The 229,327-nt window shown below is 43.4% G+C and overlaps 1 protein-coding gene, 3 long non-coding RNA genes, 1 other non-coding gene and 1 pseudogene across 10 annotated transcripts; 2 read left to right on the top strand and 4 right to left on the bottom strand.

Annotated features, from left to right (window-relative positions):
• The first annotated feature begins 3,105 nt into the window (after positions 1–3,105).
• Positions 3,106–3,211, top strand: LOC132693400 (U6 spliceosomal RNA). Its single transcript, XR_009616786.1, has one exon. It is a non-coding gene; the product is annotated as a U6 spliceosomal RNA (small nuclear RNA).
• A 15,452-nt stretch (positions 3,212–18,663) lies between these two features.
• On the top strand, positions 18,664–58,490 carry LOC144616103 (uncharacterized). The gene is made up of 2 exons (XR_014137643.1): positions 18,664–18,967; positions 57,929–58,490. It is a non-coding gene; the product is annotated as an uncharacterized LOC144616103 (long non-coding RNA).
• On the bottom strand, positions 55,678–158,881 carry MFHAS1 (multifunctional ROCO family signaling regulator 1). Of its 6 annotated transcripts, none has more exons than XM_060653134.3 (5): positions 155,883–158,881; positions 71,214–71,340; positions 68,377–68,575; positions 60,975–61,176; positions 58,357–60,044 (listed from the first exon to the last, which is right to left on the bottom strand). In XM_060653134.3, the coding sequence occupies exons 1-3, from the start codon at positions 158,878–158,880 to the stop codon at positions 68,551–68,553; spliced, it is 3,150 nt and encodes a 1,049-aa protein (XP_060509117.2). In that variant the 5' UTR covers position 158,881; the 3' UTR covers positions 58,357–60,044; positions 60,975–61,176; positions 68,377–68,550. The 6 variants fall into 6 exon arrangements, with proteins under 6 accessions (XP_060509115.2, XP_060509117.2, XP_060509116.2 ...); XM_060653133.3 differs by lacking the exon at positions 68,377–68,575 and adding an exon at positions 65,203–65,313; XM_060653132.3 differs by lacking the exons at positions 58,357–60,044; positions 68,377–68,575 and adding an exon at positions 55,678–55,745.
• On the bottom strand, positions 113,455–116,738 carry LOC132691615 (uncharacterized). Its single transcript, XR_013554863.2, has 3 exons — positions 116,025–116,738; positions 114,532–114,605; positions 113,455–114,200 (listed from the first exon to the last, which is right to left on the bottom strand). It is a non-coding gene; the product is annotated as an uncharacterized LOC132691615 (long non-coding RNA).
• Positions 126,247–127,307, bottom strand: LOC145715453 (uncharacterized). Its single transcript, XR_014137642.1, has 2 exons — positions 126,866–127,307; positions 126,247–126,381 (listed from the first exon to the last, which is right to left on the bottom strand). It is a non-coding gene; the product is annotated as an uncharacterized LOC145715453 (long non-coding RNA).
• Positions 158,882–221,176: 62,295 nt separating the features above from the next.
• On the bottom strand, positions 221,177–222,711 carry LOC132693185 (ubiquitin recognition factor in ER-associated degradation protein 1 pseudogene; annotated as a pseudogene).
• Between the last annotated feature and the right edge of the window lie 6,616 nt (positions 222,712–229,327).

Here is a 229,327-nt window from a genome sequence, read left to right as displayed (position 1 = left end):
AATCTGCCAGGAAAGGAATGGTCTGGAGGCAAGGATGGGCAACAACCTTTATTTCAAAATCCGTTGGCCATAGGTTCTTCAGTAACATTCATGTTCATAATTAGGATCTCAAAGAACCTTTTGAATTCTCCAAGATATATAGAAATGTAGTGACAAGGCAAAGGACTTGGAGTGAGCAGACCTGAATATTACTATAAAGCAACATTTTGTTGATTTTTTTTGTGTGCCACTTACGACCTGAGCCCCTTCTTAAGAGCACCTGAATCTCCTTGTAGAGAATCACGTCATTCCTGCTGTGGGGGCGTCTTGGTAGGAGCCCAGCCCCTGCCTCCCACTAATTTCCGGTGTCAGATTCATTCTCTGTCCTCCCCAGTAAGGGAGCTGGCATGTAACCCAAGCTTGGCTGATTCATCTCCCGTGGGACTTTGAATTTGGAGCCAGCAACATTCCCAATCTCGAGGGAAAGCATTTAGGCTTTCTCCATTATATAAGATGTTCGCTATGGGTTTTTTTTTTTTATAGATGCCCTTTAACAGGTTGAGAAAGTTCCTTCTATTCCTGTTTTGTTCAGTATTTTTTTTTATCATGAAAGGGAGTTGAATTTTGTCAAGTGCTTTTTTTTAAGTCTATCGAGATGATCATGTGGTTTTTATCCTATTTTCTACTAATATGATATATCATATTGATCTATTTTTAGATGTTAAACCAATGGTTTGGGTTGATCTCAGCCCATTAGCAGGGATGCTATCAGGTAGGAATGCCTGGGACACTCACCTGGGCCTGTACTACACCCTGCAGCCTCCCACAGAAACTTCCAGATGAATGCTGTGCCTGGATTGGTCCTTGTGGTTCTTATTATGATTACAATAGGGTAAATTGCTACAAGGCTTTATGCCAATGATTGATATTAAAATTTATTTGGTGCCACATGTATTTTATTTTCTAACTGCGGGATTTGCTAATTTACGTATGTTTGAGCATCGTGAATCGGCATCTGTGAGCTGATTCACCAATACCTTATTTTCTGCCAAGCTGGGTAGCAGAGAACTGTGTGGGTGTCCATGCGTGTCTCAAACACTTAAAAGGAATAAATGTTGAACGATGACGTGCCAAGAGATATTATCCTGGAAAGGTTTCATGAAAGAGGTGGAATTTAAGCAGCCATTTGAAAGAAAAAAAAGAAACACACTATAGAGGATCACTTATGTAGCAAGTGAGATCTATGTTAATTTCCCTAACTGTTGATTTGGCGCTTTTGCAAGCTGAACCGCTTTGGAGGCACCCATCTGTCTGAGTCTAAATACCAGAGAATCACCTTTCCCGAAGAACCTCCCTCGCTGGTGTCCATCTGGGCCATCTGAGTAACAGATTGCTAATACAACCTGGTTTGACAGGAGCTATTTTGAAAATGGCTGTGCTTGTCTCATCCAAGGTGACGACCTACTTCTCCACCAATGACTGTAACCATGTTTCTTGGGTTCTTCACCCCTTGCCCAAATCTGTGTCATTTATTATTTCAATTTAAAATGTTGCACTCTTCCAGGGCACCTGGGTAGCTCAGTCGGTTGAGCGGCTGACTCTTGATTTCGGCTCAGGCCATGATCCCAGCAGGGTCATGGGACTGAGCCCCATGAGCCCGCTTAAGAGTCTTTTTCACCCCTCTATCCCTCTCCCCCATTCACTTTCTTTCCTTCTGTCTCTAAAAAAGGTAAAAATAAAACAATAAAATGTTGCATTTTCCATTTCTCAAGAGTCATTATAATGTTATCGTCACTGGTAAAAATGAGTCATCTTAACTCCTTTTGCTGTGTCTCTCCAAAGAGCATATCCCGGGGACTCAACCTGGAGACACAGGGTGTCAAAGATCTTGAAGTTACAGAGAAGGAGAAAATAGTAAGTACCTTACTGGCATTTCATTTATAGCATTATTAGTCTTTATTTTAAAAATAGTGGCAAATGACAGCGTGAAATCATCACAAGCAGGGACCACAAAAGGTACAGATATAGCAGGACTTCAGAGCCACAGTCGAATATTTGGGGACAGTGTCTATTCCAGTATGTTCTGTTTACATATTAAGTTTCTAACAAGAAAAGCATTCGTTAGTGAATTTCCTCTGTACCGTACTAACAGTTTCCTTGTTGGTTCAATCAGGTGTTCACCAGGTCAAGTAAGTCCTCCTATTCTACCTGCTTGTCCCTCTCACATCGCACCCCCCCCCATATGCCCCCTGTCTGCACCCCGGCTCCAGCCCCTGGCCCTCTCACATGCCCTTCTCAGCAGCTTGTGCTCAATGTCTGTGCTCAGCACCAGCGTGTTGGAAGGCGGTTATGTCTCCGCAGAGGCTGCTCTCCGACGTGGCCATGAGCAGTCTGGTGTTCCACGCAGTTACAAACAGATCTTTGTGTATCAGAGATTTTCTTTCTCTGTTTTTTTACCAAATATTGCAAGAGCATGACTAAGAGAAAGCTAAAGCGATCTGATTTCGCTAGACTTTTGAAAAGTGTGGCTTGATATTTCATTTACTGGATTTTTTTTCTTCCCTGCTCCCTCCCTTTCTTTCCTTCTTTCCTTTTTTATCTTTTGTGGCGGTGGTGGTTTTTGTTATCTTGATTTGGTTCTGGTTTAGGTTTGTCCTGGCAACATTTGAAGATCACACTCATTTGTTGATAGAACAACAATAAAATTTACTGCCCAGGAAGATCTGGGCAGTGAACTGGGGAAGGAAAACAGCGGTCTAGAGATGAAGGGATCGAATTCTTCCCTTGGCCATGCTACGGATTCGCTCTGTGACATGTATTAAGCTTTGGAGCCCCTCTGGACTTCGTGTACAATATCAGATGGTGGAAACTGATTCTCTTCCAGATCTTTCTTGACTTCAGCATTCTATGAATTGAAAACCAGATTGTCACAAACATCTAAAAACACTCCCGAAAACCTGTAAGAAAGGGATTTTGAGAAAATGGCAGGTTAACTGTATATTTCCAGACCCTCCAATCTCCCACCTCCTCGCTAAGGCCGCCCAACAACTGAGAAAAGTATGACATGGCAGCAGGTGTCCATGGCTGGGGCATCATCTTTTTAATGCTTTAAAATACAGACAGATTGTGCTCACTTCGGCAGCACATATCCTAAAATTGGACCGACACAGAGAAGATTAGCGTGGCCCCTGCACAAGATGACACACAAGTTTGTGAAGCCTTTCATATTTTTTACGTATATACAGTGGAATACTGCTCAGCGATGAAAAATAACGAAATCTTGTCATTTGCAACAACGTGGATGGAACTAGAGTGTATTCTGCTAAGCAAAATAAGTCAGAGGAAGACAGATATCATATGATTTCACTCCTATATGGAATTTGAGAAACAGAACAGATGAACATAGGGGAAGGGAAGGAGAAGTAAGATAAACACAGAGAGGAAGGCAAACCATAAGAGACTTAAATACAGAGAACAAACTGAGGGTTGATGGGGGTGGGAGGTGGGTTAAATGGGTGATGGGCATTAAGGAGGGCACTTGTTGGGATGAGTACTGGGTGTCATATGTAAGAGATAAATCACTGAGTTCTACTCCTGAAGCCAATACCATACTGTATGTTAACTAACTTGCACATAAAATAAAATAAAATAAAATAAAATAAAATAAAATAAAATAAAAGACAGGGATCTTCCCACCGCAAAAACAGCAAAATCCCCCCTCCACTGTCAGACTAATTCGCCAACTCATTCACCATTTCCTGCCAGTTCACCACTTGCCATGGTTTTTAACAGCCTGACTTTGGTCCTGCCCACGAGCGGCAGGAAGTGAGGCGGGGCGGGCAGGCTGCCTAAGAACAGGTGGTTTCTTTTGAAGTAGAACCAGCAGACAAGACCGGGGAAAATTTTAATAAGTACATAAAAATAACTTTGGAGATGTAATTGGAGCCAAAGAAGACTTTCAGAAGTTCAAATTCTGATTTACAAATTTAAATGTATTTAAATATATTTTTATTTTGGAGAGAGAGCCAGAGAGGGGCAGAGAGAGAGGGAGACAGAGAATCCCAAGCAGGCTCCCTGCTTTCCATCCAATCTCTGCGCAAAGTGTGAGAGAGAGGGAGACAGAGATTGGATGCGGGCCTGGATCGGAAGACCCTGAGGTCATGACCTAGAGTGAAATCAAGAGTCGGACACTCAACCAACTGAACCACCCGGGTGCCCCTGATTTATAAACTTAGAAATTCAGCAGACATGGGGCATCCAGGTGGCTCAGTTAAGCATCCAACTCCTGATTCGGCTCAGGTCATGATCTCAGGTCTGGGGGTTCGAGCCCCACATGTGGCTCTGAGCTGACAGTGCGGAGCTTGCTTAGGATTTTCTCTCTCTCCCTCTCTCTTTGTCCCTTCCCTACTCATACTCTGTCTGTTTCTCTCTCTCTCTCTCAAAATAAATAAATAAACATGAAAAAATATATAAACAGCAGACATGAGAAGTATAGTGGTCAATGCTGAGAGCTGAACTGGGATTTGGGGAGAAGAAAGGGAAAAAGTAGCTGAGTACATTGAACAAAATACAAAGAAACAGAAAATATGAACGAAGAGATAAGAATGAACCTGGCCTAGAGATTTATTATGTGAATAATAGAGTTTCCGAGGGAGAAAAAGCCCTGGATGGAGAAAAAGTAATGCTTGTATAAGCATATAAGAAAACTTCCCTAAGCCAAAGAGAGGCTATTTTCTGTTACAAGGTGCTCGCCAATTCCCAGGCAAAATGAGAACAGACATATATCTGGCCATACATCATTGAAATTTCTGAACCCTGAGAATGGAGAAAACACATTTCAGACAGACAAAACGGTACTTGCATAAAAAGAGAATCTAGGCTAGCACCAAATGTCTCATTTGCAGGCTTGGGGTAGAAAAGGGCTGTGATCTGGGAACTGTGCACAGAGGCATACATTCAGATGTGAGGGCAAAAGAGGGGTATTTTGGGTTGTTCAAGAATTCAGAAATATATCACCCTCATTCCATTACCAAGGAAACTACACGACACTCCAATAAAAGGAAAAATTAATTCAATTCCAAGACTTCACAACAGGGGGGAAAAAGTAAAAATACCAAAAAATTGTGACAAGCATATATTTACCTACAAAATGTATAATTTAAATTGATAAGGCATAATGCAAATGAGTCCATCAATATATATTGTTGTGCCCTCTCTCTCTCTTCCTTCCTTCTTTTTTCTTCAAGCATGTATTTATATCAATATGAACTGATAGACTCTTACTTTACCCTTTTTGTTATAATCCAACACTACTTTAAAAAATCTTCTTGCTCAAATTGTTCTTATGTGTGTACAGGAAGGAAGGAGGGAGGGAGGAAGGGAGAAAGGAAGGAAGGGAGAACCAAGAAAGAATCCAAGTACCTTACAGTAACACAGTATTTGCCTATATTGCCTCATTTGGGGGCATTGGTGGGGGGGTCAACAATTGAAAATAAATCTTGAGGGGCACCTGGGTGGCTTAGTCAGTTAAGCCTCCAATTTAGGCTCAGGTCATGATCTCACGGTCTGTGAGTTCCAGCCCCACATCGGGCTCTGTGCCGACAGCTCACAGAATCCTGCTTCGGATTCTGTCTCCCTCTTGCTCTGACCCTCCCCCACTCACGCTCTGTCTCTCACTCCTTCACAAATAAATAAACATTAAAAAATAAATTAATTAAAAAAAGAAAAGAAATCCTGAACGCTTTTCAGCAATTTGCTTACTTTAGCAGCATGGACAAAGTAATTCTGAAACTACTGTAGCTGAATGGGAACTGAGGAAATGACTACACCTGCTGATATTGTTGGAAGCCTAGTTCTCACGGTGGAGGAAGGACACACAAATCTGACTCCTGCTGCCAAATCTGAGACGATTCAAGCGTCAAAATAATTAAGTACAGTACTGAATTACAAGCCATTGAAAACCTAGGGATTAACCAGTCTGTGCCCATAGATTAGGTAGATAGATAGATAGATAGATAGATAGATAGATTAGATAGATAGAATTAGGGCTGTCCTTCCAGGTGAATGTCAAGTGCTCACTGGTAAATGTGTAGGGCGTGATAGAGCTGGAAAAATCGCTACTTTGCGAACAGCATGAGGAATGACTGGATCAGGCAAGAATCACCAGTGGATGATAAATCTAGGGGGGAGTTTCGATCGGCAGCAGGAGGGCCGCATGACAAAAAGGTATATCACTCCAGACTGCTTATTAGTTGCAAGGGAGAGAAAGGAAAACCATAATGATAGAGTGGAGAATCAGTCAACAGCCTGCGTAGGTGATCAAAATTCACATCAGCAGTGGAGGGCAGGTAGATGTTGTGTGAGGGCACACGAGGTAAACTGAGGAAGACACAGCTCACTTGTCGAGAATGAGATGAGGGCGCGTGACCTGAGTCAATCATGACTGAATAATCAGAAAAGCACAGAACAACATGATAACAATAGAAACAACGTCATATATTTTTAAATGTCAGGGGAAACTGTACTCTTATAAAACGTGAATCTCTTCCAAAGAAGACACCCAGATGGCCAACAGACACATGAAAAGATGCTGAACATCACTCATCGTCAAGGAAATACAAATCAAAACCACAGTGAGGTGTCACCTCACACTTGTCAGAATGGTTAAAACCAAAAACACAAGAAACAAGTGTTGGCTAGGATGTGGAGCAAAGGGAACCTTCGTGCCCTGTTGGTGGGAATGCAAACCAGTGCAGCCACTGTGGAAAACAGTATGGAGGATTCCTCAAAAAATTAAAAATAGAATTACAATATAATCCCATAATCCATTATTGGGTGTTTACCCAAAGAAAATGAAAACACGAATCCCAAAAGACATATGCACCCCTATGTTTACTGCAGAATTATTTGCAATAACCAAGGCATGGAAGCAACCCAAGTGCCCATCTGTAAGTAAATGGATAAGGAAGAGTCTGTGTGTGTATATATATATTTATTATATATATATATATATATACACACACACACACACACACACACACACACACACACATATACACACACACACACATATACATATACACACACATATATATATATAGACATACATACATATAGGAATATTACTCAGCCATGAAAAAGAATGACATCTTGCCATTTGCAACAACAGGGATGGACCTAGAAGGTATATAGTTGAGTGAAATAAGTCAGACAGAGAAAGACAAATATCATAAAATTTCACGCATGTGTGGAATTTAAGAAGTAAAACAAATGAACAAAGGTAAAACAACATAAACCAAAAAACCCCAGACTCAAATACAAAGAACAAACTGGTCGTTACCAGAGGGGAGGTGGGTGGGGGGATGGATAAAATAGGTGAAGGGAATTAAGAGCACATTTATCATGATGAGCACTGAGTAATGTATACAATTGTTGAAATTGATATAACCCTGAACGTTAATTACCCTTCAATTTAAAAAAATGTGAATGCCATAAAATACCAAGAAAGGCTGTAGAGATTTCCAGACCAAAGGAGGCTAAAGAGGCACACCCAAAAGTGACACTTAGCCTCAGACATGGCCTTTCCCTGGAGGGTGGGACTGCCATAAAAAGCATTATTAGGTCAACGGACAAAAATATTAACTCTACATTAAATTAAATTATTATAACAAAATGTCTGAAATTATAATTATACTATGGAAATTGTGAGAGAATATCACTCTTCTTAGGAAGTACACACATAGTGTTTAAGGATAAGAGTAGCTATTCCGGGGGGGGGGGGGGGGGCACTGGGTGGCTCAGTCAGTTAAGCGTCTGACTTTGGCTCAGGTTGTGATCTCATGGTTCATGAGTTTGAGCCCCACATCAGGCTCTGTGCTGACAGCCCGGAGCCTGGAGCCTGCTTTGGATTCTGTGTCTCCCTCTCTCTCTGCCCCTCCCACACTTGCACTCTGTCTCTCTCTGACTCTCAAAAATAAATAAATGTAAAAATAATTTTTTAAGAGTAGATATAAGGGTATATATGTAACTTACCCTGAAAAGATAGGATAACATCTGTGTGTGTGTGTGTGTGTGTGTGTGTGTGTGTGTGTGTGTGTGCATAGAAAGTAAATAGAGGTTAGAGGAAATTGGAGTAAAATGTTAATAGGTAAGTCTGACAAAGAGCATTGTAGATGTTCTTGTACTAGTTTTGTTTTTCTAATCGTATAATTGTTTTCAAACAAAGTCAGCGTAAAGAATCCACAACGACAAATTCTAATTTTATGAACAAGATATAAGGGTCAGGAATGGGAGAATGAATACATAAGAAAGCAAAAGTATTCCTAATGTCCCAGTTAGGTTGGTAGGGAAGACAAGAATGATGTTAAATCTTTAGAGGGTCAAGGGGACTCTGTGATTCCAGCACACTGATGGAGATTTCCAACTTTAAGGAGGAGGCAAAACATAAGAGCTATATAGTAAAAGTGTATCGCTTGAGACAAAGCGGGGTGGGGAAAAGAACTTAAAAAATGAATGTCTTGATTAACCCAGAAGAAATGTGAAAAGAGGAAAAGCATGAACAACAATATATTTAATAAATGGTTAAATATAAAGTAAGAAGGAAGGTAGGAAATCATACTATCAGAATGGATGTGAAGGGGTTGAAATCCAGTGTCAGATGATAGGACTCTCAGACTGGGTTAAGAAATAATATCAAGCCGGGGCGCCTGGGTGGCGCAGTCGGTTGAGCGTCCGACTTCAGCCAGGTCACGATCTCGCGGTCCGTGAGTTCGAGCCCCGCGTCAGGCTCTGGGCTGATGGCTCGGAGCCTGGAGCCTGTTTCCGATTCTGTGTCTCCCTCTCTCTCTGCCCCTCCCCCGTTCATGCTCTGTCTCTCTCTGTCCCAAAAATAAATAAAAAACGTTGAAAAAAAAAATTTTTTTATAAAAAAATAAAAAAAAAAGAAATAATATCAAGCCATATGCTCTTTACAAAACACATATTTTAAATTCTTCCTGGAAAATTTGAAAATTAAGGGACAGGTAAATATAAATCAGGCATATGCAAACCAAATAGTATCCAGAGAAAGGAAATTCAAAAGCAATCATTTTGATATTGGCTGTAGGAGAGCCACACGGGTTTGCAAATGAGGGATCATTTTAACCCTCTCCATCTTCTGTCTACACTTTGGAAGGATAGCATTGTTTCCTTAGCAACCCACTTGAAAGGGAGAGCTTGCTCCCCCATGAATAACATTAATGGTGGCTGTCACAGGCCATAATTTGGAAGCTCTCTCTTTAAATGTTGAACTTAACCTAATGATGTCCTATTCCTGAAGACATTCGGATTTTTTTTTTTTAACAGAAAGAAATACAAATGCCTGATTTAGGAGGAGTTTGTACTAGTGAACTCATATCTTCATTCACGCTGAAGAACGGATAAGATGGCGTCAAATGATGTTGAATCCACTAACATTACGGATGCTAAAAACTTCCAGGTATTCTTTGTTAAGTCGCTACAAAGTGAGTAGTGGACCCCCTACCGGACAGTCCCAGGAAAGGCTTTGTGGACGAACTTCTTTCTCCACGCCTGAGTTTCTCCTGCCACCTACAGTCCAGTCTGGGCACAGCACTTTGCCCTTCGTGCTATTTTTCACAGTTGCCACAAGATCCCTTAAACATTGTATTTGCTGACTCTTGCACAATGGGTATGGTCTGTATCCAGGCCAGGACCTGCAGACATACATCTACATGTCAGGGAGAAAAATGATACAATTAATTCGTACCAAGAACAGCTTCCCTTGCGAGGCCCTGAGATGATCTCTGAGTCACACATCCCAGCATTAACATTCTCACCCAGGAAATTCCACTTCGTCAACGCTCACCCCTGCTTCTCCCCTCCTGGATTAGCCGGAGGTTGAGATGAGGCCCCACCCAGCCCACACTGTCACTCCAGTGGAAATAAGAATGATAATATTCACAAGAAACACCAGCATTTCTTTCACGCTTCCTGTGTGCCAAGGCACCTTGCCTGTGTATGGCCCCATTTATTCTTCATGATACGATAAGAGAGTCATTCTTATGCCCCCCCCTTTTTTTATGGACGGGGAAACAAATCAAGGCTCAGAAAAATCAAGTTGCTTGTCCAAAAAACTAATAGAACTAACAAGTGGTAAGCCCCAGGTTTAAACCCAAATCTGTGGTTCGAAGTCAACAATTCTCAGGGTTCCTGGGTGGCTCAGTCGGTTAAGCGTCCGACTCTTGATTTTGACTCAGGTTATGATCTCAGGGTCTTGAATTCGAGTCCCACGTTGAGCTCTGTGCTGGCAGCATGGAGCCTGCTTGGGATTCTCTCTCTCTCCTCTCTCTGCCCCTCCCCACCTCCCTCTCTCTCTGTCAAAATAAATAAATAAACTTTAAAAACAACTCTTTACACTATGACATGCTTGATCTGCTCAAGTATATGGGAAGATCACCTCCACAGGTATCTTTTGGGAGTGTCCCATTCCCAAAAACTCTAGAGCAACTGAGCACATGAAATTGCTAAGTTCTTGAAAAGTCAAATGAGTAAAATGGCCATATTAGGTGAGGACGCTAGCTTCAATGAGCTGTTCACCTGGTAAAAGAGATTGCCGCACGTCCCTTCCTTCCTCCTTTCCTTCCTTCCTTCCTTCCTTCCTTCCTTCCTTCCTCCCCCCATTCATTCATGTTAACAAGTCCCTGGAGTTGTGTGGGCCACATAAACAAACCAAACTACGATACAATGTAGTAGTTTCACCAACAGGGGTGCTCGGGGCACACGGGGCACAGTATGATGCACCCATCATCTGCCCACATTCATCTCGAGTCAATTACTGCTTTTCCTTCTTCACATACCTTCTTCATGAAAACTGAGACTTCCTCAAACTACAAACAATGTGTCCAAGGATGAGGCAAACCTTTCTTTCCATCGCTATTGGTTTTCAGTTTACATTTTTCTTAACTTTTTCCACGTAAATTCTCTAACTTGAAATGTGTTCATTTGATCGCATCACACATCATCAAGGGATTTTTCAGGGCAGTTTTTCCTTTGCTTGGCTTTACCCTATCTTCTCCCTCCCCTGTGCTCCTCAGGACGGTCCCCATTTGTCAGGGTAACACATATTACAAATATTACATTTCTGCTCCGTGTTTATATGTTCATGTGTGGACATATAAATACCTATGCATTGGGGGGAAGAAAAGCCAAGAAAAAAAAGCTTTTTTCTGTGCATACCTATAACATTTTCAAAGCTATTGTTTGGTTGTTACCTTTCACCCGTTCGGTATCCGTACACTCTTTTAGCTGGAAGGTTCCAGAACCCACCTGATTCAACTCCTGCCTGATGAGTGACTCTACCTCAGATTATTCTCCCCTTAAAGATCTTCCAGACCAAAGGCTCAGTTGTGACCCTGGGCAGGTGAAAAAATATTTCTGTTTTGTCTTCTGGGGGCAGGTACAATGTTCTCTTACATGTAAGTAACACCTTTCCCCACTTGATTTAAAACCATTTTACAGAGTACGTATTTGTTGGACACTCTGTTTCTCAAATCCTTAAAAGTTATGTGAGAAAACAAAACCTGCCCTAAAGGAGTAAATACTGATGATACCAGGGGGAATTTAAGGAATGGTAAGAAAACAGGCTCTAAAGTCTCACCAAGTGCTCTCAAGCCCCAGCCCAGCAGCCACAGGCTGTGTGGCATTGGGCAAGCCAGTTCCCCTCTCTGCGCCTCTGTGCAAACATTACAAACTTTTTGTTTTAATTATTGAGATGATACATGCAAAGCATTTAGCAAAAGCCAAGACTTTGGCATTAGTGATAGATTTTTTAAATTAATTAATTAATTAATTTGTTTTTTAATTGGGTGGGGGTTGGTAGAATTGTACTTTAATGTGTCTCTGTTCACTAGCAGAACAGGAATTTTCCAATGGCACTTATATTTTCCTGAATGAAATGATTTATTTGTTTATTAAAGTTATAATTCTGTAAGCCACATAAGATTCCAAGATTAAAAAGTCCTAAGGATATACCACACATTGATAAACTATAGGTTTATTTAATTTATTTTTTCTAATTTTATTTTTTATTTTTTAAAACTTACATCCAAATTAGTTAGCATATAGTGCAACAATGATTTCAGGAGTAGATTCCTTAGTGCCCCTTACCCATTTAGCCCATCCCCCCTCCTACAACCTCTCCAGTAACCCTCTGTTCTCCATATTTATGAGTCTCTTCTGTTTTGTCCCCCTGCCTATTTTTATATTATTTTTGTTTCCTTTCTCTTATGATCATCTGTTTTGTCTCTTAAAGTCCTCATATGAATGAACTCATATGATTTTTGCCTTTCTCTGACTAATTTCACTTAGCATAATACCCTCTAGTTCCATCCACATAGTTGCAAATGGCAAGATTTCATTCTTTTTGATTGCCAAGTAATACTCCATTGTATATATACACCACATCTTCTTTATCCACTCATCAGTCAATGGACATTTGGGCTCTTTCCATTCTTTGGCTATTGCTGATAGTGCTGCTATAAACATGGGGGTATATGTGTCCCTTCAAAACAGCATACCTGCATCCTTTGGATAAATACCTAGTAGTGCAATTGCTGGGTCATAGGGTAGTTCTATTTTTAGTTTTTTGAGGAACCTCCATACTGTTTTCCAGAGTGGCTGCACCAGCTTGCATTCCCACCAACAATGCAAAAGAGATCCTCTTTCTCCGCATCCTCACCAACATCTGTTGTTGCCTGAGTTGTTCATGTTAGCCATTCTGACAGGGGTAAGGTGATATCTCATGGTGGTTTTGATTTGTATTTCCCTAATGATGAGTGATGTTAAGCATTTTTTCATGTGTCAGTTGGCCATCTGGATGTCTTCTTTGGAGAAGTGTCTATTCATGTCTTTTGCCCATTTCTTCACTGGATTATTGGTTTTTTGGGTGTTGAGTTTGATGAGTTCTTTATAGATTTTGGATACTAACCCTTTATCTGATATGTCATTTGCAAATATCTCCTCCCATTCTGTCGGTTGCCTTTTAGTTTTGCTGATTATTTCCTTCGCTGTGCAGAAGCTTTTTATTTTGATGAGGTCCCAGTAGTTCATTTTTGCTTTTCTTTCCCTTGCCTCCAGAGACGTGTTGAGTAAGAAGTTGCTGTGGCCAAGATCAAAGTGGTTTTTGCCTGCTTTCTCCTTGAGGATTTTGATGGCTTCCTGTCTTACATTGAGGTCTTTCATCCATTTTGAGTTTATTTTTGTGTATGGGGTAAGCAAGTGGTCCAGGTTCATTCTTCGGCATGTTGCTGTCCAGTTTTCCCAGCACCACTTGCTGAAGAGACTGTCTTTATTCCATTGGATATTCTTTCCTGTTTGGTCAAAGATTAGTTGGCCATAGGTTTGTGGGTCCATTTCTGGGTTCTCTGTTCTGTTCCATTGATCTGAGTGCCTGTTCTTGTGCCAGTACCATACTGTCTTGATGATTCTTTGTAGTATAGCTTGAAGTCTGGGATTGTGATGCCTCCTGCTTTGGTTTTCTTTTTCAAGATTGCTTTGGCTATTTGGGGTCTTTTCAGGTTCCATACGAATTTTAGGATTATTTGTTCTAGCTCTGTGAAGAATGCTGGTGTTATTTTGATAGGGATCGCGTTGAATATGTAGATTGCTTTGGGTAGTACCGACATTTTAACAATATTTGTTCTTCCTATGCAGGAGCATGGAATCATTTTCCATTTTTTTGTGTCTTCTTCAATTACTTTCATAAGCTTTCTATAGTTTTCAGTGTATAGATTTTTCACCTCTTTGGTTAGATTTATTCCTAGGTATTTTAAGTTTTTTTTGTGCAACTGTGAATGGGATTGATTCCCTGATTTCTCTTTGTCATTTCATTGTTGGTGTATAGGAATGCAACCGATTTGTGTGCGTTGATTTTATACCCTGAAAATTTGCTGAATTCATGAATCAATTCTAGCAGTTTTTTGGTGGAATCATTTGGGTTTTCCTTATAGAGTATCATGTCATCTTCGAAGAGTGAAAGTTTGACCTCCTCCTGGCCAATTTGGATGCCTTTTATTTCTTTGTGTTGTCTGATTGCAGAGGCTAAGACTTCCAATACTGTTGAATAACAGTGGCGAGAGTGGACATCCCTGTCTCGTTCCTGACCTTAGGGGGAAAGCTCTCAGTTTTTCCCCGTTGAAGATGATATTAGTGCGGGGTCGTTCATATATGGCTTTTATGATCTCGAGGTATGCTCCTTCTATCCCTACTTTCTTGAGGGTTTTTATCAAGAAAGGATGCTGTATTTTGTCAAATGCTTTCTCTGCTTCTGTTGAGAGGATCATGTGGTTCTTGTCCTTTATTTTATGATGAATCACATTAATTATTTTGCAGATATTGAACCAGCCCTGCATCCCAGGTATAAATCCTGCTTGGCGTGGTGAATAATTTTTTTAATGTATTGTTGGATCTGGTTGGCTAATATCTTGTTGAGGATTTTTGCATCCATGTTCATCAGGGAAATTGGTCTATAGTTCTCCTTTTTAGTGGGGTCTTTGTCTGGTTTTGGAATCAAGGTAATGCTGGCTTCATAGAAAGAGTTTAGAAGTTTTCCTTCTATTTCTATTTTTTGGAACAGCTTCAAGAGAATAGGTGTTAACTCTTCCTTAAATGTTTGGTAGAATTCCCCTGGAAAGCCATCTGGCCCTGGACTTTTGTTTTTTGGGAGATTTTTGATTCCTAATTTGATTTCTTTACTGGTTATGGGTCTCTTCAAATATTCTATTTCTTCCTGTTTCAGTTTTGGTAGTTTATATGATTCTAGGAATTTGTCTATTTCTTCCAGATTGTCTATTTTATTGGTGTATAATTGCTGGTAATATTCTCTTATTATTGTTTGTATTTCTGCTATGTTGGTTCTTTCATTCTTGATTTTACTTATTTGGGTCCTTTCCTTTTTCTTTTTGATCAAACTGGCTAGGGGTTTATCAATTTTGTTAATTCTTTCAAAGAACCAGCTTCTGATTTCATTAATCTGTTCTACTGTTTGTTTTTTTTCGTTTCGAAAGCATTAATTTCTGCTCTAATCCTTATCATTTCCTGTCTTCTGCTGGTTTGGGGTTTTATTTACTGTTCTTTTTCTGGCTCCTTAAGGCGTAAGGTTAGGTTGTGTATCTGAGATCTTTCTTCCTTCTTTAGAAAGGCCTGGGTTGCTATATACTTTCCTGTTATGACCGCCTTTGCTGCGTCCCAGAGGTTTTGGGTTGTGGTGTTATCATTTTCATTGACTTTCATATACTTTTTATTTTCCTCTTTAATTGCTTGGTTAGCCCATTCATTCTTTAGTAGGATGTGCTTCAGTCTCCAAGTATTTTTTACCTTTCCAAATTTTTTCTTTTGGTTGATTTCGAGTTTCATAGCATTGTGGTCTGAAAATATGCACGGTATGATCTCAATCTTTTTGAACTTGCTGAGGGCTGATTTGTGTCCCAGTATATGGTCTATTCTGGAGAACGTTCCATGTGCACTGGAGAAGAATGTATATTCTGCTGCTTTAGGATGAAATGTTCTGAATATATCTGTGAAGTCATCTGGTCCAGTGTGTCATTCAAAGCCATTGTTTCTTTGCTGATTTTTTGATTAGATGATCTGTCCATTGCTGTGAATGGGGTGTTGAAGTCTCCTACTTTTATGGTATTACGATTGATGAGTTTCTTCATGTTTGTGATTAATTGATTTATATGTTTGGGTGCTTCCACATTTGGCGCATAAATATTTACAATTGTTAGGTCTTCTTGGTGGATAGACCCTTGATTATGATATAATGCCCTTCTGCATCTCTTGATACAGTCTTTATTTTAAAGTCTAGATTGTCTGATGTAAGTATGGCTACTCCAGCTTTCCTCTGTTGACCATTAGCATGATAGATGGTTCTCCATCCCCTTATTTTCAATCTGAAGGTGTCTTTAGGTCTAAAGTGGGTCTCTTGTAAACAGCATATAGATGCATCTTGTTTTCTTATCCATTCTCTTACCCCATGTCTTTTGATTGTAGCATTGAGTCCATTGACATTTAGAGTGAGTACTGAAAGATATGAATTTATTGCCATTATGATGCTTGTAGAGTTGGAGTTCTGGTGGTGTTCTCTGGTCCTTTCTAATCTTTGTTTGTTTTTGGTATTTATATATGTATATTCATCTTTTCTCCCCTCAGAGAGTCCCCCTTAAAATTTCTTGCAGGGCTGGTTTAGTAGTCACAACCTCCTTTAATTTTTGTTTTTCTGGGGAACTTTTTACCTCTCCTATTTTGAATGACAGGCTTGCTGGATAAAGAATTCTTGGCTGCATATTTTTCTGACTCAGCACATTGAATATATCCTGCCACCCCTTTCTGGCCTGCCCAGTTTCTGTGGATAGGTCTGCTGCAAACCTGATCTGCCTTCCCTTGTAGGTTAAGGACTTTTTTTCCCTTGCTGCTTTCATGATTCTCTCCTTGCCTGAGTATTTTGTGAATTTGACTATGATATATATGCCTTGTTGATGGTCGGTTTTGTTGAATCTAATGGGGGTCCTCTGTGTTTCCTGGATTTTGATGTCTGTGTCTTTCCCCAGGTTAGGAAAGTTTTCTGCTATGATTTGCTCATATAACCCTTCTACCCCTATTTCTCTCTCTTCCTCTTCTGGGACCTCTATGATTCTGATGTTGTTCCTTTTTAGAGTCACTGATTTCTCTTAGTCTTAAATCGTGCTTTTTTGCCTTAATCTCCCTCTTTTTTTCTGCTTCATTATTGTCTATAAGTTTGTCCTCTATATCACTGATTCTCTGTTCTGCCTCATCTATCCTTGATGCTGCAGCATATATCTGTGATTGCAGCTCAGTTATAGCATTTTTTATTTCATTATGGCTATTTTTTTTACTTCTTTTGTCTCTGCAGAAAGGGATTCTAATCTATTTTTGACTCCCGCTAGTATTCTTATTGTCGGGATTTTAAATTCTGGTTCAGACATCTTGCTTGTATCTGTGTTGGTTAAATCCCTGGCTGTCATTTCTTCATGCTCTTTCTTTTGGGGTGAATTGCTTTGTTTTGTCATTTTGAAGAAAGAAAGGAATTAATGAGGTAGAAAAATTGAAATTAATTTTTTAACGTTTATTTATTATTGAGAGACAGAAAGACACAGAGTGTGAGCAGGGCAGGGGGCAGAGAGAGGAGGAGACACAGAATTGGAAGCAGGCTCCAGGCTCTGAGCTGTCAGCACAGAGCCCGACATGGGGCTCAAACTCACAAACTGTGAGATCATGACCTGAGCTGAAGCTTGTCGCCTAACCAACTGAGTCACCCAGGTGCCCCAAAAAATTGAAATAAAAAAAATTGAAATGAAAAAATATTAAAATTAAGAATTAAAAACACACCCACACACAAAAACTCAATAGATGATGCTAGAATCTAGGTATGTTTTGGTCTGGGTGTTGAAAGTGGTTTGACAGATTAGAGGGAAAAAAAGTGGGGGGGGGGGAGAAAAAAAAAGATATTGTTTGAGAATTTGAAAAAATGAATACACTGAAGTAGACTAAAATGAGATGATGGGTAAAATAGAATTTGAAAAAATATACACAAAAGTAAAGAATATAGTAGAGAAAAATTAAAGACAAATATTTTTAATGAAAAGTAAAAACAAATATGATTTTTTTCTTTTTCTGTATTTAAGGAAAAAGAAAAGAAACGAAAAAGAGAAAAAAAAGAAATCATTTGAAAATTTGAAAAAGTGAATACACTGTAGTAGACTAAAATAAAATGATGGAAGTAAAATAGAATTTGAAAAAATTTACATAAAAGCAAAAAATATAGTAAACATTAAATAAAAATATTTTAAATAGAAATTGAAATAAAAATGAAGTTTTTCTCTTTCTGCATTCAAGAAAAAGAAAAAGAAAGAGAAAGAAAAAAGGAAATTGTTTGAAAAATTGAAAAGGTGAATACACTGAAGTAGACTAAAATAAAATGATGGAAGTAAAATAGAATTTGAAAACATTTACACAAAAGTAAAAAATATAGTGATAAAAATTAAAGAAAACTATTTTTAATAAAAATGAATTTTTTCTCTTTCTGTATTTAAGAAAAAGAAAAGTGTAAAAGAGAAAAAGAAAAGTGTAAAAGAGAAAAAGAAAAAAAGAAAGAAAGTTGAATAGATGGACCTGCTAACAGATTGAAGTAGGACTGAAATTGCTTGCTTTTCCCCTAGAAGCAGGTGGTGAGACTTGTGTTCTTCAAGAGGGAAGTTGGCCCAGTTGGGCGGGGCTCAGTGTAATGGCTCCGGTCTCCACTAGATGGCGCTGCTAGCCTAACTGGGGTGGAGTGTTTCCATGCTCGTAGGTGCGTATGCGCGTATGCGCATGCGCGGGAGCGGTGGAAAATGGCACCACCCAGCTATGCAGTCTGTTCTCCAGGGTCAGCATTCGCGCACCCATCCTCTGTCTTCAGCTTTCGTCCACTCCCCGCTTTTCCACTCTCCGTGACCAGGCCCCAGGCAGTACCTCTCTCCCGAGTTTTGCCTCAGATGCGGCTGTTTTCCCCGGCCCCTTACTTCCGAAGGACTGCGGCTTTGACCCGTTCCGCCCCTCTGCGGGAGGGTCTCACCGAGCAATGGCCGAATATCAGCTGCACCCAGGAACGCTTGTTGGACCCTGCTGCTGCCAGTGCCCGGAGACTGGCCAGGTGCCAGCCCGCCCCAGAAAACGTTCGCGAGACAGTGTTGCTGCAGCGTTTCAGGGATGATGGAAAATCACAACACACACCTGGCACCAGGCTTCACCCTTAAAGACCTTGTTCCAGCACCAGCGAATGTGGCCGCCTTCCGGGGTCTGCTGGGACCCGGTGGCTTCAACGGTCTCTACCAAGTGTCCTTCCAGCAGTGGAATCGCTTTTCCCCGTGTGGCCCGAGAACCTCCTGGACCCCACTCTGTTCCTGGGGATTCGCCCTTCCCACCAGAGCACCGCCAGGTATCAAGCTGCAGAGTTGCAGCCTTTGCCCTCCCCTTGTTTACAGTCTTAATGGAATTTAAACCCTCTCCTTTCTCCTTTCTCCCTTTTTAGTTTAGTCTCTGCGGCTGTTTCCAATTTTCTATGTTTTCTCCAGCTGCTTTTGGGAAGGGGTGCTTTTCCCGTATTCCTGCCCCCCACCCAGTCTCTGTCCTCTCTCTCTCTGCTTGCAAAAGCACCTCCCTTCCTGCTCCTTCTCTCTCCCCAAGTTCACCTCTCTGCGCCGCATACCTGCTAAATTTTGTGGTTCAGGTTGTGCAGATTGTTGTGTTAATCCTCCAATCGGTTTTCTAGGTGTGTCTATAGGTTTATTTTTATTTTCATTTTTTTCTAAATATGGAATACTTTATTTTCTTTAATTTTTTAGTTTTTAATTTTTTTTTAATTTAAATCCAAGTCAGTTAACATATGGTGTAATAATAATTTCAGGAATAAAATTTAGTGATGCATCTATTACATATAACACCCAGTGCTCATTCTACAAAGTGCCCTCCTTAATGCCCATCACCCCTTTAGCCCTTCTCCCCCACCCAACACCCCTCCAGCAGCCCTCAGTTTGTTCTCTTGTACTTAAGAGTCTCTTATGGTTTGCCTCCCTCTTTGTTTTTATCTTATTTTTCCTTCCCTTCCCTATATTCATCTGTTGAGTTTCTCAAATTCCACATATGAGTGAAATCACATGATATTTGTCTTTCTCTGATTTCGCTGAGCAGAACACACTCTAGTTCCATGCCTGTTGTTGCAAATGGCAAGATTTCATTCTTTTTGATCGAGTAATACTCCATTGTATATACACACCACATCTTCTTTATCCATTCATCAATGGACATTTGGGCTCTTTCCACACTTGGGCTGTTGTCAATAGTGCTGCTATAAACATGGGGGTGCATGTGCCCCTTTGAATCAGCATGCCTCTATCCTTTGGATAAATACCTAGTAGTGCAATTGCTGGGTCGTAGGGTAGGTCTATTTTTAATTTTTTGAGGAACATCCATACTGTTTTCCGGAGCGGCTGCACCAGTTTGCTTTCCCACCAGAAGTGAAAAAGGGTCCCCCTTTCTCCGTATCCTCGCCAACATCTGTTGTCGCCTGAGTTGTTCATGTTAGCCATTCTGACGGGTGTGAGGTGGTATCTCATTGTGGTTTTGATTTGTATTTCTCTGATGATGAGTGATGTGGAGCAGTTTTTCATGTGTCGGTTGGCCATCTGGATGCCTTCTTTGGAGAAGTGTCTATTCATGTCTTTTGCCCACTTCTTCACTGAATTATTGGTTTTTTGGGTGTGGAGTTTGATAAGTTTTTTATAGATCTTGGATACTAACCCTTTATGCCATTTGCAAATATCTTGTCCCATTCTGTAGTGATAGATTTTAGAAGAATACTGCTGACCCAATTTTCTACCCCAGAAGAGATGATCCCCTTAGTTAGAGAGAAGCAGAATGGAGGCAAACATGAAAATGTTGCACGGTGACCCAGAGAATGAGGTTCTAGGTCCACCTCCCACGTCCCCACCTGACCTGTGGGGCATGGGATAACGAAACCTCCAGAGGAGCTAACAGCAGAAGTTGCCTGTATCTTTCCTCCTGGATGGATCCTGGGAAACAGCAGGACCCCGGGATTCCTTCCCCCAGATGAGGAGAGGCTGCAGCCAGCATGCAGTCACCATGAGGGCAGCTGAGACAGCTCCCCCGGGGTCCCCCTGCCCCATGGTGGCACTGATGGGCATCACAGCGGCCCAGAGAGGCCTTGAGGCAGAGAAAGGCTGAAGTAAGATCAGCTGCGGATCTTTCCATGAGAAACCAGATGGATATGGCTATGTTCCAGGCGCTGGGAAGCACAGAAGTTCAGAGGCCAGTCACAATGAGACTCAGCAGAAGGTGCTAATGTGGGCACCAGCACTGCCACCTTGACTCTGGTCCCAGAGTCAGGGCCTCTGGTCTGCAGGCTCCCGGCCTGGTCCCCGTGCTCCTGGTCTGCCCCTCACAGTGTACCCCCAGTAAATCCCTTGCTCATAGAATCCTATTTTGGTGTCTACTCCTCAGAGGAGCCCAACTAAACAAGAGTCCTGACCCCACCGTCCCCGAGGGCCAAAAAGGACTTAGGTAGCTTCGTGAAGAACTCAGTCTTGGGGACCAACAGGAAATAGATGCGGCTGGGTTTAGGGTCAGAGAGTGAGCGCTCAGACCCGCATGACCAGCGGAGCAAGTATGGCCTGGGCTCTGATTCGGCTGCTCAAGTCAGGGTCCGACTGCTGACCGGGTTAAAGAGGCGGGGCTTTCTGGAACCATCAGCAGGGAGCTTGTTGAAGGGCTATTGAGGACGAAGGAGCCGACAGCAGCTCAGGAGTTTTGCTCATCAGGCTTTAGCTGTTATTGTGGGATGCAAAACCTGATCTACCATCAGATGAATTCCACGCTTTAGCAAGGACTTGAGGAAAGGTATCTCATCGCCGCACAAGCTAAGGCTGATCCTAGAAACACAAAAGACTTGGTGTAATTGCTGCAGAAATACCCAACTTGAAAAATCATCTGTATTATAAAAAGGATGCAAGGTTTGGGGCACCTGGGTGACTCAGTCGGTTGAGTGTCCGACTTTGGTTCAAGTCATGGTTTCACAGTAGCTCATGAGTTCGAGCCCTGCGTCGGGCTCTGTGCTGACAGCCCAGAGTCTGGAGCCTGCTTCAGATTCTATGTCTCCCTCTCTCTCTGCCCCTCCTCTGCTCAAGCTCTGTCTCTGTCTCAGAAATAAATAAACATTAAAATTTTTTTTAAAAAGGGGGGGTTATCCAGTCATGAGTGGTGGCATCATTGCAAACTTTCATTTCAATAGCCAGGAAACGCTAGGCTAGTTATATCTGCCAGTGCTAGATATTATGTCGCTGAAAAAGATTTCTAAACAAATGTGTCTTTCTTGTGACGTGAGACTTTTCAGTTTCATCCATTACATGAATAATTGCTGTTGACAGTTTATACTGACACGTGTTTGAACACTTGTCGGTCGGTAAGATGTTCATTTATTTATTGCCTCTTTTTCTTACTTGTATCTCATGACTAAAATATCTGTAGCTCTGAGTGTAAATAGTAATTGAGCAGGAACCGCTTCCTGATGTAGAGCCGTGGAATCAGCAGCTTTCCCTCTGATGCTCACCTGTACTGGAAATAAACAGGATTGAGGAAATAAAGTCCAGCATGACAGTCAGGCTTAGATTGGTATCTGAATAAGTTATCAAGAAACCCTAAGAACAGCTGCAAGTTTTTTTTTAGAGATGATAATCAAGGTCCCTCCGATGGGTGGAATGAGATGCCAGATTAAAAACAGGAGTAAGTGAAAGTCTGCAAGTTGAGCCAGGAGCCACCCCACCTGACCCCTTTCTCTTCCCTGCTCTGTAACATCGGCTCCCAGACTTGCACCCTCCTGGCAGGAAGTGGGGGACATGCATCCTCCTCGGGGAGGTGTGAGCATTGAGATGTCACCCAGTAAAGCAGTACAGCAGTGAGGTCCCTTTCCAGCCAAGCTACAGTAAAGCCCAGCAGACACTAAGCTCAGAAGACACACAACTTCTAATCAGCTCGGACATATGCCCCTCTCATTAATGGCCAGGCACCACTTGCCAGGTATTTGAGGAAAAGAACTAAAACAAATGTAAAAGTAAAGTGAAAAAGACCAAAATAAACAAATGGAAACCAGAAATTTAGAAGAAACAGAGACAGTGTGTATGAAATAGGTTCTACTTACATAAATGGGGTAGAAAAAAGCTTAGGGTGGAAAGCCACCACAGCGGGGAAGTGCCCGAGGTTAGCAAGATATTGTAATGGGATCACAAGTGACTTGTTATATCACCTGCAGGAAATTACTTTCCACTGACGCTGATACCCTATTGTACTCTGATCACAAACTCCACTTGCCCCCTAGACCCTTTGCTTCTTACACATTCAAGTTGATCATTACTGTCTGATTGTTTTCTCCCTGTTCATGTGTGTAGATCTTGTTTTCTTCATGTTCGCCACATGGGTAATATCTTGTGAGCTCAGTAAATAAGGAGACAAGGGGCGCCTGGGGGCTCAGTTGGTTAAGCGTCTGACTTCAGCTCAGGTCATGATCTTGCGGTTCATGGGTTTGAGACTTGCGTCCAGCTCTGTGCTGACAGCTCAGAGCCTGGAGTCTGCTTCAGATTCTGTGTCTCCCTCTCTCTCTGCCCTTCCCCTACTCATGCTCTGTCTCTCTCTGTCTCAAAAATAAATATAAATACATACATACATACAGAGATGAAAACCCTGTTCAAGGCTCTTTTCTCCTTACGGATATTAGACTCTCTCATATTCAATTCTGCATCTGCTCTCTTGCTGGATAAGAGAGAACTCTAGACTCAGAGTCTAAAGAACATTCCATGGAAATGAATATGCTCAGAGAAATAAGTCAATGTGGCATCTGTGAAACAGGGTGAATATAAATCTTTGAAAAGCACAAAGAACAAGAAAAGCCTTGGAAATTAAAAATCTGATAGCCAGTATTTTTAAAGAATTGGTAAACGTGTCAAAAATAAATCTCTCAGATGGTTCTTTTAAAAGACAAGAGGAGGTGAGAAGTAAATGAATCAGAGGATCATCACAAGAGGAACAATGGCCAAATAATCAGAATTCCACGAGGGAAGGGAGAAAATAGTGCAGAGAGTGTTGTCAAAGACAAACGGAAGAAAACTTCCCCATGCTAAAGACACAGTTCTCCAGATTCTAGACCCACCGAGTGCCTATGACTATAAATAAAGACTCACAACATATGACACATAGTCCATCAACTTCAGAAAGGGAGATGAAAAGAAAAATCTAAACATTTCTAGAACTATATACAATAAAAAACAGGAATCCAGATGGTGTCAGACTTCTGAATGGCAACCCTGACAGTAAGAAAATAATGGAACAAAGACTTTGAAATTCTAAATGAAAGGGGGTGCCTGGGTGGCTCAGTCAGTTAAGTGTCCAACTCTTGATTTTAGCTCAGGTCATGATCTCATGGTTTGAGAGTTCAAGCCCCATGTTGGGCTCTGTACTGATGGTGTGGAGCCGACTTGGGATTCTGTCTCTCTCTCCCTCTCTCTCTGCCTCCTTCTTTCTCTCTTTCTCTCTCAAAATCAATAACTAAACTTAAAAAAAAAAATTCTGAATGAAAGTGATTCTTTCAATGCAGAAATCAAGACCCAGCCAAACAAGTTTGAGGCTAAAGGCACCTTCTGTGTTACCTCAGGGAACCTCTTCGAAGGTTCCCACCTACCAAAACAATGGAGAAGTGACATCTGCCTTGCCCAACTCACAGCGTCCTTGTGAAGCCATGAAATCAAAGAAGTTGATTCCATCCACGGAGTACTCATTCTTCTGTAAATCATAAATTCTGGGCCAGTGTCTAGTCATGTTTGGATCCTCTAAATTACCCAGGCTGGTGACTTATACATAGTAGATATCAATAAAGAACAAATGAATGAGATCTGTAGAAATACTTTCTAAATGTTGAAACATGGGGCACTATATAATAATAATAATAATAATAATAATAATAATAACAAGATCGAAACTTAATATATATAATACTATATTGGAGAAAGGATGGCATAACCATGAAATAGAATATTGTGTATTCATGTGACCTGGGAGAGTGTTCATGCTATAATGCTGTAGTGTTAGAGGACAGTTAGAGGTCTGTAGGATGTGACATCTTATACACACACATACACACACACATGTACACAGCCATGCACCTGCTGTATGTCCCAATTTAATTAACCCAAAAGAAAGAAATTAGCATAAATGTGGTTACTCCCCGAGGGAGCAGGTAAGAGGTCTTGAGAGGTCTGTCCTGGCCCTTGACTTCCAGCTGAAAGGACTGGCGTCACTCTGCCAGGCGACTCTGTGAGGGTTGAGAAAATAACTAAGTCTTTGCAGAATCCCTTCCGTCTCATACACAGGTTAGCATCACCAATCTGTCATAAATACGCACTGGTAATCTATGTGCTTCCATTTGAAGAAATGCGTATCAACATTGATCTTCCCTTGTTCCTGACCCTGGCTCCATAGCCACAAGGCTGCATCCTGTTCCAGGCCGCAGGTAGAGGCCGTCCCTAGAGGGCCCTCAGTAACGTCTCCACCTGCTTCTCTCCATTGCCCCAGGAGGCCTATCTGCCCACCATCTGCCCCTGCTCTGATTCCATCCGTTCCCCGGCTGGTTCTCAAACGGTGTTGACTTGAGACCACCATCACACATCCATATAGTTCACGGTCTCAGATAGTCAAAACTATGGAAGAATAGACTAGAAGAAAATAGGATTAAGTTTTCACGGGGACTGCCTTTGAGTCGTGGAAGTTCCAGATAAGTTTTTCTTGTGGTTCCTTCATTTTGTGCTCTTCTGATTTGGCTCTATTGCTTTTTCAGTACTGGCTGAAGGCTCTGCAGCCCACAGGCATCAGGCAGAGCAGAGGAAGCCCTTGGCACTGTGGCTCTCACACACTGCTGGGCACAATCAGAAATCATTTGTCCTGTAATCATGACTTTCACTGTCCACAAAGCAAGCTATTTTTTTTTTAGTGTGCTATGCAAAGATGTTGACTATCTTACCAAATACAACGGGGCATAATTGTTTCTGTGAAGTTTTGGTCAGTTAGGACTTTAAGTCCCCGCGAGATAATAGAAAACATATATTGGTCTCTGCCCCTGGTTTCTGGGACAAAGGTCCTGAAACCCTCGTGACTTCCCGGATGAAGGGAGTGTCTTTGTTCTAATGGCTCCTGGCTGGGGGCTGGTCACCAGAAAGATGGAGCCCCGATTAGATGCTTGGGATTGTCAGCCCCGCCCCCCATTCTCTTGAGGAAGGGGAGGGGCTGAAAGCTCAGTGAGTGATTAATTATGCTTGTGCGATGAAGTTTCTATAAACATCCCAAAAGTATGAGTTGCAAGGAACTTCCCGGTCGGTAAACATATCCACCTACCGGGAGGGTAACCCCAACTCCATGGAGACAGGGGTTCTTGCACCCGGGACCCTTCCAGACACCATTCTATGTATCTCTTCATTTGGGCGTCCGTCTGTGTCCTTAATCATATCCTTCAATAACCTGGTGAGCAGAAGCAAGCGTTTCCCTGAGTTCTGGGCACTGCTTTGGCAAATTAATCGGACCTGAGAAGGGGGTCATGGGAACCTCCAATTTGTAGCTAAGTTAGAAGTTGCGAGCATGGGGGCCTGCTCCCGTGATTGGCGTCTGACGGAGGAGGCTGTCGGCATGAGCCTGTGGGGTCTGACGCTGTTTCCTGGCAGATGGTGTTAGAACTGAGTTAAATCGTCGGATGCCCAGCTGGTGTGTGCTTCGTGTGGGGGGAAAGGACCCACACATTTGGTGACCAGAAGTGAAGCGCTCCGTGTGGGAAGTAAAGGAGGCACACTGGGGTGCGGGGGAGAACCAGAGGATTTTTTAAAGCATTCAGCTTCTATTACGGTACCGGTTAATACCATTTTCCAGTAAAATCCGATGTGCCTCGCATCTTTTCAGCTTATGGTGAGGCATAATCCTGAGAAACGGTGGGGCAGTACGATCCCATCTGCTAGCATGTACTGCCCTCTTGGGTACATGTTTCAAACCAAAAGGAATTCAGAAATTGAAAAAATAAGGACATGGCCTTCAAAAAGCAGAGGAAGGAGTGTGAGAAGAATTGAAAACCTAACAAACTATTTAAAATCAGAATTTTTAAAAGTTTATTTACTTAGAGAGCATGAGCAGGGGAGGGGCAGAGAGAGAGAGAGAGAGAGAGAGAGAGAGAGAATCCCAAGCAGGCTTCTGGATACAGTGAGAAGGCTTCAAGCCCCATCAAGCATATGTTTACTTGCTGGAATAAGTCCAAAGAAGCTTCATGAGAAAAATTCCCATAGCACCGCTCCTCAATTTCCAGTGCCCACAAATCCACAATAAAAACATGAATGCTGTTTTCAGGATATGGACAATTGATGTTTTTTCAACCATTTGTTTACAACGTGAATGAGAATAAAAGCAGCTAGGGGCGCCTGGGTGGCTCAGTCTGTTAAGTGTTCGACTTCAGCTCAGGTTCATCTCACAGTTTGTGGGTTTGAGCCCCACATCAGGCTCTGTGCTGACAGCCTGGAGCCTGCTTCAGATTCTGTGTCTCCCTCTCTCTCCACCCCTCCCCTGCCCACGCTCTGTCTCTCTCTCAAAAGTAAACATTAAAAAACTTTTTTTTTTTAAAGAATAAAAGCAGCTATTAGAAAGCTTTGCTATTTTTTGATGATCTGTACTATGCAGTATAAAAACAAAATGCTGGGGCACCTGGGTGGCTCAGTCGGTTAAGCGTCCGACTTCAGCTCAGGTCACGATCTCGCGGTCCGTGAGTTCGAGCCCCGAGTCGGGCTCTGGGCTGATGGCTCAGAGCCTGGAGCCTGCTTCCGACTCTGTGTCTCCCTCTCTCTCTGCCCCTCCCCTGTTCATGCTCTGTCTCTCTCTGTCTCAAAAGTAAATAAACGTTAAAAAAAAAATTAAAAAAAAAAAAAATAAAAACAAAATGCTTATGCAAATAAATGCAGCTTTTCAACACATGCCCCACTCACTCTCAGGCTGTAGCCAAGCCCCCTCACATAGAGAGACTCTATGGCAGCGTGCATCATTCAAAGAGTGACCTCAAGGGGTGCCTGGGTGGGTCAGTCTGTTAAGCATCTGACTTTTGATTTCTGCTCAGTTCATGATCCCAGGGTTGTGAGATCAAGCCCCACATCAGGCTCTGTGCTGGATGGGGAGCCTGCTGAAGATTCTCTCTCTCTCCTTCTCTCTGCCCCTACCCTGCTCTCTCTTTCTCTCTCTCTCTCAAAAATGAAGAATGACCTCAAACTTTTTTACTTGTAAAACAGAATTGGTAAAAAAACTACACACCTTGCACATGGTTAAGCTGATATAGAGACTTCTTCATCACACTTAAATCACTACAAAAGATGTCATTTCTGATGTATTTGTAAATGCTGACATTTAGAAACAAAACTATCAGTCCTTCTAATATATTCAACAGAATCCAAATATTCTAGAGATTTAATAACCACCACGATCCATTTTAAATATGCATGAGCTCCTTTCACAGTAAGACATTTGACATTATTTCTTTTCCTCCTTGTCTCCATTTCATTTCTACCAGAATCGTCTTCTCTGGCAACACTTTTTTAAGCTCGGAACTCTTTTTTTTCAGCCATGCTTCATATTTCTTGGCCGCAAAGACATATGTATCTCAATAGAAATTTGAATTTTTTTTGTTTCCAATCATCATAGAACTCTGTTACAGTTTTCTTCCTTTGGATTGATTACCTTTACAACTAGTGGTACATAATTTTAATCAAAGCAACATCTTTCAGGATCTTTCAAATTGTGATAAATATTCAGCATAAGAAGTGAAGACACATTAGAAGTACATCATTTCATTACATGAATGGGGCTCTTTTATTGCTAACTTCCTGTAAAAAAAAAAAAAGACTGAAACGAAGAGAAAGGTCATTGACATAAGTAAATAAGTGGAAATGGTAGCTATGTTGTTACATCCACCTCTTAAAATTGCTCTGCAACGATTCCTCTACACCAGGAACTGCGCCCTGATCGATCATATCTTCATTTCCAATCTTCTGTCAGCTGACAAATCAGCTCTTTCATTCTGCTCCTGACTTGCAAAAGCACTTGTTACCCTGACTTACAGCCCAGCAGACACCAATATATAAAACTGTTCTTTTGCTAGTCACCGCAGAGTTTTTTGCGCTGCAGGGCAGAATGGGCTTGGGGCGGGCGGGGTGTGGAAGCAGAGCGGGTGGGAAGGGCAGGGCGTGTTGGGAAGAGGCGCCCCCTGGTGGCGTCACACCTTCAATTTTAGACAAAGGGAAGGATTTTAGCACAAAGGGAAGCGACTTATCTGTAAACAAGTGTCTGAAGACCGTCTTGCAAGAGACTCTTGTAAAGTTCCCGTGCAAGCTCAGAGCTATCTATACCTCTGTTTGGAGACTACTGATTCGGAACCCTGGCGCTAGAGGATCTTGCTAAGAGTACAGGCTGCTAAGAGAAGAGCTAGTTGGGCAAGGTGCAGAAGGGGCTTGGCAACAGTCCCCTTCCCTCCCTAGGGTCTATTCGTCTCCAAATAAGCTTCCTGGATCACCTGCCTCTGATATGGCCTGGGCGTTTATTTATTATATTTAACGTAAGGATTTCTAGACTCCGCACCAGGTCAACTGAACTGGAGTCTTTAGGAAGGGAGACCTAGGAAGCTGTTTTTATTTAAGGAGTGAGTCCTGTGTTTCTTAAGCACAGTAAAGCGGGAGAAATATTCTCTCGGCAATCTATTTTTTCGCATCTTGCTGAAGCATCAGAGGGTATATCCTTAGCTGTATCTTTTGCCTACGGCTGCCTTTACTAAATTTCATCCTATGTCTTAGGATTTGCATAAGTCACACTATTACGTCAGTTTATTACATTGTCATAGTGCACATTGAAGTCTCTATCACCCAGTCTCCTACATTATAAGCCTCATTAAGGAATGTAATTTAGAAAGCAGTGCTTAGAAATATAGTTATTTCCGGGGCGCCTGGGTGGCTTGGTTGGTTAAGCGTCCGACTTCGGCTCAGGTCATGATCTCGCGGCCCGTGAGTTCGAGCCCCGCGTTGGGCTCTGTGCTGACCGCTCAGAGCCCGGAGCCTGTTTCAGATTCTATGTCTCCCTCTCTCTCTGCCCCTCCCCTGTTCATGCTCTGTCTGTCTCTGTCTCAAAAATAAATAAACGTTAAAAAAAAAAAAAAAGAAATATAGTTATTTTCCTCTCTGGTCTGGTATGAGATGCAACACATTGCAATGAAAATGTGCTGACCCGTGCAGAACATGAATGTTTTTTTTCTTTTTGCCCTAACTGCCTGAAGCTCATAAGTTAATTTAAAGTTTAATCACACCAACTACGTTGAACTTCATAATTTAAAAAAGGGATATTCTTTTTTTATTGATCCTGAATTTTTACATCATTTTTTTTTTCAAGTCAGTGTCTGGGGGCATCTGGGTGGCTCAGTCCACTGAGCGACTGACTCTTGATTTTGGCTCAGGTCATGATCTCACAGTTTGTGGGATTGAGCCCCAAGTCGGGCTCTGCACTGCTAGTGTGGAGCCTGCTTAGGATTCTCTGTCGCCCTCTCTCTCTACGCCTCCACTGCTCACACACTCTCTCTCTAAATAAATAAATAATAAAACTTTAAAAAAGTCATTGTATATGTTTTTGTAATAAACTATATTCAAACCTAAATCTAAGTATTTTTTAAGGGGCGCTTGGGTGGCTCAGTTGAACATCTGACTTCAGCTCAGGTCATGATCTCACAGTTGCTGGGTCCAAGCACCCCTTCCATCGGGCTCTGTGCTGATAGTGCAGAACCTACGTGGGGTTCCCTCCCTCTGCTCTTCTGCTGCTGTCTCTCTCAAAAGTAAATAAATAAACATTAAAAAAAATAAATATTTTTAAGCACTATTTATTTAAGTAATCTCTACACCCCAGGTGAGGCTCGAACTCACAACCCTGAGATCAAGAATCACACGCTTTTCCGGGGCGCCTGGGTGGCGCAGTCGGTTAAGCGTCCGACTTCAGCCAGGCCACGATCTCGCGGTCTGTGAGTTCGAGCCCCGCGTCAGGCTCTGGGCTGATGGCTCGGAGCCTGGAGCCTGTTTCCGATTCTGTGTCTCCCTCTCTCTCTGACCCTCCCCCGTTCATGCTCTGTCTCTCTCTGTCCCAAAAATAAAATAAAAAACGTTGAAAAAAAAATTAAAAAAAAAAAAAAAAAAAAAGAATCACACGCTTTTCCAACTGAACCAGCCAGATGCCCCTCAAATGTAAATATTTGACAAGACTTTCTGCAAGTAACTTAGGCCAAAGGTTTGATTATTTCCTTTTTATATTTTATTACTTTATTTATATTTATTACTTTATTTTATATTTTATTTTATTTTAAAGTTATTACTTTTTTGTTGATTAGAATAATATAGGTTAATTGTATATAATTTTGGAAAGCCCAATCAATGTATAAAGAAGAATCAATCCACAATCTTATCATTCGGAAATAGTCACAGTTAATATTTTCTTGCTTTTCTTTCTTTCTTTTTTTTCTGTACATATAGAGAGGTTTTTTTGGGGGTGGGGGGTTGGTTTTGTTTTTACAAAATTGGAATCATACCATACGCTGTGAAGCCTGATTTTTTTTTTAACATGATTGTATCTATCAAAAAGCATTTAACCGTGTCATTAAATATTCTTGAGAAACATAACCTGATATTTATCTCTTTTTCCGGATCTATCAAAATACATATATATCCTCTGGTTTCTTCTGCTCTATCAGTACTGTGATAAGCATATGATAACGCACATCTGATGCTCACCTGTGCATCAGATAAACTCCTAGAAGTGGTGGAGGCAAACTCCTAGAAGTAAAATTACTAGATGAATAGGTGGGAACATTTAAGTCTTTTGTGATGTTGCACCAATTCACTTCCTAGAAATGCTCCCTGAAATTTGTTTAATTCCCCAAACTCCACAGCAATAAAACCCATCAATTCTCCTTCAACAAACTTCCTTTATCCACTCCTACTGCCCTGGTTCAGGTCCTGCCATCTCTTACCGGGGCTGTCAGGAGCCCCTCCTGCCCATGGGTCCATCTCTGATTCTTCTCTTCCCATTTCCCCTCCCCTCCCCTCTCCTCTGCCTCCTCCTCCTCCTCCTCCTTTTTTTAATTGGGAAGCTTTTTCTTTTTTAGTATCTTGTTTCCCTTTTGCCCAAATTAGCTTTTCCCCCTCTTTAATGAGTGAAAAGTTGTTCATTCCATGAAACAGAGCTTTCTAGAAGTGGCAAGAGTAGTGAGCAACATTCTTCATCTCTTGTTGAAAATGTCCAAGTCCTTCTCTTTATTAGGTGAGGAGCTTGGATGCCCTGTGTGTGTGGGTGAAGAAGAAGCCCACATTTGGCACCCAAAGCCCACACAGCTTGGACAGATAACTCTTGAATCGTGGATCTGATTCTCTTACTTCTTTGCTTAAAAACACTGAAAGGTTACCTAATGTTTGATTACCACCTGGATGAAGTCCACGTTTCCTGCACAGTAATCAAGACCATCAAGATCTGTCCCCCGCCTACTTTCTAGCGTCATCGCTCATTACTTGTGCCTCATGAACATGCTGTTCTGACTCCAGCCAACATGCGCTGTGGGTCTGCTGAAAATTCCCCCAGTCTGTGATCTCATCCCTCCGTTCGCCTTTCCCTATATTCTCTGTCCGGATTTGACACAGACTTCAACGTCAGTTTTCACGCTCCTCCGGGAAGCCCGCCCCAACCCTCTGCTTTGAACCTTCTGCTCTTGTCGTTAACAACCACAGATCCTGCTTTGCCCAGTGCTCCCACATCCTTGCTTTGCCTCCACCACAAGCCTGGTGAGTCCTCAGGGCAGGGTCTGTGTCTTCTCTACATCCACCTCTCCCAGCCGAGGGGCTGGCACATGTTTATGCTCAAGAGATGTTTGCTGTATTAATGAATTAATACTAAGTGGAAAATGCAAACATGAAGAAGATGGAAAGAATGGTTGGGACACCCCTTCCCCAAATAAGGCTGGTGCTTAACTGCATACACTAAAGAGACCCACGATGGGATGGTCACGACCAAAAGGTAGCCTCCGATCATCTCTATCTGATGACATATGTTTTCTATTATATTAAAATCATGGGACACCTGGGTGACTCAGTCAGCTAAGCATCTGATTTTGGCTCAGGTCACGATCTCACAGTCTGTGGGTTCAAGCCCTGCATGGGGCTCTGTGCTGATAGCTCAGAGCCTAGAGCCTGCTTCAGATTCTGTGTGTGTGTGTGTGTGTGTGTGTGTGTGTGTGTGTGTGTCTGCCTCTCTCCCGCTCACACTCTGTCTCTCTCCCAAATAAATAAATAAAAATTTAAAATAAAATAAAATAATGTACTGAGACAAGGTCCTTGATGGAAATAGCAGGATAATGGGATGAAGGATAGGGCCGTGCCTTTAGTTTTTGGAACCGTGAGCTAGCAAAATGGAATGCGTGAACACCTATTTGCTGAGGACCCTGTAATCCTTCTAGAAAATAGTGACAAGAACTTTGGGATATTTGTCAAAACATTAACTATTCTGATTAATATTTCTAAGCCAAGCCTGGCGATACTCTCCACTACTCCACCGGCAATCTCAGTGAAGGACAAAAAACCTGGTAATTTGTTAGTCAAGTGCCCTTCAGCCCAACGTCTGAGAATTTATCTTAAAGGCCTTCATGTAGGATATTGTAAGCTAAGAGAGTCAAGTTACCCATTGGAAATCTAATTAATGGCTGAAAATGCTGGTGGGTAAGGAAAGTCTGTCAGGAAGAGCCCAGAGTGCAAAGAGTGCAAGACAGCATGGGGGGAAATAGCAATTGCGCATTGTAACCACCAGGTGGCGGAGCAGAACTCCAAAAATCTCAGCGGTAGAAGGCAAACCCATTCCTTGGCTGTTCTCCCCAAAGAAAAGAAAGTCTTGGAAACGGAAATTTGTCTGGGGGAGTGCTCAGAGTCAGACACCATTGAGACTGTAACCCAATACCTTACTTTCGTCCTTCTTCCAATTTTACACTAAAAAGTAGTTCCATAAAATATATTATCTGATAGAACGGATTCTTGAAAGTCAATTGCTAAATTCTAAAATGAGAATTAGATTTTATAAATTTACAATTAACTCATTGTATTTAAGCTAAGGTAATAAACACTCAACATTTTTACTGTTTCCTAATTCTTTTATTACATGTTACTATTTTCTGTGCCCTTGAGGTTATATACATCTATTGTAGCTCTAGGATCCAAACACTATCTAATGGGGTGCACGTCCACATGATATAAATACTATATAATGGGTGCTACTTCATGTCTTTTCCCAACTCCATGTTCAGTGACATCAGGCTGGTCATTGGAAATTGGCCACTTGGAAATTGGCCCTGGAAATTGGCAAATGCTACAGACCAGCTCTTCAGAGGGCCGGTTGTTAAACATTAGCCAGATACCAGTGTGCAAGGAAAAGGGGACATGACACATAAATTGTGCCTGGAGGCAGAGGGAAAGGAATTTGGCATTCCAATTTGCCTCTGATAATAATTCAGACACAGCAAAATGCAGTAGCTAAAAACTTGTATTCTGTAGTCAGGATTCAGGCTTTGAATCTGTTCTCTGCCACTTATTAGCAGTATACCTTCAACTCTTGACTCTCAGTGTCTATTTATGTATAATAGTACCTACTTCATAAGGTCATTGTAAGGATTCCATGAATTCGTATGTATAGAAGCCACCTTAATTAGCTGCATGTACTGGCTCTTGCTATTGCTAAAAGGTGATGATGAATTAACACCCACGACAAAATTAATGACCCAAACAACAGAGACACACTTGAATTGTAAAATCCTAAGGCTTGTTACATTTTTACATTTTATTTCCCATCATGATTTAAATTCATTTTCTGGAAGGAGACTAAACACAATGCCAAATTTCAGTACAGAATCATACATGTGTCCTATCATACCTTCCCTTATTTCGGAAGTAAAATTTAAACGTCCAGGGTTTAGTTGTACAGGCTTTTATCCTGATTTCTTAAATATTTTGTAAATATCAGAAACTCAGTTGGGTTTTCCCAGAGAGCATGCCATTTAACCCAAGAGTGTATTTTAAATTGTTGGAGTCAAACAGAGAGGTTACTCAGAAATTGGGGTCATCGAAACTCCATGTCAAATTCCTCTAATGAGGGGTTAAGAATTTTTCTCCATGTTTGAATGGCCGCAGCCTCTGAGAATAAATTTAAGGAATACTCTCTCCTAATGACAGAAAGGAATGAGAAGAATTTAGAACAATTAGACATGTGATTCTCTTTCCAAAATTACAAAGTAAATAAAGGACCCAGCTTTGCAATATGAAGAGCTTGATCAGTTAGGACTGGATTTTTGAGTGATATAAAATTTAGGATGTCTGCTTGCATATTAGCTGTGAAAGCTCTTTCCAGAAGTTCTGGCGAATGTGGGAGTGCCACCTGCCCTCTGAGATCCTGAAGTCTTAACACTTTGCTGCAGAGGAAAACTCAGTGACCCACCAGAGTCACCTCCCAGTTGCAGACACCGGAAAGCTGTTACGTAAATGGGTCAGAAACTGTCAAATCGATTGCATAATCCAGACTTTAAAATCCGGATTGCAGGGGCACCTGGGTGGCTTGGTCGGTTAAGCGTCCGACTTCGGCTCAGGTCACGATCTCCCGGTGGGTGGGTTCGAGCCCCGAGTCGGGCTCTGTGCTGACAGCTCAGAGCCTGGAACCTGTTTCAGATTCTGTGTCTCCCTCTCTCTGTGACCCTCCCCCGTTCATGCTCTGTCTCTCTCTGTCTCAAAAATAAATAAACGTTAAAAAAATAAAAATAAAAAAAAAAAACAACCCGGATTGCAGAGCCCTCTACTCACGCCTGTCCCTCACACCTGACACTTAGCTAACACTAGTTAGCTAATCAAACTAGTATTTACTGGCTCTCTGTTACTTATGCCCAACGTTGTGAGAAACGCTGCTTTGAGGTTTATTTTTAAAACTGTAGCTAAAGGAAAAAGAATACTTTTCCAAGACACACAAAAATTAAGAGGGCATGTTCTGCAAATCTGTAATAAATAACAATTCGTGCTAAAAAAAAAATCAATGACACTTTAACCATGTGGACATAGTCCAAGTTCATCACTGTGGGACCCATAGGCCACCAGAAAATGACAGGGTGTTTCTGCACCAGAGTATACACATTGCCATTCTCGGAATTCCTTCTGTTACATGATATACTCGTGGCCTCAGGGGATAAACATGTGACATTCTAAGTCATTTGAGACTACAGCTGTCTTACTGTCACAGTCCCATTCAGAACTATTTTGGCACAGCCACAGCTGCTGGGAGGGCCCAGATGGGTGTAACCATGTACGAGGAGAGTAGTGATCTGGCCAAGACAGCTGAACTGACAAGGTGCCATCATGACATCAACAGTCACAGCCCTTGATCGCGCTTTTTAAATTTTCAAATATACATTATGTTCCAAAAATAGATACATGCCCATGATTGAATACGTACAAAATATAAAAGCATAAAGGAGATTGATTTCCTTTTCTTTCCCCCAGCTTTATTGAGATATAGTTGACATACAACATCATGTAAGTTTAAGGTGTACAACATGATGATCTGACACAAGTATAGACTGCAAAATGTTTACCACACTTAGGTTCGTTAGCACACCATTCATCTCACACAATTGCCTTTGTTGTTGTTGTTATGGTGGGAACATACAAGATCTACTCTCTTAGCAATTTTCAAGCGTACCGTGGACTGTCGCTTAGTAACCATGCTCTACATTCCACGGCCAGAACTTACTTACCTTATAAGCAGAGGTTTGTAAGCTCTGACCAAGATGTTCCCATTTCACCCACCCCCTGGCAACCACTATTTTGCTCTCTGTTTCTATAGGTTCAGTTCTTTTCAAATTCCACATCTAAGTGAAAACATATAGTATTTTTCTTTCTCTGTCTGACTTATTTCACTTAGCATGATGCCCTCAAGGTCCATCCATGAATAGCAGGTTTTCCTTCCCCTTTAAGGCGAAATAATATTCGTGTGTGTGTGTGTGTGTGTGTGTGTGTATAATATTCTATTGTGGTGTATATATATATACATATACATATATGTGTATATATATATATACATATATGTATATATGTGTATGTATGTATATGTATATATGTATATACATATGTATATGTATATATATATACACAAATACACATATATACCATATATACACACATATACACACACACCATATTTTATTTATCCACTCGTCTATCAGTGGATGCTTAGGTTGCTTCTGTGTCTTGACTATTATAAATAATACTGCAATGAACATGGGCAGATACCATTTTGAATTAGTGTTTTCATTCCCTTTGGATAAATACCCGGAAGTAGAATGGCTAGATCATATGTCAGTTCTATTTTTCATGTTTTGAGGAAACTCCATACTGTTTTCTTACAGTGGCTGCACCAATTCACATTCCCACCAACAGTGCACAAGCGTTGCCTTTTCTCCACATCTTCGCCACTATTTGTCCTTTCCTGTCTTTTTGGTAATAGCCATTCTACCAGGTGTGAGGTGATCTCTCACTGTGTTTGGATTTGCATTTCCCTGATGATGAATGATGTTGGTTATCTTTTCGTGTATGTGTTGGCCAGGCATATGTCTTCTTTGGGAAAATGTCTGTTCAGGTCCTCTGCCCATTTTTAAACCAGTCTGCTTGTTTTTCACTATTGAGTTGTATGAATTCTTCATATATTTTGGAGTATTAACCCCTTATCAGACATATAATTTGTGAATATTTTCTCCCATTCAGTAGGTTGTCTTTTCATTTTGTTGATGGTCTCTTCTGGTCAAAAGTTTTCTAGATCGATGTAGTCCCATTTGTTTATTTTCACTTTTGTTTTCTCTGCAAGAAGATTAATTTTAAATGCAATATCCAACCATCTAGATATTAACACTCTTACAACATTTTTTTCAGACATGTTCCTATGTGTTTGTGTGGGGAGAGAGAGAAAGAGAAGGGAGGTGGGAGGCAGGGAAGAAGGAGAGGGAGGGAGGGAGGAAAGGAGAAATATTTTTCCCCCTTACTATCTCTACCACTTATTTTGAAATGGTTTCAGGCTTACAGAAAATTTGCAAAAGTAGTATAAAAATTCCAATATGCTCTTCACCCAGAATCGCCAAATGTTAACATTTTATTATATCTGTCTTCTGTGTCTACCCCCCTTTTGTGTTGCATTTTTCTGAACCATCAGATGGAAAATTGCAAACTGATGTCCCCTGTCCTCTCAATACTTATGCCATATTTCCTAAAAACAAGACCAGTCTTATACATACCCACACAGTCTTAACAAAATCAGAAAATTAACAGTGATGCTCTCATATTATTTAATCTACAGAATTCACCATTGAATTTCACTTATTGCCTCCTTATTGCTCTTTTAGCAGAAGGGGGAAAAATACAGTCCAGTCCAACATGACTAATAGAATTTAGTCTCTCTGGGGTCTAATCTGGACAATTCTTCAGCCTTTCTTGCCGGCTCTTCAAGATTTTCTTGCTGGACATTTTTGAGGAGTACAGGCCAGTTAGCTCGTAAGAGAGTTTGGAGTTTATCGATGTTTCTTCATAATTAGATCCACACTTCAGCAGGAATGCCACAGAAGTGAGACAGTGTTTGTTCTCAGGACATCAGATCGGAGGCACGTGTGCAGGGTTAACATATTACTGGAGATGTCAAGTTTGATATGCCAGTTAAGGATGGGGTCTGCCAACATGTTACTGTAAAGGGTACTATTTTACCCTTTGTAATTAAAAACTGTCTTGTGGAGAGATGACTTTTAATACCATGTAAATATCCTGCTAACCTTGCATTTCTTTTACTCACTATTTTTACCATCCTGGCTGATTGTTGCCGGAATTGATTATCATTATGGTGTTTATAAATGTTGATAATTCTCTAATTCCGTCACTCTTCACTTATTAATTTACATTCTACTCTAAGGAAATGCTTTTCCTCCTCCTCCTTTATTCACTTATTTATTCAGGATCAGTACTCATGGATTCTCATTTTAATCTTTATTTATTTTGATGCTTATATTGTCTCAGACTTGGTCATTGGGAGCCCCTCAGTCTGGCTGCCATGTCTTCTTGACATGTGCCCAACATCCTTTGAGTACGTCCTCGCTGATGTGCACAGTAAGAAGGTCCAGCCCTAGAATCAGCCAGTTTGCGAAGTATTCTAGGTCCTTTAAGTGGAGAATGACATTTAAAACCCAGATACGGGCACTGAATGTGTTTGTTGCTCCTAAGGTGTCATTGTTGACGGACATCTTGGCAAACAGGAATATGTTTGGGTCCTGAGATTCATGATCATTTCCAAATCTGTATATTTAATAACCGTGTTTATGCTAACACCTCCAAATCCAATACAACTTTACAGGGTACGTTCTAGCCTTCTCCCTTCATGTATTTGTAACTTTATTCCCTGATGGTGAAAAACCTGGATCCCATTATTTGTTCAATCTAAGAGCCTCCATAACATAGTTTCAGGATTGCTAACATATACCACTCTGGGCAGGGGAGGGGGATAGTGGCGGGGACTCCTAACTAGTCAGTAGTTTTTGTCTTTAGCCTGCGGGTATAAAATCAAATCACTGTCTTTAAAAATTACTTAATTGATTTCCTATGCTCCCTTTTTGTAGGGTTGTTATTTATTTTATTTTTTTTTAATGTTTCATTTGTTTATTTTGAGAGAGAGAGAGGGAGAGAGAATGAGTGGGGGAGGATCAGAGAGAGAGAGAGAGAGAGAGGATCCCAAGCAGGCCCTGTGCTGTCAGCGCGGAGCCAGATGTGGGGCTCAAACTCAGGAACTGTAAGATCATGATCGGAACTGATATCAAGAGACAGACGTTTAATGGACTCAGCCACCCAGGTGCCCCGGGTTATCACTTATTTCAAATAGCATTAGGATTATTTATGTCTGCTCACGTTCTATTTCAACTTTTATCCCGTAGCCAAACTGATCTATTTATCAATGTGCTTATTTATTTCCTCTTTGAGTATGTGAAGAATAAACATGGTTCTAAAAGTCAAAACTATACAAAAAGCTTACTCAAAAGGGTCACTCTCCTCATCCGTTCTACCCTATTTCACCCATCTACCCTGAAAGGTAACCAATCTCATTTATTTCCGGTCTATCCTTCCATTGAATCATAGGATTTTTTAATCTTTTTATTATTTTTAAAATTATTTTTCTTATTTATTTATCTTTGCGCCAATTAACAGATAAAATGAATATTTTCTTATTTCTCCACGTCTTTGTTACACAAAAGGTAGTAAAATATAGATACTCCTTTGCGCACAGCTTTTTCATTTAATAGCATATTCCGAAAATTACTCTGCAATCAGTCCACTGTGAGATCTTCATTCTTTTGTTTCTTTTTTTTCTTTTCTTTTCTTTTTTTTTTTTTTTTACAGCTCTATTGTGTGCGTATATCATGGTATATTCAACCCCTCTTGTATGCAGGCACTTGGGTTGTTTCCAATATTTTAAACAATGCTGTAGTGCCTAACCTTGTGCATATGTATTTTAATTTTGCTGGAGTTCATCTGGAGGATAAATTCTTTTTAAGTGTATTTTAGTTTATTTTTAAAATTTGTTTTAAGTTTATTTATTCTGAGAAAGAAAGAGAGAGTGGGGCAGGGGGGTGGGGCAAGCAGAGAGAGGGAGGGAGAGAGAGAAACCCAAGCAGGCTGTGAGCTGTCAGCACGGAGCACGACAGGGGGCTGGAACACACAAACTGTATGACCTAAGCAGAAACCAAGAGTCTGTGGGGGCGCCTGGGTGGCGCAGTCGGTTAAGCGTCTGACTTCAGCTCAGGTCACGATCTCGCGGTCTGTGAGTTCGAGCCCCGCGTCAGGCTCTGTGCTGATGGCTCGGAGCCTGGAGCCTGTTTCCGATTCTGTGTCTCCCTCTCTCTCTGCCCCTCCCCCGTTCATGCTCTGTCTCTCTCTGTCCCAAAAATAAATAAAAAACGTTGAAAAAAAAAAAAATTTAAGAGTCTGTGGCTTAACTGACTGAGGCACCCAGGCACCACTGCAGGATAAATTCTTAGAAATGGAATTGCTGGGTCAAAAGGTAGTTTTAAATAGATAATGTAATTACTAGATATTGCCAGAAACCCCTCCAAGGCATTGTATGGGTTTCCTATTCCCACCTGCAGTGCATGAGCTTGCCCATTTCCCACACCGTCTCGAATTGAGTTTGTTGTCATACTTCTTAATTTTCGCCAATCCAGTAGGTGAGAAATGGCATTTCAGTGAAGTTGTAATTTGAATTTCCCTAATTATGAGTGGAGTTGAATATTTCTCACGTGTTTAGGCTGTTTGGGATTTTTTTTAAATTAATGATCTTTTGCCTTTTTTCCTATCTAGTTTTTGGTCTTCTTTCCCTTAATTTTAAACAGTTCTTAATATATTGGGGGACATTATTCCTTAATCTGTGATAAATGTTGCAAATACTTTCTCCCAGTTTATCGGGTATATTTTGATTTTGTTCATTGTTTTTGGCAAAAGATTTTATTTTTATCAAATGATTTTTTTCATATTTTTAAATTTTTTCCTTTGAGTCTTAGAAAACCTTTCCTCATATACATAGTATAATAGATTTCACTCCTGCTTTCTTCTAAATTTTTTATTTAAGGTTTATTTATTTTTGAGAGAGAAAGAGAGAGAGAGAGAGAGATAGACAGAGTGCGAGTGGGGAAGGGGCAGAGAGAAAGGGAGACACAGAATCCGAAACAGGCTCCAGGCCCTGAGCTGTTAGCACAGAACCCGACGCAGAGTTTGAACCCACGATCAGTAAGGTCATGACCTGAGCCAAAGTCAAAGGCATAACCAACTGAGCCATCCAGGCACCCCTCTCCTTCTTTCTTCTAGTACTTCGTATGATTTGATTTTTTAAAAATTCAGATAATAGATTTTGTGCCCTTTTAAAAAAGCTAACATTATATATGGAGACTTTCTTGTGTTGATAAAAATTATTTGAAAATCTAGATTTAAAATGCTGCACTTTCTTTGAGGGATTGATTATAATTGCTTGATTCATCTTTTATTGTTGGACTGATAGGTAGCTTCTACTTTTTTGATAATCTAAGTAATGCTATAATATGTATACAATATATATATAAAATATATAATAAAAATAATTTTTATCCTTATATATATCCTTATATATAAATCTTTGAACATGTCTATGATTATTTCCTTAGAATGTCTAGAAAAATATAATGGATGATGTTATGTCAGTGGGCAGGTGACTCAATAAATAAATGATGGTAAACCCACCCCATGGAATACTACTCAGCATTTAAAAGGAACAAGTTACAGTCACGCAACAACATGGATAAATCTCACCGTCATTATGTTGAATGAAAAAATAGAGACCAAAAGAAAAAAAAGGACGATGTAATATGTATTATGTAATTTATATAAAATTCTTGAAAATGTAATTAATCTACAGTGACAGCAAGCACAGCAATGGTTCCTTGTGGATGGAAGTGAAAAGTGCACTAGGCTATAAAGAAATAGATTATAACAGGTTATAAAGGGAATAGATATCACATAGAAACATTTGGGGCACATTTTCTCAAATGATAGCTTCATGAGTGTATGTGTATGTCAAACTTATCAAATTATGTCCTTTAAATATGCGCAGTTTATTGTATGTTAATTATACCTCCTTAAAATTGTAAACAAGATATCAGGACAAGTAGACCAGGAGAAAAAAGATAGCAGGTCCTTCAAAGGCCCTTAATACTTACTTAACTGCCAATTCCCTGCCATCTTCTGCTTTACAGAGTAGATGTGTATAACCACCTCTCCATATCATTAACAGCAACTTTGTGCCTTTAAAAATCTTTGTCTTTTACAAATACCAAAACAATCTAAGTTGTTCTAAAGTGCGTTGCATTAATAATGCAGTTCAACATTTTCGTATGTATGCCTGTGACTTGTATTTCTTCTTTTATGAATTGTATAGATTCTTGACCATTTTGTTAAATTTTAATTTTTAAGTAGGCACACATGAGCGGGGGAGGGGCAGAGAGAGGGAGAGAGAGAATTTCAAGCTGACAGTGCAAAGCCCAACATGGGGCTCGATCTCACAAACCGTGAGGTTATGACCTGAACCGAAATCAAGAGTCAGACGTTCAACTGACTGAGCCACCCAGATGCCCCAAGATTTCTTTTCATAATATGCCATATCTTCATTCATGTATGTTGCAAATATTTCTTTAAATTTGTCTTTTACTTTCTTATTTTGTCTAAGATATTTTTAGATGGAAAGAGTCTTTAAAAGATGCATGTAATCAAATGTGGTGATTTCCTTCATGGCCCTTATTAGAAAATCCAACCATATTCTGAAGTCAATTCACTCTATTTTCCTAAAGTGTTTAATTTCAATTTTTACACTTAATCTCCTCATTTCCCTCTGGAATTTACTCAGGTGTATACTAAGAAAAAAAAATATCTAGCTTTTTCCCCCCCTCAGTAGTAGTATAACATATTTCTTAAGATCATTTTGGTGATATTTCTAAAGAATAAATGGCCATTAAAAAAAAAAAAAACAGGATTTCTATTCATACTGTCCTAGTTGTCCTATCAGTAAAATAGGTTTAGTAATTTTCACCTCATCATTGTTTTACATATAGAGAACATTAGCTTATGTCTTACTTACAGAGCTGGTCAGTTCTTACATACATGATAAGCATTTTGATTTTTTTTAATGTTTTATTTATTTTTGAGAGAGCACGAGTGGGGAAGGGGCAGAGAGAGAGGGAGACACAGAATCTGAAGCAGGCTTCAGGCTCTGAGCTGTCAGCACAGAGCCTGATGCGGACCTCAAACCCACAAGCTGTGAGATCATGACCTAAGCCAAAGTCAGACACTTAACCAACTGAGCCACCCAGGTGCCCCTCTATGAATCTTTTTAACAAGATAGTTGTCCTGGTACACTTAAACTCTGACCCAGCTGAACAAATACAATATTCGTGGGTGGAGAAAATTAAGCTTATGCCATTTCTGTTTGGCTTTTAGTCTGTATATAGCTGAACTTCTATCCAGGGAACAGTGATCTTTTTGACTTTCATCCAGAAAGTGCTTTGTAAGTAGACTACTATTTTAATACTGTAGGAAATCTTTATAACACTTTATGATCACAGGCATGGATAAACTGTTGGCTACATTATGCACTTATAAAGCAGTCACAAAATAGAGACATTGCATCCTTAGCAAGGATTCCACTTAACATGGCCAGCTTTATTCGCATTTCCAGCCTTGTGGATATTGTTGTTTTTTCTTCCCTCCCAGGAAAACATACACAAACATTTGGAAGAGTCTCTGCAGAGCCTCACCATGCTAATGTCACCAGTGAAGCCTTCTTGAAGGGCTTGCATTTTGGTGGTCTGTCTCACCAGGGGTGCAGTCAGTTTCCTTGTGTGTCTACCGGTATGTCTAACTCCATTGGATCTGCTATAAGAAAATAGCACAGACTGGAGGCTTAGACGTCCCAGATAAAAGTGCTGGTAGATTCGTTGTCTGATAAAAGCCTTGTTATGCCCAGAATTCGTGATCCCCAAAGACCACCAGGGAGCCGAGTCCGATGCAATAGCAAAGAGCCTTTATTCGAGCTAGCTCGAGCTCAATCCCCTACCTGCACCTACACAGCGGTGAGATACTGGAGAGAGAGAGAGAGCGAGTTTCAAAAGCACAAAGATTTTATAGGGGTCTAGGGGGCAGTTGGTGAGGTAATGACTGTGGCCTCACCCGATTGGCTGGGGAAGGGTCGTGGCCTCGGCTGATTGGCTGGGGAAGGGTCGGAGTCCTGTTAAGCAGGTCGCAGGGCATGTTTTGATCAGGAAGTTTGAACAGGTGAGCGGGAGGTTACTCAAGGGGAGGAGGCGTGGTCTGAGGTTTCTGCGATTTTCCCGGAAAGGGGCCATGTCGGGGACATAGTCACTCAAGGTAGAGGACACAGAACAAGATGGAGTCAGCCGGCGTAGGTCCACTCTTTCAGCCTGCTTCCTGGTCCTTAGATGCCCATCTTGCTGAGTCTTCACAGGGCAGAGGGGCAAGAGAGCTCTCTGAGGACTTTTTTATAAGGGCACAATCCCATACAGGAGGGCCCTACCCTCATAGCCTAATCACCTCTCTAAGACCCCACCACCTAATACTATCACAGAGGGGGGTAGATTTCAACATATGAATTTTGGGGGGACACAAACATGCAATCTGTAGCATGGCCTCGAAAACGTTTTAACGCTATGGATTCCTTTTTATTTTAAGGCCAATTGGTAGCCACCTCCAGGGTGGGGGCCCATCCTTTTGGGAGAGGGTGGGACTTCAGATTTCTTTGGTGTGTACAGAAAGTTTTAAGAGGAGGTAGAAGAGAAGTAGAGTTGGGAGAATTCTGTCCCAGAGAGGAGCAGGGAAAGAGTTCATGGCTGTCGCAGGGCCTCAAAGAGGAGGAATGGTGACGGAGGGACCTACCTCTTAAGGCTTCAGGGATTCTGTGGACTGATTGCAAATCCTGCCTTGTGGGCCAATCCTCCCCCCACCTCCTCCCCCACTTTCACACCATTCAGCAGAAACACACCATCTGATGGAGACAACTGGGGGTGGGGGGCAGGCTCCTCTCTCTCTCTCCATCAGTTATAATACAATGGTTCTCCAAAGATGGGGCCCAGGCCAGCAGCACCAGCCTAAGTTGGGATATGCCGACTGAATCAGAAAGCCTTCAGGTGGAGCCCAGCAGTCTAGGTAGAAGAAGCCCTCCAGGTGATTCTGAGCTTACTAAATTTGAAGGACCGGCCTGCTCTTCTGTAATTGTATGTTAACTCATCTCTATTCTCAAGACAGAAAGTGCTTTAGGGGCAGAGACAAATGTTTTTACCAATGCCTTTAAAGTACAGAATAGCAAATATGTTTGTTGAAAGAATGAATAAAGCAAAGGGTCTCCTGCACAGTCTTAACTATTTAATAACTGCTTGGTAAATACTTTTGACAGCATCAGACTCAAGGTGGATCTCTAAAGAAGCACAGCCCATGAATGGCTGAGAAAAATCCCTCCCCTACCGGAGAAATAAAAGACATCTAGCTGTGAAAATAAACATTTCTCTAGAAGCCATCTAGGACTCATTTAAATAAGTAAATGTCCTTTTTTTTTCTAATGGGAAACGGAATGCAGTTTCATTGCCAAACAATTAGAAAATGCAAAGAAAGTATAAAAAAGAAAATACGAATGTATCTCTTACTCCACCTCCTTCTGAGTCTTTTCTATGTACCATTATACTTATCCCCCAATTATAATATTAAAAATAAAAATAAATCTTTTCTTTATACTGGAATGCAACACATGCTCACTCAGAAATATTGGAAAATACAGAACAGCATCACAGAGAAAATCACGTCACCAATAATTCCATCATTCAAAAATGTGAATACCCTGGGGGATCTCCCTCCAGACTCTGTGTGTGTCTTTATGTATGAATTTTAAAACCTGTATATGTTCTATAACCTTCTCCTCTGTGATTAGCACCAGCTTTTCATGTGATTACCTCCTGTGGCATGTAGTGTACAAAGCACATCCAGGATTAGACGACCTTCCGGGAAAGCCCCTGTGCTAGATGTGGCCCAAAGGCCCAAGGCTTGAATCTGCTCTCTGATTTTCCTTAGCACCACTCTGACTTTTTAAAGGATGAGTTAATGTAATGGGCAAAACGCTGGAAGCTTCTTAGAGTCCCAGGCTTTCACCGAATGAGAAGCCTGTTCCAAGAAAAAGTGTGATCACCTGGGCTTTCCTGGACGATGGGGTTGTGTTGGCATCATTCAGCTCTCTTCTGGCGCTTGGGTAATGCTTAGGATTTCAGAACCAAGCAGTCATCCATAAATGCTCATCTTGCTGTGTTTCTTCCTTTTGTCTTCAAGATAATCATTTGAAAATAGGTAGTTGCCCCCACCCACCCATCCTGGAACTCTCCACTAAACCCATCTATATGGGCTGGGACACTTGGGATCCTCACCAACAGAAGTGAGTTCTGTGGCTTTGATCTTCTCATTTTCAGTGTATCTGTGGGGGGAAAAGTGTGGTGGTGATGAATGGAGAGACAAGGCAATCTCAGATAAGGGTGGTGGTCATCTAAGGGACACTCACTGATGTTTTGTAATACTGTAATTTCAACGCAAAGGTATTGTGGGTAACTTGCAAAACAAAGTGTAAAAGAGGAAAGACAATCACCTGTCCTCCCAAATCTCATGTAATCCCTCTTGGCATTTTGTCTTTCAGCTTTTTGTCTGTGCATTTATCTTCGTGAGCATTGAAAAACTATTTTCTGTAAAACTTGCAACCTCATTTTTTTTCACTGAAAATTATAGCAAAAATTTTTGTATGTTATAAAACATTCAGAACATATTTTTAATGCCATTTCCCATCATATACTCTCCTGAATCCTTTCCCCATGGTTACTTTAAAATTTTCAAGTTTATTTTAAAGTTTGTTTATTTTGAGGAGCGAGAGAGCTCATGTGAGTGGAGGAGGGGCAGAGGCAGAGGGAGAGAGAGACTCTCAAGCAGCCTCCACACTGTCAGCATGGAGCCCAACTCTGGGCTTGATCCCATGAACCATGAGATCATGACTGAGTTGAAACCAAGAATCGGACGCTTAACTGATTGAGCCAGTGAGATGCCCCTTAAATTGTCATTAAAAAAAAAATCACCTGGTGCTCATCACACAAGTGTACCCCTTAATCCCCATCAACTATTTCATCAATCCTTCTACCCACCTCCCCTCTGGTAACCACCATTTTGTTCTCTGTAGTTAAGAGTCTGTTTCTTGATTTGTCTTTCTTTTTTCCCCTTTGCTCATTTGTTTGTTTCTTAAATTCCACATATGAGTGAAATCATATGGTATTTGTCTTTCTCTGACTTACCTTATTTCACTTACCATTATTATATTCTTGAGCTCCATCCATGTCTTTGCAAATGACAAGATTTCATTCTTTTTGATGGCTGAATAATATTCGTGTGTGTGTGTGTGTGTGTGTGTGTGTGTGTATGGGTGGTGTGTATAAAACATCTACTTTATCTGTTCATCAGTCAATGGAGACTTGGGCTGCTTCCATAATTTGGCTGTTGTAAATAATGCTGCTTTAAACATAGGGGTACATGTTACCCTTTGAATTAGTGTTTTTGTTTCTTTGGGTGAATATCCAGTAGTCTGATTGCTGGATCATGGTGCAGTTCTATTTTTTTCTTTTTGAGGAACTTCCACACTGTTTTTCACAGTGGCTACACCAGTTTGCATTTTTACCAACAGTGCAAGAGGGTTCCTGTTTCTCTATATCCTTGCCAACGCTTGTTGTTTCTTGTGTCACTGATGTTAGCCATTCTGACAGGTGTGAAGTGATATCTCATTGTCGTTTTGATTTGCATTTCCCTGTTGAGCATCTTTTCATGTGTCTGTTGCCCATATGCATGTCTTATTTGGAGAAATGTCTGTTCATGTCTTCTTCCCATTTTTAATTGGGTTACTTGTTTTTTGGGTGTTGAGTTTTATAAGTTCTTTATATATTTGGATACTAACTCTTCCTCCATTCCATAGATTACCTTTCAGTTTTGTTTCCTTTGCTGTACAGATACTTTTTATTTTGATGTAGTCTCAATAGTTTATATTTGCTTTTGTTACCCTTGCCTCAGGAGACCCATCTAGAAAAAAGTTGCTATGGTCAATGTCAGAGAAGTTACTGATGGTACTCTCTTCTAGAATTTTTATGGTTTCATGTCTCACATTTAGGTCTTTAATCCATGTTGAATTTATTTTTGTATATGGCATAAGAAAGTGGTCCAGTTTCATTCTTTTGCATGTTGCCATTCAGTTTTCCTAACATGTTTTGTTGAAGAGATTATCTTTTTCCCATTACATATTCTTTCCTGCTTTGTCAAAGATTAATTGGCCATATAATCGTGGGTTTATTTATGGATTTTCTATTCTGTTCTATTGGTCTATGTGTCTATTTTTGTGACAGTACCATACTGTTTTGAGCACTACAGCTTTGTAATATAACTTGAAGTCTGAAATTGTGATACCTTCGGCTTCGTTTTTCGTTTTCAAAATTGCTTTGGCTATTCAGGGTCTTTCGTGGTTCATCTACGTTTTTGGACTGTTTGTTTTAGCTTTATGGAAAATGCTGTTGGTATTTTGAAAGGAATTGCATTAAATCTGTAAACTGCTTTGGGTAGTACAGACATTTTAACAACATTTGTTCTTCCAACCCATGAACATGGAATGTCTTCCCATTTTTTGTGTCTTACTCAATTTCTCTCATCAGTGCTTCCTAGTTTTCAGAGTACATCTTTCACCTCTTTGGTTCAGTGTATTCCTAGGTTTCTTATTATTTTGGGTGCAGTTGTAAATGGGATTGTTTTTGTAATTTCCTTTTCTGCTGCTTCATTATTGGTGTAATGAAATACAACAGAAGTCTGTCAATTGATTTTGTATGCTTCAACCTTACTGAATTCGCTTACCAGTTCTAGCAGTTTTTGGGTGGAGTCTTTCAGGCTTTCCTATATAGAGCATTATGTCACCTGAAAACCATGAAAATTTTACTTCTTCTTTACTGATTTGGATGACTGTTGCTTTAAATTTTTGCTAAACATTCTTATATATGTAGCTTTGTCCATATTTCTGTGAAGTTGGGATAGATTCCTGAGAGTGGGATGAAATTTAGACATCGGTGGCTTTGATAGCTATTCCTCATTGTTTTCCAGAATGGTCCAACTTCCACTGTCATGGCCTCAGTGTATGAGCACAAAAGAGGCAAACACGAAAGGTGCACTGTGTGGGAATGTTCACAGCACCAGGTGGCACAAGATGTCAAATCTAAGGTGGATTTACTGACATGGTCCCTCTTAGCCTCTTCATTTTACAATCCTAACAATGCAACACAAGTCTGTTTTATTTTTATTTGTTTGTTTTTTAATGTTTATTTTTGAGAGAGAGAAAGAGCACGAGTGGAGGAAGAGCAAAGAGAGAGAGGGAGGCACAGAATCTGAAGCAGGATCCAGGTTCTGAGCTGTCAGCACAGAGCCCGATGTGGGGCCTGAACCCTCAAGCTGTGAGATCATGACCTGAGCCAAAGTCAGATGCTTAACTGACTAAGCCACACAGGCACTCCTGTTTTATTTTTTTTTTAAGTTTGTTTATTAATTTTGAGAGAGAGAGTCAGAGAGAGAGGGAGGGAGGGGCAAAGAGAGAAGGAGAGAGAGAATCCCAAGCAGGCTCTGTTTCGCACTGTCAGCACAGAGCCTCATGTGGGGCTTGATCTCACGACCCTAAGATCATGACCTGAGCCATAATCAAGATTCAGAAGCATAACCAACTGAGCTACCCAGGCACCCTGACACAAGTCTGTTTTAGATTTCATCTGGGGAGTTTGGCCTCAGAAATGCCTCACATTATAGCCTGGTCAATCCCTTTTCAAAAACATGGGTTTCAAGAACAACATGCTAGAGGCGTCCCTGGGTCTAAACATTTCTAGTGCAGCTAGATGTACTGTTTTTCTTTAACTGTGTTGAATTTTTACAAGAGATCACCCTTGCACAGAAAATGTATCACTCATCCAACCTCTCCACTTAAGAACTTGAACATTTTGTTCTTTTCACTTGAATTTAAAAATAACACTATGATAAATTCCTCAGAGGCCAGTGACCACATGAATTGGTTCAGTAACTGTTAGACCCTGCTGCTGAGGAGACAGAAGTCCTAGAGGCTGGTTCTTTAATATCATGCATGGGTAAGAGGAAACGTGTCACAGCCCAGCCAAATCCCACTGTAGGACAGACGCAGACTTAGTCACAAGGAGAACCAGGTCAGGACATGTGTGTAGTTCAGTATAATTAGAACAATGACCCAAATGTTGGTGAGTCAAGGTCATCATGTGGGACAATAGTGTAATGACCTGGTATAGATATAACTCAAACTGTGAAAGGGACCTAAGCAATTATTGAGTATACCGATGAGCAATCTCATGAAGTCAGAGATGTGGCCAAGATCCCATGGCTAGTTAGTGGCTCTCTGGGTCTTTAACTAGGTCTTCTGATTGCAAGCTAAGTGCACTTTCTGGCCCTACATTGGCTGCATCTCTGGCCCATGTCCATTGTGTCTTGGCAATGTCAGAGGGGCCTGGCAGAACGGATTGAGAGAGGAGCCCGGACTCGTGAGAAGACATCCCTTATTATTTGTGTTGCTGCCACCTGCAAATAGTTAGTGAAATTTTCTGGTGCAGCCCGGAAGCTGACAGTCATCCACTTATCTTCATCTGTGTCTCTCAGGATGAAATAAAATGCACTTAAGAATTCATTCCTCTAGCCCCTTATTTATAGCAAGCCCCCTATGCATGAAGGAATAGCTCCAACTCGAGATTCTTTTCCGATGAGATACAAACCAATCTGCAGGGAGACATGTAGTCAGAGGACTGTAATTTCCTGACCTCAACATCATTAAACCTCAGCAAGGCCACCACATTAGCTCGTTTTCGTGTAATTGTATAAACACGGGTTTGCCAGTTCAAAGCACTTGGGAATATTTCACCATGCCTTCTTCAGAGCTAGGCGATAGTGACCACGTGCCAAAGCTTAAAAAAAAAATAACAAGCTTGTCTGAGCTAGTGATGATTTGGATTTGTAGGAAGGCAGCTGGACAAGTCTTCAGATACATGCCACCATTTTGTGACCATATGCTTGGATGTAGAAGCTGGGAATGAGGGAAAAGGGTGAATGCCCTCCTCACTTTCTCCCTCCTTAGTTCCTCGTAGGTTGAATTTGATTCAGTTGAACTAATATGCATTGAAGGGATCTCGTGTGGAAGGTTCAGTCATAGGCCCTAGGGGAGGAGGACTCTGGCCTATTTCCTGACCTCAAGGAGTTCAAGTTCCTGAAGATGAGATGGGCATGTAAACAACTTTAACTCCAGGCAGAATGGCAGGAGTGCCATGATGGCTACAGAAGCGCTAGCTACGTAGTACCAGAAAGAAGGAAATGAATTTTGCTTGAGAGCTGCCAGAAGGCTACAAACAAAGGGTAGCATTTAGCAGGTGAAGGGAATTCTGTGACAAGAATCCACTCTGAACACGGGTAGTCCAAGCACATGGCCAGGGGAGTGCAAGTGCAGGGCATGGGGTTGGGGGTAAGGAATTCAGTGTGAGTCGTGAACGTTACTGTGACCACAAGAAAAACAGGTCTCTGCAGAGGCCCAGTCTGCCTCAAGTAGTGCTGAATCTCCAGCGTGCCAAATGGCACTTAGTGTGTAATGAGTGGCTGGTAACGGAAAGAGGTCCTGCTCTAGCCGGGTGTTTTTGGTGCACACGCAGAGATCCATTCAAGTTGCCTCTAGCAATGGGTGGTTCATTTTGATAACATAGTTGGACTGGAACTATGGAGGCAATTCTAGGGACCAGGGACTGTCTGCAGACTCACTCACAGCAGGTGTGGTCTCTGGAATGCTTTCCTGCATTGGTCAGCTCTCCTCTCTTCCAGCCAGCTTCTTCTGCTTCAGCCAAGTCTCTGCTCCATCTTTACTGAGTATGGAAGTGGTCACAATCGCCACTCTGATCCCTCTTTCCATGTCATGACCTTCCCCCTGCTCCTGTTGTTGGTTGGCTTGGTCCCTGCGTGTCTGATGCCAAGAGCAGGAAATGTGCTTGCATACATGGCCACCAGATGCCCATGCCTACTTCAACCAGCCATGCTGGACTGGCAGAGGGCTAGCACGAGCTGTGGGCAAAGTGTCTCCCTTAGAATTGGGTGTGGTTGCTCTGATAGTCTTAAGCACACCTGTGGCAGAAATAGAGCTGAGTTAGGTTTATGCCAATTGACCATGGAATCAACTGTATTCAGTAGGCGCAATGTTGTGGAAGGCTTTTATCAGGGCATAGCCTGCTGGCTCCCTATCTTTTCACATCCTCAGACTCTACCCTGATGCTGGCCAGCAGTCTAACAACTCTTTGCCCTAAAATATTTTCCTTTATTTCACTTGAAAACCTCATCACTCCATTCTCAATTTGGCTCCATCACTCCCTTTGTTCTCTAAATCATTCTCATGGAATCCTTGGCCCTCAGCAGATTGCCCCCTATGAGTGGGCCTCATCTAATCAGTTGAAGGTCAGAGGAGAACAAAAGATTCACCCTCCCCTGAGTAAGAGAGAATTCTCCTGCCAGATGGCCTTCACGCGGAGACATCAGTTCTACAGATTTTGGACTTGGCAGCCTCCAGAATCGTGGGAGCCTATTTCCTATCGTTAATCCCTTTCCAATACATGTTACTGGCTCTGTTTCCCTGGATACCCTGACTGCTACAATGGGCCCTAAGAGAAACCCATTACCCTATTAGTAGTCATTCCCTACTCTCCTCCGTCCAGCCCCGAGCAACCACAATATACGCCTGTACTGGATATTTCATATAAATGGAATCATACAATGTGTGATCTCCTAGGATTGGCTTTTTAACATTCCTCCAAGTGATAGCATGCATTGGCACTTCATTTCCTTGTATTGCCAAATAGTGTTTCAATTCTGTGCATAAACCACATTTTAGTCATCCATTCATCAGTAGATGTCTATTTGGATTGTTTCTACTTTTTGGCTCTGATGAATTGTTCTGCCATAAACATTTGTTGACAAGTTTTTGGATGGAGGTGTGCTTTTATTTCTCTTTGGTATAAACTTGGAGCACGGGAGTGGAATTGCCCAGTCATAGGTAACTGTATGTTTGAAATTCTGAAACACTGCCAAACCATTTGCCTAAGTGTCTTCACCGTTTTACCAGCAACGTAGAGAGTTCCAATTTCTCCACATCCTTGTCAACACTTATTACTTTCTTTTTTTGTAGCCATCACAGTGGGAGCAAAGTGGTATCTCACCCAGGTTTGGCTTTGCATTTCCCTCAGAGCTGATGACTTTGAGTATCTTATGTGCTTATTGACCACTTGTATATATTCTTTGGAGAAAGGTCCATTCAAATCCTCTGCCCATTTTAAAATTGGGTTATCGTTTTCCTTTGTCTTTAAAAGAATTTTTTTTAAACATCTATTTATTGTTGAGAGAGAGTACAAGCAGGGAAGGGGCAGAGAGAGAGGGAGACACAGAATCGGAAGCAGGCCCCAGGCTCTGAGCTGTCAGCACAGAGCCCCACACGGGTGTCGAACTCACAAACCATGAGATTGTGACCGGAGCTGAAGTCGGACACTTAACTGACTGAGCCGCCCAGGCACACCTGCTTTATACAATATTTTTAAAGAAGCTGAGGGAAGAAAGAAGAGGAAGTATATACCATAACATTTGTTATAATAACTTTCTTATTTACCTTTTGGTAAATTTCATTCCTTTCTTCCTTTCGATTTCAATTACCATGTGATGTCAATTCCTTACTCCATTGCAGTTTAGTTCCACTTGCTTCCTTTGTGCTTATATTGTTGAATATATTACATTCGTGTACATTCTCTTATATACATATTGTTTTGTCCGATTGTTTTAAATCAGTTAAGAGAAGAAAGAAGGCATACGCAATCACACAGTTTTTACCATCACCTACGTAGTTTCCTTTACTGGGCCTCTTTGATATCCCTGCTCAGATTTCCTCCCTAGTTTTTATCTTTTAGCCCAGCAACATAGGGGCTGCCCCTGGTTCTGCATAAGTCCCTTGCTGGTCAAAAGTTGTGCTTTAGCCCCCTCCAGCCATTAGATGTCCACCCTGTACTTTTGGACGTGTGTGCGTAGCTTGTAGGTTGCTATCACACTTTAGGGAATTTACATTTTGGGCTCCACGTTCAGCCAGGGACTAGTAGCAAGGAGGTCCTCTCCGATCACTCCTGAGAGAGCTCAGTCTTGGACTTGCACAGTCTTCTCGGTTCCCAGGAATAAGGGTGGTTTTAGTTGCAAGCCTGCCTTTGTAGGAGTAGCCCCTTAGCCAGAGTAGCTCATTGAGTTTGCTCAGAGGTTATGTTGGAGCCCCTTGAGCCAGTGAGGCTTCTGCCCTGTGGTGATGGGGCTGTGAGTGCCTGGAGGATGCTTTGGAGTCTGCCCCATGTTCTGATCTGATGACTCCTGAGTGGGTGCAGCCTAGAGCACCCCCAGAACTGACTGTGATCCCAGGAGTTCTCTTCTTGGCTCTTTCCCTGGTTCCATTAGCTGCTCTGTTTCCCTTGGATCCTGGAGCTACTGGCCTCCAAGATATCCCCTGGTTGTCCCAACATCCTGACACATGCCTTTCCCCGGGCCCTGTTCCAAATAAAGTCAGTCTTCTTGGGCAGAGCTGTGGGGGCCTTCATCCTTATGGCCTGCCTTTACTCTGGACAAACCCCTGTGACTCTGCACTGAGGGTGGGATCCACTTTTTCTGACCATGACACCCCTGCTCTTCAAGCCGGCACTGAGGGAGGAGGAAGCAGTCTTCCTCGCTTGCCTCTCCTGGGGGTGAGGAGAGGCAGGGACCACTGAGGCCTCAGGATCCTTTTCTGCCCTGCCTGCGGTAGAGCTTCACCTGCAAGCAGGAGGTGGCCCTCCTCCTCCCGGCTCCTCTTGCCTGGAACAGAGCTGCTGGAACAGAGGGCTGAGGAGGATGAGAAATGCAGGAAGCCTGCCTCTCCCAAGGAGAAACCGCAGCCCCCAATGGGGAGTTGAGGGGAGAGAGAATCTCCATCTTCTGGGCCACATCTGCCCAAAGTAGAGGGCCTAGGGTACCACTTCTGGAACCTGGAGCTGTGGGGGCGGGGGGTGTGGTCAGGAAGGTCATGGCTTAAAGGTCACAGACCCTGGCTGATTTTGTATTTAGTAGATTTTCTTGAATGGATATTTCTCCATTTGCTGTATGTCCTTAGGATGATTTCTGGGGATTTTAAATGACTGTGTTTTTTTGTTTTTGTTTGTTTTGTTTTGTTTTTTAAACAATTCTCCCTATTTTGTTTTGCTGGGGAGAATTTACGCTGAGCTCCTTACCCTGTCATTCTGGAAGTCTTGCTCATCCACCATCCTGGCATACTCTCTGGAGTAGGAAAGAAAAGAGTGAACGGATCACTGGTTTGCCAGGCATTAATTACCCGTATCCCTCAACACAACTGGGCATGTGGCCTGTACCCAACTTAATTTCATGCCATGATTTGGTTCCTCAAGTACTGACTATAATATAAATCCAAGGGATGTGTTCTGTTCTACGGATCCCAGATCGGTTATGGAGATTCTGCTTTTGTTTCTGATGAGTGAAAACGGGATTCCTTTTTCGGTCTGGCTTCAGTAAAATATCCAGAGAGAAGAAATGTTAAATCTATAAGGGTCTTCTGCAAAAACTAATTCAAGTTTTCACACATCTAACCAACTTTCTCATTCAAATTTCAGTTGTGTTCCTATGAAAACTCTAGCTGCACTGAAACATTCCAGATGCAGCAAAACTTACTTTCAACTTCAAATTGAAGAAATACCAGTTTTCTAGCAAAACGCTACCCTGCCTCCTACGAACATAAAAGGCAGCAAAGAAGCAACCACACCTGCGCCCGATAGCACTGGCACCACACGCCCCATACCCTGGAGAACCCGGTCCCCGAGGGCATCTGCAGACGACTCGGGAAGGGCCTCCTTCCACACTCACATGCGGAGAAACGCTGCATGGAGGTCCGTTCCCCTCTGGGCCACTCACAGATTGCAGTGGCATCCAAGAGCTTCTCAGAGGCCTGCGGCAAAAACTGTGCTGCTTTATTTAATGTGGCATTTCTCACACTTACTAAAAGCTCAGGACTCCTTTACAGAGGAGCATGAGTTAGCATCTCAGGAGATACAACAGTTTCATGGAGCTGTTTGAGAAAACTCTCAATTAATCTCAGAGTCGGAATGGAATCATTTCATTCAAAGATATTTCTTGTATATGCACATGAAAAAGGCACTGCTTCCCTTGAGCTGAAATATTCAAATAGGGTTTCTGCTGCCAGGTGAATTTTCTTACACCTTCTAACCCAGATAACTTCCAAGCCTCCTCTGCTCAATAAAACCTCTTCCGGGGCGCCTGAGTGGCTCAGTTGGTTAAGCGGCCGACTTCAGCTCAGGTCATGATCTCACGGTCCGTGAGTTCGAGCCCCGCGTCGGGCTCTGTGCTGACAGCTCAGAGCCTGGAGCCTGTTTCAGATTCTGTGTCTCCCTCTCTCTGACCACCCCCCCCCCCCATTCATGCTCTGTCTCTCTCTGTCTCAAAAACAAATAAATGTTAGAAAAAAAAAATTAAAAAAAAATAAAAAAAATAAAAAAAAATAAAACCTCTTCCAGCAACTCTGTGTCCCCTCCCTACTCGGTGCAAGAGAGTCAAGTTCTAGGAGGTGAGGCCCTTCCTTGTTGCCAGGACCGCTGGGCGCCAGAGGGGTGGACAAGGGAAACCCTGGGCTTTTGAATTCAACGCTTGAGCAGCCGCACCGTGTAGTCAAAGCAAACCTGGAATCGACTTCAAAAAGCTCACAAACCGCCTTGAGAGGTTATGAGCTGGGCGATAAATCATGTGCAGTGGCTGTCACCACTGGCACCTGCTGATCGGTGACCTGCTCAGCAAGTTTAAAGAACTCTGAGTTTCTTGGTTAAAAAAAAATAATCTAAAACTAGGCTCCAAATGAGGACTTCTGCTCCTTGTATGCTCTTCAACAGGAGAGGGAGCACTAGGGAGGACTCCACGGGCCTGGACACATTGCCGGGGCAGGCCTATCTGCAGGGAGCACACGGCCTGCTTCGCTATCCTTTAGAAAATTCTGGGGGTGCCTGGGTGGCTCGGTTAAGCATCCGACCTTGGCACAGGTCATGACCTCGCAGTCAGTGGGTTGGAGCCCCGCGTCAGGCTCTGTGCGGACAGCTCGGAGCCTGGAGCCTTCTTCGGATTCTGTGTCTCCCTGTCTCTCTGCCCCTTCCCTGCTCGTGCTCTGTTTCTCTCTCTCTCTCTCAAAACAAATCAACATTAAAAAAAGAAAATTCTGATGGCCACAGCATGGTTTCAGCTGTTCCGCAGAGGCACTTGGAGGCTGGGGCCCCTAGAGGCGTCACCTGCTTTCTCAGGAAGCACCAGGTCAAGGGGCCTTTCTGCCCTGGGCCTCAGGGAGGGTTTTCCTGCTCCCGGTCCCTCCCGGAGGGTGTTGCTTTTGCGAGTAGCACCCACATTCTTTTTTCCCCTTATCAACTTTTTTTTTTTTTTTTCCATAGGGGGAATAGAGCCTCGGACCCAGTACCTGCAGGTCCTGTGAGTACAGACCCCTCTTGGCGCCCGGGCCAATATTTACAAGGTGGTGGCAAAGACTTCTGCTAAGAACCCTTGAAAAAACTCAGGGAAAGGGGATTTGCCAACCGTGTCACAGACTCAGAAGTTTAAGAGTATCGCAGATCACTGAAAAAGGGTCTGACTGAAGTGAGAGCTGATATTCAAGAATTGAATCTCTAGTCTGAAGAGAGGCAGGGTTTTAACCAGGGACCCTTCGGTCTTCCTTGTGGGGACTCCACCCCCCCCCCCCCCCACAGGGCTGGCATCATCCATATCCCACAGCTCAGAAGTGACCTACGAACTAAAACTACGAATCGTATTTCTATAATTGAAAGTAAAGAAATCAAAAACAAAAATAACTAAACTCCGGAAATATAATTGCTTAACCATTTCTTTGTATTTTTATTGAACTTTCTTGAATTTTTTTTTTTTTTTAATTTCTGCCCAGTCACGACAATTAAGTGGGAAACCACAATGACAATTTACAAACTGTGGCATGAAAAAGAACACACACCCCATCAGGAGTTATACCAAACCCTTTCCTTTTTATTCATTCAAAAGAGTCCAACGCACAAATGTCAAATATGAGCACTGTCATTTTTTTTCTTGGAAGGGGGAAAAACATTTATTCTGGCAGCACTTTTACAATTCCAGGAAGCGGTTTTGATACCATTGGTTGCAAGAATAGAAACCATAACAGACTTGAAGGGCGTTTGTTTGCCAGGCGAGGGACTACTTGGTCTGGAAAGACTCCCCCTTGTGCTTTGTGAACTGCCCGTCCACCTCGGCTGGCCGAGCCTTCCCAGGTATGGAAAGAGAAAACGGAATTTCCTGCACAGACACTGAAAATTCCAGTAGAGCAGAGTGTTTTCTGTATCTCCAACCCTCCCCCCCCACCCTGAAGCAAGTTCTCAAGCTTTTCTGGAGCTTCTTTTGGTCACATGACCCTCAATCATGACGACCTTTTTGCCGAAACACATGTGACACCAAGATTCCTTCTTACACTGCTTCTCTAGGGTTCAGGTGACAGCACAAAACATCACTTGTCAAAAAATAGCAGATATTAAGAATGTGGGCATTTATGTTCGTAATTATAATAAACACCTTGCAGGGTATGTCACCCAAAGGAGCATTTTTTTTTTTTTCTCACTTAATATGGTCCCCTGGGGAGTTAGCCCGAAGTCACATCCTTAAGTGTCCTTGCAAAAAAAGACTGGTCAAAGTCAGTTAATTTGACAGTTTGGGAACTGTCTCGTGCCAATTACAAAACTCCTATGCCCAACAATTCAATGGTCCATAAAGCAATTAAATGTTACCATTCAGTTTACACACACGCACGCACGCACACAGAGAACTGTGACCAAAGGATTAAGCAGGTAATCTCGTGACTGTGTTCTAAAAGAAAACGAAATCTCAAGATTGAGGTGTCGTATTCAAGTATCAAAAAATGCAGAAATAGTCTGATCCCATTTGATTTTATGATCATGACAAATCATACTTGTTTCACTGAGGTTCTGGAGTTAGTGAAGTCAACTCCTGGGGCACAAAATCTACAAAACTCAACTTAAGATTTTTCACAATGCAGCTGCTTTGCTTGTTTCTTTTAAAAAATATGTTGAGACTTTGTATAGTGGCATTCCAAGAGTCAATACTTTATAAAAGAAGGAAAAGAATAATACCAGCTGACTCACTTTTCATGCCTTACACTGGTGAGAAAACAGTTTGTCTTACACATTCTTCCATCAACACACAGAGGAGGCAGCTGTAAACAGAGTCCTTTATACTCTTCAAGGAACGTGTTACTATTGCAGCAGATACTGTTTGGCCCCAATTAGGAGTAGACGAGAGCAATTTGCTTTGCTTTTCACGTTTTAATTGGTGGAGATTTTAAAACAATGGTTTTACTAGTTCTTGGCAGCAGACCATCCAATCAGAGGCTCTGTATTTATAAATAACCAATGCGGGACTATGCTCTCCAGTTAGGGAGCTCACTATCTCAAGGTCTGACCACCAGATGTGAAGGGCTTTCAAAGTGCTCTGCTAAATTTCACAGACTCTGTTCTAGAGAGAGAGAGAGAGAGAGAGAGAGAGAGAAGTACTCATTAGCAAAGCTCTTTGCACCATTCACAACTGACTCCTGATTATCTTAAGCTATTGAAAGACTCAGATTTTCCATGGACTCCTTGACCCCTCTGTCCCCCTCCCCTGAAGAATCCTACCACCAGGCTTCCACGACCCCTCTGTCCTCTGCCCCTGAAGAATCCATTAGCACATCATCTAGTGACAACGTAATGTCAACAGGAAGCTGGGAGCAAGGAACATTCTGCCCAGCACCACTGGAAATGTGGGCAAAGAAAAACAAGAATCCCACCAGCCTGCCCAAGGAACAGGCTTGCAGGCAGGGACCTTTATTTAAAAGAAGGGGAGGAGACACTGCCTGAAATACAGGTAAGGTTCTTGCTGATTATCACAACCTCTGCGAACCAGCACTTAATCCATGGGCAGACAGATGCGTTTTTTAAAATCTCAGAAGGACTAAAGATTAAAGAATGAACAGAAAGGCCTTTTGCTAAAATAAGAAACCAGCCCCATCTTGGCACAGTCCTCATGCAGAATATTGCACCCAGTGTTAACTAACCCTAGAAGCTTCGAACTGTATAAATTTAAATGTATTTGCATATTATAAAAATAAAGATAAACATATACATATTTTACACTAGTTACGGAACAGCAATGAACGGTCAGTCGATCCTTCTTTCACATTTAACAGAACTGAAATCTGAGTGCTCAAAACACGGCCACCTGTACTGCAACTATGGCTTATATGTGCACAGAAAACAAAATCCCTGAGAAGCCATTCGACTTTTTTTTTTTTTCTTTTCTTCAAGTAGCGCTCTCCTTGGAGGATCACAGTTCTGAGGTTCAGGTTGTAAAACATTTGCTCCATGTTCTTCCCCCCCCCACCCCCGTCCTCCCCCGCCCCTCCCCCACCTCATCTACAGGCCAGGTGCGCTCCCTCCTCTGCAAGCACCCTGGACAGTTATTACTCAAGTTCACGGAACGCGCGTGGGAGTGTGGAGGGTTTGCCGGGTACGAAATGATGGTCCAGGTGAGTTCTGATGCTCTCTTTTCTCCACGGAAATTCCATAGCCATAGAAGTCATTGGTTTCTGTGCTTTTCACCAACGTTCTTCCTATACGGGTAGAGCAGAAGAAAGCACACACATGACAAAAGGTGACAGAGAAGGATATTCTCAATTCTAAGAACAGGAAGCAAAACTAGGAATCGGGGTTTTTTTTTTTTGCACCAATTTTAATTTTTACTTCTAGAATTCCTTATAAAAATGTGTCAGGCAACTAAGGATCCTACAAAGAAAAGCGTCTTTTCACTAGAAGGCTGGTCGAACACTTCTGGTTGTGACATTAAGTTTAGGCATAATGAGGAACTATACGAATTAGTAATAAGCACCTAAGCCATTGTAATTTCACAGCTGAATGAGATTTATAATCAAGAACCCCAAACACTAACCACAGCACTGAGTCCTTTCAGGAAACACACACACACACACACACACACACACACACACACAAGTGCTCGCGCGTGCGAGCTAAACAGCCCTCTAGGAATAGGAATATATACTGAAAAGTGAGAACTTTTACGATGTCTCACTGGCCTTAAAAGGCATGATTTCACTTGCAATGTTACATACAGGCAAGGCTGTCAAACTAAAAGCTGGAGTTGGATGAATATAAAATAAACTCCTGTATTGCCACCTAATTAAACAGAGTGGCATTCAATTCAGACAAAATGATTAGAGAGAAAGAGGTCAAAGGTCCTCATCCCTTATGTCACCTTTCCTATAATGACATGCAGCCCCTCCATCCCCCCCCCATCTCTCAATGGTGCTTGATTTCACAGAAACTTTGTAAAATATTAGTAACATTACCAAAAAAACGCACCTTCCATTTACTAACAACTTACTACACATCAGGAATCACACCCACTCACTGCAGTGCATTACTGGATTAATCCTCAACTCATAACACGCCTATGGGGTAAGCTCCATCCTACTCTACATTCACCAAGAAGGAAATGAAGGTTCCCAGAAGTTAAATAACTTCTGGAGGGAACACACCAGGGTGCGAGAGAGCCAGCCTTTAGCAAGGGTTATTTGAGTCCACAGCGTGCTTGACAGCTAAAAGCCAGGTTGGGATGTTCAGAGCCCTGGGGATAGCTTCGTGTTTCTATGGCACTCAGCCACGAAGACTTTTTGAAGGCCTATTAATATATAGCAAACTTCCCAGTAGAGAAAGTTTTGACAACTGCCTCAAATTCGAGTAATAAGAAAATAAATCTAACGTAAAGAGGATGGCAGTGTGAAAACTCCCATCTCCACCACGCAGTTAACTTTGGTGGTTCGAGTTCTGGGTTTGTGAGAGGGATGCAAATGTTTTCCTCACGGAACCCAACAAGCCTTCGGAAATGCAGACAGTTGTGTCTGGCTGTCTGTTCCCCTGAGCCACACGTAAGACAGAAGCACAAGGATGTCGAAGCAAGGGCACCCAGAGCCTATAATCACCAGGAAGCCACTTGAGGCTTTTAAACACAGAAGTGGCCAGGGTCCGACGTTCAAAGATAATACTGGTTCATAGGGGTAAAAAAAGACATTAGAGGGACGGAGGCCAGTTGAGACTCAGTCACAGGTATCTTGGCAGGGACAGGTGCATCTAGAGGAAAGGAAGGGCCAAAGAGACGGTTGTGTGGCCAAATTTACTCGTGTCAAGATACATTGATAAGACGGGAGAACAGGTCTCGGGAAGGCTGTGTGTCTGCAGCCGCAGCCCCTGGCTCGGTGGACGGGAGCGAAGCAACGCCACTCCCCCAGGCGGGAAGCAGACCGACGAGGAGCGTTGAGGGGCAAGACAGTAACTCACACCAGTGAAGCCTAGAGCCCACGGGACACCCAAGGGAGCTGCCGTGGGGCGCTGGGGGAAAGGACAGCGTGGGGGCTTAGACCCAGAATCCTCTCGGGGTTCTGCACCTGCTCTTGCTGGAACACAGCACACACAGTCCAGGTATTTAGAAGCTCAGGCTGAAACTGAGGCTCTACCATGTTGTATTAATCAATTAATCAGGTCTTTTATTTTCTGTATTGGGATTCTTCGACATCCGGGCCCTCGCTGCCCCTGGAGGCCCCCCCTCCCCCCGCACTAGCAGGTTCCTAGAGACCCTAAACAACACCGACGTGAGCGCGCTTCTCGGTACCCACTCGGTACCCACCCGCTATCCGGAGCCCGCACCCCGCAGCCACCGCCTTTATCAGGCTCCGACACTGTGGGCCACCCTCTATCTGCCCCCCTCACTCCAGGGCCACGTGCCAGGCAACCAGGGACCCTCCCTGTGCCCGAGGCCCGCCCGAGCCACTCAGGCCTGTGGAGCCCAGCCAGCACCCGCCCTCGGCAATCTCACTCTCGCTCTTGGTCACAGTCCCCTCTCTGTGCCTCGTTTCCGCCCCACCCCCACCCTCCATGGCACAGCATACACCCTCCTCTAGGGCCCTGTGAGTCCTAAGCTGTCTTTTTCAGTGGCAGTCACTCCCTGATCTGTTGGCCTTACCGTATGTGCAAGGCTCTGTTACGATACTACATGCTAAGACAAATGCGTAAGTAAGAGCTTGTGTGAAAACAGCACTGAACTGGGAGCCACGGTGTGGGTTTCAGGCCGAGGCGCGTCACTGGTGACTGTGACTGTCGGCACGTGGCCTGGTCTGGAGTCCAGAGACCCCTGGCCTATGTGACTTACAGGGCGGTGCGGGGCCAGTGAGCCAGTGCGTTGGGGGGTTTTGTTCATCTGGCACTGCAGGCGTTTGTGATTATAATATGAAAGAAATGATACCACTCATCCATCCCCACTTTCCCCCTGAGGATGGGGCCAGGACACTCCAGGTGGCCTTGTAAACGGATCTTCCGGGGTTACTTGGCAACGCAGGCCAGCCCCCCTGCCACCACCTGTCCAGCACAAACGTGCACCCTCCCTGGGCAGGCACCTCAGTTAATAAACTAAATGTTGGGGCGCCTGGGTGGCTCAGTCGGTAGAGCACCCCACTTCGGCTCAGGTCATGATCTCACCGTTCGTGGGTTCGGGCCCCGCGTTGGGCTCTGGGCTGACAGCTCGGAGCCTGGAGCCTGCTTTGGATTCTGTGTCTCCCTCGCTCTCTGCCCCTCCCCCACTTGCACTTTCTCTCTCTCAAAAATAAACATTAAAATTTTTTTTAAATAAGTAAATGTTGCTAGGCAAGTCGGTGAGCACATTTTATTCTAGTATCTATATCTGCCTTTGAAGTTTTTTTTATGATTACCTTGATATGCCACCCATGGTGCACACCATTAATATTCCTAGTGGAAAAAGCAGCAACTGAGTTTATTGAGCGCTGTTTGCTCTGTGGAAGGAATAATGCTACCTGGCCTCCCCAGCAATGGCCTCTCTAAATGCTCACGACAACCCCACAAGACAACCGCTTCTGGGATCCGCTTCTGACAGAGCTCTACAGCCATGGCACCAACAAATGGCAAAGATTCACACTCGGGCAGTGTAACTCCAGCACCCAAACTGCCTTGAGAAAATAAAGGCAAACACTACTTTTAAGAAGCTATTTGCTGTGTCGATCCGCTCGAGCTTTTCGTGATGTTACATTCGTGCATATTACATTTTTTTAAACGACTTTTTTTGGGGCGCCTGGGTGGCTGAGGCGGCTGAGCATCCAACTCTTGATTTCGGTTCAGGTGATGATCCCAGGGTCATGGGATCGAGCCCCGCATCAGGCTCCCCAAGAGCCTGGAACCTCCTTAGGATTCTCTCTCTCTCTCCCTCTGCCCCTACCCCGCTCGCGCATGCATGCTCTTTCTCTGTCTCTAAAAACAAAAATAATAAAGGTAATCTTAAAAATAAAATGCCTTCTTTCTTCCAGCAAGGAACTGAGATTACTAACATACGCAATATCATAAGTTAGGCCAAAGAATCAAGCAGTTTCCTGATTCTTAATTCTCAGTGTCGTCTTGATTCTGAATAAGCAAAAGATTTGTAACCTTAAAATGCCCTGCTCTATATATGAAGAGGTCTCTTCATCCCAAAGCCCACCCCACCCCCGTTTCCCCCTAAACTCTCAAGTCCTTAGGAAGTCCCTAATTCAAGAAACCCTCTCTGCTTCCCGGAGACTTACCCTTAAAACTTGGTGCTCCTAAAGTCACAGATTGGGTACAGTAAAAATGATGACATAAGGGAAAGAAGCACTATCTTTTCCACTTAATTTTCCAAGAAAGTATGGAGATACCTAAGCAGAGAGGGAACAAATTCTAGTATCAGTGTGGCTGATGGGGCACTGAATAATCAAGAGACACTATTCCCCCTCGCCTGTGAAAGGACCGAGGCAATGAGCGGTCTCACTCCTTACAAAAAACAAAGCAAATCAACACAAATCAGCGTGATACACCCCACAGGCCACCTCCACATTCCGCTTCCTTTCCTTCTGAAATACCATCCCATCCCCACCCTCCGTGTTTCACAATCCTGTGGTCACTGAAAAATCCCCCATCGTTCTAAAGCCAAGTTTGTGCTGCTCCGTTGCTCTTGTAAAAAGAAATTATTGGGTCCATACTAACGAACCTGAGTGTAATTAAACCTACTTTGCCCGTTTATCTGATGAGATAAAGGTGACAGTGTCTTCATGCTACTTTTTATAAAGGGCTATTTCAATTGGTCTTAAATATCCCTGTGTGGTAACAATGTAACTGCCAAATTCTCATGCGGAGCAATCACTGTATCTTTGGGACTACTTACAAACGTATATATACAATAACCCAAGTGTAAGAAGTAGTTCTGAGATGCAGTGTCTCGGCCCTTTTACCATTAGTCGCACTTTCTGGAAAAGGAGAAAGCTTAGCTTGACAACTTTCAAACTGGCCCATATTTTCCAATTCTGTAACACATGACCTGCCCAAATCAGAATCTGCTTCCCTTTTCATTGCCACCATTCTACAAGGAGTGCAGACAGACACGGAACCACCACAAGAGAAATGGCAACTGTCAGGAAATAAAAATGATATATTCCCATGTCCTGTATGTTCCAGGGTCCATTAGGAAACCACATGGAAGAATGTGGGTTGCATTTCAGTATGCCTTCAGGTAACACATTTCTAGATGCTAACCTATTGGATCCTGTCTTTTAAATGAAAATCAGTAGAGGGGCAGCTGGGCAGCTCAGTTGGTTAAGCATCCGACTTTGGCTCAGGTCATGATCTCACGGTTTGTGAGTTCGAGCCCATGTCGGGCTCTGTGCTGACAGCTCAGAGCCTGGAGCCTGCTTGGGATTCTGTGTCTCCCCCTCTCTCTGCCCCTCCCCTGCTCATGTCCTGTCTGTCTCTCTCTCTCAAAAATAAATAAACATTACGGGCGCCTGGGTGGCTTGGTCGGTTAAGTGTCCGACTTTGGCTCGGGTCATGATCTCATGGTCTGTGAGTTCGAGCCCCACGTCGGGCTCTGTGCTGACAGCTCAGAGCCTGGAGCCTGTTTCAGATTCTGTGTCTCCCTCTCTCTCTGCTCCTCCCCTGTTCATGCTCTGTCTCTCTCTGTCTCAAAAATGAATAAAAAAATTTTTAAAAAAATTAAAAAAAAAATTTTTTTTAAATTAAAAAAAATAAACATTAAAAGAACTCATTTAATGAAAAGCAGTAGATAGACTGGGTTATCTAGCAGTTTATCTGAGTATATTCTTGGTGGGGGCTGGGTTCCTCTAAACCTCTTTGGAAATGAGAAAGAGGAACATTGTACAGGGTACCTAAAATTAAAAGCAAACAGTGAGCTGCCATTCGCTTAAAGAAGTTCACACTTCCCTTCTGAACTGGAATTTTAAGTGTCTCAATGTACAGAGCAGCAGGACAGACAGGAATTCACAGATAAAATTTTCAAAAATAAATTAAAACAATGAATCTACTTTCTCCTTACTTTTCCCACTGAAAGTAGGACTCTGCCTTTAACGGCTCATAATGTCCAAGACTCAGTATCCCTTTAATGCCTAGGGGTCAGTTTGGCCGACCAGAATTTCTGGCGGAAAGGGATGGGAAGTGACGGACGGGGTGATTAGCGAGGTGGTGAGAAGCTCTCACGATGTATCATATATCACATCACCACGATGAACACTTTAGCCATCGTACGATTTTATTTGTCGCTTATACTTCACTGAAGCTGAAGAGAAAAGGTCAAAGGTTGCCAGGGGTTAAGGAGGAGGCGGGGACGAGGAATAAATAAAGAGAAGGAGGAAGAGGACCTTTAGGGCAATGGAAATACTGCCTTTCATACTACAATGGCAGACATAGAAACCCATGGAACGTGCAGCACCAAGAGTGGACCCTGAAGTAAACTGTGGACCTTGGGTGACGATGATGTGTCAGTGTGGGCCCATCTAGTACCACAAATGTGCCGCTCTGGTGGAGGGAAGCTGTGCAGAGTGGGGCAGGAGGGATGTGGGATCTCTCTGTACCTTCTGCTCAATTTTGTCGTGAACCCAAAGCTTCTCTACAAAATAAGTTTGTGTTTTAAAACATTGCCTCCTATACTAAAAAAAGGAAGGAAGGAAGGAAGGAAGGAAGGAAGGAAGGAAGGAAGGAGAAAGAAAGAAAGAAAGCAAGCAAGCAAGCCTGAAGGAGGCAGGTCTCCCTGCAAGCAGCCCCACTTCTCTACTGTCCAATAAATGGGGGGCTGTCATTGGGGGTGGGGGTGCTAGTCAATTCACTGCCTTTAGACTGAACGAGGCCAAGAATAACACGTGATGAGAATTTCTTTGAAACTCACAAATCTGCTTAATACCAACACCCTAAGCAGCAAAGCCATTCTGAAAGCGGCACGAAAAAATTTCTTGCCTGCCCGGAACTATATGTGTTGTATTAGACACCAGAGGGCACAGGTTTCTTTAGGAGTGATGAACATGTTCTAAAATTCGATAGTGGTGATGGCTGTGAACCACATAATAAATGTCAATAATCACTGAATTATTTAAAAAGTGTATCAGACAGAATCCACATCCTTAAGGAGGTCAGAAGTTTTCAGAGCCACCTAGCAAATGTGTCACTAGGTGAGTCTTCACCTCATCTCAAAAGCAAATATCCTTGAAAATCAGCCCAGAAGAGCCTGAGTATGGAGAGGACTCATATTTCTATCTGATAATTAGCAAAGACAAGAAGCCACTCAGCTCCTCAGTATCTCCCTGGAGGGAGAGGTACAGTAGAGGCATTTCTTTCATGCGATCTTTTCCCAATGGAAAGCTGGTAGGGACCCCAACCACCAATCATCAAAACAATGGATGAAAGTAAATCGTCTTAAAAAAAAAATCACTACTTACTCTTTATTCTCTGTCTCTCCCCATAGGGAAATAAAACACAGAAAAATTTTTAAATGAGAAATAGAAAAACTTGGAATTTATAAGGAAGATCCAGTTAAGTAACAGTCATCGATGGTTTTTCTTTATAAAGCGCATGGCAGCACCATTATTTTACACATGGTCAAAGGCGGGCAGTTAAATGACAAGTCTCTGATTTGACCTGTAAAGGAGAGGAGTAAGCTGGTTAAAGAGCTTGGACTGTCTTTTCAAAAAACCACCATGAGATCTAGATCAATGACATAGGAGTAGGGTGATAATTCTTGTATGCCTTGAAGAGTTTACTGGCTGGCCTGCTGTCCTGGAATAATTATTAATAGCCCTCCTGTCAACCTCAATCCTTTCCTGATTTGAACAATAAGTTACTGATCCATGTAGCACACGGATCAGCTTTGCCTTGGTGCTGACGATCGGTTGCTGACCAGAGACAGGCTCTATAGACAAAGATAAAAGCCCACTGGCCAGGGAGCCCACGCTTAGAGTCATGGAGGGGGCCCCAGAGATCAGAAAGTCCGGCATACACACATTAGAATCATCAGGGGGACTATCGTTTTTTCCAAAGACTAGTGCCTGGCCCTTCCCTCTGGAAATTCACATACATATGCCCGATTAAGAAAGATGGATCTCAACCACCCACCTGCATTTTAGTGGGATGATAGAGAAGTAAAAGGTCACTCTACTATGCCTTGCTAAAAAGTTAACGGGCCTAGAGTTGCAAAGCCAGTGCAGTGGCCCAGACTCCTAATTTCTACTGCCTGTTGGCACCCCCAAGTTTAATCGTCAGGTTCAGACCCAAGCTGTGACTACATAATAACCACCACCTGTGACGGCTTTCCTCCTCCGTCCCCCAAATCTCCTGCTTTCAATACACAGTCATCGACATAAATCAGACCTCCACTGGGCAGGGCCGGACCTGAGTGTCTGTTTGTTTTCATGGATATTCCTTCATTTAGAATTGAGACTTACACTCCAAACCCGCTGTCCATTGTATGAGGCTTTAAAACAAAACAAAACAAAAAATCCATTTTGAAATAAAACTATTCACATAGCTAGGTCAAAAACAGTTCAGTCCCTAAAGGTATTCTCTCCAGCATCTAGATGTCTGAGGCTACGCGGCTCTGATTACCCAAGACCTTAAAGCTGCTTATTCAATTTAAGTATAATAACGTGTGAGAGACAGAGGAGGTGATAGCATTTTTTTTTCCAGGCTGGTATAAATGTCTTTCTGCGGCAGCACAACGAGAAGCCCATGGGAAAGCACCGATAAAGCTGGCTGGCTGCCACTGTGGTTTCTTGTGCAAACTGATACTCGAACTTCTACCTCTATCTCGCCTATTAAATGCCACGCGGCTACGGCGAAACAAGAGGTTAACGTCTGTGCTGGCTCAGGAAAACCTACGCCAGTGCAACGGTTTCCCTCACCCCCTGCTACTTCTGTAAGCCCCCTCATCCTCTCCCCACTGTGTTTCTGAAAGAAAGGGGCCAACGTCCACCAAAGAACAATCACATTTGTGTTTGATATATTCACACAACAGACAGGGACAAGAGGTGCTCTGGTTAGTATGAAGCTACTATGTACTCGTAAGAAGTGCTTCACAATTTCCCAATGTCCTACGGGCCCCGTGCGTGAGGAGTTAGACCATGTGCGTGTTAGCTAAAATAGCATTCTGAATACACAGCATTAGATAAGAGTTTCCCGTGGGTGTTTGGTGACATCTTCCAGCAGAGATGAATTAGGGATGTTCTAATGAGTCACTTGGTTTGGACAAAGCACCCTTCTACTGCAGCCGCAAAGGAATGAGCACCCACTGAACACCTCGCTCTGCAGACAACACGTGAAAGTCAGGCAAACGGACACTTCCGGGCTGAGGCCTGAGCTCCTACCTCGAGGGGCTCTTGTGGAACCCACCCCATAACGAGTCTCTCAAGGTGAGGTGGACAGGCCACCATTTTCAGATGCAAACTGCAGAACCTCCCTATAAAAAGCTCGTCTGTGAAAACAAAATTCTATGGGGTCAGCTCGGAAGAAAAACACAAACTTGCCGCATGAATGCCTTGCCCTACAAGCCACGTCGCTGCTGTCTCCCGGAGCATCTCCAAGAAGACTGTGCCCTGCTCCTTTGCAAGATTTGCAGCAAAAAGGGATTTTATCTCACTTTAAAAGTGGCCTGTGGTTCTTAACACTACAAAAAGAACTAAACAAAAACCCAAAACAGGAGGAGTTCGATCTGTAATGCCAAGTCAACACCGTATCTGAAAGTTCACGCGTGTACATTCTCTGTGTTTCAGGCCGTTTGGGGGACGGTGGGGGCAATCTGCACAGCCATGATTATCAAGGGCTGAGAATCAGAGACCTACAGAAAAAAATTGTCTACCACGGATTTGCTGTAGGCTTTTCTTACTTAGAGGGCACTCACTATCCATAAAAAAATGTTCTTTTTGGATGTATATACCTGCAAATGTACTAAAAACCAGCTACACACCTTAAATGAGTGAACTGTATTGCCTATGAAATGACAGCTCGATAAAGCTGTTAAAAAATGCTTTTTTTCAAATGTTCTCACTTTTAATCACCAAAAGTAAAAAAAAAAAAAAAAAAAAAAAAGAAATCATAAACAATAAAAAATAAAAATTCCTAGTTTGCTACATAAGCCATGGTGCCTCTGTCACCCAGATACCTAGGTCTGCCTTGGGAGAGCATCCAAAGTTTCCTGGAAGGCACTTTCACTCGGCCTTTTGTATCACACCTAACAGAGCAGGATGGGGAGTGAGCGACCGGGGCTACCGTGTTTGGAACTCACTTGGAACAGGGGCTGATCACAGTCGGTGTAGGTGGGTAAACCAAGGCAACATTCACTCGCTCGCTGCCGTTCTTCGGGCAAATGATCTCGGCCACTCCTTCTGGTCTGGGCTGACTCAGCAACTCCCCTGCAGGAGGAGAGAGAAAGTGTGTTAATGAGGTGTGCCTTCATAATGGGACCATTCCACAGAGGAATGCAGCACCCGGGGACTGGGGAAGCCGGGAGGAGGGCAGGTAGTGCGTTGTCTACAGACAAGGGACTCAAGAGAACAGATATGAGCCCGGAATCGCAAACCGGCCCTGCTCCCTGCCTCCCGCCTACATTCTCATCTGCATCACCATGGAGAACGTTCTAATGGCTGTGGCGAAGAGGCCATCCTTCCAGACAAAGACAGCATCTGCCGCTATTTTCCTCACCTTCCTTTTCATGGACTGACTCCGGAGGTCTTTATCTAGATGTTGTGGCAAATTGAGCGCGGATCCCTAGGGCCCGGAGAAGCTGCCAAGGAGGTGTTCATAATTAGCATTTGGGGCAGATGGGATTCGGACAGACCGTAGCAGCCCTTCAACAAAGCCCTGCATAAATGATCTCGACACGCAGCCGACCAAAGGTGTTATCTAGGTAAACAGCCCAGCTTCACACTGGCAAGAGGATATCCTGGGTAGGTCTGTGTGGGGATTTGAAAGCACCAGCATAAGACTATGTTATGACTAATGGGGTCCAGTAAAAACAGACAGTTAACTTAATGGATTACCACAACACCCAGAGGAAATCTGCGTCCTCTGCACGCCCGGATCTCATCTCTCTCCAACTAGACCATTAAATCCCAAAGAGCAGTGAGGACTTCCATTCCTTACTTTCCCCTCCACCTCGTCTACTTACCGGCAGCACCCTGCCCTCTCTCTATTCTCACGGCTGGCACTGTGCTGTCGCTCAGAGAAAATTCAGTAACTAGCTTCTAGCTGAGGACAGCACTTGCTACTGCCTAAATCCCCCTACGTAAACCTAGAAAGTAAACAGACCAAACCAAGGACACAAAACGTTTGCCGACTGGGGAAAGATGCTACTGAAAATAAACATCAGCCCTTTGGCAGCCATCACTTAGTTGAACTGATTTGAAAATTCTCAGGGCCCCAGGGGCGCCTGGGTGGCTCTGTCAGTTAAGCCTCCCACTTCAGCTCAGGTCGTGATCTCACAGTTCGTGAGTTCGAGCCCGGCGTCAGGCTCTGTGCTGACGGCTCAGAGCCCGGAGCCTGCTTCAGATTCTGTATCTCCCCCTCTCTCTGCCCCTCCCCTGCTCACGCTCTCTCTCTGTCCCTCAAAAATGAACAAAGCGTTAAAAAAAAAATTCTCTCCCTCCTTCTCCCCTTGCCGCTCCCCTGCTTGCATGCACTCTCCCTCCAACTCTCTCTCGAGAAATAAAAATAAATTTAAAATTAAAAAAAATTCTAACGAACCCAAAGTTAAGCCAACAAGGGATGATTAGAAAGTCCTTGGCGTTAAAATACCGTATTGTGAAATGCCTCACCTTCAGCGGAACTCTCACACTGATGAGGCACGCCCACGTGCCAGCAGTGAACCGAGAGCTTTAAATGTACCTCTCATTTCGTCTGTACGATGTCTCTAGGAGGGTCATCCTCACTTTACAAACGAGGTCAGGGTGGTTATGTGGCGTACCCCGAGTCAAGGGCAGGCGAGTGGCAGGCTTGGAATGTGACCTTGGGAAGCCATCTCTGGGATGCTTACTCTTTGCCACGACCGTCCAAGACCTCCCAAAGCGGGAACTGCTTCTTTATGCCAGAACACGTCTCTTCTAAAGGAGCAATCTAAAAACACTCTTCTTACATAATGAACTAAGCGTTGACATATTTGCAGTTCTGTGATAGGACATTCGTTTCCTGCTTCGAGCATTTTTCCGTGGCTTTGGACAATATGAACTGAATGTAATTTGAAGTTCCTTAGCCAAACTACTATAAACACCCAACGACTGCAAAAGGTAATTTCAAATGATTAGCTTGTACCACGGGTACATGGGTATCAGAGCCATACTCTGACACCAACTAAGGAAAGATTCCAAAACATAAAAATGCAAGTGAAAAATGTAAACACTAAAATGCTACCAAGGCCATAACACGAACCAAAGTGGTGTAGCACGTTAGAGCTGGACGGAAAGTTGGAAGTCATTTGGTCCAAACGCGACCTTCTAAGTCAGAAACCCTCTGAGTCTGTCGGGTCTGTTCCAAGTGCCATGGAGAGCTATGCATCCTCGGGGAGACGGGACGAGGTCTGCGACCCTGGTTCTAAGCCCCCTGTTGCCTGCTTCCTTACCTGACATTTCTACTCTGCGCTTTCTGTCCCCAAGATCACCCCCAAGGCCTGGACACACTCAGCTTCCATGGTTTCCCCTGAGAACGCTCTCCTGGTGGGCAGAATGCCCACAGGCCTCCTGCAGCCACCCGAGCGCGCGGGATTGCAGCTGGTTTTGGGGGAGCGGACCCATTTGCCAGGGTTGCAATTATTTGCAGTAGACCATTAAGCACCCGTTATGAATTTTTATTAAACTGACAGCTTTAGTGCCCCCTACCCCAGATTCCCAGTATCCTACCGAGCCAGGTAACCGGTTTCGTGGAGGCCCTACCCCCAGCAGCACTGCCAGCCGCAGGGGGGGCATGAAAGCTGCAGGCGCTGAGAAGCCTCCCAGGAGTGAAAACTCCACTCAAGGCTGCAGAAAACCGAGCAGCCAAGCTGCACGGTTCACAACCTCCCGCAGGTCCCCACCCTCCAACAGGCTCCTGCAAGGTGCCGGGATTCTTAGGACGGAAGGAATGTGCCCTGTCGTTAGATTCAGAAAATGAGGAAAACAGCCTTTTCCTCTCAAAAAACATGATCACAAATACAAAAGTGGTTCATAATATGTGTTATCTACTAAAACAGAAGCTGGTCATCTCAAGTTTCTTGCACACAAACTTGATTTTCAAGCTAAAATATTAGCCAGCGCGCCTGCGTGGCCCAGTCAGTTAAGCGTCCGGCTTCGGCTCAGGTCATGATCTCGCAGTTCGTGAGTTCGAGCCCCGCGTCGGGCTCTGTGCTGACAGCTCAGAACCTGGAGCCTGCTTTGGATTCTGTGTCTCTCCCTCTCTCTGCCTGTCCCCCGTTCATGTATTGTCCCTCTCTCACAAAAAATAAATAAACATTAGAAAAAGCAACACCAGAATACAGCCATTCACTCAGTATCTAAATAGGGAGATCTTACTGTGTGTGAGGAGACACAGGGGATACCGGAGTCTAAGTCAAGGCCTTTCATATGGAGGGTCCCAGCATCTGAGAAAGTCACATGTGCATAAAAGGAACTGTAGTCCTGTATGTTAGGGCCCCCCGAGGAAAGTTATGAAATGTTAGAAGGACAACGAGAAGGACAGAAGAATACTGATTTGCAGGACTCCAAAAGACCTCCAAGAGCAGAGAACACAGTCTCAGAAGACCCATCACTTCGATTATCCAGGACTCCACGTTACCAGCACGCTGTTATATACGTCAAGGTAAATGACATACAGCAACCACAGAAGAAAAAATGGTGATCGCAGTAGCAGCTAACATTTATCGAGCACTTATTATGTGCTTAGGGTGTCATTGTATCATGTCACTTAGTCCTTACGACAACACTATGAAGTACCTACAATCCTGTCCTCATTATATACAGAGGTGGCGAGGGAGGCTCAGAGCGGTTAGGTATTCGCCAACAAGGAGGAAGCGGCAAAGCCGAAATTTGGACCCAGGACTATCTATCTGCCTTCACTCTTAACCACCACGTAATACTGTCCCGAGGCGAGGACATCGTGATGATTAAATCAGATAACACAGAAAGTGTTAAATGTTGTGTCCAGGATCCGGTAAGTTCTTGACACTATGACACACTGATGAGATTTTTTTGAAAAGCTTACTTTTCCAACTATATAAAGAATTCATGCGAATATGTGATCGTACCCACATTCTCTGTAGTAAAGCCGTACGCCAGGATTAGACCGTAAATGATTTACCTGCAAAATACCGCGTCACCAGAAATTTGAAAACTTCAAATGAAAAAGCGTTAGATTTATGACACATCTGTCATCACTAGCAAAAGCCAGTAAGAAAGATAAATCCCAAAGCTGGTGGAAGCTGAAAAAAAAAAAAAAGCTACATTTACATAAAATGTGCCAGTGGTGAAGTAAGGATAAATACACACGTGACCTGTTATATTTCCATTTTCAGGAACTTGCTTCCAGGAAGTAGGCCTTTCTCTCTGACAAAAATTATACAATGATTGCTCATAGCAACACTATTTATAAAACAGTGAAAAACTGGTAACCCTCTCAAAGGTCCAACACTGGGGAAATGATTAAAAACTCCGACACACCAGTAAGATGGGATTCTCTGTAGTCGTTACAAATCATGAGACTGACATTTCTGTGCGTCAGTGTCTGCTTAGAGCTACATTCTAATTAGAAACATCAACTGACCAAGAACACAGATGAATTCAGAGGGAAAGCGGTCCCTCAAGATTTAAATGGTCCTGGGGTTATTTATTTACTTATTTTATGTTCGAGTCAGTAAGAAAACGAGGCGAAAGCATGCCGCACACCCAAGGGGGATGCCAGTTTCGAATGCTAGTGCTTTCTCTACGGTTGGAGATGGTCCGTTCACGTGCGGCACACAATGCAGTCAGTCTTCCTGAAAAAGCAGAACTTTGGCCCGAAGAACAGAACACTGCATTCACTGAAGCTGTTTTAGGCCACTGCCCGGTCTCCTTGTGCCCGTTAAAGTTATGAAAAACTGTCCTTAATTACTCTGGCTCAAGATTTCCGGCATTAAAAAGCTGCCACATCAACCGTTTTCCCCCCTGTGGAAGAACAGAACGCTAAGTTTTATTATGGTGTTTTTTTTTTTTTTTTTTAAAAAAAGAAACTCAACAGAAGTGGAAGGAACTTTTTCATCTTTTTCTGCAAAGCATCAGAATTCTCAAGCATTGAGCACTTTACACAGAATACGACAAATGTGTCATACTGATGAGTCAAATCGCAATATTAAAAGCCCCTTACATTTCTTTTTAGTGCAAATAAAAGCCACTTCCCTGATCCAGAATGAAGATCTAAATTACCAACATCCCTCAAAACAGCCAAAGTGGTCTAGACAGTAAAAGAAACAAGTATATAGGTTCTATTAGGTAAGGAACTATCTAGATGTCTTCAGGACCTCTTCCGCTCTAATATTCTAAAATTCACCCCCTTGCTCTCCCCACCCCAAAGTCTACTGTTGTACTTTAATTAAATGTGACTCTGGATGTAGCTACGTTGCGATCCATGAATACTGTTTCCCACATCTCCCCTGGGCAAAGGCAGCGTCCTCTGAAACCAGTGAGCAGAAGTCCCCCACTTTCCAAGCCCATCGAGGTATCAGGCAGCAAATACCAGAGAACTACACCCTGGTTACTTCATGTGGAAGAGGAAGGCTGGATAGAGATAACAGGACACCCTGTCTTAAGACAAAATAAAGCCCAGAAAGTATATACACAGCAGAAGTAAACATCCGACGTTAAAATGCTCAATTTAAAAACACGCCACCGTGCACACCTGAGGGTGTGAGAAAAGGCAGAAGAGACCCCCCCCCCCCCGATATCTGCTGGTTCCAACATAACCATCTGTACACTTGGCTGCCATTTCAGAGGAGGACCCCCCATGCCTGCACCCCCCCCCCCCCCCCACAGGACCATGGCTGGGTGGCTCCTGGCTGGCCACCGCTCAGAAGAAATGAAATAAAGAGATCAGGTTGTATGTTTTGGTAATCTCAACTTTAAAAGAAATTCCCTTTTGTTAAGTAGCTTTGGTCTCAGCCCTTTGATTGTGAATTATAACTTTTTAGGGGGAGAGAAAGTGACATGCAGGAGGGAGTGGGGCACGTCTTTGTAAAGAGCAGAGACAGAGCTGGGCCAGAAGTGTGCCCATCACTGGGAATCACCCTTCTCAGGATAGGGAATAGTGCAGACCCCTGGAGGGGTTGCCCCAGGCCAGACCCGCCCACTCTTAGCCAGCCGGCAGGGACCTATCCTCTGGGCGCGGACAAAATTGCCTGGGAAGCTGTCTGGAAGTGAGCAGAGCGTGCTGTCAAACTCAATGGATGGGGCACTGGCTGGAGTCCTTGGACAGTTACTCCCATGGGTGCTGCCGAATTTATGGGAACACCAGCTGGGACACCGTCAAGACTCTCTGGAAGGTGCCCAGGGAGCTGCTACTGAACTTGCCAGGAAACCGGCTGGGGTACCCGGAGACTCGGCAGGAATCTTCCCGCTGGGTCACTGGAAGTCAGCTGGGATGCCTACAGATACTGTCCAGCACTCGGCCACACGTACTTGTAGAGAGTTCCGGGACTCAGACTGGTCCCCTAAACTGCAGGGATGCTGCTTTCTTCCTGTGAGCAGAGTTTGCTTTTGGCTCAATTCGTTCCTCTTGGAAATGAGTCCACGATAGGACCAGTTAATAGCCAGATGCATCCTAAGGCACGCATTCCAAAGGCAGCTGCAAAAACTCACACCATCAGAAATTACGAACTTCTTGTAGAACCGTATTTTCATTTTCACTACACAGCCCTTCAATTCTTCAAATGGTAGGCATCTACTGAGTTCTGGGCGATTTAGCAATGCAAAGACATTGCCGTCTCCAGCCATTTGTTGCATTCCCAAGACCAGTTTTGACTCTGAAAGCTGAGACTTCTTCAAAAAAAAGAAACAAAACCGCCCACATGCCCTTCTGTGCCATGAGGCTTTGGGGACAGTTTACAAAGTCTTATCCGTAAGAGTACACTCTCTAAGCCAAACAGAAGCAGGCCAACCGGGGTCATGGAGATGCCCTTGAACTAGAGGTGCGACTCAGGACCTATCTTCAGTGAGTCGTCATGGCCTGCTCTCAGGCTGCACTAGACAAATTCAGTGTCAACACTTGGCTTCAACTTCCTCCCAACGTCCTCCAAGGTGGTGGCTGGCGGTGGTGACAGTTACGGGCAAGAGGAAAAACAAAGGTCACGCGCTTGATTCCTCTATGACTCACACAACGATTCTCACCTGTGAAGTCCTCAGACTCTCCTGATGAGTAGTGGAAGCCAAGCCAAGGGGGACCCGCCCCACTGGGCACAGATGACGGACACCTTTCATATTCCTTTTATGGAAGATGCTCCACCTGGAGTGAACGAGCTCTGCTTCTCCTTGTTTAGCCCAGTTCCCAAGAGGGGATGACTGTCCTCATAGTAATGTCTGCTTACTAATCACATAAAGCTTTGTTTGCTTGGGTGGTTGAGGGACAGACGGAAGTGACTGAATACCTCAGGCGTGCTAGGCCGAGAAGAGCTGCATCCCGCCCCTCCCTGGTGGATAATGACTCAGGTCTCTTCTAGATCAGAAGAGTTGTGACCTAAGAGCACAGCGCCCCTTTCCAGAGCATTCGACCAGAGTTCAACCGAGGGAAAACTGCCAACACAATTTCTTTTCAAAGCGCCACCTGAGTTTTGTCACTTCCTTCACATTACAATTCCTACTTCCTTTTCTTCATGTCTGTTTACCTTTTTTGGTTTTTTATTCGCACACATCCAATCCTCGGTACCATACTCCCCTACCACTGCCTCACGCTTGGCTCGCTCAAGTCCCCTTTCCTACGGCACCCTATCTCCATCACCGCCAGTGCAGTAAGAGCCCCATCCCCTCCCCCCTCAGGCCGCTCCTCTATCTAGACTCCCCACCTGCTGAAAAGCTTCAGGGTCTCTGAATCGCCAGAGTTGCCTTCCCCGGGCGTTCATCACAGCACTGGGACAAGATACCAGGCTGAAACTTCACGAGGCTTCCACCTTTAAGTGTGAGGTTCCAACAGACACCACATAAATATTCCTGGGAGCCGGAATAAACATCCAGGACAGCAGGTGAACCTGGCTGGGGCGGCATTTATTAACACGGACGAGAAATGATTCCAGGGAAGGTGCAGTAAGCTCAGGAGCCTACCAGGAAGGCCTTTGTATCTAAAAGAGTGAACGCTAGGGGCGCCTGGGTGGCGCAGTCGGTTAAGCGTCCGACTTCAGCCAGGTCACGATCTCGCGGTCTGTGAGTTCGAGCCCCGCGTCAGGCTCTGGGCTGATGGCTCGGAGCCTGGAGCCTGTTTCCGATTCTGTGTCTCCCTCTCTCTCTGCCCCTCCCCCGTTCATGCTCTGTCTCTCTCTGTCCCAAAAATAAATAAAAAACGTTGAAAAAAAAAAAATTTAAAAGAGTGAACGCTAGCAAAAGAAATGATTATATCAAAGTTCTTCACCCTTTCTGATCTCAAAGTCTCCATCAGTCCCACATTAGCCCAGATAACACACAAATTGCAATGACACCAAAACAAGATACCTTACCTTTAGATTATACACAAGATTTCTCCTGAATGTCTAAAAATAAACCACCGTTCATCCTAGAAACATAGAAATATGAGGCACTACTTGAACCTTAGATGAGGTGGTTTTCTGACAGGAAAGCATTTCATACCAATGGCAAGCACATTTTATTTTATTATTTGTTGTAAAGTTTATTTATTTTGAGAGAGAGAGGGCACGCACGCGCATGAGCGTAAGCAGGCAAGGGGCAGGGAGAGAGGGAGAGAGAGAATCCCAAGCAGGCTCCCTGCTGTCAGCACAGAGCCTGATGCAAGGCTCTATCTCACAAAGCGTGAGGTCATGACTTGAGCCAGAACCAAGAGTTGGATGCTCAACCGAATGAGCCACCCAGGCGCCCCAATGTCAGCACATTTTAAAAACTCGCCACCCACAAGAAGTACCAAGGGCTGGTCCAATGAGTGCCAACAAATTCATGCGAGTAAATCAATAATGTGAGAAGGTAAAGCTTCCAGAGTTGAAGTGACTCACAGAGGCCAGCTAAGGCCCTCCACAACACTACTCTCGTAGCAGCAACAACAAACGCGAAGCAAATGAACCCACTACATACATAACGAATATCCCACCAGAGTTATGATCTGAAGTTAACTGGTTGGCTTCTGGCTCAGCAGAAACGGCCCCCGGAAAATGCTCATGCGGACTTAACACTATCCTGTCCTCAGTGACCCTTAGAAGGTCGGCCAGGGTCTAACCCAAACCAAAGCTGGCTGGGGGCAGAAAGATGCACTGCCCCTTCCTCTTCTGTCACTGACTCAACAACTTGCCTCTCAGACGCATGGGCCTGTCACTTGGCTCCATTTTCATTGCTAAGGGTTTATAGAAATACAAATCCACCCAAGAAAGGAAAAATATTTCCCTTTTTCCTGCTCTGGATAAAGTTCCAACAGACTTGGCTAAGGATTAGACATCCTTCACAGATCAAAGTGTGTGGGGGGGAAGGTGGCGGGGGAAGAAGCTGAGCCCGAACCCAGCTCGGCCTTCCCACTCTCAAAATGCAAGTGAGGATTATAAAAAGCCCCCGCCGCTGGACTGAAGTGCTTTCAAAAGGTTACTCTTTATTTGGAGAGCCTGTCACCTACTTCTTACTGGAAACGGTTCCAGGCTCAGAGAAGTTCACGCAGGCACATGGAAGCGTTCTGACTAAAACTGTGTCTCTCCAACCGTAGCTTTCCATCCAACTGAAAATGGGAGGAACTTTTATGGCCTGACCTGAAATTTAATTTTTTTTTAATGCTTATTTATGTTTTGAGAGAGAAAGAGAGACAGAGTGTGAGCGGGGGAGGGGCAGAGAGAGAGAGGGAGACACAGAATCGGAAGCAGGCTCCAGGCACAGAGCCCGATGCGGGGGCTCGAACTCATGAACCACGAGATCATGATCTGAGCTGAAGCCGGACGCTTGACCGACTGAGTGGCCCAGGTGCCCCTACCTGGCCTGAAATTTAAAACACTGGCCCAACAGCCTTATCAAAATCGACCTGATTCGGAAATACTAGGCTGATCAGAAGTCGTACATTTGCCGGTCTCCTAACAGGGAAGATGAGAAGATTTCTGCAAATACATTTTTCTCGGAGGGAAAAGGAGTGACTGTCAGGCTAGGTGCGGGGAGCCGAGGAGCCCCTGCAGGGGCCTGGGAGACCAGAGAAGCCCACAAACTTAAGGCTGGAAGGAGCCCTGAGATGGTCCAGCTTGTTTCTTCTGCACACGGTGGGGATCTCCCACCCGCATAAACAAACACCATAGGAGAGCCTACTGTAGCTGGGGTCCTCATTCAACATGAGCTTCGCTTTACCTACTCCCCCTGCCCGAGTCTCATTCCCAGGAGATGCAGACTGGACCTGCGGCCACTGTAAACAAGCAACGAGCATCCATGATGATCTGGGAAGTATGGCACCAACAATGGAAACCCAGAACTCATTGGCCTAGCCTCTCAAAAGGGGTCATTAAGAACAAGAATGAACTCCTTATATTTCACTGGCATCTCGTCTTGAAACAGATGTAGCTGGCTTCCAAACATAAATACATGTTTGGACATGTATACATGTCCTAAATACAGTTAGACAAAGAAAAGAACGCAATCCTGACGCCATTAAAGCCCATTAGAAAGTGTCACATCGCCAAACAGGACTAGCTTCACCTGGGGAAACGGTAGCGCCGCGAAGGAACCAATTCTCGGAGCAGCTCGATCTGTGCGGAGCCCATCACTTGACGAGGCCACTTGCCTTGCCATGGCCTCCATTTCCCCTGTCTTGAGTTTTCACTGATACATCGGACCAAGATGCAACTACCTATGAAGCACTGTCACCTGGATGCTGACATGTCCACAATCAAACTCTTGACTCCACTGGCCCCATGTAAGCACCACAAGCGCGGGGACGGGAATCCCTTGCTCACTGTTGGATCCCAAGCAATCAGAACAGTGCCCGGCACACAGCAGGCCCTCGGTACATGGTGAACAACTGAATCAGCCAATTGCTGAATCCACAGATTGAGGGCATAGCCAAGGCAGCCTCTCCAGGTCCCTCAGGTCTGTGGTTCCAAATCTGACACTGGTCAGCACACAGTCAGGCCGTTAGGGCCAAAGTCTGCACCCTCGTCTTCCAAAGGGTACCCAGATGCTCAGCGAGGGCAGGTTTCCTAACCTCCCGCACGATGCTGCTGGGTGCGACAACCAGAAGTGCCGTGGGAAGTCAGCCTGCTTCTCCGTCGTACTTGGTTCTGTCGTCTTTTTCAAACTGAAGAGAAAGCCATCACAAAGTCAAAATCCATTTGGGGAGATTCTAATGCCAACGTCTTAAAATATTTTCTAAACTTTAAGGATTGCATCGTTCAGAGACTCTTTAGGGAAACCTGTAAGTGTAGCTAAAAATGCCCTCTGCTGAACTGTAGCTGAAAATGGGTTATTTTGAGAGTAGTAGGGGTGAGGGTGGGGGGGGGGGGGCATGGAGAAGCAGAGGTACCACAAATTATTTAATGCTCCAGATGTGGGGAAGGGGAGACTACAGCTGCAGTAATATCTCAGCGCCTCCTCCTGGGGGGTTCAGTTGGTTAAGTGTCCGGCTTTGGCTCAGGTCATGATCTCACGGTCTGTGAGTTCGAGCCCTGCGTCAGGCTCTGTGCTGACAGCTCAGAGCCTGGAGCCTGCTTTGGACTCTATATCTCCCTCTCTCTAATGTTCCTCCCACACTCGCTCTCTCTCTCTCTCTCTCTCTCAAAAATAAAGATTTAAAAAAAATAAAATTTAACTTAAAGATCTCAACGCCTCCCTCCTGTCCCTGGGCTTGTGGTTTCCTCACACCTGTGCGCTGATCAGCACCCTGCCAGGTTCTCCACATCGCTGGAGTTCTCCCTCTTCTCCAGTCTTCTATCCTGCAAACTCTAGTTACCTCGGTCTCCTTAATGCAGGGAATCTGCCAGGCCGCCTCAGTGTCGCTCCCTGCACTGCAGCTGAGGGTACTCAGCTGGGGCAGCTATGGGGTTCACTTCCTTGGTTTCCCATCTCTCAGGATCCTTGTCCTTTGTTGCCTAATGCTCAGGGTCTTGAAAGTCATCATTTTATATATTTTGTTGGTTTGTTTTGTTTTGTTTTCGGGTGCGAGGGTCAATACAGTCTCTGTCACTGCGGTGAGCAGATAAGACCTCATCGTGTATCCATAGGATGGAATACAAGTCAGCAAGAAAAAGGAAGGAACCCATGGACGTATGCCACATGGACGAATCCACAAGTACCTGTTGAGTCAGTGAAGCCAGAACAAACGCGAGCACATATTGTACGACTCCGCGAAATAAAACTCTAGAAAATGCAAGCTAAACTATAGTGACAGAGATCGTGGTTGCCTGGGGTGAGGTGGGGGACAGTAAGAGACTGGGGTGAGAAGAGGAAAGAGGAAATGTTTGAGGGAAACAGATTTGCTCATTATCTTGATTGTGGTGATGATTTTATGGGTATCTACATATCAAAACTTACCGAACTATACGCTTTCAAATTATGCATTTTACTCTATGCCAGTTATATCCCAACTATATCTCAATTAAAAACAAACAAAATCAGTGGCGCCTGGGTGGCTCAGTCGGTTAAGTGTTCGACTTCAGCTCAAGTCATGACCTCACGGTTCCTGGGTTCGAGCCCCGTGTCAGGTTCTGTGCTGACAGCTTGGATTCTGTGTGTCCCCCTCTCTCTGTCCCTCCCCCACTCATGCTCTCTCTCTCTCTCTCTCTCTCTCTTAAAAACATTATAAAATGTCTTTAGCAGTGCCTGGGTAGCTCAGTCAGTTAAGCGTCTGACTTTGGCTCAGGTCATGATCTCACAGCTTGTGAGTTTGAGCCCCACATTGGGCTCTGAGATGACAGCTTGGAGCCTGGAGCCTGCTTTGGATTCTGTGTGTCTCTCTCTCTGCCCCTTCCCCAGCTCACACTCTGTCTCTCTGTCTCAAAAATAAATAAACATTTTAAAAAAAGTCTTTCAAACAAACAAACAAACAAAATAAAGCCAAACCCTACAATTAATCAAAAACCTAAGCTATCACCAAGAAACTCCAATTGGTGTGAGGGCATGAGTATCCTACCCAAGAAAATGAAGTGCCTGACAGAGTCTGGGAAGGACAAATTTCATTCACCATATCCCATTAGTTTCATGCTGAAGAATCAAGGATCTCAGATCAAATGCATAGAAGGCAGAAATGCCATATACGCATGTATCTTTTGGCCAAGATTCTTTTCCAGCTTGTATTTACGATTATTTCCCTGGTGCCTCACTGTACTACTTGTAAGAGAAAAAAGTACATTGTTAGATTAATTCAAGCTGAAGCTCTACTCAATCCTGTAGGAAGTTCTAATATTAAAAATACTAGATACTAGGGGCACTTGGGTGGCTCGGTTGGTTAAGCATCCGACTTGGGCTCAGGTCATGATCTCGCGGTGTGTGAGTTCGAGTCCTGAGTCAGGCTCTGTGCTGACAGCTCAGAGCCTGAAGCCTGCTTCAGAATCCCTGTTTCCCTCTCTCTCTCTGCCTTTCCCCTGCTTGCACTCTGTCTCTCTCTCTCTCTCTCTCAAAAATAAATAAAAAACATGGGGCACTTGGGTGGCTCAGTTGGTTGAGCGACCGACTTTGGCTCAGGTCATGACCTCACAGCTTGTGGGTTCAAGCCCTGCGTTGGGCTCTGTGCTAACGGCTTGGAGCCTGGGGGCTGCTTCAGATTCTGTGTCTCTCTCCCTGCCCCTACCCCACTCACATTCTCTCAAAAATCAATAAACATTAAAAAATTTTTTTAATAAATAAAAAACATTAAAAATTAAAAAAAAACTAGATACTATCTAATATCTAATAATAATTGGTAGGTTACCTACAAATGACCATTAAATTAGTAGGACAAAGTAGTTAAAGATCATTGATAGTTTTAAACTTCCAAGAAGTAGCAATATTATGGAAAGCGCCGAGGACGGCTTCTACAGGACAAACGTGCAAGAGCTGGAATATAAAGTAAGTCGAGGGGCAATAGACCCACACACCTCTAATCACCTAGAGACATGGAAACTTGCTTTCTTTCTTCTCTTCCTCTTCTGGAAATTACTCTCTGCCTATTGCAAGGTTAAGAGTACTGGGGCGCATGCATGGCTCAGTCAGCTAAGCATCCGACTCTTGATTCTGGCTCAAGTCACGATCTCACGATTTGTGAGTCTGAGCCCTGCATCAGGCCCTGCGCTCATAGTGTGGAGCCTGCTTGGGATTCTCTCTCCCTCCCTCTGCCCCTCTCCTGCTCATGCTCTCTCCCTCTCTCTCAAATTAAATGAAGAAACTTAAAGTATTATTACATACAAGTGAGACATACACTTTAGTTCCTCCAACACTATTCCACCAAACTTCTAGAAGAAGACAAGGCTAAGGGGGAGGACACTGGCTCCTTTCAGTCTTGAAGCACAGAGTAATCCAGTGACGGACTCACAAAATTAGCTCAAAAGAGCACCACCCTCTCTCCACTTAGACTGGAAATTACACCTGGAAAAGTGACCATAATAATCTCTATCATCTATGATAAAATTTGCCCTGCTTTTTATGGGAGGAAAAATCTCCTTTATTTCTTGGGCTGAGAAATTATACCAAATTATACCCAAACTCTTTAATTGAAGCTAAATTTGTATCAGAGGTTACCAGTCTAATAAAGCCATTTGAAACAAAAAAGCATAGGCAGTTGATAACCTATAAACATTTGACTTTCAAAAACACATGGCCCCATGCCTCTTAGCAGTGATGCTTTTAACAATTCTGCCTAAGCAAGCCTTCTCTCGACCTGTGTCCTTGGCCCCAGCCTCTCAGCCTCCTTGCAGCCATGATCCTGAAGCCCATCCCAGTCCACAGATGTGGGAGGTCTTACCTTTTCCTATCTTTGTCCTCACTGTGGCTCTAGCCCATATCTATCCATACAGCCTCACCCATACTTTCCACTATGGACCCAGAGTGCCAAGACCTATGGCCACCAATGCTCTTCCATAACTTTGTAGGTTAGATGGGCTTTGTGGTCTAGCCAAAGCCAAACCAGTATTCGGAGTATCGCCCCTTCAGGGCCGTGCCTTTCCTTTTAGAGTCAGCAGACAAAAAAGAATTTTTGGAACACAGCCCTTAGTAGGTTAAGGACAATCCACATAATCCAACAGCAAACTTTGTCCTCTCCCCCCACAGACCCCTATTAAAAGGGATTCCTGAGGCACAAGCAATATCACACATTCACAGGTCAACCACAGGTGACATCAGTCTTCTATACCTAGTTCATTGCTTAATGCGTCCCCAGATTTTCTCCAACACAAGAGCGACAGAGATTGCTAATTTTTTCAAGAGAGAGGGGAGAAGGATCAAAATGGGATGAATACTCTGGCAAAGTCTGAAGGCCACTTATCCACTGTGTGACCCTGGGGAAGTTATCTAGCCTCTCTGAGCCTCATCGTATCATCTGTGAACTATGGATAATAAATGCCAAACATACACCTCAAGAATTAAATTGACCTAACCCTATTCTCGGCACACCGTAGCAGCTCACTAAATGTTCATTTCTTCCTTGTATCCTTGCCAATCTGAAACATAAAAACCCAGGCTGATGCAAAAATAACTTCTGAAAAGAGATGTGTTTACTGATGAGCAATTGAAAAGGTCTGACTTTTCTATCCGGGTCCCTGAAGTCCCTGTTGCTACCATTATCTTATATCCCGCCTCCCAGGCAGCACGTGTCTGCTAAAGAGCATCTAGCGCTTTTGCACATTTCTAAAACAAGAGTAAATTTGTGCCTCTTCTTTGGAGAGAAATCTCCAGAGTACCCTCCCAGGTACTTTTTCTGTGGCTATCATTTGACAAATGTCAAAGGACAGAGTCGCAAGGACTTCTTTGGTATCGTTTCTAATGTAAAAGACTGAAACAACTCAAATGGTTGTTGAAGCCTGGTTAGATAAATGCAGCTTACATCAATAATATAAAAAAGAGAACCAGACAGCTCCTGACATATCAATACATCCAGAGAGAATTTTTAACTTAAAAAAAAAAAAAACAAAAAGACCCAAAGCAGTGCTTCTGTTCTGCTACCATTGAGGGGGATGTGTAGACTTCTCCCTTCTCCTGTTTATACATGCAAACATATATTGGTAAAAACACAGAGCATCTCTGCAATGAGACCCAGAAATCCTGTTTGTCTCCAGTGGGGGCAATGAATGGCCGTGGACAAGAGAGAAGACTTTCTTTTCCCCATACAGTCTTTGGCACCTTTTGAAAGGTGCCTACCACTCACATAGACTATCTGTTAAACATAAAACTTAAGTGGCGCCTGACTGGCTCAGTTGGTACAAGCTGATCAACTCTTGATCTCTGGGTTGTGAGTTTGAGCCCCGTGTCAGGCATAGATATTACTCTAAAATATATTTAAAGTGATATTTATATTAAATATTTAAAATAAAAAAATAAACTTAAAACAATCTATACCAGTATAATTGTTTCCCCTTTTCTCTCTAGAATAGCTTTCTTGTTTTAAAAAAGATTTCTTTTTTTTTTTTAATTTTTATTTTTTTAACATTTATTTATTTTGAGACAGAGAGAGACAGAACATGAGCAGGGGAGGGTCAGAGAGAGAGGGAGACACAGAATCCGAAACAGGCTCCAGGCTCTGAGCTGTCAGCACAGAGCCTGACGCAGCACTGGAACCCATGGACCGCGAGATCGTGACCTGAGCCGAAGTCGGAAGCCCAACCGACTGAGCCACCCAGGTGACCCTAAAAAAGATTTCTTTACATTTATGTTTTAATTATAAAAAAGTTAACATGTGCTGGTTTTAATAATTAACAAAAAATGTGTAAAGGAAAGGTTATAATCACTTTCCTCCCTTTACTCCTTCCCAAGTATCCAGGCTGCCTTCCTTACCTCTCTCCCTGCTCGGCTCGAACGTAGCGATAATGGATATTTACACACCCGGGATGTTTTGGTTGATTCCTATCAGGCAGAATCTTACCATATGTACAAGTGCAACATTCTTTTCTTTCATCCGACTGCATATTATCTGACAGTTGTGCCAGGATGGGAACTATATTTGCTCCCAGTTTCTTGATTCATCTAGTGTCAACGTCTTTCTCTTCCTCGGCCCTCGGCCCTCTCCTGCCCGCACTCACACAATTTTATATAAATGGACTCAGGTCACAAAATAATTTTTAATGGGGTCTCTTTGTTTAGTTGCTTTCTGCCACCGCTCCCCCCGCCAACCCATTTCCTAGACAGTCTCCTGCACCCTTGGAGGGTGAGTCTGCGTGCCCACATTGCCACCCTGAAGTTCCCACCCCCCCCCCCCAAGCCCTCTCCCTCTCTTTCTGGGACCGGCTCCTGCTCTCGGGGCATCTCAGAGTCAGGCGTGCCCTGCGGCCAACTGCAGCCAGCTGGCCAGTCCGCGAAACGTGGGCTCTGGCCAAGTATGAAGTGTGCCACTTCCCTGGAGGTGCCATGTGCATCATGCTATTAAATGATCTAAAAGGAGAAGCCACTGGAAGCTTTTCACAAACCCAAATCACACATTTAAGAGAAAATAGCACAAGTGACAGCGAAGAGCTCTCCAGCAAGCAGAGGCTTCTAGCTCCAGCGTCCTTCCCTACCCCTCTTCCTTTAAAAGCCAGCAGAGACGAGGGAGCAGAGAGCGGGAAGGGAAGGGTATCTGGGTCTCCCCGCTGAGGTCTGAGCGGCTCCCTGCCTGGCCTGGCCTGGCCGCGGGGTGACGGGCAGCAGCTGCGGGCTGGAGCCAGAACGAAAGGCTGGGGATTAGCGGCTTCTGTGCGGAGTTTAAAGGGCCTCAGAGGCCCTGTGGCAGGAGGTCCGAGAACGAGGAGGGAGTGGAAACGCAGGGTCACTTGCCACTAAGCCCATTTCCACCCTCCATTTCTCGGTTCTTAGGTTTCATCGCGGCAAATTTCACGGAGTGCAAGGGAGTGCTCACGATCTTTGTTCAGCTAGGAGGATGGTGCCCAGATGATCCCCTCCCTCCCAGCTATGCTCCAGGTCTTCTGTGCTGAGCCTATCTTTACTGACGCCAGGGGCTATGAAAACACCAGCCGGTCTCCACAGATGAATCAAAGTCCGATCTATGCCAGCGTTTCACAGGTTCTTTAAGGGAGGTGGGGGGTGCTTTTTAAAATCCCTACAACCAGCTCGTGGTGTTAAAATCTCACTCTGGTGTTTCTACAAGGACTTGACCTGGATCAAAGAAATCCTCCTCGGACCCCAAGCGTGTGAAGATGTTAGTAGGTACCATGCAGGGTCTCCAGCAAGGTTTTCCTAAAATCCTATTGATGCCAAGTCTACTAACAGACCCAGGAGGCTTAATAGTGACTTCTAAACGTGTGCAAAAGCCAGCTGGGTCTACTTGGCATCAGAGCACGTTGACTTATCGGGAATGCGCGGGTTAGCTCCAGAAGAGCCCAGGAGGAGGACGAGGAGGACGGTGGTGGGGCGCCGACCGTGGAGGCCGGCTCCCAGCCGGACTACCCCCTAGCAGTGGGTCCCTTGGAAATGCCTTTGAGGGCACTGAGCCTGAGTTTCCACATGCCCCTGCGAGACGACACAGCACGCCTCATAAGGCTGCTGTGAGGACTGAATGAGATCATACCCATGGGTGTCTAGCACGGGGCTGGCTGCATTTCCCGGGGGCTCCCGAGGCCCCCCAGACCCCTGGCCCCAGACCAGGGCTGGCCACAGGCAGCCAGTCCTGAAGTATGGTAGCGACTCGCAGCCTGGCGAGCAACGCTGAAGTAGGTAGATCGGATGGCTCCGTGGGGAACTGGGAATTGGGGTGACAGAATTAGGGACTAAAGTGGAGCGAGGCTGGGGCGGTCATCTGCATCTGGGCGAGCTGCAGAGGAAGCTGGTCTGAGGGGAGAAAAAAATGGGGCAAGTCCTTATGGAGACAGAGGGACAGAAGATGGGACGGAAACCGAGCCGGGAGACGGGGGGCCAAGGTGGGGCCAGGGGACCAAGTCAGGGCAATGGAGATGGGAGCCGGTGATGGACAAACAGGACATGGGTGTCATGAGACAGAGGATGTGGGACTCAGAGAGAGACGGGGGCAAAGGGACAGAGTGACACGGACCGGTCCCAAGCTCCAAATCATGTAAGGAAAGCCTGGACTCTGTTTCCTTTCTTTGGATTGTGAGGATGGCTCTATTCTTCACATAATCATATTCTTCTTCCCTTAAGTTAACTCATGAGCTCGGACTAGAACATAATAATTAATAAACGGCTTTTACTGAGCATAACCATTTCTTTAGTAACTATAAGCTATTATTTGCAACTAATTACATAGCTCTAATAAGTTACTATAAGAACAGCTTTCGAAGCCTCGGCTTTACGAGCAACGAGGTATTTCTCTGTGTCTAGGAAAATGCTTTGCAAAAGCCCAGGGAGCATTGTAGCTGGAAAGGAAAGAGCGAGGGCTGGGCACGGAGATGTGGGTTCTAATCCCAGGGCTGCGCTAACTCCCTTCAAGTTCCTGACAATCCCTGACTCTTCGGGGGCCCCAGTCCTTTAGCTGCAAAAGGAAGAGGCTGAACTGGTTTATCCCCAGGGTCTGTTCAACTTAAAATAGTGTGTTCCAGCTTAAAAATACTGTGAAAATATATTTTCTACTGAATTTTCTAGGTTTCTCAAGTTAGACTCCTCGCAAATTGAGCATGAAGTAGAACAATCTGTTAAATAGGCCAAATAAACACGGCCTGGGCTCCCCCAGCCACCCTCTCACTGCTTCCCTACTCTGTGCCCGTCATGCTTGGTTACAAGGTACCGCATCCCACCGGTAGCGAGAAGGGTGCTGTCCGCGAGCTCAGTCTCACGCTCAGCACGGGGAGCAGTCAGGGCTCCGAAAAAGAGAAATGATATGGCCAGGAAAGCCCTCTACTCCGAGATGCATCTGTCTCCCTGGGCTTCAAAGGACTCAGCCACCCTGTGTATAATGTACGAGTTCAAGTGCTCATATGAAAGGTCTGTTACTCTTCTCTATCGTGGCAAATCTCCCTGGTGTGAAAAAAACCAATGGTAAACCGCACAAAAAAAAAAATGAAATTTAGTTTTCTATTGAAAGAAAAGTGCTTCTCATTCCCCATTTAGCAGGAAACAACAGTACCTTCCAGGAGCTTGCAGTTCCGTGCATTTAGCCAGACCTAAATACTTCCATCTGTACAGCTGTCTGCTCGGACACCAGTCCATCCGCGACGTCCACCTGCTGAGCAGCGAGGCCGCCCCCTCCCACGCATGCCGTATACTTCCTCAGAAGAAACAGGTAAGCAGACAGGCAAACCTCACAAACGAGGGCTCCCTCTCCAGGGGCTCAGCAGGCTCCAGAACGCAGAGGCCAACCTCTGCGGCCCTCAGTCAACCGACGTCTGTGGGAAACGCAGGCCTGGCTCCCTCCTAACCAGGGGCAGGAGCGTCCCTGCAGTCATCGCCCACTGGGACGGACAAAATGGGCCCCAGAAAAGTTCAAGCCTCCCATAAACTGGACCACCGCAGGCCATTTCAGAGCCCTGGCCGAGGCCGAGTTCTGGCTTGGACAGAGTGCTAAGCTGGAGTCACGCAAACCCCAAAAGTGGCGGGCTTCAAGTACAAAGGATCCCCCCTACCACCACACACACACACACACACACACACACACACACACCCTTTCCTGCTCCATCAGAAGGGGAATATAATTCTTGCCAATATGTATTTTAAGGCAACTCATAAAATACAGGATCCCACTCCCAAGTCTCACCAGCTGCCCAAATGCAGATCGTCTCTAAGAGGCAAGCCTGTTTGTGGTCCAGATGCATTTAGCAATCAGAGGCCAGATCATCCATCAGTCCTGACTTTCAAGGAAAGAAAAAGATCAGAGAACGGGCAAGCAAGCCGGAGACAGGGCTCCAAGGAGCCTGGGAATGAGGCGTTCGCAGCAAAGACGTCCCGGAGAAAGGCCCGTCAGGGATCTGCCCTAGCCCACATTCTGTATTTCCACGTTCCCAGGCTAGACTCTCTGGGGACCAGCTTTCACCGGGGAAAGGAAGGCAGGGGGTAGCTGAGCCTAGTGCCGTCTCAACTATCCTGGAGATTCTGCAAAACACAGAAGTCGATCTCCGCGAAAGTTTGAAGGGATAGAAGAATGTGTAAGTTTGCCAGCCTGCCGGAACAAAGTATCACAGGCTTGGCAGCTTAAAGAGCAGAAACGTATTTTCTCACAATGCTGGAGGCTGAAGTCTGACACCAAGAGTCATCGGGACTGGTTTCTTCTGAGGCTTCTCTCCTGGGCTTGCAGATGGCCCTCTCGTCCCTGCGTCCTCACGGGGTCTTCCCCCTCAGTGTGTCTGGGTCCTAATCTCCTCTCCTCGTGAGGACACCAGTCACATTGGGTTAGGGCCCTCCCTCATGACCTCATTTAATTTTAATTCCTCTTTAAAGACCCTATCTCTAAAGGGTGCTGTGGTGCTGGCAGCTAGGACTTCCACATGGGGGGGGTTGTCACATGCAGCCCAAAACACAGACTAAATAAGAACCTCTTCAAAATGCCAGGTTTCTTTTGTGACCAAAGAGGTGGACTCTTAATCCCCTTCTTCAGTTCCTGGAGACTGTAACCTGTACATGACTTGAGGAGGCTCCAACCTAGAGAGAGTCCAAGATACCAACTGACTGGACAGCTGTCCCCAAGGGGTTCTGATAATGGACTGATGTCAACTTCCTATTGACTTCCTTCCTTTACATTTAGCACATATTCATTGTTAAAAACAAACAAACAAACAAAAGAAAGAAAAGAAAAGTCCCGGGCCTTGACCCTGACCCAGGCACCTGCTGGGGATGCCACCAGCTCCCGGAGTCCCAGCCGGAAGGAAGCCGCTGGCGGCGGGAGCGCATGGAGTTTGTGACGTTTGTGCCAGTCCCCCCCCCCCCCCCCGAGCCCAGCTGTCTGAAGAGGCCCTGGGAGCCCCTGCCATGCGGTCCATCCTGGTGGCAGGCGAGGACGACATCCACTGGGTAAGTGAGGACATGGGACTGAAGGACCCCAAGAGCTGCACAGCTATATGGAGAGGATCCGGGCCAGCTCCTGACCCCTCCCCAGCCCGCCCGGCCCAGCATCATTGGCCACCAGCCCTGGGCAGCCTCCTGCTCACACTCTGGTGCCCATGGATCCAAGTCCCCTGCCCATGGTCTCTTGAAAGGACGCCTATCCAGGCCCCCTCTGTCCTGCCCCCTATTATAGACCAGGCTCATGAAGAAGGGCTTATGCCCCTTATTTATGGGAATCGTTTCATCCTAATGTTGGGTACAGAATAAATTCAAGGAAACCCGCCCCCTCAAAAAAAATCCCCAGTGGGAAATAATATAAAGTGAAAAATAAATGTCCCTCTTCCTCCTGATTGCCGGTCGGTTCCACAGAGGTAACGACAGACGACCCCACACTTCCAATGGTGTGAAAGTGATATGCATCTGGTTGGAGACCATACTTGGAAGTTTGAATTTGGAACTTTCCCCAGACTGGTGGCATGCAGTATGACCCTTTCTGGGGACGCTGGGCCATGGCAGTGAGCGGCAGCTCCCAGTCAGCCGCGCGATCACAGAGTAAACAACCGATACGCTTGAACAACCATTCTGTACCCACACATCCACTCTGTTTTTCGCTTTTAGTAGTCAACTGCACGAGGTATCCAGCACCTGATTATAAAACAGGCATTGGGTTAGATGATTCTGCCCCACGGGAGGCTAATGTAAGTGTTCTGAGCACGTTTAAGCTGTCATGTTCGGTAGGTTAATGTATTAAATGCATTTTCAGCTTATGATATGGTTTATCGGGACATACGATGGGTCTGTCAGGACATAACCCCATTGTAAGTCGAAGAAGGCTGCACTGTTATCCACTTATCAAGTGCCTTCCAACTATCTACCTAATATTCCTTCCCTTCTTCTTCCATATTCACAGAATCCTGCATTACACGGGAGGAGAAAACGTGTACCCCGCTAAAATTCTTGCCTTCACAGATTCTCTTAAAGGTCTAGGGAGCCAGGGGACACTTCTAACCAGCGAAACGTAAGCAGAAGTCTGCTGAGTATTTCTGGAAACACTCTGGCTTTTAACAGGGGCTATCCCTTCCTCCTACTTTTCTCCCGATGCCTTTTTCCTACCTGGAAATCCAGATGTGAGGCTTGGTAGGGCACAGCCATCTTGCTAGGACTAAGGGGAAGGAAAATGTGAGGACAGAGGCCCACACAATTAGGAACACAGCAAAGAATGACAGAGCATGCCTAAGGCACGGGTGGTGTAGTTGGGACCCTGTACAACTGCCGACGTTTGCAGGCTTCTTGTTGTGCGAGAGAAACACGCCCACTGGGGCTTTTTATCATTTGTAGCTAATACCTTCCTGACCGACATACATCTTTTCTAGAACGCATTTATGATATCAGACTATACACACTGATTTTTTTTTTTTTCACTTAATATCTGGACTCTTTCACAATCAAGACATTGAGCGGTGCAACATTTTTAATCACTGCATAGCACTCCACTGCATGGCTCCTGACGGACACACAATTTGCTTTCATTTTTTTCCTATTCCACACACTGTTACAACAAATATCTATGTAGCTATTTCTGCACACTCGCTGGAAAATATTTACAGGGTCAGAAGCAGAATTCCTGAGTCTAAGGATAATGACCTTTTAAATTCTGACAGGTATTGTACAAATGATCTTTAAAAGTACTCATCAACAATATGTCTGCCTGTTTCCCTGTATCATCGCTGTAATGAGTATTACTAAACTTCCTCATGGGCATCTGATAGGTAGAAACATGAGATCTCGTGATTTTAAACTGAGCTTCTAAACAGAGTAAGGATTAGTATGTTTTAATATGCTTCTTCTGTCAATTTCAGTTCAACCTCCTCATTGTCCATCTTTTCGTTACTGATTTTTAAGAATTCTTTTCATGTGAAAAGAATCAGCTCTCTGACATACATGCCAGTTATTTTCCCAAGGACATTATTTGTCATTTGACTTCATTTATGGAATTCTTGCCAAACAGAACCTTTTAACGTTCGCATGAAATTTTCCTTTTTGGAAAGTCGGTCTTTTCCTTTATAGCTTCTGTGTTCTGTGACCTGCTTAGTGGGGGGAAAAGTCTTCAGTCTCTACTCCAAGATATATTGAATATGTACTCATGTTTCTGTTTCTTTTTTTTTTTTTTTAATGTTTATTTATTTTGAGAGAGAAAGAGAGAGCAAGCAGGGGAGGAGCAGGAAGAGGGAGAGACAGAATTCCAAGCAGGCTCTGCACTGTCAGCCCAGAGCCTGCCATGGGGCTCAAACTCCCAAGCCATGAGATCACGACCTGAGCTGAAGTTGGATGCTTAACCAACTGAGCCACCCAGGCGCCCCTCATGTTCCTTCTAATAGCCTTTATGACTTTGTTACTAAAGTGTAAATCTTTGAGCTATCTGTAACGTATGTTTACATGTTTTATCTAAAGAATGAGGCAGGACTCCAGCTTTCTCTTTTTCCAATAGGTATCCAGCTGTCCTTAACACCATGCAGTGATAGTTTGCTTCCCCCACTGATCAGAAATGCCACCTTGGGGGCGCCTGGGTGGCGCAGTCGGTTAAGCGTCCGACTTCAGCCAGGTCACGATCTCACGGTCCGTGAGTTCGAGCCCCGCGTCAGGCTCTGGGCTGACGGCTCCGAGCCTGGAGCCTGTTTCCAATTCTGTGTCTCCCTCTCTCTTTGTCCCTCCCCCGTTCATGCTCTGTCTCTCTCTGTCCCAAAAAATAAAATAAACGTTGAAAAAAAAAAAAATTAAAAAAAAGAAATGCCACCTTGCTCACACCTAGAGGCACAGCGCAAAGCAGGCGACGGCTGATGGGACTCAGACACAGGTCCTGCCCTCATGGGCCTCTCAATAATGCTCGTGAAAATATACTACCAGGGAGCGCATACATCATTCAGTTAGCTAATAACCAAAAGAATGAATCAACAGGATGAAACCAGAGAGTAAAAAAAAAACAAACAAACTCAAAAGGCTAGACCAACAGGATACGTATAGTATGATAAGGGCTATTAGGAATATAGTTAGAGCCTATAATTAGATGCATGAAATTAAAAGCATCAAATACAGAATGGGAAGCAAACACGGAAGCAAAGACATGTCGAGTCCCCTTTGGAATTTTGTGAGTAGCTTTGATTCATGGTTGTTAAAAAAATTAAAGTGATTGCAGGTGACCTTCAAAGAAGCAGGTCTGTATCTTAGGCCATCTTAACAGAAAGAAGGTAATGGCCTAGGTCCCATTCTATATTGCTCAGGTATTCTACATTAATTGAAGCACTTAATTCTGTTCTGGACACTACCCTTCCAGGAGAACATTGACTAGATCATTTCTATGAGGAAGAAAGCAAACAAACGGTAAAGAAAGACATTTAAAACAGTATCACACGAAGAAGGAACTACTTAAGATGTCCACTGCCCACTAAACCGTGAAACTCTGGGCTGGGAGGCAAGGCCCATGCCTTCTTTATCTGTACCCTCAAAGCTGAGCAAAGTCTCTAGAAATAATTGGCCTGTAATAACCAGCTGTTGAACAAAAGCGAAGAATGTAGGGGAAAGAATTTGTTCTTTGGCTTTCTGAGGCAGATCCATCATGGCCCCAGGGGCCAAGACCTAGCTGCTTGCCCCTAGTTCAGTCCTTCCTCATCTTTCCTTTGGACTGTCAATGACAGGTTGAGAGTGCTCCCTGCCCCCATGTCAATGGGTTTTCCCATTTTTCAGCTAGCATTTCTTTTCCATGGCCTCTGCAAAGCTCCTCTCTCTGGCTGAAATATCGTACCTCTGTCCCTCCAGAACCCCTTCCCCATGTTTAGCTCACTCCAACTCAACCCACACAACTGGCTGCACCTTCACCCCGAGTCCTTGCCCGACACCCTGATCCTGACAGAATCAACCACTCCCTCCTTTGTGCGACTTCAGCACCGTATCCATGATCTTCACTGAGTCTATCACACTGGACTACTGGCCATTCACGGACATTCCCGTTTCTACAGTAGAAGGGAGCTCTTCAAAAAAGGAGACCGTGTCTTTTTATCTCTGTATTTGCAGTGCCTGGCACATCGGCAGTACCTACAGCTGACTTCGAGGTACACCAGGAGGTATAGAAAGACAGATTTCAGATCTATATATATATACGTATATATATATATATATATACGTATATATATATATATTATACATATTATATATTGATGAGATATATATAAGATGAGAACATATGGCCTACACAAGGACTTACACTTGAATGCTTATATGGCCTTTTCATAACAGCCAAATATATATATAAATAAAGAAACTGGAACAGAATTATCCACAAATGGAACAGACTGCCTCTGTGAGGTTACCCTCACAGGTGTCTAGAGGCCAGATGGTCTGGTGGCAAGGCCATGGAGAAGATTCTTACTGTCCAACTTGAGCAGAGCTCCTCGACTTTTAGTACACACATTTGTGCATGCCGGATTCAGTAGGTTTGGGGTACGGCCTGAGATTCTGCATTTCTAATGAGTTCCCAGGTGACCAAAGCTGCTGGTCCAAGAACCATGCTCTGAAGAACAGGGAGCTATGTGACCTCTACTTCTCTCCAATCCTGAGATGTGTTCATGGACTCTGATATGAGAGGCAGACCCACAGCCTCCGGCCCGTGGAGCCATTAACTAAGTTAATAACTTATAGTTACATGGTAGAAACACCAAGCTAAAATTTAGGCCGAAGCAGGGAAAAATCATAAAAGCTCCTAAAATAGAGTCCAGTTGTGCATCAAGATTTTCCTGACGCATTTCCACGAAAAGGGCACAAAGTTATTATTAAGTGTCAGGTACCGTTTTCATTAAGCCCTTTGGTTTTCAGTATTATTTCTGCTTGGCTATTTTAAAACTTGAATCACAGCACAGTGTACAAGTTAAAGAGAAAATGGTTTATGATCCGTGTAAAATTATAGGTTATTAGATTCAAATGGGACATTGGTGAGGACTATCCTCACCAATCTTCTCATTTGACAGGCAAGGAAACTGAGTCCCAAGGTCATCAAAGCTGGCACTGAAACAAGATCACTTGTCCTTTATGATCAGTACTTTCTGATAAAAAGTATACTTTCTTTGTTTTTAAAGTCAGCCTAGGGGGCACCTGGGCGGCTCAGTCTGTTAGGCATTTGACCTCAGCTCTGGTCATGATCTCACGGTTTATGAGTTTGAGCCCTGCATTGGGCTCGCTGCTATCAGCACAGAGCCCACTTTGGATCCTCTGTCCCTCTCCGTCTGCCCCTCCCCAATTCATGCTCTCTCTCTCAAAAATAAATAAGACACTAAAAAAAAAAGTCAGCCTAATACCCAAATATTCAGTTTTTAGTAGTTACTGAAAATACATTTGAAAAAAAATGGTTGGATAAAAGAAATCGAACTTAAAAACACAACCTTCTCCATCACAGTGCCTGATTTCAAAATTTATCATAAAGCTACAATGGTCAAGATAATGTGAACAGATAAACCAATGGGACAGAACAAGAGTTCAGAAACAGAAAAACATTCATAGTCAACCGATTTTTGACAAAGGGTCTAGTTAATTCAAAAGGGAAAGCACAGTTTTTCCAACAAATTATACTGAAACAACTGGGTATCTGTATGGAAAAAAACCTCAACCCCGATCTCATGGCATGCACGAAACATAACCTGAAATGGAACATACACTCACATGTGAAAGTCAACGCTATAACATTAAAATATTTTATTTCTTTCTAGTGGAAAATTTAGGTGAAAATTTTCTTAATCCTGAGCAAGCAAAATGAAAAAAAAATTACTAATCAGAAAAAAAAATTGATAAGGTGAAATTTTATAATATTGCTCTTCAAAGGACACTAGGGTAAGGAAATGAAAAGGCAAGCCACCAACTGAGGCAAAAGACTTGCATCCACACTATATTAGAACTCTTGTCACTCAATAATAAGACAAGCAACCCAATGAAAACATAGGCAAAGATGTGAACAGATCCTTCACACACACACACACACACACACACACACACACACACACACCTGCAAATAAGCATATGCAAAGATATGCACCATTAGTCATCAGGGAAATGCAAGTTGAAGTCAGACTAAGATACACAACATAGCCAGTAGTAGAATGGCTAAAATTTAAAAAATTCACAATACGAAGTATTGATGAGAACGGAAGCAAATGTACTTTTCATGCACTGTTAGTAGGAGTATAATGGTAAGATCACTTTGGAAAAGTTTGACAGTTTCTGATAAAGTCAGACATGGGTTATTATGTGACCCAATACTTCTAATCTTAGAAAGATGAGAGCATATGGCCTACACAAGGACTTACACTTGAATGCTTATATGGCCTTTTCATAACAGCCAAAAAATGGAAAAACCCAAATGCCCCACCCCCCGCCCCATCAAGTGAATGGAAATACTGTGGTAGTTCCTAAAGTGGAACAGCACTCAGAAAGATAAAATAAAGAAGGGGCAAACTACTAACACATCTAACAACACGAATAAATCCCAAAAACTGAGCAAAAGAAGCTAGATGTGTGGTTCCCAAACGGTGTGCTAAGTCAACCCAGGGCACCACAGCGAACTCACAGTTGGCCACTGGATGTTTCAAATTTATGACAGAAGCAGTGCAACAACCGAATACCATGCAATTCCATCCTGAGTTCTCTCGACTTAATGGAACTGTCAGTTACTCCTTTTGGCTCACCATGAAAAAAATTATTCTCAAAGGGTCTTATGAACCAAGAAAGTCTAGTAATCTCTGAGCCACACACAAGAGAGTACATTCCATTTATACGAATTCTAGAACAGGCAATCCTAATACAGGGACAGAAAGCAGATCAATGGTTGTCTGGGGTGTGGTGAGGGAGAGGGTTGAGGCACCTTTTGGGGAGGTGGAAATGTTCCCTATCTTGATGGAGACGATGCTTGCATATCAAAACTCATGGAATTTGTCATGTACTTAAGAGAGGTATATTTTTACTGTATGCAAATTATACTGCAAAAAAGTTCATTTTAAAATAAAATGCCCTCAAAAAGTTAAAAACACACATTCACAAAAATAACCTCTCTCAGGGGCCTTGATTGCCTTCCCAGGATGGTAAGTGCTCAGCGCAGGGGCTGTGACGTCACCCTGGCAGCCAGTCACCCTCAGAACCTGGCCAGGCACCACCTCACGCTTGGGAAACATTTGTTCATCAATCTCCTGATTTTCCTCACAATGAAGATGTTTCCACAAGGAAATCAAACCGAAACTGAAACTTGCTATACAATTATCTTTTTATGAGAATCAATTTTTATTTCAGCAATTTAATTTTTAGCATTTATAAATATTTATAAAGCTTTTCTCTCTTACTCCCTCTGGATTCTAGTCACTGAGTAAGGCTTCAAATTAAAATTAAAATCTCGGGGCGCCTGGGTGGCTCAGTCGGTTAAGCGTCCGACTTCAGCTCAGGTCACGATCTCGCGGTCCGTGGGTTCGAGCCCTGCGTCGGGCTCTGGGCTGACGGCTCAGAGCCTGGAGCCTGCTTCCGATTCTGTGTCTCCCTCTCTATCTGCCCCTCCCCCGTTCATGCTCTGTCTCTCTCTGTCTCAAAAATAAAATAAAACGTTAAAAAAAAATTAAAATCTCTAAGAATTCCTGGGGCCCCAGTAATATCGTATAGAGGGTCAACATGTGGAGACGGCTCTCATTAACCACGTGTTCAGATTAAACTTTGCATGGCCCCCTGAAAGAACAGGTATCAGCAGAAGAGGGCCCACTGCCTGCTCTTATAAATAAAGTTTTATCGCCAGTCCTTTACATATTACCCATGGCTTCTTTCCAAGATGGTAAACTGCTTTCCGACCGCTACAAGAGCAGAATTGGGTAGTTGCCAGAGACTGTAGGGCTTACAAAGCTAAAAACATTCTACTTACCCTTTACATAAAAGTTTGCTGAACCCTGATCTAGGTTGTATCTGACCTAAAACATCACATACTAGGCAAGACAGGAGAAAACCAAACACGGAAAGCAAAGATTTCTTTGTAAACACAACCGAGCAATGACATGCAGGCTGTGATCGAGGAGAGAAGTTTCCTATTTTAAATGCAAATTTCAGGCTCTACACTTTTTAGAAAAAGTACCTAGCTCTCCATTTTAAGCACTTTCTGGGTGATGGATCCATATATCCATGAACTTGAGGTCTTAAGGGCCTTTTTTTTTTTAATATTTAACATTTTTCAGTGTTTTTTATTTTATTACACAAAAATAGCCATTTACAGTTAGTTAATACAGAAAATTCAGTCACACACAGTGTCTTGAATTCAAACAGAGGTCTAGTGGGTTGGCATTTCCATTAAGTACAATCCTGGAAAATGTCAAGTCGAACAACAGGATATTGAAGCATATTGATGACTGTATTCTGAATTATTTAGTGTGATCTGATGAAATACTTAGTATATTTCATTTTGATTCTTTAGATACTCTTTATTTTTGTTTTGGGTAACATCTCTGTCCTGGGGACATTATTCATTACCAATCACTGGCAAGGTATCATAAAAACAAACAAAAAAACCCATTAATTTAGGAGAGAGACAGCAATGAAGTGGAGATAGCTCTCTTTTGCCCCCCCTCTGCCTTACATGGGTCTGAAAAATCTGATTCCTTCTTCCTCTCTGAATTTCATCATTTTTCTGTAAGTGAACCAACCTTTCTTCTTTCCTCTTTTCTGTCCACAGTAATAGTCATCTCATTGTTTATTTTAAACTGGCTCTTTACATGTGTGTGAACCTCACTTTCTCTCTTAATACAGAAACCAAAACATAGTTCCATGGAAAAACATTTCAGGTATTTTTGTAAAAGTTTAACTGTGTTAGGGAAAGTAATGGGGAAAGAGTGATCCTGTGACTGTGACAAAACATAACTAAGTTCCATGTCTACAAATACTCATTTAGCATTTGAAATATGAACTATGGTCATATGCAATCAGCAACTAGATGTTCATGTCAGTGTAGTTTTTAAATGGTGATATAAATGTTCTGCCAAGGTGGACAAGCTCTTCTTCAAACAGACGGCCAAATACATTATCCTACTAGGCTTTTAGGACAAAAGGTTTTTAAAAGCAATGAGGCAATGCTTGATTTTCTCCAAAGAAGATATATAAATAGCCAATAAGCACATGAAAAGACGCTCAACATCACTAATCATTAGAGAAACGCAAATCAAAAAACCACGTTGAGATACCACCTCGTACCCATTGTGATGGCTACTATCAAAAAACCCCCCAGAAAATAATAAGTGTTAAGGAGGATATACACTGTTGACGGGAATGTAAGTATAGTATAGCTGCTATGGAAAATGGTACAGCGGTTCCTTTAATAATTAAACACAGAATTAATAGATGGTCTGGCAATAGACCCCAAATACCCAAAAGAATTGAAAGCAGGGTCTCAAAGTGGTATTTCTATACCCACAGTCATAGCAGCATTATTCACAATAGCTAAAACAGAGAAGCAACTCAAGCGTCCACTGAGAGTCACGATAAGCCAAATGAGGTGTTCACATACACTGGAATACTACGCAGTCTTACAGAGAAAGGAAAATCTGATACATGCTGCAACAGGCATGAACCTTGAGGACGTTATACGAAATGAAATAAATTTGCCGGGTAAATATTGTATGATTCCCTTTATATGAGGTACCTAGAGAAATCAAATTCATACAGACAGGGAGTTGAATGGTGGTTGCCTGGGGGCTGGAGAGCAGGGAGAATAGGGAGTTGTTATTTAACGGGTACAGTTTTGCAAGATGAAGAAGTTCCGCAGATGCATGGTAGTGATGGCTGTACCATAATATGAATGTGCACTTAAAAATGGCTAAGTTTATAAATATTATGTTATGTGTATTTTACCACAACAAAAAATGGGGAAAAAACTAATGTGGGAATGGACTTGCCTCCATAATATATAAAGAACACTTAGAATTCAATAAGAACACAAACAACAATAGAAAATATGCAAAGGTTTTTTTTTTAATGTTTATTTATTTTTGACAGAGAGAGAGAGAGAAAGACAGAGCATGAGGGGGGAAGGGCAGAGAGAGAGGGAGACACAGAATCTGAAGCAGGCTCCAGGCTCTGAGTTGTCAGCACAGAGCCTGACACGGGGCTCGAACTCACGGACCGTGAGATCATGACCTGAGCTGAAGTCGGACGCTCAACCAACTGAGCTACCCAGGCGCCCCCAAAAATATGCAAAAGGTTTTAGTGGATACTTCACAAGAGAAGACATGTGAATAGTCAATAACATAAAAAGATGCTCAACACTAGTCATCAGGAAAATGCAAATTAAAATCACATGTCCACTAGAATGGCTAAAAATAAAGATAATGCCCCAATGTAGCTGGCATGCTCATATATTACTTGTAGGGAAATAAAATTGTGCAACCACTTTGGAAACAAGTTTGACAATTTCTTATAATAAGGTAAACACATACTATGCGGCCTAGCGATTCCACTCCTAGGTGCTTACCCAACAGAAATGAAAACCTATGTCCAGGGTGCCTGGGTGACTCAGTCGGTTGAGCCTCTGGCTTTGGCTCAGGTCATGATCTCGCGGTCTGTGAGTTCGAGCCCCCCGTCGGGCTCTGTGCTGACAACTCAGAGCCTGGAGCCTGCCTCGGATTCTGTGTCTCTGCCTCTCTCTGCCCCTCCCATGTTCATGCTCTGTCTCTGTCTCTTGCTAATAAATAAATGTTAAAAAAAAACAAAAACAAAACACGTCCGCAGCACACAGACTTGTATATGAATGCTCACAACAGCTTTACTCATAATAACCCAAACGTGAGGACAACCTCAATGTCTATCAGCAGGTGACTGAATAAACTCACCGTAGTAGAGTCCTAAATGGAATGCACTCAGCACTGAAAGGACAAACTGCTGACATATGTCACACCATGGATGAAGCTCAGAAACATTACACTGAGTAAAAAGCCCAAGTAAAAGACAATCCTTTGTGATTCCATTTATATGAAATTTTAGAAAATGCAAACCTAATGTATAAGTAACAGAGAGCACACTGGTGGTAGGTGAGACTAACAAGAAAGAACTGACTGGAAAGGGGCAGAAAGGAATGTTTAGGAGTCTGTATAATTTTGCGTGTAGCAGTGATGATACATGTGTATGCATTTGCCACAATTCATCGAACAGTAAGTTAATTAATTAATAGATTTTAATGGTTACTTATTTTTGAGAGAGAGAGAGAGAGAGCGTGAGCGGGGGAGGGCCAGAGAGAGAGGGAGACACAGAATCTGAAGCAGGCTCCAGGCTCTGAGCTGTCAGCACAGAGCCCGACGCCAGGGTTCAACCTCACGAGCCGTGAGATCATGACTTGAGCCAAAGTAGGACGCTTAACTGATAGAGCCACCCAGGTGCCCCGCGAACAGTAAATTTAAAATGATGCATTTTATTTTATGTAAGTTACACATAAAGAAATTGTTTAGTTATCTTATTGGGCTTTCAAATAAAAATAAACTTAAAAACCAAAGCAAAACAAAAAACAAACAAAAAAAAAATAACAAAGCAAAGCAAAGAGTCTGTCTTTATTCCCTCCATACCCTACTCTTTCTGACAAACCTCACACACAAAATTCCGTATAATATCCTCAACATTCTCTTTTCCCTTCCTGAGTATCCATCATTTCATCATTTTAGGGATCTTCTCTTTCTGTGGTTTAACACAACAAAAATTAAGCAAAGAAATACATTATGATACACACAGGACTTGCTTGAGGCTTAACTGCATGCATGTTAAAGAGAGACGTTAACTCAGTTACACGCTGCTACTTTAAAAGATAAATGCTACTAAGAAATGAGAATAATATTGACAAAGTAAAGCATGGAATTTTATGAGATCAATAAACTCATTTCCTACAGGAGCTACTTGTTCTGGACAGTAATTACTGTTCCAGTTTTTCTTTTCAAGAAAATCAAGCCCGGAGAAAGAGACAATAAAATGAAATAAGGATTTTAAGTTTAGATTTGATGCAAAAATTAACCGAGAAAGAGAAAAGTAAATACAATTATTTCTTCTCATGCCTCATTCAACATGAGTAATTTAAAGATAACATTATCGTTCAGCTTGTGAAGAAAAGGTGGTATCTATGTAAAAGCCCTGTCAAACTGTAAAGTGCTGTACATTTAAAAGCTATTATCATAAAGAGCGAGACTGTCCCTTTTTAAAAAAATTTTATTCAAAAAAATTTTTAACGTTTATTTATTTTTGAGAGACAGACAGAGACAGAGCATGAGCAGAGGAGGAAGAGACAGAGAGGGAGACACAGAATCCAAAGCAGACTCCGGGCTCTGAGCTGTCAGCACAGAGCCCGAAAGGGGGGCTTGAACCCATGAACTGTGAGATCATGACCTGAGCCAAAGTCAGATGTTTAACAGACTGAGCCACCCAGCCGACCCTTTGTTTTTGATTTTTTAAAGTCTATTTATTTCTTCTGAGAGAGAGAGGGAGCATGAGTGGGGGAGGGGCAAAGAGAGAGGAAGAGAGAGAAAATCCCAAGCAGGCTCCACACTGCCAGTGTGGAGCCCAACGTGGGGCTCGAACTCACGAAACCGTGAGATCATGACCTGAGCTGAAACCAAGAGTCGGACATTTAACTGACTGAGCCACCCAGGTGCCCTCAGACTGTCCCTTTTAATATGGTGTGGTAGTCAGGGTTCTCCAGAGAAACAGGACCAATAATGGGGACGGGGAAGAAGAGGTTATATATAAAAAATGAGATTTTAATTATGGAAGCTGAGAATTCTCATGATCTGCTATCTGCAAGATGGAGACCCCAGGAAAGCTGGTGGTGCAGCTCAAAAGCCTGAGAGCTGAGAGCCAATGGTATGGGTTCTAATCCACTTCTGAAGGTCTGAGGATGAGGATCACCCAGGGCAGGAGAAGACTGATGTCCTAGAGCTCAACAGTCAGGCAGAGAGCAAATACTCACTTTCTCTACCTTTTTGTTCTATGCAGGATGTGGATGGAAGGGGTTATGTCTACCCACATTAGGGAGGGCCACCTGCTTTACTCAGTTCACCGAGTCAAATGCTAATCTCTTCTAGAAACCCCCTCAAGAACACACCCAGAGGTTATGTTTAATCTGATATCTGGACATCCCTTGGCCTAGTCGAGCAGACACATAAAATTAGCCGTCACACATGGTATCAGAGAGAACACCGAACTAGAAATCACATATCCTAGTTCTGGTCCCACCTCTCCAGATTATGAGCTAAGGGACCTTGGGCAAGTATTCCCTTGTGTTGAGCCTCAGTTTCCTTCTGCTGACCCAATCTATGCCCTCCTCATGTGACAAGCTTGCTCTGCAAATCTGATGACTGCATATGAACAAACTCTTAAGACCATCGAGACTTTCTCAATCTGAGGTAATATTATTTTTTCTCATCAGTTTGGTTCAGACATTATTGATTACACATATCGATGGAATAGTCTCGATACATTTGTAACATGAGCCCACAGAATAACTATCACCTCTTGAATCCAACTGTTTCTAAGAAATAAATGACAGTAGAAGATCCAGGATCTTCAATGTCTTGACCTGATCTGTCCCAGATGAGTATTTCCAGAGTTTTGATATCAACTCAAAATGAGCAATTTAATAATTGGAGGGGGAAAAAGGTTTGGCAGAGCCCCATCAGTGTCTGGATGCATTCTAGTATACGATTCCTTCTAGTACACGGAAAAGAGAACTTACAAATTTGGACACCGTAACTCAATGTTTGCAAGATTGTTATCTGTCAAAACTGTCCCAATGCCCCTGTTATCAGGGAAACTCCAGGGATGTAACAAGATGGTTTATTACCATCTGCACTACCCTGTCCAAATCTCAAGGACTAGGCAGCCACGAAATCACCGGTCACAACACCACCACTGGACCTATCACACTCCACATGAGAGCAAAGTGTCCTCCGGCTGCTTTAAGGCATAATCTTTTTGAGTGGATGATCATTTCTCCTCGAGGGACAATTCCATGAGTTGGATGCTACTGGCACTTAGAACCCCTGCTTCCGAAATCCCACATCGCTGCCTTTCTACCGTAATTCTATCTGCCCGGAAGTCTAATTTAGTGATACGCCTTCCTTTGTGTTACAAGTGTGTTCCTAAAAAGATGGTATAAAAGGTTAACACTTAAAAAATTCCTAAAGGAACTTATTGTTTATACATATCCTGTTATAAATCCTTTTGTGAAATAATCCTTTTTTTTTTTTAATTCAAGTTAGTTATCATACAGTGTAATTTTGGCTTCAGGAATAGAACCCAGTGATTCATCTCTTACATACGACACCCAGTGCTCATCTTGAAAAGTGCCCTCCTTAAAGCCCATCACCCATTTAACACATCCCGCCTCCTCCAGTAACCCTCAGTTTTTTCTTTGTATAAAATAATCCGCTTCTTACACAAAAGTATATTCTCCCATTGGGTTGGTTTTAGTCAAGGTTACATTGTGTGTAACCTAGACATTAACAGCTTAATTATATGTAATATTTTAAATATCTTCATTTAATCCTAAATAGCTAAAAAAATAATAATAAAATGAAGGACAATTACAAAGCAAAGCTCCCTAATAAACATCGAACTATATATGCAATATCTTTTTTTTTTTTAATTTTTTTTTAATGTTTATTTATTTTTGAGAGGGACAGAGACAGAATGCAAGTGGGTTAGGAGCAGAGAGAGAGGGAGACACAGAATCCGAAACAGGCTCTAGGCTCCGAGCTGTCAGCACAGAGCCTGACGCGGGGCTCGAACTCGTGAGCTGCGAGATCGTGACCTGTGCCGAAGTCGGCCGCTCAACCGACTGAGCCACCCAGGCGCCCCTGTATGCAATCTCCTTAAGGATACTTGCTAAAAATACTGATGGGAGACCATATGAATAAATTTCTTTCTGTTGTTTTATGGGAATGAAACCAGCACATATAAAACACTAACTCCCCTGGGGCGCCTGGGTGGCTCAGTTGGTTAAGCATCTGACTTCAGCTCAGGTCATGATCTCACCGTTCCTGAAACCAAGCCCCGCATCGGGCTCAGCACTGACAGTGCGGAGCCTGCTTGGGATTCTCTCTCCCTCTCCCTCTCCCTCTGCCCATTCCCCACTTGTGCGCACTCTCTCAAAATAAGTAAACTTAAAAAATAAAACAAAAAACCCTGACTCCCTTCCCACAGGCAAGTACACTTAATGCCAGAAGCACGGTGAGCTGGAGGAGACCTCGTCAACAGTCAACCAGAGGACCCTGATTTTAGAAATGACAACACTAAGGCCCAAACGGTTTGAGGACCTCACTCTAGGCTACAGAGACTGAACAAGAATACGAAGCCCCCTATTCCCTGTTCTTCGCTGCGCCACAAAGTCTCCCTGACCTCAATTATACCACACCACCCTGTATTTGCTATGTGTTGAACATACCAAAAAAAAAAAAAAAAGGCTCTGATCTTACTACTCGAATCCCAGAATATGTCACCCCTTATGTTGCTGCATAATTTTGGGAAATACGCCATCCCATTTTGGCAACTTTATGTAAGATTTCCTGAGTTTAAAGAAAGGGGGGTACGTGTTCCGTCTTGGTACTAGAAATAAAAATGCCTCCTCAGTCTCAGCAAGGCAGGCAGTTAAAAATAATCAGGGCCTGATTCTACGGTGAAAGAAAGCAACGTGAGAGGTTGGGTGTAAACAGGCTTTTCCTTTTTAATAACCTGATCTAAGTAATGGACTGGAGGTTGGTTATCTTTTTTTTTTAATTTTTTTTAACGTTTATTTATTTTTGAGAGACAAAGCATGAGCGCAGGAGGGGCAGAGCGAGAGGGAGACACAGAATCGGAAGCAGGCTCCAGGCACTGAGCCGTCAGCACAGAGCCCGACGCGGGGCTCGAACTCAGGAACCACGAGATGGTGACCTGAGCCGAAGTCGCCCAGGCGCCCGCCCCATCCACTGGAGGTTTTAAAGGGAAGCCCCGGGAAGAACCAGCCCTCCGTACTGTGTGGAGAGACTGGAATTTCAGAGAACTGATTTAGATGCTACACTACCTCATGACACAGTATGTCATTCACCTTTAAAACGACTTGCGAAGACCGGACAAACGCTTACCGTACAGCACGCCCACAAGTGTGGTCTGGACCAGGAGTCGCTAGGGGCTGGGGACGAATGCGGGGCCTCGGGCCTCGCCCCAGACCTCCTGGATCAGCATCATGCATTTGAACGCGATGCCCACCTGACGTGTATCATGTTCAAGGCGGAGGGGCACCGCCTGACTCCTGGTCACCACCTGCACTGTCTCAGAGAAATCCCGTGATGCTGCCTCGAATCTCTTCCCAACTGGCACTTCAAGACACAAGGATGCACATGACATTCCATATTGTCTCTCAGTTTTCTCTCTTGTGTTCTGGCAACCTTCACTCACAGACTGGTATGGCTTTAACCAATATGAAAACAAGGAAGCAGGCATCTGGTGTGCATGCAAGAAAGTGAGAAAGAGAGGGGTCCGTGAGAGAGAGAGAGAGAGAGATAGAGAGGTGGATGCCCAAGGCCAGGAACAGGAAGAGGGGGGAGGGGAGGGCACAGCACAGTCACTTCTCCCCCACACTTCACCCTGTGCCCCCGTCCCCACAAACACTAGGAAATTCAGCCACATCCTACAGGCTGGAAGACAAAAGACTGGCACTAATCTTAAATTTAGCTTTTACACTAATGTCAGTGATAACAAACCAAAAACGGAAAGACGGAAACTGGAGAATTATCTTTTTTATCATTTTCTGGGGGCGGAGTTATTTGCTTAAAAAGACAACATATAAATAGCAGAAACATATTTTATAAACGATGGCGGGGTCAATTTAATAGAATTAAACGTCGACTCTTCTCTGAGACTCTGACCGTATGGGTGTCACGTTGAAAGACATGGAGTCACAGATGCTCATCATTTAGAAGAGCGTGAGAGAGGGGCGCCTGGGTGGCTCAGTCGGTTGAGCATCGGACTTCGGCTCAGGTCATGATCTCGCCATTCCCAAGTTTGAGCCCCGCATTGGGCTCTATGCTGACATCTCAGAGCCTGGAGCCTGTTTCAGGCTCTGTGTCTCCCTTGCTCTCTCTCTACCCCTCCCCTGCTTATGCTCTCTCTCTCTCTCTCTCTCTCTAAAATAAACATTAAAAAAAAAATTTTTTTTTTTTTAAAAGAAGAGCGTGAGAGATGGGAGGAGGAGGATCCTGATTACAGTGTCGGCCCTTCCACGATCGAAGAGGAGAGAGTCTGGCAGAGCGTCGGTCTGCAATCAGGGTAGTCATTCAGGGAAATGAGAGAAATCAAACTAGACAGGCCCCGAAAGTGCCTCCATTTCAGCCCTAAAACTGATAAGATTCTAAGTCATCTAATCACAGTCCCGACGTTCCTACTTTTTGTAAAAATGGAAACAATAACCCACAGATGTGCTTACCAGATGCAGACTTCAAATGTGTTATTTGTTCACTTTGGGAAACAGTTAAGCCTTCTTCAAAATGTGACTCTATTCACGCTTAACCAGGTTTCTTTACAAAAATACAAATAAAATATGCATGGGCATATACATCACTCCTGTCATTGTTTAAAATTAGCATGACTCTTACACCAGTTTCTCATCTGAAAAGATCTAAAACTATACAATTAAGATGCTTGCATTTTGCAGAGGCAGGGCTGGTTTCTGTCCGCCATCTGGCCATAAGCCAGGGGCTACGCGAGGTCAGGTCTTGGTTGCCGAGGCCCCTTCTTGGATAATCCCATGCACTGCCATCACTCTCTATGCCCTGGCTGTCTACGTAGTCAAAACAAAGTCATATATTTGCATCCTGGACTACTGCCCCCTACATACACACTCCCAACTAGATTTTCAACTCCCAGGCTGCAGGGATATTGACGGTCACTGCTGCGTCCCCAGCCCTTCAAACAGTGCCTGGCACATAGGAGTGCTCCATAAACGTTGTGAAATTAGCAAATTTAAGTTCTAATACTGGCCACTTACGTCGTTGCTTTATTTTTAAAAGAAGGCCCAAATATTATCAGTAGAACAAAGCAACTCTTGGATGAAGTTATGAACAAAAGATGAAAAAGGAAGGAAATGAGAACCCATTTCAGTTAAAAGAGGAGGAATAAGAGGACATTAAAAATGGACTAAGGTCTAACCTCCTTCCGTGTGTTGGATGTGGATATGTTCTTTTTCCCTTAAAGCTACGGATAGAGATTTAAACTGGCCTGCTTTTATCTCCATGCAAAGACAATAAAATGGATGTTTTCTTTTTTCTTTACTTCTTATTTTTTATTCATTTATTTTTTGAGAGACAGCAAGAGAGAGTGAGCACAGGGGAAGGAAAGGGGGAGAAGGAGAGAGAGTCCCAAGCAGGTTCCATTCCCAGCACAAAGCCCCACACAAGACTAGATTCCCAGGCCTGGGAGATCATGACCTATGCTGAAATCAAGAGTTGGACGCTTAACCGACTGAGCCTCCCTGGTGTTCCTGGATTTTTTTTTTACACTCTGCTTCAAAACTGTGCAGATGCAATCAGCTGAACAAATAATGGAAGTTTCTACACTAGTCTGCATAAAAGTTGGAAACAGTTCCGGAAGGAAGGAAGGAAAGGAGGAAGGAAGGGAGGGAAAGAAAGGAAGAGGAAGGAAGGAAGGGGAAGGAAGGAAGGGGAAGGAAGGAAGGAAGGAGGAAGGAAGGAAGGAGGAAGGAAGGAAGGAAGGAAGGAAGGAAGGAGGGAAGGAAGGAAGGAAGGAATGAGAAGGAAGGAAGGAGAAGGACAGAGGGATGGAAGGAAAGAGCAGAGCCACTTTCACAGTGAAAATCAGTATCAATCAACACTGACAAGACTGCAATTGACCTATCTATGACGTGTCAGAAAATCCATATTCCTCTTAGGAATATCAGCTCCATCACAGCACATCAGGTGGCAAAGTCTAAACCTGGTGCACATGCAGTTAGAGCCAGATGCAGGAACCAAAGATCATAAATATCATCTGTGAGGCTGTCTGGGAAAAGGTTCTCAATTAGAAGCCTATAGTTTCATTAAATTGCCTTTTATAAGACCCTCTTGCTGGGGTTCATGTCGTGCTCCTGGGGATGCTTTCTCCTAACTGGCCTTTTCTGATCTTTACCCCCAATTTTTCTTTCCTTTTTTTTTTCATTAAAAATTTTTTTTTAGGGTTTATTTATTTTTGAGAGAGAGAGAGAGAGAGAGAGCGCGCACAAGCAGGGGAGGGGCGGAGAGAGAGGGAGATACAGAATCTGAAAAGCAGGCTCCAGGCGCTGAACCATCAGCACAGAGCCTGATGCGGGGCCCGAACCCATAAACCGTGAGACCATGACCTGAGCCAAAGTCAGACACTTAACAACTGAGCCACCCAGGTGCCATATTCCTTGATTTAATGTTTCCATAGCTTAAGCTTAGTGTTGCCCCAAGACTTATTAATAAAAGCACAGTTATGGCTATGGAAAGGCTTTGGGAAGATTCAATGAGACAATAACAGCTTTTCATAACGATCATAGTAAAAAATAGGTTCAATACTTAACTTTCTGTTTTTTCCCCTCAGGATTTCCCCTTCTCCCCGTCTTTCCCACCTTGATGAATGGCAACTCCATCATCCTGGTTGTTCAGGCCCGAAACCTTGGTCTCTCTACACTTCTTTCTCTCATAACCCAAAGCTAACCCATCAGCAAACCCTTTTGCTCTGTGTTCCAAACAGAGCCAGAATGTGACCGTATCTCTCCAGTGCCTCTGCCAGTACACAGTCTAAGGTACCATCGTTTCTTGCCTGGACTCCTGCAAGGGTCCTAAGTCATCTCCCTGCATCCACCCTAACCTATCCCCATACACCGTCCGGGGTCTTTTAAAAATATTTCATTTAAAATTTCCTTGGCTCAAAACCTACCACTGGCCTTTCAACTCTCACAGAGTTGGTGAGATTACAAGCGATTGTTATCTTGTTTTACTTTCATGCATTGACAATAAACGTATTTTATTGTCCCTGGAAGGGACAGACACAGGGTTGGGGGTTTCTGTTTCCAATAAACTGGTTAGCAATGTGTTGAGAGATAAAGATTCTCAGAAGTAGAAAGGATTTTCTTAAAAGGTAGAAATAGGAAATAGAATATAAATTCATTATTGGTAAGAAAGCTAATGGTTATATACTAAGAAATGAAAACAATCCATATTTGCAATTGTCGTGTACTAACTCCCTGAATGAAGACGCCCCACTGCATGCGTATGAAACAATTTTACGGCAAATTCCCTGCACATTCTAGACCTTCAGAGTACATGAATCGACTAAAATTCTGCCTTATCGTAAATGGCGAATGGGATATTTTCATTCTCAACCACTTCAAATAGCAGTCATTTAAAGTCAAATTATGACTATACTAGTCAATACGTGGTGTCACCCATAGAGCTGAATGGCCTCGATTTCCTGCCACATTCATGCTTAAGAAAAGAATCTCCAAGACACCGAGAGGGGAGCATGTTTAGTATGACGTAAGCAGGCACAAACAGATACACAAATACCCACCCCTATGTTGGCGTGTTTTCCTCCGTCCCGCTTATAAAAGGGGAGAGAAGACGCCTGTATACCTGGACCGCTCGGAAACACCCCCTGGGTCTGCTGTTTCGCAGAAGGGAGGCCCAGGTGGCCATGGCTAATCCCTTCACTTGTCTGTCTTTCACCTGGGCCCACCCGGTGTCCCACCTGACAGCAAACGGCTTGGAGTGGCCACTTGTGTCCCACCGTCCTCTCATCCTTAATGATTTCCAGCACATTTATCGTAACAGCATCCTTCCTGTTCTTCAAAGAGAGGATGATGACGCCAATTTACACGCAGCTCAACCTGTTAGCCGTTTTGAGGGAGTGACTCTCCTCTCCATTTTCTCAAGAGCCAGTCAGGCTTAAAAGTAAGTCATCCAGTTTCATTTCCTTCTCTAGCTCAAGCAAAGGATAAAAGGGAAAGCTGTTAACACAAAGAGACACGAGTATATCGGCAAACAGAACCCACGGGGAACTCGAAACCCCCTCATCATTAAACTCGGAACTGAAATATTAAAATACTGGAGGAGATCAAGGCGAGCCCTCTGACCAGTAACAGAGCTGGATAGTCATTTTTAAAACAGTAAGTAAAACATCCCAGACAAAACTGAAAAAGCCTTTTGTCCTTACGTTAGGAGTACTTTCAATAAAAAAAAAAAAGAAAAACACTAAACAATAGAAAAACAGAGAGCACTATAGCAAGCCACCAGCCCACAGGCCACTTACCACAAAGAATTAAATGTCCACAGAACTACTTTTGTTCAACACAGGGTGATGTCGGCTTCCACACACAAAAGTGGCTTGGAAAAGAGTGGTTAAATACAACAACTTTTTTTTTTTCTCCTGCAAGTGGGAAGGCGATTTACCCACGATTCCAAACATCCATTAAACTTACTTCCCTCTAAGTTGCTGACTGAGTACACTCACCATTTCCCCCCACATATCAAGGGTAAAGGTACACAGTAAAGGATAGTAGTGCTGTGGCGACAGAGTTAAGAGGTCACTGACTTTCAATCCTTCACTCACGCAGCCATGTATGTACGTGTGTAGGTGTGTATATACACACATCTGTGTGTATATCTTCTATATCCGTAATATATAGAACTATAAGGACCAAGTGAAATAAAAATCGTAAGATATATAGCAATATAACATATAGTAACATATATTAACTATACATGACAAAGTATATATACATATATATATATACTATACATATATAACTATAATGACCAATATAAAAATAGTAAGATATATTACTATATACCGATATAATATATGGTAACATATATATATAACATATATATAACGGTTACACTATATATTGTTATATATCAGCAATATATATATATATACATATGTGTGTGTATACATATACAGATACATACTCATGTTAGTGAGAAGAATGTACCATTATTATAAAGGTATTTACTCAGTCACACATTTCTACCTTCCCTTAGAACTCAGTCTGAATCTGGCACCAAAAGAGCCTCCTGTAGCCTGAAAATACATTCTGTGTCTCCCGGACACAAAACGTGCAGCCTAAGTGGCTGCTTTATTGTGGTCAAGGGACCTATGCTTTTGCATAAATGAATTACTCCTTTCTTTAAACTGCAAACAGGTAGGAGTAGATAAGCTTTACTTTCTAGCAAGAGCAAAAGTTATCTCCTTTTCCTTTCTCTCAAAGGGAACCAAACCCTGGGAGATAATTTATGGCTCAAAGCCTAGTTGCCTGGTATGACCCAGGGAAAATTCCATTTTGAGAAAATGTACTTTCCTTAAATACTCTGAGACAGAAAGCAGTCAGGTCTTGGATGAAGCCAGTAGACTTTCTCAGGATTAGGTAGAAACTTTTAGAAAATCAAAGGAAAGTCAAATACTTGAACCTAACACCTTGAAATCTTTACCCTGACCAACACTGATGGCTAATACTGTGCCTGTTCTAAGGAAAATAATTTTATATGAACCATCCACTTTTGACTAGGTTTGAGGCTACAAAAATGAAAAACCAAATTGTAAACTTTTCAACCCAGTGGCAATTACTGACTATTACACTAGTGTGCCCTTATGAACTCTCAACTACGCCCCTTGGTAAATGTCACTTAAAGTTCTCTTTCATTAACTGAGACACACACAACTTAACATGGGTGTGATAACACACGTTAATAATTTCCCACTTTTTATAAAACGTTAAACGCAAAAGTAACAGTCAAGGATACAGAACCTGAAAATACTTCCCTTATTAGAGAGGCAGGCTTTGGCACTGATGTTTTCCTGACAGTGTATTTCCAAATGATAACACAATTTTTAAACTGGAAGAGACTTTAAAGGTCACTTAATCCAGCACCTCATTTTAAAGACGAGACGGCAGGACCAGAGAGCTGAAATGTCCAAAGACACAGAGTTTACACACAGAAATGATATCCGAGGACTCTGAATTCCCAGGCCACCACACCGTACAACCACCCACCTAACCCTTCAGCACCGGTGTAAGGTCAACAGAACTTGCCTTTGCTCCTTCTCCAAACCAGCCACCCCTTCTAGCAAGTCCCAGATATACTCCAACAAGTCCATGGATGGTTTTACCGCTCTGGCAATGAATCGCCTACAGCCCATCAGCTTTTCTTTAGAATAACGTTCTTGGCTTCATGATCCAGAATCTTACCTAGGGCCATGAATGGAAATTTGCCTCGAGGGCTTGGGAGAAAATTCCAGAGCCAGATGAATTACAAAAATGACAAGAACGTTTTTCTTTCCCTTTTTATTAAGCTTTGCTTATTTTTAGGATTCCCAACTCTCTCAAAAAGAAGCTGCCCTTTTCATTTGTGCTATGACTTAGACTTGGGTGTCTGATGAATAGGAATTAGATTTTGTTGTCTGATCCCAAACACTGAGGGTTAGTATCCTTCCGGTCCTTAATATTTGCAACGTTTCTGCCATTTAAATGAGAAGTACACTGGCAAGTGGGAAGGACACCGGGCCTCGGACATATATGAACACAACTGCTTTAAGAATACACGGATCAGTGCAGACCGCTCTGAAAAGTGAGGTCTGGATGCCCCCAAACAGGCTCTCCAACTCTGCGAGTGGAACTACGGTGTAGACAAGACGACGGATGTGCCTGGCAGTTTAACCAAATGCATTACACCATGTAGTGGCATGAAATGGAGTTTCAGCGTCTTGTTCACCAACCAGGGAAGAGCAAGTTTAAAGTGCTTAACCTACTGTTGCAAAACAGGACTGGAAACAAAACCCTATTCTTCCACGTTATACCCCTGCCCCTGGCTTTTATTTTTTCTCTTTCCATTCGCAAAGTAACACTTTAACTAAAGAATGCACTGCTAATAAAAACAAATACAGGAAGTTAACCTGAGCATAACACCAGCAGTAATATTAAACTAAGGTGAATGGAAAATAGGAAGCTTCGATGCCTCCCATAACACAAGGTTTTCTGGCATTTGAGCCTTCAAGAACAATCACCTAGTCCTCTGTTCTCGGTAAGGCCTCAGTGACAGAGAAAAACTATTCTTCTCCGGGCACAGTTGAAGCTGAAGTGTAAACTCCCAGTCACCAAGTACATCCCCGGGAAGGACTGAACGCTCCTCAAAAACACTTCCGCAGAGCCCAGTTTCAGGGGCGCAGAAAGTGGGGGTGGGACGCCAGCGTCCTCTCAAGGGAAGCACCAGGCGAGCCACCCCACCAGACACCCTTTTCTCCAGAGTCAGGGTTGCAAGAGTGCCCGGCACATTGCACATGTTGTTAGCGTGGCCACTTACAAATCACCACACGAGGCTTTAGGTCTAGCGTCTGCTGTTACGATGGCTTCGGGACCAACGGGAGCACTCCGTTTCCTTGCAAATTCTGTGTTCTCGGGACACCAGCACCCCTCGGTAAAGCTGCGATTCCAACTTCCGTGGCCATGTGCCACCGTTGCTCTTAATGAGCATACATTGATTGCGTTCTCAAGTCTAGAGAAAAAGCTTTCTATTTTTGCTTTCCCTAATAGAGCACAGCCAACAGAGCATGCCCCGCCACGCAAAGCTCTAATTTGGCTGACATCTGAACAAAGTCGGCTGAACAGTTTCTTACATTAGGCTGTAATTGTTTTTAGCCCTACCGAGTCAAATTTATATTCTGGGAGAAGGGCATGAGTCCTCACTTCCAAATACTTAAGGTCAGAACTATTTACATTTCCACAAAAAACAGTTATACGCAGACCTACTTCAGAGTCGTACTTTGTGGATGGGAGGACGGCCTAAGAAAACGATATTACCCAAAGGAGGCAGGAGCCCCTCATTCTATTCCCAGTAGCAATCACTACCTAAATCAGCCTGTGTCTCTGCTCTGCAGCCCCTGACTTCATCCCTACATGCTCCACTTCCTACCATAAAAACGGAGAGATCACCGTTCGCTCATGCTTAGTTACACTGTGTATATACACCGACCCACACATACATACTCACACACCCTGCAAAAATCTGGAGGCTTAAAATACCCAAGGTTGTCATAACCTGCTCTGATCCTCTCTAGCTGAACAGATGACAATCTCTGGTCCTGCCTGTCCCTGCTCACCTCTTAGGAAGGAAGCAGGGCACTGGCGAGCTGCAACGAGAGGAACACAAAAGCAGAGAGGGAGAAGGGGTTCCATAATCCCAGACAACTCTTTCATTTGGCAACAGGCATGACCTCCCCGAATGGCTGCTTATGGACATAAAAAACTTGGGATTAGGAGTGCCTGGCTCACAGAAGGCAAGAGGCACTGGCAAACCCATTAATTCGGGTCCTCGCTACATATTTCTATAATCAATGCTACCTAGTTGTTGGTGGTGAAATGGTCTATCCTCACTAATACTACTTGTGAAGGAATACTACATTGTGGTCACACGGTAGAATTATACCTGTTCTGGTTCAAAAAAATAGTTTCTTTTTTTTTAATGTTTATTTTTGAGACAGACAGAGTGTGAGCGGGGGAGGGGCAGAGACACAGGATCCGAAGCAGGCTCCAGGCTCTGAGCTGTCAGCACAGAGCCCGATGCCGGGCTCGAACTCACGGACCATGAGATCATGACCTGAGCCGAAGCTGGACGCTTAACCGACTGACCCACCCAGGCGCCCCCACAAAAAAATAGTTTCTGAGTAATGGACATTATAGGGTTGCCAGATTGAGCAAATAAAAATATAGGATTACCAATTAAATCTGATATGGCATGGGACATATTTATACTATAAAATTATTTGTTGTTTACATAAAATTCAAATTTACTAATACATGCATACATGGGACATACTTAAAATAAAAATTAGTTGTTATTTACCTGAAATTCAAATCTGAGCACTCTGTACTCTATCTGGCAACCCTAACATTGCACTAGATCCTGGGAGAACAAAGATGGGTGAGACATGGCATCTGACCCCCAGGAATGCACTGTCTGGTGAGAACCAGATCTGAACAAGAACCACACGGGCTACAATGGAGGATGAGAGGGGCTTACCAGGTTATTTGAGAAACACAGGCAAAGGAGCCATTCAATCCTAATTTAGCACACCCATAAATTCTCTACCCTTCATAATAAAAAGAAGTATTATGGACTTTTTTATTCTAGAATGTTCCACATTCTACAGATTATATACTACTGATTCATGAACTTGCTAAGTGTTCCAAGTGTTCTTCCCTACCTGGACATCACCCACCATTCCCCCCTTAGGAGTATTATCGAGAGCGTAAGATGCAATCCCCAAGCTGGCTGAAGTTTTTGAAACTTCCAGGAATTGCTCAACCCAGAGGGCTCTGTTGATAACATCCAAGGAACCCACATAAAATCACAGAGTGATGCGGCTTGCATGCAGGAGGTGCTCAATAAGAGTCATCTGGATAAGGAAACTGAACTTGACCAATGCCACGCCATGTTCTTGTGTAAACCCCAACCTCAACAATTGTGAAGAACATTCAGTATGCTTACTGCTGTTACTTGCATCTGAAGCAAGCCAATGTCGAGGTAATCTAATAGGAGTTCAAGAATACTGTCCATAAAACAGATTTGAAAAGACAGATGAGAAAACAAACTGAGCTGTTTACAACGTCAAATAATCTTCATGACTTTGTGTGCTTTGAGAGCTAGCATGGTTTGAGAGTTTGCCTGTTTCAGATACAATTTAGAGGACGGTCTTCACCATCTCTGTTGAAACGAGGGATTCCCCACATGCTACTCATGTACACAGCTCTGAAAGTAAGATTTGGGGCCCATATTTGGAAAACTAACTCTCCTTTCATATCTTGAGCTCTTTTTTTTTTTTTTTTTGGCTCCCAGCAACTAAGGGAGTTGGGCAAGGCACAGAGTGGACGGGTCAGGTCGGGTCCAGCAAGGACAGTACCGGAGTGACCTGCCTCAGTGCCACATGATTCTCCCTTTATGGTGATCTGGCAGGCGTCATCTGCCAGCCTGGCACAGAAATGCCTCAAGCCTAAAAGTTATCTGAACCTTCTTATGAAGGGCTACTTCACTTCCCCTCGATTTCCAGATCAAAGGAGAAAAAGCAAAAGAAAGGTAGAAAGAAAAAGAAGGGGAAAATGCTAAGAAATAGGTGGCATGTACTTATTTCCTGCTGGAATTGCCTTAGACCTTGGAAAAGAGGCCATGACGACTGCTGAATGCATTAGGTAAGGTTTGGGGTCCGTTGGTGGAAAACCCAGATCATATCTCACATCAAAGACCATAGTTCAAAACCTTAAAACTGGGTAATTAGCTTCATATTATTTTCCTTACAAGGTCTCATGTCTCAGCGTTAAAAATACCAACACTTCAAAAAATAAAATTGGCCTTTTATTCCCACCCCACTCATCTGTGCGTCCTTAGCACTTACAAACTGTCACGACACACAGCACATACGCCATGATGTTTGATAAACTGCTGAGTTAATGGATGGGGCCCATGAGTTTCAACCCTATGAGCCAGGTTCCCTACCATGGGTGCTCCTGGGTCTATGAGTGCACACAGGACACTCCGCAGCTACATAGTTCTATTTATACATTTTCCCAACTGCCAACATCCTTCTCTAGCTGATGAAGCGATAAAAGTATATTCATGTTCTCATCTTTCAAGGCCCAGCATTAGAACTTACTCAAACCCAGACACTTTCCCAAGTCAGAAAAGTAAAAACACTATTTCATAATGCATTAAAACAAAAAAAAAGTCAACCTGTTTATAATTTTGTTTTGGAGGCAGTGCAGAAGGAAACATTTTGGAAAGCACTGCCAAATTCTAAAAAAAAAAAAAAAAAAAAAGAAAGAAGAAAGAATTGTAAAAAGCCAAAAACAAATTTAGGCCATTGAACAAATGGGGGGAAAACTGTACCAATTCAAGGCAACAAAGGTTTAAACAAAGTTTGTGAAAGATTTAATTCCAGATGTGGCCCCAGTACTTAACTATTAAACAGTCAATCTAACTTTCATTGGTTAACCAGTACAGAACAGGTTTGCTTCTAATTTAATATCCCTTTCAGATTGCTGCCTCCATAATGAGATACATGGCAAGCCAAAATATGCCAACTTTTTCTGCCTTGAAGTAAACACATGAACTTTCCGGGCTTAGGTGCTTTCTTCTTCCTCTTATTCAGACACAAATAATCTAGTCATCCCAACCACATTTAATAAGTAATGTATAAATATAAACATATGTTTATATATAATATATATACATAAGTAGCATATATAGACATATAAGTAACATGCATACAAAATTACAAACAAAAGTGAGTAAAAATAACTGCCAAGTTAAATAAATTAATGAAATTAACTCTAAGAATAATTTTAATTAAAAATCAGTTCAGGGACACCTGGCTGGCTCAGTCAGTAGAGCATGGGATTCTCGATGTCAGGGTCGTGGATTCAAGTCCCACACTAGGTGTAGAGATTACTCAAAAATAAAATCTTCACAAAAATGAGTTCGAATTTAATCAGTCTTCTGTTTTGTGAATTCAATAAACATATATGACTTTTAACTCTCTGTTAACATAACAAAAGGTGACATTTACAAACGAATTTTAAAAACTGCCTAAAACGTAAAGCAAGTTTTCCTCTACAGCTAGCCAGTTCCCTCTGCTCACCTGCCCCACTTACTGATATGTACACGTTGCTACCCAACAATCTACCAACACCAACTTTTAGTAAAACCTTTTTTTTAATTCATTTATTTGAGAGAGGGGGGGCATGTGCACGCTTGCAGGGGAGGGGCAGAGAGGGAGAGGGAGAATCCTAAGCAGGCTCTGCATTGTCAGCACGGAGCCCTTAGCTGAGCTCAAACTCACAAACCATGAGATCATGACCTGAGCCAAAATCAAGAGTCGGATGCCCAACCGACTGAGACACCCAGGCGCCCCTTGGTAAAACATTTTTTAAACAGACCTAGAAAAAGATGATTCAAATACCTGAGCTTCACCAAGCAAAAATGCTCTAACACAACGACCAATGTACACTACTCTGGCTCATTTCTCTGTCTCCACGCCCAATAACCTTGGATCCAAACCAGAGCAACAGCCATCTGTCTGACACCTGGATGCAAACTGGAAGGGGGTAAGGTGGTGGCTAAGAAACCAGGAAGGGAAGGAAGAAAATTGTTTAGTTAGTGCCTACAATGTGCTAGGCATTGTTGTGCATTTTCATGCATGTTATCTTATTTACTCTTTGCAATAGCTCTATGAAAGAGATACGGCTTTTTTATAGTGAAGGAAACAGACAAAGATGGTCCCAAGTCATTTAAATATAAATAAATCAAAGTATTCTTCTTCATATCTCTTATTATTACCCTTTGCTATATAGGACAATTCCAAATGGCCAACCAGTTTTGGAGGCTAAGAGGGTTCAATATTAAACTGTTTATTTTATTGGGACCTAGAGCTACAGACTACGTCTATGCTACTTAAAATGATCATGTGAGGGGCACCTGGGTGGCTCGGTCGGTTAAGCGTCCAACTTTGGCCCAGGTCATGATCTCGTGGTTCGTAGGTTCGAGCCCCGCATTGGGCTCTCTGCTGACAGCTCAGAGCCTGGAGCCTGCTTCGGATTCTGCGTCTCCCCCTCTCTCCGCCCCTCCCCTGCTTGTGCTCTCTCTCTCTCCATCTCTCAAAAATGAGTAAATGTTAAAAAAAATTTTTTTAAAGATTATGTGATACCATGATCACTATATTAAAAATGATTATGCCTTTTGGGGTGAAACATACGTTACCTTGATTGTGGTGATGACCTCATAGGTATACACGTACATCAAAACTTACCAAATTGTACACTTGAAATATATGCAGTTTATTGTATGTCAATTGCACTTCAATAAAACTGAGAAAAAGTTTATGCCATGGATGAGACCCAAATAGGTATAAGAAAAGTGAAAATGTCCATAACTGATAAAGTATTCTGAGTCAAAAAAGCTATATGACGAATATAACCAAGATTTATCTATCAGCATTTCTCAGAGTATACCCCACATAACACCAGCTGTCAGGGATGTTAACAAATGTTTCACACACACTACATGCGCATACAGGTTCTGCGGTCACCTAAGTTTGAGAACTGCTTCATTAAACAAGGCTCTGAGAACTTCTCAGAGGCTTTCTCTGATACTTGGTGCTTTTCAAAAACAGCTCTATAAAAACACAATTTTCTGAAACGAATTTGACCAGAAACCCTTTCCCAGAGGGTCTCCTGGGATCGCTAATCCGCACAACACACTGTGGGTAACGCTGCTCTAATTCACAGGCTCACGGGCTCTGGATCAGCTGATCGCTTAGAGACCAGGGAGGCCAGGGTTCTCAGAACGCGGCCCCAGGTGTAACTGTGGCTCTCACTCGTGAACCCCCTCTTCCTTCCCAGTGACAGGGGGAAGTGGGCACGACTCAGAGGCATTAGAGAACACGGCGGGGTGTGAGCAGAGATCCCTGAGTCACGTCCTGCTGCAGAAATCCTCCTGATCCCTTCTATATGAGCCTTATACCAGGGCTGCTCTACCAAAGGACCATAAATTTAAAGAGGAAGGTACCATCCCCCAGTTCTGAAAGCCAGAAGTCCAAAATCAAGGCGTCTGCAAGGTTGGTTCCCCCTGAGGGCTGTCAGGGCAAACCTGTCTCAAGCCTCTCCCCTTGGCTTATAGGTGGCTGTGTTCTCCACGTGTGCTTGTCTGTCTCCAAGTTCCCACTTTGTAAGAGGACAGCAGCCATGTTGGATTAGAGTCTATCTAATGAATTCATTTGAACTTGCGCACCTCTTTAAAGGCTGTCTCCAAATAAGGTCACATTCTGAGGTACCAGAACTTAGGACTTCAACATAGGACTCTGAGGGGGACAAAATTCAATCCGTAACACTTTTCAACATAGTGCTAAACTGCCAAGAGATTTGTAAGACGTCCAGTTGACAGACTTACCCTACCTATGGAAGTTGTAACCTGACAGATTTTGCTACCTATCTGAATATCCTTCTGAATTCTCTGCTGCTCTAATTTACACTCCAGTTTGGTAAGCTATCTTTATTCTGTTATACAAATAGATTGAGTATAAAAAATGTTTCCTTCATCTGACAACCTATGCATAGGTAGCTTTTTACTATGGTTTCTGTTAATGACCTGCTGAGCCCACCCTGTGTCAGGCACATTTATTCATCATCCTCACATCCCTTTAAAGTTAGTGTTTTTCATATTTAAAGAGAGGGGGTGGGTGGGTCAGGCAACTTTCCCAAGGTCACACAGTCAGCAAGGAGCCGAAAGTTGGGATCTGAATCCAAGTCTGGCCCCCGAGTCCTCATCCGTCCTCTCCATCACACGGTGGTTCTAAATCTGGAATGGCTGCATTATCCTTCTACTTTTACTGAGGTTTAGTCCACTCAGCAGCCAAAGAAGTAGTCTTGAGAGGGAAAAAAATCAAGAGCTCTATTTTAGACACGAGATGCCTATTAGATATCCAAGTGGAGGTACAGGCTCGCTAAATATGTGAGCCTGAAACTCAAGGTGGGTAGTTGGTGCTGGAAATACAAGTTTTTCATTCACCTGCATATGTGTGGTATACTAACACCAAGGAACAGATGACATTGCTTCCTGATACAGGGTGCTTGTCAGCAATGTGGCCAAACAGGACACAGCCTCTCTTGTATGATATGTGAGTTAAGAATGGTTTTTACGTTTTTGAAATGGTTAGGAAAATTAAAACTATTTCAACACGTAAAAACCGCATGAAATTAAAACAGTAGAGTCCAAAATAGTTTTCTTGGAACACAGCTACACTGGCTCAAATGTAGGCGATCATAATGGCTGCTTTTTTTTTTTAATGTTTATTATTTTTGAGAGAGGGAGGGAGGGAGGGAGGGAGGAAGAGTGCACAAGCAGGGGAGGGGCAGAGAGAGAGGGAGACATGGAATCTGAAGCTGTGCTGACAGCTCAGAGCCAGACACGGGCTCGAACTCACGAATCGCGAGATCATGACCAGAGCCAAAGTTGGACGCTCAACAGACTGAGCCACGTGGGCGCCCCTCCAATGGCTACTTTTGTGCTACAGCATCTGGGTTTGGGTAGCTGTGCCAGACTGTACGGCCCACAAGGCCCAGATTTCCCAGAGAGAGAAGAGACGTGTAAGGAGAGGCATGTCCCTAGCGGCCTGGGACACTGGGATGAGAAAGCCCGTCCGGCAAAGGGGACTGAGCAGAGCATCCGGTGAGTCAAGACAGCTGGGTGCATGATGTTCTTCAAAGCAGCAAAGAAACAGGAGGCCAGGGGAAGGCAGTGGCCCCAGAAAGATGGTGGGGACAACAGTGGGGTCCGGTGGGAGGAGGACTGGGCCACTGACCACACAGTCACCACTGAAGACCAAGACAAGAGCAACTCTGGACGAAGTCTGACTGAAAGAGCTTCGAGAAAGAACGAGAAGCAAAGAAGTCAATACAGAGGATGAACAACGTTTCTGAGGAACTTCACTCTAAACAGGGGGGGAGACGGCAGCAAGAGAAGACCATCAGGGAAAAACCAGGCTTCGGTTGTTTGTTTTAAGGAAGGAGATGTTACGGGCTAATGACACGCTGCCAGGAACACACAGGTGGGGGGGGGGGGGAGTGAACACGAGAGCGCGGGGAGCACTCACCGTAAGAACGCAGCGCTTCGGAAGAGACAGGAGTACAAGTGGCTAGGACGGGGGTGGCTCGTCCACGGGACAGGCAAGGCGAAGACACCATATGGGCACGGATACAAGTATGCTGGCAAATGTGGTGTCAGGACAATGGGGACGTTCTCGTCCTACTCCTTGTTTCTCAGTAAAATCAGAAACGAAGACGTTAGCTGACAGGGCGACAAAGGTCGCTGAACACTAACAGAGAGGAGAAAGTAAGAAATGTCAGGCCGCCGGAGTGTAAGAAGGTAAACGAGGGCAGTGTAGCAAGACATTCTCGGGGGACACTTGAGCGACGTGATGTCGTACATCTAAGGGGAAACCATGCAGCATGGTTGTCCGTCTTCAGCTACGTTCAAACACTTCACACTAGAAGGATCATGTGGCAGGGAAGCGGGGCTGAGCCAATGGAGGTGAACATGTGGTGATGGTCCACGCAGTCTAAGTGGGGTGAGGAAGAGAAAGACAGGGTACAGGTGGTAAGGTCCACACCCTCTGGAAGTCCCAGGGGGATCAAAGAATTTTTAGTGGATTCTGTAAATATTTAACCAAATGTACCCCATCAATTTAGGTCTTCAAATAGTACGATTTAAAAAACCCAAAGTAGTGGGGCGCCTGGGTGGCTCAGTCGGTTGAGCCTCTGACTTCGGCTCAGGTCATGATCTCGCGGTTTGTAAGTTCGAGCCCCACATCGGGCTCTGTGCTGACAGCTCGGAGCCTGGAGCCTGCTTCAGATTCTGTGTCTCCCTCTCTCTCTGCCCCTCCCTTGCTTATGCTCTCTCTCTGCCTCAAAAATAAATACAACATTAAAAAAAATTTTTTTTAAACCCAAAGTAGAGACTTGTCTAGAATTCAAGAAAATCAAGGGGATTTTCTAGGAAAATAAAAATAAAAACTTAGGAAGCAGTCACCCCAAAGCACCTACCAATCAATAATTTCCTCCTGTCCGGGGACAGGACTCCATGAAGGTACAATATCACTCGCTTTACTTCTTCTCTGTGCAACCACGAGTGATAAGACAGGTGAGCCAAGCCAAGTGGGAGGAAGGAAGCAGGCTCTGGGGAGGAAGCAGATTAGGCACGCATGGGAGAAAAAGAAGAATCTGGAGGAGGAAGAGAGTAAGATGGGGTGAGAAAGAAGGAGGGGAGGAGACAGTAATGGTTCAAATCACTCTAAACAAAAAAAGAGTGAAATAAGTGCTGGCTTCTGCACACAGTGGTGGCAACAGCAGGAAACTCAACGTCCACAAGCCATAGACCAGCAATCACCAACACCAGGGCTCCAAATTCCTCAAACACCAGTTGCCCTTTCTTCCAACACACAAACTGTCATTTAAAAAAGTCATTTTTATTAGGGGTGACTCGGTGGCTCAGTCGGTTAAGCGTCCTATTCCTAATGTCGGCTCAGGCCACGACCTCACGGTTCGGGAGTTCGAGTCCCGCATCAGGCTCCCTGCTGACCATGCAGACCCCGCTTGGGATTCTCTCTCTCCCTTTCTCTCTGTTCCTCCTCCCGCTTGTATTCTCTCACTCTCTCTCAAAATAAATAAATTAAAAAAAATAATTTTTATTAAAGACAGCCCGTTAGCTTCCTAAGGCTGCCATATAAAATACCACAAACTGGGTGGCTTAAACACCACAAATGGATTGCCTCAGAGTTCTGGGGACTGGAAGTCGAGATCTAGGTGCAGGTAGGGTGGTTACAACCCTGAGGGCCATGACAGAGAATCTGACGCAGGCCTCCCTGAGCTTCTGTGGTTGCTGGCAATCCTTGGTCTGCCTTGGCTTCTCCTGCGACTCCCCGATCTCTGCCTTCATCTCCACGTGGCGTTCTCCCCGGGTGATGACTGTCTTGTCCAAATTCCCCCTTTTCATCAGGACACTAGTCATACTGGACAAAGACCCACCATAATGTTCCCATTTTGACTTGTTTCCCTCTGCGACAACCCTCTCTCAAAATAAGGTCCCATTCTGAGGTACTGGGGGTTAACGCCAACATATCTTGGGGAGAAGGGGCACAACTTAAGCCATAACAGACAGCCAGGCTTGTCTTAGTTTAGTCTCTTAAATTAGAAGGCAGGGAACCTAAGGGCAGATACCTGCTTTCAAAGAACTCTGACTGCCTCAAAAGATGGAGGGATTTGACAGACAAAGTACATATTTTACAACTTTGGTGGGGACTGATGTTAAATGTGGTACAAAACACAGTTTTGTTAAATTTCATGTCAGTGTATGACTGCATTGGAAAGAATCTCAAAGCAGATGCAGTAGTTTTGGAATTAGATTTTCTGCAGCTTAGCGTTTCCAATGTGCAGGATTATAAGTATTTCCAGAGAAAGGAAGAAAGGGAGAAGAAAAAAAGGGAAAAAATGACATATTGCCCCACGTACACACTGCTGCCACAACCCAGAAAAGTAATTCCTAACATAATATGTATTTTTCTTATCATAAACTGAAGATTTTCCTAAATTTGGGGTGATCTCAAATGTAAACTAAGCATAATTTGTACCCCAAGACCCTTTCCAAAAAGAAGCTTTTGTGACAGAGGGAGGGCATGATTATAAGGGGGCAGCAGGGGAAGTTTACTAGAGCATAATAGAATTTTTCTGTATTCTGATTGTGGTGGTGATTATACAAATCTATCTATAAGTTAAAGTTCATGGAACTGTATTCCTAGAAGGGTCAATTTCACTGTATGATAATTTTACAAAGAATAAAAAAGAATATTAGCAGTAACTTAGTGTCTATTTTTCAACAATGTTTAAGGGACACCGGTATTAATCTCATTTTCCAGGTAAGGAAAATGGCAGCTTGGAATTAAATAATTTGCCCAGGATTGTAACACCTTACAAGGAGGCTGTAGGATTTGAAACCACATTTGGCTGACTCCAAAGCCTGTCCTCTCTTCTACTGTTCCCCAATACCACCAAAAAAAAAACAAAAAAAACAAAAAAAACAAAAAAAACAACCCACTGAAGTACTTCGTTTGGGTTTGCCTACTCCTTCTCCAAGCTGCAAATCCTTGATCAAAAGCAAAGGCTATTTTCAGAGGAACACACACACAGAGACCTGAGACTCCATAAAGAGAGTGCAGAACAAAGCATGGAAACCCATCCCACTTACATAACATCGTTTGGTGGGTACACTCCCTTCTGGGGCAGATGTCCAAAAACAACAGCCTATGTGCTATGTGTCAACAACCTCATCTCTGTTTAGGACAACTCCATTCCACATGAAAAGAATAACCACCTGCCCTCTCAGTCCCCTTGAGTCCCCCTAATAATACTTGATTATTAGAAGGAGAAGAAAGTACACCATAATTAGGGAACACAAAGCATACGTTCTGCTCCTTCTTTTCCATTTTGCTTGGACGGGTCTCCACTTAGAAACCTAAGAAAACAGGGCATTAAGCTTACCAGACTGGACACACTGCTATATCGAATTCTCTAGAATATGTCTTTAGGCGTTTCCCAGGGTTGTTCTTGGATGCTGAGTGTGGCCCCTGTCGCCACCTTAGTCAACAATGAAGTTTAGTCTTAGGATGAAGTGACAGCCACTTGCCCAACATCTGCACTCCAAACGAAAGACCACAAAGACACCCAGAAACACGCCTCCTTAAGCACTCATTATCTGAGGTGAGACGATGACTCCATACATTCAACCAAGAACTAAAGAGTCAGCATGAGGTATTCCACTAAGTAATGGCAAACCTTACCGACTCCTCTTGAGAAAGGTGAAGAGAGGCTTGCTCTTGGCAGAATTCTCTAATTTTCACACAGACTGAATGGTTGGCCTTGTTTCCATTTTTTCTTCAGGTTCATATATATATATATGTGTGTGTGTGTGTGTGTGTGTGTGTGTGTACATATACAAATCTACAACCCCTTATTTCTTCAGTAAGGAAACCCAAATACCTTCTTCTGCTTACTACAATGGAGACATGGACGACCAAGAGCTGTATTTCAGTCTCTTATCTGTGATTATGACAAAGTCTACACTTGTCTTTTAATTTCATCACCTAAATTCCTTTGGGCAGGAGCAACAAATTCATCTTTATAGCCATCCCTTACTAATTCCAAGCAAAAGGACCTGAAAGCGGTAGAGATACATAAAGCATCTACTGAACTGAATTGAAGCACGAGATAAAATAAAATGCATAACTCAGAACAAAAAATTGAGGCTCCTTGTCTTAGAAAACCCTTGGAATATAACCACTGCACGTAGCCTTGAACTGTAACCATTGTCACAAGTCTTTCCAGTGTACCAGAAAGCAAACAAAATGTCTTCTTTAGTTGAACCATATGAAATTGCTGCTTTTGAAGGTCAAAAATTACTAGATATCAACAATTTCCTGTGGTTCAACTTAATATAATTAATCCCACAAGCGAAGGTGGAAAATCTGGATATATCTTCAGTAACACATTTCACTTACCAAAACATTCACGTACAAAGGATGTGATCACGAGGCATATACCATGTTCACGTGAAAAACAAAAGGTGTGTTTCTGGGTATCTAAGGAGATCATTTTAATCAGAACTTATTTTTTTAATTAGTTTTAATGATGTATAATTTACATACAATAAAACTCATTAATTTTAAGTGTAGAATTTGATGGTTTTTGGCAAATGTATCCATTTTTGTTATCTCCACCACAATCATGGTGTGGAATATTTCTATCACCCAAAAAAGGTCCCTGGGAGCACATCCCCTCCCCCACCACTAGCTCTCTGTCACTGCAGCCTTCTGCCTTTTCTACCGTTTCCTACAAATGGACTCATACAGTATATACTCTTTTGTGTTTGGCTCCCTTCACTTAGCACAATGGCTTTGAGATTCACCTAGATTGTTTTATTAATAGTTCATTTCTTTTTATTGCTAAGTAATACCCCAGAATTTGTTTACTCGTTCACCAAACAAGCTGTTTCCAGTATCTGACCATAATGAAAAAAAGCTGTTATGACCATTTGCACGTAAATCTTTCTTTAAATAAAGATTTTCATTTCCCTTGAGTGAATACTCAGTTATGAAGTTGCTGCGTTATGTGGTAAATGGATGTTTAACTTTTTAAGACACAGCCACAGTTTCATACAGTGATTATGCCATTTTGCCTTCCCATCAGTCACAGGGGAGGGCCTGAGCTGTTACACATCCTTACCAACACTCGGTATAGTCAGTCTTTTTAATATTAGCCATTCCAGGGGGTAGGTAGCAGTATTTCCCAGTGGTTTTAATTTTCCTTTCCCTAATGATTAATGATATTGCTATCTCTTAATATGCATATTTGCCATTCATACATCCTATTTTGGAGAGTGTCTATTCAAATCTATTGCCCAGTTTGTTTGTTTTTTTTAATTTTAGCGAAAGAACATGAGCAAGGGAGAGAGGCAGAGGGAGAGAGAGAGAATCTTAAGCAGACTCTGTGCCCAGCATGCAGCCTGACACCGGGTTCGTTCCCAACACTCTGGGATCGTGACCTAAGCCAAAATCAAGAATTGGATGCTCAACCTGACCAAGCCACCTAGGTGCCCTTACCCAGTTTTAATTGGATTTTATTACTAGCATTGGGTTGTAAGAGGCTTTTCTTTTTGTATCAGATATATGTTTTGCAAATGTTTTCTCCTGAACTATGGATCGCCTGTTCATTTTCTTACTAGTTCTTCTGAAGACCTAAAGTTTTTCATTTTAAGTCCGATACATCAAATTTTTTCTTATATAGTTTTTGTGCTAAAAATCAAACCAAACAAAACCAAAGAAAACCTTTGCCTATTCAAAGGTTACAAAGAGTTTCTCCTATGTTTTCCTCAGAAGATTTTACAGTTTTAGCCCTTACATTTAGATTTATGATTTATTTCAAGTTGATTTGTGTATACGGTGTGAGGTATGGGTCGAGGTTCATCTTTATGAATATAAAATTATCTCAGCACCATCTGTTGAATATATTATCTTTCCCTCCTGAATTACTTTTGTACTTTTGTCAAGCAAACATCAATTAACCATATATATCAGTCTACTGTGTTCCAGTGCTTTGTCCATCCCTACACTGATACCATACTGTCTTGATTATATACTGTCCTGATTACCTTGATAACAGGTAGTAAAAATCCTTCAATTTAGAATGCCTATTTGTCAATAATTTAAAAACTTGTGAATGATTCCCCATGGGATAGTTCACTCCCAATGGACCTATCGTAAGACCTCTAGCTGATGCTATTGCCTTCTGCATCACCACCACCCCTGTGTTTGGTTTGTTTTGTTTTGTTTTGAACTAACAGTGGCTCCTTCCATTTGTAGCAGTGAGGCGTCACAGCCTTTCATCTCCTCCCTGCTTAGATGGGGCATAAAGAATTCCTACCCAGTTGACCTTACCGAGATCGGGCTCTCACCTATACTGTTACCACTAACACCTCCTGGACAATGGTCTCTACTCCTTAGATTGTTCCAGACCACCTTACCAAAAAGTACCTAACCTCTCTTTGGATCATCTGATTCCTATACCTTTGGCTTGTCTCAGAGACTAATTTCCCTGAGTGCTGGTCCTAAATCTAGACTGTGACCTGGTTCACTCTCAATTTGGACTTTACCCCTACCCAGCCAGAAGCGCAGAAGAATAAACCAATGAACAAAGTACTTCCACTTGTATTCCCAACAGGCCTGCTGCTAATGGCCCTGAGGGCTGTCCACTGCCCAACTCCAGGAGCACGTTTTCCACTGACACCATGGAACTGTGTAACAAAATGGCCCTGACCCCACTTCTCCACCTCTGCTCCCCATCCCCACTCACACGTTGGTAGATACGATGTCTTCATATTAACAATTGCTAAGTAAAAATATATTTAATGTTCCTCAGGCCGAATGCATACCCTAAATACTCTCATGATAACTTTGATGTGTTTCGGGCAGGTCAAAGTACAGAAGATTTCAAATAACTGGTTTCGTAAATCATTTTCAAATTTATTTTTCTTAAAATACTCAAACATATTTATATCATCTTATAAGAATCACAATATGCATGAAATTAGCTATTCCCTTCCTGTAATTTGCACCAGTTCTCTACTAGATGGTTTTGAAATTTATTTTGTCTATGACATAAAATGAATTTTCCTGGCTACATCCCAGGATAAAAGCCTTAGGACCTGGAGTCACTTGACAGTCATTTTCCCTTTAAATTCACCCATGGGCTCTAGCTTTTAAAAAAGAAAGACAGTCAGAAAGACAGACAGAATGAAGGAAAAAAGGAAAAGAAGTAGGAAGTGAGATATAAAGTTATGTAACAGGGGCACCTGGGTGGCTCAGTCCGTTAAGCAACCAACTTCCGCTCCGGTCATGATCTCACAGTTTGGGAGTTCGAGACCCCTCATCGAGCTCTCTGCTGTCAGCACAGAACCTGCTTCAGATCCACTCTGTCCCCCTCTCTCTCTGCCCCTTCCCCATGCGTGCACACACACTCTCTCTCTCAAAAATAAACAGTAGAAATATATAAATTAAAAAAATAATAAATAAATAAAGTTATATACATAGCACTGACATTTTCTCATCCCAAAGATTACTTGAGATTTCCTTTGGCTTATGTATGAATCACAGTTTAGCTACTAAAAAAAAAAATCACAGTTTAGCTACTAGTCTCCAAACTAATCAATTACGGGTCCACCAAGGTTTAAAATAAAAAAAGTTTCACCCTCCAAATGAGAAAATTAGGAAAACTGTTTCCTCATAAAAACCTATCTCCACTTAGTTTAAGAAACAAATTCAAAGGACAAAAACTGGTAACTCCTGGATACAATGGTTAACAAAGGGGAAGGGAGGTGGAGAGGGAGATTAGGAGTTATCCTAACTCACCAGACATAGCCCAGAAAGTCCTATAGGAGGGGAGTCACGCTGAAAAGCAGGACATGACACATGACATTCACTCCTCTCTGGATGACTTCTCTTCATTTCAGAAAGTGGCTGAGGAGTACAGTTTTATATCATTCACTGTCCACTCTTAGACTACTCAAGGCGAGTGGCCTACAACTTCTACAAAGTTGCTAGTATTGTAAAAACTGAGTTACCGATATTAAGCCATTCAGCCCCTTGGCCCCACTACTTTGTGTTCCCAAATTTGACATTCAGGATCTCAGAAGAATTTAATTCAGGAGCTCAGAAGAATGGACTCAGAAGCCTGGTCCACATAAAACAGTGCCCTATGATTTCACTGGGGAAGACAGAACAATCAGGACAGGGATTAGTCCTGCTACAGAACGGGGGTCCTCCTTCCACACCACTGCTCGCTCTCGCAGGCACACAGGAGCACCAAACCGTCCAGTCTCAAAAGGGGATGATGACAAGGATGTTCAAATGCTGGGGCTCTCCGGACTCGGCCGGGCAATTTCAGGAAAGCTTAGCCACTGAGTCCCCACCTCTATACCTACACTTCCCTTGCCACTTCACCTGCCCCAAGTGTTCTCCCTAACTGACCACTGTTTTTTCAGAAGATACAACTCTGGCGTTTAAACGGGGACTTACGAGAGGAATCGATATACAGTTACGGAGTAAGATTGACTCTCAAGAGCCGGTAAGACGGATCAGTGATACAAAGGGGCCACTAATCCTCCTCTTTCTCCAATCTCCTACACGGTCTCGTCGCACACACTGACTGCTTCCTGTATCTTCTGCAGAAGACAGAACTGCATAAATTTGATGGAAAATGTTCATGTTACTACTTGGACCTCTCTGGCCTTGTGAACTATCCCACTAGGCAACTGCCTCGAGGAATCCTAAAATAAAATCATGATATGATATTGGATATGAGTTTCCTTGCATCATTAGCCTTCTGAAGTGAATGGGGAGGTAGAGACCTGACACAAGACCCTTTTTAAAGTATAATCCCATCATTTGCAAACAACTAAAAATTTAGAAGGTGACACCAAGCCCAAAGAGAGAGAGGTGACTTGGTATGATCTATTTTTAGCATCCGGTTCAGCTACACATAACACAGTCACACTCTTTCCCATATTGCTAACATGCGCTAATATAACAGAGAAGGGGAAACAACACAGGACTTCAGATTGAAGGAAACGAGGTAATAAAGCAGATGAATTGAGCTCTTGAAGTCTGTGATAGCAGAGAATGCAATTAAACAAAGACTATGGTTCTATTAAAATCACAATGGTTAATAGTGCAGGTAGACACCTAAATTCTTCACCGTATAAACTTTCTGTTACATTTTTACGGCACAGGTGGGGCACCTGCGTGGCTCAATCGGTTGGGCATCCAACTTTGGCTCAGGTCATAAGCTCATGGTTCCTGAGTTTGAGCCCTGAAGCGGGCTCTCCGATCTCAGCGCAGAGCCCTTTTAGTATCCTCTGTCTCCCTTCCTCTGTGCCCCTCCCTCACCTCACCCCTCCCCCCGCCCACTGTCCCCTGTATACACACATGCTCTTTCTCTCTCTCAAAAATAAACATTAAAAAAAAACCAACAGAAAAAAACCCACATTTTTATGGCACAAATTAAAAATTAATCTCATGCTGCTGAAAGTATGCCTTTAGCTGTTCCTAAGAGAGCAAAAAAAAAAAAAAAAAAAAACAAGCAAAAACGAAAACAACAAAAAACACAGAGGTTCCTAAAATGGCATAAAAATAAAAGGAGGTCTATATGTACTTTACACATATCACATAGAAAAAAAATTTAAATAACTAATGTCTCTCCTCTTTTATTACTAATTTAACCCCAGGATTTTATTTTTTAAATTTTTTAAAAAGTTTATTGACTTAGAGTGCATACAAGCACGTGTATAAGTGCGGGAGGGGCGGAGAAAGAGGGAGAGAGAGAGAACCCCAGGCAGGCTCCACACTGTCAGTAGAGAGCCCAATGTGGGGCCTGAACTCACAAACCATGGGATCAAGACCTGAAGTGAAATCAGATGCTTAACCGACTGAGCCACCCAGGCACCCCTAACCCCAGGATTTCAAAAGCCATGCAAACAATTATTACATGAGAATGAGCTAATAGTAATTCAAAAATTATGAGTTACTGTACTTTTTTAGTTAATAGGTTTAAAGGCCAGGGCTCTGATGATCTCTCTAGAAGAAAAAAGACCGTTTGCAACTTCCTGTATTCCCAACACGCCTCTCTCACCACTAAGTGGATTTCTCCATGACCCACTCAGCTGGACTCTCTTTCTCCTCGGAACTCCCATGGCTCTTTGTCTAGATTCGCTTTAGATCTATTGCCGTTGGACATAAGCCTCATCTCCCTTTCCAGACCACGGTCCTAAAGGACGTCTCTTAGGACAGCCTGCTGGATTTTCCGGGTGCCCTTACATTGCTGGAAGGACACCGTGAATTTCTGCTGAGTGAATACAGGATTCAGCGAACGAACAAATATCCTGACAAACGTCTCCCTACGTGTCATCTCATCTCTATATTGCACGAGCGCTGGGTTGTATCTTTTAGTTAACAACGTAGACAAATAGAGCTCCATCATTTCTCTGGCAAGGATTTGTTTTTTTAACTTAGTATAAGCTAAAACCATAATTAACCACTGGGAAGACCGGCCCCAACATTTTTCAACTGACCATGAAATGGAACTGACTGATACATCGGAACCAGCCCTCCATAGATGTGAACTTCAAGGGGTGACCAGAGGCCTCGGGCTTTGCCTCAATGCGGAGCCGCTCCCAACCATTCAGATGTTTGCTTCGGATCGTCCCCACAAGTGATCTTCTTAGGGGAGAGGAGACAGCTCCCCAACCCTCAATGAAATACACGGGTAGGCCCTTTCGAAATAATTCCAGGTGGGCTAGGCATGACACCTGTGTCTGGGAGGCTCCGCCCTCATGAAGTAGAGAGCCACTTTCGCTCCAGAAAGAGGTGATAAATGACTAAAATAAACAATGTTACAACTGGCTTCCACTTTTAGTCATCATTACTTCATGAGTGAAACTTAAACAGTACCTTGGATACCTTCTCAGTTCCTAAAGAAATCTTTGCTGGGAGGGAAGAGGAGAGGGGGAAGGGGAGAAAAAGCACAGTCTAACTAACTCTCTGCTGTGTTTCATGGTTTTTCATCCTCTCTAATGGCATCTAGAGTCGAGAGAAAATTAGTGGGAGAACAGACCATGGGCGTGTTCTTAATAATTTATTCCATTTTATTGTATTTATTATTAGGTTAAAAAGCAGTTAAGGCCCAACCTGCTTTACACAGAGCATTAAGATCTTGGTGGGGCCCAGTGCCCTGACGAATTTAAAAGAGGGCACAGAGAGGGGTGCCTGGGTGGCTCGGTTGGTTAAGCATCTGACTCTTGATTTCGGGTCAGGTCACAGTCTCCCAGTTTGTGGGTTCGAGCCCCGCGTGGGGCTCTGCACAGACAGTGCGGACCCTGCTCGGGATTCTCTCTCTGCCCCTCCCATGTGCGCTCACTCGCTCGCTCTCTTTCTCTCTCTCTCTCAAAATAAATAAATATACCATATTTTCTTTATTAAAAAAATAAAAACTGAATAAAAGAGGGCACGGCGAGGAGGAAGAAGGGGGCAAGAAGAGAGCCACGTTAGAAGTGCAGCGAACCCAGAAGGGGTGTGCCTGCTCTGTGCTCTGCCATTAGCCCGACCCGCAGCTGTCAACACCGGGGCCTTCTCCTCCCACTCTCCCCAAACCCCACCCTACTGCAGACCTATTCAAAAAAGAGTAAACAAAGCACCGACAAAAGCAATAACAGAAGAGGGTGGCAAAAGACGATCATCCCGGACCAAACAGATCTTGGTAATATGTTTGCTTTGACCTCTTCTTTGACAAGCACCACCACTAAAAATAAGCTAGAACAAAAGGTGATTCGTTATGCACGGCCATAAAGAACCCTGGGGCACGCTGCATACATAATTCATGATGCGAAGCAAGCTGCCATCAGCCCCATTTATCCTTTCAATATTTTAAGGTGGCAAAAGGTTCCCAGATATTTATAAAGTCTCTTATTCCTACACAACCCGTCCAAGTTCAAGAACTAATGGAGAACTTTAGTCTTCTGCAAATGACATTACTCATGATCCAAAGACCATAAATCTTCTAGGATTCGCTCGGTATCCATCACAGGAGGGTGGCTAAACAACCCTAATAAACCAATTAAGTAAGCAAGCAACACGTAACAGTCCTGTTGAAATTAATCTTATCAAATCACTTCTGCTTTCTGTTTTAAGAACAAATGCCCCAGTGTGGTTCAAATTTATTCCATCCTATTCATCCAAATCACGGAGATACGCTTTCCACCTCACACACAGGGAACAGAAGCCCAGGAAGGTTACTTGGCGTATCTCAAGATCTCAGGGCCAGGCAGAGAGGCCCAAGACCTCCTCATTAACATCCTGGACTGTTCCCTTCCTTCCCAAGGGCCTACATCACTTCCTGTTATTAGATTTACCTCAGAGTGCCCCCCCCCCCCCCCCACCAACTCCTTTCTTACTCCATTCAAGCCCATCTTCCATGCTGCCCTGAGTGGTTACAAAAGGTGAACCTGACACACCCCTGTTTAGCCCTTGAATATTTACCTCTCCCCCCAGGGAGGGGAAAAACCATCAAATCAAATAAAAATAGCTTTATATTGAGCTTCCCATAATTCTGTCACGAATTTTAGCTCATCGGGTATACAGGCTAAAAGATATTTACATGGCAGGCACCTGGGTGGCTCAGGCAGTTAAGCATCTGACTTCGGCTCAGGTCATGATCTCACGGTTTGTGAGTCAGAGTCCCAATTGGGTGAGCTTGAGCCCTGCTTCCAGCAAGGCCTGCTTATCCCCCCTCCCCTCTGCCCCTCACTCACTTGCGCCCTGTCTCTCCCTCTAAAAAAAAAAAAAAAAAAAAAAAAAAAAAGATTAAAAAAATATTTACATGTCATGTGCACTATTAAGTAAAAGAGCAGACTCCAGTCCAGTCATTTGTCTGACCTTCTTCCCCCCACCCCTACTCTATGACACTCCAGTGGCCTTGGTGGTTGTCGGAAAGTCCCCTAGCACCACCTCTGCCCTGCCGGAGACCTGTCCTCACACATCCAGCCCTGCCCGCCTGGCTCCAGGGAGCTCCCCCACCTCAGCCCTCCTCTGGCTCCTGCGGCCTGTTCGCCATATGTATACTGCTTGTCTGCTTTGCCCAGACTGCAGATGCCTGGGATCAGGGCCTCCATCACCTCTGACTCCCCATCACCTGCCCAACGCCGCATCATTACAGAGCATCAGGTGATGTTCGTCGTCCAGCACTATGGAATTGAACACTCATGTTTTGCACGTTATTCCATTGGTCATTCAACCAACCACCCATTTTTGGCAGGTGGAAAGCTAGCATTTTTCTGAAAGGCAGTACAGGGTGGTGACAAATGGCATATTTTCTGGAGGAGGAGAGCCTGGGCCCTGGCACATACTGTGTACGTCTGGCTAAGTCACTCGGCTGCCCTACGCCTCGGTGCTCCTCACCATGAACGGGGATCATGGGCTAACATTTATCAAGCACTGACTGTCTGGCAAAACTACCCTGGATACTTGGCATCCACGGATCCATTCAACCTTCACAACATCTAAGGAGGCTGTGAGAGGAGGAACAAATGCTAAGGGAAGGTGAGGATGATTTCTCCTCGTGTACCCACGAAGAAACTGAGGCTCAGGGCAGCTCCCCGGGGGTGCAGGCTTCTTTACTCCCTAATCTGCTGGCTTTGAAAGATTAAAGATGCAAGGCCTCTCTCTCTGATGCTGCCGTGGCATAATGCAAGAAAGCTGCCTGGCAGGATTCATCTCTAGCTATAGCTAATGGGACACTTGTCCTACGTCACCCTCCACAGGATGCTATGTAGGCTCCTTGGGGTGAAGATCTGTCCCGTTACAGAAACGAGCTAAAGGTGGTGGGGGGAAGAGACAGAGGTGGGAGGCTATTCGTACTTTAAGTAGCGCACACCCAGATTCCAAGCATTGTATTATCCGGGTGACGCGTGTGTCTGCATCCTTGGGAGGCGACAGAGCGTGTGTTTACGCGTGGATGTGAACAAAGCCACCGACGTGCACCAGATTCTTCGAAAGCAAATATTTGTCTACAACTGAAGAACCAGGATGCTTTTCTAACAAAGAACAATGTGCCCCATTCTAATTCCTGATTCTTCCTCCTGGTCTACAGCGGGCTCTGCGTTCAAGGGAAATCCCCCCATGAATGAATGTGTCTCAGATCACAAAGGGCACAATAAATCAGAAGATTCGCGGACTGCGCATAGGGACAGCCTGCACCGGAGGTGGGGGGGGGGGGGGGGGGGAACACCTGGGGCCAGGTACATGGCAGCCTAGCAGGTCCAGAAACGGTCACCCGGTTGTTGTTTTGGTTTTTGTTTACTTGTCTCAGCGAGAGACTTTTAACAGCCCTGGTAATCAACAAGATGCAGTCACCCCTGCCATTGGGGTAAGCTTTAAATGCTGCACCATTGTCACACAGACAAGGCTTGGAAACATGAACAGTTTTCAAAAAGTAGCTGAGAGGCTAACACAGATCTGATCAACTGTCTGCCTGCAGTAAAGCCTAGCCCGACAGCCTCCAAGGCAAATTCCTACAAGGACCAAACAGAAAATAAGTGAATTTTCCTTTTCTCTGTGCCAAAGGAAAAAAAAAAAGGTGGAAACAATGTAGTAATCAGGGAGAATGCACATTATATTACATGGTAACCAGAGGGCACGCATATGTTTTTCTTGGGGAAGGGAAAAGGCATACGTAGTCACAGAGGCTTTAATAAAAGAAATAAACTCAAAAGAACACCTGCCCCTATCTAGAGAGGGTTGGGCCACTCATCAGCCATCTGGGGGTGAGCAATCTTAGCGACAGGGACAGATGCATCCTAAGGGGGCTTTGCATCCCATTTTTGTGTTACTGTGCCCTGGGCACAGAATGGCCCAGCTCTCAGCAGACCGCTGAGCTGTTTGGGCATTACAGTGGTCTTCTGGAAAATTTGTATCTCTCTTTTCCATTCTTCCCCATACAATTCACGAGCAACAAGCCCACAGCAATGCCAGGCCAATGTGGAGACAAGGTAGGTCAAGAGCATCCCAGCAAATACATATTTTTTAACAAGATGCTCAGACAAATGTGGTAGGCATACTCTTCTCCACACCGTCTGCATGGATTGGGACAGTTAGTATGAGATGGAGAATTTTAAAGACCAAACCCTTCAATGAGCCCTGTTAAAAATTTTCTGTCTCTAAGAAAATGATTGCCAGTTTTGTTAGCTTGAAGCAAAACAGACAACTAAGTATCTTTTAAATGCAAAAGCAACCCTAACAGGATTGAATTCTTTACTGTTTTTACAGTTTAAACACATTTTATTGTGCTGGGGTTATCCTTTTTTTTTTTTTTTTTTTTTTTTTTTGAGACAGAGAGAGAGTGTGCGTGTGTGTGACCAGGGGGAGAGGGACAGAGGAGGAGGAGAGAGAGTGAGAGAGAGAGAGGGAGAGAATCTTAAGCAGGCTCCATACTGAGCAGGAAGCCTGACGCAGGGCTTGATCCCATGACCCTGGGATCCTGTGCCAAAATCCAGAGTCAGATGCTCAACCAACTGAGCTACCCAGTCACCCCAACCATTCTTTACTCATTACACACACAGAAGAGTGAACAGTTCAGATCATCTCTTAAAAGTTTGAACCCCGGGGTGCCGGGGTGGCTTAGTCGGTTATGCGCCTGACTTCGGCTCAGGTCATGATCTCACGGCTCACGAGTTCAAGCCCTGCATCAGGCTCTGTGCTGACAGCTCAGAGCCTGGAGCCTGCTTCGGATTCTGTGTCTCCTTCTATCTCTGCCCCTTGCCCACTTGTGCTCTGTCTCTCAAAAATAAATAAATGTAAAAAAAAAAAAAAAAAAGAAAGTTTGAACCCCTACTTGTACCAGGATAAAACATCCAGGGTACACTTGCTATGCATAACAACAAAGCTGAGGTCTAGAAAACACAATGTTCTGGAACTCTAGGACTAGTTACAGGACAGAAATGAAAACTGTCCCACTGGCACAGGCAGATTTTTCTTTAGGTGACAGTGGAGGTAGAAAGGAGAAGCAATGTTTTTTGAGGCACCAGGGTGGCTTAGTTGGTTAAGCATCAGACTCTTGACCTAGGCTCAGGTCATGATCTCACAGTTTGTGAGTTCGAGCCCTGCATCAGGCTCTGCGCTGACAGCATGGAGCCTACTTGGGATTCTCTCTCTCCCTCTCTCTCTCTCTGCCCCTCTCCTGTTCACACATGCTTTTGTGCTCTCTTTCTCTTGAAAATAAATAAACTTTAAAAAAAGAAAAAAGAAAGGAGAACTAATGTTTTGGGTCAATGAAATACAGTTCATTATCAATCATGTTTGTATTCATTTCTCACATGGACACAGCATTATTCTTGCCACCACTATCTTATTTTGACCAGTGGAAAATTTATTTGGAGAGATGCAAGGTTTGTCAGTATTGCTATATCTAAACACGCCATCACATTAAAATGGATGAATTAGGGCTGCCTGGCTGGCCCAGCCCACAGAGCATGAGACTCTTGATTTCAGAGTTGTAAGTTCGAGCGCCATGTTGCATGTAGAGAGAACTTAAAAAATAAAATCTTAAAAAATAATAATAAAATGGACGAGTGATGCTGAGAAATGCATAATAGTGCTGAAAACAATGGTATTCCAATAGGCATCACAAAAGTCCATTAAAAAGACTGCCCTTATTTTAGATCACAAAGTTAAACTTTTATAACTCCCAAGCCCCTTTTTATTTTTTTTCCAAGCCCCCTTTGGAGGCCCACCATTCAGACTCAGAGATTCGTCGTCTTGTAGTTGTATCTCAACAGTGTTCTGAGCACAGAGCTGGATTACCAACCCTGAAGGAAATAAAAGGGAGTATTTCTCAAGATGCTGGAAACTGAAACATTTACTTAGCATAAAATTTATAAAACAAGCTTGAAAGAATCCAAGGTTTTTCAATATAGGACATCCATTGGTAGAATATGACTGATATACAAACATACAATAGGTCTAAAACTACTCATATTAGAGCATTTCCAAAATGCAATTTTAGCTGGCCAAATGCAAGGTGCAAAACAATGAGTGCAGCATTATCTTTTTCAGGTTAAAATATATGCAGGGGCGCCTGAGGGGCTCAGTCGGTTAAATGGCAACTTTGGCTGAAGTCACGCTCTCACGTTTGTGAGTTGGAGCCCCGCACTGGGCTCTCTGCCGTCAGCACAGAGATCACTTCAGATCCTTCGTCCCCCTCTTTCTCTGCCCTTCCCCCACTTGCACACACACTCTCTCTCTCAAAAATAAACATTTTTTAAAAAAACATAAAAAATATATGTAACATATATATGTCATATATATGTTATACACACACACACACGCATATATATATATATATATACATATGCAAACATATGCTTTCTTTTTCTTGGAAGAATTCACAAGAAACATTTTCCAGAGAAGAAAGAGAACTCAGGGTTAGGGTTAGGGTTATGAGAGATGGGATTCTGCTCCTAAACATAACATCCATATACAGGTATTAGTTTTTGATTGTCAGTAGAGGTTATACAGGTGGAGATATTACGGTTCCCCGTGTGAATCCTTCTGTTGTTACTTCCCTGTACTTAGAAAAATGATAATGGTATTATATTTGATCACGAGGAAGTGATCAAGACATGTACTGAATAAAATTTAAAACATCAGAAATTTTTTAAACTCGAAAGGGCAAACATGCTGGAAAATAAATACCTTATGTGTGAGAGCAAAAGGTTATTATATTTAACATTTATAAAGAGTTCATATAAATTGAAGCCTGTAATTATAAGAAATAAGAAATCACTGTGATTAAAATCAGAAAAATAAAAATACCACTAAGCTGATGCTGAAAGATATTATTAAACAATTCACAAAAGAAGCAACACAATTAGGCAACATTCATAGAGGAAAACATTCATATTCATGAAATAAAGTTTTGACCATCAGTGAGACATTGTCTTCCATCAAATGTTAGTGCATTTTTAAGACGATACCCAATACTGAGGAAGTACAGTGAGATCAATCTGGTGTCCTCAGCAGGTATGAGAATGAACTGTGGCCCCTCGTGGGAAGCAGTGTGACATGTACTGGACCTTAGACATTCCTCGCCTTTGACTCAATGATTCCACTCTGGGGATTACTGCCCAAATAAGAAAGAGCTTTTATAAAGAAATACAGTCATCAGAGAATTACTCGAAATACAGTCATCGGAGAATTACTCGTAACAACAAAAACTTGAAACAACTTAAGAGTCCAGTGGTGAAATTAACAAAGGTAAAAATCCCCTTGATGTATTGTTATGCAAGCATTTGTAATTATCACGTAGATACCAGTAATATGAAACCATATTCACGACGGCTTACTTAGGTTAAAAAAACAATATTTAAATTATTTATACAATGTGATTACAGCTACATATTTTAATAAATTGAAAATTAAGGGGGAAAAACTGGGACACCTGGGTGGCTCAGTTAAGCGTCCGACTCTTGGTTTCGGCTCAGGTCATGATCTCATGGTTGGTGAGACAGGCCTGAATTGAGCTCTGTGCTGACAGTAAGGGGCCTGTTTGGGATTTTCTCTCTCCCTCTGTCTCTCTCTCTCTCTCTCTCTGCCCCTACCCAGCTCTCATGCATGCCTATGCACATGCGCCCTCTGTCTTAAAATAAATAAATCAACTTAAAAAAAAGGAAGGGGGACTAAAAAGAGAGTAACTTGTGTTAAATAGTTATATTAGATATCAGTCACAATATCGAATTTTTTCCCCTTTACCCCTCAAATCTATGTTTTAATAAAGGGGAAAAAAGCATGTTCAAAAGAGCATACAGCGTTTATGAACAGGGATTGTGCTATACTTACACTCCTTCCCCCAAAAAAGGGGAATTTCATCCACAGCTAATGAGATTTCCAAATATATGTTTAGACTTGTGCTTTCTAGAATAAGTACAGAAACAGTAGCAGCAGCTAACATCTATTGAGCTCTTGCCATACGTCAAGCATTGTTTTAGGCATTTTACATGTACTAACCCAATCTCAGGACCACCCTGTGACACAGAGACTATAATGATGCCCCAAATCACACAGCTAACTGGCGGGGGGAACAGGGATTCCAAAGCAGACATCTACTCAAGGGCCCTTGCATCTAACCACCGTATTGCAAGGCTTCCATTTTAAAATGCCACAGGAGGGGTACCTGGGTGGCTCAGTCAGTTAAGCGTCTGACTTTGGCTCAGGTCATGATCTCACGGTCCGTGAGTTCGAGCCCTGTGTCGGCTCTGTGCTGACAGCTCAGAGCCCGGAGCCTGTTTCAGATTCTGTGTCTCCCTCTCTCTGACACTCCCCTGTTCATGCTCTGTCTCTCCCTGTCTCAAAAATAAATAAAACGTTAAAAAAAAAATTTTAAATGCCACAGAAAATTCAGGTATTTCAAGTCAAGATATAAAGTAAATATGAACAAAATATAAATCAAACATTTAAAGTATCTTGCACTTCCTAGGATTCCAATTAAAATGTAACTGAGTATATTCTGATCAATTAAGAGGCAAGGAAAGACAAAGTCGAAGGATTACAACGAAACACGGGAGAAAACACTGTCAGAGTGTGGGGAGTGGTGTCCAAACAAATGAAATGCACGGAATACAGTATTCCATTACTGCAAAATTCATAAAAACAATATTTTCAGCCTGTGATGTCCCAAAAAAACACAAAGGTAAGATACTGAAATTCAGTCCACAATCAAATGCTAATTGTGTTACAGCCCAATTTGCCTCTACTGCAGAATCTGTTATGGTTAAGACTAAGAGGAAGGAAAATCGGTGTTCTCGGATACATTTCCAGGGATTATGGAGGCATGAGGCCATCTGGCTGTTAGAATAACCAACTCTCTTTTCCTGCCGGTTCTCAGACCTGGAGAAAGTAACCAGTGGCACGCTCAGACGTGGATCCCTAGGACAGGTGTTCTGTCGGCCCAGCAACAACTTGATTATAAGTCTGAGCAAGTCATTTGAAATGACCCTGCCATTCTCCAGTCATAAAGCTCTTCCATACTCTGAACATAGCCCTGCCTGATGGAATAGGAACGAAGCTTCCAAAACTCTAACATTTGGACCAGCCATGGTCACCAGCAAACTTCTTATCAGTTCATATGTGTGACTTAATTAAAGAAGCCTCTTCCTTAATAAGACGGCTAAGTGCTTTCGTGCACACATGCCCACCCCCAGGCATGGCATGCTGAACTCTGTATCACCCTCCGCCTCCAACTTTTTAAATCCCATTCTAATTTGAAATACCCTCCCCCACTCCTTCATGTGGTTAACTGGAAATCACCCTTTAAACGCTCACCTGCACTGTGGTCCTTTTGGGAACCCCTCTCTGAGACCCCACCTCTCCCCAGCACCTGACTGTGACCTCTGCTGATTTCCACAAGGGCAGGTCCCATGCATTAGCAGACCCCACAGGCCCAGCACTCGGCACTACAGGATGGGGCATCCAGGAAAGAGGGGAGAAGAGGGGGGTCCGTGCATGCTGGAAGGCAGTCGGCAGCCTAACCCTAGGACCAGAGCAGGACAGAGGGTAGGAGCAGAAGGTCAGGGCTGAAACCCCAGAGTGCTCTCACTCCGGGGCAGTCACTAACTTTCTAAGCCTCAGTTTCTCCACCTCCACATGAGGACAGTGATAACACCTACCCCCCAGGGTTGCTGGGAGGATTAAATGAGATCACCCATGAGAAGCACTTAGCACTCTCTAGAACAGGTGGGAACTCAAGAGAGGGCCTGCATCTCACGGGCTTCCGACCTCGTCCCCTTAGAAAGTCTGGCGTGATGATTAATACAATGATAGCCTTTATGGCATGAAAAATAAAAATCTTACCGAAACAACAAAAGAAGTTGCTAAATCAAACAACAGACCCTGGGAGAAACAGAATTTTTCTGGGGCACCTGGGTGGCTCAGTCAGTTAAGTGACCGATGTCAGCTCAGGTCACGATTTCAGGGTTCGTGGGTTCGAGCCCCGCATCGGGCTCTGTGCTGACAGCTCAGAGCCCGAAGCCTGCTTCAGATTCTGTGTCTCCCTCTCTCTCTGCCCCTCCCCTGCTTTTTCTCTCATTCTCTCTCTCTCTCTCTCAAAAATAAACATTGAAAAAATTTTATATAAAAAAAGAAATATCATTTTTCTGATTTTATTTTCTCTCTCCATTACTATTTTTTAAAACTCTCCCTAAAAAAAAAGAAGAAGAAGAAAAGTAAAGAAAGAGGTTTGCTCTACTCCCCCTCAATTCGCTACCCCTGTAACACGGTACTAATATAAGTCCTTCATTTTAAAGGTGGAGTGGATCTAAGAAAATTAACTCTTTAATTCTCTCAACATTGAACATGCTGACAACAGAAAGCTGCCTCGACAAAGCATCCTCCAACAAAGAAACCTATAAGCAGCAGCCATATATTTTTACTATAGCAGCATCCCATTTAATTTGCACCGTCTTCAGAGTCGGTGTTCATAAATCTTTGGTGTCAGAAATGACTGATCACTTTGATCTCTCTCAAAAGGAAGCAAATCCATAAACGACTCTGAGAGATGTGAAGGTCCCTGATGAGGAGCCATTATTCCTCCTCAAAAAAGCAGATTTGTTTTCAAAGTTTTTAGAAAGCCTCGGGTACCATGCATTGTCTTTTTTCAGCATCCTCTCCAGATCTGCCTGCAATTTCTTGCAAACGAGTGATCCAAACTGGAAGCCAACGGAAGAGAATGGCTCGGGCATTACTCTCCACCTACTCCTCTCTGCCAAGCAAATTCAAAGTATGAGGACATTTTTTCCTCAGTACAATCACATTTTTCTTCTGGAGAAATCAAAAGCCAGGTTCTTCCTCTCAGTAATGATTCAAACCGGCAAATGAATTTCTCCATATGTAGTCCGATTCCATATACAGGAGAATCAAAAATTGTATCAACCGGGGTGCCAAGGTGGCTCAGTCGGTTAAGCATCCGACTCTCGGTTTTGGCTCCGATCATGATCTCACGGTTTGTGAGTTTGAACCCCGCGTTGGGCTCTGCGCTGACAGTGTGGAGCCTGCTTGGGATTCACTCTCTCCCTCTCTCTGTCGCTCCCCCACTCTCTCTCTCTCAAAATAAATAAATAAGCCCCAAATCCCAACTCAGCTCCCCATGGCCTAGGCCATATACTTATTTTATTCTCCTCCAACTCCTATTTCGGTACAGACTTCTGTACACAGCAGGTCTTCAAGTGATTAATGACAGAATCCGGCTAATAAACTTACAGTACACTTGGCCGTCTAATCTGCTAATAACCTAATTTTTGTCTCCATGCTACTCCATCTCCTTAACTCATATCTGCCTATGGTTCTGCAAATTGTTCCAGAGCGCTACTCAAAATTTCTGTAGAGAAACAGCACTGCACAGAAGACCGTGATTGCACAGTACTTAGGGGCGCTCCTCTTCTATGTGTTCTTTATCGTCAGACCCCATGAGATCACAAATGCCACAGAACAGACCGGAAGGCCCAGGAACTACTTTCTTCCTCTCAATGACGCCAAGTAAGAGGATTCCGGATGCAACCATGTTAGATGTTCATCAACGTGGCATCTCAGAGCCTGGCCTAAAAAGCCCTACTCTCCTCAATTCGTGCCTTAAAAGCAAAGTTGCTACAAAGAACCTGACAAGAGAATTTCCAGTCCATTCGCCCAGGAAGGAAGCCAGCAACCTCACCTGCGCCTTGCCTCCGGAAGCACTTGACCTCCCATGTGGGGGCCACGACAACGTGAATGCACTAAATGCCATGGACTGTTCACTTAACAGGAGTTAATTTCCTGTTATGTGGATTTTTTTCTTAATATTTATTTTTGAGAGACACGAAGCATAAGCAGGGGAGGGTCAGACAGAGGGAGACAGAGGGCGGGCTCTGCACTGACTGCAGACAGCCCCACACGGGGCTCAAACTCAGGAACCTTCTTCTCCTTTTGTATTCTTTGCCTTCTGGAAATACAAGACTAAAGAAAAAAAGGATGCTGATGGTTTTTCACCAATTTACTCTTTAAGAAACGAAGTATCAGAATGTTCAGCTAAGAGAGTATGTTGAGAAAGACGAGAAAATGTTTTCAAGCATTCCGTGCCCAAACTGAAAATAACTAAAGACGTTTCCTCCTCCCTCTCCACAAACACGCCCGTGCGCGGGCAGCGGGGTCTGGGAGTTCTTTTCTTTTTTTTTTTTTTTAAATTATTTTTAATGTTTATTTATTTTTAAGACAGAGAGAGACAAAGCATGAACGGGGGAGGGGCAGAGAGAGAGAGAGAGACACAGAATCCGAAACAGGCTCCAGGCTCTGAGCCATCAGCCCAGAGCCCGACGCGGGGCTCAAACTCACAGACCGCGAGATCATGACCTGAGCCGAAGTCGGACGCTCAACCAACTGAGCCACCCAGGTGCTAGGAGTTCTTATCCACAGCACGGTCCACGCCAAAACGTATCTGCCTTCGTCACAGCCAGCAACTCTTCTGCCTTCCAGGAACTCAAACCCGCACCCCTAACCCGGAACGGAAAAGGCAACAGCCGGTGGAAGAAGGCAAACGGCTGGTACGAACCATGGAAAACGTCTTCCTTCCTGGACCAGCACCACACCTGCACTCTCCTCACCTTCTACACTTTGTCTAGAGGACAATGTCAAGGGGGGGCTGGGGGTGAGTCAGAAGGAGCGAGTTAGGGAACAGTCCGCTTGGGGGGGCGGGCAGGGCTCACTGACTCGACGGGAGCAAACGTGAGATCGGGTGGAAGAGGGCTTTCTGAAGCTGGTTCCTGCACTTGTTCACCTTGACCTCCCAGTAAGCTGCTCCTATGCCCACCCCTCCCCCATTCCTGTAGGAGCTAGGAGGCAGGAATACAGGTGCCGGAAACATCACACAGGAAAATGGTATACGTTTACCTTAAAATACACACTTTAAGACCCAGAACATCATAAACAACCCAAAAAAGCACCTCGCCAAGGAATCGATTATGGAACACTAGAGTTTCTTGAGTTCTTGAAAAGTAATCAATCTCTATTGAACACCTTCAACCGTCTCAGCCTTGCACCTGGCCATGTCCGGGAGCGCTGTGCCATCATAGGAAACGTCAGAGCTCAGAGGAAGGGACAGAACCATAGCCATGTGGTTCTGTCATATCTTACATAGTATGTACCGCCATACCTTACATGGGAGGAAGAGTCTTTACGGAAAACATGTCATCATACGTGTTCTGGGGTTGTCCGAGGTGCCTGCGGATTGCTCTGGGTTCTACCGGCTGCCCGGATGTGAGAAGCCAAGTATGGATCAGGGGACAGCTTCTTCAATGCTAGAGCATAACTAGGGAATGCAGGCCAAAATGGGGCTTCCCCATCCCAACCCACTACAGTGAAGGTAGCCAGCCCCCAGAGAAACGTCAACCTGACAACCACCGGGAACTGGTTTTGCAATCAGAGTGGCCGAACCAGGGAGAGCAACAAGATGCCTGGGCCTGCCCCAAGCAGACCCTACTAGGGTGCTCTCCACAGAGCCCAGAAGCACAGAGCCACTCTCCTTTCCACCCCAGGCCACAGGACTGCAAAGCCTCAGGAGCCAAGAGAGGGAGAGGGAGGAGGCCAGCACCTGCCCTGGCTTTTTAAAAACAGCATCCTACTAGATGGATGACCAGGTCCTTAATCAAAACAGGCTTCCATGGAGAGAAGCAACTTAATGGGTGAATGGAGAAAGCAACCAGAAATGTTCACCCCGATATCAGCCTGCACCCCTCCTGTCCTGTATTATAGAACAGAAGCCCCCTCCCTCGCTTCTCCACAGACACAGGAAAACAACTGCTTTCCCCAGCGCATTCTCTCACCTAATCCCCAAGATGACCTTTTGCGTGTTAAAATGAAGTAAATGACTAAGAACAAAAAGAAGAGGTTTACTGGGGAGTAAGACGAGCAGACAGCGGAATATGACATAAAACATCTGCTCACGAATAAAAAATACTTTCTCTAGGGAAATTCTAAACTACTTGTGCAGAGATGGGCCTGAAATTCTGTTCTAGAGTCTAAAGAAGAGGCACCTAATACTTAAAATAATCTGAATACTCCCAAGGCCTCTCAAGTCTTTGAATTCTATTTTTCATGGTATTTCTTTCTCCCACTGCATGATTAAGGTTTTGATTTTTATATGAAACAAAGCCCTCCAGAGTTCAAAGAAGACAGTTCACAAAATAAAAGCCAAGAGGCATCAATGTTAATAAAGCTAAACTAAAAAGATATTTAATAACCTTTGTGAAATTAAAAACAATGACTAATTCAATCCAAACAACTAGGTCATGCTCAGATTCCAGTAACTCTAAAACTGAGCTATAATAAGGCAAGAATTCTCCTTTGCTTCAGTGGTCACAATGAAGGGCCCATTCAAGGGAAAGACCAGTAATACAGACACAATGGAAACACCAGAGGGACGTTTGTGGGGCAGAGGAGGGAAGTTGGGACAGAGGACAAAGCAAGATGATCACTACAAGGGGGGCCACCTGGGAATTTGACAGAGTACGTGAATAACAAAGAAAAAAAAAGGTATTTCTCACAAAAGACCAAACAATCATTCTGCAAACATCTGAGAGGCTCTTACAAAAAGCCACCAAGCCTCAGGCAGGTCTCCTGCTCAGAGGAAGCAAGTGGACAACCTAATCAAAGAGATCTTGTGACATACAGAAACACCAGCAGAGCAAGGCAGAATACGCTGGATGCCTCAGAGGTATACAGTGTGCAAAAAACAGAACAGGGGCACAAAGCACTCAGGAGACGGAGAAAGGCATCAGGTCACTGACTGAATAAGACAGACCAAATATAAAGACGACCATGTGGGAAGTCTGTCTCCTGCCCTGGGTTGCTTCCTAATTATTCCTACACAGGACCTTTAATGATTTGGAGAACAGGATATTTAGTGAAAAACTACATTCACACCAAGTTCAACTCACAAAGGCCCACTCTTCCAATTTAAAAACGCACCTCGTTCACTCAATCACTTGCACAGACTCTCAAGGGACTAGAGTCTTGCTCAGACCTATATCCTGGCTTCCACATCTTACTCAATGTGCCATGCATCATCCAACCGAAGGAGTAGTCAGTGCTTCTGGCTTGGATAGCATGCTGGTAGAAAAGAACAAAAGCATGAATAAATATTCCACAAGAAGAGACTCCATTCCAGGACAAGAACATCCCACCAAGTCACGAGGAGGAAACTTGGCTGTCCGATTCTGGCAGGTCAGTACCTGGTGAAAGCAGGCAAACATGTGCCCATACACTTAGGATCTATCTAACCTCTTCCGAGTTTCCAAAAGCATCTCTTGTCACTCAACACTTTTGTCTTTTTTTTTTTTTAATTAAAAAAAATTTTTTTTAATGTTTATTTATTTTTGAGGGAGAGAAAGAGACAGAGCGTATGCAGGGGAGGGGCAGAGAGAAAGGGAGACACAGAATCAGAAGCAGGCTCCAGGCCCTGAGCTGTCAGCACAGAGCCCGACGCGGGGCTCGAACTCAGGAGCCGTGAGATAGTGACCTGTTGCGAAGTCAGATGCTCAACTGAGCCACCCAGGTGCCCCAATGCTTTCATCTTAAATAAGATACATAGATAATCTCTCTAACAACATAAGTGGATCTTTTTTTCACTAGAACTTTTAAAGCCAAGTGGTTGTTGGCTGAGGATTTTCCAAAACATCACATTTCTTTTGTAGACTAAAATCAGAAAAGAGAAATCCAGCATTATGTCTGTCTAGGTCAATGACATTGGTGCAGCTCAGGCCAGAAAATGCAATGCCCTACTGACATTGAACGGGGCCAAAACAGACTCCCCCCCTCCCCCTCCCCGCCAAAATAAACTTTAAGAGATTGTAGTGCAACTTTACATTTCTTTTGTATAAAATCAAGGGAGACAGTAATTTACTACTTATTTTAATGTCCTAAAGTTGAAAAAATTAAAAATCCAGTCTTTCACCACTGAAAACAATAAATGAATTTTTTTCCCCACTAAACTTCATTCTGATGGGTCTCAAATTCCTCTGACAGATTTTTGATCAAGTCATTTGTATTAAAAAGTACTGATTTTAAAAACTAACCACTTAAAATTGCCTCACACATGTACAAGCAAATGGTCCACAAAACATTCTCCTTCAATTTCACACCATCCTATCTAAAATTGTTAAGACTTTACAGGGGAGTTTGACACTTTAACTGAATGTAAAACTAAGTAACAAATTGTTTTAACTTCCCTAAAATGCAAAACGACTTCTTAAAGAGACTCCAGGGGCTGCCAGTAGATTAAAGAAAGTTTCTGCTGAGTTAAAATACATTTTAATAAAACTAGGGGCTCAAACATATTTTTTTTATAAAAATTTTTTTTTTAACGTTTATTTATTTTTGAGACAGAGAGAGACACAGCATGAACGGGGGAGGGGCAGAGAGAGAGGGAGACACAGAATTGGAAGCAAGCTCCAGGCTCTGAGCCATCAGCCCTGAGCCCGACGCGGGGCTCGAACTCGCGGACCGCGAGATCGTGACCTGAGCTGAAGTCAGACGCCCAACCGACTGCACCACCCCTAACTGAGCACCCAACATTATAATTCTGTTCCTACAATATCTTCTAGTTATTTATTATCTCAGCTCTTCCCAAGTCTTTCAGAATTGTCAACAAATAGTATCAAATGAGTGCTGTCACGGACGAATCTGAAAGAGGAAAATGGGTTTCTTCCCATCTTCTTTTATTTACTTATTTATTTACTTACAGGTGTATTTAACGTATAGTATTAGTTTTAGGTAAACAACGTAACAACTCAGTGTTTGCGTGCCTTGCAAAATGATCGCCGCAGTAAGTCTAGTTAACATCCGTCACCATACAGTTACTTCTCTGTCTTCTTAATGTCATGAATTACCCATAATCATTTTTTTCCACTACTCTGTGCCCTTTGCTACTTTTCAAAGAAATACAATCCTAAATGAAGCGAAAAAGATTAACTTAGTTCTCAGACCATGTATAAGCCAGACGTGCGTAATCTCTAGCACAAAACCAACTTATGATTTACTCTTACTCGATATATAATACAATTCGATGGTTTTCAACCATTTATTTGTTTTCTACGTTGAGAAAATCATCTTCTCCTTACGGCCTACATCGCAAACCAGGTGTGCCTCCTTTGAAAGACGCACAGGCATAACAATAGCAAGAGAATGGGCTCTCGGTTTCCGTAGCCTGGCACACGGTACGTGCTTTGCTTGTGGAATTTATGACTGTTAAAAATAAAAAATGGAGATCTGAGGTTAGAAAAAAAAGAAAAAATTCTGGCCTCATGGTGTACTCCTCAAATTTCCTGGAACTCCCCTGCCCGGAGCTTTGCTTGTCCAATAACCTGTGTCTTCCCCTTTGTTGATAGGAACAGATTTATTAATGCTTCATCTTTGGATTATGAATCAGCTTTGGGCAGCTCCTTCAATGAGCTACTCTGTGACTATGTAACTCGTAACCACTTTCTTCAATCTAGTAACACAATAAAGAAGTGTTTGCTTTCATGAGGAAGGCACCAAGGCAAATGTAAAACAAACTGAAGAGTCACGGACAATGACATGACACCAGATAATCATTCCGAATGGACAGCTCAATTGATTGGCGGTAACTGAATACGGTGGCTTTTTTCAGGCTGAAGAATTAAACTCAGCCTAGATCTAGGGCAGCAGGAAGAGGTTACCTTTGGAAATATTGGTGTCCGATTGCTTCCTGACACTATTAGGAGCTGCATTCAGACTAGGACAAAGATCAGAATGGCATGCGGTCTTCCATTTCATCACAGCTCAATGTACCCCGGGGGTGGAGACTGAGGGGGGGAAACTGGCCATGATGCTGTCACTGGGCTTGTCCCTACGACGCCTGGAATGCTGTTAACCATACCTGCTCCCCAAAAGCCGGAGTTGTTTAAAGAATGCTCTAGTGTGAAAAATGGACACATTCCCAGCTAAAGACTCAGGGTATCAATTAACCAGGCTCAAAAAATCCCACACCACCAGTTCTGGAATTCTCCCACTCACCTACAATGCTTTAAAAAAGTAAAACAGAAAAACGTCTATTGCAAAACAGTCCCCAAAAGAGAAAAAGGAAAAAAAAAAAAACAAAAAACCATAAAACTCTTGCCAGCCTTTTGTCCCTTCCATCTCTCACAAAGTATTTCCAAAAAGCTCTAACGCTTAGCAAAAACCAAACCTTTAGACATCTCTAAAGCACAAAACTGGCAGGAAATACCCGAGGAAACTCCCCTCAGAGATTTCAGTAATCTATCTTCCATGCCTTAGAGTGTGCTGGGCAACAGTGATCCCAGGACTTAGTCATGCATTACAGACTGAAATTTTTGTCTTTACTAAATCATCATTCACCCCATTTACAAAACATTCTTCTCTAGAATTTCCCAAGTGAGCGATAATTTTTACTTTATGATTACGCTGAATTTAAACCAAAGATGATGACAATGACATCTCAAGCCGCGAGCACCCCGTAGAGATGTGTCTAATATGCACAATAAGCCAGGGCTCAGCATGAAGCTATCCATCTTCTGTTCAACCACCTGAAATTCCTTCCATGGAAGGCAGGCTGAATTGGGAAAAGGGAAAAGGAGATCCAAAATCCAACAGTGGGCCTGGAACCCGCTTCTGAGGTCTGGGTTTTTTTATTAGGAGAGTATGACACTGGCGACTGTATTTCTCTTTTGCTCGTCCCTAAACCCCCCTGCATTCACGCTGAAAAACTTTCCCGGAGAGCCTGTGAGGTTAAGCAAACAGTCGATCAAATGAAACACCGGCATCTTCAAAAAATGCACCTTAAAACATTACCACAGAAGAGCCACGTCCCTCTCTCCACTTACCCACAGAAGAGCCACGTCTTTCTCTCCACTTACCTGGGAAAGCGTGTGGATTGGGCGACCCTCTCTTAAGGCACTTAGAACAGAGAATGTGCACGGTGTAGTGCAGTCCAGGCCATTCCTGAAGTAGGACATTCAGTTCCTCTACCAAGGGGGTTATGGCTTGCCACGCCGTCCATATATTTGGTAACGAGGCATGGCTGGCAATGGACAGAGTGTCTGGCTGCAAGACCCCCTTGGCAGGTCTGTAACTGACCACCACAGGAACCTTCCCTCTATATGCAAAGATCTGAAGTTTACCATCCGATCTGTGTACCACGTGGCTGTTGATCTGGACGCTGTAGCGTGCAAACAACCCGGGCGGGAAGGTAAAGGGAAAACTATATTCAATCTGCAGCTGCTCGGCCACAAAAGACTGTCCGGCCAGGTTGGTCCCGTTGATCCAGGCCTCTGCGTGGGGCACGTCATTCTGCACATAGCATGGGAACTTGTACCAGGCCGTGGACCCATTCAAAGGCTTGCCCTTGGGTTTATTGAGGCAGTAACAGAGTCCCATCTTCTCCAGCAGCTCCAGCAGCAGCTGAAAGTCCTGCTGGGCCTGGACATGAGGCTTCAGCAGCAACCGAATGACATGGGCTGGCAGGAGCCCATGAAGCAGAAAGCCCTCCACATAGTGATGGAGCTGGGTGGTCCGGAGCAGTTCCTGGCCCGGGGTGGGCGCCGACGCCGGCGGGGAACTTTCCCCCTCGCCCTCACCCTCGCCGCTGGTCCCTAGAAGAAGCTTGTGCAGCAGCAAGGAAGGATCCCTCTGGAAGAAGACATTGAGGATGTCGATGAGGCGGGTGAGGTTGTGGAAGACGTGCTCCTTGAGGGCTGGGCTGTCCTCGAAGTAGAGCAGCTTGCCGCTCTCGTGCAGGTAGGAAAGGGCGCTCTGCAGCCGGTCCTCGGTCAGCCCCGCCTGCAGGCCCAGGCGAGCGGAGTCCCACCAGCTCAGCCACAGTCGTTGCGCCTGGGGCGGCTGGAAATGCAGTTCCTCCAACACCTGCCAGGACCGAGGCAGCACTCTGTGTAAATTGGGGAAGATTTCCCTGTGCTCGGCCACCGAGAGCAGTTTGTCCCGAAGGCGCTGTAACTGGCGAGGGTCCCTGCAGCTAACGGGCAACACCGGGGAGAGGATCTGCAGCCGGTGGTTGAGCAGGTACTGAAAGTGGGCCTTGCGCCGCCGAAGGTTCTTGTCGGAAACCCCGTAGTAGGCTGCGTGGGGGCTGGCGGAGCGCAGCTCGAAGTCCCGGGCCAGGGCCTCGTCCACCACCCGAGCCAACCGGCTCAGCCCCTCGGCGTCGTGCTTCTCCTGCAGGGCGATCTGGCGGTGAATGTCCAGGCACTTCTCCTCCAGCTCCCGCTCCCCACACAAGTCTGCGTGCGTGCCCACGATGCACACCACGGCGTGAGGCACGCGGGCCCCCACCCGGTGCAAGAAGGAGCCCACGGTGGTGGGAAAGCGGGGCGGCTCATAGGTGGCCAGGTTCACCACCAGCACATAAAGGGCTCCTGGGGAGAGGAAGAAGGGCTGGATCACCTCGTAACTTTCATCCCCGGCTAAGTCGTACACAATGAACCGCAGCCCCCGCGAAGCGTCGGCCGTCCAGCTGGTCACCTCGATGCCTTTGCTCACAGAAGGAGCCGCAGGCGGGTAGCTCTTTTCCTTGTCCCCTCCTCCTTGGTTTCCGTCCACTCTCTCCTCCGTGAGGCAGTGGCGGAGAAGGGTCTTCCCCGCAGCCTTGTGGCCCATCAGAAGCAGCTTGAGGCGGGGCTGCACGGCCGGCTGTGAATGAGCCAGCTCCTTCTGGTAGGCTGCGATGTAGGGGATCCCCTTCATACAGACCTCGTAGGGGGGCTGGATCAGCGGGTTGTCCTTGATCTTCCACAGGCCCACCCTCGAGAGCTGGCCAAAGTTGTCCGGCAGCACTGCGATCTGGTTCCCTTGCAGCACCAGCTCCTCCAGGCCGGTCAGCTCCACAATGGAGTCGGGCAGGTAGCGGATCCGGTTGTTATCCAGCCAGAGGGTGAGCAGCCGGCCCAGGCCCGAGATGAGGGATGGCACGGAGGTGAGCTGGTTGCGGCTAAGGTAGAGCTCCTCCAGCCCAGCCAGGGGCAGCAACGCGGCAGGGAACTCCTCGAAGAGGTTGGAGGAGAGGTTGAGCATTTTGAGTCGCTGCAGGCGGCTGAACTGGGCGGGCAGAGCCTGCAGCCCGTTGTTGTCCAGCATGAGGCTCTCCAGGCTGGCCAGCTCGCAGAAGCCGCTGGGCAGGGTGCCAAGCTCGGCCCCGCTCAGCCAGAGGATCTTGAGGGCACGCAGGGCACTGATATCCTCAGGTAGGCCCCGCAGCCGGTTGCTGGACACGTCCAGCTCCTCCAGGGCCGCCAGCTGCAGCAGCTGCCGCGGGAAAGCAGTGAGCTGGTTGTGGTCCACGTCGAGGGTGCGCAGGCGGAAGAGGCAGGAGAGGGAGTCGGGCAGGTGCGCCAGCCGGTTAAAGCTGACGTCCAGCTCCTCCAGGTGGGCAAGGGCCCCCAGCTGGGCCGGCAGGGCGGGCAGCTGGTTGTGGCTGAGGTTGAGCTTGCGCAGCTCCCGCAGGGCACTCACCACCTCCGCGCCCAGGGCGGTCAGCCGGTTGTGGCTCACGTCCAGCTCGGTGAGGTGGTGGCCCAACTCAGCCACGGCCGGGGGCAGCCGGGCGAAGCGGTTCCTGCGCAGGACCAGGACGCGCAGGCTGCCCAGCGCCGAGCCCAGCCCGTCGGGCACCTCCTCCAGGCCGTTGTTCCCCAGGTTCAGCACCTCAATGTCCCCGATGTTGGCCGGCAGCACGAGCTGCGGGGCGTCGGGGGAGTCGAGCTGCTCGGCGCCGGCCCCCGGGCAGCCCCCGGCCGCGCTGAGGGTGAGCTGGCGCAGGTTGCTCCGCAGCTTCCTGGCGCGCAGGGCGGCGTCCCGCCACAGCCTCACCGTCTTCAGGTTCCCACTGTCCTTCCCAGCCATGGCGGGGCCCCGGGCCGACACCCTCGCGCCGGCGCCCGCAGCTACATGCCGCGCTGCGCCCGGGCGGGCGCCAGTCTCCCGGGCCCTCTCGCCCCTCCCTTCCCACCAGCCCTCGGCGACCGGCGGCTGAGGGTCCTAGCGCAGCCAGCGGCGGGGCGCCCGCAGCTGGGGGGCGGCGGCGGCGACGCGAGCAGCTCCGGGGGGCGCCGAGCGCGCGGCGCGGGGGGAGGCGGCGGCGGCCGGCGGGCAGCGCAGCTCGCATTCTCCTCGCGCCCCGGCCATGGGCGCGCCGGGGCAGCAGGGCCGCCGCCCGCCGCGCCGCGGAAGATGCCTGCTGCTCCTCCTCCCGCTCTGCCCGCCTCGCGGCGCCTCGGTGCCGACTCCGGCCCCGCTACCCTCGCAGCCGCGGCCCCGCTGCCGGCAGCGTCGTCGCCTCCGCGAGCTCCAGGAGGAGGGCGGCGCTCGGCTCCGCGGCCGGCATGTTGCGGGCGCAGGGCCGGGGCGCAGCCGGGAGGAGGGGGCGGCGGCGCCTCCTTGTCTCCGCTTTCCCCGGGCTCGGGCGGGAGCGCGAGCGCCGCGTCCCCGGCGCTGGGAGGGCGCGATCGGGAAGCCGCAGCGCCGCCCGGCGGAGCGGCCCCCACGTGACCGGCGGAGGCGCCGCGTGTTCCCGGCACCGCCCCGGGGGCGGGAGCCGCTGGGCGAGCGGCGGCTGCGGGGCCGGAGGCGCCCGCGGGTGCGGGCCCGGGACGGGGACCGCGCTCGGCCGGGCGCGCGCGGGGAGCCGGCCCTGGCTACGGATCCGGGCTTCGGGGTTTTCCTGGTGGGGCTGGCCTGCGTCTGGCTCTTTGTTGGCCCCGCGCCTCTAAGGATTCCTTTTTCTCCCCTCCTGGGTCGGGTCCGGGGGCCGCCCTTGCTCATTTCTTTACCGCCCTTCCCCTTCCCCTGACCCTGCATCCACACTGTGATGGAGCTGGCGGGATTCGGGGGCCTGGGTTGCGTTGTAGGAGCTTAGAACGAGAGTGTGACTAAACAAAAGGACTAAAGCAGGCAACCGTTCGTTCATTTGGTAAATATTTATTGAGGCCCTATTTTGTGCCAGACTGACAGACAGACGTTCTCAGCTCTCCTGGGGAAGACTTGGAGCAGGCTCCTGGCCGGAGTTGGGGAGTCGGGGAGGGGCTGGGGGGCTGGGGTACGCAATGCAAGGGCTTTTCATGTAGGGTATCCCATTTATCCCCACAACGACCCCGTGAAACAAATCCCATATCCTCATCGTACAGTACTTTTACTGTTGGTTCAAGAAAATGGCAGCCGTTTCCAGGCAAAATGCACAGCCCAGTGCTCGTTTTTAAGGTTTATTTTTCCTCTGTTAGGACGTTTCCTTGAGATCACATCTACACTAAGTAAGTAATATCTTCAGAATTTACCCAAACCTCGGGGCGCCTCCGTGGCTCAGTCGGTTAAGCCTCCGACTTGGACTCCGGTTATGATTTCACAGCTTGTGTGTTCGAGCGGAGCGTGGGGCTTTGAGCGGACAGCCCTGAGTCTGGAGCCTGCTTTCTTGGGATTCTGTGTCCCCCTCCCCCACTGGGGTCTGTCTCTGTCTCTCAAAAAAAATGAATAAACATTAAAAAAAAAATTACCAAAACCTCAAAACCCATTAGGTATCTGATATCACTTCCATCACGGCCTCTGAATTGGTTAATAACGAAGCAAATAGTTTTCAGATGCAAGACTAAATGTGATTGGTTAAATGCACCATGGTTTAAATGCGCCACTTAGCGCACTAATTGTTCTCCCTTCACATGTCATTGCTCTCATTTGCGGACCTGTCTTTGGTGCAGTTATCCAGGTAGTAATAGTTTGTCTCTTCAAAGAGAGCTGTTGAACATCTTAGTCTGGAAATCTGACCCAGGGATGGTTATCAAGCCTTGGTCCTACATCTTGTAACTGGCGGGTGCTTCTGGGGCCAGGCCTCTCCCACACCACAGGTGAAATGTAGGTAGTCAGAAGGGAGAACTGAGCTGTGTTCTGAAGAAACTTCCTAGGAGATCAAATTGCCCAAGGATTCCTCCAGCCTCTCAGCCCAAGAAACACTCTAGATGACCTACACTGACCATTTTTTTTTTTTTTTTTCCAGCAGAGTAAACAGGCCCCAAATAAGCAGCTTTTCAATCAGCCAGCTAGGTAAAGGGCAGAGCCGGGTTTGCTAACCCCCCATGTGGGTGATCCCCCTGGTGCATCATCTTCACGGTGTTCTTCAGACCCTAAATTCTCCACCTTTAGCTCCTTCCAACCCATATGTGAAGCTCGGGCTCAGGAAGGAGATTGGAGAAGGCATGAGTTCCCTACCCCACTTTCAGTGGCTAACCTGAAGTCTTAAAGTGGTTTGGAGTAGATCTAAATGACCTGTACTGAGCTGTTCCCCTTTACATTTTTTTAATGTTTATTTTTGAGAGAGAGAGAGAGAGAGAGTAAGTATGATCAGTGGAGGGACCGAGAGAGAGGGAGACAAAAAATTCAAAGCAGACTCCAGGCTCTGAGCTGTCAACAGAGAGCCCGATGCAGGGCTCAAACTCATGAACCCTAAGATCATACCTGAGCCGTACTCAGCCACTTAAGTGACTGAGCCACCCAGGGGCCCCTAAGCTGTTCCCCTTTAGAAGCCATCAGAAAATTATACTTCCATTTTAAAAAGACTTCCATGTCTTTGAAGACGGTGCTCTCCTTTGTCAGGAGATAACCTGTGATTTTCTGTATCTGATAACTAGAGCTGAGAGGGCTAGAGAGTGCCCTGTTTGGGACCTCTCAGCCCTCCCTGCAACACTAAAGCCTGGTGTGAAATCTCAGCAGGAATACACCTTTCTGAGCCCCTCCACCTACTCTGTGTTGTTGGGGTCAGTCATGCAGGAAGGCTTGTAATGTCTGCTTCAAGAGCTCTTTGAGAGTCATTATGCTAAAAACTAAAGAGTCAAATCAGGAGAATGCAACGATAAAATAAAACTCCGGGAAAATAAATTGTGTCCAGTATGGCTCTTAAATCCACACAAGGTTGGGCACCCAACCCTGGCACATCTGGTCCTCCTCTAGCCACACACACCCCTTGTGGAAAAGTTTCTGATGGGCCAGTGAGGAATATGGACATGCCCCTTCAACCTTCTAGAACACTTTTGGTATGAAGAACGCTAAATTCCTGGTGCAAACAGCTGGGGAAGGTGGACACAGTCCTGCCTAGTCATTCAGGAGTTGCTGCTGTGTATATCCCTCGCCTCCAGGGTGTGGATGGCCGTCTGTGTGTGCCAGTCCCAGTCCCCTCCCTGTGTTGGATGGAGCCCACGTTAGGATGGGGGTGGGGGGCGCGTGGATATGCCACATTTGTCAGCTAAATGTAGCACATTTAGATATTTAGGCATATAGAATATGGACCTCTGTTTATTGTTTTGCCCCAGGCGCTGCAAAAGTTAGGGGTGGTCCTGCACGTTAGGGTTTTCCTAAAAGCACATCATTTTCACCGCTGCCATGTGATGGCAATGGCATTCTACGCGTAGGGCTTCCTCCCAGAGTGTAGCCTCTCCTAGGGCACCCGTTGTTGCTTCCGGGGAAAGGGAGGTCACGCTTGAGGAGGCTGCGTCTTAAGCGAGGCCTTGAAAGATGTGGCTGTCAGTCATGGTGTAAAGGGCCCCGGTGGCAGGGGTACTCTCCTCTTACCCCCCTCGCTAAGACCAGCAACAAGTTCCAAATAAGCCTTCGTCTCTGATATCTTCTGCTCTGTCTTCAACATGCTCAACTTTCTTCCGTCTTGCCAGATTTTCCTCTTGACCTTGCTGACCCGCTAGCTGTTATCTCATTGCTTTACTTCTTCTCCCTGTCGCATGACTTACATAAGTGGTCTGGGGCCAGTGGTCAGGCTCCTCTCCACTGGTCCCCTCCTTGGGCCTGGTAATCTGGCTTCCATCCCCACCGGGCCAGCGCATCGCTCCCTAAAGGTGACCTCACCCTTCTTCCATGGCTGTCCGTTGTGAATAGTGTTAGGCAACTCCATTTGGAAATTTGCTCCCTCCTTGGCCCATGGGATATTTGGTGTCACGTTAAGTCTTGGGTTTTCAAAAAGAGCCTTACAAAGGCTGACTATTTCCTTGTAGGAATCGGGTTTGCCAGTAGAATAAGGCTGTGAAAGGAACCACTGCTACAACCACATGGACAAACCGGCTAGGACTTGCCTCGATTATGGATAGCTTCTTATGAAAATATTTCCTGTTTATGTTTCTCTAGTTATATTAAAAATGCTGGGGTGCCTGGGTGGCTCAGTCAGCGGAGTGTCCAACTTCGGCTCGGGTCATGATCTCGCAGTTCATGGGTTCGAGCCCCGTGTCGGGCTCTGTGCTGACAGCTCAGAGCCTGGAGCCTGCTTCGGATTCTGTGTCTCCCTCTTTCTCTGCCTCTCCCCTGCTCATGCTCTCTCTTTCTCTCTCTCTCTCAAAAATGAATAAACATCAAAAAAAATTTTTTTAATCCTTGATTTGGGGGCACCTGCCTGGCTCAGTTAGAGGGGCACATGCATCTTGATGTCAGGGTCATGAGTTAGAGCCCCACTTTCGGCATAGAGATTACTTAATAATAAAAAAAAATCTTAAAAAAAATGCGTACATTTGGAAAATCACGTGAGTACCCGTTTCCACTGAATTTTAATGTTATCCACCACAGCTTAATCAAGTCTTTATTCTAAGATAACCACGTGTCCCCGTGTGCCCAAGACGGAGGGGTTTTCCAGGATAGGAGACATCCTGCACCTAAAAGCAGGCCATTTCTAGGACAGCACAGTTAGCTAACACACTTGGTCTTCCAAAAGACCCCTTTTTCTTGCTTTCTCCTTACCTTTCAGGAGTTCAGAACCCTCAGCTTCCCGGAAACGTATCACTTTACTTGCTTCGGCGGCTTTAGACTTTCAAAACAGTTCTGATTTCAGGACATTCGTGGGCTTGAGGTTTGAACTGGCTTTGGAGAATGGAAACTGGCTGTCTAGGTAACCTAGAGTTACAGCATTGCATGAGAAAATTTACTTCTCTCCTTGAAGTCTGGAGAGGCCGAGTATATGCTGCCTTTATCATGACAAGAGGGAAGGTCTTCCCACGTTCTCCTTTCTTCTAATTTTACGTCCAGCTAGTATTTTGTTTGGAAAAACAATAGCAACAAAAATGCTCCTTTGGACCTGGCTACAGGCAAATAAGAGAAAAATCTCACCTCCGTGATTTTAGTCAAGCCATACCCTTCTTGGTTTGGTTTTGCTGGAGATAGAAGCAGGGGATATCAAGGGAAAACCGGAAAGAGGCAAAGAAGGTTTTAGGCTTGTCATGCAGAAGAGGATTAGAAATAAAGCCTTAAGGGGGCGCCCGGCTGGCTCAGTTGATGGAGCACGTGACTCTTGATCTTGGGGTTGTAGGTTCAAGCCCCGTGTTGGGTGTAGAGATTATTTAAAAATAAAATCTTTTTAAAACAGGAAGAAAGCACGGCTTAAGAATTGGCATAGGACAGTTTAGCCACAGAGGATCTTGGAAGGTACTGGGCACGACTAACCAAGATATCAAAGAATAATCACTCGTAATAGTAACTAACGTGTATTAAAGGTTGTCTATGTGCTCAGACACTGCTCTGTAAGCGTTTCATGCAAGGCTTCACATAATCTTCACCAAAGCCTCGTCCACTTTTCTCCTCATTTTATAGATGGAGGAAAATGAAGGTAGAGCTATCGAGTGGCAGAGTCCAGACTCCACAGAAGGCAGAGTCCAAAACTTATGTTTTAATCACTGTGCTATTTCTTGGGGAGAGGAATGGGTCTTGTTCACTGTCAGCCGACTGTGTATTTTAAGCTATAGAGAAGTGGTACCAGCTGGAGAAATTGAACTTTGCTCTTACAGCATTGAAGAATGCCATATTGGACAAGTGAAATCTCTAAACAAACACTATCTCCAAACTACAAGAAATGGGTTTAACATCTGTTCTTAAATGTTACAGCAGGAAACAGAATGTGTCTGCCATTTGTAGATAAGCTGTGTTTGACTTGTTTGTCTATTTGGAGAGAAAGGATTTAATACAAGTGTCCATAATACTATGGAAGGCATTTCAGATTCTGTCTTTTGGGAAGAGCATTAAGGGGGAAAAAATGAAGAAGGTAGAAAACTAAATTATCAAGGTAAGATTAAGTATGAAGAATCTGTCATCTTTCGTTTAGGGGAAAAAAAACTTAAACTTTTCTTACCCCTCTTTGGACTCACCATCTGATTTGAATGCAAGCCAGCATATATCAGCATTGGCTAAGAAGTCTGAGTGGTCACTTAACTACCAACAGAGCATAAAAAAAAAAAAAAAAAAAAAAAATGTGTTCAAGACACTGACTCCCCCAGAGAGCAAAGGCAAAATTGTACCAATATGTCCGTTGTTTTTTCTTTCCCCGGCTCTACAGAAAACAAATTTATCTTGGAACGGGCAGCATTCAATTTAACATTGGATCTCTTTGTGTTTCCAGGTCAAACAGGAACACATATGCTCCCTACTGAGGAAAATAAACTGCAATGTATTTTTAGCATCCGTTGGAAGTACTTTCAGCTGAAGATATTCTGCAGGATCCAGACTATTTCACTGAGGGCCAAAGGATTGGCCACAATGCCACCTAGAATTCTAGAACTTGCCCTGGGGGGGTCTGTAAGTAGCGGTGTCCCTGAACCCCCACCCCACCCCTCTTCGTTCTCAGCCCAAGTCCTGTTGCAGACATCCTCTTTCGGAAAAAAAGAAGGCAAATCATTCCAGAGAGAGACAAATGAAAAACATCTGTGAAATAGTTACGGCAAATGGAGCTGACTGTAGAACACTTGGCACTTGGAGGAGGGAAGAGGGAGGATGAAGAGCAGAGAGGATGCCCCCTCCCACCCCTTTCGCGCCTAATGCTGAAGGTGAGCCAGGAACAGGGAGCCACCGTATGGTGCATCCTTTGCGAAAGGGAGAACAAGGCAGCGCTCCAGCAGACCCGAGCGACAATCGGGTGGTTTCATGTTCTGTGCCCTCTCCGAGGATGGTGTGTGTCCAGCCTATACAGGTCTGGGAGTAGTTTCAGTTCCTAGCCTGAAATGTAGTAAGTTTGTTCATGGGATTTGGTGACAGGGGGACAGATGGTTTAAGACTTTGCTTCTGTCTGCATAGTTTTGAAAAATATTTTTCATTTTTTAAAATTTATTTTGAGAGAGAGAGAGAGAGCAGGGGAGGGGCGGGAGGGGGCGGTTGGAGAACCCCAAGCAGGCTCCACGCTGTCAGCACAGAGCCCCCCTTGGGGCGTGATATCGTGAACCTGGAGATCACGAACTGAACCAAAATCAAGAGTCAGACGCTTAACCCACTGAGCCCCCCAGGGGCCCCTCCAAAAAATAGTTTTCATTTTTTAAAGTATTTTCATTTAATTTCATTTTCAAATTTAGTTAACTGCTAGTTTCAAATAAATGGCACAGGCATATTGCCTCCTCCTTGTGAAACATTGTATTTCTAAAATGAAAACAGTCCACGGGGACGTCTACAGTGACACAAAACACACATCATGAAGCCCAGCATGGCACCAAAGTAGATCATACAAAGTTGTGGTGCCCGGGTGGCTCACTCTGTTCAGCATTTGACTCTTGATTTCCACGATAACTGTGCAGAACGTGCTTGGGATTCTCTTTCTCCCTCTCTCTCTGCCCCTCTCCCCTGCTTATGTGCACAGTCTCTCTCTCTCTCTCTCTCTCTCTCTCTCTCTCTCTCTCAAAAAAGCATTAAAAAAACAAGAAGTCTTCCCAAAGAACTACAGTTTTTATTATTGTTATAATAAAGCCATGTATTTAGGGGCACCTGGGTGGCTCAGTTGGCTAAGCGTCCAACATCAGCTCAGGTCATGATCTCAAGGTTCGCAAGTTTGAGCCTCACGTTGGGCTCTTTGCTGACAGCTCAGAGCCTGGAGCCTGCTCCGGATTCTGTGTCTCTCTTTCTCTCTGTTTCTCCCCCACTTGCAGTCTGTCTCTCTCTCTCTCTCTCAAAAATAAAGATTAAAAAAAATTTTTTTTAAATAAAGCCATGTACTTATTAAAAGACAGGAAAGCCAAAGTTACCATTTATGTTCTTCCTGATGTTTTATTACTCCTGTAGCCAAAAGGAGTTTCTGTTTCCTCTTCTGTAATACAGAACAATAAAACCTGATTCCCTACCTAAACTTCTTCATCCTATGAAATGGTGAAATGTCTTGGAATAATGCCATGTAAATATAAGAAACTACAGTGTGTCGAAATATAAGCATCACAGTTGGTCATGGCTTCATTATTCATCCAATAAATATTTCCATAAGGCTCAGTGCAGCGTACCTGAATACAAGATAACTGAAGAGGGCTTCTGTCTATGTTGTCTTCATCTAGGTGGAAAAATACAGTCTTGTCTAAGTTGGTTAAGACAGTCTTCAAAAGCTACTGTCCTTTTCAGAATTCTCAGAGCAGATTTGAGGAAGTCTAGCAGAATCCTAAGTTTTGTTCCTTTGTTCCCAAAGGACAGTGGCTCTTCAGATGTTAAAGAACAATTTGAGGAAGCTTTTCCCTTCCTCTGTAAGATATAATACTGTTTGATGGTCTTTGTGGTTCTGGACTACAATCATATTGACATTTAATTTACATTTTCAAAACTAAGAGGACGAGGTTTATGCATTAGGAATTTGGGGTTTTTTTCTAGCACAGAATATTAAATTGATTCTTCTTCATCTTTTTTTTTTTAACATTGGCTTTTTAAAATACGCCTTTTAAAACAGGTTTAACGTGATGTATACAAATGAAATAAAAATTTGCCCCAAGATTAACTGGAAAAAATTATGGGAGCTTTATCCTAGGAGTTTAAGTTTGTGAGGGAGGAAAAAGAATTTTCCCTGTTTCCTCCCGAGTTCTTGGCCGAGGCCTCTGTAATAATAAAGGATAGATTGACAAGAGAAAAACAAACAGAAGTTATGAACATGTATACTTCGTGTATAAACAGGAGATACCCAGAGGAGAGGGAGTAATTCAAAGCTGTGGCTGACTACTATGGCTTATATAGCATCTTTAGCTGAAGACAGAAGAAAGATGTGGGAGGACCAGCGAGGGGCAGTGGGATTGACATGCACATTTAAATCACTGCTTTCCCCATTGATGAGTGTCTACAGTTGTCCCCAGGGATTAACCTTTGCCCTGCCTGGTAGAGAGGGATACCTTTGTAACCGTCTGTCCTACTTTGAGGCAAGATACAAGCTTTTCTTGTATCTGCTTTTCAATCGCCTTCAGCTCATAATAATCCTTCTGCTCAAGTGACATATTCTGGGGCAGCACATTCTGCTACCCTTGAGGACTGAGCAAGTTAGTCTTTCTGTGGATCCAGATGTTAAGCTGGAAACCATGAGCAGCTGTCTCTGGACTATCAGAGGGACGTGGGAGGAGAGGAAAGCCAGTCCACCATGAAAGGAAAAGGCAGACATAAAATGATAGCAGATATAAGAGAGAGAGCATAATATCTTGAATTTCCAACAACATTTTGGTTTCTTGCCTGGGATTCATGAGTCTTGGCTACATTCCCTGCCCTAAAGACTTACCATAAATCCCCTGCTTTTGCCAGAGCACCTTGAATTGGCTTCTTTTTGAAACAGCAGAATCTTAGCATAGAAATTTGTATCTGAGAGTGAGTTTGCAAGTTACAGACCATTAAAGAAAATGGTTATGTCAAAGCAGATGGGGTGAGAAGTGAATGGTCCTGGAAACAAAGGAGAATATGTGAAAGTATGTTCGGTTCTTGCAGCCTTTGAAGAAAGTGCAATGAGAGCAAGAAGGAGATAGGCTTCAGGCCAAGGTTGCCTAGAGAAAAGCAGAGTAAGAATATAATTATGAACTAGAAGGCTTTCTGACTGCAGCCAGCCATGTAAGACTGTTCGAAGACAGTCCCAACAGCATTTAAAAAGACAACGTGGGGACCAATACAACCAGATTCTGTGTTACGACTGCTTCTGAAACTATAATTCGTGGGTTTATTGAGACAATGTATAATCTCAGCAATTAGAATGGAAATATCTTTGAGAAACCAGAGGTGCTGAGGACTTTAATTCAAAACTTCACTATTAACTCAGAAAACCCTCCATATGTGTCCCCTCCATTCATCTTATTAGGTAAATACAATGAGGGCCGCCCCCACCGTAAAGTAGTTCAGCTCAAATAAATTTGGAGATACAGGTACCATTTCGTGATACATGATAGGATAAAAGTGCCATCGCAAGCTAAAGAAAATGAAAAACGGGAAATATTTTCAATACATGTAACATAGGGTTTGTATATCAAGGGTTTATATATCAAGATATATAAGGAATTCCTAGAAATCAGTTTGCAAACAATGAATACCATAATAAAAAATGCAAAGAAAACAGCTTTTTAACTTTTTTGAATGTTCATTTATTTTTGAAAGAGAGAGGGAAACAAAGCATGAGGTAGAAAGGAGTAGAGAGAGAGGAAGACACAGAATCTAAAGCAGTCTCCAGACTCTGAGCTGTCAGGACAAAGCCTGACGCGAGGCTCAAACTCACAAACTCACGAACTATGGGATCATGACCTGAGCTGAAGTCGGATGTTTAACCAACTGAGCCACCCAGGCACCCCAGAAAATAGCTCTTTTAGAAGAAATACCTCTAGATAACAAATATATGGAAAAATAGGTTTTTTTAATTTTTAAAAATGTTTATTTATTTATTTTGAGAGAGAGAGAAAGTAAGCAGAGGAGGGGCAGAGAGAGAGGGAGACAGAGAATCCCAAGCAGGCTCTGCCCTGTCAGCACAGAGTCTGATGTGGGGCTCAAACTCACAAACCATGAGATCATGACCTGAGCCAAAATTAAGAGTTGGACACTTAACCGACTGAGCCACCCAGGCTCCCTCAAAAGTAGTTCAATCCAAGTGTAATCAAAGTGATGAAAATTAAAATTGTAGACCATATTTAGCCTATCAAACCACCATAGATTTTATGTATTTATACTGATCTTTGTTTTCCATTTTTTGAGATGTAATTTATATACATAACTGTGTAAGCTTAAAGTATACAGCATAATTGTTTGACTCGTGTATAAGATGACTACCACCATAAGTTTACTGAATATCCATCATTGCATACAAATACAATAAAAAGAAAGAGCAAAAAAAGCAAAACAATTAACAAACAGTGTAAATAGAAGAAACAGCACTCACAGGTTAAATTACAGCTAGGAGTACATTGGCACAACTTTAATAATAATTGGCAAAACCCTAAGGAAATGCTCTACTCCTGGGAAGTGTTCTGAAGAAATAGAGATGCACCCAAAGATCCACATACAATAGTATTAAGTGGGGAAAATTGGAAACACCCTGGATTTCTAGTAATGGAGTAATGATTAAGTAAATGCTGGCACACCTACAGTATAGAATCTATGTGGCCATTAGCAATTATTTTCCCAAAAAAATGTAATAACTTTAAAAATACCTATGTCGTTACATTTGTTGAAAATATCACGATACAGTTCTTCATATAAAGCGGGACCTGACTTTCGTGTAAATAGATATGTACATACCTACATATATTTATATGTATTGTGAGTGTAAATGCACATTAATAGAAAAAAAAAGCCTGGAAATGTATGCATCAAATTGTCAGTAGTTGTTTTCTCTGCTTGCTGGACTTACACCAATTTTTATTTTCTTCCTTTTTTGTTTTCCAAATTTTCTATAACAGGTATTGTCTTTACCACTAGATTAAGTTATATCTTAAAAGAAAGGTATGCAGGGGTGCCTGGGTGGCTCAGCCAGTTGAATGTCCGGCTCTTGATTTCAGCTCAGGTCCTGATCCCGGAGTTGTGGGATCAAGCCCTGAGTCAGGTTCTGTGCTGAGCGTAGAGTCTGCTTAGGTCTCTCTCTCTCTCTCTCTCTCTCTCTCTCTCTCTCTCTCTCTTTCTCTCTCTCTCTCTCTCTTTCTTTCTCTTTCTCTCCCTCTGGCTTCTGGTCCACTCATACTCTCTCTGTCTAAAAAATAAGTAAAATAATAAAAAGAAATAAAAGGAAGTCATGCCAAAAAGTACATATATTTTGCTTAAGCAATGAGAAAAAGCACTTCTTGTCTTTAATGTTATATTTCTATATTTCAATTTACTATTTGTTTGAGAGCAAATACATTCACAAGGAAATTCCTCTCTTAACCTGAAATATCAATCGAAACTTCCCTCTTCACCTTAACTGCAACTGTTATCCTACATGGGCAGTTTCTCTACATTAGCTGCATGAGACTTTTAAGCATTTTAAAATACATTCCAAAAACATCAGGACTATGGTTGCCTATACATAGGCAAAAATACAAAAAAATACAAAACATTTCCAGAACTCTCACTTCCAGCTACAAAGGATATTTGAAACACATGAAGTTCTGAGAATGCTGCCTTTGCTTAGCTTTAATCCTGGTAAAGAGAGTTTTCTGCCCTACTCCTCCCTTTTCTGACACCACATTTCTCTAACCTCTCCTGCCTGGTCTGCAGGGCTGGTCTCTGGAGAAGGAGGCGAAGGCATAAAGGCAGCAAGGTCAGGGCAGCTGGGTGGCTCAGTAGGTTAAGCATAAGTCTTTTGATCTCAGCTCCGCTGTTGATCTCAGTCAGGGTCCTGAGTTCAGGCCCTACACTGGGCTCCGCACTGGGCATAAAGCCTACTTAAAAAAAAAAAAAAAGAAAAGAAAAGAAAAAAAGGCGCCAAGGTCAACAGCAGGGAAGGAGACCAAGAATCTCAAAGTATGAGAGAGAGTCCAGGCCGTTATCCCGTAGTAGACCCTAGCTTGTCTTCACCCAGCATTTGAATGGAGGACCGCGCTTAATGTCTTGTCCGTGTTAACACAGATATGCTACCTGAAGGCCCCGCCTGTGAGAATTTGACACACCGAGGCTGAGTGGGCACGTTCTGGCCAATAGGACCTCTCATATGAATCACTTTAAATCAACTCTTGCTTAGACATTTCACAACCAAGTGACAGCAGAAATCGCTTTATAACTAGAGTGAACTCTCTACCCAACCTCACTCTATAACTGTAGGTGGGCCATGTAGCCACAATTATTCTCAATTTCATTAACCACAAAAGGAGGGAGTTGAATTACTCAGATGCTTAATTGGGGCATCAGACGGTCTACGAACATGTGAAATTAAATCAAAATTCTATGCATGTTTTGAGAGAGAAGATACATAGTTTTTATCAGATTCTCAATTCAAGAATCCAAAGTGGATTATGGCCCCCTGAGTTATATACTCTTTAAATTCCATTCAATATTAATATTCTATGATTCTCCATTTATGCATATTTTGGATGGCTCTTTTACTTAGTGCTATTGTAGAACTAGTGACTGGAGAACTCTATTTTACATTCTGTCCAGTTTACTCACACTTCAAGTTTGTGAATACTATTATGTCTTCCAATTGTAATATTGGAATGCGAAGTAAATACTCTTATTTCCTCTCTCATTTATATGGATTTTTGCGTCAGGAGACGTTTGTTTATGTACGCAGAGCTAGAAAATGCTAAAAACTTATTAAAATGGTTAACCAATTATATGTCACATCAATGATGGAAAATTTCCAATTATGTGGCATTGGACCCAATTTGCTAGTTTAGCTGAACTAATTAAAATATTTTAACATTAATATATGTTAAGAGCAATTTTACATATATGATGCTGCTATTAACCTTAATAGAATATTTAAAAAAAAAATAGGTTGGAAAAAAGTCGGGAGAAGTCATGGGACTGTAATTCTCAGACCCTAACCCCATCAATATATCATTAACTTTAATGAATTCGGATTCTTCAGATTTTCATTTCCTGCCTGACATCCATATAATGCAAAATATCTATTCACGTCTGTCTAGCTGACATGACCTATTCTTTCACGAGACCACACGGGAAGTGCCTCCATGATGCAGGTGCAGGGAATTTTGTTCCCGCACAAGCCAACTTTCAGATGTATTGGGAAATTCCGTCTGGGAACAAACACTCGCAAGTGCCTTTGCCAGAGGTGCTGAATCAACATGCCAGAGCACAGTTCTCTCTCCCGACCCGCCCAACTGGGCACACACAGCCAGCCTCGCTGCTTCTGGACTCCCTGTAATGATGTTTCATCATGTGACAGATACCACGTCCACCAGACAAAAAACACAGGCTCCACAAGTGTGGAGAGCAGTTTGTTTTCCTCTTCCAAGTGGTTAACTTCGGGTTGGCAGAACTCCCACGAAGGTCTCACGAAGGCTGAAATTCGGTCCTTCGGTTCTCAGACTGCTCGGCTCTCCAGGTTTTGAAAGATATCGCTGCCCCACGTGTTCTGTGCCGCTCTGTCCCCAAAGAATTCATTGAATTTGCAGATAAAGACCGAGATAAAATGGTCAAGAAGAATTATGAGATAACTGAATAAACAAAATGTGGAGTATGCATATAATGAAATATTGTTCAGCCTTAAAAAGGAAGGAAATCTTGACACACGCTGCACCATGGACATTATGCTCAGTGAGACAGGTCAGTTACAGAGGACAGACATGGCATGATCCTACTTCGGTGAGGGGTCTAGGGTCCTCAAGTTCATAGAGACAGGAAGTGGACTTGTGGCTGTCATACTCCTGGGGAAGAAGAGTGGGAGCGACTGGCGGGGGGGTGGGGGGGTTATGGTTTAATGAGTATGAAATTTCACTTTGGGAGAATGAAGAAGTTCTTCAGTTGCTTCTGCAGTGTGAACGCGCCGCTAATCTGTCCACTTGAAAATGATTAAAGTCGTAAATTTTATGTTCTGTACATTTGACCGTGATGTAATTTTAATTTTTTTTAATATTTATTTTTGAGAGAGAGAGAGACAGAGCACGAGCTGGGGAGGGGCAGAGAGAGGGGGAGACATAGAATCGAAGCAGGGCCTAGGCTCTGAGCTGTCAGCACGAGCCCGATGTGGGACTCAAACTCATGAACTGCGAGATCATGTCCTGAGCCTGACGCAGGGCTCGAACCCACACACCGAGAGATCATGACCTGAGCGAGAGTCAGAGGCTTAACTAAGCCACTCAGGCGCCCCATTTTACTGTGATTTTAAAAAATCCATTGAATTAAAAAAATTATGAGACAATAAGGGCCGTTTAAACCCTGATTGGGTTAAGGAAGTATTGTTCTTTTTTTAAGACTTTCTTTCAGGGGTGCCTGGGTGACTCAGTCGGTTAAGCGTCTGACTCTTGATTTTGGCTCAGGTCATGATCTCACAGTTCGTGAGTTCAAGCCCCACGTCCAGCTCTGTGCTGACAGTGTAGATAGAGCTTGCCTGGGATTCTGTCTCTCTCCCTCTCTCTCTGCCCCTCCCCAACTCATATGTGCGTGCATTCTCTCCCTGTCTCAAAATAAATAAACTTAAAAAAAATTAAAAGTAAAGACTTTCTTTTAAAGATACATAATGAAATATTTACAGATAAAATGGTATGACACTGGTCAGTTGGGCATAGATGAAACCATTTTGGCCATGGGTTGATTAAATTCAAAAAGAGAGGGGCGCCTGGGTGGCTCGGTCAGTTGAGCGGCAGACTTCAGCTCAGGTCATGATCTGGCAGTTCGTGGATTCGAGCCCCGCATCGGGCTGTGTGCTGACAGCTCAGAGCCTGGAGTCCGCTTCGGATTCTGTGTCTCCCTCTCTCTCTGCTCCTCCCCTGCTCACACGCTGTCTCTCTCTCAAAAATTAAAAAAAAAAAAAAGATTAAATTCAAAAAGAGAAAAAAGAGCAAAGCCATCAAAGCATCTATTGCTGTTAACCTGTTAAATGAAATAAAAATATAGATTATAGATTATTTTTTATCAAAATGCATTATCCATTATATTATTTCCTGTACTTTTTGGTTTGCCTTAAATATTTAGTATTTTTTAAAACGTATCTTCCTATTTTGATTGCAAACATCTTAATGTTTTCCTTTTTCAGTACTGTAGTCTGTAAGATATAAACTTCTAAAAAGAATTTACTGGGTTCTTTTGAATGATCTTTCCACTTAATAAATCTAGTGACTTGTTTGAGAGCAGAGAGAAAACACACATTATTCCTTTGGGGTCTCATTCCAGTGTCATTACTTCTAAGGAGTCACTTTTGTCTTTACAACTTGGCTAGGTTAAAAAAAAAAAAAAATAATGTAGCATTGCCATAGAATCTACCTAAGCACTAATGCAAACTTAATACTAATATAGTTGAGTTTGTTGAAACTGAGGGTGAACTTACATATACATTCTCTAAACTAAATACTTCCTGAAAAAAAACATCTGTGGGTTTTTAAAATCTAGAATATAATGAGTATTAATGAATATTTGACTAAGAAAAGAATGTCCAGGATTCCCTTTTTGAAATTCCTATGCTGACCCTTAAATCATCACCATCTGCTTAGAACAGAACTCTAGGTATATCACTTTGACTTTTATGATGCATGAGTTAATATTAATTTAAAATAACCCCCACACTCACTCTCTCCTAGATACAATAATAACCTTTGTATTATTCCTGAAGATCCCGAGCACATTCCAATTATGATTTCTGTCTGTTTAGAAATCTTTCTCCTAAGATGTTTGCATGAACAACTCCCCGCCCTGGTCTTTTTCTTGTAATCTTTCCTAGAGACCCTCATAACCACTCCCATGAAATTGGATCCCACTACCACTCTGCTTAATTCTTCTCCCTCCACCTATCTCCTCCTAGCCCTTCCCTAACCTGGTATATGTTTGTTTGTGTGTTTGTTGTCTTTTTCCCATACAAAACTATCATTTCATGAGGACAGGGAATTTTTTTCACCACCCAGGCCATGGCACATAGTAGGTCACAATTGACTATTTGTTGAATCAGTGAATGGACAAAGTTGAAAATGAACATATGATTAAGGAGACTAACTTCTAGCTAGAAAAATGAACTGCAGTCATATCTCCAGCAACCTCCATAGGAACTCTCATTACATGTATTTTTCATCTTCCAAGTGCATTATAAAGAATTCTTTCTGGGGTGCCTGGGTGGCTCAGTCGGTTAAGCATCCGGACTATGGCTCAGGTCACGATCTCATGGTTTGTGAGTTTGAGCCCCACGAGGGGCTCTGTGCTGACAGCTCAGAGTCTAGAACCTGCTTCGGATTCTATGTCTCCCTCTCTCTCTGCCCTTCACCCGCTCATGCTCTGTCTCTCTCTCTCAAAAATAAATAAACATTAAAAAAAATTTAAAAAAAAAGATAATTCTTTCAAGGGGCACCTGGGTGGCTCAGTTGGTTAAGCAATCAACTTCGACTCAGGTCACGATCTCATGGTTTGTGGGTTTGAGCTCCGCGTCTGGCTCTGTGCTGACAGCTCAGAGCCTGGAACCTGCTTCAGATTCTGTGTGTGTGTCTCTCTCTGCCCCTCCCCCACTCATTCTCTCTCTCTCTCTCTCTCTCTCTCTCTCACGAATAAACATTTTTTAAAAATTTAAAAAAAAATTCTTTCAAAAAAAAGAATTCTTTCAATTCATTCATGAAATAGATGTGAATACTCCATTTTACAGATGGAAAACTAAAGCACACACACACACACACACACACACACACACACACACACACACACACACAAACTATATCCCTAAAGATCAATGTATAAGTCGATGTTAGAGCTGGATTTAGAGAATTTTGGATATTTAGTCTTGAACAACTGACTCCCCAAAGTCATTTAACTATAGAATGCGCTTGTTACAATTCATTTAAAAGCATTTACTATTCTTGAATTTGAAAGTTTCTCAGGTAAGAAACTGATTTGTTGTGACAGCAGTTGACTCAGTTACTGTAAATGTTCTTTCAAGAACTCATTCCTTAATCCATACCCAGTAATGCACAAAGTAAGTTGCTGTCTTAGCAGAAATGCACTGTTTGTAGGTAATTTATGAATTAATTTCATTATGCTTGTCTCCCATTTAAGTTTAAATGAATTCTACTACCCCAAATCTATTGCAAACATGAGGGAAACCCTTTGTGTAGTACCTGTAAAATATTTTCTCAAGCCTAATTTTACTTTTGATTCCTCAAACATTACTACAAATGATATGAGCCCCCAAATTCAGTACCAAAGGCTCACACAACTTCATTTTTGATTGAGAAATCTTTTTTTTATACAGGGACAGTGGTTCCCAAATTTGGTTGCATTTTGAAATCACCTGAAAAATTTACAAATATTGATACCTGGATCCCACCCCTAGAGATACTGATTTATTTGATCTGGGGTGTTGTCTGGGCATTGTGATTTTTAAAAAGCGTCTGAAGGAGACTTTTTTAGAAGAGCCTCAGTTCATGGATTTCCTGACACAACCCAAGAATGAAATCCAGGAAAGAAGGAAATCTTCTAGATTTCTCTCTAATTCCAGATATTTTAAACTATTTTCATATCTTTGATATTTTCCTGTATACTTCATCCTGGGTTTTCTTTTCTTGCAAGGATCTAGTTTTATGTATCTAAGATCTAAGTTAAACTCAGCTCAGATGAAAAGGTTGTCAAGATGACAAGTTGGGTAAAGTGTAAGAAACATTCCTTAAAATGTAGCAAGCTACACAAACGTGAGATACAATTATTGTTCGTCCAAGTGAGCCATACAGGACCAAAGGCCATTTGTATATTACAAAGTGCCTTCAAAAAAAATTCTTAGTAGCAAACAAATTCACTCAAAATGTGTCCACTCTTATTTGGGAGACATTGTGCCTTCATCATCAATCATTCTCGCTTGCAGGACAGAGAATTTCGATTTCCAAGCCTGCCTGAAAGTTCTACCAATTCTAATACCTACAGCTTGAAGGAAAACAGAACCCTGTTGTCACTCACTAGTTTACATTTACCTGTTCAGATCCCTCCCGAACAAAACTCTTATGCAGAGCCACACCCATGTAAGGTTTTCATTTGTTTTCTATCAAGTTCTCACAGGTGGAACTTCTTTGCTTTGCTTGCATGCTTAATTGTGAAAGGTAACAAAGGCAACATAGAACAATAGTGACAAATGAGGAATTACTGAAAAAGAAATATTTAAACAAACAACAAACAAACAAACAAAAAACACCAGCAAGAAAAGGCTCTTGAACTAGGCTAAGAGTAAGGACTAGAAACTTTGCCTGTATCAGAGGCTCCTCATTGGCATCTTGTTGGGTGCTCCCAGAACCCTGTTCTCCTGAGTCATCCCTCCCTTCACCCACTGTGGATCTTGGGTTTCCTGTCACTTGATTACTTAAGCTCTTTGAAAGGATTGTTTTTCCCCACTTTGCCCCAGGCTGTTGGGTTTGCATTTGGAGTAGATTCTCTGAAGCAGTGAGGCTGGTGTTATCATTCAGCACCCCTATTTAAACGCTCTTAATTCCTCCTGTTTAGTCTGGCTCATTGGGTGTTGCCCATAAAAAGTTTAGCTTTTGTAATCACAATTAGAGCAGGGTGGTGTGACTGATCAGTCAGTTCACTGCAGCTCTATCTTCCGTGATGTGAGTCAGTTTCAACATTAGCTTTGTGCTCACGTCGCTCCCTACTCTCTAATATTCAAGTCTGTGTTTGTTCCAGACTGTAGATGGTAAAAAAAAAAAAAAAAAAAAAAAAAAGCCTGTTGGTTTTCATTCTAAAAACATGTTCTATACTCCCTCTCGGGAGTGGAACTAACTCCACAGGAATTTGGAGAAATTCCCACAGTGCTAGCTCACTATACAGAGTTTCCCTGGCAGGGAAGTCATTTGTTCCCTCATTTTGAGAAAGTGTACTGATAATAAAATTAGTTCAGGTCAACACACACATACTGAATGTTTACAATGTGAAAATCACTTTTTATGTTTCTTCTTCTTCTTCTTCTTCTTCTTCTTCTTCTTCTTAATTAATTAATTAATTTGAGACAGAGAGAGAGCAGGGGTGGGAGCAGAGAAAGAGGGAGAGAGAGAATCCCAAGCAGGCTCTGTGCTGACAGCACAGAGCCCGACTCAGGACTCAAACCCACCAACCATGAGACCATGACCGGAGCCAAAATCAAGAGCCAGCCGCTTAACCCACTGAGCCACCCAGGGGCCCCATCATGTATCATTGTTTTAAAGTAAGATTTATTTTAGAGCAGTTCCAGATTTCAGAAAAATTGCAAAGATCATAGTATTCCCATATATTCTACACCCAGTCTTCCCTATTATTAGCATATTGCATTAGTATATTTGTTACAATTAATGTAATAATGTATCAATGATAATATATCAATGATTCATCAACCCATACATTATTACTACGTAACGTTCATGCTTTATTCATATTTCCTTAGTTTTTACCTAATGCCCTTTTTCTATTCTGAGATCCCATCCCAAATACTTTCAATTATTGCATATTGTTGGGCTCTTTTATTTGGCCCCTTGTTCTTTGACATGATCTTTCATTTTGTGTGTGTGTGTGTGTATGTGTGTGTGTTTTGAAGTATTTCCTTAATTCCTTAATTTCTGGATCTACAACATATTCCAGATTCATCTTGTACATTTCATACCCCAGTCCTAGAACCAGCCATTTCACTAAGGAACCCTGATTGCTTTTATTGGAGAATGGTAATAGAAATCAGGATCTGGGGCACCTGGGGGGCTCAGTTGGTTAAGCATCCAACTTCAGCTCAGGTCATGATCTCACTGTTCATGAGTTCAAGCCCCAAGTGGGCTCTGTGCTGACAGCTCAGAGCCTGGAACCTGCTTCAGATTTGTGTCTTCTTCTCTCTCTGCCCCTCCTCCACCTGCACTCTGTTTGTGTCTCTCTCTCTCAAAAATAAATAAGCATTAAAAAAATTTTTTTAAGTAATCAGGATCTGGATGATGGATAAGCTCATTGTTATTGGAATGTCTTTCCTTCTCAGCTGAAAGAGAAAGGGACTATATGTGCAAATACTAAACCATGTATTTACACATATGCATGAATATGTCTATATGTAACTATTCGTATCTATATTAAGCTAAACATGAGTTCATATAGATATCTCCAGTCCATTAGTACATGGATCATTCTAGTCTCCTCCCCTTGCTCCAGCAATGAGTTACTGGACTCCTACCAACACCATCCCTTTATTTGATTGTTCGGTTTCAGTATGCGTATAAAACAGTATCCAATTGTTGTTAATATGTACCCCTGTGGCAGGCAAGTTTATCAACTAGTTTGTTCTGGATGGCCATGGTCCTGGTATCATTCAACGATTCTGTTCCTGAGGAAGAAGGGGAGAATCAATAAGGGAACACGGTTACTGGTCTCCTCTATAGAATGCATTGAAGTGACTGGTCACAAAGGAGAAAAATACAGTGGCCTTGTTTTGAATTTTCGTTGAGTTTCCATGAGAAAGTCAGTTGTTTTCTTCCTCAGATGCAACGTTTTGACACAATGCTTGTTTCTTTCTTGTGCTATAGCACCAGTTCCAGCTTCTTTCAGCTTCCACAGCCACCAGCCATCACTAACAGGAGTCAGGGGAGCAACCCCATTGAGCACATTATAAACTGAGAGGTGGGAGGGCACAGCAGGGCAGTGAGGTGGTGAGGGATGGCTACATGGAACCATTGGCCAGCTGTTGGGGAGCTGAAGTGAGCAGAGATTGCAAATGGGCGCTGACTGATCTAAGATATGAGTACAACACGGAGAAAGAAACATGGATGATGGGATGGGCTTTGCCGAATGACCATTAGTGAGGCCCCATCCACAACTTTGGTTGGTGCCCCTTCAGCGATATACTATCAAATCGGTTGTCAATGTGCCGTTTTCACTCAGTGGCAGTTGGCAATTCTAAAAACAAACCTTCCATACCCACTCTCCAAACCTGATCTGATAATCGTAGGGCGTGTTATGCCAATGCGTGGGAAAGAGCAAGCAACTCTATGCAGGGGAAATCTCACGTCTTCCCCATCATATGAGAACACGCAGAGATTAAGATTCTTGAAAAAAAGAAAATGACACAAGTTGCAAAGGGGGTCTTGGAAAGTCACTCTTTTGGGTTTGAATCCTAGCGCTGTCGCTCAACAGCTATGCAACCCTGAGTAAATCATTTGCTGTCCTTTATATTAAATTGATATTAAAATACTAAACCATTAAAGATAATTCGTTAAAACAATATCGAAACGATGCATTTTATTAATATTTAAAATGATATGCGACAAAACCAGTAGAATTTTCCAGCACAAAGAGAACACGTTAATGTGTGCAAATCCACAGATCCCTTAGGTAGCCAAGGGATCCCAGGATGGAATGCAAAGTGTACCAAAACTATCTATATCACAATTGTTGAAACAAGCCCACGGCGGTGACGCGGGTGAGGTCAGGGGAAACAGTGTTAACCTAAGTGACTTTGGAAATGTGTGGAGTGTGGCAAACTACAGGCAAAAGAGAATGTTCGTTCGCGCTGCTCAAGCTGGGAGTGGAATGTGAAACTTCTTGTTAGCTTCCTAAAAATGGCGGGGGTGGGGGTGCCCTTCTCCTCACTTTTTGTCTTTCCTCCTGGGAAAGATAGGACTCGATGCCGGGGTGGAGAGTCATCTTGGACATGAGGCAGAAGACAGGGACAAGAAAAGAGAAGAAGCCTATCTTTTTCTCACAATTGTGGAGACGCCACACCAGCTGAGTTTCCGTAGAATGAAAGAGAAACTTCCCCCTTGGTTAACTCACTCTTAATTTGAATTTCCTGTCACAGGTAAATCTAATCCCAACTAATACAGGTTTTACTTGTACCTTTTTCTCACTGCTTTTTATCCCCCCACCAATTCCTGGATCGCTTAAAAAAAAAAAAAAAAAAAAAGAAAGAAAAAGAGAGAGCGCATGACTTTTCATGATATAACTCCCTTGCAAGAACTTTCTGAGGTCTTTAGCACGTAATTCCAGTCAATGAAAGGGTTGCATAGAGTGGACTCTTGTCCACAAAAAGATTATGCCCTTGCATGGAATACTAATTGATCAGGAGCGTTATTTGTATTAACTCATCATCCTCACAAAGGAGTTATTTAAATGGCCAAATAGTATACACTGAGCTTTAGTTTTGTTTACATCGAAAGTTTATACTTACTGAATTTGGGGAGAGACACAAGGAAGTATAGCTTTTAAAAATGGAAAGGTTAGGTACTGACAGTCTCAGATCTCTCTCTGTCCCCTCCCTGCTGGACTTTTGATATTCCACTGGATCTGGGAATTGTAAGTCTGTCCAAAGAATAACAGAGCAGGGGATGCCTGACTGGCTCATTCAGTAAAGTTGCAACTCTTGATCTTGGGGTTGTGAGTTCAAGCCCCACGTTGGGTGTAGAGATTATTAAAAAAAAAAAAAAAAAAAAAAAAATAGGAGTGCCTGGCTGGCTCAGTCAGTTGAGGGACTGACTCTTGTTTTCTGCTCAGGTCATGATCTCAGGGTCTTGGGATCGAGGGCCACCTCGGGCTCTGTGCTGAGCATGAAGCTGCTTGAGAGTCTCTCTCTCTCCCTCTGCCCTGCTCCCCACATGCGCATGCTCGCTCTCTCTCTCTCTCTTTCTCTTGCTCTCTGTCTAAAATTAAAAAAAAAAAAATATTTTTTATTTATTTTTTAAGTTCTTAAAATCTATTTATTTTGAGAGAGAGAGAGAGAGAGCACACGAGAGGGGAAGGGGCAGAGAGGGAGAGAGAGAAAGAATGCCAAGCAGCCCTCATGCTCAGCACAGAACCCCACGTGGGGCTCCAATCCACGAACCGTGAGGTCGTGACCTGAGCCTAAGTCAAGAGCCCGTCACTTGACCGACTTAGCCACCCAGGCGCGCCCAAAAATAAAAAATAGAAACAATAAAAAAACAGAATCTTAAAAAAAGAAAGAATGCTAGAACGAAAAGGAAGATGGCGGTTAATAGTTGCTAGGTGTCCTATTCAAGATGGTTACCTAGCAAGAGTTGGAGCCAGTCGCTACAAGGAGTCATGCCAGTGGCTTAAAGTGGAAAAGCTTACTTGGGCCACATATTTGCTCCACTGAACATCTTGTCTGCATGGTTTTCAAAATAAGAATCCGCTTTTGGGTTACATGGGCTGATGCATAACTGACCATCTGTGGTAGTGGTCTTATCTCACCTTCCGGCAGGGTGGACGTGCTCATTTTGTTCATAGAAAACCACTCATGGTGTGAAAAACATCAGACAGTATTTGAAGCCAAAACCAAAATCTCTTTCAAAGTTCTTAGATGCCAGGGAGAGCAGCTCTGTGAACACAAAGATTAAAGGGGGAAAAAAAAAGTCCACTTTTAAGTAAGAAAATTAAGTTTCCTTAAACCCACAGGATAAGTTTTAAGAGTTTAAATCAATACTAAATTCAAAAATTTGGGGTGCCTGAATGGCTCAGTTGGTTAAGCCTCTGACTCTTGATTTCAGCTCAGGTCACGATCTCACGGTTCCTGGGATCAAGCCCCACGTTGGGCTCAGTGCTGACAGTGTGGAACCTGCTTGGGATTCTCCCCTTCTCCCTCTGTCTCTGCCCTGCTCTCTCTCTCTCAAAATACATAAACATTTAAAAAAATTATTTTTGCTTAAGTATCATTCTAAGAACACTCTAACCCAGCCTCTCAAGTTGTCATCTGTTTATGACCAGTTCTAGGAAACTAAGACAAATACCTATAAAAAGAGAAATGCAGGATGTATTATAGGGCTTATGGTATTTGATATCTATATTCTATCATTAAGTTTCACCTTTATTTCCTTTGTGTTAAGCCAAGCCCCTCTCCTTGTTTATACATATTTTCTGTCTATATTTCAAAATCGTGAAAATATTTCATCCGTATGATTACTTTGTAAAGTCTTTGGAGCTCTAATCTCGCAAAAGCAAAGCCCCTCAATAGAGTTTAAATATACATCAGAAGGACGCTTAGGTGGCTCAGTCGACTTTGGCTCAGGTCATGATCTCACGATTCATGGCTTCAAGCCCTGCATCAGGGCAGACCCTGCTTGGGATTCGTGCTCTCCCTCTCTCTGCCCCTTCCCCCACCTCAAAGTAAATAAACATTTAAAATAAATAAATAAACAAACATCACACATGCTATATGGGTTAGAAATGAAATGTCTATTAAAAATAAAATTCACAAGGACTTAGATATTTGTATACCAAGGTTTATAACAGCATTATTCCCAATAACCAAAAGGTGGAAAGACCCAAGTGTCCGTGAACAGATGAATGGATAAACAAAACGTCACAGACATATATAAAATAGGGCCGCCTAGGTGGCCCAGTCGGTTAGGTGTCCACTTCTTGGTTTTGGCTCAAATCATGATCTTACAGTTTGTGGGATCGAACCCCACATCTGGCTCTGTGCTGACAGCACAGAGCCTGCTTGGGAGTCTCTCTCTCCTTCTCTCTCTGTCCCTCTCCTGCTCACACTCTCTCTCTCAAAATAAATAAACTTGAAAAAAATAGAATAATATTCAGCCCTAAAAAGGAATGAAATTCTGATGTGTGCTCCAACATGGACGAACCTTGAAGACATTATAGTGATTGAAACAAGCCAAATACAAAAGGACATATATTGTTGATTTCACTTTATATGAAATACCTGGAGTAGTCAAATCTGTAGAAACAGAAAGTGGAATGGAGGTTCCCAGGGGTTAGGGGAATGGGGAATGAGGAGTTATTGTTTAATGGGCACAGAGTTTCAGTTTTAGAAGATGAGAAAGTTCTAGAAATGGATGGTGGTGATGGTTGCACAACACTGTAAATGTAGTTAGTGCTGATCAACTGTAAAGCTAAAAAGGGTTAAATAGTAAATTTCAGTTATGTATATTTTACCACAATAAAAAAAAAATCAAATGCATTCAGGCCAAATATGAACAATGCTCGGATGTTTCCTTGTGTTCCAGTGTCCTAATGGGACATAATTATAGGGGGAGAAAAATCGGCTCTGGGTATCGTATAATGTGCATCCGTGTACAGAATAATGAACCATCTTATCAAAAGAGCAAAATCCTGCCTTGATTCTTGCTACAAATTCTAACATCGGTTGAACCAGATCTTTTTTTTTTTTTTTTTTTTAAGTGAAAGAATGATTGTTTTGAAGGAAGAAGGGGCTGGCAATGTGTGTTCTAACAAATATCCATTGTGTTGTTTCTTGCTGGCCTTTTTCCTTCTATGGCCAGACATTTCTTAAATGTGTGTATCCTGAAGAATTAAATAAAATACATTCTAAAGTGAGCAAGACTTGAAATATATTTTGTTATTGCTTCCCCTAAGCAGAACTTTCATAAACCGTACGTGGCTTTTACAACTGAACCTGTTCAGAAGTGTGGGCACAATATTGGATTTTGCTTGTTTTCTCATCTGTGCCCTAAACTGAGACTGGCGGTAACTGTTACACAGAGACACTGCTATTTTAATTATAGCGTCATGGGTTAATCATGATTGACTGCAAGTGAAGACCAAATTAGACTTTAAAAAAAAATTTTTTTTTAATGTTTATTTATTTTTGAGACAGCGAGAGACAAACAGAACGCAAGTGGGGAAGGGCAGAGAGAGAGAGGGAGACACAGAATCCGCAGCAGGCTCCAGGCTCCGAGCTGTCAACACAGAGCCCGACGCGGGGCTCAAACTCACAGACCGTGAGATCATGACCTGAGTCAAGTCAGACGCCCAAACGACTGAGCCACCCAGGTGCCTCCAAGACCAAATTAGACTTTTAGGCTCTTCCGAATCACAAACTTACAATGTGTATTTTTAATAAACAAGGCTAATTTCATTTAAAAGCATGATTTTTAGGGGTGCCTGGGTGGCTCAGTTGGTTAAGCGTCCGGCTTCGGCCCAGGTCATGATCTCGCAGTTCGTGAGCTCAAGCCCCGCGTCAGGGTCTGTGCTGGCAGCTCAGAGCCTGGAGCCTTCTTCGGATCCTGTGTCTCCCTCTCTCTCTCTGCCCCTCCCCAGTTCATGCTCACACTCTGTCTCTGTCAAAAATAAATAAACTTAAAAAATTTTTTTAAAGCATTATTTTTATTTTTTGTTATACATCAGTATACGTATTGGTGTATCAGTAATGAAGTGCATCTGTTACAGAAAATCAGGAAATACATGTAGGCCTAATAAATACTAGGGGCCCGTAGGGTGTAAAGGTCGCATGGAATTCTATCAAAGAAGCCTGGCAGACTGGCATGTCACCTCTGACTGTGCTGTCCTGATTCTGTTCCCTTTGCTGCACCCCATGTCCTTACAGGTGCACCCCCCAGCCTTCTCTGGGCTGCTTTATTCTCCTAGGGGCCACTCTTGTACTGTGTCACCCAGATTTCCTGCCTTCTGGGCGTGTACGGCCAATGGAAGGACTGGCCAGCCCCGCATGTCCAGTGTCCCAAAGAAGTTAATTACTTCCCTGCGGAAATACAGTGTCTTATTTGGGGTTCTTTCAAAAGCAGATCTTCAAACAAGGACTTGAATGCAAGTAGTTTATTTGGGAGGTGATCCCAAGAAACAGGGGCATAGAAGTGAGAGGGAGAAACATGGAAGAGAAGAAAACAAACAACAGAGCGTATTATCAAGCCAGTCACTCTCCCGGACAACTGAGGTTTAATCTTTGTGTTGGAATTGGGGGTGTAGCAGGCAGGCAGATGTGAATGCCACTGGTTTGGCCACCCCAGACAATCTTCCTGTCTATATGGGAACACAGGGCATCAATATGATTGGCGTATATGTGCAAAGAGCAGAGACCCTATGTCATAGGTAGTCTCAAGGTTTTGCTGTTTGATAAGGACGCCAATGAACATAGCTTCAATGATTGGGATAAATAATCCTAGAAGTATTCAGTGTTTAAGGAGTTTTACCAACACACACACATATAATATATATACACACACCCGTGGAGAAAAACACTTTGAACAGAGCAACTATGTGCAACTTGCCATGGTCTTTCCAATCTTGATCTATATACATATGGTTTTTAAACCGTTGTGGTCAACATGTTGAATATTTCATGAGTGACCTCAGACAGACCATTTCAGTTCCTCTCGTCTGGTTTTTACCAGCAGATGGGGAGAATTGCTTCTATTGCACAGGGCTATTGTAAAGAATAAATGAGGCAGTGTAACATAAAGCCAATTTGTAAACTCCACAATGTGTAAAATTATGAGGCATAATACTCACACGTGATTGCTTCTTACACGCTTTTTTCTATATCAGTTCTAATGGTCACATATGATTCTAACTGCTTCTTGGCCATCATAAATAAAGTTGATTATAAACATCTCTGCATGATTAGCATTTTTTCCCTTCTGAAGTATTTCCTTAGGATGAATTCCTGGAAGTGGAATAACTGGGTCCAAATAGTTGGAACATTCTTCTTTAGATGATATACATCTTCCTAGTCCAAAAAAACCCGCAAACCAAAAAACAAAAAACCACTTCAAAACCAAAAATGAGTTAATTATGATGCACCACAGTTCAGATGAATTAAAAACTAAATTTAATCCTGGTGGTGATAACAACTCAGCGCATATAAAACCATCTCATCATAATTTTCAAATCAATTTTCTCCAATCCTGGAAGATGTCTTCCAAAGGCTAAAAAATCCTCTTTTTGGAATGTGGCAGGATAGCGTATGAAATTCAAGGACCGTGACCTGGTAACATTCTTTTCCAGTTTTAGCAACCTCTGTTTACAAGAGACCCAGTTTTTGAAGGATAAATTTCTTCCCATCCAGGGCTTCAGGCACCTTTTTGTTCAGTTGATTTAGATACAGAGCAAAGTAATTCTGGTAAAGAGTGATTTAGTACACAGATTCTAGGTTATAGTCGGGGAGATGAATTCTGTGTTGCATGTATATAAAATATGAAAATATATTCTTCATGATCTGTTCCAATTTTCTGGAAGTATTATCTTAATATTTATAAAGTATATGCAGATTCCTAGACTCCTGAACTATAAATGCTCTTACCATCTATTATCTGCTACCATTTGTGGAGGCTTAAACGCTCAGATTGGCAAGTTTTCTCTCTGCCTAAAAGATTCTTTTTGGAATTGAAATGTTGCTTTCATCTGGGCTATTTCTTTAGGGACGCCTGCTAGAATCAAAGAGAAATATCTGACCAAACTCATACGGTTCAGCAAAAACTTTCCCTATGTTTCAGGGGAATACTTACATCATTAATCAAGGGACCAATGTGACTGATCACTAAATGATTAGCTCTACAATCATTTTGTTTCTCCAGATACTTTTGAAAAATGCCTTGAGAGGGAGTTGAGAAGAGGTATGATAGAAAACTACTGGCTAAGAGGTAGATTTGATTTATCGTGTCAGCTTTGCCACTAACTAGCTATCTAACCAGATCTAAGTTACTTCACCTACTTGAGCTTTAATTTCTTCGACTACAAGGTTGAATCGAACAAACATTCTGTGATGCTGTATGGAGCCCAGGCCTTTCTCCCCAGCCCCGCTCCGGACGTAGTAATCTTCTGAATCTTCTGGGGGCCAAATAACTAAGAAAAGTCTTCCAAATGTATCATTGCTGTTGCATTGCATTTGTGTGGGTGTCGGGGTCTGTGGAGGGGTGGGTGAGAAGAGAGATCTCCATGTCTCTACATACCAGGGGCTGAACAACAGGTTGAAAAAAAAAACAAAACCCACTGTGCTCTGCTGTGTTTGGGCAAACAGGAATCAGGCCACCTTGACCTTGTGGTCCCACAGAGACTGCCAGGAAGCCTGCAAAGTCCATCCAGTGCTGCTGAGACAGCACGTTTGGCATAGCGGAGAGGAAGCTAGAAGGAACAGGGCAGAGAGGTAACGACAGAAAGGGGCGAGGGTGCGGCATGTACTAAGCGCTGAATTAACATCAGCTTTGTTGTCATCATAGCACTCTCAGAAATCCCTCCATTCGCCAGTGGAATTATCTAGGGAGGGAAGAAAGCCCTTTAACTAACTTCACTTCCGGTTCATTAATACTTAAAAAAAAAATTATAATACTTCTCCTTGTTGCTAATAAGGCATTAACGTCCCTTGCAGATTCAGATTCCGGCAGTTGTTTATTTAGGTGTTCCCTCTGTGTTTCTCGGGCATTGCTGTTGAATCCCAGGCACGCTGGTGGATGAACAAGGTACGGTCATGAACGTGGAGGGAAAGCAGGTGCCAGGGCGGCCGGGTCTGCCTGCCCTTCCTGCCCCGCGTCCCGGGCCCCGGTGGCGTCCAGCCGTCCGAGCAGCTTGGCCGGCCTGCTCTGTGCGCCTCTGCACAAGCCGCTCACAGCCACGCTCTCATCCATCCCTGAAACCTCTCTGCCCCTGCCTGCTGGTCTAGGTGTGCGGCCCTCTGCTTCTCCCCACGGCCCTTCGTGCCCGCAAGGACCGCTTGCCCCCTTCCAGTTGCCCCTCCCCGGCTCTCTGCCCAGAAGGTTCTTGCCCTGCTCGCTGGCCTAGTAAACACGTCCACCTGCCACCCTTCGAGACTCAGCTAGAATGTCTCTTCTAGGTACTGTATTGCTTCCTCCTTTGAGTCACCTCACACCCAAGAAAATACTATACACACAGGACGCGGGGAGTTTCTTGGGGTCATTATTATTATTTTGATTTTTATATTTTGAGCATAATACCAGGCAAATGGGTGCTCAGGAAATGCTGAATACGTATTGAGACCTGCGTTTCAATAATCTCAGCTCCGATTCCTGTTTAGAACAAGGTGGGGGGAGGGGTTTAAATGACACAAATGTTTTTTGAATAAAAAAACAGGTTTGTAAACTGACATGGGGGGATTTATATTAAACCATGTTTGCAGGGGTGCCTGGGTGGCGCAGTGGGTTAAGCGTCTGACTCTTGATTTTGGCTCAGGTCATGATCTCACGGTTTGTGAGTTTGAGCCCCAGGTCGGGGCTCTGCGCTGACAGTGTGGAGCCTGCTTGGAATTCTCTCTCCCTCTCTCTCTCTGCCCCTCCCCAACTTGGGCTCACTCTCTCTCACACACAAAATAAATAAACTTTAAAAATAACTATGGGGCGCCTGGGTGGCTCAGTCGGTTAAGCGGCTGACTTCAGCTCAGGTCATGATCTCGTGGTCCATGGGTTCGAGCCCATGTCGGGCTCTGTGCTGACAGCTCAGAGCCTGGAGCCTGCTTGGGATTCTGTGTCTCCCTCTCTCTGACCCTCCCCTGTTCATGCTCTGTCTCTCCCTGTCTCAAAAATAAATAAATAAAAATAAATAAATAAATAAATATTTATAAATAAACTTTTTTATATAAACTTTTTTAATATAAATATATAAATAAATAAATAATAATAAATAAAAACTTATTTATATAAACTTATTTATATAAATATAAATAAATAAACTTTAAAAATAACTAGAGCATGTTTGTAAAATGGGACCAGATGACCTAGAATCCCTTTCAGTTTCAAAGATCTTCTCTAAGAGGAAATTCCCTCAACTCCCCGCCCCCCACACCCCACCCCATGAATTTCTTTTGTACTTTCTATCAACCATGAATCTATTTAGGTTAACAAGTTACTCTTTTAATTTTTTTTTTTTTTAACGTTTATTTATTTTTGAGACAGAGAGAGACAGAGCATGAACAGGGGAGGAGCAGAGAGAGAGGGAGACACAGAATCTGAAACAGGCTCCAGGCTCTGAGCTGTCAGCACAGAGCCCGACGCGGGGCTCGAACTCACGGACCGTGAGATCATGACCTGAGCCGAAGTCGGACGCTTAACCGACCAAGCCACCCAGGCGCCCCAACAAGTTACTCTTTTAAAGTCTTTGTTACCTGCTAGGAAGGCTGAGACATGTTTACCCCTTTGTGCACATTTTTCTAAATAAAATTCCTCCTACAGAGAGCTATGTTCTGGGGATGGTGAGTGGCGGAGAAGCACATTTTGAAGGGGAAGGCTCTTTCCTGGCATCTGAATCACATCCCTAATGCTAATTAGTGCTCCTGAGCTGTAAACCACTCTTGGCCCAAATTCCTGGCCCGTGCAAAGCCAGTCTCTGTAGTGTAGAGAGCCTGGGCATCCTTGCCAGACAAAGCTAGTTTTAAATCCTGGCTGTCACTTGCTGGCTGTCTGACTTTGGGTAAGTTGTCTAACTTAGCAGAGCTTCTATTTTCTCGCCCGTAAAAGGGTGATAACAACAGTAAAAGCCCCATAAATTGCTAAGAGCGTTAAATGAAATGATGCGGCTAAGGTTGTCATATAGCACAGAAGTGGTAACTACTGTATTTCTGCACGACTCTGGGCTCCCTAGCCTTCCCAGGAGTGGGTGTGGATCGGTGGGTTATTGAGTCTTGCTCTGAATTGGGGATGGTGGGGGCGGGGGGGGGGGTGGTTTTGGTCATGGGACGGGAGGCCTGGGGGATACTCAGGTATGGACAACGTGGAACCCTGAGGTGTCATCTGCTGGGGCTGCCGCATTCCCAAAGATCCGGGACAACCATAATCCACAGCCTGCGTGGGGGGGTGCCTGCCGATTAGATTCGGGGGTCTACTCCCTTTTCCGGTTAAAGCGGATAAATCTTTCCCAATTCTAGCTCTCTGAACTAGGGAAGGCCACTGCATTTTCTAGAGCTGTAAAGCACACAGAAACTTCTTTTTTCGACATGAAATAAAATACCAGAGGGGCGCCTGGGTGGCTCAGTCGGTTAAGCGTCCGACTTCAGCTCAGGTCACGATCTTGCAGTCCGTGGGTTCGAGCCCCGCGTCGGGCTCTGGGCTGATGGCTTAGAGCCTGGAGCCTGCTTCCGATTCTGTGTCTCCCTCTCTCTCTGCCCCTCCCCCGTTCATGCTCTGTCTCTCTGTCTCAAAAATAAATAAACATTAAAAAAAAAATTTTAAAAAAAATACCAGAATCAGTTTTGCATCTGTAAATAACCTTTCTCCCTTTTGGAAGTGGAGCCCATGGAAGATTATCTCTCAATTTATCTCTCAAAGTAGGTTAATTCTGAGCCGCTACCCCTGATCCCCGTCTCACACATGTCGAGTGACGATCTCTGAGATGGGCACGGAGAAACTACGTTAAATCACGTCCTCCACGTAATCCCCATGCACCCAGAACACTTGCTTCTTCAAGTGTGGAAACTGGGGAGCTGTTATCGGCATCACCTAGGAGCTTAGAAGAAAAGCAGAACTTCAGGCCTTGCCCCAGACCTGACGAGTCTGCATTTAAAAACAAACAAACAAACAAACAAACAAACAAAAAACTGTGCTAAAATACACACGGCACAAAATTTATCATCTTAACTTTTTTTTTTTTTACCATCTTAACTATTTTTAAGGGTGCCTTTCTGTAAAGTGCCTTCACATGGTTATGCAAGCAGTCTCCAGAACTCTTTCCCTCTTTCAAAACTAAAACTCTATACCTATTAAAACAAATTTCCGTATTTCCCTCTGGCACAACTCAGAATCTGCATTTTGTTTTATTTTATTATTACTTTTTAATGTTTTATTTATGTTTGGGAGAGAGAGACAGGGTTCAAGCAGGGGAGGGTCAGAGAGGGGGAGACACAGAATCTGAAGCAGGCTCCAGGCTTCAAGCTGTCAGCACAGAGCCCGACGTGGGGCTCAGACCCATGAACTGCGAGATCATGACCTGAGCCAAAGTCAGATGTTCAACTGACTGAGCCACCCAGGTGCCCCAGCAGAATCTGCATTTTAACAAGATCTCCAGGTGGCGCTCTCTCTAAATAAATAAACATTAAAAAAAAAAAAAAAAGATCTCAGGGCACCTGGGCATCTGACTTAGGCTCAGGTCATGATCTCAAGGTTCGTGGATTCAAGCCCCTGCATTGGGCTCTGTGCTGACAGCTCAGAGCCTGGAGCCTGCTTCGAATTCTGTGTCTCCCTCTCTCTCTGCCCCTCCCCTTCTCGCGCTCTGTTTCTCTATGTCTCTCAAAGGTGAATAAATTCTAAAAAAAAAAAAAAAAAATTAAGAAAAAAAGATCTCCAAGTGGTTCATATGCCTATTAAAGATCGAGAAGCACTGCCCTAAATATGAGACTGTAGGTAATAAAATCAGGAGCCCTAGAGAGTTTACTGAAGCAACCACGCCTCCTGCGTGGGCGAGGCAATGGAAAGCAGCCAGCAGAACAATGACAAATCCCTCTAGACAGTTGTGATGCGTGCTCAAGTCTGAGAACCACTGTTCTATACTAGAACCATCTGAGAAGTTTAAAAATTCATGACTGAGACCCATGCCAAACCAGCTCACTCTAGTCCTTAGAGGCAGGGCCCAGGCATCTGTATTTTTTAAATCGCCCAGTGATTATGATAACTTAGGTTTCAGAGCCACTGATCTGGAGGGATGAAAGAGGTTAACAGGATAAAGTGGACTTCACGACAGTGTGCGGCCATTAGAGGCGAATAATGGCCTCAGGGAAGGCATCCTAACTGTGACTGCATGTTAGATCTGCCCAGCTAGCCTGAAATGAGTGATTGTTCTGAAAAGATATAGTTATCTTACTAGAAGCTCTAACACTTTAGATGCAAAAACCCCTCCCCCTCCCCTCCCATTGCTTGCCATTATTTCCTATCGTGGTGCTCTGTTTGTTTTCTTACTGGCGTTTACCACAATTAGCAATGATCCTTGAGAGTGCTTCCTCTCACTAAAGCTACAGCTCCATCTGTGCAAGAGCCAGGTTCATGGCTCCTGCTCCCCCCTCCCTCTCAGAGGCCCTTGATAAATATTTGAGTGAATGAAATACATGTACTAATCAACCCTGCTATGCCACCAAATCACTTCTCAACCCGTGGCCACAGACCAACTGAGTGTACTATAGAAAGAGGGGAAGGGCATCTGGGTAGACCAGTGGGTTAAGCGTCCCACTCTTGATTGTGGCTCAGATCATGATCTTTCGGTTTGTGAGTTCAAGCCCCACCTCGGGCTTTGTGCTGACAGTTCATAGTCTACTTGGGATCCTCTCTCCCTCTCTGTCTGCCCCTCCTCTGCTTGTGCGTGCTCTCTCTCTCTCAAACTAAATAAAAATAAAACATTTAAAAGAGAGAGGGGAGCAGTCTTCTGACTGAAAGAGACTGCTGAACTGTCAGATTTAGGGAATGATATGGTGATGGGCGGGGGGGGGGGGGGGAATGGGGGTCTGCACTGAGCAGTCAAGGTCAGTGGTGGTGAGTTTCCCAGGTGGAAGAGACCCGTGCAGGTGGCAGTGCAGACTGATTCATTTGGTGAAGTTAGAATTCTTAGATGGATAATAGGGACTTAGAGCTAATGACATCTGAATATATAAATGTGACCTCGTCCGGAACGTCCCAGCTGGTGAGGCTTGGTTGGCAATGCATTTATGCAGCCCTCCATGAAGAATTCTGTACTGAAACAGCATAGATTTTGGAACAGACCTGCATTCAAATCCTGCTCCCTCTCCTGACTGGCTGTTCAACCATGGAAAATTACTTATGTGCACTTTAGCTTCCTCATCTGAAAACGAGATAGCAATATTTGCCCTGTAGTTTATGTACAGCACCTGGTACAGTGCCTGACACATAGAAGTGCTCGATAAATGTTAACTCCCTGATCTGCAGTCTGGATCTCCTTACCCATTCTTTTTTTTTTTTTTTTTAATGTTTATTTATTTTTGAGAGAGAGACACAGAACGTGAATGTGGGAGAAGCAGAGAGAGAGACACACACAGACTCCAAAGCAGGCTCCAGGCTCTGACCTGTCAGCACAGAGCCCGACGCGGGGCTCGAACCCATGAACTGTGAGATCTTGACCTGAGCTGAAGTCAGACGCTCAACTGACTGAGCCACCCAGGTGTCCTTCCTTACCCATTATTTTAAAATCCTTTTTTCCTGGGGTGCCTGGGTGGCTCAGTCAGTTAAGCAGCCAACTTCAGCTCAGGTCATGATCTCTCGGTCCGTGAGTTCAAGCCCCACGTCGGGCTCTGTGCTGACAGCTCAGAGCCTGGAGCCTGTTTCAGATTCTGTGTCTCCCTCTCTTTGACCCTCCCCTGTTCATGCTCTGTCTCTCACTGTCTCAAAAATAAATAAAACGTTAAAAAAAAGTTTATTTATTTTTGAGAGAGAGAGAGAGTGAGGGAGAGCATGAGCGGGGAGGGGCAGAGAGAAGGGGACAGAAGATCCAAAGTGGGCTCCCGCAGTGACAGTAGCGAGCCCGATGTGGGCCTTGAACTCACAAACCCTGAAATCATCATCTGAGCCAAAGTTGGACTCTCTACCGACTGGCCCACCCAGACGCCCCTTTTAATAAGAATTTTATGTGCTTTAACTTTTAACAGAATTCAAAGTAACCGTATCATGAAAAGAGATACAGCATCTTTACATCATCATGATGTTATTTATATTAAGAAAATGGCAGAGAATGTAAATTTCTTCCCCCAGTCGAATCTCCCCTTTTCCTTCAGTAACAGATGCCAAGTTTTTGGTTGGTACATTGAAGTCCAGTTAAAAAATGGCCTTTTTTAGTCTCATTTGCAGTTGACTGTGTCAGATGACTGGGTAGTTGCCATAGACATACAATTAAAAGTACTGGGTGGTACTTCTGGGGGAACATCCTTATAAAGAGAGTGTTGTGTGTTTATTCGTCCTCCTCTGTTGCCAGCCTGGAACAAGGATGAGATGGCTGGAGCAGCAGTTACCTTCTTAAACTATGTGTACGAGGCCAAACCTTGGAGACCATAGAGCTGATATCCAGAAGGACACTGAGTCCTTTACAAATTTGGAGCCTCTTGCCCCAACAACCTCAAGCTGCTTACTTGTAAAACCCCTTTGCAAAAGAAAGTAGCCAACTGCTCTATGCTGAATATAAACTCTTACATTAGCTGAACCTAATTTGAACGGATGCAAGATATAGTTAAATTATACTTCTTTCACATTTAACTCACATGCGTGAGATTTAATCACATATAATTAATGCACTGATTCCACAATGATGAAATAAGTTGTTGTCGACTGATTGTACTGAACTGCTGACTGAATGTAGCATTTTGACTTACAGTGAAAAATAAAAAAAAGGTTAAGATGCTTAAAAAAGAGTAGCGGATCCAAAAGTCAATTTTAGACAGCAGTCAATAGCCCTAAGCTTCTCTGGACACCAAAGATTACTCCTTAAGGAAAACATATGCAAAGAAGCACCATGAGCTAGTTAAAGTAAAGGAATTGCTATTGATTTGGCAGATTTTATGAGCAATTTTTATCTGTCTTAAGTTTTAAACAGATTTTAGACTCATTTATTATGCTAGAGAATTTTCATCACTAATAAGAAATAGTCTTGTCCTAGAAACACGTATATGTAATTTTTTTGGTCTTTGCTTGTTGTTGGAAAATGAGCAGAGTAGGAGACAAACAGAGCTTGGAGACTAAGGAAAATATAACTTAGAGGGAAAGAAGTGGAAAATGATGATACTGGTCAGTAGGAAAAGTGAGAAAAGTAGAACTTGGAGGAAGATAATGATAGAGTGTGTCCCGTTGGCTGGCTGGCATGATAGCTACTACTTGAAAAATGGATTTCTTATACAAAACCCATGAATGATCTCAATCGGAGAACAGGTGTAGAAACACAGGGAAGGTTGTCCTGGGTTATGGGTGAGGGAAGGGATTGCTATAAAGGAATGGCATCCTATTATCTTTTGGATAATAGAAAAGTATAAAGTCTCTACACTCCAACAGCCCAAGATAACCACAGTTGGCCATAAATAATGTGTGTCATGTATGTAAATCTCAGGGAGTGGTTCAGGTTTTGTATGTCACACTTGCGCTGCTTTGGAGAACCTCTTTACAAAAAAAATACAAAATTAAGTTCATGGTCTTGGAAGAGATCCATGTAAGCAAGAGTTCCTGAGTTGTAAACTTTGTTAGCTTCACTGTAAACCCAACTCTAGTCATTATTTATATTGTACTTTATTTAAAAATTTTTTTTTAATGTTTCTTTTTGAGAGAGAGAGAGAGAGAGAGAGAGACCGACGGAACACGAGTGGGGGAGGGGCAGAGAGAGAGGGAGACACAGAATCTGAAACAGGCTCCAGGCTCTGAGCTGTCAACACAAAGCCCTTCACGGGGCTCGAACTCATGAACCATGAGATCATGACCTAAGCAGAAGTCAGATGCTCAACCGACTGAGTCACCCAGGTACCCCTATATTTTAAAAAATAATCAAAACAGGGACCATAATATAAATACTCTTCTGTCAACTTGTTTCCCCTCAACTACACATCTTGGCTACCCATGCTTGTCAATACATATGATTCTAGTTCATCTTGTAAAATAATTTTGTGGTTATCCCAATATTCATTGTATACCCACCGAATGCTCTTTAAGTTATTTCCACATTTGAACCTCTCACTGGGAGATGCTTTACATTACAGAGCCTAGAACACGATAAGACCTTTATGAAGAAATGCTTGTCCAATTGGTGGGTTGTTCTGAGATGTGTGGTCTCTAGGTTTGACGGGGTTAAAAGATAGTGATCTCTACTTTGAAGCTGACCCTGGCTGGAGTTGTGAGAGGGAGAACGAAGCACCCCTATTCCTTCCTCTGCTGTCCTTCTTCTGTACAGCCTCCCTCTGGGCCACCTCCTCTGGGCCACCTCCCCTGGCTGTGGACGCCCAGCCTAGCTCTTAGTGAAGGACGATGAACCTCACTGAACAGGTTTGGCCAGAACCCAAGATGCCATTTCAGGAATATGCTCTAGATATCAAAGCACTTTTACCTTTATAGGGGAAGTTTCCTGAACATTCTTTCCCCGGATCAATGACAGGAAAGTCCCAAACCTAAGACTTGAAAGACAGTGGCAATCTGAGGATCTTGAGTTCATTAAGCTGTTGTGAATTGGAAAAGCAGAGAATATTAAAAGTGAATGAAAATTTCACAAGATCAAGGAACGTGGGACTCTAGAAATAAGGTCCTCTTTATGTTCTTTTTTTTTAAATTTATGTTTATTTATTTATGTTGAGAGAGAGAGCAAGCAAAAGCAGAGGAGGGGCAGAGAGAGAGAGAGAGAGAGAGAGAGAGAGAGAGAGAGAGAGAAGATCCCAAGCAGGCTCCATACCATCAGCGTAGAGCCTGACATGGGGCTTGAACTCATGAACCGTGAGATCATGATCTGAACTGTGATCAAGAATTGGATGCTTAACCAACTGGGCCACCCAGGCACCCTGGTCTTCTTTATGTTCTTGTGCGATAGGATGGATAATGAGTATATCTACTTAAGCTGGATCAAAAAACATAATCAGTTCATTTGTTCTCAGAGACATTCTCTAGAAATAATAAGCAGACTCAAAGTACCAGCAGAAGAAGCAGTAGGTTTAAAATCTATCATCCCAATCAAGGCATAGAGTTTTGGTATTTTTAATGAGAAAATTTGTATGCCCACTTCCTTGAATAAATCCCTATGTGATTCATGAAAGATAGCAGAATATTAAGTCTATCAGTTTCTCCTTTTTCCAGCCGTGTGGTCTTCTAATATAAACTGGGACACTCTTCTCTATGGACTTAGGCATCTCCCCAGGCTCAGGAGAATCTAAGGGACCCAAGGACGAGTACTCAGCATGAAGGACAGTAGCTCCTTTCTACTTTCTCAGTTCTACACAGTTTTGCCAGGAGAAAGCTCTTGCTTTAGTAACAGTGCTCATGTGCCTGTCAAGCAGATTTCAGTAACCAGATCACACATCTATCCCATAGTTGCCTCCAGGTCCTTGAGCTCTCTGGGCATCTCTTTTTGGTATCCCAGTTTTTCTGGAGCTAGGACCCTTGGTGGACATTGGTTGTTCACTAATTGTCACTTGTCCTCATTTCCTAATTAGTACTTACATTGTTTTTCTGCTATTTTTACATCTTTCCTATGAAGTCCTGACATTTCAGGAAAGCTGACCCCACCCGCAGCTCAAGAGGTGGACTCAGGTGGGCTGAAGGCCATCTGCCCATGGCAATCCCTTGGTCAGTTCATCTGTTCAGGGATGTGCCTGTGACTCAGCAATATCAAGGAGCATCTCAGTCTCCTGCTTACTTGTAAGGCAGGGGCTAAGGTGTTCTATTGCACTGGATGCAAGCTAGCGAACATTTAGTTCCGATTGTAGCTGGCAAAACTAGTTAAATATTCACCATTTTTTTCTGGATATACAGCTCGACCACATTTCCTGGCTCCCTTACAATTAGGTGTGGCCATGTGACTGAGTTTTAGCCAATGAAATATGGCCAAATTGACATCTTACCACGATGTCTTCCCTGACCCCTCATGAGTGATCTTCCATTTTCTTTTTAATTTTTTAATGTTTATTTTGATCTCTCTTTGAGAGAGAGAGAGAGAGAGAGAGAAAGCACAAGCAGGGTAGGAGAGAGAGAGAGAGAGAGAGAGAAAGCACAAGTAGGGTAGGGGCAAAGGGAGAGGGAGACACAGGATCCAAAGCAGGCTCCAGGCTCTGAGCTGACAGCACAGAGCCCAACGAGGGGCTTGAACTCACAAACCACGAGATCACGACCTGAGCCAAAGTCTGGCGCTCAACCGACTGAACCACCCAGGCGTCCCTGATCTTCCATTTTCTTTCCCTGTCTTCTCGCTGAATGGAGGACCACAGTGGAAGGAGCCTGAGTAAGCACTTGCAGGATATTCCCTAAGCGCTTGCTGGATAACTTCCCAGGACTACTGCTTGATGAGGAGCACTGGACTGAACACTTGCACGGGGAAACAAATTTGTACTGTGTGAAGTCACCACAATTTTGAAGTTATCAATAACAGTGTTAACCTTTCCTGATTAGTTCACTTCCTTACCTCTAAATCTTCCTTTTTATTACCCTATAAATCCTTTTTGTTGATTAAACATGTTTGGGTTGGGTTTTCTTCTTTTTTTAAGATATTATTTTATTTTATTTCATTTTGAGAGAGAGAGAGAGAGAGAGAGAGCGTGTGTGTGGGCAAGTGCACGCACGCGCGCGCGCACACACACACACACACACACACACACACACATACAAGCAAGGGAGAAGAAAAGGGAGAGGTGGAGAGAATCCCAAGCAGGTTCCATGCCCGGTGCAATGCCAGAGGTGGGGCTTGATCCCACAACCATGTGAGATCATGACCAGAGCCGAAATAAAGAGTCACATGCTCAAACGACTGAGCCACCCAGACACCCTTAGGTTGGGCTTTTCTATTACTACTTAGAACATGGTAGCTGACACAGTTCCTGCCTTGCATCCCATCTTATGAGTGCACGGTGACTTTTCGGTTATGTTATTGTTGTTTATTTGATTCAGTTCGTTTCTGGCATTCAATATCACCCAGCCTAAGGAGAGTGGAACTTGTTTGGTTAATAGCTTAACTAGCAATTTTGGTTACGTGCTCAGCCTACTTTCTTCATTCATGACTAAAGTAAGTCTTTTTTTTTTTCCCCCACAGCATTTTTTTCTCCAATCAGGAGACTGGGGATAATCACCACGGGCTCTCTGCAGCTAATGGTTAATTACTTAATGCTTCCTAATCACTTACTAAAGAACCTAGCAGCCAGATAGTTTAAAGAATAGCACAAGGTAAGAAAAAATGTAGATTTGGACGGGAGCAACTTATCTTCGCTTGCATGGGGGCGTATATTTCTCGATGACGAGATCAAAGCATCCACATTCCTTGTTCCCATAGTTTTCACAGGGACCAGGAGACCTGGGGGGCAAATGACAAAGGTCAATGGAATAATCCTGTTTAGGTTTTGTCCTTTGCAGAGCATTGTCTAGAACAGCGTCCTTTGATAACAGGAAAGGTCACCCCCCCCCCCCCCCCCCCGTGTCATACCCACATTCGTAAACAAACCCATGTTGCTCAAGTACCACATTTAACTGCCAGCAAGTTCTTTGCTTTTTGCACCAGCCTTTCTTCCTCACATTTCTACTATCCCACCTAAGAAAACCTTCCTGTGCTACTTACTCCATCTGTCTTAAACCAAGACCGCAGCCAAATCTTTTTAACCCCGCTTTACATCCTTTCTGCCTCTATTTGCTTTGAGCATTAGAAGTACGGAAACGGTTAAGATAAAATCTCCTTCCTCAAAGTCCTTGCAGCCTCATAGAAGGAGACACGTACACCTATAATTGTAGTGAAATGTTGAAAGTTCTGTAATAGAGTTATCATATGGTGCTACGAGGCACAGAGACGAGCCACTTAGCCCAAGATGAAACCCATGGAGGCTTTCCGGGGAGAAATGATGTCTAAGCTGGACCACAAAAAGCTGAATACTATTTGGACATAAAACATGTTGCCAGAATCTGGTGGATGGAGGGATGTGCAGTTGACTCTTGAACGATGTGAGGGTTAGAGGTGCTGACCCCCTCCCTGCAGTCAAAATCCCCATGTAACTTTTGACTCTCCCCCCCTGCCCGAAACTTAACTACAAATAACCTGTTGACTGAAGCCTTACTGATCGCATAGTCAATTAACACGTATTTTGTACGTTAGATGTATGATATCCTGTATTTTTTCAATAAAGTAAGCTACAGAAAAGGAAATGTTGCTAAGAGAATCGTAAGGAAGAGAAAATACATTTGGAGTACTGTATCGGGCAAAAACCTGCATGTAAGCGGATGTGCACAGTTGAAACCCGTGTCGTTTAAGGGTTGGCTGTACACAGGGTGGTAGAAGGTATAGGCGGTCAGGGCTCGGAAGGGGCATCCAAAGAACAATCTTTGAATTATTTATTCCTGTTAGAATATAAGTTCCTTGAGTGTAGAAACCTAATCTGTCTTATTGACTGATGTATCTTCAGTACCTACTACAGTGTCTGATACGTAAGTGGTGCTAAATAAATATTTGTGGAACTGAAGGAATGCTTGGAGATAATGCCACCGGCGATGTGCGCCATATAAATCACTTTGGCAGTGGAAGCTGCCATGTGTGGAACCTTGGAGGGAAATGAGTCATGAGGCTCACACAATATTCCAGGTAGGGGATGAGAGCTCCATATGGCAAGTGAGAGCAGGATAAGGTAGAGGGGACGTATGTGAGAAATGGTTATAAAGAAAACTCAGCAGAACTTGGTAACTGGATGGAGGGAGATGAAAGAAAGACGAGGGTGACTGTCAGGGATGAAGAATACAGAGCAGAAGCAGGTTGGGTGGAGAGGATAAAATAGAAGAAAGCCACTGCCTGGAGTTTGCTTTTAATAAAATCTTTCTCCCACCACCACCGATTATCATCCTTGACCCTCTTAGAGACCGCCTAGAAAGGGAACGCTCAAGTCACGTCCATGCTGTCATATTCATTCGAGCCACGTTTACATAATTTCGAAATTGTATAATTTATGAAATTCCAAGTTAGAATATACGTATATATTTTATTTTATTTTATTTTTTGTATGTAATTTATTGTCAAATTGGTTTCCATGCAACAGCCAGTGCTCATCCCAACAGGTGCCCTCCTCCATGCCCATCACCCACTTTCCCCTCTCCCCCACCCCCCCATCGACCCTTAGTTTGTTCTCATTATCTGAGAGAGCCACCCAGGTGCCCCCAAATTGTTTATTTAAATAAAAATAATCTCATGCTACGTTCTAATGATAAATAATGGACTTAATAAAGGAAAAAAGTTTAACCTTTAGTGGTTAGGGAAATTCTGTCTTCTCTGAAATAAAACCACTTTCATAAATTGTACTTTCAATAACATTGAAATTATACACACACACACAAGCACACATAGCATATATATATACATGTATATATACATATATATACATATATATATATACATATATATACATATATACATACATATATATACATATATATACACATATATATGTATATATATTTACTTACCAAGAATTTCAGGGAGTCAAAAATATGAAAAATATAAAACACAGGGAAAAGACCTGGAAGATATAGTGAGAAGGTCTAACATACATAACATTCAAAGTTATTGAAATTATAATTTATGAAAGTGGTTTTATTTCAGAGAAGACACTATTTCCCTAACCACTAAAGGAGATAAACTTTTTCCTTTATTAAGTCTATTATTTATCATTAGAATGTAGCATGAGATTATTTTTATTTAAATAAACAATTTGAGGGCACCTGGGTGGCTCAGTTGGTTAAGTGGCCAATTCTGGATTTTGGTTAAGGTCATAATCCCAGGATGTGAGATAGAGCCCTGTGTTGGACTCCTGTACAGAGCATCAAGCCTGCTTGAGATTCTCTCTCTCCCCCTCTCTCTCTCTCTCTGCCCCTCTCCCCTGCACCCCCCGCCCCCACCATGCTGTCTCTCTCACTAAAAGTAAAAAAAAAAAAAAAAAAATTTTTTTTTTACTTTTCCATAAGAGACTCTTAAATACAGAGAACAAACTGAGGGTTACTGGAGGGGTGTTGGGTTAGGGAATGGACTAAATGGGGGATGGGTACTAAGGAGGGCACTTGTTGGGACGAGCACTGGGTGTTGTATGTAAGGGATGAATCACTAAATTCTCCTCCTGAAATCATTATTACACTATGTGTTAACTAACTTGGATTTAAATTTAAAATAAAAAAAAATTTAAATATGAAATTTGGATGTATTCTTAATCTGACATGTAAAGGAGTTTTTATTTATTAAGTTAATATTTAGTTCACAAATGACACACTTCTTTCTCCTCCATTTTACTTTCTTTGGTTTTTAGTATTCGTGAGTTATAGCCTCCACAAATGATCAAAATAAGGGACACGGCATCTTTTGATTCATGACTTTCAAGTAACATTATATATGGTTAAAACCTAACTCTATTAGTCACCTGTTTGTATTTTGTTTTGTTAATTGTGATATCACATAAATATAATAGAAAAATGTAGGAATAAAAAATTAAATGTTAAAATGAATCTCTGAATCTCTCCATCCAGCTTAAAAATAAATACCAATTAGATTTAAAAATACACTGTGGAGGGCACTTGTTGGGATGAGCACTGGCTGTTGTGTGTAAGCCAATCTGACAATAAATTATATTAAAAAATAAGTAAAAATAATTTTTTGAATAGAAAATAATACATATTTGTTGCAGATATTTCAGAAAGTATAGGAAAGAATAAGGAATAGGAAGAAAATACATCTATGTTATTATTACCCGAAGGCAATCAATATAACATTTTTATATGCTTCCATCAAATATTAAAACAAAATTTTTCTTAATGTTTATTTTTGAGAGAGAGAGACAGAGCGTGAGTGAGGAAGGGGCAGAGAGAGAAGGAGACACAGAATCCAAAGCAGGCTCCAGGCTCTGAGCTGTCAGCACAGAGCCTAACGTGGGGCTTGAACTCACAAACTGCGAGATCCTGACCTAAGCCAAAGTCAGACACTTAACCAGCCGAGCCACCCAGGCACCCCAGCTTCCATCAAATGTTTTTATGCAGAAAATTATAGTATAGAAAAAACTTATATCTTGCTTTTTCTTCTTAATATTAGATCATAGGTATTTTCTTCCATTACTACTATTCTAGACATCGATTTTTAATAGCTGCAAAATATTCCATTGTATGACTGAGTTACAACTTCTAATTTTTTTCTAACATTTATTTATTATTAAGAGACAGAGAGAAACAGACCATGAGCATGGGAGGGGCAGAGAGAGGGGGAGACACAGAATCCGAAGCAGGTTCCAGGCTCTGAGCTGTCAGCACAGAGCCAGACATGGGGCTCAAACTAATAATAATTCTTATTTCTTTAAATATTGCATGTCCCCTAGTCTCTCTTTCCTCACCTTCTGGGATTTTGATCAAATGTATGTTAGCTAGATATTTGATAATTCTAAGAGATTATCATACATTTTTAGGTGTTATAATGATATTGTCATTCTTTTGTTTTAAGAGTCCTTAGTGTTGGGGCACCTGGGTGACTCAGTGGGTTAAGCCTCCAACACTTGGTTTCAGCTCAGGTCATGGTCTCACAGTTTATGAGCTGGAGCCCCACATCAGGTTCTGGGCTGATAGCATGGAGTCTTCTTGAGTTTCTCTCTTTCCCTCTCTCTCTGCCCCTCCCCTGTTCATTCTCTCTCTTTCTCTCTCTCTCTCTCAAAATAAATAAACTTAAAAAAAATTTTTTAAAGAGTCCTTATTGTTAAAAGATAATTTTTTTTTTTTTTTGGTGAAAAAACTTATATTTAGACATAGCCAGCTGGGCTCAGTTTAGATGATCCCAATTTTGTTGGCGACATCCGAAACATGATAGTCGGAGCCAGTCAAACATGTGCCTTCTCCTCTCCATTGAGCCTAGTCAGGGTGTTGACTAGGCCATGTCCATGTCAAAGAACTTCTTCACTGCCTATTTGATCTGGTGCTCGTTGGCCTTGATGTCTACAATAAACACAAGTATGCTGTTGTCTTCTGTTTTCTTCACAGCTGAAGACAGTCAGGGGGTCAGGATGAACTGATGGCATAGTGGTCAAGCTTCTTTCCCCTGATGGCATTCTTGGGCTGCCTCGGGAGATGCAGTGTCTTGGGCCTTCGGAAGATGGGCAACATTTGGATTTTCTTTATTGGTGACCGTTGATGTCTTCCAGCACTGCTTTCTTGGCCTTTAAAGCCTTTGCTTTGGCTTTGGCTTTGGGAAGGGCAAGGGCTTTCTTCTTTGCTTTTGGCACCATCTTTAAGAAAGGGAAGACGTATAATTTGTAAATGTGTGTTGGATCTCTCTGTCTCTTCCAGTTCTCTTCTCTGTGCTTTGTGTTGTCCATATTTTTGACTCCCTGTTCTAAATTCTTGATAGTATATTCTGAGCTATTTTCAGTCCACTAATCTTCTATTGTATCCAATCTACCACCAAAGATGTTCATCCAGATATGTATGTGTATAATTTATAATAAATATATAGAGATTTGTATGTATATGTATGTATATATGTATTGTATGTATATGTATATATATATAATATATATACATTCTGTTTGGTCCTTTTTTTAAAAAAAAAAAAAGTTTATTTATTTATTTTAAAAGGGGTGGAGAGGGGCAGAGAGAGGGAGAGACAGAATCCCAAGCAGGTTCTGCACCATTCGCACAGAGCTCAACGTGGGGCTCAATCTAATGAATCGTGAACCTGAGCCAAAATCAAGAGTTGGATACTTCACCAGAGCCACCCAGCCACCCCCATTCTGTTTGGTTCCTTAACCAATCTATGTTATTTTTACAGTTCCTGCAAATATTTTCAATTTTGTCATTTATTTATTTAAACTGGGTAAGTGAAGTCATTTTATAATGAGCCTGAGAATTCTGATGCCTGAAGTCTGCATAGCCATTTTCTTCTGCTGCTTCTGCTGGTTCTTCCTCATGTTGTCTTACCTTCTTGTGTGCCTGGTTACCTGTAACTGGGTATTTGCCATTGCCCTTGACAACTGCATGTGAGGTTTTCCTGAGGCCTAGACTCTCCTCCTGGGAGGTGTTGCATTTGCTGCCACCAGAGTCTCACTACTAATGTGATGTTGGGGTGATGTGGGTCTGGGAGCAAATGGTCAAGAAAGAATTCTTGAGACATCTTCAGTGCAAAAAAGGTGGTTTTATTAAAGCACTGGGACAGGACCTGTGGGTAGAAAGTGCTGCACTGAGATTGTGAGGAATGGCTGCTTTTTAGTTAGTGGGGGTTGGGGATAGGGTAAATCTCTAAGGAATTTGGGAGCAAGGCTTCCAGGACCTTGAGGGGCTAGCTGCTGTTAAGATAAGGTTATTTACTACCGTCTAGTGAAACATCAGTCATGAGACCCTTCAGAAGTATATCAGCAGGCCGTATGTTTGAAGGATGCTAGCTAACATATATCTTGGTGGGTTAGAGATAAAGGAAGTTTCCAAAGAGATTTTCATATGTTAAAGAAGACTTACAGGATCCTGGATTTCTGGCTAATGTCAAACTAAGGTTGCTTTTTGCCTCTAGTAAAGCATTAACATGAATGCAGTTGAGTTCCTGGAGGAAGGTCCCTCCGCCTGTCTCAAGGATTTGTCAACGAGCTGCAGGTTTTAAGATTTAATTTTGCCTATATTTCTTTTGCCTTGGTTCTCATCAACTACTACTTGGGAACAGCCTCAAACCACATTCAAGCTTCCCATTGAATTTTACCTACATTTCTTAATTTCTACACTTCGTTTCTACATTTCTCAAACCACATTTAAGCTGCATGTAGTGCAGCTCCCCCAGGCTATACGCACCCAGAGTGAAAATGCATGTGGGGACTAGTCCGTGGCCAATTTTCCATGGGACCTATTGTTCCTTTGCTTTGTTTTTCTTCTGGTCTGCTCAGCTCCAAGGTAGTATTTTCTCGTCTCTCATGGTTGTGAGGCAGAAAAGCATGTTTAATTCTGTTTAACTCTTACACTGAGGGTGTTACACGGAGGGTTAAGCTTAAGTGCTAAAGGGACAATCTTCTAGAACTGCTGCCTATGCTGGGCTTGGACTTCTGTCCCCCTTACCCCGCAGGGCAAACACATTTAGCCAAATGATGTTGCCTTCAGTGCCCTAGGGCGTATGCAGCTTTGAAGGCCCTGCTTTGTCCCTTCCCCCTCCCATTTTATGTATTATTCTGAAAACAGCCTTTTAAAAAGCTAGCCAGTCACCACTTGTCAATTCTTTTCAACTTCCCAATTGTTTTAAGGTGATCCCAATAATCTGGCCCTCCATTTCTAGAAACAGGTCTTCTGCTAGAAGTTTTTAGCTTTGTAATTAACAAAATGTCCAATAACTCAGAGATTTGTTTGCTTTGGGGATCTGACAGCAAAATGTAGGTGAGTAGCCACTTGATTTTACTAAAGGATAAAATGTTTCCTATTAATATTCAACAACACACATAATTTCAATTGGCATCGTTAGTCTGTAACACTGTATGAAATTCCAATTACTTTCTGCTGCCTCCCTATCAGACACCTGACACCCAATGGCAAAAGTGTTTGGAATAATCAAAGAAATGAATGGTAACATCTACTCGTATCTAATCATATAACCTTAGGCTTCTGTTTTCTCGGGTCTGAAATGAGAAGATTGAACTCTGAACTCTGAAATGAGAAGGTCATTTCAGTTCAAAAAGTAATCTAGCTTCTTTCAGAGCTAATAATCTGGGCTAATAATAGTTAGCTCTTTCCCCTGGGGAGGGGGAGAAAGACAGTTACTACTTTTTTTCTCCTCTTAGTCCAAAAAATGAAAAAAAAAGAAGAGTCTGTAGCAAATAAATCAATAAAATAACATAGAAAAATACACTGAGGTTTTAGAATCAGGGGAAGAGAAAAGAGATGAATATACACAAATTTATTCCATAACATCCTATAGTTGGGTCACGAGGTCTATGCAGAACTTTCTGGTGGCCCAAGCAGAAAAGAAAACTTGATTAGTTACTAAAGTCATATGATTCCTAAGACAATAGCAAACCGAAGTAAAGCTTTCCCTACAAACTAACTCTGAGAAAACCTTCTTCCATGGGTGTTACTGGCTCCATAACAAGAGTACTACAAACTGAAGGTGGGGAGGGGGATTTCACAATTCAAGAGGATGGAAGTATGAAATCAAGGTCTTGGCAGAGATGGTTCTTTCCGGGGACTCAGGAGAATTCGCTCCATGCCTCTCTCCTAGCTGCCGGTGGCTGCCAGAAATCCTTGGAGCTCCTTGGCTTGTAGCTGTATTCACTCCAAATTCTGCCTGTCATCACATGGCCTTCTCTGTGTGTCTGCGTCTCTGTATCCAAATTTCCCTCTCCTTTCTCTTAAAAAAAAAAGTGTTTTTTTTAATGTTTATTTATTATTTGGAAAGAGAAAGAGCACAAGTGGAGGAGGGGCAGAGAGAGAGGGAGACACGGAATCCAAAGCAGGATCCAGGCTGTGAGCTGTCAGCACAGAGCCCGATGCGGGGCTCAAACCTACGAACTGTGAGACCATGACCTAAGCCTAGGTCGGAGCCTAAGGGACTGAGCCACCCAGGTACCCCTAGAGGTGTAATTATCAATAACAGTCACTGTATCAACCACTTCCTTATACAAGACATAGAAAAAATACCTTGAACACTTATTGGGAGCCACAGCTCCCTGGAAGAACACTAGGTTTTAAAATTGGGACCAGATCATTCTGGCTGAGTCTGAGCAAGATTTTGCACTGAGGACCTAGCCATCTCCTTCCTCACTTTGGGTTACTGCTTGAATAAATTGCCCTGTTTCCTTCCCAGTTTTAGCTAAAGTAAGTACTTGGACAGGGTTTTTGTGCAGAAGCCTGGGGAAGAACTTAGGACAATGGTATGGTTGGTTCTTTTTCTAGTTCTTGGGCCAGTTTTGAGCCCCTGTGGTTAAATGGGTTAGAAACAGAAGCTGTTCTAGAATGAACTGGGGAGCCTCAAGGCATACACGTTTCGCTTTGGGTCCCAAGTTGTGGCACAGAGCACTAGGGAGAGGAGTGCTTTCTCCATCTCTGTGTGGCACACAGCTCAGTTGTGGTGGTGGTGATGGGGCACAGGACTGAAAGGAATCTGTGCCCCTCAGGGTATAAGAGGGTGTGTAGCACTGGGAATTCAGCAGGAAGGGAAATACCTTTGTGTGGGGGGAGGGAAGACACTTGGTAGCAGGAGCAGTGAATAAGCCATCTCTTCCTTAAAAGGCATCTGGGCAGAGGATCTATATAAGGAAACCAAAATGGTGAACAAGACCCAGTTTGCTTCTGAGTAAATGTGAGGCAATTCTGGGGTGTCTCAGGAACAAGTAAAAGTACTATCTATTTTTAAAATGTTCCGGTGCCGGCTGTTTTTTACTATAGTAAAACATATGTAATATGAAATTTAACATTTTTTTAAATCATTTTTATGTGTACAGTCAGTGGCATGAAATACGTTTACACTGTGGAGCAACCATCACCATCATCTATCTCCAGAACTTCTCATGGTCCTAAATTGAAACTCTGTACCCAGTAAACCCATAAATGCTACCTGCGCATTCCTCCCTTCCCCCAGCCCTGGTTAACCTCTACCCTACTTTCTGTCTCTAAGGATTTGACTACTTTAGGCCTCGTATAAGTGGAATCATACAGTTTCTGTCCTTCTATGTTTGGCTATTTCACTTAGCATAATATCTTGATGGTTCATCCTTGTTGTACATGCATCTGAATTTCCTTCCTTTTAAAAGCTGAATAATATTCCATCAAATGTATATGCCACATTTTGTTTATCCATTCGTCTGTCGACAACGAGAGTTTTAAATGTGGAGACTGGGTTGTGTAGGTTGGAACTAATAAGTCAACAGAGTTCAGATACCAATACCAACGGGAATGTGCTTGTACCCATAGACCCAACATACCCATGGATGTTCGGGTTACTGAAATATGTAAGTTTTTTCTTCTGGCATATGCTGTAATTTATAGCTAAGGAAATGAAAGCAGCCTGACTGAAGCCCTCCAGCCTGCTAGTGGGTGGTCTGTCCTCTTGTTTGCCTGTCCCATGACGAGTGGATACAGGCTCTGATTCTGCCAAGGATGAACCATGGATCCTTTTCCTCTAAGCCACAGAAGGAAATACGGTCCCAGTGGCATGTGGGGATGGGATTAGGGGGTGGAGTGTCTTCCTACCCAGTCAGAAGGAAACAGAAATGAAGCTCTTCTCTCTACTATCTACAGGGTGAATGGAGAGAAATAAACACGTTTTATCTCAAATAGGAATTCTCCCTCCTTTTATGAAAATAGGTCCTATTCTAAATAGAACCCTTTCAGATCTACTTGTTCATATTCTATTAATAGTTATACAGAATTCATAAATATATTACTGCTAGTTGGCCCATCTGACTGATGGAATATTGACAGGATGTGATTTATGTGCTCAGAATGACACAGCTGGAGGGCTATTTGACTATAATTACTTAGGGTTCTATTACCCTGTCCGCAAATGGAAAGTGTGCACATGTGAAAGTACCAATTGTTCCCAATTACTTGAAATATTTCCTGTAAATATCGAACCTCTTCCTGCATTATTAGCCAAATTGAAAGGAAATCATCAGATTAGTGTATAGAATATTCAAGTGAACCAATGGGCCTTTAAAATTACTCAATGAAACAAGCGGTTAAAATATGATCATCAGAAATGATATCTGAATTCAATTAGGATGGTATGTGTTACATCTCTGATGCTCAATGGAATGTTAAATATCAAAATAAATAAAGAGCCACATGCAAATATGAATAACTTTTCATGAATGACAGTTTATTGTCACGTCAAGGTATGCATTAACAGATATCACAGCAAAAAAGAAACCCCAAAGCAAACCTCCTTAACCAATTTTCTCTCCTGACAAAAAAAACAAAAAGCCTAGGAAAAAAAAAAATTTAAAACTTTGTGTCCTGGAGTGCCTGGGTGGTTCAGTCAGTTAAATATCCGACTTCGGCTCAGGTCGCGAACTCCCAGATCATGAGTTCGAGCCCTGCCTCCGGCTCTGTGCTGACAGCTCCGAGCCTGGAACCTGCTTCAGATTCTGTGTCTCCCTCTCTCTCTGCCCCTCTCCCTGCTCACGCTCTGTCTCTGTCTCTCGAAAAATAAATAAATGTTTAAAAAAATTTTTTTTAATAAAAAACAAACTTTGTGTCCTTCCCATGGACACACTCAAACAATTTAACGTGCATTTGGTTGTAGCAGCCTGTTGACCTATTTAACTGCAGGAAGGAGTCTGATTTTGTGTATTTGTGGGAATACAGGAGTGCTAGAGTTCTTGAACCTGAAGATACTTTAAAGTGAGAGGGAGCAGCAAGCCTTCAGGTCACTCCTGCTTGTGAGACTGAACTGCTGTGATGCTCTGAGTTCATTGTCAGGGAGGTTGACTAGTCGCCCTCTTTGGACAGCCTGTACTCAGTAGGTGGACATCTTGGGAAAACTCAAGAGTATCACAGATTCTCAGGTCTGGAAAACATCTTCTGTACCAACGAATAGCCGGCATGTACTTATAAATGAGCTGTTCGGTGACCTAGTTGCTTAGTTATTATTTCAGAGCGTAATCTAAATAGTGATAAAACATTCGGCTAAGTGATTCGTGGTGTTTATGGAAGACTTGCTCCCAGGAAATGGTTCCCTCTGACCTACCTGAGTTTAGGAATTTAGGACCCTCAGAAGACCATGTACTGGGTTGGCTTTTCTCCTCTGTCATTCTACCACTTCCATATTTTACAAGAAGATACACCATCTCAGTATTTTCTCCCCCTGTAGTTTCCTTATATACACTACTGGTCAGAAATAGAACAAATGTGACCATTTGCTGGTAACAGTGCCACATAACTGAAAAAAAAAAAAACAAAAACAAAAAGATTACCCCTAATCTCTCCCATCTACATACATTTATCTGTACAATTTAGATAAATTAAATATTAATATTCCATATGCATCAGATGAAACCCATTATTTGTCTCTTACTGTTAAATCCCTGGATAGTTTGTATTTCTTGATGCCCATTTTTTGGTTCTTTCCATTCTTGTTTCTACTTTTTCTTTAATTTTTAAATGTTCATTTATTATTTTTGAGAGAGAGGGACAGAGTGCAAGTGGGGGAAGAGCAGAGAGAGAGGGAGACAGACAATCTGAAGCAGGCTCCAGGCTCTGAGCCATCAGCACAGACAGAGCCCAATGTGGGGCTCGAACCCATGACCCTGAGATCACAACCTGAGCCAAAATTGGACGCTTAACCAACGGAGCCATCTGGGTGCCCCTGGGTGCCCCTTGTTTCTACTTTTCTATTTGATTGATACTCAAGAGGCTGCTGAAAAAGACTAACAAGAACTGAATGAAATTTGCCAGGCAGGAAGTTCTTACATAAAGCAGTCTCTCACTAACCTTTGGTTTGCTCATATACCAAACTTAAAAAGAGCAAAACCCTCTCTGTGCAAGGGGTCTGCCAATGGAACCAATCCAAGTGCCAATGAGTGTCCTCATTCCTTTACTGACATCACATGTGGGGGAGGTTCCTTTCCCAGCAGTCTAATAATACAGTGTTGTTCAAACTTCAGTAATGAAGACATTTACAAAAGAAATAAAACTTCCTAGAGGTTCAAGGTCCAATGTAAAACCACTAATACTTTATTCTATGAAAAGAGTTTTTAATTATAAATTATGGCTGCAAAAGCAAGGGCAAGAGGGAGTGGTTTCTGTGACTATGTCTTTTACATGGAAACCATGAGTATTTGGTTACCTTTTGAACCTGCACTGTGGTTATTATTTCCTCTAATGGAGGTTAGGAGCTTGTAGTATTTCCTATTCTCATTTTCCAAAGAACTGCAGATAATGTTTTTGGCAGGACAGATACCTGAGAGACGGGCCTGGGCTTTTTTAGTTAAAATTTTTTTTTAATGTTTATTTATTTTTGAGAGAGAGAGAGACAGCGCGCAAGCAGAGAAGGGGCAGAGAGAGAAGGAGACACAGAATCCGAAGCAGGCTCCAGGCTTCTAGCTGTCAGCACAGAGCCTGATGTGGGGCTCAAACTCATGAACCACAAGATCATGACCTCATGACCTGAGCCAAAGTCACACGCTCAACCAACTGAGCCACTCAGGTGCCCTGAGCCTGTGTTTTTTAAAAAATCCCTTTATGCTATGAATACTCGGGGGAATTAAAGGGAGCCTCCCCTCACCCCCTCAAGAGTTTATTCTGCTAACTATACGGGAAACTCTGAGTGGCACTTTGGTCACCAAAGAAGAGACAAGTCAATTCCTGGGGTAAGAGTGTCATCACCAAGAATCTAGTAAGAATAAGAGAATACAAATAATGGCTGATCTAAGAATTTGCAGCTGGAGGTTAGACAGATGAGGTCACCTTCCAAACTCTCCTACTGCTCAGGAATGATACAATGTCTCATACATTTGGTGTAGCTCTAGGGACCAGGGAACTGGGTAACATTTTGGAGAAAAGGAATCAAAAGTCTCTCCCCTGCTGAAGGTGTCAAAAAGTGGACGTAAAATAAGTGTTCCATTTGACTTTATTTTCAAATGCACTTTGTTAAAGCAAAAGCAGGACAGACACCGTCCTTAGAAATTATTTCCACACATGTTTTCCAGGAGGCATATTTTGTTACCCCCAAAAGATAAGATACACATATGCTTGTATATGAAGAGTCAATAGCTAGTAGGATACACATAAAAATGTTAAGAGTGGTTACCCCTGAGCAGTGGGAATGGGCTTGGGGCTGGTGCGAAAGTAGGATTTTACTTCTCACTTTATATATTTCATATTTGGAAAAATGTTCATCTGAAGTGGGTGTCATTTTTTTATCAGTTTATTGAGAGAAAGAGGGAGATTGTACAGCCTCGTGCATGCAAGTGGAGGAAGGGCAGAGAGAGAGGAAGAGAGAGAATCCCAAGCAGGTTCTGTGCTGTCAGCACAGAGCCCGACGTGGAGTTTGATCTCACAAATGGTGAGATTATTACTTGTGACAAAATCAAGAATCAGATGCTTAACCAACTGAGCCACCCAGGCACCCCTGGGTATCATTTTTACAATAATTGAATAATATCATTTTATAATAATTGAATTTTATAATTCAATATCATTTTATAATAATTGAATAATATATTCAATATATATGTGCAGAAGAGGTGTTAGAACAATGTGCGAGCGATATCAGAGTGGCCAAATGTGTTTGGACGCAGAAAGTCATTAATAATTATGTTTGGTTAAAAAACACTAATATGAAGATTACTTTTGATTTGTAATCTCTTAATTACAGATACATAAAAAGAGCCAGTAACTAACTGTCAAAACTTGGAAGCAATCGAGATGTCCTTCAATAGATGAATGGATAAACAGACCATAGAACATCCGTATGTTGGAATATTTTTCAGTGATTTAAAAAAAAATCTATGGATGTAAATTTAAAAAAATAAAATTCAGTATTATGTTCAAACAAAAAAAAATCTATCAAACCATAAAAGACATGGAGAAGGGGTATTTGGGTGACTCAGGTGGTTAAGTGTGGGACTCTTTTTTTTTTTTTAATGTTTATTCATTTATTTTGAAAGAGAGTACGTGGGCACACACTTGAGAGCATGTGGGGAAGGTGCAGAGAAAGAGGGAGAGAGAGAATCCCAAGCAGGCTCACGCTGTCCGTGTAGAACCCAATGTGGGGGTGGATCTCACAAACCATGAGATCATGACCTGAGCTGAAACCAAGAGTCGGAGGCTTAACTGACTGATCCACTCAGGGAACCCAAGCGTGGGACTCTTGATCTCAGGTGAGATCTTGATCTCGGGGTTGGGAGTTAGTTGGAGCTGTGAGTTGGGCTCGATGTTGGGAGTGTAGCCTTCTTTAAAAACAAAACAAAACAAAACAAAAAAAAAACAGACATGGAAGAGAATTAAGTGCATATTGCTAAATGAAAGAAGCCAATCTGAAAAGTCTGCATACTATGCAATTCCAACTATATGACATTCCAGAAAAGGCAAAACTAGGGCCACATAAAAAGATCGGTGGTTGCCAGGGGCTAGGGAAGAGGTGAAGGAGGGAGGAATGGATAGGCAGAGCACAGGGGGCTTTTAGGGCCTTGGAACTATTCTGTATGATACCCTAACGATCAATACATGACATGTGTTTGCCAAAACCCATAGAACAGTACAACACCAAGAGTGAACCCTAATGAAACCATGAACTACAGTTAATAGTAATGTGTCTATATTGATTGGTCAACTGTAACAAATGTAATCCCCTAATGCAAGACGTTAATAATAAGGAAACCCCCTTGGGAAGGAAGAAGGAACACCACACATGGGAATTCTTGGTACTTTCTGCTCAATTTTTTTCTGTAAAACTATAGCTACAATTTTTAATAACAATTTTAATAACTTAATGCTGTCTTCCCATATGTAATAATAAAAGGCCAGTAGTAACATAACAGGATTAAAAACTAGCAGTTCCTAACCAAGTCAGGAAGCGCCCAGCCACATTTTACAAGGTAAAGCTCTGGAAAGCTTTTCTTCCCGGTCTGCGATCTGCTTTGCCCAGCAGTCTTGGAACCCGTCCTCCCTGGCACGCTGCTGGCAGGACATTGAGAGCCCTCGCCCGCCTGCGTGGCCTTCGCAAGTGCTCGCCTTGTGCGCCCTAACCGCCAGAATCCCTCTGGTTCTCACCAGGGTGCCGGGCACCTTGAGTAGCTTCTACCCAACTGGTGACCTCTGCGGCCATGCGGTCAAACGGCGCAGCACTGGATGCACCTGCCCGCCCCATCCTGAGGGTCGCCCACGCGCGACGCGCCACGCTTGGGCTCCAACTACGCCAGGACGCTGAGTCAGCGGGTCTGCAATCAGTCCCTCTCTAGGAGAGGCTGTTGTGACTAATAGGGTGAGAGCAGCAGCGTGGATGCACCGGAGCGTGGCGGGCTGGACGCCTGGGAAGGAAGTCCTAAGCTGTGCTGATTTGTTTTTCTCCTCCCCTGGCCCAGCTCGGGGGGCCATAAACCCCCAGTACAACAGACGCACTCACACACCGCCCTGGACATTCAGTTTGTCATGAGTAAAGCCTCGAGCTGGTGGTGCTTACAGCCCCCAAATAAACACCCACTTCCCTTGGGGGCATTGGGATTTATTCTATTTAAATTGCACAGATTGTTTTCATTCCTCCGTGTTTGAAGTCTTGAAGGCTGAAATCTGCTTCTCAGCTTTTTGCATGCATTTGTTGTAGTGATGGAGTCACCCCTGCGACACGGGCTGCTCCTATAGCAACAGCAACAAAACAAGATCAGGCCTCCACCAGGGTCAGGAAAGGAAACTCCCAAGAAAGTCGGGCAATGCAGTCATGGGTGTGGATGTCTCTTTTAGGGCCTGGTGAGCAGGCATGGAAGAAAAGCCAGGGTGACAAAGATGTTTTCATGATGAAGTCCTGCATTGTACTCATTCAGCTTAACATTTTTAAAAGTATGTCCTTCCTTTGGGGTTAGAACTTGGAATTCAGAGTTAATGCTTATTTCAAACAGTTACACGAAGGGAGAGTGTTACCCCTTAGTACATGTTCATACAATTGCATGTGTTATTATTGGTATTTTATATACATACATCCAATGTCTACTATATATTGCATATATAGTTATATTTAGAGTGTAGTATACGATGTAATTATATTCCATTTTTTTGAAACTTTTTGAAACTTCGTACTTCCAAGTAGATATTGTTCGGAAAACACTTGCACACTGTATACCTTGAAATTTCTCTTAAGTTCTTATGTTAAGTACAGAGTTGAGGTTCAAGATTCCTCTAGATCCAGACTAAAAAGCAGGGCTTCATTGCCTTCTAAAGGAAGGGTTCTCAACCCTATTAGACCCAAGACCCACTTTTTACAACCAATACTTTGTAACAGCCCCTTAACTATTCTAAAGTGCATTCATACTTCGTATCATTCACCTATAACATAATTTTTAAAAAACCAACACAATATTCTAACATATAAAGGGGAGATAAAAGGAAAGTAATAATATGATACAAAGGCACGAATGGAGAAGGCATAGTGAAGTAGACATTGAGTCCCACATGCAAGTGACGGCTATAAATGAAGCCTAATGCAGGTGTTTCATACTGGCAAGTAAAATACCCCAAGCCAGTGATAGGATTTTCTGCAATGGCAGGCAATTCTTAGCAGAGCAAGCAAAATAAAGTATGATCTTCCCTCTTTTTACATTGTAGTTGCCTTCATGGAACTCAGCGCATATTAAAACCCCACAAAAGATATTTTGTGTTTACATGTTTACATGTAAAATGGAGTTGGGTTCTGGGCTCAGATAATCATAAATAGGGTGTTGGGCTGTTGGATTTTCTTACACAAATATCTGGTGGGATGTTCAAAAGTTGGCAGAACTGTCCCAGGCCAACAGTGCTACCCAAATATTGTGACAACTAATCCTCCCTCCCACACAGATTTCCAAAACATTCCCAGGGGTAATTTCAAAACACTCTACCTTTTAAACCACTGTTCTAAAGGACAGAACTCTGACTCCGACAGAGACATAACGCTAATGTGCTTTATTTATTGACTTGAAAAGTGGGTCAAAGAATGCAAGGCAAAGTTGCCGAAAAACAGACCATCTTAAAATCAAAGGGTGGGAAATTGATCCCAAAGAAAGGAGTCTCTTCCTGGTGCTTGCGGCTTCTGGAGGGGACCGAAATGACTAGCTTACTCATGAACAGAAACAAACAAACAAACAAACAAAAAGAGTGAGGTCCCTCCAAAAGCTTTTCTAAGCACTTTATAAGTGCAGCTGGTCCCAAGATCAGGTGATGCCTTAGAAGCTCAGTCACGGGGAATAACGCTGTAGCAAATACATGACCAGTGATGAGCCAAATGAAATGGGGGGGGATGAGACGCACTATTCTCAGTTTCTCCATCTCCAAACAGATGCCTTCTGTAGAAACCATGTCAAGCTGGCTTGAGCACAGGATCCCTTCCACAGGGCTAAGTGCCATTTGCTTGTCTGGAAATAGCATAAGTCACAGTCCTGATGCCAAATAGCAAAGTGGAGATGTGCAGGGTAGGAAGACTGGATGGAGAAGAAGAAGGCAAAGCACCAATTTTCAATCCCTGCTGTACATTGGGATCTCCTGGGAAGAGATTTTGACATTCATCATCTTGGGCCTTTTCTTTCAGTAGATGTTGGTACATTTTATTGGTTTCATGTCCTTATTTTGCATACTATCTAGCCCCAGTTCTATTTCTTAGCACTGTTGGCTATTTCGATAGTTTGATCCTTCTGAATCAGGGCTCAGGATACTTGTAACACATTTTGTTATAAAATCGAAAACCAGCGACTCTACATTTGTTTCATTATCTGTCACCCCATCCACTTAACCTCCCATTCATCGAAGCTAAAAGCTTACTGTGTAGTTCTATCTTTTTCTCTCTCTAGTTCACACTCTTCTAACCATGAATGTATCATCACATTTTTAATGCAATGGTAGTCTCCTTCTTTTCCATCGGAATCCGTGCAATTAGCTTCATTTGTTCTACAGTGATATCTACCCACGGTCTTCTGACTTCATTGGCTGGGAGTAGGACTTCAGCATCAATTTTACAAGCTCATCAGGTGATTCTAACGTGTAGTCAGAGTGGAGAACATAAATCTGGCAACTGGAAATAAGAGCGAACATTTGTCCCTTTTGTCAGTCCGGAGTTTTTACAAAGGAAAGAAGGTTATAGCACCAGGTGTGAGGCTTAAATGAGAGAATATGTATAAATCATGCAGTGCTGTGCTTGATAGAAAGTGATCAATAAATAACTGCTATTTCATCATTATCATCTTATCATTTAATGAAATAAAATGTTAGATTGAAGATTCATATACAACATATTAGCGTCCATGAAGAAGTGGGCATTCCAAAATGTACACAAACAAACAAAAATCTTAAAATCATTTCCTTTGAACACGGATGAAGAGGCATTTATTTTATTATTATTATTTTTTAAATGTTTATTTTATTTTTTAATTTTATTTATTTTTATTTTTTTAATGTTTATTTACTTTTGAGAGAGACAGAGACAGAGCGAGAGCAGGGGAGGGACAGAGAAAGAGAGGGAGACACAGAATCCAAAGCAGGCTCCAGGCTCTGAGCTGTCAGCACAGAGTCTGACGCGGGGCTCGAACCCACGACTGTGAGATCATGACCTGAGCTGAAGTCAGGTACTCAGCCAACTGAGCCACCCAGGTGCCCCAATGTTTATTTATTTTTGAGAGAGAGAGCGAGCAAGCAAACAAGTGAGTGAGCATGTGCACGAACAGGGGAGGGTCAGAGACACAGGGGAACAGAGGCTCCAAAGCGGGCTCTGCACTGACAGCAGTGAACCCAATGTGGGGCTCGAACTCACAAACTGTGAGATCACGACCTGATCTGAAGTCAGACGCGTAACTGATTGAGCCCCCCAGGCACCTCTGAAGAGGTATTTAATAGATTTTCAGTGTTCCTAAATGAATCTGTTCCCAGTCTACTTGGGCATTCCCAGCCTTGAACCTGTCATTTCTGTCCATTTATGCTGTGTGAATGCCAATCCCAGATGTGCACAGCCAGCACTTTTCTGGCGCTGAGGGCTCCCCAAAGCATTCAAGCACCTTCATGCATAATGCATGGCCTACTGGGTGGCGTAGGGGATAGGATGATCTATTGTATTGAGATCGAAAGAACAGGGTGGGTGAGTCAGGCTCCTAATCACTTCAGTCCTTTCCTACCATCAGGAAGAGAGAGAGAGAGAGAGAGAGAGAGAGAGAGAGAGATAGTAGAGGGGTTGAGCAAGGGAGAAAGAGAGGAGGAGGGAAAGGGAAGGAGAGGAGAAAGTCTTTTGCTTTAAGCCTCTCAAGTTCTCAGCTGGCCTAAATGACGTGAAGGATTCATTTGGCCTCGGCTAGAGACAAGTTCCAGGGGCTCCCCCAACAGCGCGATGACCTGCCCCTTGGGCCCCCTTTCCCCGAAGCCTCCTGAGCAGCCTGATATGACGAGGCATATCTAAGGGGTAATATGGAGGGAGATGCTCCCTCGCGAGAGCTAGATCAGAGTGCCTCCAATCCCCCCAACTTGCGTTGGCAAGGATCTGATTGGCAAGCAGGAGAATAGAACTTGGCTAACTTAGGAAGGAAGAACATCCTGGAAGGCTACTCAGAGAGCTCCCATCACATGAGGAAGCTGGAAGAACTGGTTTAGAGACAAGCGTCAAAGGAGACAGGGCGGCTGGCAGAACCTCTCCACCACCCTACTTCTTGAAGCACCCCCAGACACAAGCAGTTTTAAGCTACCACGCTGGGTTTGCCTGGTGGAAGAGAAAGCAATTCCCCAAATGACTGAATGTCAAGACAGAGGCCTCACCCCTGTGACCGTGGATATAAATTTATCCTTGCCTCTGACCCAAACACATTGGCATTCCAGTTCCTAGAAGGTGATATGAGGGGAGAACTGAGGGGAGGCCAGAGTTTAAGGTTAATAAAGAACTATCTAATTTCAAACTATTATGATCATGCATATTCTCATAAAGACACAAATATTGAGTAGTGAGGAGATCATAGAACAAAGAGGATTTGTTTTTAAAAGTGTGCTTACTATATCATGATGTATTCTATCAGACCAGGCTGTCCTATCTTTATAGATATTTATACTCTGTCATTATCATGAAGCTGTATAAGACGGTTATTAAGAGCTTAAGCTTGGGGCACCTGGGTGGCCCAGTTGGCTAAGCATCCGACTTCAGCTCAGGTCATGATCTCGCAGTTCGCGAGTTCAAGCTCCGCATCAGGCTGACGGCTCAGAGCCTGGAGCCGGCTTCAAAATCTGTGTGTCCCTCTCTCTCTCTCTCTGCCCCTCCCCTCCCCTGCTCATGCTGTCTCTCTCTCTCTCTCTCTCTCTCTCTCTCTCTCAAAAATAAATAAACATTAAAAAAAAAAGAGCTTAAACTTCATAGTCAAATCCCAGCTCCACCCTTTATTGCTGTATGGCCTTAGACAAGTTACTTCACCTCTCTGTGCCTTATTTCCACATCTGTAAAATGGGAACAGCAATAGATCTACCTCACTGGGTTGCTGTGGGAACTCAATGCAATAATTCATACGTGACCAAGACATTGAATAATCAAGATTTATGTGATGTAATCAGAAAGAACCTTTGCTTCTCATTGGCCACTTATAATTTATTCAGTGGGAGGTCTTTTTTGAATGAAAAACCAGGCAGTTCCCTAATGTTTCTGACTATCCTTGTATGACAATAAAAAGTTCTAGAACCTCACTACGTTGCAAAAGACCATCACTCTTTGATGCTTAGGAAGTCATGTCCCGCGTAATAAAGGCTTCCAGTTTCTTTTTTCTTTCTTTCTTTTTTTTGCAACTGATTTTTTTATTTTCCAATCAGCCAACAGTCCCAACTTACGCTTTCTTCCCTTTTTAGGCAACGACGGTCCTTCTCCAGAGAAGGCGACGAATCTGCCGCCAGCTTCAACCGCTTCGACCTTTCTGACAGTGGATGTGAATTTCTGATGAAAGTGATCTTACCAAGTTTAAATTCATAATTGGGAATTCCCCTTCTAGTGTCTCCAGGCTTGACTGGGGAGGGACTGGGCCCTACACCTTTCTTCTTCCAGTCCGGTCTCTTTCGAGAGCCGGAGAAAGCACCGAAGCCCAGCTCTCCAGCATAGTCGCTGTGGTCAGCTTCGCCTTTCGGTGGGCTCATCCTGCCGAACTAGTCTTTCGGGCTCCTTGTAGCCCCGTGGGGCATTGAGCTCTAGGTTCACTTCGCACCCAATAATGGGCACGGCTTTGTCAGGCTTGGTCTCCATCACCCGCAGTTCATAAATCTCGTTGTAGTTGATGGCAACCACATCCCCTATGGTCAGGCAGGCAGTTTCTTCGTGCGTTTTCTAATACTGCTTTGGGGTCGGCGATGTCCGGGAAGTCGGGGCTCTGAGGCTAGAATCTGGAGTCCGTGGCTACTTGAAGGTTGCCACCCTCCACCTGGACCAAGCCCCCTTCTTCCAACAGCAAATTCTGCATCATCCAGTGTGGGAGGCAGCAGACGCCCACGTTGACCACAAACTCACAGTGGGTCATGCGCTCTAAATTCTGGTTGGTCAGTTTCAACAGCATGGGGTAGGTGATGTTGAGTCCGCTGGGTAGATGGAGGCTGAGGGCGGCATAATTATCTTCCCTCCTTTCTCCACATCTGCCCTGTCATTAGGCCCCGCGAGCATGGACACCCAGAAGCAGCGGTACTGCATGGGGAAGTGGTTCTGGAAGACCCGGGGAATCGGCTGATCAAACACGTTGGAGGAGAACATGATGGATCCTTGCGCCTGGCAGATGCCGCTTGGCCCAGAGAACGTTAGGATGCGAGCCGACCGACTCGCTCGGCTCACAGCCGCCGCCCAAGGGTTCCAGTTTCATCCAAGTTCCCCTGAGCTGGGGTCCTCCCCTCGGAAACCTATAGGGGGCACAATTCTCCTCTATTTGCTCACCTCGCCTCTCCGATCTTGATCTTCCAATTTGATAACCAGGAGTTCTCATCCGCTGAAGTGGGAGGAAGGGCAAGGGCGTGGGCAGAAAAGTTCTTACTTAACTGGTATCGTTGGAAGATGATTCTCCACCGTCTAGGCTTGGAAAATGTGAAAGGGAACTTCCTTTCCAGGGGTTTCAGAGTGCCCCACCGTGACGATCCAAATGCGCTTCTCACGCGGAAGGAAACGTATTTTTCTCCCCGTTGCCGCCTGTGGGCTGTGCACGTGTGTGTGTGTGTGTGTGTGTGTGTGTGTGTGTGTGTGCATGCGCACACGCGCGCGTGTGTATGCGTTTTTAGTCGCTCACTCCACGCAGAATCTCTGTTAGAGACCCATTATTCCTCCAGGCACTCCCTCAGCCGGAATTTAAGAAGACTCTAAGCCAGCCTTCCCTCCCTCCTGGTCCACACATGGACTGTTTGTCCTGACGTTCTGGGAGTGCAAGTTGATTTTAATACAGCAGCAACTCTGCTCTGTTAATGATGCTTTGAACCGATCCTTCTCTCCTCCCCTCTAGATGGCTCCAGATACAAGCCAGACAACCATCCACTGTGCTTCCTCATTGGGCAGAACGCATAGGAAGCTCCGGATGTCCCAGGGGAAGCCCTTCTTAACTTGGGATGAAGAAGTAAGCCATAGGGAAAGGATCCAGAAAGTGCCTGTCTCCAAATACACTGTCTTCAAATATTTTCTCACAATTTCAGCTCTTTTATATATTTGAGTTGGCTGAAGTAGTTATGAGTTGTATAACCAGTTTTCAATGGAATCCTGCTTTGAAAGCCCTCGGGGGTGGTCTTACAACTCACTTTGATATTTAATATCTAGGGTTCTTATGCTTTAGGCCAATACTGGGAAAGGAAGAGACCCATTTTTATAACCTTTACATGTGTATTTGAGGAGCATTTTTAACTGTGCTTAGTAAATACCAGCTGTTACTACTATCCTGGATAGGAAGCAAGATAACACCGGTAAAATAAGTAGAACGAAAACGAAAGAATTACTCATGTTGTCCTTCTCTAATAAATAGCCTGGGATCATCGATTTGATGTTGCGGAATATCTTTTCCAGTTTATTTTTGGAGTAGAAGAAATGTCCCCCTCCTTGGAATGAATTAACTATAGCTCAACTTAAGCAGGACAATGGTGCGTCCTGTGACCTCTTATTTCCGGTCAGAAACCGTACTTTGAGACCGTGCCACAGGATGCAAAGGCATGTGCGTGGCTGAAAAGGTGGCCAATATGGGGCCGGCAAGCATATAGGGCGATGGCGTCTCACACCATGAAGATGGTTGAAAGACTGGCATCCAGCCCCTTTGGCAATATGGTGATTACCACGTCAGCCGATGTAGGAGGGAAATTGGATGGTGCTGTCCACACTTTTGGAATGACTCCCTCAAGGTTAACTTTTCTAGGGGAAAGGGCTTATTGCTTTTTAAAACTGAAAGATTTTCATAGATCGGGAAAGACATGATTTCTTTCTTTCTTTCTTTTTTTTTTTTGCTGTTGTTACATAACTATAGTTTCTTTTTTCTATTTTCTTTTCCAAAGAATAATGAAAAGCTTACTGGATTTGGAGTAGGGAATGTAGTTTTTTTTTCTCTCTCTCTCTCTCTCTGTTTCTTTTTTTAAATGTTTATTTTTGAGGGGGAGAGAAAGAGTGAGTGGGGGAGGGACAGAGGGTCTGAAGTGGGCTTTTTGCTGACTGAGCCCCCCAAGGTGGCCCTAGGGGATGTAGTTCTAATTGGACCAGTCAACTCCCAGCTATGAGAGCCTGAGACGAATGTTCTCTGAATCTCTTGGCACCTACCTTCCCACTCCATCAAGTGGGACCACAGACGTGGCCTAACTCAGGGTAGTTGTTTTAAAGAATTTGATTGGCAATGTGTATAAAAATATCAAGAGTACTATTTCATCATTAACGAAAGTACTTAATAAGTACATCAAAGGGACCAGTTTTCCTGCTGTGTTTGGAATGGGATCTGCTAAAGGTACACTTTATACTGAACAGGCTGAAACAGAAAACGAAGCCCCAGAGATCCTGAAGTTTTCTGACTAATAGAAGAACCTACTACACAAGAATATAATCAGTCAGTTAACATATGCCTGGTGAGCTCATTTACTTTCGTAAATTCCAGTTTCGTAAATTCCAGTTTCTTCAATCAGTATAATCTATGGAACAGAAAAATCAATTCCATGTTTCATAACAGTGCGCTCCTCAAGTATTTTGTGACTGAAAGTCACATTTTCAGGAGATTGAATGAGAGCTAAGTTTTTAACAGTTAAGTCTCCCATGGATTATTTTGAGAAGCTTGTTTCTTGTCAATAAGCACAAGTAATAGATTCTGCATAGATTTAAACTTAAGTAAGATACCTGAGTGAGGAGACCATAGGGCTCATGGAAATCGAGACAGCATGGGAGGGATACAGGAATAACCCAATGACTACACTTAGAATAATGGGAACTGGGCTTTTACTGTGGGAGAAGAGTTTACAAATATGAGAGGGGGAGATAAACCCTGAGGTGCTCGGCTGAAACTGATGGCATTGATGTGAACTCATAGTTTATATAAAGACTGGTAAATATAGAAATAGTTATGTAGAGTATGTATATATCTTCTAGCTCTGTTCATGACAGGGCTCATCTGCAATGGTGTCCCAGTAGAAATGGGCACATGGTTTCCAAATATTATTCTTCAGTAAGATGAACCAGGACTCCTTAGAGAAATGATTCCAAAGCCAGGGCCAAGGTGGGTAAATATATGGAGTGTTTGAAACATTTTGTTGCACAGGAAGTTGGGAAATGCTTTAAAAACAATGGAAACATGCCAAAAGGACACAGGAACTGATATGAAAGGTCTCCCTTGGGCAAATCTGGGTCAATTTGAACATTAAACAATGATAGTCATGGAGTACACCCCTTGAATAAAATAGGAAGCCTCGAGTCCATACTGATGTAAACAAAAATGCATGTTAAGTTGGTACAGTCATTACGGAAAACAGTAACAAAGTATGGAGGCTCCTGAACAAATTAAAAATAGAATTACCATATAATCCAGCAATCTCACTCCTGGGTATATATATCCAATGGAAGTGAAATCACTAACTTAAGGAGATATCTGAGAGTGTCTTTGGGTACACATTTATGCATGTAGAAGCTTGCACTTACTAGTTCAAACACAGACTAAAGATTAAAGTGGGGGGAGGAGGGGTGGAGAATGCGGGAGCAAAGAAGGTAAAACTGGGGAATCTGGGTGAAGTGGATATGGCAATGCTTTAAACTATTTTGCAACTTTTCTACACACTTGGAATTATTTCATAATAAATCAATTAAAGTATTAATATAACTGTTTTAGCATCTATCTTATTTCCACAACAACATACGGTCAGTGTTAATATGTACTTGGAATCTCTAAAGTGTTAAGTGAAAATGAAGATTCTGAGGATGCCCAGATAATGTTGAAGTAAAAAAAAATGAAATGAGGACCAGAAATCTACATTATTACCAAGCTCTCGGGTGATTTTACGCACACTGAGATTTAAGAGATCTTGTCACATGGTTTCTATGGTGCTGAGTTTAATACTTTTGATGATGACCAAAGGAATGCCTTCATGATAAATAAAATTATATCATGAAATGTTCATTTTAAATCTAATTATTTTCCAATTGCATGGAGTACTTATTCAAGTTTTTTTTAATTTTTTTTATTTTATGGGCCCTTCTATATCTGAGAATTTCTCTTCACATCACACATGACAGGAAACTTGTTGAGTGAAAAATTCTTGGGGCATAAACTTTTCCCCTCAAAATGCTGCAGATATTATTAACTGACTTGTAGAATATATTATTTCAGAGAAATCTGAATACAGCTTAATTTTTGTTCTGTTTTTGTTGTTGTTGTTGTTGTTGTTGTTTGTTTTTTAATGTTTATTTTTGAGAGAGAGAGAGAGAGAGAGAGAGAGAGAGCAGGGGAGGGGCAGAGGGAGAGGGAGACACAGAATCCGAAGCAGGCTCCCGGCTCTGGGCTGTCAGCACAGAACCTGACTCAGGGCTTGAGCTCACTAGCGGTTGAGGTCATGGCCTGACCTGAAGTTGGACACTTAACCAACTGAGCCACCGAGGCACCCCATTTCTATTCTTTTTCTATAGCTCTAGTGTTTTTCTGCCTGGATGTTTCTATAATCTTTTATTATTTTATTTTATTTTATTAAAACATTTTCTTTTTATTATTATTATTTTTTTAAGTAGGCTTCACGTCCAGCATGGAGCCCAACACGGGCCTTGAACTCATGACTGTGAGATGAACTGAGATTGAGAATCCGACGCTTCATAGGCTGAGCCACCCGGGTACCCCTATTAATTTAGTTTTTAAAATTTACCCAGATGTACCATTGATCTTGCCTGTGGTACTATTAAGAATGTATAATGCCAATATACTATAATACCAAGATTTTTTCAACATAAGATAATTTCCTTCCACTGCATCTCTGGCTATTAGTCTGGTGAGTACCTCGCCAGGTACCTTCAATCCTCTTTACCTTTACTCATACTGCCATGCTGGAATCTTCCTGCTCCATCATCCTGGGGACTCCCCTTGCTTCAGTCCTGTGTTAGATCTCGTGTCTTCTGAATCCTAGGTCTTCCTCTTTCTTGGCTTATTCTCACATTTTGTGGAGCACATCCTCAGTAGGGAAAGGAGACACAGAAGATAAGAAATCTTGTGTGTCTGAATACAGCTTTGTCCTACTCTCATGCTCTATAAATAGTTGATGAGGTATGGAATTCCACATTGCACATAATTTTCTTGCAGATTTTGAAAGATATACTCCAGGGCTTTCTTGCTTTCACTGTTGGTAGTGAGAAGTCAGCAGCCCTTCTGTTTCCTAATACTACGTATGCTACAATTTTTTCCTGTCTGGAAATGTGTAATATCTTCTTTTTACCCCTAGTATTCTAATATTTCACAGGAATATGCCTCAGAGTGACTCTATTGAGCTAAACACATTTTGGGCTCTTTTGACCTGGTAATTAATATCATTCAGTCCCAAGAACTTTTCTTAAATTTTTTCTTTTATTATTTTCTTTCCTCTACTTTCTTCTTTCCTTCTGGTACTTCTATTATTCATTTTTTTTTTTTATCACTTGGATGGTTCTGATTTTTTCATCTTTTCCCTTTGTCATCCTTTTCCTTTCTTTCTTTCTTTTTTCTTTCTTTCTTTCTTTCTTTCTTTCTTTCTTTCTTTCTTTCTTTCACTTTTTTTATTTGAGAGAGAGAACATGAGCAGGGGAGAGGGGCAAAGGGAGAGAGAAAGGGAGAGAGAGAGATTGGATCTTAAGTAGGTTCCATGCTCAGCGAGGAGCCCTATGCAGGGCTCAATCCCATGACCCTGGGATCATGACCTGAGCTGAAATCAAGAGTCAGATGCTCAACTGACTGAGTCACCTGGGCGCCCCATTCTCTTCCATATTTACAGAGAACTCCTCAAACTTACCTTCTCAAGTGCTATCGACAGAACTTTCTGCAGTTATGGGAAATGTTCTATCTTGGAGATGTCCAATATTTAGCAACTAGCTGTACGTGGCGTTGATGATCAGAAATGCAACTATTGCAAATAAGGAGTTAAATTTTTAATTTTATTAAAGTACTATGAGTTTAAATCTAGTGGCTAGTGGTTACCACATTGAACAGCACACGTATTTGTTTTCTGCTACTGTATTTTTAATTTCCAAGAGTTCTTTTTAGTTTTTTGTTTTCCTAAATTGTCTATTTCCATAGCCTTGGTTCTTGTTTAATGGATGCAATATCCCTTCTTATCTCTTTGAGGATTTGATTATAACTGTTGCTTTTAAGTCTTGAATTGTTTGTTTCCTCCAAGATACTGCTTCTGCTTGTGTTTATTATTATTATTATTATTATGGTCTCTATCTTTTATATAACAGACTTTCATCAGATGTCTGGTAATCCTTGCTGGTCTACTTAAAAATAAGAATGAGCTGCAGGGCCCTTGGGTGGCTCAGTTGGTTGGGCGTCCGACTGCAGCTCAGGTTACGATCTCACAGTCCGTGAGTTCAAGCCCCGCATTGGGCTCTGTGCTGACAGCTCAGAGCCTGGAGCCTGTTTCAAATTCTGTGTCTCCCTCTCTCTCTTCCCCTCCCCCACTCACGCTCTGTCTCTGTCAAAAATAAACATTAAAAAAACTTTTTTTGAAGTAAGAGCGAGCTTGTGAGTTTCACTATAGGGAGGTGGTGGGGAGGCATTTGGGAAAACCTTGATGTCAGTATCTTTAAATACTTTCTTTTTGGATAGCCAGATTCCTCCAAGGAAGAATCTTCCAAGTTTCCACCTACTGGGTAGCGGTCTAACTGCTGCTGCCTTCTGGGGACCATTCTGGGTAAGAGATTGGGACGGTGGTGATCTCTTAATCCCCATCATTGATTTGTGCCAGGGTGAAGGAGGGTCTAGTGCTCTAATTTCTTCTCAAATAGCTTTCACCTTGGTCCTCTTGATATCAGGTCTTCTCTCCCTTTGACCTCCAGTCCTCTACTTGTCATTCCTAACTTTAAGAGCCTAGGAATTGTGCCCTTTGCAGAT

Source organism: Panthera onca, chromosome B1 (assembly GCF_046562875.1).
Source record: "Panthera onca isolate mPanOnc1 chromosome B1, mPanOnc1 haplotype 2, whole genome shotgun sequence".
NCBI classification, from domain to species: Eukaryota; Metazoa; Chordata; class Mammalia; order Carnivora; family Felidae; genus Panthera; species Panthera onca.
The sequence above is the reverse complement of the archived record's forward strand: the minus strand, read 5'-3'. Positions and strand labels throughout refer to the sequence as shown.

What these genes read in the sequence shown, in the direction of transcription:
- MFHAS1 (XM_060653132.3), bottom strand. Translation starts at nt 158,880, where the DNA reads ATGGCTGGGAAGGACAGTGGGAACCTGAAGACGGTGAGGCTGTGGCGG. An exon ending in CAATCCACACGCTTTCCCAG is followed by an intron (nt 71,341 to 155,882) that starts GTAAGTGGAGAG and finishes CTCCTCCTGCAG; the next exon opens with GGGAGTTGCTGAGTCAGCCC. An exon ending in GTGATCAGCCCCTGTTCCAA is followed by an intron (nt 61,177 to 71,213) that starts GTGAGTTCCAAA and finishes CTACCCGTATAG; the next exon opens with GAAGAACGTTGGTGAAAAGC.